The following is a 288,358-nucleotide window of genomic DNA, read 5'->3' as shown; positions in this document are numbered from 1 at the left end:
CTCAGTACTGTTTTGTTTTTCTAAAGGGACGTAACTCCACTACTAACCGTGTATGAAATAAGCTCCGCCTCCCAACTAACCTAATATTAAATATACACGGTTTCCACGAGGACGCTTTTAACCAATCATATTCCTAGAAATGTAGAGGAGGTAAGATAATTAGATTTACCTCCTATATCAGGTAGATTTATTTCTGTTTTACCCCCACCACCACCCTTTTTCCCCTTACTTTAGCCTATCTTTATGTGTACTCACCCAGCACCAGCAACAGTATCAAGATTGTAAATATGTTATGTAAAACGCACTTCATACTAGAAATATCTTCAAACCGAAAGAGATATAATTATGATGGATACATTAAATGCTACCATAATATCAGTTTACGGTTAATTGAATGTAATGTTTTTAAACAATGCAGCACCATTGATTCAAAAATGTGACTAGGCACGATAACTATTTATAAAAATCATAAAAAATCATATTACGAAGTACGTACTTATGTACCCGTAAACGATATGATTTACGCTAGATTGAAGTTATCTTTCCATGTATTAGCTTGAAATTCAGTAAAGAAATAAAAAACGGTGAGCTTACATCAAGATGTCATTTAATCTTATTGAATGCTTTTCATTTATCATGCTTTAACATAAGATCGGATGACTTTGCTGAAAGACATTTTCCTTAGTTATTGTATATATAATGTACACTTTCATTAGCCATTAATCAGGAAGAAATTACTCGTATATTTAACTTAACTTATGCATATTGCTGTTTATCTGGTTTTAAATGATTGTTTAATGTGGTGAGACTATATATAACTATTGAATCTGAATTCATAAATACAATGTAGCACTCACCATTAAAAACGAGAGACCATTTGATATGCATACTCATATATCAATGACAAATATACATGGCAACAACAAAAACACACCAAACAAACAAACGAAAAACAATTAATAGACAAACCACGGAATAGAAAATTAAAGACTGAGACAGATTAAACCAACCAAAGACATGGGGTGATTTCAGATGCTCAAGAAAAGTTAGCATATCCTGTACACATGTGACATTTTTGTGTATTTGTTTTTGCTCATCTGAATAAGCGTTGTTTCCATGTTTATAAAAGGGTAGATTGGCTTAAAGGTTTTTGTATGGTAACTTTTGTAAAAATAACAGACTTTTAAAAAAAAAAGACTTGTATTAACTTAAAGATGCATTAAACATCAACAACACATACAACTATCATACCTCTTAATAGTAATAACTACTTTATTAAGGATTATGTACCCTTGCGTTGATTCAATGCTACACAAATGGAAATTTTATAGAAAATCCACAGACGTTATCCTTGTACTCTCATATTTGGCAATTTGTTGACTGATAGATATAGGATCCTTAAAGGGGCACTAGCTAGGAGATATATAAAAAATCTAAAGTTTGATTTTTTTCTGTTCAATCAATAATGAAAGTGAAATAGTGAAATAACAATTCGCTTTTTGCAGCCAAAAAGGTTAAATTTTGTCGGTAAGAAACATTGATAATTAGTTATTCACTTGCAAGTGAATGAGTCGACCTCTTTAAATCCGTATTCATGTGAACTTCAATTTAACCCCTAGCTAGAGGTTGACAACGCATGCATTGTATGTGTACTGGTTATTTAAAGAAAAAGAATGTCAACAATGAAAGTGAAACTACGGTAAATCATTTGATTACTAATTCGATGCACATAAAATCATTCTTTTACGGTTAAAAACAATGAGAAACATCTATTTTTAATCTATAAAATAAAATCGAACTGACCTATAAAAATCCAATTGCACGTGTTGGTTTAATCTATTCATATCTTTATTTATGTTTAAGTCGCTTATATGGTCATCTGAGGTCAAATCGACAGTTAATTCGATGGCGTCTGGACTAAAATACACACGAAACGAACCTATATATTATCTATCCCATGCTCTGTAAACTGTTTATTTTAGACTTTTGATAGTTTGGATAAATGTTTTACATTGTTATAATGTTATAATCGGTGACCATGAATTTGACAGGTAGTGCCCCTTTAAAACAAGTTTATTAATGTAGTTATTGGTTAAAACAAATAAAAATATGGACCAAATAAAGTACACCTTTTAGGGTGTACTCGACTTTAGTGACTCAGCACGAGGTATTTTGGAATTTACAGGTTGGTTAGAAATTTTTGTAAAAAATAAACACTAACACATCATAGAAAAGCAAGTGAGTAATCTATGTTTCAAATTTTATAACAAAAATCTCTGTATTAAAGGCTGAGGATTTTCTATAAACATCTTTTGTTTTTTTTGCCACAAAGTACTCTTTTTCTTTTAAATGCAATTAAATATTTTACTTATATGAAATATAAGTTTTGTTTATACAAACAAGAGTATAATTAATATCTGGTGAAAGATGCTGACATCATTGATACGTTTAACATCATTGACCACCTGTTTTAGCTTGAGAATATTCTATGGTATTTGACACTTTGAGGTTATGGAGTCTCAACAGGGAAACATTAATCTTTTTCTAATCAGATATATGTCACAAGCAATTACTCTTGGTGAGGAAATGCAGAGTATGAAAACAGATCTTATATAATTTATTGCACAGCAATTAGTATATCATTCTGAAGGCCAAGTGAGGTCAGTCTCCTCCTCTATATGATTGACATACCCAATCTGTGTGTGAAGCCATATGCATGATTTTTGTATAATCACTTTCTAGGTTCATAGCAGTCTGACTAGTTGATATAGTTTAAAGAGCTATTATTTAATTTGTATTATTTCATTTTAAACTACTGGATATAAACATTTTTTATTTTATTCTTTTTGGATTAACCTTAACTGTTATTGTCTCACTGTGGCTGCATTCACTGATCAACTACTACTGAGACTTTAATTATTTACTGCTTTGTACATAAACTTATTTATTCACTTTGGATCTTATTAACCTATTACACAACTGAGTTTTCAATGTTTGCAAACTTGTGTAGTACCTAGTACATGTACACTATCATATCGAGATAATCTGAGTATGAGTGACCAATATATTAATATTTGGTAATACTTGTAAAGTTTCTAACTGTGTTAGACAGTAAATTATGAGACAGAGCAGGAATTATAGCAGATCCACTTACTACCAGGCTTGGGATCCATATGCACATGTGCATCCTGACCATACAGAGAGATACTTTCAAAACAACTGTTCTAGGCAAGTATATTTGGACTGAATTTTATTTGTTATACCCAGATGTATTGTGCTTCGAATTTTCTTTGAAATTTCTTAAATTCAAGCAAACAATAGACTTACTGATTCTAACTGGTTTATATGAAAATTTTATCATGTTCATATGCACTTTATTCATATTTAAATAATTTTTTTTTCCCTTCAGAAAACAGCTACATCCAATATGGATTCTTTTATGTTTAATAAGTTAACAAGTTGTATTAGATTTATTTATTTCATTTTTTTCCCCCCGCTTTCTGTTATTTATGTTTGCTCCACCTAATGAACATTTACTAAAGTAGTTTCATGATCCTAGATAGATTAAATAAAGATAATGTATTCGAAATCTAAGGGCTTGACCATGTTGGACAAGTAGTTTATTATAATTTTTGTTTCGCATATTAAAATGCATATTCAGAAAACATAATATAGTTTTTATGATCTTTAATTAGTTGTATAATATATTATTTTATTATTATTATTATTATTTGTCTCTCTCTTTCAGTTATAAGTGTTTGCTCCACCTATTGCACTTTTACTAAATAGTTCATGATCCTCAGATAGATTAGATAAAGATATTTTATTCAAATCTACATGATCTAGGGCTGGCCATGTTGGGCTAAGTAGTTTATTACAATATTTTGTTTTTTATAATTTTTATATTGCATCTCCTATACCGGTACTTTACTGATTCAAAAAGATGAGGAATTACACTTGTTGACATTTAGTATAATACAGTTCCGATTTTAAATGATTTTATGGGTAAAACAGTTACTTTGTTTTGTTTTACATTTATATATATAAGAACGTCTGAGTCAGTGACAACCCTACAACAGATGTATCCATCGGATCGCCATCAATGATGGTGATACATGGCTGTGTACATAATGTATATACAACTCGTCTAAACATCAACCCAACAATGTTAGATCTGTAAATTTGCTTTCGCAAATTTTTGGTTCTTCCCTAGCCGGGATTCGAACCCATGCTACTGTGATATCGTGACACCAAATCGCCTGCACTGCAGCCGTCCCGCTAGACCACACGACCACCTGGGCTCTCTTAAAAAGAGCTTTCGCTGGCCGTGTGTTACCTTTCCACGTCAGTTTTAATCTAGCGGCGTACTGCAGTACATGATATATAAGGCATGAAGAACCAAAAATTTGCGAAAGCAAATTTACAGATCTAACATTGTTGGGTTAATGTTTAGACGAGTTGTATATACATTATGTACATTATATACATTATATATATATTTTCATAGAATGAATTCCAGCATTCAATATTGCCTATTACTGACACCTTCCTTTATTTCTTTTGCATATTAAACTTTATGGAAATGGAGACATGCACCTCCTGTATGCACACTGAGTTTCATCGGATTTACAAACAAAGACTTTGGACACTGTCATTTTAAAGTGATTAATTTACCTAGACGGGATTACAGTTGAACTTGTATGTCATGGGACCAACATTTTCCAGGCATGGATATTAAACTTTACTTTTCAATCTACTGTAGCCCTTTTCACAAAAAATCTTAAGATAAATTTTACTCTTAAGAGTAATCTTAAGATTTTTAGGTTTTTCACAAAAAATCTTACGTAAATCTTAAGAGTAAAAATTATCGTAACTTTAAGAGTGCTATTACCCACTCTTAAGTATCTATAATACTAAAATTACGAGGTCCAATTTGTCAGCCGTCATCACGTAAAAACGACGAATCAAAGAATTCAACTTTATATACAACTAATATAGTACAAAGGTGTAGATTAAAAATTACACCACTCCAGGCCCTTTTGTTTTCCACGTAATTAATATTGCCAATAATTAGGAAGTTCCGGGTCGAGTCCGATACCGATACCAATAGTATAATCACCTGTTACCTATTACCTTATCTGTACGTTCCGCATCTGACAGGCGCACCACCAAACGGTGTATTCAGGATTAATATGCTATATACACGGGTCATAATCACAGGGTTGACACTACTAAATTGTCAAATTGTTACCTATTGTAGTATTTTAATCCGTAAGACTTTCTAAGATAACAATACGAATACTAAAAATCTGGACTAAAAATAAGTTTCAATTTGTTAGCGAGCATGACGTAAAACAGCGAATCAAAGAATTCAACTTTATTTATAACTAATATAGGACAATGCTGTTGATTAAAAAATACTCCATTCTAGGACCTTTTGTTTTCCAAATAATTAATATTACCAATAATTGATAAGTTCCAGTTCGACGGGTTCAAATAGATTTGAAAGCAGAGAAAATTGTGTATCTTATAATCGGCATGACTTTATCAGATGACAGTACTAGTAGACCTTTTCAACATCTCTCGACACCGACTAATGACACCTACAGTTTACAGGTAAAATGGATGGGTCGTCTCAAAGACAAAAGCCATCGTGATTATCATTTCGTATCATATTGGATTGCATTGCCGGTTTCATACTGTTTTGGCTATATAGTGTAAGAATATATATCAACCAAATAAATAAATATATGTATGGTGGCCGAATGCGGCAATTTATTTCGCCTTTTCGCGTTTTCGTGACTTCTCCTTTCATTTTGCAAACGCGAAATTGGGAATTCGAGAAGTCGAGAAAGCAAAATCGAGAAATTGAGAAATCGGGAAATCGAGAAATAGGGAAATCGAATAATTGGGAAACAGATAAGATCGGGAAAGATCGGGAAATCGAGAAATCGAGAAATCAAGAAAGCAGAAACGCCAAAACACGCAAGAGAAAACACGAAAACGCGAAAACGCGAAAACGCGAAATGAATTCTCGATTTTGCGTTTTTGCTTTTTCTATTTTTCGATTTACCAATTTCTTGATTTCTCGATTTCTCGATTTCACTTTCTCGATTTCTAGATTTCCCCGAAAACACGAAAAGGGGAAACGTCCGCATCCGTTCACCATACATGTACATATGCCTCTGTCATATAATATTCTTATCTCGTATGAATTTGCACGACATTTCATGTTGAATTGATTAAACAATTATTCCAATCATTCAGAATCCTAACACATTTTCTGTTCACTTTTGTGTTTATGTGAGTCTTTCGCTAAATATTTGCCGCATGCCAATAACGATTTTATTTGTTGGTGTAAAAGCTTTTATGATTTTTTTCAAAAATGAAAAAGAATACTGGACCGTCCGTCCGTATCACACTTGAGAATACGACCAACTTTGTGTTTTTCCACCGATCTTTACCTTAGTTGATGTACATATTCAATTTTTACATAATTACATATTGATTTTTTAGGTCGAAGGAAAATATCACGTTTTTTTTTGTAATTGTTTTTTTTTTATCAACGCTTCAAGATATCTTGTTCGAGGTAAAGTTTTTCCTGGATGAATTTTGAAAAAAATATAATTGACCCCTCGTTTCAATGTTACAACATTTAAGCAGTGATTGTTGAATACAACATTCAAGTGGAACACCAAATTGGTGAATTGAAATGATACAAAGTATTGAGTAAGTTATGGAGGCATCCAAGGCCAAAACTAACAGACATGTGCCGCCCTTGTTAACCGACATAATCATTGTTTAATTAAATATCAACTACAATAAAACATAATTTGTTCTTTTCGTTTTCAAAATTCAACCAGGACAGCTAGAAGCTAAACGTCTAAAAGATGAAATGTGACTTAAAGTATATCCTTTTCTTTATAATAAATTTTAAAAAAAACATGGACTCTTTAGGAAAGTTTTATCATTGTCAATGATTGAAAGCAATAAAATCAATAATGATCTCATTTTTTTTTTATTTTTGAGACGACCCTTCACATTTTACCTGTCGTAGTCGTTCTCAACTGTAGGTGTCGAGAGATATTGAAAAGGTCTAATACTAAAATAAGACTTGCGCATAGTTATATGGGGACGAAGTCCCCAATTACGGTAGAAAAATCAATAAAAAAAAAAAAAAAAAAAAAATCGGGAAAAATTTCGCGAATTTTTCATTCTACTAATGAACTCAAAATCGTTAACTTTTTTTTCAGATCTACTTCCTGTTCCGGTTTTCTCCGCTTTTGCGCAGATATCTGTCTTGTTTGCATGAGACTTTGAAAAAATTTATATTTATCAGTCTAGTAAAATATAAGATTGGATCTCAATACAAATTCAATTTTAATAACTGTTTGATATGAAAAAACGTTTCTTTTGTTTACATCGAATATGACGTCATAACTTAAAGAACGTCACAGCTAATTCCCTAACAACAGAATCAAAATCGGGAACGTTACGTACGGTATTTCGGTTTCTTTTATCAACGTGATTGAATTAAAAAAATAATCATACAGACTTCGTCCCCATTCACAGGTTATGCCTGCCTCATATTATACTTTAATTCAGTCACGGACCCGCGATATCACGGGTGTGTTCTAGTATATTTTAAACTTAAAAGAAATCTTAAGTTAATTTAAAATGGCTGCCTTATTTATTTTCGACATTGTAAACAGAAGAGCTTTGAGAAGAGATCGCGTTTTTCGTGACAGAACCGACGACCTTGATTTTCTTAATGATGACCAGCTAATAGCACGGTATCGTTTCCCCAGGCAGTCTATTTTAGACTTAACAGATACACTCAGAGATGCCGTTGAAAGACCTTCAAACAGATCAAATGCAATTCCTCCGCATATTCAAGTAAGTATAACACAACACAAATCACATTTTGCTTCCGTCTTGAAGCTGAATGTGCAAATTTGGTGCTTTCTATCACGTCCGCTATGAAGTGAATGGTTGCAAATTATGTTACGCCAATCCCGAACACTTACATACAAGCAAGACTCGAGGTTGTACAGATTTTTTAGAACGTTAAAGATCAATAAACCTTTCTTTCCAAAGTCTAAAATTTGTCAGAGTGGAGCCAAAGTTCATAAGGTGCACGAATATACCGGACTGCACCGTACGATAACAATATCATATTGTCAATAATATAACCCGGTCTTTGCTATGCAACAACAAATACGTAAAATTCTACATCCAGCAGATCGATATGGATGTCAACATTGAAAATAAACACACATTTTCCACACGTATTTTGTTGTATAATGATGAAGAAATCTTCGAATGTAAACTCTGTTGACGCTTTGATAAAGAGTGCTTTCTTTCACGTCCGCATTTCTATGAAGTATGGCATGCCAAGTTAACATTTAAAATAATGATTACTACAGATGGGAGACACAAATAACAGAACAGTACATACTAACATACATTGTTATTCGTAGGAGATAGGAGAGACCACATGATAATTTGGATATATTACACAGTGATTTAATTTAGATATTTTTTAATAAAGAGGGCATGGTGTATACTGTCCCTAATATTTATATCCAACACATATTTAACAAATTTTGTTTAAACGGAAAACTGTAATAAAGATGAAACAAACCTATCCAACACTTTGGTATATCTTGGGTATAAACTTCAAATAAATATCTGGTAGTCACATAGGATATAATAACATAAAAAATATTGTACTTATGGGGATTGCACAGATATTCTGACACCTCATAAGTCCGACACCCCACTGGTCCACCACCCCAATATTCCGACAAAGGTTAGTAACTGCCATAATAGAAAATTACTTCATGAGGGTGTGGATGTAGGTTTATAGAATAGAGAATAATGGGGGGGGGGGGGGGTATAAAGAATAAAGGAAAATGGACCAATAACAAAGAATAGAGAATAATGAGGTGCAAAAATATAACGATTAGAGAATAATGGGCAAAAAGTATAAAGAATAGAGAAAATTGCAAATATTTAAAAAAAGAAAATCAGATATGACCACTGAACTCCCAAATCCAGACACCCATTCGTAGAATAGTTGTTGGCATGGTATTTGAACTATATTCGTGCTAATAGTAATATCACAGAAACATATTAAAATTTTACCGTGATTCGTCTAAATGCCCTTACTATGATTCGTCAGAGGTCTTAAATAATTGTTGTAAGTGTCATTTTCGGAAAAAATACCGTGTTGCGTCAAAACAATTGAATTTTAATCGTCATATAGAAAGTATACATTTTATCGTAATGCATCAACAATACCGGTAAACGGCATTTTGCAAGAATCTTAACCGTTATTCGTCATGAAGGTAACCCCATTACTACCGTCTTAATAGACATGATGGGTTTTTAAGACACTTGGTATTCTGCATATTTGACATTAATTTCCATATACAAGGATCGTTCCATGTCCGTGCTTAGAGCCTCAGAATAACTTGTCAAAAACAGGGTCAGTCATAGGAACTGATTAAAAAGAAAGGCGAAAGAAATTAAATAGTCAATTAAGCTCAAAGGTCGAAAACAAAACAATAATACCGTGACGTTTATAAAAAGAAACCCAAGACGCACAGCACTCCACTAACCACAACGCAGAAAACTTAAATAATAATCATAAGCAATACCGACCCCCCCCCCCCCAAAAAAAAAACCCCCAAAAAAAACGGGTTGTTCTCATGTGCTTGTTTTAGCAATGACGGCTTTCATTATACTGCATTCATTTCTTAATAATTTCCCTTATCATGAGATTGTAATGTCGTAGTTCTGTTGGGTAGTTTTCTATCCTTTAAATTATTTTTTTTACATATATGAAACCGTTCCGGGTGTTTTTTTTTCGTTTAACCAATTACATGTTTTGTAAAACCATGATCTTTTAAGCTTAAAATACTATATATTGAATTTTGAGCATTATTGTAGTCTGGCAAATGGTGACCTAGCTATAGCTGCTTAAATCTTAATTAACCCTGTTAGTGTGAATAGTTGTTTTATCAACATTCATGCCAAATCAATACAATTCTTTTTGAAAGTGTATGGATTTCCACTGGCGGATCAAGAAACTTTCATTGGTGGGGGCCTACTGACTGCCTAAGAGGGGGCACACTCCAGTCACGCTTCAGTGATTCCCTATATAAGCAACATTTTTTTTTCCAAAAAGGGGGAGTATTCAGATATATATCACATTCATCCGTTTAAAATCAGTTTCTGATCACTTTAGGGAGCTACCATTTTATTTTTAGAGGGGGGGGGGGGGGGGCTAGGATGAAATTTGAAAAAAAATAGGCAGGACAGGAATTTTGAGTAAAAAAAAATGCAGGATGAGACACTTGCAAAAAAAAAAGTCAGGATGACAATTTAGGTAAAAAAAGTCAGGATAAACTAAAAAAAAAAGGCAGGACCGAATAGAGTGAAAAATAAAAAGGCAGGACAGAGATTACAACTAAAAAAAATGCAGGACAAAATTTCAAGGGTCGAAAATAGGCAGGACAGGAATTTTGAGTAAAAAAAAATGCAGGATGACAATTTAGGTAAAAAAAGTCAGGATAAAAACTAAAAAAAAAAAGGCAGGACCGAATAGAGTGAAAAATAAAAAGGCAGGACAGAGATTACAACTAAAAAAAAATGCAGGACAAAATTTTTCATCCTAGCCCCCCCCCCCCCCCCCATAAAAATCAAATGGTAGCTCCCTTAGCTCTCGTAATTTCCAGTATTGAGTACACTATTTGCAATATCCTGTGTACAAATTGTTTATTGATAGTCGCAATGATGTTCAATCTGTCCAAGCAAATCAGTATATCCTCAGTTGACAAAACCTTTGAAAATTCTTGCAAGTTGCAGGGCTTAATTTCTGCGAGTAATATTCTGAATAACACATTTATATTGTTTTCCTATTTACCCAATCATTGTATAACCTCGTACACCGGGAATTGCCGGTTGTGTACTACATATTGATTCAGGTGTAATATATATTATATATACTTTTTTTCTTTTTCGTAGGTCATGACAACATTGAGAATATTAGCAAAGGGCGACTATTTGTCGGAAGTTGCCGATTTGCATGGTATCTCCATTGCCTCTGCATCAAGAATAGTCCATTCTGTTTGCAACGCTATGTGTGAGAGGATCCAGAACATCCAGTTCCCAAGAGAGGAAGCAGAACAGAGGAGGATAAAGCAAATGTTTTTTGAAATTAGCAGTTTTCCGAATGTGTTGGGTGCCATTGATGGGACGCTGATTCCTATCCAAGGGATGTCAGGAGATGATGAGCCGAATTATGTTTGTAGGAAACAATACCACGCCATAAATGTACAGGCCATCTGTGATGCAGAATTGAAGTAAGTTATTTTTATAAGTTCATTATCAGTAATTAAACAAAATGAACGGAATGAACAACATTGAATCTAGAAATTTTTAAGCTAAATAAAATCAATTTTCGAAAATAAGTGTGTGTACTTATTTACATGTACATAGAATTTCTTTGACATATTCTCCGTTTCCACTGATTCTTATTCAAAATAAAAAAGAAGATATTGTGTGATTACCAATGAGACAACTCTTTACAAGAGACCAAATGACACAGAAATTAACAACTATACGTCACCATTCAACATTGAGCAAAGCCCAAATAGCAATGTCTAAAAACTTAAAAAATGCCCTTCATACCTGAAAAGGTTTAGGAAATCACCACCAAAATTAATCTCAACCTTTTATTTGTGGTATTGAAGCTTTTAAAAACGGGTGGGACCATCAAACCAAAAAACATGGTTTCTGCTAGCATAAATATTTGAATATAAATAGCTAATTAACTTAACCTGAACAGAAACCAAGGAAAAAGTTCAAGTCAGATTTGCATTTAAATGGGTATCTAGGATCATGATTTTATTTTTTAAGTAATAAAGTGTTTCTTTTATATTTTATTTAAAAGGTTTACAAACACAGTTGTTAAGTGGCCTGGAGCCACCCATGATGCCTTCATTCTGGCAAATTCCAATATTCCTACAATAATGGAGGGTCAGAATGGATGGCTTCTTGGGGATTCCGGATATGGATTAAAGAAATGGCTAATGACACCCTTGTTAAATCCCAATTCACAGAAAGAAATAGCCTACAACAAATCTCATTGCAAGACCAGGAACACGGTAGAGAGGGCATTTGGTGTTCTTAAAGCTCGCAGGTAATCTTTAATACTTGATAAAAGCTGTTTTGCTTTTATCTTACTTTCTGTATCAAAAATGACTTATTAAATTGTCAGAATTTCATTATTAATAAAAGCAAATATGTATGCTCTGACTCATCATTTACTAAAATTAAAATGTCGGAGTCCCTCAAAAATGAGAGGGCATGTATCGATTCATCTCCACTTGCCAGGCTTATTTTATAATCATATTAAAGAATCTCCCAGCAGTGAGTAATTTGTTCAAAAAGGGTGTGTAATAACAGAATCAAATTGGCAATTGGCAAATGGACTATTGCTTACAACACCAGGAGATGGAATAATTGTTGAAAAAAAACCTTTTAATAGTAGTAGTGGAATATTAATACAGAATTTAAACTAGTATCCGATTTAAACATATTAAACCTTTTTTATTTACAGATGTCTACATAAAACCGGTGGGTCACTCCAATTCAACCCTCCTAAGTGTTGCAAGTTGATTGGGGCTTGTTTTAGACTACATAACAAGGCATGTAGTGATGGTCTGCCAGTGCCTGAGGATGAGGATATCCAAGAGTTTGCACATCATAACATTATAAATGATGACCAACCAAATTATGAGGCAAATGCTATAAGGAGAAGATTAATACAGAGATTTTGAGTCAAAAAAAATTTTGGATAACACTGATTATACAGTGATTAATTTTTCAAAATACCAAAAAAAAAAATCAAAATAAGTTTCAGAAAATTTAATGACTGGAGACAAACACTGGAGATCTATCCCATACTGATGTTCTCTGTGCTGTGACGCTCTTATGGCTTCTAGGGCCACAGTAGACCTTCTTTGCATTTCCAGCATCTGCTCCATAATCTTCAGTTTTTGGGCTCTATACTCCTCTACTTTTTGGATTTTACTTGCTTTAAGTATGAAATACCTCTCAGAGGAAGCATCTTCTTTACTGATAGCAGCTATTAAAAAAATATATATATAGTTAAAGCATAAACAGTGAAAAGAAAAATACTTAAAGTTTAAACATTTTTGTTACATTTTATCCATTTTTTGTTTTGTAAACGACAAACTGTCATTTCTGCCAACAAGATTTTACCGATTTTTAAATGCTTTATTCAAAGTTTTGTTTTGGGTGCCATGTATGTGATCATATAATTACCAGCAACAGATCAAATTTGAGTTGCATGTTGATAAAGTTAAATTTGTGATATTGATGGCCCTTGGTATATTAAGATTGCAAAAAATGTTTATTTTTGACAGCCAATAGGAGATACTGTATTGCGCAAGAAATACTCTCAGAATTATTGATGATTTTATTTATTTTTATGGCAAAAGCACAATACGATTGCCTCTTTTCTTCCCATTTGATGCAAAAGATGCAGTAGCACTACTACTACTGGTTTCTGTCTGTGAACCAACATCTGTAAATATAAAAAATTAAGACAAAATTAACCATCATATAAGTATAAGTATTGAATTATTATTTTTAAAATATAAAGCAGTTTGCTGATTTCACTCCTATTTTGGTTGAATTTTGTTGCATTTATCTTATAAATTAAATTTACTATTTTTTTTATAACATGGTTCTGGTAGTTGTTGTCTCTTTAATACATATATCAACTTTGATAAGTGAGCAACTAAAAATATTCAATGATTGGATCTTCATTGGATCTTCATTTGTGACATACTTACATAATATATAAAAAAGAAGATGTGGTACGATTGCCAATGAGACAACTATCCACAAAAGACCAAAATAACACAAACATTAACAACTATAGGTCACCGTACGGACTTCAACAATGAGCAAAGCCCATACCGCATAGTCAGTTATAAAAGGCCCTGATAAGACAATGTAAAACAATTCAAACGAGAAAACTAACGGCTTTATTTATGTAAAAAAAATGAACGAAAAACAAATATGTAACACATAAACAAACGACAACCACTGAATTACAGGCTCCTGACTTGGGACAGGCACATACATAAATAATGTGGCAGTGTTAAAGTTATTGGAACACTAGTCATTATCGTGATATATGGACTGCCCAAAGGACAGTGGTATTGACTACGACACCGATATAGACTGTGCAATGTTTTGGAATGGCTCAAAGATTTGAAACAGAAAAAACAGGGCCAATACAGATAAAAGTGGGAAAAATGCTGTATTGTCCAAAGAAATCATCAAATGCCATGAAAACATGAGAATTGTGGTGGTCTTCATATCAAAATGACCCTAAACAGAAATACCTTCATTAAAATCTTCAACTGGCATTTCATCCACTGGCTGTATCAGGTTATGCTGTTGAGCTACACATAGAAAAAAAAAGCATTCTCTGAAATTGAGTCTGAATATGAATAAAGAACATTTTTGAAAAATTTAACAATTTGTATAATAGACTATAAAGTTCAAAATGTCTGTACCTGTATTATTTAAATTTTGCAGAATGAATACAATAGTATCATGGACCAATGATGGAATATCTGGAACAGACAGGTTAACTTCTTTAAGAGTGCTAATGAAGGTGGTTAGTTCATCTATCAATTCCTCTGTAATGCCCTTTGTAAAATTTTATATTCATTCACCCTAAGAATATTTTCGCCAATTTTTGGTAGTGACTTGGAATTAAATGCATACTGTTCCAGAAATTTTTTAATCTCAACTTCACAAGGTGCATCTATTTTGCTTGGTGACGGTCAAGGACCGTACATGTATTAGTCTTATAACCTAAATGAAATAGAAGGGGTTAAACTATTTAGATTTGTAGAACTATAAAAAAGAAGATGTGGTATAATTGGCACAATGAGACTGTCTATTAACAGTTGACAGGATGGAAAGTTACCTGGAACAGGTTTTGAACAAACAAAGCTCTCAAAATTGGGACACCAATCTATCAACAAATTAAACAAATTTGGATTGATATCAGTGATGGCATCTTTTCCAGAATCTGTTAGGTTATCAGTTATTTGTGAATAAACTTTGTTGCTGGGTTTTTTGGTTATTACTGGTATATCAGCAGGTCCAACTTTCTGTTTAAATATTTGGGCATCTCTTTCGTTGGAGGCCACATAAGATTTAAGTGTTTGACCATCAATAAACTGGTGGTATCTTGCTGGTATTAATGTTGCTATTGGACCATGAACTCTCTCTAAATAGCCATGATCATCTGAAATGACCCAATAAAACTGATAAATTATACAGGGACTTTTTGTTTCATTTTTTGCTGTCCTTGCCATGGAAATTTTGAAATATTATCATGATTATATTATTGCACATCTACAATTCAAAGTGTGACAGAAAGAAAGACAGAAGGACAGACCAGAGTAATGTAGATAAAACTAAACAAAGATTTTCTTAACGTGTCAGGTAAAAATTGATCAACCCCACTTGGTTAGTACCTATATCCGCTGCACTGATAATACACGGTGAAATAATATAGGGTTATTGCATGAATATTCCTTAATATTCATGCAATAACCCTTTTATTGTATAGCAATATAATATTTGAAAGTAAAAATTGGTTGAAACTAAGATTTAAACGTTGATGACGTCATGAATTTAGAAGATTTATTGCACTAGTGCAATATTAGAATTTATTGCACGCTAACTTTTGGTTACGTTCTGTTGGAAATATTATATTGCTATACAATAATATAAGATACATTGTAAACTAGAAAGTTTCTTTTGAGATATGACAATCATGTATGAGATGCCCTGTTTATTGTTCATAGTGATGGTGTTAATAATAATGACTTATGTTTCGCATGTTTCGGTAACATGTTTTTGTTTCACTTAAAAGAAATGGTGAAACATAAAAATGATTCAGAAACATGTTTCGGACTCACGTAAAAGAAATGCGCCCCAGGATTACATGTAGACATAAAGAGTTGTGTAAAGGATGGTTTATCAGTGTTTTCCCATTGCTGACATTCACCTATCACAAATTAACTTACATATGTATTGTTGATTGTTGTTTTTGAGTTAATCGCCTCGGTTTACATGTCAATAACCTCTAAAATGTGTTTAATTTTATAGTAATTACAAACCATTTGATTTTGGTTGTCCTCCAAATGCACCACTACTACAACTTATTTTAACTGAGGTGTCCAATGTGTCTGAGGTGTCAAAACCACCCTCAATTCCTTCAAGCATTGTTTTTGTGAAGGTTCCTATAATCTAATTCAATAATAAAATTTTAAAACTTATAGTTAGATGATTCTTATACAATTTGCATACATGTACATTTTTTTATGTATTTTAATATTAGGGAGTAAGCTCATATGATTGGTCAATAAGGTACAAAAATCACTGTCATGTAACATTCATCATCAAAACATACTAAATAAACAGTTGGACATGCATGATATAGAAATTGTTTCTTATAAGTTAAATTTGCAAAAGAAAGCAAAAAATATTGCCTTCAATTTGAATTGTTAAATTCCTGTAACTCTGAAACAACAAATAAATCAAAAGGGAGCTTCTTACATGTACATCATACCCACAATAATGTAAAGTTTCAAGGAAATAAATTTAGGCATACTATAAGTAACTTGAAAATTGTGAAAACTTTTTTGAGGTATTGTCCGAAAAGTTGATGACGGACTGACAGAAAGACAATGGTATAACATAATTAGATTAGTCTTGTGGGAAATCATACCTAATCTTCTTATATATATGTGTGTACTCACATTTTTTTCCCATGATTTTAAGGTATCCTCTGGTGGTGGTCCTCCTCCTGTTTTGTTAACTACCTGTAGTCTAGCAGACTCCTTCTTCTTTGCCAGGCTTTGGATGTCCTGCCATTTTTTTTTTATGTTAGCCACATCTCGTTTTATGGCCGAAGGGTTTACAGAGTTAACACTGGAAATTAATTCAAGATGTTGTTTAAAATGAAGAAAAAGCATGTTTCTTGTACTATCTAATATTTTATACATGATCATTTCTGACTATTAATAAAAAAGAAATTTAAATTGGGATTCTTCTCCAAGGTAAACAATATCACTGGGGTGATAGTGAGCAATGTAAGTAAGAAAGTAAATTTTATTCAGAGTCGGCATATATATACATAATAACAGACAAAACGAGAGCTCTGGTGAGCTATTTAAACGACTATCATAATTACATACATGTAGGCCTAGGAACGATAAAAAAAGACACGGAAAGTAGGCTTTGGCAGCTTTAATTTATATGCGAGTATTCTTGAAATCACTGTTTCTATTATTTGTGTGTAATAAATATAACAAATGATTTATATGGGATCTGAAATCATTGTAGTAAATAGTTTATTTGTTAATGTACATGTACCTATCAGTTATCTCTGCATAGCATTTGTTTTTTGCATCATTTGAAACAGTCATGCTAAACTTCCCTTTTATTAATCTTATATTGGTAGCAATACCGTCAGTTAGAGCATACAGCTCACTCTCTGTCCAATTTGGCTTTCTCTTCCTTTCATTTGCCATTTTGGAAAGTGTAAACAGCAGACGACATCCTGGCAGTTATTTTTGTATAACATGTCTAATAATTTGATCTAACCTTATATATCAAATGGTACCCATAAGTTAATGTTCACAAAGGTACACAAACGATATAAAAAGCCGATCTATAAAAATCTCGAGCAGACGCTGTCAGTGCAGTTTCACATTTATAAATCATTTTCATTCATAAATTTCTGTGAATGGAGCTCGGAAGTTGGAACTGGAAGCTAAATTAAAAAAACAGGGAGAGTCATGTAAGTATCACGATATCGACAAACATAAATGAGAATAAAGTATACATTTATGGTTCTTTGTTGAATCCAAGCAGCAATATACTTACTTTAAACAGTACCTAGCACCTTGTCCGTGTGCTGCCATTTTGGATTGATGTGATAATCGGAAGTCGTCACTGCAAATCTAGGGCAGTATTGTGTCATAACAATCACTGGGTTCATTATAAATGTGACAAGTTGTCTGTAGAAGATATTTCCTCCATCGAAAAGAATGATAAAACAAATCAATGTAAAAGTTGTGACAGTACAAAGGTAAATATACTTGACACACAGAAGGGCAATGGTGGGACTTACCACAACGTCCCTTCTGTGTTAAAGTACCCCAATCCCATATAACTTGTACTACTAGTCCTGAAACACATCTAAAAACATATGGAAATAGCATCCAGTCAGACGTAAGACATATTACTAGTGCAAGATCCATACTTATAGAGGAGAACCTTATACAATGCTCTGTATGTGATGAAGCCCTAAATGATACAGAAAATATCTGTCCAGAGTGCAATTTAGTATGTCATAACAGCTGTCTTGATACCAATACACATTTCTGTTACACTTGTGTTGGCTTGTTAGATCAGAGGTCCAGTTCAAATACATTAGAAACAGTTAACAAACTCCATACCTCTACAAATTCTATCTTGGTACAGGACATTATTGATCAATCTCAAGATGGACATCCATTATCTACAAATTCTTCAAACCATTCGGATTGTCTCAACACACAGTTACCCAATCTCAATACTAAAGACTTATCAACATCCTTTTCAGATCTAGAAACTGATGTTCAAACCACATGCAAATCTATTGTATCTAATAGCCATGTAGCTAAGAGTAATCACAACAACATTAAATTAGCATGTACCAACACGTCTGCAGTACCTAAAACTGCCAATCCTTCCATTCCGGATATTCCTATGCCTCACAATCATCATGGTACAAATTCAAAAGAAACAAGTAAAAAAGATCAGGGTAAAGAAATTTCGGCCAAAGACTTTAAACTTCTAGAGCAAAAGTTAAAGAAAAAAGAAGAACAATTAAAGATTAAAGAAGCTATATTAAATGACAAATCAAATGACAAGTCAAGTATTTTAGATAGACTATTCAAAGCAGAAAGTAGAAACCTAGAACTAGAACAATCTCTTAAAACCCTAAATCAATGTTTAGATAACTCTGTGAAGAATCAAGCCCACATGGATAGTAAGACAACTGACAACCATAAACAAAAACAGCCAGCTGAAGATCTCATCAGAGGTATACATGAAAGAGTAACCGAATACGTCCTAAAAAAAGTTAATCGGGAACTTAGTCTTCTCCAATCCTTGGATACAGATAGTCCTCTACAAGAGAAATCTACACATGGCAATAGTGCTCAAACTAGTTCCGTCCAACACAACATTGTCTATGCAAATCCACATTGTCCGAGCTACCCATACAACACTCACTATTCCAGAGATTACAATATTCCAGCCACCAATTGTAATAGTACATCACATTATCAGTGGGGCAATGGTGGGACTTACCACAACGTCCCTACTGATAGTCATGATCCGTGCTATCCACACTCTCACAACTGGAATAATTATCAGGACAATATACACAAGAGTTACTACCCGGAAACAAGTACTCCAGATTATTATACCCAAGGTAACTGGTGGGGCAATGGTGGGACTTACCACAACGTCCCCCCAGAAACCTTTCAGCATTCTCATAATCGGCATTCTGCAGAAAATCATGTTTGTTTTTCTAATTTAATCTCACTTACTCCGACTCAACTATCTGCAAATTCTGCTAGTAATACAGAGGCAAATTGTAGAGAAAAAACATCTACTGCAAGATTTCATAATTCTTCGTCTTCCTCTATAAAGAACACTCCAGAAGAGAAAGATAAAACTTCTCCAATGTTTCACGGTTCAAGAATAGGTCAACCCCTATATTATTCACAAGACAAATCTGAGCAGGATTTTTTATACAAGGAACTGTTCCAATTCGAAAGGCACAAAATGTTGTCATAAACATCGACACGTTACTTACTGAACAAATGAATACATGCAGTGATGGAATTATTGGGTACGATGTCTTAGATTTTAAAAATGACTGTATAAATGTACATTGTGTAAATAAAGATAAAGATGTACGTAGCAACTCTACTCTGAGGATTTTAGATTTTAACTGCAAAAACATATTGACATGTGGTCCACTATTTAAAGAGTTAGAAAGCAAAATTGATATATTTCTTCTCCAAGAACACTGGCTATATGACTAAATCTATTACAAGAACTATATAATGATTTTACTGGAACGGGTAAAGCAGTTGATTCTAATGATCCTATTCAACCTCTTCATATGCCTCGTGGCTATGGAGGTGTAGCTATATTGAGGAAAAAGAATCTTGACAAACTTGTTACAACTTTACCAATTGGAAATGAGAGAATACAGTGTATTGAGTTGTCTGGAAATCAGAAACTTTTATTTATTTCTATTTATCTTCCTTGCAAATCGTCAGATAACCATCTAAATGAACTTTATGAATGTATTGACCAATTACATGAGATCATGGAAGTTTATAAATCCACTCACCAGATAATTATTGGTGGAGATTTTAATGAAAATATTTTTAAAGAAAATAACTCTAATAGAAAAAATTATATACTTGATTTCATGTCAGACCATAACTTGTCTACTACAGAAGTTGGAATTACCTATACACATACCAGTGGCATATCATCTTCTGCAATTGATTATATACTTTACCAAGAGAAATTTAAAGACTTCATAATAAATATTGAAAAACCTGACATTATTTCAAACGTCTCGGATCATCTTCCAATTCTACTACAACTCAAATATGAATTTCCCTGCATTAATCCCGTTAGTCAAACACAGGTGACTACCCACCATAAGGTCAAATGGAACAATATAGATAGAGATAAATATAAAACTCTAGTTGAAGAAGGCATAGCTCTATTAAAAGTCGATCCAATGAACCCTAATGAACTGGATCAAGCTTTTCAGTCTCTCAACCATACTCTTACTAAAGCTACTTTGGCTGTTGCTCCCAAAAAGAAAAAAAAGATACGGAAGAAGAAATTACAAATTATGACTGAAAATATTTCTCAAGCAATATCAGAGAAAAAAATAGCATTCTTTCAGTGGAAACAAAATGGTCGTCCACCTGACCCCAACCATCCTCTTGCTATTCAGAAGAAAGTCACAACTTCCTCTCTTCGTAAACAATGCAGAATAGAAACTGCACTACAAAGAATACAAGAACGGCAGAAAATCATTGATGCAGGGTATAACGATCCGGCACTTTTCTACAGCCTTATAAAAAACAAAGAGGTAGACTTTCACGCTTTATTGAGGAACTAACTGTTGATGAAGAAATTTTCCAATCTCCCGAAAATGTAATGAAGGGCTGGAATAAACATTTTGGAGACCTAGCAAAAAAGTCCAACAATAACTCTTTTGACACTATTTATCTAAATTCAATTGAAAAAGAAGCTACCCATATTATTAACAAATGTAAAGATACATATATTCATCAGGAAATTTCTACTGAAGAGATAAAAAGAGCTGTCTCAAAACTCAATACAAACAAAGCTGAGGATTTTTATGGTTTAACAGCTGAACATTTTATCCATGGAAGCGAATCTTTATTACAACATTTACAACATCTGTTGAATATCTGCTTTAAATTCTGCTACATACCGGATTTACTGAAAATTGGAACTTTATTTCCTGTGTTCAAAAATAAAGGGGATGTAAAAAATGCCAAAAATTATAGAGGAATTACTATAACTCCAACATACTCAAAAATTATAGAAAAAATATTGAAAGAAAGAGAAAATCCAAAAATTATAATTTCACAAAACCCACTCCAAAAAGGATTCACTGAGGGCACTTCTCCACTGATTTGTGAACTTTTTATAGAAGAATTTGAAAGGGAAAGCAAAGACCTTAAACTTCCAGTCTACATAGCCTTATTAGATGGCAAGTCAGCTTTCGATGTTGTGGTACATGCTAATTTGATCCGTCGTATGTTCCAGATAGACTTCACGGAACAATCAATACTATTACTAAATAATCTATATGTAAATGCATCTTCTCTTATCAAATGGAATAATATAATGTCAAAAGAGATGTTCACTATTGATCAAGGGGTCCGTCAAGGAGGTGCATTCAGCGCTGACTTATATAAAATCTACATTAATCCTCTGCTTAACATTTTAAGTACATCAGGTCTTGGTGGAAGAGTAGGGAACGTAAATTGTTGTGCTCCTACATGTGCTGACGATGTAGCACTTGTCTCCAACAACCCTCTAGAATTACAAACCATGATTAACATTGCTTTGGATTTTAGCAAAAGAGAAGGGTATTTATTACAGCCTACAAAAAGCGTTATTATTCCAGTAAAAACATGCCGCAAATTTTATGAAATTGAAGATGGATTTTGGAAATTAAATGGAAAAAACATGCCAATTGTTTCGAACGCCTCACACATAGGAATTCAAAAATCTGACAAAAATTCTGCTGAATCGACAGTAAATGAAAATATAAAGAAAGCACGTAGAGCAATGTACAGTTTAATGGGTACAGGCCTCCATGGAGAGAATGGTCTAGATAGTAAAACTTCAATAGCATTGATAAGAACATATATTCTGCCAATATTAACTTATGGTTTGGAAATTTTATTACCTAAAGGAAAAATACTAAATAATATATCTATTCAATATAAAAAATGGATCAAACAAATTCTGTCTTTAAATTCCAACGTAGCAGATTCTGCAGTTTATACTTTATCTGGTTTACTCCCTATAGAAGCTGAAATCCACGTCAAAGCTATCAATCTTTTTGGAAACATATCTAGAGCGAATTGTGATTCAATTGAATGGCGGCTAGCCGAAAGACAGTTACAGATAAAACCACATAATAGTTGCAGCTGGTTTATTGAAGTCAAGGAATTATGTTTAAAATATGAAATTAATGACTTATATGATTATTTAACCAATCCGTTATCAAATTCCAATACAATGGAAAAAGCTAGTTAAATCCAAAATTCATGACTATTGGACATCTAAAATTACTGATGAGTCAAAAGGTTACTCAATTCTTAAATTTATGGACCATAAATATAATATTGGATCCGTACATCCTTTAGCTATATCAGTTAATGCAAATCTAAAGGACATCAGAAAAATTCCTGTACGTCTTAAAATTTCAACTGGGAACTATATCCTACAAACCCACAAGGCATCGTTTTCAAAGAATAATTTTATAAGTCCAACTTGTAAACTCTGTGGTAAAGCGGATGAAACGGTGGAACATTTTATTCTATTGTGTGAAAAGTTAGAAGAGACAAGAATACCACTTTTGTCAAAGATCTTAGATAATGGAAGCATGATCCTAGCCAAAGTTGCAACTTCGTTTCCAATTGATCTTATCCAACTAGTTATCAATCCGTTCTGTTATGTAGACATTAATGCAAACAGAGCCGTTTTTGAGGAAACCAGTAACATTTTGGAGCCCCTGTGTAGACAGTTGCTTTATAATATGCATAACAAACGATATGCTTTATTAGCTAATATAGATAAGCAAGGCAGTAGAAAATCTAACTTCTAATTGCTTAATAGTGTAGTTTAGAAAGATTGGCCTTGCAAGTACATATCGGGCACACATGGTCCCAGAATGAGTTGTTTTTGTATTCAAAGAACATTTTAGTTTTATTTCTATCAAAGATTTTTCGTATGTTTTATTTGTGTATGTAACATAAATTCTTGAGGTGGCGGACATTTTTTATATTTTAATATATGAAGTGATGCGCGTTGTATTGTGTTATATTGCGTATTGACATTTTCCTCTGTGTGAATGGAGGTGTGCCTTGATTGGCAGAACTACGATTACAGATTACAGAGATTGCGCATGTGAAACGAAAGTGAAACAAGGTTGCTATGCAATTGTTTATCTTACGAGTAGTCGTAAGTTTTTACTTAAGATAAAAACTTAAGAATACTCTTAAGATAAAAAATAATCTTACGACCGCCTTTGTGAAAATGACTTAAGATTTGTCTTACGATACTCAATCATACCGACATATACACTTGAACAAATTGCCAGTATTCTTATTGTAGTATCACTTTGAAATTTGATAATTTTAACAATATTTCATCCTTAACCTGTGGTTTACGCACAGAAGAGCAACACATTTAACATGTTTATCAATTCAGAATACTCCCATGTTCATACAGGATTGTAACAGATACTTCAACCATACAACATTTGAAACTAGAGCATCCTTACTACAACATGGAGTATATTCAGATTCTATTTTCATGTGGACATAATTTCTCCAACCATTCAATCAGTACCATTTTTAGGATATTGACTACAAAACAGCACTACTGTGAGCCTCATATGTACCAAAGAGGTCAGGAAGTATGTGATTATGAACCAATTGACAATATACGTCTTTTAGATGGACTTTTTTCACAGTTATCTATTTATCCAAAGTAAGAGACCGTATGCACATAGGTTGTATTGCTCTATAAACTGTTGAGGAGTAACTGTTTAATATATCAATGTCGGATTACAGTCATGTTTACTGTAAAGTATACATGCTTATCATTTTTATTTACACATACAATGTTTAGTTTAAATACAGACAACAGTATACATGAGCATGCAATACCACCCAAGAATCTTCGAAAGGACTTTTAAATATATTAACTGCATAAAACATGTATTCAATGATGAGAACTTCTAGCCAAGGATTTATTTATCAACAGCATAAAATTGAACAGATTGGTATCTTCACAAATTTATTAAAAAATTTTATCATACTGAATGTGGTTTATTACATCCTCATGCCTGTATTGCAGAGCCAGTCTTGATAGACCCCTGCTACTCTACTAGCAGATGGGCTATCCCCTGCTGCAGACCTTGCACAACCCGGCTGCAGATGAGATGTCTATTCTCATCCTCTCTGTGGAAACCCCTTGCTCCACATTCCTGAACTGGGATATTGACATACAGGCAGTTTTTCATCCTCATTCTTAAATGCATTCTGAATGCATCTACTATGATGTTCAAATCTATAATTGATAGATCTGGTGTAGCTTCCTCATTTTAGAAATTTACATTGAATATCCTTTTTACTGCATTCTCATCATTGAATACTGAAGATAATTTTATAGCATTCTAATGTTTGAAACTTTGATTTTCTAGCATTCTCATAATTTGAACACTGATTATCATTTTTATAGCATTTTCATCATTGAGTATTATTTTTATAGCATTCTCATAAATCAAATACTGATTATCATTTTTATAGAATTTTCATTATTGAATAGTGAATATTATTTTTCTGGTTTTCTCATTATTGAATACTGAATATTATATTCTGGCATACTGATTTAATCTCTTATTATAGCATTCCCATGCTTGAACCAATTTGACATTAAATTGTATTTATGTGGGATAAGATACAGGTATTTGCAGAATAGTTGTAAAGACCCTTTAGAATCTGACAACACACACCTTTAGATAGACTCACTTACAGTTTGAACTCTGTCAAAAAACTTCAAAAACCTAGGAACCATAAGAGATTACCTATTACTTTTGAGATATTTAACAAGAATGTGTCTAAAGTACACGGATGCCCCACTCCCACTATCATTTTCCATGTTCAATGGACCGTGAAATTGGATAAAAAATATAATTAGGCATTAATATTAGAAAGATAATATCATAGGGAACATTTGTACTAAGTTTCAAGTTGATTGGACTTCAACTTCATCAAAAACTACCTCGACTAAAAACTTTAACCTGAAACATGCACTTTCATTTTCTATGTTCAGTGGACCGTGAAATTGGGGTCAAAAGTTTAATTTGGCTTTAAAATTAGAAAGATCATATCATAAGGAACATGTGTACTAAGTTTCAAGTTGATTGGACTTCAACTTCATAAAAAACTACCTTGACCAAAAACTTTAACCTGAAGCGGGACAGACGGACGAACGAACGAACAGACGAACGAACGAACAGACGGACGGACGGACGAACGAACGGACGCACAGACCAGAAAACATAATGCCCCCTACTATCGTAGGTGGGGCATAAAAATCATATTTCGCCTTAGACATGGGGTGTTTACTCCTTTTATTGATTTAATGCTAGAAACAGCCTGTACAGTAGGTTTTTATGGCTTTTTGAGATGTGGAGATTCACAGTTGAATGCCAACCAATATGACTCATCTGTAAATTTATGTATTGGAGATATTACATTTCATAAAGATATGACCGTTTTGAAACTGAAACAGTCAAAAACAGATCCCTTCAGGAAGGGTATAGATATTCAACTTCATAAAGTACAAAATCAGATTTGTCCTTATAAAATCTTAATCAAATATTTTCGAACTCGAAAAAATCTAATTCCTAATTTCCCTTCTGATCCATTTTTTATCTCACAAAATTCTTCAGCTTTAGAAAGAAATCATTTCATTAATTTCATTAATTGCATTAAACATGTACTTAGTTTATGTGGCTTCAATCCCGATCACTATAATGGTCATAGCCTACGCATTGGAGCTGCCACTACTGCAGGTAAAGCACATATTGAAGTACTAGAACGCTGGTCCTCTGATAGTTACTGCAGGTATATGAGAGTGTCATCTTCTTCATTAAGTATGCACAAGATTTGTTAGGTAATTCTTAACACAAAGCATTATGATATCATTGCAAAATGTATTTTTTATTATTATGATTTTATATGTCAACATGTGTATTTTATCATTATTTTATTATTATTTCTTTTTCTTTTTTCTCATGACTTTATTGAAGTTGAATAAGTCCACTCTCCTAAATCCTTGGGGCACTCAGCTGTTCCATCTGTGTGTTTGGACCTTGATGGAATTTTATCACTGGTCATTTCTAAAATTTCATTCATCCCCAAGCATTTCGGGGACAAACTTGATCAAAATTATTCCAGTGCCAGTTTGATAGACCATGCTACTTACAACTTGTAATAGCACCACATGGGCTATCCCCTGATGCAGACCTTGCACAACCCGTCTGCAGATGAGATGTCTATTCTCATCCTCTCTGTGGAGACACTCCACTTCCTGGCTGGCGCATTGTCGGGCAGGCAGTTTCTTCCTTTAAATGAAGGTTAAACGCAAGCTGACCTGCTCAGGCAGGAACTCAAAATTTTATTTTGTATGCTGAGTGTTTCTCAAGGGCCAAAACTGATTTGATTATTTTTAATAAAATTATTATTTTAACATATCTTCCTGCTTTAGCCAGTGTGATTTGCAAGTATTATGTTTTGGTTAACACACAGATATCCCTTATGTTAAATTTGTTTGGAGTAGGTCATTGATTACAATGGTAAAATATGTGGGTTGCTGTCTTGACTTTAATTGTGATTTGCTCAACCAGGAGAGTTACTTGTACTAAATATTGGACATTTAAGACTTATCATCAATACACACAGGAAATAATCAGGACTTCTTATCAATACACACAGAAAATAATTTACCTAAATTACAGCTGTAAAAAACAGGTTGATGTGATCATTAAACTTTTCATTTCATCAATGGAAGGCTTATCATTATGAAACCTTTGCTCTTTGGGATAGGAAATATAAATAACTTTAATATTTAGTAAGCCTGCCGTTGGTGACCTACACTGACACTGTTCACTGACACTATACATTTACAAAAGTCTTTGCATACCACTCAGACACAATTAACAAACAACCACCTCATAAAACTATATGAAATATTTACACTTAATGAGATTTTAGAAAGATAGACACTTCAGAAAATTACAACATGAGACTATTATACAGACTGATTATCGTACAACAGGTTTGAATAAACAGTAAATAATAATGCTTTGCATCAAATTTCCCCCTTGGTATATGTACAAAATGGCCTATCTCTATTATACATTATATCTGTAGTTTTGATACAATTGAAGTTTAAAAATTCGTACAAAAATGGCTATAGAAGGGGTCATAATAAACCTTAAGCTTTATAGAATATCGTGAATTAAAAAAAATGGATAGCGGAACAATATATCCAGAAAACAGTTGAAGTAAACAATGCACAGGTGTTCCGAATGTAAAAACATAGGCAAGAATAATAAAGAGATTAAGAGTTAACAATGTTCAAATAATAATAGTTTTACAAGAAATATATAATAAGAAAAGTCAATTATCGTTAAGATTTAAACAACGTCATCACACAAATTTAGAAGAAACAAGTTCCATTTCAGGGGACCCACCTATCGTTTCAATACATACATTCGAACTTCGTGATATCATTTTTCGTGTCTTGACAGTTTCCTCGATATTGATACAGATGAACGACTTCAGACGATAATTTACGACAAACACGTTGATTTCAATTTCCTACTTGTCAAAAGCATACACTCTGTCCTTTTGTATGTCGGTTATATATCTTCAAATAAGTTACGATCGTACTTGTTCACACTATTTGACTAATATGTCATAGATGTGCTGCTAAACACAAACTACTCAAACAGAGTAACATGTATGAGGAAGATCGACTGAAATCGATACTACATACGTTTTAAAGTCACCTTCACGAATTATTTGACCGACACGATGTTTCGGTGTATGAATATACTTGCCACATGATTTCTTTAAAAATCGTTATTCGTCAGATCTGTTATCCTATAACCAATTTTAATAGTTTTACCACCGAGTTAGAATTTGAATGGTTGAAGATGCATGCAAAGCAAGTGCTCTTTCGACGAATTCAGATTCGCTCCTTTTGAAGTTCATGATATTCTTTGAGTTTTTGTTCGCTACCTTATTTTTCTATTTATTTTTGTATCGTTTCCGAGATTTACTCATCGATAAACTGCATGACGCCTTATTCACAGCCTATACTAGATGAACAAAATTGAAAAAAGAAAACTCAATTTAAGAATTATTACGGCTTCTTAGTCTGTGTTGATGAGTTTATTAGTTTATTGATAGAAAAAATCAGATGAATTAAATAAATGAAAACTAATTTTAATATGAAAGAGAATAAAAACGAAGAGTGTGTCAAAAAGACAACAAACCAAACATCGCAACCAGCAATTCCTGCAACCGGAGGCGGGGTTCAGCTGGTCACTAAACAACAACGTATATTAGTTCAGCGAAATAAGCGCAATACTTAACTTCGAAAAAACAAATGAACCAAAATAAAAAAAAAGTATAAGACTAACCAAAGATAGATGTTCCTGACTTTGGACAGGCGCAATCATTTGGCATGTTTAAACATGTTTTGAGAGAACCCAACCCTCCCCTATTCCTATTCCAAATTTTGCATAAACACACAGTAAAACGTACAGTAAAAGCCAGTTTAAAATAAGTCTAAGTCTGGTTTTAGATTAGATTACGAAAAGAAAACAGTTGTCATATTCCTGACTTGGTACATACATTTTTCGAAGAAAATGTTTAGTTAAGCCTGGTTTTCAAAGATAGATAAATCTTCTATTTGTATGACAGTTGTTTTATAGTTTCTTTATATTGAACATACAACAAAACTGACTAAAAGGTTCAACACTCATACAAATAGATAAATTAAAATAGACACAAATAAAAATGTTTTTTAATTGATAGTAAATTTGATAAATACACCAACACAATTTTTTTGTAGTTGACAGCAGCAAAAGGAACAAATATCTAGAATATACAAACGCAAAGAAAATTATGCATCATTTGCTGATATCATTTCGCCCATTGATCGATTGCTTATTGGTTGTTTAACGTAAAGTTCGATTAAACCTTACTGTTCTATGATGATGAAGAACGATCTTGTTTACTTGTTCTGTTCGTTAACAATGGTATGTTCAACTTTGAAATTGATAGAATCTGAGTGGCGTAATATTTTGCGAAGAATTCATTAAAGTCAATAAACATAGTTTATTGCAGTATTGTCTTTATGAACCATGTTTTCATTATAATGTTACATCACAATCACTTTGGAACAATATACAAGGTCTTAATTATGCTAGTAGTTGTATGCTGGCGGTGGAGGATACAAATCGTGATGAGACTGTTGCTGGTACGGATTAGGCTGATACTGTTGCTGCTGACCATATGTAAACTGAGTTCCAAACTGGGTGGTAGTGTGGTTTGAAAAATTATTACCATAGGTTCCACCAACTGGAAAAGAAAGTATGCATTATGAATAATTATTAAAGTTAGAAGAAAAAAAAACGAGGGGAGGTGTGGATGTGATAAAAAGCCGTAGGGAAAAACAGAAAACGGGACGAATAAAAGAAAAAAATCAACGACACCCGTCTCCACTCCCGAGTTTACATACAACTTTGCATAAAAGAGATAAAAATATAAAGACACAAACCAAATAACAATCGGATGAACTCGTGATCAGAAGGGTCTTAAAGCCATATGATTGATGTAAAAACCGTTGATGAGTCATAACAGATGAAACGACAAACTTGTGCTGTTATATTGTATGTCTTTAGAATGATATATATCATAGCTTTCTTTTCGGTTTTAAAAATGACTGATGTGATTTTTAGCATGTGGATTCTATTCTGTTTAAATTTCAAAATGAACAATGTTTCTGATACGGTGTTTTGCATGTTTTGTTGTTTATAACTATATCTATGCGAAATGCTTTCTCAAGAGTAAAAACCGTGAGAAATCACAAGTGTGTTTTACGTTTTACAAAACAGTATTTGTTTTCAAGAATAATAAAACCCTGAGTAAGGTGTCATTTTCTTCCATATTCCTTTCTTTTTTGTAGTTCTACAATGGTGAAGATAAACTTACACTGAGTTTGTGTTACAGTTGGAACAGCTGTTGAATTCACTACATGTCCTGGTCGTGCTGTTGTTTTATGAAGGCAACATACAACAATGACTACTACAAATATACCGAGTGCAAAAAGACCACCAATTACTCCTCCTATTATTGCACCAACAACTCTGTCAAAAGAAAACGTATAAGAACGACTTTAACACAAATATGATTCTCGAAATATGTCAAAGATCACCCTTTTAATCTGAAATGTCAATAATTTTTCATATTTCATTAAAGAGACCAGTATGCATGTTTACCCTAAAGTATATAAAAGTTTAACTATCCGGTCAAAACCAAGTGTTTGAGACACAAACATTTGTCGGTTATCACCAACCTAATTTCATTGGTTATTCGCCAACTCCTCTGCGTCAGAACATTTTCCACAAGAATCCGACCAATTACAATAGAGTCCAATTAATGTGAATAATGTGGTGGGGTTAAAAATGTTAGCGGGATCCCAACCCTTCCCTTAACCTGGGACAGTGGTATAAGAGTACAACATAAGAACAAACTATAAAAAATCAGTTGTAAAAAAGGCTTAACTCATCAGATGGACAAAAATACAAGTGGACGTGGCCGGGTACTTGTACATCCCGACAACAAAAAGACACTAGGAACAGATCTGAGAGTACTCGCAGTTATCTGACAGCTAGTTCAAAGCCACTAACAACTAATAAAAAAAATCATGCATCTAAAACTAAACAATCAATCCGTACACATCCAACATCCAATGGATTTAGTGTAAAGACGTCATAAACAGTCAGAGAAAAACATGAATTTGTGCAATGCCAAGTTACAGGTATCGACAGATTGTAGATCCATGAATGTGGATATGTATATAACATACTAGTAATATTTAGTTTGCTTTTAATTTACTGATAACAAAATCAATAGTTATACCAATAAAATCAATATTCAATGATCTTATTTCAGTGTTGAATTGGTAACCTTTTGAATAAGTTTATTTAAAGGAGTGATAAGTTTACAAGGATCATTTCTAAATTTCCGGGCACGGTTACCAACATTTCCCTACAAATGAGGATGTGCTATCCCGTTTGAAATAAGTTTTCTACAGGTACAACCGAACTTCAAAACCAAATTTTTATATCTTTGGAAAAATTTAGTAAAGGTTTCAAGTAATTTGTGCTAACGATATCCCTGGTTTAACAATTTACCAGTAATACATAGATTGCGTTCGTTAAAATAAAAAACGCCACAACAGAAATGGCCATAGCGAACGAGCTGTGAAATATAAACACCGTAAGATGGTGCCAAAGGAACATCACCATGCATATTCTTAACGTATCTATACAGATACGTAAACGCGTCACGATTGGAAAGACGATTTGTTTCATCTTCAAAATGAAAAGATGAATTGGTAACCCAAAATTATAATTTTTCTATTTGATATGAGTTTGAAGTCGTCCATTCCTGTCAATTTCAGACAATAAGATATATTTTATTGGTGTTTGATTAAATATGTCTGTATATCAACTCCTTTTTTGCGGGTTTGCATCCAAAGAAATCATGATAGTCGTATTATCCCTCTATCATGACGGTGTTCACTAAAGATATGAAGAATGAGAATGATGGTGTCTTTGTCGGAGAAGCTTAGCCTGTGCATTTGATTTTCCCCTTTTGATACTACAAATGAAAAATAAAGTACGGTATGAACAGTTGAAGAAAACTATATTTGATAACCAAAAAATCAATTTAATAACTCCAATGTTGCTGCATTGCTTGATAAATAGAATGTGCGATCCAAAAGTAAAAACCTGTTTACTAAATATATCTCAGTAATGACCGATTGTAACATATAAAAATGAGAAAATTCGGCATGATTGCCAACGAGATAACTCTCCATAAGAGACCAAATGACACAAAATTAACAGATCCAACCATCTATAAATAATAATGGGCAAACTCCTTACCGCATACACATCTATACAATGCCCCAATATGAAAACGCAAAACAAGTCAAACGAAAAAACTAACGACCAAATTTATTATACAAAATAATGAAAAACAAATACCACAAACAGCAACAAACGAAAACCAACGATTTACAGGCTCCTGACTTGGGTCATGCACATACATAATGTGAAGCAATTAAACTATTCTTCAGGTGTCAAACCTCCCTTAACAAGGGACAGTGGTGAATCAACTTTGATTTGTTTTAAAAACTAAGGGTTTTCTACCTCAAAAATAGATTACCTTAGCTGTTTTTGTCAAAACCTTTAGAAATGTTTGTTCCTCAATGGTCTTCAACTTCGTACGTTATTTGGCCTTTTTTATTTCTTTAATTAGAGCGTCACTGACGAGTCTTTTGTAGAAGAAACACGCGTCTGGCGCAAAGGCAAATTTCAATACTGGTATCTATGATGAGTTTATTTATTTACAACAACATAAGAACAAACTGCATGAATCAGTTGAAAATTGCTTAGCTTATCAGATTGATACTAATAGAAATACATCTAATGAAAATTCTGAGTGGACATGACAGGATAAACATTCATCCCCACAACAAAAAGACATTTAGCACAGATTTGAAAGCACTCGGAGTTACTGACAGCTAGTTTAAAGCCATTAACGTCTAACACACAACGGATTTAGTGAAAAGACGTCATTACCAGTCAGAGACCAATTCCGTTCCGATCAGCGAAAATTATTATCATGTAGCTAAAACAAAGATATTAGATTAAACTATTGAACAAAGAATTCTTCAAAAAAATCGTGTTATGAACAAATTGCGACAAAAGTTGAAATAATTTAAAATATGACTTAACAGTAATAGCTCTATCTGCTGTACATGATAGTGTTCGTCGCTTCTTGGAATAGAAAATTTGACACATTGCAATTTAGTCTTTTTGTAGTATATTATAAAATTTGAATTTGTATTGCACCTTATCAGACCAACTTCTTGTAACGTATTTTGATTTGTCGTTCTGACTATATAGTCAGAATTAAAGTTGTTTTATTATTAAGTTATGTATAATTCACTGTCTTCTTATCATCTCTTTTCAATTCTTTTTTTCGTATCGGTATAATTTAAGTTTCTCAGTTTATTCATCATAGCAATGTATGTTATAATTATCGCACAAACAGAGGTACTTTTTTCTCAATAGCTACAACACTAAGTTAGGAAAAAGAACGACACAAACTATCACACTGTAAATTCTACAAAATCCTTACTAAATATGCTGATTGTTACAGTGTTTTAGATTCTTAACATACTAGAAAATATTATATGATTGATTGTTTGTTATTGTTTAATGTCACTTTCAGTCCTCTTGACTGTATAGTGACTGTCAGTTTTGTATTGAGGAGGTAACTGCAGTGCAACGAAAAAATCACAGACATTTTACAGATGAAAAATCAATCCCAGTCAATGAAGATTGCATTGGAGTCAATTTCATGTGTCAAATGCAGGGTTCGACCCCATGATCTCATATTTGGCATGCTAGTGACATCGTTGAAGAGCAACTAAGACCATTCTGTCAGAGGCCCATATGTTCCGCATGATATGGCCTTTGACGGATAATACACTAACAGCATGAGATTATTAATCTGATAACGCACGGAGTTTCACTTTTATTTAGACCATTCGAGTCCTATATAGTTTTATAACATTTTCATCTGTTTATACCCGATTTATTACATATTTCTACTAAAGCTTTTGTGTTATTCACAAGAAGGCACTAAGCATAACTGCTATCAAAATATGAAATTATCGATCGTATTTTGTCAAATATTATAATGACATGTTAACTTAATGTAGAAAACGGTGGATTGTACCTTGTTTAAAGCTAGCTCAACCTCTCACTTGTAAATGTCTTACTTACGAGTCATAGGCACAATAATCAGTATACGAGTTATAATAAGTGTCATAAAAGTCGTAGCAATCATCGCCTTCTGTTCTACCATTACTCACTGAAAATATAAGTTGATGAATAAATGCATTTTATGTGCGAAAACGTATAGAAATTATCAACACACTGAGGCATACAACAACTTTCAAAAGCGTAAAAACTCTAGATATGTCTGGCAACCTTTGTAAAGACAATACAAACAATCCCCAAGAAGGACACGCCTTTTTATGGGTTTATATACCAAATAGCCGGGATATAAAGGGAATACCGAAAGCCCACAAGAAGGCTTAGAAACCAAAAATTAAAAGACACGGACAGAAATAAGAAATAAAATTAGAAACCAGACAAGCAAGCAACAAATTATAGAAGACGTGAGAACCGTTCATAAAAATAATTGTATATCAATAATGATAATCACGCAATACAAATATTGAATAAAATTTGTATCTATTTGCTTTAAAACATTTATCAAATTGTCTTTGTTCTTAGTTTAGTTTAAACATATTTATTTATAGTGGATAAGGAAACAAGTTATTGCAACTTATATTAATCCATTTTCACTTTGCGGCAGCAAGTGCTGCCTTGTAGCGGCATAAGCCTGCTCTTTTTCGAAATCTACAAGGGTATCTTTTACGTGCAAGAGATATGGCTCTCTCTTAACACATGTCAGCCATTTATCGTCCTCTTCCGACGGACTATTATCGTTTCCTCAAGACCATACTCGCAAATGGTGTCAAGGGAGAGCCGAAAATTCAGTCCCTGAAATTTTCTCACCGGAGTGGGGATCGAACAGTAACCTCTGTGTTAGAAGTCAAATGCATTTACCAATACACGACGGCTATGTTCTTAGGCCTATCACAGTGGCAAGGGTATATTTTAAATGAATGTAATCATTTCATTTTTTTTTCATGAAAATTAAAACATAGGAGAGATGAAAGAATTAATCAAATACAATTCTTATACCATTTGGATTCCAAATACTTTTCGCTTTAATTATATCAAAACGACTCTGGTTTTTTTCTTGACATACGTTTGTAAGATAGTAACAAAATATATCTTGCAAGTTGGATAATAATAAAACATTTATATTTTACTAAGTATCAATTGAAATAAAAAAGCACATATAAAGGATATCGACAATGTCCAATGTAATATTTTAATATTAGAGAGTTAATATCATATATACACCTTTTAAAACATGAGAGCCTATCATTGTACAATTCATAGTCGATATACAAAATGAATATCTACTTAAGTCACTTTTGGCAGATGACATGAATTGGTGAATAAGTTGTAAACGTTCTGAAGTACAAAATATTTTTCACGAACCTTAAGTTATTGTACGCGAAGTAACCATTGAATTTCCGTTCCGTAGCAGATATATGTATTTCTGTTTTCCCCCTTTTTTTTGCATACCTGAATGTGTACTCACCCAACAAAAGCAACGGTATCAAGATTGTAAATATTTTATGTAAAACACACTTCATACTCGGAACGTTCTTCAAAACGAGAGAGACTTGCCATCAATAATTTGAATGTTATTAAAATATCAGTTTAAATATATACGGTTAATTGAAACTAAATATGTGACTAGGCACAATACTTATTTATAAAAATCATTTTACGAAGTACGTGCGTATGTACTCATATATAATTAGCTTCACACTAGCTTCCACTTCTCTCTCCGTGTTTTAGCTTGCAATACCGAGTTAAATCAAGGTGGCATTTAATTTTATTAAATGAATCTTAATTATCATACTCTAACGTAAGATAAGTTGAATTTGATGAAATACATTCTCCTAAATTATTGTATTTTATCATTTTGCATCCGACATAATTCATGAAATACGCATATTGCTGTAATGTCTTGTTTGAAATGTTTGTTGAATGTGGTGAGACTATAATTACTCATTAATTGAATCTAAAAATACAACGTATCACCTCGTTAAAAAGAGTATTCATACATCGTATCTCCTTGTTTTATTAATTTTGTATTAACATTGTGTCATAAATCAAATTTATTCTTTCGGTGTTTGTTCACTTATTTTTGTGAATGTCTTTTGATTGAGATAATAATCGATATTCTATAGTGTGTCTTTCTATTTTGTGAAATTGCATTATTGTTTCATGTTGGGCGAAGGTTGGTGTCTATTAAAACGGTCAAACCCGCTGCATGTGTTTGTCAACTTCTTACTTTATTCTGCCTTTTTAACTTAGTTTGATTCGAGCGTCAATGATGAGTCTTTTGAAGACGAAACGCGCGCCTGGCGCAAATACAAAATTTCAATCCTTGTGTCTGTGTTGAGTTTACATTCACCTGTCCTAAGTCAGAAACCTGATGTTCTGTGGTTGTCGTATATTGATGTGGTTCATAAGTGTTTCTTGTTTCTCGTTTTTATATATATTAGACCGTTGATTTTCCTGTTTGAATGGTTTTTCACTAGTAATATATGGGGCCCTTTACAGCATGCTGCTCGTTGTGAGCCTAGGCTCCGTGGTGGAGGCCGTCCTTTGATATATAATGGTCTACTATTACCGATTGTGACTCGGATCGAGAGTTGTCTCATTGGCACTCATACCTCATCTTCCTATATCTATAAATTCATATAAATAGAATAAAGAATTAAACTGCCGAAAAAACAACAACCCAAACAAATATAAAAAATAGAAGACAAACAAAGGCTTGATATTCCAGAATTGGGACTTGCGCAAAACATCTGGCGTGTTTAAACATGTTTTGAGAAAATCAATCATCCCCTATACTTCTACTCAATGTGGAATAAACAAATACACATCAATACGCACAGTAAACCCAGTTTAAAATAAGTCCAAGTCCGGTGTTAAAATCGGAAAATGAAAGGATTACGTGTACTAGCAGTAACTGGCATGTCATATCAAGACCTCATTCAAACTGATTGAAATATTATGTCTTCATCATAAGAAAATCATTCACAATCCCTCTCGTTGTGGATTAAGTATCATATCATCATGAAAGTTACATGTTGTACATAACCCATATCTTGCCAACAACATTGATTATGAAATTAGTGTGTTTATTTCCGATGCAAAGACGTATTATTTCACAATAAAAGAAAATTCAAGACAAATGAATTGTTTCAGTCACTTTTCAACTTTAATATAAAATTAGTATACTACAGTCATAAAATTAAAATATACAATTAAAAATCACGATTGAACCGTAATATATTCAAGACAAGAATTCGAATTCCAATATCCCGCTGTTTTTAATTAACAGAATTTAAAAGATTATGATAAGAAGTGACTAAGGCAATTCAGAGGTATTCAGTCAGGTTTATTAATTTGGGGTTTTTTAAGCGTCACGTATTTCTATTTTAAATATAACGAAAATAACGAAACGATATATTCAAGATATTAGCAGTTTTTTAATTGTCATTAGAGAATGCTAATCTTTCTAGCTTCTTATACCAATATCCATATAGATGACTAAAATTGGAAAGAAGAATTGGAAAATAGAATCATAAAAGTGATTATATCCTAGTCCTTAAATAATTTATAACTGCATCGACTGGATTTTTTTAATTGAAAGGATTTAAAAATGTCCTATTATATCTTAAGAATTACAGATTCTACTCAAAATAATTTTTATCCTTTAAAGACTATACATCATGTGGTACTTGATTTTTATTGATCATCATCGATTCTTTTCATTCTTGAATTCCAGTATTAAGAAGTTTATACGATTTTTAAAATTTTTTACTAGTTATTTCGTTACTGAAAAAAAAACCACAAAAACACCGAAATGCAAGGAAAATTCAAAACGGAAAGTCCTTTAAAAATGAAAAAAAAAAAATAGATCGCAAACCCATCTGTCGGTAGGACAACAATAGGGGTACAGGCATTTCTTTATGTAGAAAATGGTGGATTGAACATGGGTTTATACATTTTCATAGCTAGCTAGACTTCTTGCTTTTATGAAAAATCGCAGAAAACAATAAGTCCTTTAGTGATCACTATTTAGAAACATGACTATGTCTATACCACAAGAACTTATTAAATATCTTAATGAATACAGAAGAAAAATAAATAACGACTTAATTGTTTTTTTTGGTAAATTCAACTGAGCGTTAAATGAAAAATTTACGTCACAGAGGTGTTTTTTTTTGTTATTTCCATAACTACAAAATAATTAAATCGTTCCTACTTTTAAATATTTGATAACATAACATTTTCTAATTACTAAATAACTTTGGAGTAATCTACCATAAATAAAACAATATGGAAACAATCACAGAATCAAATTTCCCAGTAAATTATTTATTAAGAAAGAATAATTTAGAATTCAAAGTTACTTACACAGTTGATTTGACGAATCATTTAAAAATATTATGGTTATTAGAGATAATAAATTGGTTCTCACTGAACTTTGTGTCTTATTTGTTTACATAGGGAATATGACAATTTATTTCAAGAATTGAACCAACAGTGTTAAAACAGGCAGAATTATGTTATATTATTTGTTTTTACATCACTGTTTTATGCTAAAGAGGGAGTACAGTACGTCTTCAACAATAAGCAAGTCCTAACTATTCTCTTTCCCTAGACAGTGGCATAACAGTGTCACTTATGAGCGAACAATAAAAACCAGTTGGAAAATGTGTGACTCATCAGATAGACAAGACACAAAGTACTGATAGTAGTAACTTACTGCAGTTATGCATCCAATTGTTTGAATATGTGTTTTATTACCTATCTTTTAGATAGACAAAGGATGGTTATGAAAACAAACCTTCTTTAACCCTACTTTATATTCATGTGTTTGTCCTATCACTGTTTGTTTTTATTACTTAGCATAAATTGATGGTTTAATTTCAAGAATTCCATGTCGATAGCAGAATTTTGAAAATCTTCTAAAGGAGTAGGTCCGGTAAGGACCGATTTTGGCCTCAAATTTCAGGTTCATCTGACGAAAGATTTTGACCACTTTTTAAACACTTAAGTGTCTATTTTATTTGAATTAATTAGTTTATGTGAAAGATTTTAACCGATTTAGTCATTAAAAACGATACGATTTAAGCTTAAATATGAAAAATCTACCTAATATGCCGAAAAAATGGTTTTTGGTAAAAATGAAAGTGGCCGCATCCGTGTTCATCCTCAACCTTTATATATGTTATGTATTATCATAAAGTACAACTTACATTTCAATATTAAGGATGAACACGAATGCGGCCACTTTCGTTTTAAACGAAAACCGTCTAAAATTTAACTAAAATGCTAGAATTATGAGGATTTCAGTAATTTAGCATGACTTAATGGTGCTCGTACCGGATATATGTGCATTGTATTGTCAAAAACAGCCCATATTTATGTAGCAGAAGCATTCTTCTGTCCAATAAATAACTAAAGGTTTACATTTTAACAATTTTGTAAAACTGCTATATTTTGGGGCCAAAAAGGGGTCTTACTGAACCTACTCCTTTCAGTTAATCAGTTCTAAACTTTTGATTTACTATAGCCGATTAAGATGGATATATTGATTATGCTTCTGTCAGTTTTTAACTTTATGTTCAAATCCATGTGCCGTCTTGCAGTGTTATCCGTTTAAAGTCTGTCTTCTTACTGTTAACACAACATTTTTTTTCTGAATATAAACAAGAATGGGGTATGTGGCTAATATAGGATTTGAGTAATACAAACTCCACTTAGCGTCTTATTGGAGCCTGTAGCTGACTGAATCTTTATTCTTTGTGTAAAGTAATTTGAATGAGAAAGAATAATACATGATTTAATAACAAGGCTCGAGTTTAAAGTTGATTATTTGGCCATATCGTCGCTGGGCTTCCAAAATGTACTAAATAAAAAATTAAAAAAAAATTATTTTCATATTCAAGCCTTGAAAATTTGGTTGACATGCATGCTTTCAAAATGTCGTTAGTGAACCTGAATATTTTTGTAAATGGTAGTGAAATAAAAACTATGCATTTGTAGATAACATTGAAACTAAACTTATTTTACAGAAAAACAGAAATACACAAGAATTTGATTCATTTATCAATTATACGACACTTTTCAAGTTTACATACAAAATGTTGGAAGTAAACTTTACCAGCAATTGAGATTGTCAATTTTATCATCTTATTTTAAATGTTTTGATTTGGCTAACTGAATGCTATTTTGAAGTATCAAAGATAACCTTCCGCCAGGTCAATTTGTGTAAAAAAGTAATTTTAGCCAAAAAAGTTATATAAGACATTTTGGAAGCCCAGCGACATTACGTTTTTTATCACTTTGTTGTTCGATGTCCATGCTCTACTTATTTGATTTTGTCGTGTTAATGTTTTGTGTCTAGCGACATTGATATGATGACGAACACACGAATTGAATGGTAAAACAACAATGATTTTTTGTTTTGACTTTACATGTAAAAACAATGCTAATTTACATTTTGGTTTGATAAAAATCGTGAAGAATGAGTTTTTACTTGAATACCCCTATCTTCTGTTCTATTCGAAAATTGTTGGCTGATCTTGAAATGAATGGTATGATGTAGCTGTAAATTCTCACATTGGATTTCTTTGATTTATCAATTACAGATGAAAAATAATTAAAAGCTACTAGAGCATAAAAACTAATGTCTCAATTCAAAACAGATTCCTTTTAATATTTTTTATACATAATCAGTGAGAAGAACATTGAATATCTAAAGTTAAGTTTCAGCAGCTAACTCGCATGACAAGAATATCCAAATCGACAAGAAGTCCAACTTTTATTTAATATCACGAAGTGATGAAACACGTGATGCCGGTGGTGAACTATGTTGTAGTCTGTGGCATATTTTTGAATTTTGATCTTTTGTTTTGTCAGCAATGTACAGTGAGGACTTTACGTGTCGATCCAGATAAAACTGAGTCTAGACATCAAGGATATACCTTTATCTCTTTTGAACAAATTGGTCCGAATACCTGTTTTGATGAATGTATACGAAGACCTAGATGCCTTTCCTTTAATTACAACAGAATAAATCGTCATTGTGAAATAAATGAAGGGAACCGTGAAACAGATGTAGTGGAGGGAAGTCATTATGTTTATGTGAACATAGAACAGTACAAAAAGGTACGGATAAATATATTTGTTTGCATTGCATGTTTTTTCATCAACATATCTAACACATATTGAAGATAAGCTGTCAATGGACAGAATTTGAAGTAAGATTAGCAATCCATATCAAATGCGGTCAACAAAATGCAGGACTTGGTCCATTTAAAACCAACAGCTTTACCAAAACCAATATAGAATGCCGCAAAGAAACACGTTAATCAATTATGTATGTTTGGGTTGCTTACATAATTTTGTCAATGTAACAGAACTACATACAACTGTCGTACATGTGTTCAGTCATCATATCGGTTACTTTAATTGTACTGTATATCTAAACAAGCGAAATATTCTATAAGGGCGATATATCTATGCAGTATCATCATATTTAAGGCAATATCCCGCATTTAAGTCACGTTTTCATTATACAAACTAGGTCCGTATATACGATCCATGCTCTACGGGAATGTCGTGTGTAGTTGGAGAGATTTGCAAGACGATGATAAATGGAACTGGGCATTGTGTTAAAGACATGTGTAAGTTGATATATGATCCTCATTTACAACATTTTTCTTTTAATCTCATTTTAAAAAATTTATCTTTTAAAAGTACTCATATAAAGTAATATATGATAACGTGATTATTATCAACCAGATAAAATTGCTTACGTGTCTCATCGAGTATGTATAATGACGCATATGTTGGAATCCTGGCTGGAAAGCAAAGTACTATAAATCCACTAAGATAAATCCTATTAAAGATATGGGCGTTTTTCAATAAAAGCGTGAATTTCAGACCTTAAAAAAATGGAAAATCAACTTGTTTAAAATTTTATTTCAAGAGTTATTTTGAATAACTCTATACTAGACCTGTTTGTACAAAAGGTACAATCTTAAATACTCTTTAAAATGATATTATTTTCATATTTATGTACTGTTCCGTATGGGACATTTGTCCACTACAAAACTGCTTCTAAACACACATCTTATTGCAATTTTAAATGTCTCCTATAGACATTCAAGTTTGTTTCACTTTATATACTAGAAAGATCTCATTTTTTTCTGAATTGGAGAACCATTTATTATCGATAAAGATCAGACAGTACTTTACATATGAAATTACAACTCATGTTACGTAGTGGACATTTTGATGCATTTCGTAGTTGACAAAACCGTTTCGTAGTGGACAAAAAGTTTTGTAGTTGACATCAACCCTATTCTATGTTAATAAAAACATACTGAAAATTACATAAAAGTAACCCTTGTTATTTGTTTTGCACGAATATATTGATAAAAGAGTAAAAAAAAGACTGCATGACAGTAGTAGTGTCCACTACGAAACGTTTTTTCTCCCATACTTGTTTTGTAGGTGATCGTTTCGTAGTTGACATATTTACATGTTTTATGTTTTTCCCACAATCTCTATATTGCAATAGTAAAAAGACTGATTGTATCCATCAAAGCACGTATTTGGCTGTACACTGATATTTTTTTCATAATTTTAAAACCAGATACTAAAGAAGATTTGACCCGATTAACAAAAATACGGTATCACTCTGGTCCATTTGATGTGCTCATTTTTTTTTACCAACAATTTAACTGCCGTTATAAAAACATCACTTCTTTTGTAAGACCCTAATGTTTATATCTCTTGCAAACAAAATCACTTTGATTTTATAAAACTGTTTATTAGAAAAATTTAATGACTTCGTTTCGTAGTGGACATTTTGTCAGGGACACACCTTCTAAAATTAAATATCCTTTGTCAAAAGCTGTTTATTAAAATATTTTGGCTCTAAACATACGTTTGAATTATTAAAAAACTTATATTAAGTATAAATAACATTTATTTCTACCTTTTTTTTTACAATACTTTAGAGTATAAATGTTGAACAGGAGGTCTAGGGACATGCCATTTTGGTTATTTTGGACCATTCAGGAATCAATATCTTATCAATCCCTCTTAAATAGACTGTTTCTTTGCTTAAAAATGTTAAATATAATTCAATGTGCTAACTGCACAAAAAATTACTTGCAAAGATCAAACACATTTTTTTTAAAGTGGCTGATTACAGAAATCACGTTTTTATTGAAAAACGCCAATATAAATGTTCAGGATCAAAAATTATGATCCAGGGGCATTTTAAACATACCGATTATTTCTTAAACAGTAGATTTACTTTTCATGCTGATTGTTTTCACTGGTTTTATTTTACAATTTTGCCACTAATCAAAAGATACATGAAGGATACAAAAAGATGCGGATTATACCACAAGCGGAACCAAAACTTATTCGGCCAATAGAGACCAGCAACATCATTACAAAAAACGGAAAAACTAAAGAAAACACAAGAAATCATCTTCATTACACTACATACAAAACTAAAGACGAAGCCCAGCGAAAACCGGCTGTAATCATTATCATAGATATAAATCTTCCAATTTCATCATGTCTTATCAATTTGCATATAATGAAAATAACTTGCTATCTAGTTTGTTATGAAAAGGTTCTATAGAATTAACAAAGGATAAAAATTATTCTGTATAAAAGACTGTGACATGTAAAGGTGTATATAGAATTAGAAATGAATGGTTAGGTCTTAAGACCAAATGAAACTATAATAATCATTAAAACATCGATTATTGCTATCCAATTCTAGCCCCAACCCAACCAGTAACTGACTGTAGTAGATTGCATAAAGAAATGCCAAGTGGAACATATACGATTCGACTCAACCAGTTTCAGATAATTAATGTCTATTGTGATATGGATACTGATGGTGGTGGATGGACTGTGAGTAAATTGACTTTTCACTTGGAATTAAATACTTATGTTGTTAAGTAAACGCGACAATGTAAAATCACAAAAAAGCCCCCCCCCCCCCCAAAAAAAAAGGCCAACAATAACATGGTTGTACGATACAAAGTACATGTAGACACAGAATAAATCATAAGCCTTCCAACACAGAGAGGTTAAGTGTTACCACAAAGTAATCATCTCTCTGTTACAAAATTACAATGTAATAAGTTTTTGAAAACAGCTAATACGTTATAAAAAAACTTCAATTTTCTAAATTAGAGGCAACAATAGTTAACCTATGTAAACATTCCATAACTTCCATAATTAGATACGTACAGATTAAGGTAAATAATATTAACTTGAGGATTCACACAATCTATATAGTATTGAGCGAATCGGGATACCTTGACGAGTAATTGTCTCAAGCTATGGACGCCATCAAGCCATTCATGTGAATATATATGCATGTATAAGATGAAAATTATGGGGAAAATTAGAAACAGATATTGAATTCCGCTATTTTTTTTATACTGTTGACAATTTATAATTTTCAAATGAATGATTATTCTTTTCTTATGTATGCTTTATTAATTTAACATGCTTTAAGTAAGCATTACAAATTTTAGATTAAATTAATGAAACTTTTTTAAGATATCTTAAGTTTGAACCAAACGTATGTGGAAATAATATGTTAATTGATAAATTTCCCAGGTTTTCCAAAGAAGACGGGACGGAGTCACTAACTTTTACCGTGGATGGAACGACTACGAGATTGGATTTGGTGATCCTGAAAATGAATACTGGTTGGGCAAGTCCTTTTTTAATAATTTTTGTCCTGTCTATTTCAAATGTGTAATTTTTAATAAAGTAATTTGTTCACCATACATCATGAATATTTTAGCAACCTTATCAATATAGATCCATGAATGTGTACTTAGTCAAGCATGATAATTCCATTATTCCTCTTTTTCTCAATAAAGAGTTGACGAAATGCTTATTATCACCATATTTAAATTGAACGATTAAAAAGACGGAATATACTGGTAAAACAGAAACTGATTACCCCTTCAGAACACATTAATTAACCAATGTTTTTTGTGTGATTATATAGGTTAATCTTAATTGGGTTTGTAGTATTTAACCATTATTGTCTTTTCGTCATTTTTCGATTGATGCTTTTGCCAAGATGTTTTCTGTTTTCATTGAACTTATGATAGTTGATTTCATTCCTCGAATAAATCCTCTATAATTTTGGGCCGTTTAAAACTGCTGCAGAAATATATTTTTCAAGGTCTTAGATCTAAGTTTCAGTTTAATTTTTTCACATCGTTGTTTGTCTTTTTGGACTTTTTTTCTATTTCTGATTTATGAGTTTGAATATCCCTTAGGTATTATCCGCTCTCTCTTTTCAGGAAAATTCGTTTGATTTGTTTATTTATCGATTGCGTCATTTCTCTCATCGAGTCTTAATTATCATTCGTTGTAACGAATGCATAACAGGAGTCGCGCATGTAAAGTTTAAATGATAGCCCTTTCTAAATATCTAAACGGCTAAAAACTGAAACTACAAACAGTACACTTTCACAGTAAACTACAGATTGAGCATTATGAACAAAATATAAAAAAAGAGTGAGTCACGACAAGTCAACAGTTTTTATCCGCTTTTTACACACATCGTGTTACGCAGGTAGACTCGATAATATCGTTCGTATTTAGGTGACATGATAGAGGTGTTTAGTGAATATGTCAGACCCATTTAGTAGTATATTTGAGTTATGTTAAATTTACATTTATTAACATATTTTTAGGAAATAGGAATATTCACGCTTTGACATCGCAAAGACAATGTCAATTACGAATTGACCTTGTAGATTTTACAGGAAACACTAAATATGCTGTATACAGTACATTTAGTATAGACGATGCTGATTCTAAATATAAACTGACTATTGGTGGTTTTACTGGAACTGCTGGTGAGAATTAGTTTTGCTAATATATAAGTAGTGATTAATATTGTTTCAAGGGCAATATTTTGGATAATGGTGGGAAACACCAATTAATAACATGAAATCAATACTATCATTACATGCATCCGTTGCGCATTTCTAGATTTATCTTCATCAGGAACGTTTAAAGCAAAATTTCTTGTGCTCCATATATTATTTGGTTCGTATTAAAAATTATAGAAGACAAATCCAAAAAACAAACAAAAAAACCAACTAAAAAATATTTTAGAAAGATAGGAACACTCATTGTTATATTTCAATCTGACACGTAATAAATGTATATTTCCGACATAGTATTGCTTCTTGCTTTTTCAATTTTAGTTTCTTATTATCAATATAAAATATTTTTTTACAACTTACATTGTACATTCCTCTTCATTAAATTCATGCTTTTATTAAGATTCATCATAATTTTTTTTACAAAAAGTGGTAGTATTCAATATACAGCCGTTATGTGTATATTCAAAGCCATGCAAGTGGAAAAGTTTGAAGGAAGGATCGGGCTTATAAATACATTATCTCCTATGCATTTTGTGTTGTAGAAAAGAGAAACATTTTATTTACTAACATGTTTTATGTATTGTAAGATATCCTCTTAGGGACACTATTGAAATTGCAAACACAAAAAAAATCGCTTGTTTTGGCACATATTTAACGATGAAAAACATCGGCATAAAATCTAGGAAAGTTATAAATTTTCTAAAACACACACGTTTTTTAACTTCCATGTATTTAACTACTACCCTTTGATACAACTAATGTGTGTAGGACGTATATGCATATGAGTCAAGATAGAATAAAATACTACAAAAAAGTGTATATTTATTTTATATATATTATTTCTTTTGATCCCTTACATCCTCAAACATCAATCAACGATGTAATATTTAAATCAACCTAGTGGACATTTTTTCCCTAGACTGTTGTATAAATTACAATGCAGATTCTAATCGGAAAATACTGTTGTTGCATTTATTTAGGTGACTCGATGAAGGACAACAGCAATAACACTTTAAATGGAGTGATGTTTTCAACAACAGATCAAGATAACGATGAAAGAAGCAGTAGTTGCGTGCGGGACAGCAAAAAAGGTCCGTGGTGGCATAAATCATGTTCTTATTCCAACTTGAATGGTCTATACAAATCAGAAGGTAGCAATAGAGGACCATACACTATTCATTGGAAAACTTGGCACATAAGTAAAGCTTTAAAGGCCTCTGAAATGAAAATTAAACCATCATTTGAATGACATGAAAATGAAACATTCATCTTAATATATATAAATTTTTAGAAATGTACCAGTTCATATCGTTGTAAATACTTAAAATAACCTACACTTTTGAAAGTTTTAGAAATGTCCAAGAGTTTTTCTGTGTTTTATTTACTTGTATAAGTTTCTTCTCGTGTGTCTACTTTTGAAATAGAGATAGTCAAAATAAATTAGATAAAGAAACTTCTGAGTTTAAAAATGTAAATTAAATATAAACTTAGTAAAATATTTATTCTTCAAAAAAATATTGAACTTTTCCCCAAAATTACATCATATTAAACAGTACCAATGAATTAAATTTCAATACATAACCATAATGGTATCAGTTATATTGACCAGTTCAACGCACAGTTGCAATTACTTGTGCAAGGAGATTGCGTCAAAGTTGAAGTTTTTAAAACGCTAAAAGTCAACAAAGATGACATTCAAAGAAATTTCATCGGTCTACTAAAGCTCCATCAGTCGTGTTTCAGTCAAAAGAGTAGTAGATAAAATTTAATTCTTAGTATATTAATACTTAAGGGCGCAGATACACTGGAGCTAATGACGTTGCTAACGTAAAATGATATTTTCGCGATGTCAAATCGTGACATATTGAGAAAAGATGCATTTTTGACTGATTTTTACCAATCAGACTATTTAATTTGAAAACGACTTCAGAGACAACTATTTTTATGAAAAAAGTCCACAATGGATTTTTTTACGGATAATTATTCAGCGAAAAACGCCGTTCTTTAACTAAAACCATGACAATATAATAAACGTTAATAGTTTCCTTAAAGTTGTTTCAAAAATAAATATCACAATTATATAGAAGAGATATTCCAGATGATTTTGCAAAAATCCGTTTGCGTATATCTTTTATAACACAGAAGTTAAGTATGTCTTTCTAAAGAAAATAAATGTCCAGGAAACCGGAATTTCTATTTTATGTCTAAAATTTCGATCCCATTTATCTCTACAAGTAACGCATGAAGATTTATTTTTAATTACATATATAAATTGACTAGGTGAAAATAGCCTGTATGCAAACTTTCGTCAAAAAATCAACATGCGATCAAAACTGTAACGTATGCCCTAAATCACTACTTGCTGGTACGAGCATGGAGGACAAAGTGTAAACCAACAGTGATCTCCCTAAAATGGTTGTAAAAAGTCATCACAATACCATGTTTGATATTAAGTTAATTTGCTCTACGGTCAAATCAGTACGGAACTCAAATTAAATATATATTTCAATATGGTAAACCTTTTTTTGTTTTGATGCAATTTATAAATGATTTCTGGTCAATATTTTTAGAAACGTAATGCATAGTAATGAATAGGTCTGGTCGTTTACGACTTTCACACTTTTCTGCTGATTTTTGTTCTAAAATAAGTTAGCTTATGTTTCCTAGATTTATTAAGTTGTTTTAAGGATCTGTTATATTCGATTATGTTGTAGTATGGTAAGTTAGACTTAGCTTAAGTCTTTTAGAAAAAAATATGTATCGGTTGAATTAAAGCTGAGGATGTTATCATAGACCATTGTCAAATATATTTGTAATTCGCAATCATTTATTGCGACAGTTTTACAATTTTTCTCATCTTTATGTAATGTTCCTCATATTTATTTATACTTTTCTAACCCCTTTAGTATCTTAGAAATCTCTTATTTTTATAGATTGATATTTATACTAGTATACGAAATAAAAAAAAAAAACCCAGCTAAGTCAGAGGGTGCTAGCTACATATATTGTAAGCAATATTTATTATATGTTACAATTAATGGAATTTTGGGTCCTCAATGCTCTTCAACTTTGTACTTGTTTGGCTTTATAACTATTTTGATCTGAGCGTCACTGATGAGTCTTATGTAGACGAAACGCGCCTCTGGCGTATTAAATTATAATCCTGGTACCTTTTGATAACGTTTTACAATACTTAAGTTAAAGCTTGAATTAAACTTGCACATTATTTACATGACACCAGAGACCACTTGATGAGGATTTTAATCATCAGATTCCTTAATGTGGTACTAAAATTTTATCAAACATTATTTCCAAATAGAAATTGAATTTCAATATTAAATTTGACTGTCCAAAACCCTACGAGGTTTCGTATCTTTAAATAATAAATGGTTATTTTATTGATATAAATCATATCAAACATGGCATTTTATACCTGTGTATATAGTTGTATTAGTATAGACATATTACGTCATGCATTTTCAAAGAACTAGATATGATTTTAGACTAAATTGACCAAAACATTAAATATATGATGACCTATCACGGATTTCCAGAATTAAATATTGAATGTATGTACTCAGTGAAATAATTCAGTTTTTTGTCAGACTATACCCTTTTATTAGTTATAAAACCAACAAACGACAGTTTATTACTTCAAATATGTTCAGAATAATCAAAAGTACAAGGATTATAATTTAGTACGCCAGACGCGCGTTTTGTTCTACGTAAGACTCATCAGTGACGCTCATGTCAAAATATTTTTTAAAGCCAAACAAGTACAAAGTTAAAGAGCATTGAGAATCCAAAATTGTAAAAAGTTGTGCCAAATACGGCTAAGGTAATCTATGCCTGGGACAAGAAAATCCATAGTTTTTGAAAAATTTTGTAAACAGGAAATTTATAAAAATGACCACATTATTGATATTCATGTCGACACCGAAATGTCGGCTAGTTGACTGGTTATACCCTCGGGGACGAAACGTTCACCAGCAGTGGCATCGACCCAGTGGTGTAAGTAGTTATCAAAGTACCAGGATTATAATTTAGTACGCCAGACGCGCGTTTCGTCTACATAAGACTCATCAGTGACGTTCATATGAAAATATTTATAAAGCCAAACAAGTACAAAGTTGAAGAGCATTGAGGATCCAAAATTGCAAAAAGTTGTGCCAAATACGACTTAGGTAATCTATGCCTGGGATAAAAAAATTCTTAGTTTTCGAAAAAATCAGAGTTTTGAAAACAGGAAATGTATAAAAATGACCACATTATTGATATTCATGTCAACACCGAAATGTTGACTACTGGGCTGGTGATACCCTCGGGGACGAAACGTCCAACAGCAGTGCCATCGACCCAGTGGTGTAAATAGTTATCAAAAGTACCAGAATTATAAGTTAGTACGCCAGACGCACGTTTCGTCTACATAAGACTCACCAGTGACGCTCATATCTCATATCAAAATATTTAAAATAGAGCACTGCAGTTGCAAGACAATTGTTTTAAACAGCAGGTATATGTTGTGTTTAACGATTCCGCATGTTCTTTGATAATATAGCCAACATCGAAAACCACGATTAATCCATCATCGTCTTTGTAGATAGATGTCTTACCAAGTCATGAATATGACATATGTTATCCATTCGTTTGCTGTGTTTCAGCTCTTGTCTTTGCTATTTGCTAAGGGACTTTCCGTTTAGAATTTTCCTTGAAATTCGGGTTTTTTTGTTATTTTACTTTTATAAATATACAAACAGGAAAATGTGGTATGACTGCCAATGATACAACTCTCCACCAATTGACACAGAAGTTAACAGTTATATAGAGCATCGTATGACCTTCAACAATGAGCAAAAAGGATACCACATAGTCAGCTATTAACTGACCTCTTTTTTCGTTGAATCAGATAAGCAAAGGTTTTTCACGACTTTAAGGACAAAATTTGTATCAACTACATTTAAAGCAAGAATATTGTTTGTTAAATTTGTTTAAGCCAGTAAAAGAGGTTAGATTTCATATGAATCCATCTTTTCACATAATAGAATATGAATTAACTGGGTATTTTTCAATATATGTCAACTGATGTAAATTAAATATTAATAAAACATTTTAATATTCTTTTCAAAAATGATGTTTAAGAATTGAATGCTTCTTTTGGTAAATTTATTGGGGTGTAAAAGCGTTGATCGAAAGCGCTTCATTCTAAAAATGTACGCACGGTCAACGCTTTTACAACCCTGTAAAGTTATAAAAAGAAGCATTCGATACTTATAATTACATTTTTTTGCTAGGATCATGCAAACACGATTTTTATCAAGTTTTATTTAATTCACATGTGCACTTTATTGTGGGACCTCGTGTCATCATGAATGATAAATTTTATTGTCTAATGCAATTGCTTACGGGATAACATGTGATGTGCAGTTAGCCAATCAGATTAACGTATTATAATGAAACATACATCTAATGTAATTATTTACAAATCAAACGAAGAGCATAAGTCGCATCTACACTCTACTAATATATTATTCGCATCTTGCATGGGAATAAAAAAATCCATTTATTTCATACTTTTCTTTTCTGATAAAGACCGTTGCACCTAAACTGTGCGATGTCATTTACATGCAAGAAATAAAAGTGTAGGGAGAAGAAAAAATACCATCATTATATTGAAGGTAATTCTAAATGATTAATGAAAAGTTGACTTCGGTTTAATCAAAGTTAAATTTGACATCCAATCCCGACAATTGCTTTATCTGGTCTAGGAAATGTCGCTTCTGGTCTTATATGACAGCTTTATTTATTATGAATACAAGAAAATTTGGTTTCTAGTACACTTTTGCATAAAATAAGGGAGATAATTGCCAACTTATGTTCATGAAATGTCGCTTCTGTTCTCTAGTGATAGCCGAATTTACACAGATTTCAAAAATATATAGTTTCTACAAACATTGTCAAAAACAAGGGGGAAAATAGTAATTTGCTACTTCTGGTATATCACTACCGGACTTAAATGATAAGTATATGGTTATTAGGTTCTTTGTCATTAACTAAGTGCAACAATGGCTACTTCTGGTTTTTGCAAGGTCACTTCCGGTTGAAATTTTTCAAGAAGAGGCTATAACTCTGATATAGATTGTTCGTATCGTATCGGTCTGTAAATGTATTTCCCAATGTGGGTACTTTATGGTGCTTTGTTCTTCCAATGGAAACGTAGTGTTTACATACTACATAGATATAGATGTGGTGTGAGGGCCAATGAGACAACTATCCATCCAAGTAACAATTAGAAAAGTAAACCATTATATGTCATGGTATGGCCTTCAACACGAAACCTTGGTTCACACCGAACAGCAAGCAATAAAGGACTAAAAATCAGATTCAAATTGCTGTAAGAATATTTGGAAATGATATTCCTTTTTCGCAAAAATCTACACTAAAGTATGAAGTAATAGTAATGAATTACGTATTCTAGTTTTAGCATATAGATTCATACTTATTGGTCACGTATTCAAAACTTAAAACAATTACTTGCTTGCAGTTCAAGAAAAAGTAACCAATGACCACTAACATGTTTATTGCACACTTTTTCACTAGATAATATTGAACTTGGATTATTATTTGTAATTTTACAAATTATTGCAATCTATTACATCACTTCAAATCCATACACGCTTTCTCTCAGCACAGTCATTTACCAACCAAATCAAAATATCCGGTATAACATAATATACATCTTTACACCATACAATAATTGAGCTCTTACTGACACTGGGCCTCTTCTCATATCTAACTATATCGGTCATCACGTGACTTTTACACTTAAGTTGTATATCATTAATGGCCGATTGATTATCAATGAAAGTGAACGGGGTTCATAGATAAAACGGTCATAACTTTTTTTGTTATAATGTATATATTCCCTCCCAACCACGCATTTTACAGTTAATATTTTTTTACAAGTAAATATGTTTTAAGTTTCAGTTCAGAAATATGATTTCGTGCTTCGAAATAAGTTTGAAAATTGAGGTGACATAGCCACTCAGCCTCCGTTGACATCTTCATTAAAACTCGATAAAATTGCAATGGGACCTTTTTGTAAAATCAATTTTTTCAACTAATTTATTGTTATTTATATTCTACCAACCCCTAAAAAGATCGAAAACATATTCATTTGAATGAAATCGCAAACCCTATCAGTTCAGGTATTAAACTTTTTGCTTCAAAATTTGATTGAAAAGTTCATATTTTGGCAGTATTCAGCAATATTTTCAAAATCTTGGCCACTCTTGGAGGTTCACAACGACACGACATGCCGGTATTCATTTAGTTATAAATCAAAAAGTAATATTTCAAATATTTATCAAAGTGTGTCTTTTTGTACTTAGGAAATTTCTTTTTTCACATGTTCTTCAATATATTTATTAGAAACAGTCTCTCACACTTAAAAAAAGATTTACATGCACCGACCATGCAGTTTACATGTACATTGATAGCTTGGGCGACATGGGAATATATATTTTTGAAGATTTGTACGATGAAAATCGAAAAATTGTTATATGCATGTCTTTTCAAAAATTGTCTTACCTTAATGCAGCATAGAATTAAACATTGTTTCCCTCTGTTAAAGTGGATACATGCTATTTGTTTTGATAAAATTTCGAAGTTACATATAACAAAATGGCGACCAAATAATTTTCAAACGTAGACGATGTTCGACACTTATTTTGCACATGCAAATAACTCAATTAGATTTAACTGTTTGTATTGCAATTAAATATGACACGTTATTGTAACTCGTATGATAATTAAGGATAAAGCTAGATTGTGGAGATATTAATTAAGTCATCAATGTGATCAAAGAAAACAAACATGGCAACGTGGCCTAATCGCGATGTAAGTTTTCACAAGACCTAATATATATAAGTATTATACGATTGTTTATGAAATCATTTTATAATAATATTTTATATTAACAAAAGGAAACCACGAATGGATGGTAACAAAATTGAAAGATGAAATATCTCTATATATATTTTTTGAAATCATTACACGGGTAACCAGTACATTTTACATAATACTAATTTAACCAGTCACATACAGAGTTATCGAACCTAATTATGACTGAAAAAGTTGCATATGTTGCCGAGCTCTTCTTATTTTCTTATGAATCGGAGTTTCTTCAGACACTTGTCAAAAACAAGAGGATCAAAGGAGCCAGATTATTTAATTTCACTTTCAGATATATTGATGATGTTCTTTCCATTAACAATCCGAACTTTTCTGATTTGGTTCCATTAATATACCCCCCCCCCCCCCCCCCCGAACTAGAAATTAAAGAAACAACAGACACGGCTTCCTTCGCCTCATTTTAAAACTTATATCTCGAATTTGACTTACAAAGTCATCTCAGTACCAGAATCTATGACAAACGAGACGATTTTAATTTTTAAATTATAAATTTCTCCCACCTTAGTAGCAATATACCAACTTCGCCTGCATATGGGATATATATTTCCCATCTTATTCGAGACTAAAGAGCTGCAGCTCCTACTCAGACTTTGTAAAACGTCGTCAGTGTCTGAGTAGAAAGTTGACGAACCAGGGGTATGTCAAAAAACGACTCGTCTTTTTTCTAAAAAAAAGTTCATCGAAGGTACCAAGACCTTGTTGATGAATTTTCCGTATCAACTTCACAAATAATACATGATGGTCTGGAAGTATATATTCTGCGTACTGATGTTGTTTATCATCTTAACAACTTGTTATATTGTTCTTTCATTTGTCTTTGTTCTATTATTAATATTACTTTTACTGTTGGATTGTTTTATGTGATATCCATTTAACGTGGCTCGATACTTATACATCCCGTCAATGTGTTTGTATTATCTTTCATTTTTTGCTAGTGTGTTTTGAATATGCGACTTTTTGTGTTTCTTTGGTTCTTATAACGTGACTCTGTACTTTAAAAGATCCCGTCAGTATGATATTGTTCTATTATATGTCATTATGATATATTTCTATTATGAATTAGAAAATACGTTGAACCACAAACGTCAAAATTATTCAATCGCATCGTGGAATGAACTATTTGTGGATTCTTATTAATTCTATATAACTGTTGGACTATCTTAAATCTCGGTCTATTTCTGAAATTAATTCTTACACACATTTGATCTTTTAACCCTGTATGCTAACATTGCCCATGTAAAATTTTAAAATTGTTTGTATATACATTGAACGACAGATATATGTGACGTATAGAATTTTCTGACGTCAGACACGCGAATCAATGAATGTGTTTGTAGATAAATGGTTTTGTGTTCTGTTAAATTGTTCCTTTTAAAGTTGTTATACGATGATGACTGATGTACCCATATTTTTACTATTTTATTTATTATGTTTGTTTAGTTCACGCATCATTGTAAATATAACGGAATTTGATGAGACTCTCACCAAAGTGAGAAGTTTAGCGCTATAAACCCATAAACTACATTTGAAAATGCCTGTACCAAGTTAGGAATATGACAATTCTTGCCCATTCGTTTTTGATGTGTTTTGTCATTTGATTTTGCCATGTGATTATGGACTCTCCAATTAGATTTTCCTCTGAGTTCAGTATTTTTGTGATTTTACTTTTTACATACTTACACGTTAATGCTACCCATATCATAACCACTTTATTCGAAATAAAGAAATTATGGCCCATCCTATATAGCTATAAACCCAAGTCCAATATTTTTAAAGGTACCAAGCTTATAATTTGATACGCCAGACGCGCTTTTCGTCTACATAAGATTTATTAGTGACGTGCAGATCAAAATAGCTAAAAAGCCAAACAAGTATAAAGTTGAAGAGGATAGAGAACCTAAAATACCCAAAAGTTGTGCCAAATACGACTAAGGTAATCTATGACTGGGATAAGAAAATCCTAAGTATTTCTAATAAATCATACGTTTGTCAGCAGTTAATTTTAAAAATGACCATATAATTAAAACATTTACGTTTAATAATTAATTGCGCCCGAAGCGCTTTTCTGGATTTACCTTCATCAGGAACGCTCGAAGCCAAACATTTGAAATCCGATGATGTATAAGTACCGAAACCGTTGAAGAGCTAACGTAACGGTACCCAAATTGCACCTATTTAGCAAAATTAGCAGCGGAAATCTTACAAGATTTCCTAGAGACTAAACAATTTGTTTTTTTATGATTTGATAGTATGCACGTCTTTCAAAATAGATAAACATATTTAGATATACACAAAACGTTCACAGTATTTATCAACAGATGAAGTGTTTAATGAAAAAGCAAAATGTACGGAAAAAGTCGTCATCAAAACGTCATCTTTTTAAAATTAACAAATACAATATGTTACAAGTATCTATTTCTTAAAAAATGAAGAGTAAGCATGGACTAATATCCAATTGCTCAAAATATTTAAAGAAATTAAACAAAAGCTCTGTTATTCGACTTTTGGTGATGCGAATTTAAGCATGGATGCAATTTGGGTACTCCTCTTTACAGAATCATTGATGGTTTCGAGGTCAGTTGAGACCAATTTTTCTATGATTCCACATGGATTCAAAATTAAATTGGGGAAACCATGTAGTAAATAATGATACATCTTCAAAATAAACACATAATGAAAACTTTTGTCTGAAGCATAAATAAACGTAGGTTAAAAAACTGTCAAAATAGTTGCAATTTGGGTACCCTCAAGTTATATGTCAAAAATACTTAAAAATAAATAGCCAAATTCATCTAAAGCCAACTTTGCCTGAGAGAGTTGAAACCTAAGTTTCTTAATAATTTCAAAATTTATAAAAGGACAATAAAAGTAAAATTTGTTAAATTATGTCAGTACCGAAGTACTGACTACTGAGCTGATGATACCCTCGGGGACTGATAGTCCACCAAAAGGTGATGTAAAACATTGATAACAAGTCGTTTAATAATTAATTGCGACCGAAGCGCTTTCTGGATTTAACTTCATCAGGAACGCTCAAAGCCAAACATTTGAAATCCGAAGATGTATAAATACCGAAACCGTTGAAGAGCTATATGTCAAAAATACCTTAAATAAATAGCCAAATTCATCTAAAGCCAACTTTGTTTAATATTCATGTCAAGACAGAAGTGATAACATGTTGTTGGGCTAGTGATACCCTCGGGAACGAAGCGTCTACCAGCATCGATCTAGTGGTGTAAATAGTTATTACAGGTACCAGGATTTTTATTTGATACACCTGACGAGCGTTTCATCTACATAAGACTCACCAGGGATGCTCAGATCAACATGTTTGACCTACTGCATAATTTAAGCTTGATTTTGCATTAGTCAGAATTAAAATATCAAAGCGACAAGTGTAAATATACTGGTACTGATCACATTAGCGTCATGACCACCTGATATCTCTTGACATGGATTTAAAACGTCCTCAGTGTGTTGTAAAACTCTATTTAATACTAGCATCCAATAAAGTTTAATTTTAATTTCGACTATCACATTCTACGATCCTTAATGAATTTACATCTGTAAACAATATTAAAATGCTATCGCATAAATGAGAATCCTACCTATATAAGGATTGGTTGCTCTGTCAGTATTACTATGACATCATATTCTAAACTAGTCGGACAAGCAAGTAAGTACTTGACAGAATTCATTACTCTTTATAATAGTATATAATAGTAATACATGTATATCTTTTATGACATATTTTGTTTATTGAATGTTACAAGAAGGTTTGGTAATTCTCCCGAAAACATATTTGAATAGCTCACAATAAAGGGATACGTGTTTTATACCGGTATACAAGTTTATTATCGGTGGAGTAATGACAACACCCAATGTTGTATGACGTCAGACATGTAAATTTATCAGAATAATTTCACGTTTCATATCTTTTTTTTCATTTAAAAAATCAAATCACGATAGTTCATTGCAACAAATGAAAAATATAAATGTAAAAGAGGGATGAAAGATACAGATGAGGGACAGTCAAACTCATAAATCGTAACTTAGATAAGCGACAACTTTTATTTTGTGTTTTGTCTAACCTAAAAAAACATCTGTTGCTCTGATAATAAATACTCTCTGTTCATGTAATTCGCCGTTTCAGAAGCATCTTAATATTTTCAAAAGTGTACTCCAAAACGTCCTGATTGGTTAGATGTCATAAACAATGGAAATTTAACCAATGACGTTGCGTTATTTCCATTTTGGGGTACGAACAATGAAATTATCCATGATGATTTAGAATCTGAAACGACCAATTGCGGTAAACATTTATATCTACCTGCAGAGATGAGATTGAATTGAAATTAAACAAGCGAGAAAGATCATAAAATTTCATGGGAAAAGAGGAATACCATACTAAAAAGGCATTTTAAAAAACAATTAGTCGAAGAAAAATGGTCAACACTTTTAATTTAAACGGTATTTATGACTTTATTCGCTACTGCGAAAAGATGTCAGAAATGTCCAAGGTTTAGATCGTATTATAGTGATTTTGATGTGATAATAATAAAACCATAAAGTTTACTATGAAAAAAATAATTAGGTCTATATCTCTTGACTTTTTCAGCGTTTCACTTATATAATCCTTCATGTCAAATAGAGAAGGGAGAAAACTTCAATCCATGCATAAGTAATTTGACATTATTTTTTTTTATATCAAAATAATAAATTGTTATATCAAAATAATAAATTGTTATATCAAATAATCATAATCAGTTATATCAAATTAATAATATAGGGTTATTGCATGAATATTGGGGAATATTGTCCCGAGTAGAATTTTATATTGCACGAGCTTGCGAGTGCAATATATGTTCTACGAGGGACAATATTCCCCAATATTCATGCAATAACCCTTTTATTGTATAGCAATATAATATTTGAAAGTAAAAATTGGTTTAAACTAAGATTTTGTCGTTAATGACGTCATGAATTTTAAAGATTTATTGCACTAGTGCAATATTAGAATTTATTGCACGCTAACTTTTGGTTACGTTCTGTGGAAAATATTATATTGCTATACAATAATATATAATATCAAATTGATAATCTGTTACATCAAATAAATAATTTGTAATAAAAAATAAATAATTTGTTATATCAAATAGATAATATGTTATATCAAATTTTTTAACTTGTTATATCAAATGTTTAACTTGTTATATCAAATTGTAAAAAGTGATTTAGCATGTCCCTAAAAATCTTCCGTAAATTAATGTCAGCTTGAATAAGAACATATTCTAACAAAACATGAATCCAATCAATGACAAGATATCTTTCAAATTTATTGCATTTCCATCAAAATCTTTGGTTTAAGTAAACAGCATTCGTGTACTTAGGAGCGTCATCACTTCAATTCGCATGTTGAGCGATCGGTTGAAAATATATGATGCTATATTTCACGAATATGAACGTACACATGTTTTAATACAACATCCAAAAGTACCGATAAAATTTAATGTATTATGTGACCGGAAGTCCCGATATTATTAGACAAATATGCTGCCTTTATAGGAATATGAAGTTTTGTTTAATGTCACGTGTTGTTGTCTTAGACAGTGAAAGTATGAGCTAGTTTTCAATATTTACAAACGTAGTTAATAATATTATTTTTTTTTAATTCAACAATATGGGTGGACTGGAAATGATTACGGAAATAATGACATTTATACTTCTTTAAAGGGAAACTTCGCAAAAAAATCAAAAATTCATATTATGTCCATTCTGTATAGAAACGCTCAAATTCAAAGATATTAAAGTTTTATTGTGCTAGATAAGAGATCACCATCGATTTTGAATTTAGAGTATCAATTCTCTGCGTTCGGCCATTTTGTCATCTTGTCCGATTTGAAACCACGATATGTCTAAGGACCAAAACTACAGTAACCTGATGTAGTCGTAATTGCGTGTCGATATCTTGTCAATCGTACGGTTGTTTTATCCGACAAGTTAACTAACTTGAAATAATTTTCTTATTTTTTTTAAAATAACCATGGTCGGTTATTTTTAAACTGTTAATATTGGAAATAGTTAAAAAGTCAAAGTTCAAATCATAAATAAGTGTTCCGTAAAAATTGAATTGTTTTCGAAAATCTAATTTGTTCATAATTCTTTTATGTAATAAACTTTATTCAAACAAATTCGGATCTTCTCTCAACTGATCACCCGCATGGCTAAAGGTATTACTCCCAAAGGTATTGTGAGGGGTGTGAGGTGACACGTCCAGGTATTCAAGCGATTTCCTGTCGGGCTTGTAAGTTCATGCAATGTTTCACTTCTAAGGGTATTGATCAGTGTACACGGCCGATAACTTATAACTTTCCATTTTGAATTATTAGGTGTATAATATACATCTCTGTCTTGCGTGTCCGAAAGTGATATAATAAACTAGTCATTACTAAACATGTATTTTTAATACACTATCGATCATGTCAGTTTCATATGTTTGTTTAAAGTATTTATAGAAAAAAATCATAAAAATGTTCTATTGTATGATTTAATTTTATTATTAAAATTCGTTTAAAAAAATCCACACGATCTTATTTTAAAAGTTGCATGGCTTTCACTTATTTTTCGTTGGTTAATAGCTACACCAAAAGTCATCGATGCGCTTTAATTCACGTTATCAGATGGTTAACGAACAAGACTTAAATGAGATTAATTTCACTCCCGGCAATCAAAAAAACATGAACTACGTCACATAAGTGAGGAAGTTTGAAGAAATAAAATTAATAATTCCCAATTTTTTCTTTATTAGTTTTCATATCAAAATAAAACTTGGTGAATATGTTTTTTATGGTATTATGAACATAATAAGATGAAAAGTGAAAAATTGCGAATTATCCCTTTAATAACAACGCAAATTATGTTAAATTTCAGATTTACATTTAATTTCTAGTACCATTTAGTTAATACAATATATTGAAATATTTTTAGTTTTTTTAACAAAACAAATGTGCTTCGTTCTATATTTATTGATATTAGATATAAAACAAATCATAAAAAATCATTTGGCGTGTTTAACATGTTTGTGAGCATTCAAATATTCCCTTAACCTACATGTATTCAACTGGCGATCTTAAATCCTATTAATATAGCTCCAAATGATTTTAATGTGTTTTGTGATTTTCTTACCCCAGGAGTAGATTACCTTAGCCGTATTTGGCACAATTTTTTCAAATTTTGGGTCCTCAATGCTCTTCAACTTTGTATTTGTTTGGCTTTTTAACTATTTTGATTTGAGCGTCACTGGTGAGTCTTATGTAGACGAAACGCGCGTCTGGCGTATAAAATTATAATCCTGGTACTTTTGATAACTATTTACACCACTTGGTCGATGCCACTGCTGGTGGACGTGTCGTCCCCGAGGGTTTCACCAGCCCATTAGTCAGCACTTCGGTGTTGACATGAATATCAATTATATGGTCATTTTTATAAATTTTCTGTTTACAAAACTTTGAATTTTTCGAAAAACTAAGGATTTTCTTACCCCAGGAGTAGATTACCTTAGCCGTATTTGGCACAACTTTTTGGAATTTTGGGTCCTCAATGCTCTTCAACTTTGTATTTGTTTGGCTTTTTAACTATTTTGATTTGAGCGTCACTGATGAGTCTTATGTAGACGAAACGCGCGTCTGGCGTATAAAATTATAATCCTGGTACTTTTGATAACTATTGTATGTGTATATTTGTGTACAGAGAATTATGCATAATGAACTATGTATGTAAATTTCTCTCTATCTTATTCACCATTGTGAATTTTTAGTGGTATTATTTGTCTGCCTCCTGTCTAGAGTGTTAATAAAGTTCTAAGTTCTTAACCTAAGACAGTCAAAATGAAAAATATGCCATTTAATGAATATGCTTATCATAAATAAAGGGTAAAAATAATCCGTAGCATTGCTTTGCTAACGGCATATAATTGTAATCCTCAAAACCCCAACCGCTCTGACACACTTATATTTAGAAATACATTCAAAACAATTTTTCAATGTGAAACTTATGTAATGGTATGTCGTGTTTTTCATCTGCACACTTACAGAAAAAAAATATTCATTGTTTTAAAATTCTTATTTAAGGAATGACAGTAATATTTTTTCTGTCTATTTAGAAATAACTTAAAAAATTTGGTGCACACTGAATAACGCGCGTAGCGGGTTATTTAACAGTGTGCACCACATTTTTTATGTTATTCGAATAGACAGAAAAAAATATTACAGTCATTTCTTATAATTTAATTCTAATTCCATTTTAAACCGTAGAAAACCTTGAAAAAACGTTGATGACGTCACGGTCACATGACTAAATTATGTCTATGGTCTGATAACAAAATAACGTCGGCCAATCAGAAGACGCGTTACATCCAAAATTAAATTATAAAATAATAACATAACAATAATACCAAACTCCAAGGAAGTCCATAACAACAGACACAATCAAACATAATACTTTATCAACCAACGGATGGAAAGGAATAATCTTTCATATTTCAGACTTAGTACAGGCATTTACCAAAGACAATGGTGGCTTAAATCTTATTTTAGCTAACTTTAGCTTCCACTTGTACTGAATCGAAAATTTTATCAAAGACCAACGTCTTTGGTGTCTGATTGACTATGGCTTGGAGAGACATGCAAAGTGTTTATAACTGAAATCCAATAATTTTATCTAATTGTTGAAGGATTAAAGGGAGACAAAATTGATGTACGAAACAAACCATACACAAACTAAAAGAGTTATCTTCCCTTAAATGGGTTAGTTAAAAAAAAATTAAGCATTTGTTAAAACGTGTTGGATATTGCAACAAATTACTAATTTGTCTTTATACGAACAAACAGCCGTACACGTACCTTTCAAATCTGTCTGAAAATTAGTAGATCAGGCCAAAGCATTTGATCGAATGTGTACTGATATTGTACAATCCAAGATAGACGTATGCAGTGAATCTACCTTAAGGATGTTCGCTCGTCATGGTTTGGGATATTTGTCAGATTTTCGGAATCCTCTGGTTTTATCCATTTGAATTCCTTAACAATTTTTCCCCATTGACCCCCATTTTTCTTTTTATAAATCTTTAACATGTATAATGATAAGCCATCTGTAAAAGTCTTATAAAATTTTGATTAATGTTTTAATATGTTGTTTTTGAGAACTTTTAAACATGTCAATGATAAAGCTATGAAAAGTCAAGATAGAACATTTTCCCGCCAAAATTTCAATGGTTATTATCTTGAAAACAAGAACATTGACCTTTTTATGTTTTGTGCTCTTTTGATTCATTTATTAATCCCCTATCAAAATAAACAAGTGTTGTTACAAGCTAGTTATTTTGAAACTAAGCAGCGAACTCCTTTAACTGGGTACCAATTAGTATACACAACACGACAGGGGTATACTTTTTAAAAGCCTCATACGAATACATCTGACAATGAATACGTTTTATATTTACTTGTAATCTATTTATATCAGATTGTACCGGTATTCCACTGAATACAGTTACAGTTTGAATTTGAAAATGGACTTACAAATTGAAATATTGAATTAGAATATGGATACTAATTGCATAGATTGACAATGATAACTTGTTATGATTTTCAGGTATCAGCGTCCTCTGTGTGTTGTTAAACTATGATATAAAACAAATACCAACAAGAAGTTTAGATTAAATAGAAAATGGATTCCCCATAGATATTCATGAATTGATTCATACTTACAGATCTTAAATGGTTTAAACGAACAAGTGTTCATACTATATGAGGATTGGTTGCTGACGGTCATTCCAATAACATATAAATTTAAAACCGGATGAATAGCACCAAAGTATTTAATAAAGTAAGTACGTTGTATATATTATGATATGTCTATCCGAGTATATCCTTTATATCTGATAAAATTTTCGTTATTGTTAGGTTTTAGTAGAGTAGAATGTAAGACAAACATAGTATCTATATATTTCTCTCGATTCAAAGACAATGTATGGTAATGAACAGTTATTTGTTTTCAAATAATGCATTGGAAAGGATAGATATTACCATGTCTTTATATTGACTTTTTATATAGAGGGCTATAATATTTGTGGCTCAAATAAGTTAAATTATTTTTTTTCATGTTCTTAGATGTTTACTGCGAGTAAATCCATGATGATATTTGTATTGCTCTTACTAAATGGTTTGCTTAGTAGAGGAGAACTGTTCGTACCACGTGAATATCCAGTGCAAGCTGATTACAAGGAAGTAGAATATTTAACGCGGAACATCTCAACCTATGAGAAAAAGGCTGCTATAGAACATCAATTGCTATACTGTCCAAGACAACCATTGTGTAACGGACTTGCAAGGTTTCAGTTGTGGTCAAATAATTCAAATAATTACATCAGTTGCTGCGATCAATGTTCCTGTACTTACGACGCGCCAGCAGACGAACATTGTCCAAATATTGATATTTCCAACACGTCTACATCAAAGACTTGTATCTACCCTCAATACAAACAATTTGGTCAAACAAATCTTACAGTTAGATATTCTTTTTACATGGTTGCAGACTGTGCAACAGACTTCAAAGACAGCGATATAATAAACAAATGCACATCAGACCAGCAGCATATCGATCTTTTTGATATTGACCTCTTCGTACCAGTTGCACATATCAATGAAACAATAGTGTACAAAAACATATATTGTGCAGTTTGTAATCATGAATATGAAAGCAACATACAAAGCTGGGATGCGTACGTCTTTTGTAATAATGGAACGCCATTTATAAATACACCATCAAGTCACAGAGAACTACTACAAGAAGTGCAATCATTCGAAAAGTGCAATATAAGGTTTTCTCATGGAACTAGAGAGTACGAAAAGTGCAACTGGGGTAAATATACAAAATGTAACCAAACGGGTTCTTGGACTAATTATAGCAAGACTATAGACCATGCTTGTAGTAATTACACTTCTGTGTATATGGGGCAATACAGAAATGTATTCTGCTACATGTGTAATACTGATAGACCTCCGAAAATGGGATGTACACAGCTTGATTTCATGGATGATAGTGGCCACGCTGTATTTGGAGCATTCACTGGTTTAATACGCTTAACAAAACATATTGCCGTTGATGAAGTTGACAAGTGTGGGGATAATGAAATCTACGATACGAATGAGGTAAGTACACAATATGCAAATATCATTTGGTTGCAAAGACACATCTAAGAAATCAAACTGAAGCAAAATTTGATAGTTTGTTTTTTTAAACGAAAAATAATTGTTACCCATAAGGATACTTATTTCATGAGCTGAAAATTCAATTTTTAAGTCTGTCATTTTAACCCTTAAACACACCGTTTTCTCTAAAAGCAATTGATAAATCACAAAAGAATATAAAAAAGTAAACTTCATGGACATCGATAACTAGCACTTTAATTATAAGGGTTGAAGTTCGTTTTGACGAAATTAGATTTTTAGTCATGTGAAAACATTTTGATCAGAATTTCAAATATTTTTGTGGAAAACCCCGGCTTTGTGATTAATTACTCATGTCGAACCTCGAGTGCAAGCGTTGACACCAACATTGAAAAAATATAGTTTGTTGGTCAATAAGGCAAATACCCTTCATATGCTACAGGACGAGAATTTAAACACTTATAGAGTACTATTAGATATAGAACGCTACAAAAGACACGACAGAACAAAATGTGAAGAAAATATAAAATACTTAAATCCAACGAATTGATGTTGTATGGTTGATATGTTTCTTATTATTTATTCTTAGTAAATATTTTTTGATTTTCTTGTCCGTATTTCATAAGGTATGCAATGCCCTTTCATGCACAACTGATTGGTATTTTTCTTCTAAAGAAATGATATGAAACAACAGAAAATTTACAAAATTAGGAACATCTGAAGCATACTTCCCATGTTAAAGTCAATGCTAGTGCTTGAGCCGTACAGCAATGTACAATTTACTTAGCTGGAGTTTTTTTACCCGCCAACTTATGTCGTGCCATATCATTTCGCCTTTGTCTGACATTCCGTCAATTTGCAAAGAACAATTATGTTATCTTTTTTCTTTAGGCATTCGTATATAATTTTTGTATATACAAGTTTACTATGATGAGTTCAAATTGAAATCTAACCCGCTAATGTTGGGTTTTGTTTGAATCCGCTAATGATATACGGTAAAACAAACCTTTCAAAGCTATGTTACAATAATGAAAACATAACCACCTGATAATTGTAAGTATTTTTGCAGGATGTGTGTCGTGAAGTTGTATGTCCTTCGTATTACGAATATAATCAGAATAATAATTCCTGTGAAGCAATATTCAGTGTCATGTCCAATCAAATGTATGAGATCTACTACAAAGCAATAATATCTGACAATACTTGTACCACTCAGTCCTGTTATATACAGTATGCCTCAGCAGTAGAGTTTGCGATTAAAGAAAGAATACAGTCAGATCTCACCGGACTGGTTCAGTGTGAGAAGAGTAATACAGAATGGTTCAGTAATGGTTTGACACAAAGAAACAGTTCAAAGTTCATCGTCATTATCAAAATAACGTTTGCAAAACTACATTCTCATGATCACGTGGACTACATTAACACTTTAGCCTCTTTGAATGAAGTTACGATGAGTTATAAAAACACACCTGTAACAGTTTATCTAAATATAACGTCAAGTATGGAACTGGAATATGATAGGACCATCGACAGACTTCATAGGACAATGATACCAGGAATATTTGAATGGAATTGTATGATGAGGTTTACAACCATAAGCATAGTTCCGGACTTCTTTTGTCCTAGAATTAAGTTTAGTGTGGATGAAGTTGTCCTTTCGGGAAGTTACTTTAAAGTACCGAAATTCAATGTAACATACTACTTCAGGGACGTGATTAAAAACGGAAACTATTATTTGGTCTGCGTATATTCATTCATGAACTTGATTCACAATATAACTGCGAGTAAGGTTATTATAATAGAAGACATTGTGGAAGAAATATTATCGCTCATATGCTCATTAGTATCAATAGTTTCTCTAGCTATAACGCTTGTTGTATATTTAGTTTTCAAGAAACTTCGCACTATTCCAGGAATAAACAATATGATGCTGTCTTTACATCTATTAATTGCACATTCGTTATACCTTTTTGGCTTTAATGCCACTCGGAACGATAAACTATGCTCAGCCCTTGGTTTACTGACGCATTATTTCTGGCTAGCGTCAGTTTTCTGGATGCACATGTGTACTGTTCATATGTTTAGAGTTTTCTTCAGTATGAAAATGAAACCGACTGTAAAACAATCAAAACGAGTTGTAATAGTCTACAGTCTCTATGCTGATATTATTTCAGGTCTGTTAGTAGCTTCTAATATCACATATCATTTAGCTAGTGATCAAAACAAGCAAACAACTGGATATTTAGGATACGGAGGTGACAAATGTTATATAACATTGACAGATATGATACTGTTTACGTTTGTAATTCCCGTTGGTATCCTCCTATCATCAAATATTGTTTTGTTTTGTTTGGTCATTTACAAGATTGAACATCTTCCAGAGGTGAATTCCAACAATGAGAAAGATAGAAATATGTTTGTCATATATGCGAAGTTGACATGTCTAACTGGGATAACATGGATTTTTGGATTTGTTTATCAATGGATCCCTGTACCGGCATTTTCATATATATTTATTCTTTTAAATGCATCTCAAGGATTATTCATATTCTTATCTTTTTGCTGTAATGACAGAGTTCGATTACTGATATCTTACAAATGGCGAGGTTTAGAATCACATGATTCTTCCAAACAGTCGGGATCATCTAAACAATCTTAATAGAATATGGTGATTCTTTACATGATTGTTAACTTACAACTTATAACCGAAATGTAAACGATTGTGGAATTGGTGTATTGATTTTAATATAGATATTGCCCTTATGCAGCTAAAGGAATCTGCAGAATCGTTAAACCAGTTTCTGGTTAGTCAGACGTGATTCGGCTGCATCAGAGTTTAAAAATAACATCAACATTGAAAGTGATATCAGTTATTTTATAACAGTGTAGTTTACCAAGATGTTAGCACTTAATATGTTTTTGTGTACTGACAATAGTTGTCTATAGATAACTTTTAAATAACATACCTGTTAATTTTCAGCTTAAACGCATTTTCATTCAATCGCTTTTGGTAGGACAGTAATGTATTATGTAGTGTGTGTATGTGTGATTTGACTTAATCTGATGTGTTTAAATATCAAATAAAATACATTGTAATGCAATTCTTGTTTGTTTTTTTTTATTGTAAGTTCCATTTTGTAATGGTAGATGGAAACGTAGCATAATTCTATATTACACTGCAATACATATTTTAAAACAGTTTGTTTGAACAAAGAAACAGAGATTGCAGCAGTTTAATCTTAAAAAAAATAAGTTTTCTCCAAATAAACGTTGATTTGTCATACGTCAAAAAATTATCCGGTCCTATGTAAGCAGTTGAATTATTTTCCTGTGATTTTCCGAGTAAAATTAATATTTTCTTGAATCTAAATAAGACTTGCACTTGTGTGTACAACATAAACATATATGTTTGAATCTGTTACGCCACACTTCAAGCAGTATAATTAATCATATCTAAATAAAACAAAATTTATTTTAACAAACGAAATCTAAGATTTTTTACTTACTTTAGCTAGCACAATTATCAAACTAGTAAGTTGATCATTGCTTTTAAGTATCTCCTTTCCTATATATATTTGCTTACCTATCTATAATTGTGTACAATATTCACTTGAATGTGTGTGCATAATTGTCGCATTGGCAATCAAACAAAATCTCCACATTTTATATAGTTCGTAATTGCAATATCCTGTAGTCTCTGGTAAACTGTAATGTGGTTTTGCTTTATACAGCTAAAATGGTCACATAAAAACAAAACAGTTGTCCTTCGGATTTTTCAAATGAAATAGAGGTGTTGCGAGATTAATTTTTGTCAATTGATCTTATTTTGCGAGATAGTATTATCTGTGTCTTCCATAATAGACGTTTACGTAGTAAGCAACATAATCACAATTGGAAGGTATTATTTGTTATATATGCACGTATCATTAAATTATTGAAAATTGACAAATTTCTGCTTGCATTTTTGAAGAATTAAAAAAGATTATTATTGCATTTCGTCTACTAAAGACTGATCAGTGACGCTCAGATCAAATAGTTAAAAAGCCAAACAAGTAAAAATTCTGGAAAGAAAATATCCAACAACAATACATGATTGGTGCTATCTGGATTTGTTTTCTCAAAATCGATCTATGACTTTCGAATAGCGGTCTACTACTGTTGCCTTTACTTATACCAGCATTAACACCGTAACACATCCAAGATACATATCAAACTATTTAAAGTAAATCAATTTTAAACCGATAAGGACAATATTCAAAGATTATATTACAATAAGCAGTTGCAATTGATAACACGTAGTAGTGAGATTCAGTTGTATTATTCATATTTCATTTTTTCTAGATATTTAAATATGTTCACAAATGTATTTTAGAGTCATTCTCTGTAAGCATTAAAGAATTTCAAATAAAATGAGAAATGCATTCTACAGGATTTTCTTTATTTTTATATTATGTGTTCGTCATGGTGCAGCGACATCAATTTGTTTTTAGATAATTGTAAAGAAAATATTGACGAAAAATTTTAACATAATTTTTCTTTCGTTTTATTCACTATGTTGAAAATATTCTTAAATCACAGTTATTAAGTATTTCAAAGTATTGTTGGATTTTCATATATACTTTCATCACTCTGATTTAAACAAAAAATTCTCTGAAACTGATATTATCAAGATGCTTGATTTCTTGATTGACAACATATTTATTACGTTCAGAGGACGTGTTTTTCAACAGACTGTCAGCATTTTTTGGTGGGGTTCATGTTGTTTATTCTTTAGTTTTCTTTGTTGTGTCATGTGTACTATTGTTTGTATGTTTGTCTTTTTTCATTTTTAGCCATGGCGTTGTCAGTTTATTTTTTTAAATATATGAGTTTGACTGTCCCTTTGGTATCTTTCGTCCCTCTTTTGTAAAATGAGTCTAACTAGCCAAATTGATATTGCTGGCTATTAATTGTTCTTTGTATGTTTCAATGTAGTTGTAAAATATGTATGTCAATTAACATGTGACACAATAATAAAATAGATAATCGGTATTATTTTATTGTTCATTGCTATTTTGGAAAAAGCTACGTAAAAAGATAAATATATCAAAATGCAATGTTGTATCATTGCTATACAGAAAAAGTCGAGTTTTCCGCATAAAAATAAACTTTGCATTATATGTTATCCATTCCATGAAGTTCTATACTGCGGTAAACCTGACTATATAACAAACCAAAAAAGAAACCCATAAAAGTGAACAAGACAGATTGGTCTTAACAAATATATACAAAATGTGAATAGATGATGCAAAACAGTATTAGCATTAGTACTTAAGCATTAAGAAATGAGCAACAGTCAACCAATAATACCAAAGACATATTTCTAAAGCTCTTTCTCCGTTCTCTTATTTTATTATTGAATCATTACTAAGAGTGATGCCTTATGAATGAATGCACTCCACAAACAGAGTAACATACACTAAACTTTATAAATTAGCTGGTATCGCTCGCAGTTTAATGTGAAATTCATATTGATTGCTAATGAAATATCTCATTGGTTTCCTTTTACACCCAAGTAAAAACTAAAAAAGTTATCAAGACTAAAGTGCATATTAAAACAGAGGATTCCCTATTTACCTGGATTTTGTACATAATTTTAGTATTTTTCACCAATCAATGACCGGGAAAATATATTGGTTGAACAAAAAAGGGCGAAAGATACCAGAGGGACATTTAAATTCATAGATCGTAAATAAACTGACAACGCCATGACTAAAAAAGAAAACGACAAACAGACAAATAATAGTACACTATACAAAACATAGAAAACTAAAGAATAAGCCATACGAACACCATCAAAACCTGAGGGTGATCTCACATGCTCCGGAAGGGTAAGCAAATCATACTCCATATGTGGCACCCATCGTATTGCTCATGTTATTACAAACCACGTGAAAAGTCTCATCCAGTAGATCCCATTCGTGAAAAAGGGAATAATATTGCAGTTACGACATGAGCAACAGATCTGATATCATCTATTAAACAGGTATTCCATAACGCTCAACCAACTCGTGATGGCGTCCGTAAAATTTACGAAGAGATAATTTCAACTTCACCATTTGTAACTATTGGTTTAATAGCTTCCGTGAGAGCAGCAATCCTCTATCAAGGAAATCTTGATAGTGAATACAAGTCCGGGAATGTCGTATCAATTGGGAGATATATACTCCGTATGCAGGCGCTGCTGGAATGTTGCTACATAGAAATGGAAATTGCACAATTGGGAGGCTGAAATAAAACTGGCTCAAGATTTATGGTCTCTTTGTTGTCTCAGTCACGCTGCATTATGTATTATTCATCAAAAACTAAACAATTGCATAGCTTCAATCTTTCAGTGACTTGTTAAATGGATAATTGTCAGTGTCTTCACTTTACTGAATTGACGATAAAGTATAAAACATTATTAGTATCTAGGTGGAATAAATGTTATTATTACATTAGTTGCAATGAATTACATTGATTTCCCAGTTAAATAAAAACCGATAATTTCACATGTGAAATAAACGAAGTTATTTCAATCTCTGACGTCATACAACAATAGGCGTTGTCAAGACGTCGATAACGGCGGATCAAAACAAATTACGAATGCGTAGAAAAAAGATATTATTCCTTACATGTATTACATTAATTTAAAAAAAAAAGCATTTGCCAATGTAATAAAAAGAATAACAAATTAAAGGCTTATCGAAGAATTCAAGTCGTGACCGAACAACACAGATAATCAACTCATGCGCTACGCGCAATCGTGAATTAGTGTGCTGTTCGGTCACTCGTTGAATATTTTTCTCTATTTGAATTCTTCGATTAGTTATTCTATAGGTATTTCAGTAAATAGTGTTTGTATATCGATAGATAGTTTGCTTGTGGCTGGGGATATACTGGTGTTGATTATTCATCCCGCCGCCTGGTTATGGATTCTGCGCAGACTGGTCATGTATGATTGGTGGTGGAGCTGGAATGAAAATAAATATAGAAACATATACATTGGGAACACATTTTGTATTACCTATGTGCTAGTTTTTATTGATTTGTGTACAGTTATTATCCGATGAAAATGGCGATGTTAAACTGATTTTTTTTTATGAAAACTTAGTTTTTCAAAATAATATTTTTATGGTTTTTCCTATTCAAACACGCTTTCACAATATATCTGTTAAGTGCTTTTTTCGAAGGAGGTATATGATGCCGCCTTGTTTTGTTATTTTGATTGTTTGTTATTAAGAGGTATTAACACAATATAGTGTGAACTAATTTTGAAGAATGGCAACTGTCTATAAGACCTATTAATCGGTATCGAAAAAACATCAGAAAAATCGACTTTGTGTTTACATAAGTTAAAAATCATTTTCGACAGTATAGTCTATCGAAGTGTAATTCAATGAAAACAATTCTTCCGTTACGATCATATTTAATATACTAAAATAAAGTTCTAATAGAGTAAGTTTCTGCAAAACATTGAATCACATTAAAAAGAGATAGAAAGGAAATCAAAACTGAATGTCGATGACCTTGAATGACCGACACCGTGAGAAGAAATCTTATCACATTTAGTAAAACTTATTCATCAGGAACTTTCAAAAAGCCAAAGATGTATGAGAACCGAAATATTTGAAGAGTATTTCAGTATTGGAATTTTGATCATAATTAGAATAGAACGTACAATATAGTAGTTACTTAAAGAAAACTGAGTTTTTATCTATTTTAGCCATCAATACAATCAACACAAAACAAAGCCTTACTTTCTAAGTTCGCCCATTTTCATGTCGACTCGACCAACTTTATTATTTGAAAGATAATTAAGCGTAAGAAAGATAAATTGTTAGCACTATATTTCGTTTAGATTCTATTGTATATGTGTTTTGCTAAGATTACATACTAAAACAAGACTTAGTGTATTTCGATCATTCATCCATGTAGAGTTTTGGAAATGTTTCTAAACATTTGTTTGAGAACAATAATATGCACATGTGGTTATCAATATTATGGAATTCTATGTGATTGTCATACAAGTGAGAGGTTTAGCTAGCTATAAAAATATGTTAAATCAACCATTTTCTACATGTCTGGAATATGACAGCTGTTTGAAGTTCGTTTTATGTGTTTGAGCTATTGAGTTTGTTTTTTTAAACGCCTTTCTTGAAATTTTCTTGAAGTTCGGTATGTTTTTTATTTTACTTCTTATGCATCAAACTGGTCTTTTTCTCATAAAAATGAAATCACGTGATAATTAGGATTACCTTGGTGTTGATGTTGCTGTTGTGTGGTATAAGCAGTTCCGCCAGTGTGCGGAGTGGTATGAATAGAAGTCGTCGTGGTAGTATGCTTTTTACACACGATAAGAATGACAACAATGATAAGTATAAAAATGATAGTTCCTGCTACGGCACCGACAATTGTAGCACTGAAAAAGCAAGGGTTAATAAAATATCAAAAGCTTTATAGTGATTATCAAATTGCACGTGGTGAATTAGAAACATTAAGAAATGATATGGTTCCAAATGATACTGCCCACAATTAAAGAAGGAATTTTATTACCACCGTGTCAGATTGATACGAGTGATATTATCATGTACACTGATGGTCAAAAGAACATGTTGAAGGAAATTAATATTAGCAATAAAAGGTCACCATCAGAGAAAAAACTCCAATTCGTAAAACTCTGCCATGGGATGGTTGACACGATTGACACGAATAACTACCTAATTTATTACATAACGATTTCAGAAAACCAAATCTGACAAAAATATACCATTGTCGTTCACTCAACAGGTTTCGAACTGTGGACAGGTATATACCGACTGTAGCCAGATGAAACTTGTTTGTGAGCCCTAAACTCTAGTGTCATAATCTAGGTGGTTAACATCACACATTTTGAAAAATTGTTAAAATCAATTACAAATGGCTTCACACAATAGATAAATATTGAGCACAATGACAAATAAATAACATAAACGCAATAGACACAACTCATCCTATATAAGGTACTCAGGGTCACTGAAATCTAGTTAATACTATTTTAAGTATTATTAATTATGGCATTGATAGGTGTTTCGTTTGTTTCATAATACAATCACAGGCATTGTAGAAAAAAACTGAAAATTATGAAAACAATTATGAGTTAGCAATAATATTCCGACAAAAGAACAAGGTAAGTAAAGGGCTATGCGTATCCCCTCTTCGGGTCTAATTGAAAAGTTTAAAGTTGAAGCTCATTCAAATGTAAAATTATCTGTATATTCTAATTGGTAACGTAGTACCTCAACTTGTAGTTTTGTGGGCTTATTTTCATGCAAACTCAGACCATAAAAACAAACAAAAGGAATACAATTCTACAATTGTATAATATTTGAAAAGAAATTCAAACCATCTTTTTTTTATGTTTTATACTGTTATATCCTATAGTGTGTAATTTATCAAAATGATTTACGTTGGTGCTGATATACTCAAAATATAAAACGCAATATTAAAACAAAGAGTTTACCTAAAATTTTCAAACAGTTTAAAAAAAATAAAATAAGCAGAACATTTCATTAAAGCTTGGCACATTGGTTTTAAAGACCTTGAGTTTACTTTTACGCCAATATGTATCATAAATTAAGTACAATCTATCAAACGATGTCACTTCATAGTCAATATATGTCGTGCCCACCATTAGGCTAGTATTTATTATGGACCCGTTTCGGCATAGACCAAATCAACCGATGAATTATCTCCAAACTCTTGCCCATGAGATAGATGCAGTCCTTGCATAGCTTGTGGCGCAGATGTTTACTCAAATCATTCCACATATCTTCTATTGGTTTTCACACCTGATGATTTAGATGGACAGTGCAGCTCTGTTTTTTTAAATGTTCTAGTTGGCTAGGAAGTCAACAAAAGAAAGGGCTATATGAAGCCGAGCTTTGTCTTGTTGGTATAGATGCAGGTTAGTTACGAGCAGCATATGCGGTGTAAAAACTGGTGTATCGAGAGGAGTAAAGATTGAAGATTTATATTTGCTAGGCAACTTTTTTTACTTTTACATAACAAAACAAATCAACAAATTTCTTCATAAAGGATATCAATGATATGAATATTAACTTGGCAATGGGCAAAGAAAAACCGGTACCTTTCTCCAAATAAACTATGCAAAGGAAGACACAACTGTCCATAGAAAGTATGTGTAAAAAAAATAGTAGCCCTCTATCAGAAACACAAATGAACGTTGCTATTTTCCCCAATAAAAAAATCACGTAAACGAGTATACCAAATAAGATTCAGGTCTCCAATTTACATTGATCACACAATGCTTGTGTTCTCCTCTACCTACCCTCTTGTCCGCCTACTTTAAATGCGTTCATTAATGCAAAGACAATCATCAGGGCTACTGAGAAATAAAACTTTTGAGAAATGTATCAAAAAGATGAAATAACCAAAGTAAAACATAGTATGTAACATACTCATCTGTACAGTAACATTGACAAACATCATAATCCAAGTCGGATGAATATTTGTAGTAACAGTTTTCACCACGAACTTTCAAAACTGAAAAAAAAAATAAAACGTTGTTAATATCACATAACAAATGTATTATTGTTTGTTCAACTAGTACTTTGTTAAATACATATAAAACTATTATGCCAGTCTGTTTTGTTCAAACATCGTTGTCAATATAATTGAATTTGATGCGACTGTCATACAAGAGAGAGGTTTAGCTACTTTAAAACCAGGTTTAGTCCACTGTTTACATACGAATCTACCTGTTCTGAGTCAGGAATAAGAATAAGAATAATTTTCCTCGGAGTTCGGTATTTTTGTTATTTTACTTTTAACAAATATTTAGCCAATCGCCATGTATGTAGTATTGTTTTAATGGTACTTTAAGTTTTATATAAATTCAGTCTTCTTGATATAGAAGTATGAATGATTTTCTTCAAACAGTAACTTCCAGCTCTTTGACAGTATACAAGTCCGCCACAGTTCAGTGATAAATATATTATATTTGAGTAAAACCGATAGTGATACAATTTGAAATTATTTATGTAAAGCCCTTCACATAAAGCAACTGCGTTAAGACAATTTCTTTAAAGTGAATGCAAAATTTGCTAAATGAACATTTCAGTTGATCGAGATCAATGTGTTCAATGAATGAAAGAGCATGCTAGAATAGATTTGAGAATTGAAATGGGGAATATGTTAGCGAGATAACAACCCGACCAAAGAGCAGAAAACAACCAAGCAGCCATCAATAAGTATTCAATACAGAGAGAACGTAAACCGTGTCATGCCAACAACTGGTTTTAGAATAAATAAAGGCAACAGTAGTAAAGCGCTGTTCGAAATTCATTATCGATTGAGAAAAACAACTCCGGGTAACAGACTAAAGCTGAGGGAAACATCAAATATAAGAGGAGAACAACGACGAAACAGAAACACTTAAAAGGCCAAACACAGAGTAAAGAACTTTAAGGTAACAATAGCCATTTTCTGACTTTGTATAGGACATTTTAAGACAAAATGGTGGGTTGAACCTGGTTTTGTGGCTAGCCAAACCTCCCACTTTTATGGCTATGTTAAATATAACACTAAAATTACAACATTACATGACAAGATTACAATACAAATAAATGGAAGAACATACAGGACAGAAACACACAAATACACAATACATAGAACTTTGCGACAGGCTAATAGTTATTAAGGTACCAGGCTTATAATGTAATACGCCAGACTCAAGTGCAAAGACTCTGTAAGTAAATCAATACCACTGCCAAAATATGCCATCTTTAATGACCTGACAACAGTATCGTAACTATACCTCGTCTGTTTAAAGGTTTTGTTGGCTTTTAAGGTTAATGCCGTATTTTTTTCTTTGTACAGAATATAACCATGATAGATTGGATGTGAAATACCTGAATGTATACCATGTCTGCATGTTGATTTATATTTACGAATGATGTCCTTGTACCGATGATAAAAAATTCACAAGTTTAATTGTAAACTGTCAAGATTGTATACCAGTGAGAGGATAAGCTAGCTATACAACCATTTTCTTCATAAGAAAAACGCCTGTACCAAGACTCTCCGTTTGGAATTTTCCTCGGAATTCGGTATTTTTGGATTTTTCTTTATATACACGAAAAGCTGCAATATTACAACGAATCAATATAAGAATAAGACAACTTAACTAAAAATTTCAAACTAAGCGAGTGTAAACAATTATTTAAAGGCAATTATATGGCCTTCAACAATGTAACAAAACAATTTACGAAAAACAAATTTGAGACTTGACATTGCATGCATTGTAAGTTTTTTTCTTTTGGACTATTGTAATTTTGATATATAAGTTTCAATATATTATCAATCAAATATCAGAACTTGAGTTAAATCGATGAACATTAGTTTGACAGTTATTGTCCCTTTACCAAAAAGTTAATCTATATATAAAATAAACTCTAAATTCATTGTAAAAGATCATATGATAGCTGTCACAATTTACAATTGCTGGATATTATGTTTGGTCCTTTTTTTTTTTATCAAATAGCTTTTCACGTTATAAAGGTGCTATAGCTACGAGACATATAACAAAAATCTAAAGTATATTTTGTTTGTGCAATCATTTAAGCCCCAGTCCCACTAGACCACGATCGCACCACGCTCACCGTGATCTAAAGTAAATTCAGATCGTGGTGAGGTCGCGGTATGAGCGGCATGAAATGTTAATTTTCGTTGCTTTCACGATGCAACTACGTCCTCGTTACGCTTCTACACCGATCCCGCTACGATTATACCACGTTCTCACCGCACTTATTCTGCGACATCACTACGCTTATCAAGATTTGTCTGCGCTCATCACGTTCTCACTACGACCATACCCAGAGTTATCCGATTGCAACACGATCTCACCACGCTTCTACTGCGATTATAGCACGTTCTTACCACGATTATACTACGTTCATACCGCGATCTTACTTCATATGTTCTCAGCAATAACGTCAACATCGTGTTCCATATAGATACTGTTCAATTCCTTATATTTCTGATTAATACGTAGATTTCTCGGAAACAACACAGTTATGCCACAAAAATCTACCAGAATACGTGGGTGTGGTGGTAGGAGTAGAAGTAGAGGCAGAGGGAGCTCAAATAGTAACGAATCCTGATCTAGAGATGTCGGACCGACCAATGCAACCTAAATCACAACCTACTGCTGGTCAACCAAGCTCAAATGACGATGTTTTAGTGAACGATAGCAGGGATGACACAGATGTGTCAAGCATGGTTAGGCGGTTGGAGAAAAAAGACAAGAGGTCCAAATTACATACAGACAAATAAAACATGGATAGCTTTTATATATTTTATGTGAAAATGACAATCAGCATGGTTGTCGTAGTATGAACGTAGTCAGGTCGTAAGAAGAGCGTGCTGAGGAAGGCATTGGCGTGCTAGAATCGTACTATGGTCTTGAACAGCGTGTTGTAAACATGGTATAGTCGTAGTGGAAGCACACCTTTGGATTGGTCGCAGTGAGAACGTGATGGTCGTAGTAACGTCACTGTGAGATCGTAGCGCAGTTTCTACGAATAGAAACACGCTCTCGCTACGATGGTACAGCGACTTTCGCGATCTTACCACGACCTTACTGCGATCTCACTTCGCTTCTACTACGACCTGATTTCGCCACGACCGCACCACGATTGTTTTGAACATGTTCAAAGTTGTCCACGCTCATCACGATCTTGAAGACCTCCCCACGACAAAATTTGCATTTTTTTCATAGATCGTAGTGCGATCGTGGCCTAGTGGGACTGTGGTTTTAGGAAAGTGAAAAAGCGAAATAAAAATTCACTTTAAGCAGCCAGTATGATTCAATTTTGTCAAAAAAAGCTAATAAACGTTAATGGTGAATTATTTAAACTTGCAAGTGAATAATTAGACCTCATTGGATCCGTTTTCATGTAAACTTCAGTTCAATGTATTTATGTTTTATCGCACTATGACCATCGGAGGTGTTTCGATGTCAAACTCGATATTTAATAAGATAGCATCAAGACTTAAATATACGTAACCACGAAACGAAGCTACATTTGATCGGGCCCATGCCATATACCTGTTTATTTTATACCTTTTGAAATTTTGATAAATGTTTAACATGGTTATTAATCAAATATAAAAATTTGAGTCAAATCGGTGAACATTTGACAGCTAGTGTTCCTTTCAGGTCGTAATATATCTTTGGTTATGATATCTAGTTAGTTTTAGCATTCATGGTTCACGTTAATCAAGAAAGCAACTTTGGACGTATGGCATTTCGGATTTCAAATGTTTGGCTTTGAGCGTTCCTGATGAAGGTAAATCCAGAAAAGCGCTTCGGAAGCATAGAATTATTAAACGTGTTGTTTTCAATTTTTTTATTCATTTATTAATTTCTGTTCGAAATTCTGTCGCTTATAATCAAGTGTAATTTGTAATTGCCCTAACAAAAATTCCGTCCTAGGTCAAGGTTTCCCCCGATTGTAACATAATCTTATACGACTTGTCATTGAAATTAATTGTCGTGAGAGATAAAAAAAAAAAAATAGTACATCAAGAACCGCATACCCTTGCAAAACCCTAGGAGCTATTCCGTTTTACTTTGAAGGGTGCAAGCAGTTGAGTAACTGGTTTTCTGTGTTTGGTTTTCACTTGCTGTTTGTTTTATGATGTTCATCGAATTTGGTGTCTTTCTGTCGTCAATGATAACGATAACATGCATTTGGCAACCGTTTTACAAGACTGTGTAGCAAATATAGCTATATCTTCTGTGTTGAACTATGATTTTCATATGTAGAATTTTGAAAAGAATTGGCAAAAAGTGGTATCATGCTACGAGCTTTTAAATTATAAAGCAATATATTTTTTTTAAAGAAGAAAGAAGACTGTCGAAATCCGAACTGTGCTGAAACCTTCTTAAAACCGCAAGCAAAATAAATGTTTTGTTTTTATTCCACTGTGAAATCTGTTATGTCTTCCGAGAATGGCATATGTTAAAAGTAACAGTCTAATTGTTTTGTAATACCAATCTTAAAGATAAATTCAGACCGAATAAATTAACGTAAATCTCTGGGTTCATGGGAAATGAAAATGAAAATGAAACATGTTTTCTGTTCAATACGATACTATTTCAAAATCTATGTGAAAGTTAACTATTTCAGAGTATACGAAGAACGGTTGAAGAAACTAATCAAATGTTGTACACATAAACATGACGTTATTTGTCGGTTTTAAAAAGATATTACAGAAAGTACTGCTGGTGAAGTTAATCAAAACGCAAGCAACGAAAAATTCAATCGTTTATATTAAACCATGTTAAGGTTAGGGTTTAATTGAAATTTAAACTTCTTAAATAATGCCCAAGTCCGAGATGACACTATAAAGTAATCGGTTAAATATTCAGGGTAAATGTTTATCATAACTTACCCCTTTTAATCATATTTAGAAGAGCACAGTACAAAATACGATGTACGAAATCCATGATATATTTTTTCCAGTGACTATAAGAATACAACTCAATTGTACAAACATACTGGGTATGAAAAATAGACTTTGCAGTTTAAATACTTTCATGCAATACACAATACACTGGGAGGTAATAAACATGTTTTACAATGGTTATTTATATTTTTTGTTTGCTATATTAATTACAAATTGAAAATAATGACAATAGAGCTATAAGCTACAGTGATGGACCACCTTGGATCGTTAAATTGTGTACACAGTACAACCTGCAGTTCAGAGGGCGGTGTTTGTACTAGTAGCAATCTGTAACAAAATTGAAAGATAAAAACATTGAAAACCATAAATAAAAAGCTTATGCATTGCACTATTAAAACATTTATAAAAGTCAAGAACGCATTAGCCTTTCTAAAAAAACAATATTCTGTAAAAAGAGGATACAAGAAGTAGAACAAACAGTCAGTTATTGGTTAAACCGTTATAGGGTGGCACTGCTTGAATGAAAAGATGGCCAGCACTAAGTCCACTATGCCCTCAAAAAAGCTATGAAAGGGCTGTACCAGTACGTCTATTGAACATTCTCTCCGTTCATTTAAACATTTAAAACGTTTAACTTTAATTTAAAATTTAAAAACATCTTGAAAACAAAGTAAAATGTATCCAGTTTTCATCCTGAAGTATAAGGTCCTTTTTGGTGATGGACGTGCAGTAGTTCCAGAATTATACTATTCCACAAGGTCATGTTTTTCTCTGACTGTTTATACTGTTTGAACACTGAATCCATTCGATGTTGAATATGTACAGACTGATATTTTAGTCTTAAATGCATGATTTTTTAATAGTTGTTATTAGCTATGAACTAGTTGTCTTTAACAGTAATGTAATAAGTGTTTTTATATTGTGTGGGTGTATAAGAACTCGTCCACGTCCAATCTGTGTTTTTGTTGGATACATTGTATATTTCTATTTCTATCCATCTGATGAGTTCAGCCTTTTTAAATGATTTTACTTATATTGTGCTATAACACCACTGTCAAGGGCAAAGGGAGGGTTGAGGCCTTCAGAAAAGTTTAATCCGTTACATTACGGGTGAGACGTACCCCAATTCAGGAACCTGTTATTCAGTGTTTGTCGTTTATTGCTGTGAAACATATTCGCTTTTCGTTCATAATTTTGTACATAAATTAGTCTGTTAGTTTTATATTTGTCATTTCGGGACCATTTATAGTTGACTATGTGGCATGGGCTTTGCTCATTGTTGGCGGTCGTACTGTGATCTATAATTGTTATTTTTTGTGTCATTTGGACTCTTGTGGGTGAAGGTTGGCTCATTGGCAATCATATCACGTCTTCCTTTTATGTATTCTACAAATTACAGGTAGTGATATTGCAGTGCAATACATTTCCTTACTTACGACAAGATTGTTCAGTGCTTAGACTTGACATTCCTCAATTCTAACAGCGGTTGATTTTACCAGTTCCATACTGATATAAAATTATAAACCGTGAATTCATACCTTGACCGAACTGCACTTTCTTTCATTTTAAAGTAGATATATTCCAAGATGACATTCATAATTCTATATTGATATTTCCCACTTCAAAGTTTATATTTCTCACTTCAACATCAACATCAACAGTTATCAGTTTTTACTTGACATCTTTTCTTAGTCAGAAATATCAGGATGGTTGTGAGAAATGTCAAGTTAGCAAGTATGAAATTTAAAACAACAGAATGTCGTTATCGGTATTTCGTACTATCCACAAGCAATTTCAATTCATAACAAAACTTATGTTAAATTTTCCGCTCATAATTTTTGAAATTATAAAGTTTATAAGGTTTCAACTCTCTCAGGTTGACCTCAGAACGATTTGGCTCAAATTGTTTTAGGTCCTTTTTAATCATATAACAATTTTCAAACTATTTCGGGTTTTGTACATCACTTGGGTTTTGAATATTCGGCTTTATGGCGTTCCTGATAAAAAAAACATCCAGAAAGCGTATGCATTGTAATTGTTATTCTCGTGGTGTTTTTTACACAACTTTTACTATTGTAGTTTGTAAAAATAGAAGAACAATTTGTTTTCAAGTGATGTTTGATACACAACTTGTCTATAATTTATAGTCAAATAGATATAGGAAAATGTGGTATGAATGCTAATGAGACAACACTCCATCCAAGTCACAACTTATAAAAGTAAACCATTATAGGTCAAAACATGTTGTTCAAAACATGTTTACCTTGTACGACGGTAACGTATGGATTTTACCAAACAGAGTTGTCTTTCCAACATGATCTTGAAATTCACATGTCGCAAATAGAGTCTAACATGCTTTTCCTGTTATCTCTTTAAGTAGGAAATTGTCTTAATAGGACACTACAATCGTCTCATCCTGCATTGATAATAAAGCGTTTTGGGAATTAATATAAACGTTATATTCCTGTCCCGATGATGAGATCTTTTTTTAAGGGGCTACACGAATTAACGATTGTAGTTCTTTTAAATTATCTTATTGTGTTACATGGCTGACCCGTACCCAATATTTCCTTATTTGTATTTATCAGATTGTGTTACATTACCTACCAAATGTTAAAAATAGAGAAACAACAGTACATACACCAAAGTCATATGATATAAAAAAATGTATGCTAGAATTGTCATTAAGCGAGCAACGGTCGATCGGTCATATAATAAATTCGCATGATATGCACGTCTCTGCAGTCTTGCGTATGCAAACAAACCTCAATTTTAGTTTACTCATATATAGATCCTTGAAAAAGCCTTTGCAACGGTTTTATTGCGTTAAGATAGCCGAATACTTTTAATCAATAAGCACGTTTCCTCAGCAGGGATCTTAATGCCGGTCTGGGATATTCGGCTACACATGTTACAAATCTAGAAAACAAATTTCGACAGCTTATATAACAAAATGACCACATATGGAATAATGAAATCTAGTGAAATGTTTGATCTGTGTTGTGCATATACATGGTTACGTAATTGGAAGCTTAATTTTCACATAAATAAAATTCACAAAGAACAATTATCAAAAAATCTTAAAAAAACTTTACCTAAATAAAAAAAGTAAAACAAATGAACTGAAGTACTTGTATTTATAGATATACACAATAAATCTAATTAGATTATATATATATAATACAAATGTCTAGAAATGTCTCCAAGCTAATTGATTACTGTGTCAGCTTAGGAAGGCGTAAAGTTTATCAAATACACTTTTTAAACGACTTGAATGTTATTTAACTCTTCCTTTATACAGCCAGTTGTATTTTCTATTAAAACGATGACCAATGAGAGCAATATATGCAAGATGAGAAAAAGTGTACGTGTTAGATATAAGTCCATGTGTGCTAACATATACAGCCTTACAAATTTTTTGGTTCATGAACTGTGAACAACAAATAAATAGGTGAATAGCAGACTGGATTATCTTTAAATATTAGTAAGCTATTACTTTTGTTAAAATAATTTGAAACATACATGTAAATTGAAAAAAGCGTTAAATGGTTTCCTATATTCAACTTCGAATTAGTATAAATTGAGGATTGTGTACTAACTTATTTTATATTTTCATAAATCAAAGTTAAGATATTATCAACACGTCTTTTTATCACCAGATGAAGACCTAGCTTCACTGGTCCCCTCGAAAGACCATCTCGGTGCCTTTTGGGCATTGGTCAGATTTAAATATTTTGTTTTCATTGTCACAAGTCGGGCAGATAGGAGGTGACCATTTTGATTTACCGTAAGTTGTTTTGTTTTTTAATATTTTCAACTTAGTCTATAAAACATGTATCACTGCACAACGACTATTTTCCAATGCTAATCAATTTCCTAAAACACTATCTTTGAAGATAGAGCAACAAGTTATTAACATTTTGTATCTGAAAATAAAACTTTGGCCACAAAGCTTCGACAGAACTTTTCTAGTTAAACAAAGGCAGTATAATTATTAAATGTGAAATCAATTATTCTACGTCTTATAGCTGAAACTGGCATATGTCGATTTATAAGTACAGCTCGTGAATTGTTTGTAAACTTTCAATGATCATTGCACAATTACATCACATAATAATAATTTAATTAAGTATTGTATATGTTTTTGCAATTATTCATATTTGCATGTTATATTATCACTGAAAACTTTATTGATATCTTTTCAAATGAATAAATTTGTGTTTTTATAAGCAATATCGTTGCACGAAGTACACCAACAATGACAAAAGATATACTATAGGCTGAGCTTATTATTCTATAATCTTGGGTTGAGCAGAGCTGACGCAACGTTAGATATTGCTACTTCAACGAAAAATAGCGTTAAGTTAATATTTGACGGGAAATTTTTTTTTATAGAAATGCTGAAATAAATATTTCAAATTATACATGAAAATAAAGATTGATTCTTAATTTTCACATTTTGATTGAGAAAGAATAAGAATATAATATTCATAGGCATAGGAAGACACAGATTATCCGAAAAACGTTTACTTAACGTTGTCCCATGTAACAAATTGGTAACAAACTCGAAACATTAAACTTGAACAATTCACGAAATGTTCATGCAACTCTTCGAAATTTTGCATGAACATTCTATGACGTGATATATTTCAGTATTGGTTAACATGGCTGTCTCCATTTAAAATGTGCATACATATTTTCAAAAGAATATGATATACGGAAATGTCCTAACGGAAATTTAATTTGGAAACTTGAAACATTTCAGTTCAAAAATAAAATTTTGACAGATAGTACATTAAATTGTAAGCACGATCGTTTTGTACTAAGTGTTAGCTCCCAAAATTCGAATTGAAAAATAAATTGAGCTGCATATTCAATTCAAAACAATAGAATTGCAATGTCTTGCGGAAATGTCCGAGTTAAACTTTCATGCCTTCACAAAACTTTTACGGCCGAACAAAAAACAGAGATTTGATTTCGTGCAGATTATTTTTCGGCTTTGACAACTATACCAATAAAAAGTACTTTTAAGGTTGAAGTTGGTACACCAAATAGCATTTCGATTACAGGGTTATTTATAAAAAAATACGGATTAATGAAAATGTGTTGTAAGTTTGTCCGTTATCATAATTTGAAGTCGCCACAAGCGTAATATGCTAGGGACGGCATGATCTGCATCCGCGTGTTCCTTCCTCCACTTAATATATATGTCCTGCTTTCAACAAAACGAAATGATGCACACATTACAAAAATACACCTATGAGACGATTAAAAAGTAAGAAAACTTCAATATCATAAGTATAAGCTATTGTGTCACTGCTTGAATAAAATCATACTCAGTTGAATATATAATGCAGCAATATTCCTTCAAAGACACATAATTACTAGCAGTAAAATTGAATATCCTATGTTAATTATAAAAACATATTGGATTGGATTCTCACTGCATTATCTTTTAATGTCTCGTTGTCATGCCGAATCCTAGCTAGTTTTGACCAGCTTGTTCGGCCCTGTTATATAACTTATTTTCGAAGGAAACGAGCTGCTATAAGATGGATGTCAAGTCGCTAGAAAGTTTATATATTTTATTATTTACATTCGCATATTTCAATGATCAAAACGTAATCGACTAACAAAATAACAATACAAATTGAAAAATTAAGATAATAAACGGATTAGAACTAATTAGACTAATAGTATCAAGTCAGCAAATAATATAATTTCGCGATTTATTAGGGATTATTGATTAACTCTCTTTTCATTATTAAAGTGTGCCAAGAGTCGCTCTCGGCAATTATCACTATGTGTCAAAATATGTCTATTCTTTGTTGCGCAACATATAAACATATAGACGGATAAATAATTGTAGAATAAAAGGATTCTAGTGGAGCGTAAAAACATGTAACTTTTGAATAATTTAGATCGATAGTGTCTCGATCGGAAGGATAGAAATAATCAAGAAAAAAAAATCACGAATAGATAAAGGCAACAGTAGTATACCGCTGTTCAAAACTCGTAAATCTATGGACAAAAAACAAAATCGGGATAACAACTAAAACTGAGGAAACGCATTAAATATAAGAGGAGAACAACATTAAAATGTAACACACACAGCAACAAAATCCGATGAGAATAACAAATAACAATAAAACTTTTGAACGAACAATTTTCGGGTCATAGTTGTATTGCTCAAAGCGAGCAAGAAATAATAACGTACACTATTGCAAAATCAATTGATTACGAAGTAAATGATATATTTAACCCATTTCTCTGACATCAGTCTATTGTTCTAACAGTGGATTATTTTTCTTTATGTCTTTTTGAATGAATCATAAATACTAACATCTAATCAATATAAATTGTTTGTTATGTGTTTATGATTAAACATTCACTTAATTTGAATGAAATAATCATTTACAAATATAAAATCTGGTATTAAAAAGGGACAACACATTTAAGTTAAAATGAACTTATATTAAGTTAAATATAAATGTGAACCGTGTGGATCTAATCATTTCCAGCTATTATAAAATAAAAAAGACAAAATACGAAATTATATGTTCATGAAATTCCGTTGATTCATTTTCAGATCATGAGACAGATAGTCGTTTAACTAGAAATGGGTTAAGCTAGAGAATTGATAAGAAGTAGTGGATTCGTAAACGATAATCAACGAGTGACTTTTTACTACACATTAATCAATAATATTTCCAAGCTCCCTTCTATATACATGTACACATCTGAGAATTACATTTCATTGAAACATTATCATAGTACTAAACCAAGTTGAACCTGAACTATTTGCCACTGGACGTCAAGCAACAAACAATCGATCTTAACACCAACATGGATTTATTTAGAAGAAACATATAGAACGAACATAATGCACTTCTTCACATGCAACATTTTAAATGTTCTATGCAGGATATGCCGGAATGTAGATGAATTTAAACATTTAGGTTTATTTTGATCAAAGAAATTTAAAATTTGAATCGATATTTCTGCAGTTAAGAAATTATGATTGAAAAAAAAATAATCGCATAAAATCATTGCTTTGTCACTTATGTTAAAAATACAGGGAATATATCTAGACAATAACATATTTAACTAACACTAGTTGATCAGCAAATAAGTATATGAACTGAAGAATTGACGAAGTTGTTACATTTTGTAATAGATTTGTATAAATATTTTGAATCGATTAAGAAATCTTCTTCTTCTGTACAAAGAATTCTTATGTCAACAATACAACCAGATAGAGTAGAATAGACAGGGGCGAATCCAGTCATTTTAAAAAGAGGGTTACTAACCCAGGATAAAAGGTTAGGGGACTTGCCAACCATTGCAGATGCAATGTTCGTCTAAAAAAAGGGTTCCAACCCCCGCCCCCTGGACCCGCCACTGATGGATGCATCTCTAATTTTTATTTTTTTAAGTCACTTTCACAAACAGTTGCTCAATGATATGTATTCAAGGCATCACAATAAACAGATTTAACCATTTCCTAATGTGTTTACTTTTATTCCTAAGCTTATTTGTAAATAGAAGATGTATGAAAAAAACAGAAAGGCAAAATATCATAATATTTTTTTTTTCTTTATGCTATAGGTGTTTATTGCGAATAAATCCAGAATGATCCTTTTACTGCTCTTACTAAATGGTTTGTCTTGTAGAGGAGAAATTTCACGTGAATATCCGGCAATATCTGATTATAAAGAAGTAGAAAATTTAACACTGAATATATCAAATAATGTGGAAAAAACTGTCATAGAACATCAATTGCTGTACCGTTCAATCAAACCATTGTGTGGTGGGCTTGCAAGGCCTCCATTACCATCAAATAGTTCAAATAATTACATCAGTTGCTGTGATCAATGTTCTTGCAGTCACGTCGCGCCAGCAGACAAACATTGTCCAAACATTGTCCAAACATTGATATTCAGAGCACGTCTACTTTGCAGACTTGTATTTACCCTCAGTATAAAGAATACGGACAAACTAATCTTACAGCTAAACATTCATACTACATGTTTACAAACTGTGCAACAGACTTTACAGACAGTGATATCATTAACAAATGTACGTCTGACCAACGCGATGTTGATTTGTTTGATATTTACCTTTATGCACCAATCTCACACATTAATAAAACAATTGTGTACAAAAATATCTATTGCGCCATTTGCAATCACGAGAAAGAAAGCAATGTAGACAGTTGGGAAGCGTACGTTTTTTGCAATAATGGAACGCCTTTTATGAAGACACCATCAAATTATAGAGAACTATTACAAGAATTGCAATCATCTCAAATGTGCAATATAAGGTTTTCTCATCGAAGCAGACATTTTGAAAAATGTAACTGGGGTGAATACTCAAGATGTAACCAGACGGGTTATTGGACTAATTATAACCAGACTATAGACCATGCTTGTAATAATTACACTTCTGTGTATATGGGTCAATACAGAAATGTATTCTGCTACATATGTAATACTAACAAACCACCAAAAATGGGTTGCACATACCTTGATTTTTGGAAGTCAATTGGAGGATATAAATTTGGATCATTTACTGGATTAATAAGCTTGAGAACACATGTTGTCGTTGCTCCAGTGGACCAGTGTGGTGATAATGAAATATACGATTCTCTTAAGGTTTGTAATCAATATGCGAATATGTCCTTTTTTCTCTGAATCCACATTCTTTATAGAGTTACAATTACACTCTTAAAAAAATAATATAAAGATTTAGTTTTTTTTAAGACAGACTCGCTTTTCGTCTACAAAAGACTCATAACTGACGCTCAAATCCAAAACAATTAAAGAACAAGATTGAAGATCATTTAGGGAAAAAAAACTAAAAGTCTTGCCAATTACAGCTAAGGTAATCTATTCCTGATGTAGAAAAACCTTAGTACATAAAAAATTCAAGCTTTTATAAACAGGTAATTTATAATTGTGAACATATTAATGATAATTCATGTCAACACAGAAATGCTGACCAACTGTCACAAATTTTACATTTTATCTTTCTATATGAGTATCTATATATATAAAAGAGAAGATGTCGTATGTTTCCAATGCGACAACTCTCCATAGGAGATCAAAAGACACAGAAACTAACAACTATTTGTTACCGTACGGCCTTCAACAATGAGCAAAATCCATACCTCATAGTCAGCTATAAAAGGCCCCGAAATGCCAATGTATAGTTTTTATCATGTACTGGATAGTTTCATACCAAAAACAATCATTGCTGGTCCGATTGTTGAACTTAAATATATGACAAATGAAAAATTCAAAACGCGAAGTTCTTTAACAAAGCTCAAACATATCAAATGAATGGAAAACAACTGTGATATCCATGACTTGGAACAGGTATTTCATCATGTAGAAAATGTATGGTTAAAGCTTGTTTGATAGCTAGCCTATATTTATTCATCAAATAAAAATGAACGAAATTAAGAGAAATAAAAGAAATTATTAAAAGTTATGAATCAACAAATCTCCGGCACCGAGTCCATATCCAATCCGTTCAATACCACATAAGACTTCACAAATATGTTCAAATGACCTTTATGATTTTGGAGCATTTGTGGATTAGAAAGAGGCTGGTGAAAGTAACTGTAAATCAAATAACGATATCAAATAGAGCAAAACATTTGAAGGTTTGTTTCAAACAATGCCAAACTAACCTTACCACGTTAAATTTTTTGATTTTTTTTTCAGGGTGTGTGTTGGGAAGTCATATGTCCATCTTATTACCAGTATGATAAGAATAATAATTCATGTGAAGCGATATTCAGTAACATGTCTAATCAACTGTATGAGATTTACTACAAAGCAATCATATCTGACAATACGTGTATCACTCAGTCATGTTATCAACAGTATGCTTCAGAATTAGAATTTGCAATAAAAAAAAGAAATATGTCGGATCTCCATGGAATTGTTGAGTGTGGAAGAAGTCCTTCAGAATGGTACAGTGACGGTTTGACACAAAGAAATAGTTCTAATATCATTGTGATTATCAAAATAACATTTGCAAAGCTAAGTTCTCATGACCACGAGCGATATATAAAAACTTCTGCATCATTAAATGAAATAACGATAATATATAAGGGAACATTTGTAACAGTTAATCTAAATATAACTTCAAGTATGGAACTGGAATTGGACAGAACCATCGACAAACTTCCTAGGACGTTACCAGATAAAGATGATGAGGATTGTAACATGAGCTTTGAAACCATGAGCTTAGTTTCTGATTTATTCTGTCCAAGAATTAAGGTTAGTTTGGATGAAGTTGTCCTTTCGAGCAGCTACTTGGAAATGCCGAATTATAATGCAACATACGACATCGAAAGTGTTATCAAAAACGGAAATCATTACTTGGTCTGCTTATATCCGTTCTTGGTATTGATTCGCAATAACACTATGACTAGGGATATTCTTACGGAAGACACCGTGGGAGAAATATTATCGCTCGTGTGTTCATTAGTATCAATAGTATCTTTAGTCATAACGCTTGTTATATATTTAGTTTTCAAGAAACTTCGTACTATTCCAGGAATTAACAATATGATGCTATCTTTACATCTGTTAATTGCACATTCGTTATATCTTTTTGGCTTTAATGCCACCATAAACGATAAACTATGCTCAGCCCTTGGATTACTGACGCATTATTTCTGGTTAGCATCAGTTTTCTGGATGCACATATGTACTGTTCATATGTTTAGAGTTTTCTTCAGTATGAAAATGAAACCGACGGTTAAACAATCAAAACGAATGGTAATAGTCTATAGCCTCTATGCTGCTATTATTCCAGTTCTTTTAGTAGCCTCTAATATAACTTATAATTTAACAAATGATGAAAACAAGAAAACAACTGGGTACCTAGGATACGGGGGAGACAAATGTTATATTATATTGGCAGATATGATACTGTTTACTTTTGCAATACCTATTGGTATTTTGCTAGTCGTAAATATTGTTTTGTTTTGTTTAGTTATTTACAAAATTGAAAATCTTCCAGAAGTGAATTCCACCAATGGGAAAGATAGAAACATGTTTGTTATTTATACAAAGCTGACATGTCTCACCCGGATAATATGGATTTTTGGATTTATTTATGAATGGATCCCTGTATCTGGATTATCATATACATTTATTCTGTTAAATTCATCTCAAGGATTGTTTATATTCTTATTTTTTTGTTGTAATGATAGAGTACGATCGATGATCTGTGTCAAATGTCGAGGTTCGGATACACGTGAATCTTCAAAACAGACGGGGTCAACTGCAGTATACACAAAAGCAAAAAGAAACAATTAGGATCGTAGTTTACATGATTTCCAAAAAACAAATAATTATGATATTGATTCTACATGTTCTATGAGGATGGATTGGAAGATCAATAAAACGAAAAATTAATGTAATATTATTAAACTCAAAATAGTTCAATCTATCCTAATATGGGATAGATTGCTTTAACTCTGTGAAGCTGCCGTTTCAGTTATTCGAATTACCTTTCTTTATACAGTTTCTTTATAATGTAGGTTTGCAATTTTCTGAAAATCAAACTACGCTTCTCGAAAAAGGGTCATGTGGCCTAGCGGACCAATATCGTCTGTGACGTCAGTATATCGCCTGCATTGGCGTTCAGAGATTTGAGAAGAAAAGGCAGACATTTTTCGTCAGAGTAAATTCTGGGTTTTGTATTTATATATTTCTATGTAATGTAATGTAACATGTAATTATCAGAAAAGAAAAATGTGTTGTATAAGATTCAGTAAAGATAAATTTTTGGTAAGTTTTGCAGTGGGATTTAACGTGAGGCGTGGTTTTGTATAAAATCCTTTAAACGCATAACTAATTGATCTCTATAGCGAGGATCGATATATACATAAGTTCTGAATTAAACCAACGTACACACTTGCATGAAATAAGTAAAAATGGATTTGTTGTTCACATTTCACATATTTGTTTTTCAGATTGTGTGATAGTAATATGGGAAGAACGGCCCGGAAGACTAGGAGCCAGTATGCGGCGGCCAACAGGAAGTCAGCACACCATTCTTCAGATGGGGAAACAGCTATTTACCGGAGGACTGGAAGTGTGAATGCCACTACTCAGCGAGTTCCCTAGCAGCAGCCGACCGCAATCCTGAGTCCTGAGTTGGAGCAAGTGGCAGATACTGTCACCCAACGCATCGTGCCAGAATTAAAGGACAAAATAGCTAAAGCCATTGAGGATATCCAGAGGACACCCACACTCTGCTCAACCCCAGATACAGATTTGTCAGGTATAAATCTCACTAATAACAGCATACTTGTAAATGATAATGATAATATTGCCCCTGGTAAAAGTTTCAATGATGACCTTGGGTGCACATTTCACAGCAAGTGAGAGACAAAATTATTAATGGGGAATATGTAGAATTAGAAAACTTATTGGTTATTTCTCATTCCGAGCAATCAAGGGCAGTAGTTATGGATAATAATGGAAATCTTAATTTAAATCCAAAATCCGGAAAGAAAATATCCGACATTAATACATGGTTCGATGCTATCTTAATTTATACTAGCATTTATACAGCAGCACATCCTAGTAGTACCCCGGGTTTACTGAAGTATATTTATAATGTAAAATTGGGGGCAGGCAGATATGCTGATATGGGTTGGTTAACCTATGATCAACAATTTAGACTAAAACGTGCCAGAAACCCATCAATGAATTGGGGTTGTGTAGACATGGAGTTATGGCTTCTGTATATTTCCCAGGGTGTAACTCCTACACAAGAACCTCAAATATCTCAAATGAATGCAGGTAAATGTTTCTTGTACAACAATAAAGGTAGATGCGGCCGTGCAGCTTGTCGTTATCTTCATAGGTGCTTAAAATGCGGGGGTGCTCATGCAGCTTTGTTTTGCAATTCAAAAACTACACAAAATAGTTATCAAAAGTACCAGGATTATAAATTTATACGCCAGACGCGCGTTAACAGTCAGAATGAGAAAAGAAAGCCTTATGAATCACTTCGGAATGACTTTCGGAGAGAAAAGAGTTAAACAAACAATTTCAATGGATTCAGATTTAAGTCCGCATCGTCAGTCCCAGGAAGCATATAGCCATTATAGGCTAACGAAATTAGGAAAGACACCGATTAAAGTGGAAAGATTAAGACATTTTTTAAAAAGTTATACAAATAAAATTGATGCACATATATTGTTAGATGGATTTAAAAAAATGGATTTAAAGTAAATTACATGGTTCCGCGTCAAGCTGTAAATTGTTCGAATTTGATTTCGGCAAAGCAGCATGAGTCTGAATTAGAGGGAAAAATTACGAAAGAGATTCAGGCAGGGCGAATAGCGGGCCCCTTTAAAAAAAACCCTTTTCTAACCTCCGCTTATCACCGATAGGGCTTGTAGCTAAAAAGCCTCCCCTGGTTCTATAATTCACGGATGGCGTATGATACAACATTTAAGTTATCCACTGGGAAGTAGTATTAATAGTTTTATTGACCCCCAATTAGCAACTGTGCAATACACATCCTTTGACAAAGTTCTTGGCACTATTAGTAAACTAGGAAAGGGGGCAGAAATGGCACGAATGGATATAGTCTCGGCATTTAGATTATTAATATTGCACCCTGATGAATTTGTTTTATTTGGTTTTCGCTTTCAAGACAACTTTTATTTCCAGAAAGCGCTCCCAATGGGATGTTCGGCGGCGTGCGCGCTGTTCGAAAAGTTTTCATGTTTCTTAGAGTGGTTGGTCCGTTTTCAATCGCAAAAGGAATCAATAGAGCATTATTTGGACGATTTCCTGCTTGCCGGAGAAGCTCGGTCGGGGGAATATTTACATCTCATGAACAATTTTAGGACTATTTGCAGCGATATTGGAGTTCCTCTAGCAGAGGAAAAAACTTTAGGTCCTTCGTGTATTATGACTTTTCTGGGATTAGAAATAGACACTTTGGAGATGGTTATTCGGATACCACAAGACAAACTAACAGAGGTTAAGGGAAAACTGGAATTGACTATAAAGAAAAGAAAAATCACTCTAAGGGATCTTCAATCTTTAGTGGGCTCCCTAAAGTTTTGCACAACAAGCGAATACGTTTTCATACAGATAATAAGGCACTTGTGAGTATTTTGAACAAGAAATCCTCAAAATCGAGACGGGTGATGGAGTTGGTTCGGCCTTTTGTATTACACACAATGCTTTTTAATATGCAATTTAAAGCAGTACATATTGAAGGTCGTTCGAACTTCATCGCATTCGCTGATGGCACAGATTCCGCATGGTAGCACCACAAGCAGAGACAGAGGCGACACCAATCCCAGAAACTTTTCTGCAGCTGATTTCCGGTCTGAAATTGATCGTCTAGTAGATGCCTCGCTAGCTTCGAACACGAAGGATACATATAGAACGGGATTGCGGAGTTTCGAGATGTTTCGGAAAGACTTTAATATGGAGTGCGTGTGGCCGCCTCCCCCTCGCATATTGTGCTTTTTATTACGTATTTATCACTGAAAGGGAGAGCACATAAAACTGTCAGCTGTTACGTGACTGCTATCGGTTTTCGTTGCAAGGTTCTACAGTCTCAATTTATGGACTATTCACAAAATTTTATTATACGAAAAATGTTAGAGGGTTTGAAACGCAGTAAGTTCTCGAAGGATAAGAGGCTTCCAATTACATCGGAACTTTTGGCTAGGATAATTGAAAAGTTGCCATCGATTTGTTATTCAGCATAGGAATCTTTGCTTTTTGCGGCAGTTTTTTCAGTCGCCTTTCATGGCTTTCTAAGAGTTGGAGAATTAGTTTAAACAAAATTAGGCCAAGCGCAAAATATAATATCAATACATGGTACACAAATTTTATAAGGAACAAAAGGCGAGTTTATTAGGCTTCACTTAACGCACTCTAAGGGGGATCAAACTGGTAAGGGTATTTCTATTGATATAAGGAAGACGGATGCAACAGTTTGTCCAATACTGCTATTAAAAAGATACATAAGAGTAAGACCAAATAAAAATGGTCCTTTACTCTGTCACCTTGGTGGAAAATGCGTTTCTCGTTATCAGTTCTCTGGTATATTATCTAAAGCATTGAATGTAATAGGTATTGATTCAAGTGGCTACAAGTCACATTCTTTCAGGATTGGGGCAGCTTCAGAAGCCTCTGCTAAAGGAATTTCTAATGAGGAAATTATGAAGCTAGGACGACGGAAATCTGGTGCATATAGGTCATATATCAGATTGTAAAAATTTTATTTTGATGTGGTCATATATCAAAGACAATTATTGTTTATATATAGCTGTAAATAGGTGGTAAATAGATGTTATTAAACGTTTAATTGTGTTTTAATAGGGATACTTGAGAGATATGAGAAAAAGTCTGTTTGGATAATAGGCTCGTCCATTGTAAAACATGCATTTACCCATGCCCGCACCACTTATGACGGCATCCATTTGGGTTTGAAGCGGGAAAAATGTACCATTTGGTGGCAAGGTAAAGGGGGCATGAATTGGCACGAATTAGTACCAAGGATAAATATTTATTAAGATTTGAACAGGAGCCAGATTTTTTAATTATACATTGTGGGGGCAACAACATAGGCTCCTGCAAGTTACATAATTTTAGACGGCAAATTAAGTCGTCTCTTCGTAAGGTTTCAGAATTGCTCCCTAGAGCTAAATTAATTTTGTCCCAGATACTACCAAGGCTGGTTTGGCGGAATGGCCAAAACATTAAGTCTCTGAACCGAGCTGCGGTCAGAATAAACTATTTTGCTGGTTGGTTATGTCTTAAGTCTGGTGGAGGATACATAAAATATCCTGAAATAACATGGAATGAGAAGGGACTTTTCAACATGGACGGTGTGCATCTTTCAAACATGGGAAATGAACTATTTTTGTATAGAATTCAAGGTTTTTTCCAGGAAGTTGTGTAAGCGTTCCTAATGAAAGAAAACGTACAGATAATGATTTAGTGTACAAACTGTGTGGTTACTATCTAATAATGTTTTGTTAATTTACAAAAACAAAACGTCTTGCAATAGTGTGCTATGACGTTCGTTTATTTAAAGGCTTCGCCCTGCAAGAGAAGGCAAAGATGAATATAAATATGTAGCAACCAAGTCAATAAGGCCACGGCTTGTTGCGTCGTTTTCTTTTATTTCATGGCGGTGGTCGCATGTTTAACATGTGACCATTTGGCGGGAAAGCGACACAACGCCAACAATCTTGCACCATGTTCACATAATGGACTCTAATATCCGTTACTGAGCTTCTGTTCCCAGGGCCAGTATTTTTAAAGTCAATGTCAGTATTGGACAGTAATGATAAAGTGCTCTTTTTATACAGATGGTTCTAATTGATCATTCTTGATTCATGATAATGTTATAATTGATCAATCGTGATCCATGCTAAAGTTTTTAATTGATCAATCGTGATCCATTCTAATATTATAACTGATCAACAGTGATCCACGCTAATGTGTTAATTTTGATCATTTGTGACTCATGATCATGCTAATGTTTCATCTTTATTGAGAGAAAATGCGAGATTTTTATTTACAGAATCCAGGCAAATTGGACACTTATTTTTCATTCAAAAGGTTATTTGACTATGAAAATTATTTAGATTTAAAGCACCCACAAAACATTTGCTAACAGAATACAGACTCAGCAATCACTGTTTAAGAATAGATACTGACAGACATGAACGAATTACCAATGTATGTTGTAAATATGAAATATTACCTCGACATGAGAGGGTATGTTTATATTGTAATTCAAATTGTATTAAAAATGAAATGCACTTCCTTCTGGAATGCCCTCTTTACAATAACCTCAGAAGAGATATGACTGATTATATAAAAAAATACCCCAGTTTAGATAATTAAAACAGAAAAGATCTTTTTTAATAGATCATGATTAATGAAGATAGCAGGTTTTTTTTATCTATTTTATGTGCATACCTTGATAAAGGCCTGCAACTTAGAAATCAGATTAAAAAAATTTAGTTAACTTAGATACTCTAATAGATATCAAAATTATCTCCCCTTGACCACTAACCCTTTCCTCATGCATTTGAATTATTATTTTATGATTCATTAATCACTCTGTAAGGTTTATGTCATGTTGTTATTAATGTTATGCTCTTAATGGGCCTTTAATTTGGAAAATAGAAATATTGTATTGTATTGTATTGTATTGTATAAATTCAGGTTCAATCCACCTTTTTTTACATTTGAAAATGCCTGTACCAAGTCAGGAACATGACAGTTGTCCATTCGTTCGATGTGTTTTGCCATTTGATTTTTTTTATGTGATTAGGGACTTTCCGATTGAATTTTCATCGGAGTTCAGTATTTTTGTGATTTTATATTTTTCTGTTCGTATCTTTATAATACATTTTCCCGTTGCTTCATTATTTGCAGCAATCGTAAAGGAAATAACAATAGGGAATATTTAGTATTAGATGCATGATTTTTTTTATTAGTTGTTAGTTGCTTTGAACTAGCTGTCAGTAACTGTGAGTACTCTCAGATCAGTACTTATTGTGTTTTCGTTGTTGGCATATAAGTACCCGGCCACGTCCACTCTATGTTTTTGTAAGCTGTATTTCTATTTGTATTATTATCAATCTGATGAGTTAAGCTTTTTCAACTGATTTTTATAGTTCGTTCTTATGTTGTACTGTTACACCACTGTCCCAGGCTAGGGGAGGGTCGAGATCCCGCTAACATGTTTAACTCCGCTGTATGTATAGGCCTCTCCAATGTCTGGAACCTGTAATTCAGTGGTTTTCGTTTGTTGATGTGTTACATATTTGTTTTTCGTTCATTTATTGGTTTTCTTGTTTGAATTGTTTGTCATTTGTCATTTCGGGGCCTTTTATAGCTGACTGCGGTATTGGGTTTGCTCATTGTTGAAGGCCGTAAGGTGACCTATAGTTGTTAATTCTGTGTCATTTGGTCTCTTATGGAGAGTTGTCTCATTGACAATCACATCTACTTTTTTAATATATACAATATATGTCACCTAAAACATATGGTGGTCAACTACCGCGCGCTAACGGCAAATAACAAGAAATAATACCAGACAAAAATACTCTTGCATCCGATCACGTAACATTCCATATCAAAGATTCGTGTATAAAGGTAATGATGCAAATAAGGGTACACGTATTAGATTGATGATAATAGTTATCAAAGATACCAGGATTATAATTTAATACGCCAGATGCACCGTTTCGTCTACATAAGACTCATCAGTGACGCTCAGATCAAAACAGTTAAAAAGCCAAACAAATACAAAGTTGAAGAGCATTGAGGACCCAAAATTTCAAAAAAAAAGTAGTGCCAAATACGGCTAAGCTTATAAATCTACTCCTGGGATAAGAAATGCCTTAGTTATATGAATGGATAATTTTGATGACAAATGTTGAGAAGAATTGTGTAGAAGAGAGGCGAGAGATACCAAAAGGGGCATTGGTAGTCCTATGTCAAAAATAAACTTCTAAAGCAATGGCTAAAAAAGAAAAAAAATCAACACAATCTAAAGTTCACAAAACACAACACAAAGAAATATAGTTTGAAAAACAAAACTCATTTTAACTGGGTGTGATCTCAGGTGCTCCGGAAGAGTAAGCAGATTCAGTTTAGGAAACACTAAAGCAAAACTTCATATATAATGTTATCAGGTTTACTAATACAAGTAAGAAAGGACACGTATTGCCTTACAAAGCTTTAACGGGTATAAGCTGTCATATTCATATTCATTTGTCCAGAGGTCATCTAATTAACCATCGAGATTAATCCGAAGACTGCCGAAGGTTACATAACCTAATATAAACATGAACATTGATAAAAATAGAAAGAGACATCGTGCAAATGGACCTCTCTATTTCTTTTTTATCTCATACTGTAAATTAAAAATTAAGTTAATCATCGTTTTTACCGGTATTAGATTGATTTTTTGTGTCTACGATATGTTTCATCTTTGTTTCACTTTCAATGTTGACATTCTTTTCTTTTTAATGGCCGAACATGAGTATTATATACGTTACCAATCACAAGCTAATGAATTGAATTGAGGGACACATGTTTACGGATTATTGACTTGCAAGTGAATTAGTCATTAGTGATGTTTCTTCGCTTTTCTTACAAAATTGTTAAAAGCTAATTTATATCTCATTGTTATACTTTTATTAATGATTGAACAAAAACGAAACTCATGTTCGTTATTTTCCATTAGACTTTATGAAACAGTCAACTGTATTACAAAATATTTAAAAAATTATACAAAATTGACAATAACTGATGCGGTGTTTTCTTTTCAAAGGCAGAAAAATGGCTGCCCTTTTTTGCTATTCTTTGTGTTGTATTTTTAGCAATACAAGTTACTATCGATACTGGAAAATAAAAATAAAATTTGATTATCATGAGTTACAAAAAAGAGCAAGACAAATATATAAAAATGTATTGTAAAATATCAGCTGCAACTCACATATGAAGTTTTGTATAGAGATATTTGAAAGAAAAAAAATACCATAGTCAACAAGAACATTCCATTCCCTTTATATGAACTTGTGATATTAAAAAGAGTTACCGTTATTTTGTTACAGATATGAATTTTCCATATTATTCTATTTTATTTAAATTTACATTGCTGCTTCATATCAAATCAATTTCTTCAGAATGTTATTGTAGATATTATTATAGATTAATTCTTTAATATAAACCGATTTTATTTACCAATGCCAAGATCAGCAATGCTATGTGTCAAATTGTGCTAACAAATATCAGTTTCCCTTCTCTCTTTCTGATTTAGTCAACCTCTTTATTTCAAATTTGAAGCACACAATATGAACAGCCATATAATTTCAATAGTTTATTTTTTTAATAATTTAAACTATGAAATTTAAAACACTTGTGTCAAAATCCATGACAAGTTGCAATGCACTGTGTATAAATAAGCCCTGTAGTATACTTAAAAGACACCGCTGATTTTAACACAAACGATTTGATAGATTTTGTTTTTTTTTAAATTCATGGCAACGTGTAAACAGTGAAATACGAGCTATGTAGGTATTTAAATAAGTGTATTATCCTACTTTTTAAACTAGTATAAAACGGTTACACAAACCAATATGCTCATTTATATTTTGTATTTAAAATTAAAGACCCTTTAGATCATATACTTTTATATAATGATTACGCTAAACTGAACTCCTGGACGTTTAGAATATGAAATCTTCATTGAGATAGCAAGCAAATAATTTAAAATATAAACAACAATTATAATGGTTAATACGTGGGTTTTTTTAAAACAATATACAGTGGTATATGCAATATCAAAAGTTTTGAATGAAAAACACTGTGAGAGAATTCAAAAATGACTTAACAAGATTTGCATTCAACACAAATTCCCCAAATGAAACCATGACTGTAATCTAAAATGCCTAAAGAACACATAGAAAAAGAGATATGGTGTAATTATCATTTAATGGTACATACATGTATCTCTACATGACTTTCTCACTTGACACAACAAACAAAGGGAAGTGCGCTTTTATAATCAACATGAATTAACAGCTCACACCTTACTGAAAGTTCAAATCGGTTTGAGCCGACTGCTAGTCGTTATTAAAGAAGACATTTTATAATATGAATGCGGACATTATCAAAGGCATATTCAAACTCACAAGTCAAAAACAAACTGACAACAGCGTAGCAAAACTCGAAATACGACCAAAAACCAATCAACAGTCTACAAAAAACAATAAAAAATATATAGACAAAGCACCACGAATCCTACCAAAAACTGCGGTTGATCTCAAATGTGCCAGAAGTGTAAGACGGTTCTGCTTCACATTTGGCACCCTGTGTGTCGCTCCTGTTAGTAACTTTTGAGAAAAATTGGACCAAATTGTTATTAGAACAATTGAACATAAACATCGTTATCTGTGAAAGAGATATTCCATTTCAGTTACCCATCTCGTGATTACGTCTGTTAAATGTTTGAATGAAGTACTTTCATCTTACAACTTGGACCTATGATAGTACCAGAATTATAATTTTATACGCCAGACGCGCGTTTCGTCTACATAAGACTCGTCAGTGTTGCTCATATCAAAATATTTATAAAGCCAAAAAAGTACAAAATTGAGGAGTATTGAGGATCCAATTTCCTAAAAGTTGTGCCAAATACGGCTAAGGTAATCTATCCTGAGATAAGAAAATCCTGAGTTTTTTTTTGAAAAAATCATAGTTTTATAAACAGGAAATTTATAAAAATGACCACATTATTGATATTCATGTCAACACCGAAGTGTTGACTACTGGGCTGGTGACACCCTCGGGGAAAAAACGTCCACCAGCAGTAGCATCGACCCAGTGGTGTAAATAGTTATCAAACTTCATTTAAGGTACCAGAATTATAATTTTATACACCAGACGCGCGTTTCGTCTACATAAGACTCATCAGTGACGCTCATATCAAAATATTTATAAAGCCAAACAAGTACAAAATATCAGACACGCACTTTAAACTGCTAATAGAGATTGGTAAAGAGCAAATTGTTAAAAGAAATAAAATCCTAAAAAAAAACGTTTTAAATTGATGCGGTATTGAGATTTCCGTTATATTTTCATATGTTTGCTGTTTGAGAAATATATATATCTTAAACTCGACCTCATTATTGTAAGTAAGTTCAATTGCAAAAATATACTAATTAAAAGCACTTTTGAATCTATATTTGGAATTATTTAACATACGTTTAGACTCTCATGGATAAAAAATAAAGTGTTAGGTTATTTCCATATTATATTGTAAAACCCAATTTTCTCTATGTTCCATTTTTGGAAAACATGATGGAATATTTCAAAATCTTTTAAAGAATTCAACAGCTCAATACCATAGCAAAAAACAAATTGCCAAACATCAATCAACAATAAAGACAACAGAAATAATTAGCCAACTGATCATCATGAACCTTAAACAAATTAGATGAATCGTTTCTGCTCCGCTAGGTTCACCCGTTGAGGATATGTCACCCCGATGAAGTTATAATCAGGGGAATGAAAATGACATTTGGTACATATTAGTGCTCATCTGTGACATATATTCAACAAAAGTCTATCAAATATGATTACAATTACAAACTGAAGCATCTTTTTGATTTTATTGAAAGGCCTTTTTGCTTGAATTCTCCTTTGTATGTTGTTCTTTTTTCATGATACAAAGCTGAAATATTTTTTTTATTCTGCCTTAATATTTAAGTTAAGGAGATTGTTTTAGAATGTATGCATTTTTCTTATGGTCAAACATTTTTAATCTCATAGTAACCATATATTTGTTTTACCAATAGTAATGACAATGCAATCAGTATATTTATTAAACATTAAAATGATTATGCTATTTCTTGTCTCATGATCTTATTGATCATAGTAAACTGTTATCATTAACTTGTTGAACTGTACCTTCAAACTTCTTTTAATTCACTAATATGATGAGTAAACAATCGGCTTTTCAGTGCAGTACAAAATTAAGTGGGCAAGCGAAGTAAGGAATCTTGTAAGTGACATGTTCGTCTAAAATCATGTTTATTATGGTTCAAATAAAATCGCTCTTGAAGGATACCTACAACCTTTATTGTAAGAACTATTTAAAATTATAAGATGCGGCACCATGAGTTGGATTATCGCAATGAAGAAATTGTCAGACAAATTATGAAAAAGATTGATTTTTTTATACATTTTTAAAAGGCAGTAACTCTTGTTATAAGATGTAATAAGTATATAAAATAGAATAAAACATAATAATACACAAGAAACAGAGTTGACCTAACAATTGTTAACACCATGTACTTATTTGAAGCAAAATTGTACATTTTTGCATTTCACTACATAATAATACATAAGTCGAAGGGCTAATTATATCAACTAATAAGACGAAAGACCAGCATACGGAGTAGGATTCTCTTTATTGTAATTTTGACTACTATTCAAACGCTAAATATATCAAAGTATATTTCAAATGTTGATACAAGTGACAGTGTTTTCTTGATAAAATGTTAAACATTTACTGTTTACTATCAAGATAGTAAGTCATGAGTTCATGCAAGATATAAAAAACGAGAGGCTTTCGGTTTCTTATCAATTTGGTATAGCATTTGTTTTAATACTGGACAAATTAATCGTTCCTTCAGGTAATATAAATGAAATAACAAAACATAATATGTAAAAACCAACAGTTATTCAATTACCAGTGGTATCAAACATATTTTTTATTTTATTCATAACACTGTTAAAATCTTGGAGGATAATTTCCTTGTGGTGGTGGATAGTTTGGTTGAGGTGGCGGATACGCTGGTGGTTGATTATACATAGGGCCTCCTGGTTGCGAATACTGACCATACATCATTGGTGGTTGAGCTGGAATGACAAAAATATTAAAACATATCCATTGTAAACGAAGTTCGTACTACTCACAAGTTATAGCGGTTCCTGAATGCGTGTTGTCTTATTGTTTATTGTATTTTTTTTATTGTTTTTAGAGTTGTTCAATTTGACGTGGCTCTGTACTTTCCGTCATTTTGTAAATTGTCCTATGGTAAATTTGTAAACTTTCATTTTTCATTTTGCTAATGTGCTTTGTCAATATGTCTTTTTATTGTTTCTTGTTACATATTTGTTTGTTTTTATAGTGATTAATTAAGATTATAACACGATGTTGACTGCTGTACCCCTTTTTTGACATTTTACCTTTTGTGTCTATTTGTTTTGTTCACACATCGTTGTCAATACAAAGGAAGTGTATGAAACTGGCATAAAAGTGAGAGGTTTAGCTAGCTATAAAAGCAGGTTTAATACACCTTTTGTGACATAAGAAAATGCCTTTACCAAATCTGGAATATGACAGTTGTTATTCATTCGTTTCTTGTGTTTGACCATTTGATTTTGCCAGCTTAATTAATTACTTTCCGAATTGAATTTTACTTGGAGTTCGGGGGTTTTTTTTTGTGATTTCATCCATTCAAAGGAATTTTTCAATTTGCAATCACAAAATAGTAAAAAAAAGTATGTTTGTTTTTTGGCCGAAAACGTATATTGGACGTCCTGCAAAATTTTTCTCCTTTTATAATGTTAGATGACGATGTAACATTTGTCATTGTAAACCAAAACTTTAATTTTAGCACATGAAATGATTTGTTACTGTTCTTGCTACTGTTCTCAATAGCACTGACCAAACAAAATATTGATTTTAAAATTCAATAAAGATAAATAATATTTTTTCAAATGCATAAAACACTAAACATAAAACCAAACACCAAGTAACACGCCTTTCAAAATTGAGATAGAAATGTATTTGCCGAGGCACAAACAAATGAATAATACTGTTAAAAGATATGTGAATGACAAACAAACAAATTCTGTCAATCCTATATCTCACAAACAAATTATTATACATTATGTTTTTTGGCTTTGATTTCACAGTGGAGTTTTTTTTAATACACAACTGTTAACAACCTGAATACGTTCTCATACTGATCATATATGCAAATCTGTGCACATTTATCTCCACCTTTTTTAACAAGTATATGCATTTATATTCGAAATCAACCATTCGTTTTATAATATAAAAACTCTGTTATGTAGATTACCTTGTTGTTGCTGCTGTTGTGTGATAACTGTAGTTCCACCAGTGTGTGAAGTGGTATGAATACTTGTCGTCCTAGTTGTATGCTTTTTACAAATGACAATTATAACAACTATGACAACTATAAAAATGATAATTCCTACTATCGCACCGGCTATGGCACCACTGAAAGAGTTAGTATTAAGTATCAATTAATATTCAAATTATGTACGTGGATCATAAATATAAACAAACCATACTTATCCAGATGCACTATTATGTGCGACCAGGGTGTCAGTCTAGTACAAAGAAGGTTATCATTTCTCATTAACATAATTTTATTATCGTCTAAAATATACATGTGACTTTTGTCTCATGTCGTTAAACCGTCGCTAGTCAAACATTTTTTTTTTCGTAAATGACCAGTTAAAATACTATGTGAAAAATTCTAGAAATCAGCGAAGAAACACAGAGACAATATCTGTATGAAATATTTTCCACAAATAGTGAGACTATTAGTATATATACTTAAAATTGCTTTGGTTTCACCATGAAAAAAAATATAAACACAACATATTCAAACGAGAACAGAATTATATGAAGTTGACATCTTCTAATTATACTGATCAGACACTACAGGTGTCTTTTGTTTTCTATCCACGCCCGTTTACTTGTGTACAAAACAGCCAAAACGTTTATTCATGAATTAAAACGAAATTTTGCATGTTATGGTACAATAAAAGAAAAAAGGAAAAAGAAAATTAAACACACCCGGTTGTTGTGCCATCACATTCATAATTAGTATAGTAAGAACTGTAATAACAGTATTCACCATGGACCGTCACAACTGAAAAAAATATATATTTTAAATTAAATTAACATGAATTAAATTATATTAAGGTCCACGCCCTTAAAAGAACACAATTATTTTACATTCGACACATATCTGATACATGAATCTCGTCAGTAAGTCGTGACTGGTTTGTTTACCATTCAAAAAATTTAGGTTTAAAGCTAGGCATATGATAGACATCTTATATGCAACTCAAACTTTTATTATATTTATTAACGACATTTATGTTTACGATGGGCGAATTTTAAAACCAAGTAATACAAGGTGGCCTGAATTTGTGTTATAAAATACTTCTATCATTATCTAACATTTATGTTGATGGATATTTATTTGTCTATGTTATGGATCTTGAATATTTTAATATCAAACGGTCAAGATTGTAAAAATAGGCAATTGTGCGCAAATGCTTTCACTGAGTGTCCGTCTTCTGTCTGTACACATTTGTGATGGTATTTTTTCTCATACCACAAAACCATATGATATGCAATGATGCCACCGTTTCTAGAAATAAAAAAATAGGCAGAACAGTCAAGATTGTAGGCTTGTTTATATGGCTTCCGAACTAATTGAAACATATTTTTACAAAAAAAGTCTTGAAATGATAAGTTTCATATCAGATAAGTATGTGCTTTCGTTTACAGATGGCAGTCAAAAACTCCCATCCTTCAAAATGGCCCACAAACAGAACACACATATTTTATGTAAAATTTGTTACCATTCACAATACGCATGTATTATTTGCCACTGTATGTTAATCAAACAGCCTAGTTAGTGGATAATTGTCCATTGTCAATAAAACTAGATCTTCTAATTTGATTAACAATCAATCAATTCTTCATATTATTTTATTAGTATTTTCATCAGTCATGCAAGTAGGAAGTTTAGGTAGCTAAAACAATACAAATTTATTTGGGAAAATGACTGTTTCAAGTCTGAATATAATTCGTTCCGTTAATTTAGAAAATTTGGTTTTATCAGTTGTTATGTATTTCTCCTTTTTGAAATTATATTGGAAAGGTCGGATTTGATATGTTCAATATTCTTCATAGCAAGATTAACTATACATAATTCAAATGAGATAAATCAGGAATTTCCTATTCTGCTAAGACTTATGAAGTTAAGATATATCGAACTACTCTCAAAGAAGTCTGAAATAATGGTTTACATGAATATGGGGTAGATACTGGATAATTTTCAATCGTAGGTCTCGAGTAACTATAGATTTTAAAGGTAAATGATATAAAAACGAGCAATGAAAAAAATACAGCTCACAAAGAAATATGGTATTGTATTATACATAATTTTTTTATTATATATATGTACATTTCGTGTGTTCGTTATTAATTACAAAAACAAGATAATAAATAGAATTTTGGGAGAAACAGATGCTCAACGCTTACCACTGAATATTAAATTCAGAAAAACAGTGTACAAAATACGTCGTAGAAGATCCATTATTATTTTTCCTGATCACTTATAAGTAAAGTAAACTAAATTTAAATTGCATTTATCAACTGGATATGAACAATGTGTAGTCTTTATCAGATTAGTTAAAAAATAATTGAATATCACAAAAGGTTTGTTGAACTATAGTGTTCCATATACATAACAGTATATACAGAATAACCGTAGAAATATAATATGTTTAAGTGCATGAATACCGTTAAATTTGCAAATATATAAATTTTTCAAAATGTAAATGTAATATATATATATATATATATATACAACTCGTCTAAACATCAACCCAACAATGTTAGATCTGTAAATTTGCTTTCGCAAATTTTTGGTTCTTCCCTCGCCGGGATTCGAACCCATGCTACTGTGATATCGTGACACCAAATATCACAGTTGCATGGGTTCGAATCCCGGCGAGGGAAGAACCAAAAATTTGCGAAAGCAAATTTACAGATCTAACATTGTTGGGTTGATGTTTAGACGAGTTGTATATACATTATGTACACAGCCATGTATCACCATCATTGATGGCGATCCGATGGATACATCTGTTGTAGAGTTGTCACTGACTCAGACGTACTTATATATATATATATATATATATATATATATATATATATATATAGATATATAGATAGATAGATAGATAGATAGATAGATAGATAGATAGATAGATAGATAGATATGTATACGAGTCTAAATTGAAAACTACGTTCAAACCTATGATTGCGCTAGATAAAAACCGCAATTTTTATACGTGTGAATGTAAAACAAATTTCGTTGTAGAAGGATCTAAATACAGCACAAACAACATTTTCCAAAAGACCAAAAAAGTGAAAAAGGATATTTAAACGAAACGAATTTGATTAGCAGGTTGAACAACTGATGTCTTTAACACTGCTGACTGCCATTGGCGATTGCCAAATAAAATTGATCACAAGATGTGACAAAATGGATCTTAATATAAATTTAAAACTAAACAGAAAACAGTTAACTTGTGGCCACGATGTTATGCCACAAACATAAGGTGTTAATATTTTTTTGTACACCTGATCCGGATTTCGGCAATAAATGTCTCTTCAGTGATGTTAGGGATCGAAACGGTATTTGGAAGGCCATATAAAATGTACACTCATTTTTAGATAGACCTTTGAATTTTAAGAGTCAATATAGGATGAACGGATCATATAAACCGGAGGGAAAATATGATACAAGCCCAACTGAAAAAATATAAACGAGTTTTAATTGAAAACTACGTTCAAACCTATGATTGCGCTGGATAAAAACTGCAATATATATATATTATCAATTGAAGAATGCAAACACTCGTATTTTTTTTTCTCCTTTTGGAAGAACGCTTACATTTCTTTTTATAACTAAGACTTGTGTCAGACCGATTATTTTTTTTTTTTTGGTAGTTCCTCTAACCAATTTGGGAACTGGAAGTTTAAGATTGAGGAAAACATCTCTCTGGCCTTCAAAAAGTACATGTTTCCTTTCATCTTTTGTCTCACATTGGAAAGATAATTTACTACTTCCGGTTTAGTTAATATCACTTTCGGTCTCATTTGATAGCTATATTTTTACTGATTCCAAAAATATTTAGTTGCTATATAATTTTGCCTGTAATAAAAAGTAAAATCACAAAAATGCTGAACTCCGAGGAAAATTCAAAACGGAAAGTCCCTAATCAAATGACAAATTTAAAATATAAACACACCAAACGAATGTACAACAACTGATATATTCCTGACTTGGTACAGGTTTTTTCAAGTACAGAAAATGGTGGATTGAACATGGTTTTATAGCGCTATAAACCTCTCACTTGTATAACAGTCGCATCAAATTCCATTATATTTACAACGATGCGTGAACAAAACATTTTTTTTTTCTCATACCACAGAACCATTTGATATCAAATGCCATTATCGTCATTCGTAAAACAATGATGCCACCGTTTCTAGAAATTTAAAAATAGGCAGAACAGTCAAGATTGAAGTCTTGTTTATATGGCCGATTTAATTTTAAACATATTTTTACACAAAAGTCATGAAATGATAAGTTTCATATCAGATAAGTATGTGCTTTCGTTTACAGACGGCAGTCCAAAATTCCCATCCTTCAAAACGGTCGACAAACAGAACACACATATGTTATCTATTGTTAATTTGTTCACAATAAGCATGTATTATTTGCCACTGGATGTTAAACAAACAGCATAGTTAGTGGATATTTGTCCCATTGCCAATCAAACTACATCTTCTTATTTGATTAACAATCAATCAATTTTTAACATCATTTTATTAATATATTCAACAGTCATGCAAGTATGAAGTTTAGGTAGCTAAAAAAACAAATGTAACCCGACATTTGATTGGGATAATTACTGTCTGAAATATAACTCGTTCCATTTATTAAGAAAATTTGATTTTAACAGTTGTCATGAACTTCACCTTTTTAAAATTGTATTAAAAAGTTCGGATTTAATTTGTTAAATACGATTTATGAAGTTAAGATATATCGAAGTACTATTAAAGAAGTCTGAAATAATGGTTTACATGAATATGGGGTAGATACTGGATAATTTTCAATCGTAATTCTCGAGTAACTATATAGTTAAAAGGTAACCCCTGTTCAAAAATTAAAAATGGATCAGAATGGCATTTGTATGAAGCAGCTTTTATTTAATTAATTAACTAAATCATTTATAATATTTATATTTATATCTTATTATATTCTTATGACTTAATTGATCTTTCAAATATTAATTCATTTTTTATAATGTGTATCGAATATTGTAGTATATAATTTCACATGTTTCATCATGAGAAATAAAATAATTACAAAAAACGGAAAATGATATAAATACGACAAATGAAAATACTACAGCTCACATAAACGTATGGTATTGCATTATATATAAACTTTTTTATATATATAAGTAAATTTCTTGGGTTCGTTATCAATTACAAAAACAAGATAATGAATAGAATTTTGGGAAAATGTAGCAATGGTTTTATACACCATTATGTAGCAATGGTGTTTTTTATTGTTACTATGAGACGGGAGTACTGCCTTGGTTTTACTTACTCACATATAAAGGTACTCCATTATATAATTATAACTGTGTATTAAACATACGAAATATTTCGTATAAGACAGATTCACAATAATATCAAATTTCAGCAATACATGTTTATATGACAAATGCTATTCTCAAAGTCATCTCAACTATCAAACTAAACTCTATCATTCTATTTACCGACCCTTTAGCCTATTACTTAATATTCTAAATTTAACTTATGCATGAAACTTCTGACCTTTTAATAACCAAATAGAAATGCTGAATTAGACAGAACGTATTTTAATTAGAATTCTTAATGTCTTAAGTAGTGGTCAATAACATGTGAAATAAACAATTAATTACAATTTATTACTCTCTAGAACTACTGCTTCTAAAACCAAAACCTGTTGTTTACAACTAAAATCTACACATGCAAAATCTTTTATCTTCAACATGAAATAATTAAAATACTGAAAATTATATAAAATGATACTATTAAATTTGTCAAGTAAATTTACTCTCCTATAAGTAACAGATGATCAACACTTACCACTGAATATCAAATTCAGAAACGCAGTGTACACAATACGTAGTAGAAGATCCATGATTATTTTTCCTGATCACTATTAAGTAAAGTAAACCAAATTTAAATTGCATTTATCTACCGGATATGAACAATGTGTAGTTTTTATCAGGTAATATCAGATATCACAAAAGGTTTGTTGAACTATAGTTTTTTATATACATAACCGTATACAAGGAATAACAGTAGCAACATAATATGTTAAAGTGCATGAATACCGTTAAATTTGCAAATATTGCTTAATATTTCTCTGATAGATTTCAAAATATTAATGCAAAATATATAAAATGAGAGTACCCAAATTGCACCTATTTTGACTTTTTTTTCACCAACGTTTTTTTTATGCTCCAGACAAAAGTTTCCATTTGGATTTCTTTTGTAGATGGTCTTACTTACTGTATAGTTACACCGATTAAGTTTTGAATCCATCTTGAGAAATAAAAAGACGGGTCTTAATTGACCTACACACGATCCATTATTCTGTAATGGTGAGCACCGGAATTGCATCTATGCATACATCCACATCCTTAAGATTCGTATAACAGATAATTTGTCTTATTTTTTAAAATATTTAGAACAATTTGACATTAGTCCATGCTTACTATTCTTTTTTTAGAAATGAATCCTTGTAACATATTCTATTTGCTTATTTTTAAAAGATGACCTTTTGTTAACGTCGCATGGCGATGTTTCCGTAGATTTGACTTTAGCAGTAAATACTTTATCTGTTAAGATATACTGTGAACTTTTTGTTCATTTTTATATACATTTAATTATGCTGAAATACGTGTACAATGTCAAATCATACAAATACAAATTGTTTAGTCTCAAATAAAACTTGTATGATTTCCGCAGCTATTTTTGTTCAGTATGTGCAATTTGGGTACTCGGTGCAAATTGGGTACTGTGACGTTGTATATTTATACATATTGTCAATTGAAGAATGCACACATTCGTATTATTATTCTACTTTTAGAAGAATGCTAATATTTCTTTTTATAACAAAGACTTGTGTCTCACCAATTATTTTTTTTTTTGTAATTCCTCTAACCAAGAAAGAGGGACGAAAGATACCAGATACTAAACTAATATATCGAAAATAAACTGACTACGCCATTGCTTAAAATAAAAAAGACAAACAGACAAACAATAGTAAATATGACACAACATAGAAAACTAAAGAATAAGCAACACGAACCCCACCAAAAACTAGGGGTGATCTCAGGTGCACCAGAAGGGTAAGCAGATCCTGCTACACATATGGCACCCGTCGTGTTGTACATGCTATGTAACCAATATGGAAAATGGAAGTTTAAGATTGAACAAAACATCTCGCTGGACTTCAAAAAGGTACATGTTTTCTATCATCTTTTGTCTGACAATAGAAAGACAATTTACTACTTCCAGTTTAGTAAATACCACTTCCGGTCTTAAAAGATAGCTATATTTTGAATGATTTCAAAAATATTCGGTTACTATATAATTTTGACTATAATAAGGGAGATTATAAGCTACTTCCGGTTAAAAGGCTCGTCCTGTCTTAAATGACAGGTGTATATTTTCCTATTTGATAAGTTATAGATATTTCATAGTTTGTGGATGGTTTTTCCGTGTATCGTGACTTTTACAATAGCTATTGTCTGAAAGCCCCGGTTTTAAGCGGTTGTCGGTGTTTCAACAAAAATATTATTAAAAATCTACTATACACGAAAAAATATCAAATATCTAGCTTAACCTTTTCCAAATTTCACTGTAAAAATATTTAGAATATATTTCTTGGTTTGCAATCAATATAATTTGATAAGATACAGTAAAAATATTACTTAGTTAGGGCCTAACATTCAAACCCTGCCCACTTTCTAAAACTCAAAGACTTCTTAAAAGACGTGACCAATAGTTCAAGACCGTCTTATTTATTATTGCTGTACTTTTAATAGTACTGTAATTCGTCAATACCTTTTGTTTTGGAATTGCATTTTTTTTCTTTGCCATGGTCAATTTTGTATACTTGTCAGGTTTTTTATATAGTATTTGGTCTATGGAGTGTTTCTATGCCATTTTGTTTTTAATTGTTGAAATAGTTTTTTTCTCAAGTGATGTAGATTATTTTCCTTTTATCTCGGTATTTATGTTATTTTACTTTTTAGTGTAAAGACGTCATTAACAGTTACAGAAAAACAATGCAATGCCAAAATATAGGAATTGACAGATTGCAGTACTATTAAACGTGCATATGTGTATCGCAATAATAACCTTTACGGTTTTGATTTACTGGTCACTAAATCAATTTATTTACAATAAGAATGATTTACAAAGATCTAATTTATTCAATTTTTCACAGATCGTAATTAAATTTCTGGGCTCGATAAACAACATCAATGTAATATTTTAAATATGCTATTCCGTTTGAAATACCTTTTCTGGAAGCTTGTTCGAAGCTAAATGCAACAAATAACAAAATCGCGTATCTAAGACTTAAATATCAATCTCTAACATCAACCATTTTATGGATTTAGTGAGGCAAATATCACGCACAATATAACTTATTTCTCATTACCTAATCATGACGTGAATGGCGTTTTACTATTTGTTTATGGTAGGTTTGTTGTTATGTCATCTACATGTAGTTGTAGAACCTACCTTGCACACAATCATAGATAATTGATACTGAATATATGAAATATTATATTGACACCACTGGGTTGATGCCACTGCTGGTGGACATTTCGTCCCCGATAGTATCATTAGCCCAGTAGTCAGCACTTCGGTGTTGACATGAACATCAATTATACTGTAATTTTTCGAAAAACTAAGGATTTTCTTATCCATTGAAAAGATTACCATATCCGTATTTGGCACAACTTTTTGGAATTTAGATCCCTCAATGCTCTTCACCGTTGTACTTGTTTCGGTTTATAACTATTTTGATCTGAGCGTCAATGATGAGTCTTTTGTAGACGAAACGCGTCTGGTGTATTAAATTATAATCCTGTTACCTTTGATAATTTCTAATAAATATTTTAATGATATATATGACAAATATCATGACAATTTGCCATATCTATTACATAGTCATTTTATTAAATTAACTGTTTGCAAAAGTATGAATTATTCTAAATAATAAGGATGTTCTTATCCAAGGCAGAAACTCCTAGATGTATTGGTCATAACTGTTTTTTAACTTTTGGTCCTCAGTGCTCTTCAACTTTGTTCTTGTTTTTGGCTTTTGAACTGTTTTCATCTAAGCGTCCACGGTGGGTATGGTTGTCCTGCGAGAGAACGTTCTGTGCTGGTGATTCGGTCCTGACGGGTGCTGGTGATCAATGAAAAAATGTAAACAAAGACGAAAATGATGATTTTTGACGTTTTCACTCATAAAAAATGGAAGAAAACAGTTGAGATTTTTCAATTTTGTTTCTTATGGGTTCATATGTAAACTATTAAAAAGTTGACTCTCTAAACTGTTTCAGTAAGCGTAACACAAAAATGCTCATTTTCAGAAAATCTAGCACTGAAAAAATAAAACAAAAATGCTCATAGAGTCCGCTTTCTACACCGCAATCCACACGACAAATCTATTTTGTGAAAAAACATTGCAATTTATTAAAATTTAGCATTTTCTCAATTTATGCATGTCCTGATACTGTGCTGGTGGGTCCTGTCATTGTGCTGGTGGATCCTGATACGGTGCTGGTGATTTCGGATAAGAAGTTGGTCATATTTGAAACAAATGTTACAAAATCAATAAAATTGGGCAGATAATTGTTGTCAATAGGATCTATGACTCCTATTTTAGCTCTTGTGCATCCATTTGGCTGTTTAATGTGTGTTTTCAAATGATCGTAACTTGTATTACATAATTACATAAAAGGGCAACATCTGTCGTCCAATATCAGATAACAATATATAGTATCTAAAATAAGAATAGTTTTATTAAGATATTAATTGCCCCTTACATTGATGCTTCACAATGATCAAAGCCCATGCCGCATAGACATGTTTGTTAGCGCTCCGCATACCCCTCCCCACTTCCACTCAACCAACCCTCCTCATTTCCTCCTTCATTGTTACAGTGGTGTACCAACACAACAATTTATCACATAAAATAATAACACAAAGACACACATTATTGAACAACGAATGCTCGCAGATACTGAAAGCTAGTTCAAAGCCGCATTTTCAACTAATAGATAAACCATGTTCTCATACACAAAAATCCTAATCGTGTCGATTAAAAAAGTCTTAAAACTTAAGATCACATTTTAATGTTTGATGAAGCAGAACTTTAAAAGTGTGCAGTGAATCTTGTGCTCACAACAGTTATTGTCATTATTATGTTTACATAAGACTTATAAAGGAATTAAGAAGGTACCAAGAAATATTTTACAGTTCAATTTAATGATCATGAATGGAAGGAAATGGTACGGAAGTTTACATAGGACAAAAAAAAATTGATAGTATTTTTTGGCGAAAGACTTAAACGCTTCTTTGCATTATATAGTACAGCTCTTCTATAAAAGCATGTAAAAAAAAACCAACTTTGATGTAGTGAATGGAAACTGTGAGGGTAAAAATCTTAAATTGCTTATAAATGTTGCTGGACCCAGTTTCGTCATCTGATCTGAATTTTTTGAAATGTGCAAGGTAGATAGACATTGGCCTTTTGATTTTTTTTACTCGGTAAGTTTTGCCCTAATTGCTTGAACTTTTGCAATATTAAAGCCGATTCCAATGAGTGTGTAGACAAAGGGAATACCTTTGGTTATCTTGCTTGCTGAACAGAAAAGTCATTGTTAGATTATGTAAACTACCCTACTTTAAGAGTAGACTAGTCCGATAAATGACATATCTTTCTGTCTGTAGGACCAGGCTACTTCGAAAGGAGGGTAGTATACCTTACCTAACAATGACTTCACGGTTTAGCTAACAAGCAAGCTAACCAAAAATATTACCTTTGCCTACATACTCAATGGAATCGGCTGTCACTAAAAACTCTAATACGTTTTAACAGACAGTGGTCATGTTTGTTGATGAAAATTGTTTTTCCTAGATTCACTCTTGAAAAATCATTTGATAACATTTGGTCAAGTAATTTCAGAAAAGATCTTTTTGTAATTGCGGACGCCAAGACAATACATGAACCTCACACGACCCCTCGACACAGGTGAGCTTAGATATGATCTTATAGCGATTCGGGTTGATAACCAGTTGAAACTAGGCCAGTTTTTTGTGTGTGTAGATTTGTATTGTTTTAAACTGTTATGACCTTTTAAAGTTAAATGTAGGTGTTTAATCTAAGAATTTATTTTTTAAACTTATATACTTGTTTTATACTCAATTGGTAGTATGAAGCTACGAGATATTTTAATTTTTGAAATTGACATATTCTAGTCTGCCCTTTCATAAAATAGTGAAATGTTTTTTAGTGTTCTATCGAACTTTCGAAAAAAATACCTTATAACCGTTCAGACAAAAAAATTATGTTGCAAAAATCTTACAGATACAGCAAGTGATTCTTAATAGCTATAAGATACATTTTTCTTTTAAAATACAACTTTTAAATCTCACGGGAAACTATTCCAAGATTAAAACTTTCACTGTAACCTCGCTCTAACTTATCCCCCATCCCCCCCCCAAAAAAAACCCAAACAAACAAACCCGCAATACTATTGTCATTCTTGTAGTCAGCACTTAATTGTTCACAAACAAATGTGTTTTAAGCTGCTAAAGACATATGATTCAAACGTTCAGAAAGTCCTTTGTTCTATATTTTTGCTCTCCATTTTTATGCAAAACCTTTTACATTTTTATCTTATGGGTTATTGTTGAAGGTCGTACGATGACGTATGGTTGTTAACACATACTTCCTTTGGTTTCTTATGGAAATTTGTCCATTGACAACAAACATACCACATCATCTACTTTATATAAGTATTGTATAAATTACAACGTATTTTGGTGATCTTGCAAAATGATCGTAATCCCGAAAATCGTAAACATATTTTCTTATCTTAAAAGGGGGCAAGAAGGGTTCCATTAATAGGCCAATAAATAAGATTACAGTTAATTTAAAAAAAAATAAAAAATAGGGGTATTTTTTTCTCTCATAATAACAGTAAACAGATTCACAACAATGTCAATTTCAAGAAAGCTGACAACAGTTAATTGGTCAATAACAGTACAGCATCAATGATCTTGAATATATGCCACTTTTAACTAAACTATAAAGGCACAGAACCAGGACATAGGAGCACAGAACCAGGACCGTTTTTCTTATCACCAGCACAGCGTCAGGACAATTCCGTTTAACGAACTTGCACGACTTTTGCAATATATTATTGTTGTAATATACTTTGCATGGTACTTATGACGCATCAGAGAAAATTTAAGCAACAAAACAGTCGTTTTATTGCCGTTCTGATACAATGTAAACAAACCCACCAGCACAAAATCAGGACCCACCAGCACCTGACAGGACCCACCAGCACCTGACAGGACCAAATCACCAGCACAGAACGTTCTCTCGCAGGACAACCATACCCACCGTGGCGTCACTGGTTAGTCTTGTGTGGACAAAACGCATTACGTATTAAATTTTAAACTTGATACCTGTATTTAGCTATTATTCGTGTGTTTATCTGTCCTATATTTTCTCCCATTTATTTGTATTGTAGTCTTGTCATGTAATGTTGTCATTTTAATGTTATATTTAACATTGCCATTAAAGCGGGAGGTTTGGCATGCCACAAAACCAGGTTCAACCCACCATTTTTTGTCTTAAAATGGCCTGTACCAAGTCAAGAAAAATTGCCATTGTTATATTATTGTTCGTTTCTGTGTGTATTACATTTTAATGTTGTGTTTTGTTGTGTCGTAGTTCTCTTATATTTGACGCGTTTCCCTCAGTTTTAGTTTGTAACCCGGATTTGTTTTTGTTTTTTTTTTTTCAATCAATTAATGAATTTCGAACAGCAGTATACTACTGTTGTCTTTATTTGTTAATGTAAATACATATTTGAATATTGCAGACCGATTAAATGATAAGGTGTTTAATTGAAGAGCCTTTGCTCCATTCCCAAGTCAGGTATTTTCAATTTTTAGCTCATTTATAAATTTCGGAGTTAAGTATGATGTCCGTTATCACTGTACTAGTACACTTTTGTTTAAGAGACAGCTGAAACACGCCTCCAGGTGCAAGTGTTTCTCGCCGTGTTCAAGAATCATTGGTGGCCTTCGGTTGTTTTCTGTTCGTTGGTTGGGTGGTTGTCTCTCAGACACATTCCCCATTTCCATTCTTAATGTTTTTCCAATATTTCTGATAAGCTTAAGACGATCCATTTCAAACAGCCCATTACTTTCACAATATACTAAGGACTTGTTTTTAATCGTTTGGTGCCAAAATCCGTTTGTAAAAAGTGAACCACGAGTTTAAATGTTTAATGTAGTACAAAATGGCTTCTACACTCACTTTGACAAAATCAACCGACTCAAATAAAACATACCATGAAATACAATTTGACTTCATTCTAGGAATATTAGTACCAGGGTAATCAACATTTTTCGGTGTCTTGTCATTTTTACTTTTGATATACTTCTTTTGTGGTGTATAATTGTACAAACCGATGGCGACTCATAATCTGAAGTATGTTCTACTCTTCGAACTCTATGTATGTCTGCATATGTATTAAAATTTTATTTCTGAGGACACTATTTTAGACACAAAATGTTAATAGCTCACTATAGGTTAATCAATCATAAGCATGATAAACAGTAAATTTTGTTTTTCGTTTTCAATTTATTAAAACAGAAGGTTTTTGATTACAGGAAAATAGGTTTATTCATACTATACAACTAGTTAGTGTATGAATTTAAAACACTATTTTTGATCGGAAGTCTGCTTGTTATTGATACACTGTTAGTATTTCGGTGGACAGTTTTCTTGTGGCGTTGAATAGTTTCCTTGAGGCGGCTGATAAGCTGGTGGATGATTATACATACTACCGCCTGGTTGTGGATACTGACCATACATCATGGGTGGTTGTGCTGAAATGACAGAAATATTAAAACATATCATGTGCAAATACACAAGTTATAGCGTTCATTAAAAAGTTTGCATTCAGGGGATTTTTTAAAACAGAAAAGGGGTTGATTTGATAAATTGCCAAAGTTATTTAATTTAGTAAAATATTAAATTATATTGAATGTTGGTTAACTTAATAGTAAATATTTGTAATTATAAAAAAAAAGCATGTGGTACTAAATGCCATAGAATGTAATATTTGCAACTGGACTTGAAGCGGACGTCAATCAACCTATTTCTCTTTATATAATGTCTCAATGTGATATTTTACTTTGTAAAATGTAATAAAAATTTTAGCACATGGAATCATTTTTTATTGTTCTTGGTACAGAACAGACAAAAACTTGTTATCTAAACTTTCAAGTAAAACTTTTAATTTTTCAATCGCACAGAACACAAAATATGAAACACAATACCAATCAAAACAATAGAAAAATAATCAAGATGAGAATCAATAAAACGTAATGTCTAAATATGAACAAACTTCCAATCTTATCTAAATCAGACTGTAAGTTTTCATATTTAAATTGTTGTCATTTTCGTTTTTACGCATTGTTGTATGGAGATATACTAGAGTGATGTAATTACCAGTCTTAACAATATTAAGTGATTTCTAGACCAACCATACATACTCTATAAATGTTTTAATTTTCTTTGTAAACAAGAATATGTATTGAAACCAGAAGTAAACCCGATTGATCTTTCATATTAATGAAAGTCAAGTTATACTTTTTCTGTCATTATGATTACCTTGTTGTTGCTGTTGTTGTGTGATAACATTTGTTCCACCAATGTGAGGGGTGGTATGAATAGTTGTCACCCTTGTTCTATTTTGGTTTTTACACACAGCAATAATAACAACAATGATGACTATAAAAATGATAGTTCCTACTACCGCCCCGGCTATGGAACCACTGAAAAGGTAAATATAAAGTATCAATGAATATATGTATATAAGAACAATAGGGGAATTAGATATTTTAACAAGTTATACTGATCCAGATCAAGAATTGTTAATGCGAGAGGTTAGATTCAACTCACATTTTTTTCTTAAAATGTCCTGTACCAAGTCAGGAATGCGGCAGTTGTTATCTAATAGTTCTTTTATGTGTATATTGCATTGTCGTTTGTTTTTGTTGCACTTCAGTAATCTGTTGTTTCTTTGTTTTCCTCCTATAGTTGATGTCTTTCCCTCGGTTTTAGTTTGTAACCCGGATTATTTTCTTTCATCGCTTGATGACGTTTTAACAGCTATATACTATTGTAGCCTTTATTTATGACCAACTTATCAGCGTTATATGTATTTCTTATGAATATAATTATACATTGTCCGAAAATATACATGTAATTTGAAAAAATGTATGATTTCTTCAGGAAAAAACCAACTGTCTCGTTGAAAAGAAATGCAAAGGATACTTTAAATATTTATTTGAATTGCTTTTTTGAATTGCATGGATTTCACATTTTAATAAAATCAATAAAAGGAAACAAGTACAAGTGCTGCTTGTCGAACAATTGTAGAACCTAGACAACCTAGACAAAGAGTAATGCTACATTTCAGAGTGTATACGGAACTTTAGGACTGTTGGTACGGTATAAGGAATATATCCGCTATCATCTGTGAAACGATCAACCAACTCGTGATAGCTTACGTAAAATTTGCGAAGGTATGATTTCAACTTTACCGTTTGGAACTCTTGGTTTAAAAGCTTCATTATGAGTAGAAACCCTCTATCAAAGAAATCATGATACCAGCCCGGGAATATCATATCAATTGGAAAATATTTACTCCGTATGCAGGCTAGAATGTTGCTACACAGAAATAGAAAGTTCACAATTGGGAAGCTCGAATCTTCTCTTTTGTCGTAAAGTTTTGTTTTCAATCGACCCTCATTGTCAATTCCTAGATGTAAGTAAAAATATGCGGCAGACTTAACTGTATCTGTTGTATCCTTTATTTCTTGTTCGATGGGATAAATACGTTCAACATAGTCATTAAATTTTGAATTATTTAGTGAGGGAATATCATCTTCATAGCGAAAGGTAACGTTTTATGATACCTTCATTTTTTTCACAAGAAGTTCTGCATGAATTCAGCCTCAAAAGAATAAAGGATCAATGCCACAAGAGAAGGGACACAGCTGGCTCCCATTGGAATGCCGATAGTTTGTTTGTAGAAAAAACAAGTCCTCCAAACATTAACCTGCTCGACAAATTTGCATTGTTGTCACGGATGAATGTTATTGACATGGAAATTTCAGTGAATTCCTGTAGAATAAAACATCTAACTGATATTTGAAAAGTTAAATTAGTCATTTAAACACTAAAGTTTTACTTACCCACTTATTGTACTATCACATTCATAGTAATAACCATAGGTGTATGAATAGTAGTAGTAACAGTATTCACCATAAACTTCCAAAACTAAAAAATATCAAATCTTTACCTTTATTGTCAGAATGACAGATATTGAAGTACGCAAAAAATTGTTATTCTGCATTTTATACCATTCAATTTATATATTCTCATCTTTGATCGGGTTGTTGTTTCTTTGACACATTCCCTGGATCCATTCTCAATGTATGCTATAAATAAGTACTACAAGGTAGTTGATAAACGTTCGGGGTAACATCTTATCAATACTTACTGTTGTATACTAAATTCAGAAGAACAGAATGCAAAACACGGCAAAAAAGATCCATGAATTTGTTTTCCAATCAACCTTAAATTAAGCAAAACTTATATTACACTTAACAGGCACTGAATAAATAGACTGTGTTTGGTAAGTAACTCAAAAATATTTTAGAATAGAACATAATTTCAGGTATTCACCAGGATGTCATAAAATTTAATTGGATACCCTGCATTGATCATACTATTCAATAACATATGATCCTTTAGCTGAAAGACCCCCTCGATAATTATTTGAAAAATCTTTGGTGAGAAAATTTCTTCATAGATAGAAGCGTTATTAAGTAAATAATTTCTTCTCGTACTGAATATGTATGAAAATTCTGACGTTTTATATTAAGCAAACAACAAGTAACTTACATCTTACTTCTGTAAGAGAAATCTTATAAAATATGTTCATTAAATGGCGTATTTATTACAATTTATAAGTGGAATAAAATACCACACAGCTTATAAATTAAAATAAAATCAATGCATGATTTAAACAAGAACGTTGGGAAAATAACAAAAATGCAAAACAAACATAATGCTTTACAATTTATTTAAACATTTTTCATATATATGTTCATACTTAGTTTATGTCATCAATTACTACTGTAAGGTAATTGATATACGATCGGAATAACAGCTGATCAATACTTACCGCTGAATAATAAATTCAGAAGAGCCGAATGCAAAACACGTCGTAGAAGATCCATGAATACTTTCTCTAATAAACTGTTTAAGTAAATACACTTTACTTCAGGATATGCAAAAAAATTAACCGTTATTTAAACAAATTATTCGAAATTATACAGCAGTGTGCAGAATGCAAAACACGACGTAGAAGATCTATGCATATTTTCTTTAATCACTTTTAATTTTAAAAAATTATATAATTTACACTTTACTTAAGGATGTGAAAAAATTGACTGTGGTTTTGTCATTTAATTCAAAAATATTTGAGCAAAGTAGATAATATCATATATTACATCAGGATGTCATTAAATCAAATTGGATACCCTTCATTTATCATACTTTTCAAAAACATATATTCAAATCGCTAGAAGACTCCCTCCCCCCCCTTTTATTTTCTTTCCTAAATATTAATATTTATCACTCTGCAACATTGCCCGACCCTACGCAAGGTGTACATAATATTTATAAAAGATTTTTTAAACGTATGCTTCCTATTTGATATTATTATTATATGAACAATTGAACAATCACCAAAAAAATATTATATAAAGTTTCAGTGAATGAATTTTTCTTGAATCTTTAATAATTGCTTAATATTTGACAAAAAAAATCAATTGATAAAGATAAATTTACAGTTTTGCGTTTTAAAGAATGCAAAACAAATCGAATTATAACTTTTCACTTTTGGAAAATATACAAATCTTATAATATCTCAGACTTTAGTCAGACTGAGATTGTTTTCGTATATTTTGTATATCCTCGTCAAGTTTGAAACAGGTTTTCAAATAAGGGAAACAAATTTTATCTCAATACAACATTGTGCTGCTTGAAACTTTAGTGTAGGAAAACATACTGTATTTATTAGTTTATTCTGCTTTGAGCTGGCTTTCAATAACCCGAGTACTCTAATATCGATACCTTGCATATGTAATTGTTTTATGTTAGGTCGTTTGTCTGTGATTAGTACCAATCTTTTTAGTAAAGCCATTTAGAACTAATTTTTACAGTTTGTTCTTTTTTTCCGTTGTAACAACACTGTTGAAAGTGTATTCCGCTTCCCCGCCACAATCAATATGCTTGTCCAAAGTTAAGAGCTTGAAATTGTTTTAATTGTTTAAATGTTTTCATGTTTTTATGTTGAGGGCTCTTAGTGCTAGCTATAAGGTATAGGGTTTTGTCATTGTAAGAGGTCGTACGGTGAACCTATGTGAAATTACTTGTATTCATGGGGAACTTTCGTTGTTTTCGTTGATTGTTTTATCCAAGAATTTCAGTGTCTTACGGAATAAAACAACTGTTTTCCAAACCAAGATCATTAAAGATCTCCATTTAGATTTTCACTATATCCACCGGGACATATTATCTATACAGGATATAGAAAATCAACAACGCATTTTACCTGTATATATATATACATTTTCACACAGATTTTACGAGTTTAATCTTTAAAAACTGTGCGACTTTCAATAAAATCCTTTATTTTTCACTAAAAATTACAATATCAGACTTCTGATGAAGATGTACGATGATGAAGTGTTCATTGTATCTTCTTATAATTTTTTTTGTACGAAAAGACAAACTTTTCTTGGGGTTGAATTTTATTTGTTAAAAATTAATTCTACACTTGATATTGATTACATTTGTAGCATTTTTATAATATCTATAACAGACACGACTTCCTATGCATACTTTTTTTCCTATATCTCGAATTAGTATCACAAGCCCAGTAGTCAGCACTTTTTGTGCTGACATGAATTGTCATTGATATGGTTATATCTATAAATTTACTTTTTACAAATTTTTGAATTTTTTTTAAATACTAAGGCTTTTCTACCTCAGGCATAGATTAACTTAGCTGTATTTGGCAAAACTTTTAGGAATTTTGGTCCTCAATGCTCTTCAACTTCGTACTTTATTTGGCCTTTTTAATTTTTTTGGATTCGAGCGTCACTGATGAGTCTTTTGTAGACGAAACGCACGTCTGGCGTATATATTAAATTAAGTCCTGGTATCTATGATGAGTTTATTGATATACACGATACCAGAATCATTGGAAAACGACACGATTTTAATTTTGAGATTATCAATTTTGTAGCATTAATACAACAACTTCACTTGCATATCGGATATACATTTTCCAACTTATTCGGTATTCATGTGCCTGCAGCAACTACTGAGTACGTGACGTTTTACAAAATCACCAGGATCGAAGCAGAACGTTGTTGAACCAGGGGTATGTCAAAGAACGTCTCGTCCTTTTTCTAAAAAAAAGTTAATCGGAAGGTACCAAAACCTTGTTGATAAATATTCCGTTTCAACTTCACAAATAATACATGATGATCTTGCAGTATATATTCTGGGTGCTGACGTTGTTTATCATCTTAATAACGTGTTATAGTATTCCTTTATTTGTCGTTATGAATATTACTTGAAGTGTTTAGTTTGTTCTTTTTGGTGGTATCTATTAGACGTGGTTCTGTACTGAAACATGTGTTTCTTGCTTACATATGACAAGTCTCTGTACTTATACATCCCGTCATTGTGTTATTGTTCAATGATAATTTCTTTATTCTTGTCTTTCGTTTTTGCTTATATGCTTTGTCTGTGTGCCTCTTTATTTTTTTCTTGCATGTTACGTGACTCTGTACTTATACATTCCGTCATTGTATTGAGAATGGAAATGGGGAAAGCATCAAAGAGACAACCCGACCATAGAACAGACAACAGCAGAAAGTCACCAACAGGTCTGCAATGCAGCGAGAAATTCCCGCACCCGATATATATCTGTTTGTTTTATAGTAATTAAGATAATAACACTACGTTGACCGCTGTACCCTTATTTCTGACATTTTTACTTATGTCTATTTGTTTATAATATGTTTTAATTTACTGAAATATATTATAACGTATACATAATTCATACAAATAACAGATGAAAAAATATCATTGTAAAAGTTCTATTGGTTGTGAAGACGCCATACCCTGAATAAATGTACATTGAGCATTGGATTTATAATGTTTTTTATTTCAAATAGAAAGTATTCGATAAAATATAATATCCAAACTTCATGAAAAACGAAAACAATTATTCTTAAACTGAAAAAAAAAATTAAAAAATTAACTGTACAAACATTTTGACGTGAAGTCCACATTTTCTCACGAAATACATCAATTTTCTACATCTTGAGTTTTTACAATAACAATATTCAACAAAGTGGTACGTGACAAAATTCCCATCTGACTTTAGGATCTGTTGTATAACACCATGGTTTACCGTCGTACGGAGGTCCTGGATCCCGGCAGTAGTTACTATGGAGATCATCAGAATTTGATGGTATATGTTTCCTATTCCTTTTTTGTGGATAATCACGGTCCCATCTTTGACAGGTGCGACCAGTTACTGTACATGTAATCTTTCCGTTATATACCGCACCATAGGAACCGGTTGTGTAACATTCATTCGCTGTGAAAAAAATAATGTATTCAATGTGTATAATAGACGTTGGTTGCGTTGACTTTGAGATATTATACAACTGTCTATTATGTTGTTAGTGTATTAAAATGTGGTGATGGTACTGTTATGTTCTACGTTTGATTATAGTGATGCGCTTACACCGCAGTCTCCGGCGACCGGTATAGGCCCAAGCGTTTTGGCATTGATGGTAATTGTGAAATAATTATTAAACTTCATAAAACAGGTATTGATATCTTGATCTTGCAACTGTAGTTATGAGTTATATCTTCATTACTTAACCAGATGTGTTCTTTCTATACGACGTCATCAGGCATGGTCGCCTTTATTCATGACGTCACATTAGGAAATGCAGAGGAAAGCAAGACAATTGTTCGTCATAATTGAATATTGACCAATGAAGAACAGAGATTAAACAAATTACAAATTACACGTTGATTAAATATTAAATTTCATCACTGCAATAAGAATGTTATGATATTTCTCCACTGGAGACAGTTAAACTTTAGTATTCAAATCGCGAGGCTTGTCTAGCTTTTTCAATAATTATAATTTAACTGTTGAAATTTCAATCTGTTTCTTGATTTTTATCATGCGTTTTTGTTCTGTATATGTGATGACATCAGACATGATCGCCTTTTTTCATGACTTCAAAATAGGAAATTCAGAAAATGTAACGTAATAATTAAATTTCTACCATTCATTTGCTGTGAACAAATTTTTCACTAGTGATGAGAAATACTTTACTCACATCGCTGATCATGAAATATAAAAATTAACAAAGAAAAGTAGAGGAATAGAAAATAACCAACCGGTCAAGAAAAGGATGTCGTATAAGAATTAGAGAAATAACTTTATCGCTAGTTTGTGCAATTTTAATTTGATCTTTTTTTTTGTGATAATTTTTCATATGCTTCTCGCTTGAGATGAAAAATTATCGCTAAAACTAAGGAGGTACGTAGTGTTGCTAATAAGATTGACATGTAATTGACAACGTCGTCATAGGTAAAATAGCGATAAACAGATTATCATTGGTCATCTCAATTCGATTGCTTTTCATGCTTTCGCCGTACCAGCTCAAGCGAGAAAATCTATAATTACAAGACGTAACCATGGAATAGATGGCTTCAGTTTTCTTTATACGAGTAATACACTTTTGATAACATGAATATGGCAGATAATATCCGAGAATACATATTTTAGCGTTCATTGGGCCATTGCTGTCTATTTTTAGTATATAACATACCAGTCCTGATAAAGACCTTTTGAACACTTTTTGGGACAATGATCAACTATATCAATATTTTGTTTGGTTAGTAAAAAAAATCCCAAAACGTATAGCATAGCGTTCATTGGCCGTTGCTGTCTCTTATTCGTATAGAGCATACCTGATAAAGAGGCACTGAACATGCTCCAGTAGTTTTGTCCTTGACAGTATGACACGGGACAATGATCAACTGTATCAACATTCTGCTTGGCTAGTAAAGTATACCGGACGGATGTTCTGCCATCTTTAGATTCAAACACACATTCCATTCCATCTTGTAACTTAGGTGGTTGGTTACATCCTCCTAATAAAAGAAAACGAATAGCATCAAAATCGAACTTGTTCAGTTCCATGTTATATTTTGTTTAGGAACACGAAATATAAGATCATGAATATTTTTTTATTGGAAGGTGTGAGAAAATTATCAAATTACAATAAAATTTAAATGTAAATGTAGTACGCAATTTCGTATATTTTAAAAGTATATTATTGTCTTCACGGGCTACGTTAATACGAATAATGTCAGTCGTTATATTCCGCCGATCTCCGTCTAATCTCCGATTGCTACACCTCGATAGGCTATAGGCCGCTAGAGGGCGCAGAATTATTCGAGTTAGGGCTACGTATGGTTATATTTTCCGAATGTGACTAATTAACGAAATAGACTTATCATTGAAGCGATTTTTTACTTAGTACACGATCACCACGATGGATGCCACATGTGAAGCAGGATCAGCTTACACTTCCGGAGCACCTGATATCACCTGCGTTTTTGCTGGGGTTCGTGTTGCTTACTCAGGCATTAGTTTTCTAGGTTGTGTTTTGTTTACTGCCGTTTTTCTGCTTTTTTTTTCGTTTTTAGCCATTGTAATGTCAGTTTATTTTTTACTTATGAGTTTGAATGTTTCTTTCATTGGTAGATTTCGTCTCTCATTTACAAGTAATTATTTTGATTATTTTCGTCATTCGGTTGCTATCTCTTCGACAAATATCCACAATCCACTTTTATGCAAAGTAATGATTAATATATTACTTGCAATACATTTTCACAATGAAATTTAAATATAAATTGATCACGATATTTTCTATCTGTTACGGAGCCAGGGAAGGAAAATGCTATATATTTGTTAAATCCGTTCTCACAGAATGAGATTATAAATCCGTTCCAACGATATATTGATATATCCCTTATAACGGATCACCACTTAAACTTTGAAAATCTCAAATGAGCTAAAGATATATGAAGCAGCCACCTTTAGCAGCAAATCAAGAAAGTAACCAGTTATTCCAGCAGCCAATTTCCATCATATGTCTAAATACCAAAAAACTGTATAAGACTCACACGTTCCAAAAATCTTTTTGTGTTTTAATATAATTTGACTGCGGAATTGGACATTTTCACGGCTTGTCATGATTGTCAAAAGATGACAGTCGTTTTTAAATAGCAATGATGATAGTGGTCAATTTATTTTTCGTGGACACTGTCCGTTTAATAAAAGTGTACGATTTAAAATCGTTTTTCTTTTTTCTTTTTCTCGTTTTTATTCTTATTTATAAGGACGTACACAATAATTCTACATTTGTTTGAGACACAAATTTAAAATTGCAGACATTATGGTTATTAGATCGTTCAACATGTATCATTGTTAATCGAATATTCTTATCTATATATAAGCGCTTGGGTCAATGCCTCCCGCCCTCCCTTTCTTTGAAATCTATTTTTGTTTAAAGATTTTCTTATTATTTCAACTTATGTTCGGTAATCTACGAGCTCATGTTATTTTTATTCTTAAATACACTACAAACAATATTGTAGTGTGCACGTACTAGAATGGAACTTAATGAAAACAATATTGTAGTGTGCACGTACTAGAATGGAACTTAATGAAAACAATATTGTAGTGTGCACGTACGTACTAGAATGGAACTTAATGAAAACAATATTGTAGTGTGCACGTACTAGAATGGAACTTAATGAAAACAATATTCATCGTTAAACGCACCCAAACAATGAGGGTTGGGGTTTGGGTCAACAACTTGATCAAAAACGTCTAGTCAATCTCTTTCACTAACCCTCTTAAAATGTGTATTACCTCCTTATATCACACGACTAAGAGTAGTACAGGAAAATGGTACTCAACATAATGCGTACATGTCGGATTGGGCAATTCAGAAATATAAGACAATTGTAATAATTTATCATGTATTCAAGGTTTTCTTTGTTTATACAATTTCACCTTGTTTATATCTTTATAAGTAATTCTTATCTGTTATTAGAATTACATTAATTGTGTCTATTATTTCTTCAAACTATGAACATGATGTACTATTTGGTGTATACAAAAAAGATAAACAAACAAATAGACATAACAAGTTAGAACTTATGAAAAATAATAACAATTGCATTTAAATGAAAAGAAGTTGACAATTTTAGAGCGAGACTTAATCTGAAGAAGTTCCGGCTTCCCCCCATCGATCATAACTGGAATCCAGGATATATCCCAAGTGTAGAAAGTGGTGTTAATACTCACAAATAATTAATCTTGTAAACATATTGCTTTCGAATTTAAATAAACCCAATTACAACTAACAAAACTAAAAAAAAGGCATAAAAAATCACACATGATTAATTTAAGCTGAAATTTAAGATTTATTGATTAAAAGCAGCTTTCAGTCTTTTGTCTATTTCGTGGCGGTCAGTAGTTTATTCGCCGAAGGAGACAAACTGCACGGGGAAACTAACCAACCTTCTTTAATACATTTAAGCAATTAAATTAATACTATACAGCAACACATAAAAGACTATGTGAATGAAATACTACATAAACAAAGACGGAAAGATACCAACTGGATATTCAAACTTACATAAAGTCGAAAAAATACTGACAGTGTTACGACAAAAAGCGATACGTAAATGCAAGCAAATATAGGTCATTCTACAGCCTTCAACAATGGGCTAAATCCATACCGCAGATTACGTTAAAAAGGGCCATGAATTGACAAACGGCCTGATTTATGTACAGTAACAATAACAATGAACGACAAAAAAAAAGATAAACAACAACAATCATCAACCACTGAATTACAGGCTTCTGATATGGGTAGGTAAATACAGAATTTGGCTGGGTTTAACATGTTTGCAGTTGCACAACACTTGCCATAACTTGCCATAACCTTTAAAGTTTGTTAAAATAACTATTACACTATGATTAAAATTAAAACATATTCTAGTTATTTTTGTACCTCTTTCAATGATGATTTATTTAATTGTATATGAAATGTTGTCCAATTATGATAACAACAAAATTTGAAAGAAAATTTCACAGTACCTGCAACTTGGCATGTGTGTATTGTTTTCAGAGCAGTAGTGGATTTGGGTAGATAAAAAGTAGTTGTCGCTGGTGTAGACATCTGCTTTAGACCGTTAGTAATTCCTTCATTTTTTATTAAAGATGTGTTGACCTGGTACTGCAAACTTTTACTTGATCCTGAAAAAAAATATATAAAGATATTAGTGTATATATGAATAAGCACATGTGTGTCACACTTCATAGAGACATCAACCCAATCAAATCATCCGGAGTCACGGTTGCTGTTTGCAACAATAAAACGTATTCAAATCAATCTGATATGTTGATATGTTACCAACTTTTGGAAATTGATCTAAACTAAGGAATATATCTCCCTCATGCAAATTTAGATTCCTACCCAATTTTTTTTTGGCTGTATCTTTTTCTCCGTTTTGGTTTCTGAGCTCTTCATTTTTTTGTTTTATAAGCTTTATATTTTCAAATGATTAAGCCTTGAGCATCACAGAGACATTTATTGCAGAAAAATTGGCACCGTTAATGTTATAACATTCTTTAGAACATGTGAGCATCTACATGAATGATAATCATAACCACGACACTGATAGTTTTATACGTCTACGGGATTTCCAATGAGGACTTTTTACTTGTACTTAGATGTAGGAATGTGTTTAACCGATACATCATAAATTTCATACGAAGGAAGATTTTCTCATTTGTTCTAAATACAATAAAATTATTTAAAGGACGTTTTTTTAGAATTGATTAAATTTTCACCGTCTATCAGTCAGTTCTAAGGTATTATACATACGACAGTGTAAAAGGGGCCCGGAGTAAAATTACCACTAATATAGTAGCTAACTGGCTTCAGTACCATGCACAATTGTACAGCTTGCAGTTTTAAAGTAATAAGTGCTATACATATTATTTTATTGCATGAAATCATGATCTAAAGGCATACACAATTGTTTTTACAATCATATTTAGCCGCAATCACCTTCAAGAAAAAAACACAAACTTACATAAAAAAAGTTATAACGAAAAGCTATCATTGATATTTACCATAATTTTAACGGCCTACTCACCACAATTAGTATTTCTAGGAAATCCTTTGAACAAAATAATTCCAGCAACCAAGCAAATAACAATAGAGATAAGCATACCAATAGCTAGGCCCCCAAAGAACCATTTCCATACTGGTCTCTTGTACCACACGGACTCGGCCTCATTACTGGTACCTCTTTGAACATTGCAGTCGTCGTACTGCACACTATGCACGAGCTTGTAATCCATTGCAATTTTTCTGACGTGAGGAAAAACAAATGTTCTAAAGTAAGTACTTTAACCAAATAAATATGATATATACAATAGTGCTTCTCGTCTTTTAAGTTTAAATTTCCGTTCACAGATTAGTAAATGCAGAATTAAATCTTTAATGTTAATATAAATACTTATAAAGAATTAAGTTTAATGATGGCGTAAATACATCTCTCCTAAGTAGCATGTCTATTGTGAGACGAGGGAAAACTGAGACAGAGAAAGGAAAATAGAGAAAGAGGGAGAAAGATGATTTCTTTTCAAAGCTGACGTTTGCTTATTTCCAGCTATAAACATGGTACGCGTGTTTTTCGTTTTAAGACTACGTTTTTTATGTTTCTTGATTTTTTAGCTTATATGTTGTCTTTGATTGTGAATATTTTAACGTGTGTGCTTTCAAATCTTAGATTTGCATTTCTTTTTTTTTTCTTTCATATCATTAATAATATGAAATCGAAATGAATTCAATATAACTTGCCCTTTAATCTAAATTAATACCATTGGGGAAAGGTGGGGATGAGAATATGAATAAATATAACGGTCTTTATTATTAAAACTTAAGAATGACATGGATAGTAAAAGTGTTTACACTTTTAACATAACGGGTCAAGACACTACCGATACTTATCCAAACATAGCAGGCTACTCAAAACAATGTACTAGTATTTTACACTTGTGAAATTTCCCAAGGTGGTAAAATATGCTTATTTCTCTATAGTTGGTGTATTTTATTAGTCGCTTTTTCAATAGAGCCATTTCTTTATTTAATACAGGTTTGTTAAAAGACTATTTGTTATATCATTCGAAAAAGCAATACATTCAGGTCGTAACATGACGAAAACGAGTTTACATATATGTAGCTAACAAACACAGTTAACCAGGGCAGATTTGACAGAAACTAGTTCAACTTTGAAAATGAGGAAGAACACCTTATATTTGTTGGGGCCTTTTATGCATTGATCTTTATTAGAAACGATCAAATTCAAACACTGAACACCATCAGGGATTTCGTTTCCATAAAATCAATAAACATCCTTACCAATTTCTTTCAGAGACACGGAGAATGTAATTGAAAATTTGTCTGTAGAATTCTTATAAAAAATGAAAATCGCAGATCCTATATTTGCACAATGATTATATCTATACTGACCGTAAACACGATCCATGAAAACTAATTGGTCATCTGAATAAACTTATAAAGACATTTCGAATCGTCTTGACACTATATCCGTTGGATTTGTACTGATTAAAACTTTAGCCCTGGGGTGCATGATTTATTTATTAGTTGTAACTTTCTTCGAACTAGCTTTCAGTATCTGCAAGGATACGTGTTTCGTTGTTTTTATCTTTTGTTTGTACGTCAGTGTTTTTGTGCTTCGTACCGATCTCTTGAGTTAAACCGTTGCAACTGATGTTTACAGTTTGGTGTGTGTTGTGTGTTGTGTTGTTCAACTACTGTCATTGCATGGTCATCACACACATGTGTCGAAATGCGCATCTGGTGCAAGAAAATTGGTACCGTTAATTTTATTATTACCACTGGGTCGATGCCTCTGCTGGTGGACTATAAGTCTCCGAGGGTATCACCAGCCCAGTAGCCAGTACTTCGGTACTGGCATGAAAATACGGATTTTTTGTGTTATTAAAATTTGCTGTTACAAAATGAAAGAAATTATTATAAATTAAGAAATGTATCTCCCTCGTGCAAAGCTCTGATTCCTTTCACGGATTTGGCTATACTTTTTGGACCTTTTGGATAATAGCTCTTCATCTTTTATATAAGCTTTGGATTTCAAATTATTTGGCCACGAGCATCACTGAAGAGACATGTATTGTCGAAATGCGCATCTGGTGCAAGAAATTGGTACCGTTAATTTTATTTAACCTGCCACATTCTTTATTTGTATCAAGGATTTGTATAGTGATTTTTAGCAATCCTTGTTTGTATGTTCAAATCCAGGAGCCTGTGGTGTTGATTCATGTGTGTCATATTTTCGTAAATTCTTGTTATATATATTAATGTGTTAGTTATCTCGTTTCCCATTTTCATTCTGTGCCTTCGTATTAAATCCGATAATACAGTTTGGGTTTTGCATATTGTTAAAGGTCGAACAGCGGCCTGTAACTGCTTAGTACTTAACTTCATTTAAACTCTGGTTGATAATTGTCTTATCATGCTTTTTGGCAATCATACCACATCTCGTCATTTTTACATTAATATATACAGTCCTTTAAATCATAGACTCAAGTATGATAACGCTTGTGAAATTTATCCCATATTTATACACTTGATGATGAAATTCGAAAACAAGTATTAAAAAAAAATGAGATGACAAATCAGTAAAATGATTAACACATCAAAATTTACAATATAGTTAATTATAAAAAATAACAGCTTTAACATCGAATTAACCATGATTTAAATATATATATATATATATATATATATATATATATATATATATATATATATATATATATATATATATATATATATATATATATATATATATATATATATATATATATATATAACAGCATAAACAATTTTATGTTCATTGTTGAACAAGCACTAGAAGCAGCATCATATCCAAGATAAAATAAACTTATATGAGTTATGTCCTCCTTGACGCTGATGCAGATAAACTAACACTATCATAATAGTTTTTCAGATGGGGACACTCAACCAAATAAACAGAGACATGAATAATATATTAGACATGATTATTATGCTTTAGAGTACTGTTGATGGACTTTTATGAATTACCTCAGTATTGAAATAGTAAAGGTTGTCGAATTTCAAATTCATAAAGTTTCTCATTTTAAGGTCAATGTAACGTATTGAAACATACTGTTTAAATTAAACAAAAGTTTAAAAAAAAATAATATTTAAGGAGAATGATTTTACGAAAAATTAAATTGGAAAAGTTACAATAATTTGAAAATGAAATATCAGGCAGTTAGTTCTTTTTCTTTTTTTTTCTTTTTTTTTGTCATTTCGGGGCCCTTTACAGCTGACCATGCGGTGTTGGTCTCGTTCATTGCTGAGCTGCGGTTGAACGATGACCTTTAGTTTTTAATTTTCTTGTTATTTTGGTCTCTTGTGGAGAGCTGTCTCATTTCCAATCCTACCACATCTTCTGATTTTTTTAGCAACCGGACTTTTTTTATAGTGTACAGGCGAAGGAGTCAGTTTGCAAAGAATCCAGATCAAACTGTTGTCAGGGGCCGTCTTATACTTGCAGTCAAATGAGAGTTTTCGCTATGTTTTGGTAGCCTCTCTGTCACTTTGGGGTAAAGAATGCCAATAAAAGCACTTTGTTTTGATTTACATATATATGTGGGTCATGGATACTTACCCCATGCCACTTCTTTCCAATTTGTTCTAAAACTAGTAATGCAAACGAAATAATATAAGGGGACGACCATTTGATAATCTGGGGGGGGGGGCAGGAGGATTTGTTTTTGATCGGTTATTTAATTCTGTAAATTAACAGGACAGATTATTCATTTTCTGCACTATTGAAGCAAGATTTTTCATTTTCATCAAAGCAAGGGACTGATTATTCATTTTCACAAGTATATGTATGATATTCGAAAACATACGATTTTTAAATGTTTTGTTTATTATAAATAATACATGTATAGTCAAGTCATTAATGTACCATTTAATCAGAATTAATCATCATCCTCTGCAGAAATGAATCTTTTATATTCCCAAGTTGCAACTGTATATACATATATTGCATACATACATAATATTAAATTTAGTTGTAACTAGCCTCTTTTAAAAGTATTGTCAAACATAATTTTTTGAAGGGTTTTGGAGTCACTGAAGGCCCAAGAAGCTATAGAACAAATGATGCAAAATCATTCTTTCTGGATGTTCCGAAAACCCCTTCATAATCTGAAAATGCAAGTTTTGTTTTAATAATTTTTTGACAATATTTTGGTCTAAAAGCAAAATGTATAAATTCAGTGTAAGACCTAAGTTTCTAGGGACCACATCAAGACCAATGTGCATGATTAAGCAAAAATAGAATTCACATAGTTAAGTCTGTAGCTGCTGTTTTTTTAAAACTCATAATCAAATTCATAACAAAATTACTGGATAACAAAAGGAATGCAACACAAATAGAATACAGAAGGGCAATGAACAAAAGACAAATAAATAAGAAACATTGATCCCCAAAAATCAGGGCTACGTCTGAGGGAAAACAGAACTTGCTTCTTGCAAGGCACTCGCCGTGAACACAATATGATATGGAGACAAGCGTTTGGTTTTGAAATTTCCTACATGAGGCTGAGGCATTTGCCTCAATGAAGTCACGGCCCTGTTAAAATAAAAGTGAGGTAACGTTTCCTGAGACAATATACCTCAAGTTAAATGAAACTAATTTTCAGACATTTCAAGTATATTTAAATAATATTTATACTTTTATTATTAAAAAAATTGGGAAGTGTTTCCCAATTTTTTTTTTGGAAAAAAAGATGACTTTATGAAGAATCTGGTGCCATCTCATACTTTCGATTAGACCTGCTGAGTTATTTATTTTCAATACATTGCAATTCAGATAATTTATTTTCAAACTACCACAAAACAAACCATTTATTTTTGTGATTATCAAGGCTGAGTTATTTATTATCAAAATCCCCCATGTCCCCTCCCTCCCCCCCCCAGAATATCAAACGGTCGTCCCCTAATATATATGAAAATGAATGGCGTTATTATAAATTGTTTATGATAGCTTTATTGCAATGACATCCAGTAGCTGTGAAAAACGATCTGGCACACAGCAAAATGAAATGAAATAAGATCTTGATTTGAACTTGCTGATTTAAAGGAACATTGTTATCAATGCAGATCGATGGAATGGTTAAGCATTCAATTAAAGAAGCTACCATATTTTGATATGCTTTAGACGACCCATTTAAAACAGCTTTGTGAGTGTTCTGTACGTGACAATACTTTAACAATGTACCAAATAGTTGTTGTTAATCGTTGGGTATCAATTTAGTTTGCATGTTGAACGAAGGACAAACTGCATGTATGCCCGCTTTGACAAAACAATCAAATAAAATAATCACAAATATAACTTAACCTCAATCCAGAAAAACTTACCAGGGTATCAGCATTTTCAGTGCTTATCTCAATTTCATTTTCGATTTATTTTAATTTTTTTGTGTTATATGATTGCTCAAACCGATGGCACCTCTTTAATCAAAAATATAAAGTAACTACTCGTCGAACGCTATTAATGTGCAATTAGATATTAAAATTTCATTCTAGAGGACATTTTTGTAGTATCAAAATGTTAATGAACACAAACACTCTTTTTAGTTTGTCATGAAAAACAGAAGACTTTACATTTATTAGATCACCAGGTTTTTATTACGGAAAAAACAGTTTATCAATTGTAAAAAGTATATTTATTAGGAATGTATGTCTTATTCAGTGGATAATATAATTAAAGTCATAAGAAACCTCAAATAAAAAAAATAACGTTTTTTATAACTCAATGGATAGTTTTCATTATAAAACTTATGTACCTATACTTTATTCTGAAGAAAATTCTTTAATTTATTCATATTTAGAAGAAATTATCCAGGAAGCAATTCCCCCGACATATATTCCGTATGCAAAGTGACCTCAGTGTGACCCATCTCGTAAAAATCCGGTGTTCACAATACGCGTGGATGTCCTTAAAATAAAGTATTATCTGAATTTACATGTTAAACACGTGCTCAATTTCCATGCTTTTTTGTTGATTTTTTGCGATTGTTGACAAACAGGTGAAAATCGTTAAACTTAGGCTTCAAAACACGAACTTTAATTACCTGCCATATTTTCACAACAACACTGACCGATTGAAAAAAAAATTAACGATTATACGAAATTTACACGAAAAAAATGATAAATTCGTGCACAGAAGATTAAGTTTATGATGTTTGTATGCATTGGTTCAAGAATTGGAAGAACATTATTTTTCACCAGTCACTCGTTTCTTATGACTTTAAGGATATAAGATAAAAAAAAATATGAGGAATACATTTTTTCTTCACAATATAGAACTAGTAGTGTATGAATTTAAAACACTGTTTATATCTTGGTTGATAGTTTGCTTGTAGTTTATATACTGTTAGTATTTCGGTGGTGGATAACTTCCTTGAGGTGGTGGATAGTTTGGTTGGGGCGGTGGATACGCTGGTGGTTGATTATACATTCCGCCTCCTGGCTGAGGATACTGACCATACATCATTGGTGGTTGAGCTGAAATGACAATAACATTGAAACATATCCATTATAAACTATTTACATTTTACTACTCAATCGTAAAGCTTTCCTTTAAAAAGCTTGATGTCTTCTTGCTTATTAAGCTTGAAAAAGGCTATCATATTTTCTGTACAAGCTTTTCTCTATAAGTTGATGCTTAAACACTTGAAAAGAATGAGCTTATTAAACCGTCTTCGTCTTCACACATTATTCTTATTTCAAAAGAACTTGAAGATATAATGTTTTTTTCCCTTCATCCTTTTTTTTTTAGCATGAAAGTTGTTTATTTACTTGATAAAAATTAGGGAGTGTTTATGACCAGCCTAGTATAAAGAAAGTTATCAATTCAATAACCTAATTAAAGTATCGTCTCAAATATGTATGTAATATTTGCATGTGACGGTACATCGGACGTCAATGAACAATTTTGTATATCTTTTTTTTTATTTGTTCGATGGTATCGATGGACACAATATTTAAAATTTCTAAACCAAAATAAAAAAAAATAGCACATGGAATTTTCCTTAATGGTATTTGATACTGTAACTCACTACCAGTGGACTAAAAAACAAGTGAAAAATTGAAGGAACAAATTCATTTGCAGAAGCCGAGACAAATAAATAATATTGTAGATCGTTTAGGTTTTTGGGTTGGTTTTTTTTGCGTCGACTTTTTTGCGTGATTCGATTACCAATTGGACAGGTCATTGACATTGTCACTGTGTATAATAGTTGCTGAATGGGACAATGAACCCGCAAAAAAATGTATTATATTGTTTAACTAAATGAAATTGAATTACAAATAAATATTGGTACTACAAACAAACATACCTATGAATTAGATAATTTTCAAGGGACGAAGACTATGCACATGCTAGATATTTAGGGTTTTGATCATTACAGATACAAATATCCGTGTAATCGAAGCTTATTAACATTTTTTAACATGTCAATGATTGGTGTGTTGTTAAAAGGTTGACACGTATGCTTAGCCAATTTAATGATTAAGAAAAAAAGAAATCTTGGTTAAGTATGTCCATTCTTGTGATATGTTTATTAAAGATAAAAAAAGATAATAACCTAATAAAAGTGAGAACGGAAATAGGGATATTTGTCAAAGAGACAACTACAAGACTAAAAGGCAGACATCAGCCGAAGGCCATCAATGGGTCTTCAGTGCAGCGAGAAACTCCCACACCCGGAGACCTGATTTCCATACCAACCATATATGCAGATCTCTGAAAATAATTTTATTTTTTTTGTGAACAAGAACATGCATCAAAACCAGAAATTATCCTAATTTTTTCATATTCTCTGTTATTCAGATTACCTTGTTGTTGCTGCTGTTGTGTTATAACAGTTGTTCCCCCAGTGTGAGGGGTACGAATAGTTGTTATCCTTGTTCTGTTGTGGTTTTTACAGATAGCAATAATTACAACAATGATAACTATAAAAATTATAGTTCCTACTACCGCCCCGGCTATGGTACCACTGAAACGGTAAATATAAAGTATCAATAAATAATGTATATCAAATATATAAGCAAAGTTTAAAGATCCAGATAAAGGATTGTTTATGACCAGCATACCTGTCTAGTACAAAGAATGTTATATTTATTTATCACGAACATAGTTATATTATCGTCCGGAAATCTATCCAATGTTTGCCTCTGGACGTAAATTAGAAATCAATCAACCATTTTCTCTAGAATGGTCAGTTTGACATAATGTGACCGTGACGTCACCGACGTTTTTTCATGATTTACTCCGGTTAAAAATGGAATAAAGAATTAGATTATAAGAAATGACTGTAGTATTTTTTTGCCTATTCAGAAATAACATATGAAAAAAAATTGGTGCACATTTTAAATAACCCACTACGCGGGTTATGCAGTGTGCACCAATTTTTTTTATCTTATCTTTCATAGACAGAAAAAATATTAGTCATGCTTAATAAAAACAAAACAACAAACAAAATCATTGATGTGATATCCCAAATAAACAAGGTAAATGTAGTCATAGCAGTATTCACCATTAACATGTTCGACAATTTTGAATCTCGGTCACGAAGTTTTGTTGTTGACAAAGACATTTCAGTAATTTCCTGTAGAATTCCTGTGAAACGAATGTTACATACCCACTTGTTGTACTATCACATTCATAGTAATAACCATAGTAGGATGAATAATAGTAGTAACAGTATTCGCCATAAACTTCCAAAACTGAAAACATACCAAATCTTTATCTATTTCTAATTGAAAAATATTGAAGGAGGAACATATATAAATATACAAAAGTATTTTAACATTGATGAAACGCAATATACATCTATATAGATTTTCGGTTGCACATATAATAGAAAAAGGCAGCTGCTTTTTTTTCACGTGTTCTGTCAATTGATAGCGTTTGATTTTGTCACTGTTTATGGACTTCCCATCTCTGCAGAGACATTCTAGATAGAAGATGGAAATTGCAATAGACATGTAGATAAAAAAAATTTCATTTACTGGTTTTAAGCGTTGTTTCTAATGTGTAAATACTCGTCTCTGATAATTCTACATGAATGGTTTTTACATGTGTGTAATTTGATTTAATCAGTGATAGCACTACAGCACTGCAATCATTTCATGAAAAATATACCGTCGGCCAAGAATAACTTACCAGACTGCAGAATTGCTCCCGATATAGTTTTATACGATTTCTACGTAATATATATGCAATAACTAGTTATGGATCAGGGGCCTTGTTTTCGAAAGTAGCTTATGAATACGACATGTCTTATGGTGGTCTTAGGACGTGTCATAGTCGTAAGATCTGTTTTCGAAAGTTACGATTTGACATCACTTCTGTCGTGATTTGAGAACCCTCGCGACATGACTTATGATGATCTTATGATTATCATCTATTTTTTAATTAAATTTTCATGTATAATGTCATGTTAATTGCAATAAAAATATTTGCTGTTTTTCTTATTAAGATAAATCAAGGATTTGTATAGTCTTACTATACAAATCCTTGGCTAAATAGTAAATATTTTTATTTTTCTCAACAACTTAAATTAAAACTTTAATCTCCTGCGACATACACTTTGGAATAATTTTCTAATTCATGGTTTTGTATAATAAATATACATATTATTACTTTCCTAGTAAAGTACTATATTAACGTATTTGCACGGGCATTTTGTTAAGCGGGTCCTTGATAATCTTAAAAGTATTCACAATTAAAAACAATGCATGTATGATAACACATGAACGCGAAGTTCAATATTTATTATATATTACAAACTAAATTTAGACAAATTATCAAACCATATTTAATTCCTTTTTGTATGAAATTTCATGTTCAATAGAATGGGGGAAAAAATATTCTTAAATACAAAGAATGGTAATAATTAATATGATCATACTTTCATTTTTACATTTATTTTCATCATTTTGTAATCATTATCTAAAATGATAGAATATAATGTTCACTTATGACAGTCATAAGATCATCATAGCTATGACTACGATAGCTTTGATTGACATCATATTACATATCATATGATAGTCATAAGATGATAATAAAATATGTCCTAAGATATATCGTATGGCATATCTTATGATACGATCGAAAACCATGCCCCAGAAGCGAATGTGAATATTCAACCCTTTGTCTCGGTCAACATAATTTTTAGCGAATCCTACATTGTTTTCTTATTTTTAAGTTTTTCTCTTCCTGAATATGCATGCACATTTTGCCGCTTGATATTAATCAAACAACATATTTGCTGGATATGATATAAAATTTGATTAAGTAAACTTTTGAATCAAATTTATATTACTTATTTTTTAAATAGAAAATAACATGAGTTTATTTCCTACAGCAATCATGTTATAATGTCTTTAGATTAGAATCAACGTTTTAGATTATATACACATGGAAAAAGTATTGCACCACCGAATTGAAACTCAAATTTAAAAATTTATATTGTTTAGTGATATTATTTATTAAAATAGAACTAGTTAAACATTAATCAAATCTCACGTGAGTTTAATCAATAAATGTTGACTCGATAAGTTCTAATTTGCACATGCAACTACTGTACCCGGAAACAATCAAACAGATGTTTTTATCCTCATTGTTTTCCACACTTTTAATAACAAAGTTTTTAAAGTTATGTGATTGACACCATGTTATGGGTTCTCCACAACTCTCAACTGCAGCAAGATGGCAGATTATCAGCATCAGAGCTGCAGGTTTATCGGTGCGACAAATTGCACGTATTGTTGATCATCATCTGCTTTCCACTGTAAGTCGTTTTATGATTGGAAATCAGGCAACACATGATGTTAAAGTTCTTCCGAGATCAGGAAGACCCTCTATAACACCAGCTAGGGAAACCAAGCCGTAGAAAGGTTGGTAAGGAAAAAACCTTTGCAAACAGTGCAATCCTAGTGGTTGCCTTGCAGGAGACTTTAAACAAGAACTGTTTGAAATCGACTTATAACTACTGCTTGAGAAGACCAATTCGGGGGCTTTTGCTTACGAACATAAAGTGGCCCATATCAAATGATGAAGAGGTCACCAAATTTAGAAATAAAGCATCTGGGGGAGGATATTTTGGTCCAATGAAAGTCGGTTTATCTTCCTTGGCCTGACAGATGCCCGGATTTGAACCATATTGAGCATATATGGGACACTATTAGGCGTAAAGTGCGCGAAAGGACACCACCTGTTCAAACACTTCTTGAAATAAACAATGCCCTTCATCAGGAATGGTTGCGGTTACCTCATCAACAAATTCGTCGATTGGTGGCAGACATGAGAGTACGCCATTAAAATAAGGTTTTACATTTCACTCAAACTGTTTCATATATATATATATATCTAATTTGTAGGATCCTTTACTATAGATAATTTAGCTGATCTGTAACAATAACATCTTCATGCCTTATATATCATGTACTGCAGTACGCCGCTAGATTAAAACTGATGTGGAAAGGTAACACACGGTGGTCGTGTGGTCTAGCGGGACGGCTGCAGTGCAGGCGATTTGGTGTCACGATATCACAGTAGCATGGGTTCGAATCCCGGCGAGGGAAGAACCAAAAATTTTCGAAAGCAAATTTACAGATCTAACATTGTTGGGTTGATGTTTAGACGAGTTATATATATATATATATATATATATATATATATATATATATATATATATACATAAGTTCTAGCGGGACGGCTGCAGTGCAGGCGATTTGGTGTCACGATATCACAGTAGCATGGGTTCGAATCCCGGCGAGGGAAGAACCAAAAATTTGCGAAAGCAAATTTACAGATCTAACATTGTTGGGTTGATGTTTAGACGAGTTGTATATATATATATATATATATATATATGTTCATGCTTTTGTTTTTATGTTATATATACCTTACTAATAAATGCTTATTGATTATTCGATGCATCAGTTATTGAACACTTACCGCTGAATATCAAATTCAGAAGAGCAGAGTACAAAATACGGCGTAGAAGATCCATATTTTCTCTCTTTTACTTTAGACTGAATTTAAATTGCAATTAACTTCTAAATAATTATAGTTTGTGTAATTTTGTCAAGTTCTTTAAAAACTGAGTATAGATAATATCAAATATCACAAAAGGTTTATTGAACTTTAAGTTTGTATATGCGTAACATATAGGAAAGTATTCTCATATAGGAAAGTTTCCTTAAATGATATATAGATATAGAAATGCCCAGTGACCCCCCTTATAATATTAAACACTGTGCTTGTTGTATTCTTGTACTTGTTTTAATAAATATTTTTTGGTTTGGTTTGGTATGGTTTTTTTTTTTATATAACATTGTGTCTTAATTAATCATATTGAATCACTTGTAATCATTTGTATGTAATTAATGTTGATTGTTCTGCTCCTTGTGGGCGCTTTGATTAGCAATAAAATATATATATTTGAATTTATACAAACACTCATTAAAAACATATGATATGTTTAAGTGAATTAATACCCTTAAATCGCTTGCTTAGACACATATTTCACTTTAAAATAATGCAAATACGCATTACTATTTTTCTTTTTTAAAGATTGCTTTAAAAAAAAACCTTGGACCTGAGTCGGAGCGAAATAGTTGTTATCGTATTTATTATATAACCATGATGTGAACACTCATCTTACGATTTATTTTTGAAATGTCTGACATTGTAAAGTTCGGTTACAGAAAAATTGTAAAATGGATTTTTTGGTACAAAATTTACTTCATTTTGTCATCAAAATTGTGGTTTATTAAAACATATTTTTCATACATTTTTTTTAATTCACTTTACTGCCAATGTTATCACAAACAATGTCTCAATATTGTTATACAAATATTTTATCAAATTTTATCCCAAAAAGGAGGCTGCTTTTCCAAGGTTTAAAAAATCAAGGTGTTGCAATACTTTTTTCCATAAGTATATTTAAAATGTATGATACTTTATTCAAAATGCAACTTAAAAGATAACTTTAAATATTGGACAGATCAGACAAAGATGGACCTTATTCTTTACACAGACATACTATTATCATATATTGAGAACGAATATCAATGTGAGATAGCACAATAATAAATATATTTAACGGTGGACATGACATGTTATATATAATATAAACGCGATTGATGTAATACATCAAGAATTTCATGTCGCAAGTTTTTTCATAGTCAGTTAGTCCACAATTCTGAAAAAGAAATCTGATGAAATGTTTACAAGAATTAAGCGTATATACTTAACAGGTATAAACCTTATGTCTGGTGGAATTACTGACACACTGTTGGTAAAACAAAATTATAAGATGATTTTAAAACGACTGTTAGTAGAAAAACTATTAAAATAAGGTTTTACATTTAACTCAAACTGTTTCATATATATATATATATGTTCATGCTTTTGTTTTTATGTTATATATACATTACTAATAAATGCTTATTGATTATTCGATGCATCAGTTATTGAACACTTACCGCTGAATATCAAATTCAGAAGAGCAGAGTACAAAATACGGCGTAGAAGATCCATATTTTCTCTCTTTTACTTTAGTCTGAATTTAAATAGCAATTAACTTCTAAATAATTATAGTTTGTGTAATTTTGTCAAGTTCTTTAAAAACTGAGTATAGATAAAATCAAATATCACAAAAGGTTTATTGAACTTTAAGTTTGTATATGCGTAACATATACAAACACTCATTAAAAACATATGATATGTTTTAGTGAATTAATACCCTTGAATCGCTTGCTTAGACACATATTTCACTTTAAAAGAATGCAAATACGCATTATTATTTTTCTTTTTGAAAGATTGCTTTAAAAAAAAATCTTGGACCTGAGTCGGAGCGAAATATTTGTTATCGTATTTTTTATATGTTCACACCAATGTTGAAACATATGGTTTTCGAATACGGAAAACAAACATCGGTGCACTGAGCAAATCATTACCATCTCGCCGACAAACGGAAGTATTTTATTGAATTAATTTGGAGATGTCTAAGGGTAACGAAAAGTACCCTTATATCACACTTAGATGCCAGAGTTAGATTTCACATTTTATCTGTAACGAAAGTACGTGGACTCATTTCATAAAAATAAACATATACCCTATTTCCCTTTTCAATTTATATACTTTAAAGATAACAATTTAATTTTTGCTGACTGTATCAGATGGAATGGTTAAGTACCTAATCAAAGAAGCTACTATATTTAAAATGAGGTTTAATCCACCATTTTCTATATCAGAAAATGACGGTACCAATTCAGGAACATGGCAGTTGTCATCCATTCGTTTGATGTGTTTGAGTTTTTGATTTTCCCATTTGATTAGAGACTTTTCGTGTTTTCCTCAGAGTTCGGTATTTTTGGGATTTTACTTTTTAATAAGCTTAAGACGATCAATTCATAGCTTAGTAGTATGCGTTCTTTACATGACAATGATTTTACAAGATTTATTGTGAATAGTTGAGTATCAATTTTCGTTTGCATGCTGACCAAGGTAAACACTAAATGTATATCCGGTTTTGGCCAACCAATCGAATAAAATACAACACATATAATTTGTCCTCAAGCCAGGAAAAATTACCTGGATGGTCAACATTTTCAGTGCTTTTTTCAATTTCATTTTGCGATACATGTATTTGATTGCTCAAAACGATGGCATCTCATTAATCTGAAATATAAAGTAACTATTCGTCGAACTCTATTAAGGTCGAATAAATATTAAAATTTCCTTCCTGAGGACATTTTTGAAGTCACAGAGTGTTAATAAACTCATCACAGATACATCAAAGATACCTTTTAGCTATCATGAAAATCAAAATTTCAATTTTTGTTTTACAGTTATTATATCGGCAGGTTTTTATTAAAGAAAAAAACAATTCATTATATATTCTTTTTAGGCATGTATGTCTCAATCAGTTGATAATACAATTCAGGATATAAGATAACAAATTACATGGAATATATATTTTTTTCACAATATACAACTGTTTGTATTTTTGTTGATAGTTTGCTTGTAGTTGACAAACTGCTAGTATTTCGGTGGTGGATAGTTTCCTTGTGGCGGTGGATAGTTTGGTTGAGGCGGTGGATACGCTGGTGGTTGATTATACATAACGCCGCCTGGTTGCGGATACTGACCATACATCATTGGTGGTGGAGCTGAAATGACAAAAAAAATTAGATAAATCCATTATATACTGGGTTTTTTACTACTCAATCGTCCAGCGTTCGTCGTAAAGCTCATTAAGGTGGTATGGGAGTCTAAAATAAAAATGATAGAATTTGTTCATACTTTGCCAAAACGTTGTATCTATTGATACATGTTGAAAAATATAATAAAAATGATAGGTCACCGCGCATTTTCTCAAGCTACAGGACGGGACAAAATGACACATTTTGTATGGATTATACAGGAAAAAACACCATTTTGTGATTAGAAACTAAACAAAATGATAGAATTGTTAAATACTTCAGGAAAAGATAGTTTTCAGTCACTGCTTTGAGAATATCAAAAGAAAAGATAGGGTCACCGTACGTTTTTTCCGGCTAAAATACAAAATAGGAAAATTCCATACAGAATCCTTCAGAAAATGCAGGTTTTTAGAGTTACCTCCCCTTAAAATGCAAATTTAAAAAAAAAATAAAAACAACCAAAAATAATTTACATTTACAAAAATATCAATATTTAGAAGTTATATTCTTATAAATTGGTACTTTTAAATGAAAATGTACATTAAACATCTGCATTCCTGCATCAAATTTTGCTAACTTGATGGAAAATCTGGACCTTTGATTCTCTGTTTTTTACAATCCAAGATGGAGGAAGACACCCATACCACCTTAAGCTTTAAAAATGGTCAGTTCAATTTTTGTACGAGATTTCTTTGAATGCTCAAAGACTCGAAAGGGATTATTATTTTAAACTGCCTACAGTTTTCACAATATTCTCATTTCTGTATAGATTCGAAAGTGCACTTTTTCTCTCGATCCAGTTTTTCCCAGCATAAATGTAGTTTAATTCACTTGATCACTATGAAGGAATGTTTATGACCAGCGTGTCAGCCTAGTATATAAATTCTCAATAGCATAATTATATTATCGTCTCTAATACATGTATATATGTAATATCTTAATTGATCATCGATGTGATTTTATAGCTTGTAAACTTGAAAATTTTAGCACATTGAATTTTCTGTAGTGGTACTTGATACGTTTACTCACTGCCATTGTAAAACATGTGTTTTCAGAATTCAATTTGTAGACTTTTGTAAATGAACAAAACACAAAATATGTTACACAATAACAACACAAGGAAAGATTGAGAAACAAATTAATTTGCAGATGACAAGACAAACAAATTATAACGTATACATCGGGGTTTATTTGGTTTTTTTTGGGTTTTTTTTTTTGCGTCGGCTTTTTTTCTGTCGATGTGATGACCAGTGGTTCGGTTAAAATTTCACTGTGTATTAAATAACTGAATTGGACAACTCACACAAACAAAACGTGTACCGTATTGTTAAAAACTTGACTTACACACAGGTAATGGAGTAAAAAATAAATATGAGTACTAGAAAGATCTACAAAAACCAGGGCCGTAACTACATTGAGGCAATTGAGGCAAATGCCTCATGCTGGAAATTTCCAAAAAAAAAAAAAAAAAAAAAAATATTTATATGAAATTGATTTATACGACGAGAGTCTAGACTTTTGTTTCTTTATTGTGCTACTATTGTGACTATAGACTTAAGTGTTAGTTTTGAAATTTAATATGTAGATGATATTCAGATTTGGTCATTTTCTTTTCAACTTGAGTTTTCTTATATTGAAGGACCTCTTGTCTCATTTTAAAAACTACATTAAATTGTAATAATTTAATATTTTAAACCAACTCTGATTCGCTGTTGTTCTGATGCGATTTTAAGCAAGAACCAAGCAATCAATCAATCATTCTTAATGTCTAACGCTTCGGTTGTCTAATATTCCTTTGATCACTGTATATATATGACAGGTCATAAATTGTTATAATGTTGATGATATTGATTTTAATAATTATAGTTTGGCAATGTATGGGTAATATTTGTTAATGCATGTGATATAAGACAATAATTACCGGGGCTTGCGCAGGTCCAGATTTTAATATTTCATCTCCTTGCAAATTTTTTAAAACGGTTTGAAATCAGCAAAGTGTTTTTGAACATGTCATTGCAAAATTGGCTGAAGACTGGTTCTTTGAAAAGAAAAGAAGTCAATGGTAAGTATGATAGTCCCACACCGGCCTGTTCGAATTTATCCTCAATTTTTTCCAGCGGCAGTCCAAATTTCCCCGACAATCATTCCAACAACCCAAATGGCCTTTAATATGACAAGACCTAACTATGCATATATTATAAACTTGTTCTCGTCATGAATATGCATGAAATATTTGCCACTGGACGTTAAGCAACCAACAATACAATCAACCAATCCCTGTCCCTATAATTGGAATGAATCAACAACCTCAGTCCTGCATCAATATTTAGTGAACAAAATAAAATTGGTTACAGTCTGCATTGGTTTTTGAAATTAACGGGTGTCGGCAGTACAAAACGTTGTTTCTACGCGTTTATTTAAAAATAAACCAATCCAGAGAATAATTTTTAAAACAAGCATTTCTGATATACCGCCCAATTTTCACCTGGCCCAATATCCCTTTGAACTATCATTTAGTGACGACGAAAACCTTGATGTATAGTAACTTGACGCTTGCTTGTGTAAGCATCGCATTAATAATAAAAAATAATCGAAACACCATAGTCGGAGTTGCCAGTTATGACAGTGCTTACGTTTGTTTGAATAAAAAAAGGGGTGTTATGTCAAAGAGATAGAAAACAATGCAAACACTGGTTGTTGTCGTTAAATATATTCGAGTTCCGACTCTGGCGTATATAGACTAATGAAATTTCAAAAGTGGACGGGGTGTGAATTAAAAAAAAATCTTGATCGACCGTGCCTGCTCGTATCTTAGTTGAGTAAGAGATGCATTTCGTCTTTTAGCATACACACATCTAAAAAAAAGTGTGCGTGTCTCAATCATACGGTACATTTATTCTATCTAGGCATAACTCACATATAGAAATACATTTTTATGTGCAGGAAAGATATAATTTTAACTTATATTGTTTCACGTTGTGTAAATGTGAATTCTTTTGCAGATTCATCCGACTCCTCTCCGAAAATTGTGGCATTGGGAACAATTCAGGACGAGTATCCACCCCCTGGTCTATCAACATCTGAAATTTCTTCCCAGGAATTGACCGAAATTAGTTCAAGCAACACTTGTTTGGTAAAATGTACTGTGACAAATGAAAGTAAATCGTCAGATTCTATGAAGAATTCAAGTAAATCGTCTGATTCTCTCGACCCAACACATTTTAATCATAAACTGACAGATGCAGATAAACTAGTCTTCCTTTCTTCTAAAACTGATACAAAACCTGTGAAATACTATCCTCAAAAAGGAGGGAGACGCTATTTACCTTCATGGGAGTCTCAATATACTTGGCTCCGATACTCATAATCGGAAGATGCCGCATATTGTGAATGTTGCATGATATTTTCTGATAATGCTTCGTTATTCGCTAAGAAAGGATTCAGTGATTGGAAGAACGCAGTAGGCGTAAAACGCTCTTCTCTGAAAATTCACGAGGAAAGTGATGCTCACATTTATGCCGCCGAAGCAGCAAAAGATTTCATTGCAATTTGTCAGGGAAGTAAACCGGACATTTACTATTCGCTCAGCAAAAGTTATGAGAATAGGGTTGCTAAAAACAGGCCGATATTGATTTCTATCATAGACATAATTGTTGTTCTTGGTCAACGAAATATTGCTTTACGGGGTAATTGGGACAGGGAATTAAAAAAAGAGGACGGAAATTTCCAATTTTTCATCGATTGGAAATCAACATATGATCTTACTTTGAAAGAGCTTCTTGAGACGGCAAGTAGATCATTGCGTTATTTATCACCCAAAGTGCAAAATGAACTTATTCAATGCTGTGAGTTAGAAATTAGAGAACGCCTGATAGATAATTGCAAGAAAAGTAAATTCTTCGCGGTGTGTGCTGATGAAACAACAGACGTGTCCGTTAAAGAGCAAATATCAATATGCGTGCGGTACGTAGTTTCCGACACTAACGATATCCGTGAAGACTTCTTAGGCTTTGTTGAGCCAGGTCAAGTTGATGCTGAACATATATCTAAAGCAATTTTTGAGAATTTACAGAATTGGGGATTGAAGTTGGTTAATCTTCGCGGACAAGGTTACGACGGTGCCAGTGTAATGAGTGGTGTAGTTTCTGGTGTTCAACAACGTATAAAAGAGCAATGTCCGAACGCGCCCTATGTTCACTGTAAATCGCATAATTTAAATTTAGTAGTCACAGATAGCTGCAAAAATGTCAGACAGGTCCGAAATCTGATGGCATCCCTTGGCCAAATGACTTGGTTTCTATGTGCATCTTACAAACGGAAAGAAATTCTGAAGTCTTTTACTGGAGATAAAGACTGGTTAAATGAGCTCCTCGAAGGTGTAGACAGTGACGGTGATAATATAGATGTATCACTACTGAAAAAAGGTTATTATGTAGGTCCATTCTTTTCATCTGTTGAACAACAGAAACGATTCGATAATTAACACAATGTATGTAACTTTCAGACAACGATCAATGCTGGAATTTGCAGGGAAATTTGCAAGGCCAAATGTTCGCTTTTCACTAACAGCCGCGAATAAAGCGTTTATTAAACACACGTGAAAAACACGATATACGGTACTCGAGATGGGAATAAATAATAACCTTAACATTTTTTCATACCAAACATACATGCAGATCTCTAAAAATAATTTATGTTGGGTTTTTTTGTGAACAAGAATTTGCATCGAAGTAAAATCCGATTTTTTAAAATATAAATGAAAATCAAGTAATACTTCTCTGTTATCACGATTACCTTGCTGTTGTTGCTGTTGTTGTGTGATAACAGTAGTTCCTCCAGTGTGAGGGGTACGAATAGTTGTCACCCTTGTTCTATTTTGGTTTTTACACACAGCAATAATGACAGCAATGATGACTATAAAAATGATAGTTCCTATTACCGCCCCGGCTATGGAACCACTGAAAACGGTAAGTAAAAAGTATCAATACATAAATGAATATAAGAAGTATATGTAAATCACACATATATATTAACACACTATACTGATCCAGATGAAGGATTGTACATGTATATCAATAGCGTATCAATCTTCTACAAAGAACATTATATATCTTCTTATGAACGCTAATAAAAAATCCAGTAACTATTTTCTCTGTAATGGTCAATTTGTCTTAAGTTATGTAAGATTTCTAAAAACAAGCTTAGTGAATGAACAAAATTACGGTCTCGAAGAAAATATGTTCAAAAGCTTATGTTATCATAATTGATATCTAAAATTGCATGGGTTTCACACATTTAAGAAAAAAATTAAAATGTGTATCAAATGAGGTATAACAAAAAGTACAGTTATCACACATTTCAGAAAAACGCCCAACCACCTGCCCTTTAATTGTGCAACTCATGCAATGATTAAGGCTACAGATTCAGAGACTATTTTGAATTTTAGTTTATTCTCAGATGATAAACTTTTAATTTTTAATTAAAAAAAAATTTAAAAAAAATTATGTGATATCACAATTATAAAAAAAGTAAATGGAGACATAGCAGTATTCACCATTTACATGTTCGATAATTTTGAATCTCGGTCACGAAGTTTTGTTATTGACAAATAGATTTCTGTAAATTCCTGTAGAATTCCTGTAAAATGAATGTTACATACCCACTTACTGTACTGTCACATTCGTAGTAATAATAACCATAGTAGGATGAACGGACGTAGTAACAGTATTCACCATAAACTTCCAAAACTGAAAAATATTAAATCTTTATCTATTTCAGGTTGACACATATTGAAGTTCGCCAAACAAAATGTAGTATTTGTTTATTCACAATCTAATTTATGTATTCTACTATTGGAAATAAGTGTAGGAAAAGACGTAGTGACAGTATAAATCATACTCTTCAAAACTGAAAAATATCAAATCTTTATCTATGTCAGATTGATAGATATAAATTGTTATAATTGTTTATACATAATTCGGATTATTTATTTTTTTACAAAAAAAAGTATTTAAATCATGACACAGCGTATCATACTTCTATGTAGAAGGCTTACATAGTCTCCGTCTGTTGTCCAATACAATTAACTTTAATTTGATAAAATACTGTTTTAACTAAACTAACTTCTATTTAGCTTTTTGGTTCTACATATTATATTAAGTTTTCCACTTGTTTCTTCAATTGATATCGTTTGGTTTTGTCAGTTTTTATGGACTGTACATTTTAGAATATTTGAGTACTTGCGACAGTAAAACTACTGATGGACGTCCGCAAAGCTTCAAATACAATACAGTTATCTCTATTCTAATGCAAACAGTTATCTCTATTCTAATACAATACAGTTATCTCTATTCTAATGCAAACAGTTATCTCTATTCTAATGCAAACAGTTATCTCTATTCTAATTATTCTAATGCAAACAGTTATCTCTATTCTAATGCAAACAGTTATCTCTATTCTAATGCAAACAGTTATCTCTATTCTAATGCAAACAGTTATCTCTATTCTAATGCAAACAGTTATCTCTATTCTAATGCAAAACAAGTTCATAATTAAATTTCAATCATTATTTCAGTTTAAAATCTTCTTTAAAGAAAATTCCGCGAAAAGATGTCATCGTCTTTAGTCCCTACACTAGGTGACGTCATAGGTATGCTTCCGGTGTCAAACATAAACAGTGGGCGTTTTCTGGCTTCTGTTCCGCTTCAAAATGTAATAAAATTTGATAAAAAGAAGATTCTTAGGTGCAACATGTGAGTTTTTTGGCTTATTTTTGTAGAAATTACATGTCAATACATTAAGCAATTCAAAATGTCGGCTTCCTTAGTTACAGACAAGGAGATAAAGAATTTTACGCTAACTGTCATCCAATCAGAACCATTGATACAAAATAATTGCAATAGAATATCGAATATTTGTTATACTTTTGTATTGATATAGTTGTGGGGACGGAAACATTATCACACACAAACACACACGCACACTGTCTTGTTTACATATTTCTTATATATAGATTTGCGTCTAAGAGATATATATTGGTGTTTAATACTCTAAGTAATATCTAATAATGTCATAACCTACAATGACATTACCAAAGATGATTTTAAAACTATTGATACATAAAATTGAGAATGGAAATGGGGAATGTGTTAAAGAGACAACAACTCGACCATAGAACAGACAACAGCAGAAGGTCACCAACAGGTCTTCAATGCAGCGCGAAATTCCCGCACCGGAGGCGTCCTTCAGCTGTAATCATGTTACTAATATATATATATTGTTATCATAATTATGTGATGATAGATTAATTCATTGAATAAAAAAAATATTTAAGTTGTTTCCTAGTCCCATCTGACTTTCCTCTAAAACATAATTACTATAGTTTCATGAAAAATAGATCATTGGCAGAGAACAACATACAGAATTGTAGAATTGCTCCTGATTGATTTTACACTGCATTGCGAGGGGACATGGAAATTCTAGGCGTACGTCCGTGTGTCTGTTCGTCAGTCCGATCTTGTTAGCGTCTCAAAGGTACAATTCCTGCCAGATTTTTATAAAACTTATTATATAGCTAAACCTCTAACTTGTATAACAGTCGCATTACATACCGTTATATTGACAACATTTTTTGAACAAACAAACATACATAATAGGTAAAAATGTCAAAAAGAGGGGAACAGCAGTCAACATTGTGTTATAGTCTTGATCACTATAAAAACAAACAAAATACATAATTTAGCAAATCTTACACTTTTTCATTAAATTCTCGTTTTGAAAATGAATGATGCTTTTGCCGCTAGATATTAATAAAACAACAATTTTGTTGGACATAATATTAAATTTGATCAAATTCAAATTTTGAAATCAAAATTAACTACTTGTTTTTGCAATAGAAAATAGCAAGAAAATCTTAGTGAAACCATGTAACGTTAAAGGGGACTAGCTACGAGATATATAAAAAATTTAAAGTAAGATTTTTTTTGTTAAATCAATAATGAAAGTGAAATAGTGAAATAATAATTCGCTTTTAGCAGTCAAAATAGTTCAATTTTATCAAATTAAGCGAAGACACATTGATATTTGCTAATTCACTTGCAAGTGAATCTGTCGACCTCATTAAATTCGTATTCATGTGAACTTCAGTTTAACCCCTAGCTGGAGATTGACAACGCATGCATTGTACGTGTACTGGTTATTTTTAAAGAAAAAGAATGTCAACAATGAAAGTGAAACTACGGTAAACCATTCGATTACTTATTCGATCCATATAAAATCATTCTTATACGGTTAAAAACAATGAGAAACATATATTATTAATCTATAAAATAAAATCAAACAGACCTATACAAATGTAATTGCACGTGTTGGTTTAATCTATTCATATCTTTCTTATGTTTACATCGCTTATATGGTCATTTGAGGTCAAATCGATAGTTAATTAGATGGCGTCTGGACTAAAATTCACACGAAACGAACCTACATATTCTCTACCCCATGCTCTGTAAACTGTTTCTTTTGGACTTTTGGTAGTTTGGATAAATGTTTTACATTGTTATAAATCAAATATGAGAATTTGAAACAAATCTGTGACCATGAATTTGACAGCCAGTGCCCCTTTAAAAGATTTGAAACTAAGTTTTATATTATATTTAAAATGTATGATACTTTTATAGGATAATTTTAAATGATTGACATATCAGAAATACATGGACCATGTACAATATAAAGACACAATTCTAATATATATTGAGATCAGCACAATATTACGTATAACACTGAGAATGACATACTATATATGATATTAAGGATGTCTGCTGGTCATGTTTTTGAATTCTTGTCATATTTTCGATTTTCTCAGATTTTATCCATACAAATGTATTAAAAAAAAAATTACACGAGACCCCACTTTTGTCTTCATAAATCTGTTCAATAGATCATTTATGACCATTTGAATTTTTGTCATGAAATCCTTGTTATTTTTTCTGGGTTTAAAGGGTAAAAAACAATTCCAATGTTAACAAATAGTAAAGTCTGAAGAAAACCCTTTTCCCGCCATCTTCTAAATGTCTCGTATTTTGAAAACTACACACGAGACTATCGATTTTATTACTTTATTTTATTTTAATATCAAAGTTGTTTTCATTTTAAGCAATCACATGAAATCCTTATTATTTTAAATTAGAGCAGCAGACATCCTTAACATGACTAATGTCATATTTCGAGAATTTCCTCTCACAAATTATTTTGGAGTGAGTTACGCCACACGTCTGTAAGAGAAATCTGATTATATTTCACATGAGTTTGGCGTAAATACTCAAAATTGATAAATCATATGTCTTGTGAAATTACTGACACACTGCTGGTGAAATTTGTGAGATTTTTTTAACACGATCGTAAGAAGCAAAAAAAAGGGCGGTTTTACTTATTATATATATTTTCATTTTCTAGTTATGTAATAGATTACTAATAAAAAAAAGTTATTGAACAGTTATTGAACACTTACCGCTGAGTATCGAATTCAGAAAAACAGAGTACAAAATACGGCGTAGAAGATCCATATTATTTCTCTTTTACTTCTTTATTAAAACTGAATTGAACATAACTTCTAGTTAATTTATAATCAAATATAACAAAAGGTTTATTGAACTTTAAGTTTTTATATGCGCAACAGTATATAAACAATCTTAAAAGAAATATAATATGTTTAAGTAAATGAATACCCTTGGATCACGTGCTTCGCCAAATATTTCACTTTAACAGAATGCAAAAAACACATTATTATTTTTCTATTGAAAAAATGCTGAAATTCTTCTGGTTACTTCGATTTGAGTCAGACCGAAATAATTTTGATCATATAAAGAAAAAACACATCGGTGCACTTCGCAAATCAATACCATCAAGCCGACAAACGGAGGCATTTTATTGAATTGATTAAATCGCGTGTCTGGCACAAATATACAATTTCAATCCAGGTATCCAGAGTTTATTTACAGTTTTGAACCGTCAAATATTTTGCCCGCGAGCACTACTTAGGAGACAAAATGTCGATGTGCGCATTTGTTGCAATACGATTGGTACTGTTAATATTACAAAAAGGTATACATTAAGTTTTTTAATTGTCTTTTCGGTCGGATTTGATTTTTCGAACCTTTTGATTTAACTTTCACCTACACATTTTTCAAACATAAGTCTTCTTATTTGGTAGGATAGGCCTTCGAAAATTCGCATTGCAATTTTTTGCTGTACTCTGTTTCAAGCCTTTGTTATGATCAAATATAAAGGTATTAGAAAGATCTACTTAAACTGTGATGGTAGGATTAAAGCTGTAAATTGGATCATGAACGACATCAATGTTAGTTTGGGAAATAATCTGAAGGTTTTATGTATGACTCAGAGTTTATATCAAAACTAAGTAAAGATCCGTCTAAATTTCAGTTACTAGAGACATGAAATGATGATTTATTTACTTTAGATAATTATTAAAGGCAACAGTAGTATACCGCTGTTTAAAAGTCATAAAACCATTGACAAAAAACGGATCCAGGTTACAATCTAAAACCGAGGGACCACATCAACTATAAGAGGAAATCAACGAAACAACAGAAACATTGAAGTGCAACAAAAACCAAACGAGAGTGCAACAAACATAGAAACGAATTATAAGATAACTCCTGCCATTTTCCTGAAAATATGTTAAACAGAAACAAACGACAACCACTGAAACACCCCACCAAAAACTGGTGGTGATTAAAAAAAAACAAGCAAATTCATAATTACAACTAAGATGATAACATTTCATGACAGGAAAAAAGTACAAAGAACATTCAGGAAATACATAAATAAACAATACAACAGTACATTTCGACATGTTTACAACAGAATAACAACGTACAATAATTAAGGACAGTACACAAAAACAGCATGATAGAATTATGGATTGACCGTCACAAGAATCTATCAAAGCCAAAAAAGTAACGTTAAATATAAATTACAAAAGAAAATGGATATCAATCAAGATTAGGTTTGTAATTATGATATTTGCTGTTTTTTTATAATCACCACCAGTTTTTGGTGGGGTTCATGTTGCTCACGAGCCTGTTATTCAGTGGTTGTCGTTTGTTTATGTTTAACATATTTGTTTTTATGCCCCACCTACGATAGTAGAGGGGCATTATGTTTTCTGGTCTGTGCGTCCGTTCGTCCGTCCGTCCGTCCGTTCGTCCGTCCGTTCGTTCGTTCGTCCGTCCGTCCGTTCGTTCGTTCGTTCGTTCGTCCGTCTGTCCCGCTCCAGGTTAAAGTTTTTGGTCAAGGTAGTTTTTGATGAAGTTGAAGTCCAATCGACTTCAAACTTAGTACACATGTTCCCTATGATATGATCTTTCTAATTTTAATGCCAAATTAGAGTTTTTACCCCAATTTCACGGTCCACTGAACATGAAAAATAATAGTGCGAGTGGGGCATTCGTGTACTGAGGACACATTCTTGTTTCGTCATTTTTTAAAATAAATAAGGCCGTTAGATTTTTCGTTTGAATTGTTTTACATTGTCATTGTGGTGCCTTTTATAGCTGACTATGCGGTATGGCCTTTGCTCATTGTTGAAGGCCATACGGTGACCTATAGTTGTTAATTTCAGGGTCATTTTGTTCTTTTGTGGAAAGTTGTCTCATTGGCAATCATACCACATCTTTATTTTTATTTTTAGTTTTTCTATGTTGTTTCGTAAGTACTATTATTTGTCTGTTTGTCTGTTGTCAATAGATATAGGAAGATGTGGTATGAGTGCCTATGAGATAACTCTCTATTTAAGTAACAATTCATAAAAGTAAACCATTTTAGGTAAAGGTACGGCCTACAACACGGAGTTTTGGTTCACACCGAACAGCAAGCTATAAAGGACCCTAAAAAATTACTAGTGTAAAACCATTCAAACGGGAATACCAACAGTCTAATCTATATAAAAATCAGTTTATTTTCGATTTATGAGTTTGACTGTTTCTCTGGTATCTTTCGCCCCTCTTTAATAACAATTAGAATGAAATTCAAAACAGTGTAGCTGTGGCCATTGATTGACACATTAAAATCATCCATTGATTGGGACAATTTAGGTTAACGTTTGTATGTAACGACCAATGCTCACTATGTACTTTTTAAAGACACTTAAACTATGGGGTCACCAAAGGTTCTCAACACCTAAATAGAGTAATTCGAAAAATTGATCAGAAATAACACGATATTTTGATTTATATCAATTATATAATTCAAAACACAAAGGTTATTCCTGATTAATTTTTCGAATTATTTTATAATTAAAGGCGTTAAGAAACCTTTAGTGACCCCACAGTTTAAATGTCTATCGTAGGTACGTCGTGAACAGTGGTCGTTACAGACAAACGTTCACGTAAATTGTCCCAGTCAATGGATGATTTTAATGTGTCAATCAATGGCCACAGCTACACTGTTTTGAATTTCATTCTATACGAATATTAATTAAGAATTGTGTTAGTAATTAGATAATTAATTGTACTGTTTAGCTATGTGTGTATTTCTTCTGAATCAGTCTGTAAAACAAATAAATCGTATATATGATCTTGGTGATTAATTACCTTTACTTTTAATTACGAATAGAAAATGAAAATATAGAATTATAATTGAAAACGATAAGACATTTAACAATATCCGATTAGAATTACAAATGCAACACCACAACTAAATACATGAATGTTGAATAAACAAATACCATGACACGTCTTATAGCAATGCGAATTCACACTCAGCAAAACAGATATATTCGGTCATGGTCGGTAATTTTATGACCAGACGACGTAAATGGTAAATCACAATCTTAGACCTGGTAAAAATTCCTTAGTTAGTTTGGACACAGACACATCGTATGGATCAACCAATTCGTGATGGTGTCCATAAAATTTAGTTTCATTTTTAAATCTTTCCTCCTCATAACTTTGTTGGATCAGTTTCTGTGTAAAGTGCACACTTCTGTATATGAAGTCCATATAGTGTGAAAATGCACGAGCATAACGTATCAACTGAAATATGTAGACACCATAACGGTGTGCACTATGTTGGTACGAATTATATTATGCTATATATTAGCATATACATAAATACGTAGACTGCTCAGTTCGATAAAAAATATAGTAGATATCTGATTGAATTTATTACATGAGACTACTAAGTAATAAAGAATAAAAGAACCCGCAATTTAGAATACCAAGAATTATAAAACTTGATTATCCCATTTTTATGCAAAAAAGTAGTGTCCAATGTCACATTTTATGTGCAAAAGATCAGAGTTCTGTGTCTACCCTACGGTATTTTTTTTTCGATTATCGTAAAACTTCACAAGAGTTTTGCTATTGTTATAGTTGTGTTGAAGCAAATTCAAATCACTGAAACCGTAGTCCGGAAAATGTTATTTTTGAAAACGGTTTATATAATGCCCAAGCATACGCAAGGTAAGCATATATTGGGTTTGCGCATTGATACCGTGAAAATGGAATAGCTGAGAGGATTTTTTTTATGCTATTTTGAAAGTTTATATACTTTTCTCCTGGTTTCTGATATTTTTTAGCTGGAACTATACGTATAGTTCCTATTCAATTACTTCAAAAAGTAAAGCAATTTTGTCACAACGAAAAAAAACGCTGTGGCAATATTGATTAGAATATCAAGGTATGAAGCTGTCACTATCAGTAGTATCCTTAATTTCAAATTATCACATGAAATATAAGTCCTGATTGAAATATGGGTTATTCAGTGGTAGGACATCATCAATTATACATCTGAATGTAAAATTCAAGAATTTGCAAAATGCTTTCCTTTTGTCCATTAAAATGTTCTGACAAAATTCTGCTTCAAGCAAGTTCAAAAACAATTCAGCCTGTGAGATGCACAATTAGTATGCATTGGGATACCGACTCTATGTTGAAATACCAATCCTCCAAACTCAACAATCTAATTGTCGATCAAAATTATCAAAAAGTTTGATAATATCATCTTCAATGTATTATTCTGATAGAATCATTATTGTCCTTCACAAAATAATATTTATTGTAAACCAAAACAAGAAATTTATATCAACAATTCCCATTTTTATAGGAAAAGCTCTGTTTGGTTAAATGGTGGAGTCGATCTTACACTATATCATGGGGAACAGCAGTGTAAACTGTAGTAAAATCAAAACTCTTAATGTTACTACACAATTGCAGAAAGTATTTGCGATCTAAGATTTTGCAATAGATCTATAGAATTTTTTAAGAATCAACATCTGAATCAACCCCAGAATGTTAATATATCGCATCACAATATTTTTAAAGGCCATTATATACTATAAAAATAATAGAAGTCAGCGTTTTAGAAAGCTGTTTAGTCGAACATATTGGTGCTTAAGCAGAACAAACATCAAAATTATCAAAAATTTTGATAATATCATCTTCAATGTATTATTCTGATAGAATCATTATTGTCCTTCACAAAATAACATTTATTCCAAACCAAAATAAGAAATTTATATCTACAATTCCCATTTTTATAGGAAAAGCTCTGTTTGGTCAAATGGTGGAGGCGATTTTACAATATACCATGGGGAACAGCAATGTAAATTGTAGTAAAATCAAAACTCTTAATGTTACTACACAATTGCAGAAAGTAATTGCGATCTAAGATTTTGCAATAAATCTGTAGATTTTTTTAAGAATCAACATCTGAATCAACCCCAGAATGTTATTATATCGTATCACAATACTTTTAAAGGCCATTGTATACTATAAAAAATAGAAGTCAACGTTTTAGAAAACTGTTTAGTCGAACATCTTGGTGCTTAGGAAGAACAAACATCCAATAATATTTTGGTCGTCAGTGACAAAAATATCAACCAAAAGTCAAATAAATTTGTTGTCATTTACAATTTCAGTGCATAGTTAAAGGTTTCTACCAGTCAATGAAAAAGCCTTTTTTGGAATATGTTAGGCATCACGTTTGTCATCATTAACACGATTGTCATTATTGAAATGTTATCTTCTAGGATTTAAAGATGTAAATAAATATTTACAAAGTTTTAATCAGTTAATAATAAAAACAAATTATACTGTGCTACTAACTAAGCACCAAAAGAGAAAAGGCAGACAGTACAAAGATCAAACATGAATGCATTTCCAAATTACTGTTACTGTGAGATAAAGAACAGTAATATAAGTACTGTTACTTTGTTGGTTGTTTTGCTGTTCATGTACTGATTTTAGTCATGGATAGATACTCCATATCCGTTCTTTTTTTATAATTCTGAAATAAATTTGCAAACACACAAGAAGAATGAAATTTAAAATTAATGAAGCAAAAGAAATAAGAATATAAATGGCGTTTTTAGAAATTGTAAAAGACAGAATTATTGAAATTACATCTTCATGTAGCTGTAAAAATAGTCTGGCACACAACCAGATATAAATAATACTGCTGTTATGAAATAAGACAATGACTTTATAAAAAAGTACTTAAAAAATCTTAACATTCTCATTTTGGATTTTCGGAAGTAAAGAAACATTGAAATGTTGGCAACCAATAGAAATTGGACGTTAATCATTTAAAAGTATTTAATCAAAGAGGCTATCATATTGTCTGATATGATGAAGACGATTCATTCTAACCAGCTTTCAGTTGTAAGTGGTCTGTGTACGACAAAACTTTTACAATATACCGAAGATTTATTATTAATTGCTGAGTGCCAATTTTGTTGGTTTTTGTTTGGCATTATAACGAAATCAAAAACTACAAACACAAATTGTTCTCAATTAAGAAAATTAATGGTACGAGGTTTATCAACATTTTTAGTGCTTTGTCAATTTCGTGTTTGTTCACCATAAATGTTTTTTCATGTTCTAATACAAAATTTCGAAATGTAAATAATGCATCACAGATACACAGATGCATAACAAATTATTTAAACTTTCTTCAAAATCAGAAGACTTTAAGTTTATTATGGAATTTATTAAATCAGCAGTTTTTTTTTTATTAAAAAAGTTTATCGATTGTACAAAATACGTTGACTTCATATTCTTTCCTTGACATTTAAGTCTCACGCAGTAAGATATCAAAATTAAGGGTATAACATAACTAAATATGAGTAACATAGTAAAATTGAGAATGGAAAAGGGGAATGTGTCAAAGAGACAAAAACCCGACCATAGAAAAACAACAGCAGAAGGTCATCAATAGGTCTTCAATGTAGCGAGAAATTCCCGCACCCGGCGGCGTCCTTCAGCTAGCCCCTAAACAAATATATACTAGTTCAGTGATAATGAACTCCATACTAATTTCCAAATTGTACACAAGAAACTAAAATTAAAATAATACAAGACTAACAAAGGCCAGAGGCTCCTGACTTGGGACAGGCGCAAAAATGTGGCGGGGTTAAACATGTTTATGAGATCTCAACCCTCCCCCTATACCTCTAGCCAATGTAGAAAAGTAAACGAATAACTCACAATAAGAAATGTGTGAATTTTAAACACTTTAAATTTTGGTTGATTGTTTGCTTGTAACTGATATATTATTAGTATTTCGGTGGATAGTTTCCTTGTGGTGGTGGATAGTTTGGTTGAGGCGGCGGATACGCTGGTGGTTGATTATACATTGGGCCGCCTGGTTGCGGATACTGGCCATACATCATTGGTGGTGGAGCTGAAATGACAAAATTAGAAAGTTATTCATTGTAAACTACTCACACGTTATAGCGTTTCTTACAAAGATTTCCGTTTTATAGCATATTAAACCTTTTTTCTCTTACCGGGAATGTTGAAAAACCTTGAGGGAATACTTTTTATACCGTTTTCATATTGTTCTTGTTAAGTTAAAAACTGAAGGTGGATTGTTTCTTTTTTGTTGCATTTTTTTGCATTCATGTTATTTATTTACTTCATCTCGATAAAGCAGTGTTTATGACCAGCGTACAAGCCTAGTCAAAAGAAAGTTATCAGTGCTTAAAAACATTATAAGATTATAGTCCAAATACATATTCAGATTTTGCACCTTAGAGTAAACCGGACGTCATTCAATCATTTCATTGTTTGATGTGATATTTTAGCTTGTAGTCTTTTTTTTTTTGGCCAAGTTCAGCCGTTTGAATTTATATTTTATAGTGTGTCTTTCTATGTTGTAATGTGATACTTCTGTTTAAGGTTAGCGTGAATTTAAATGCCTGTTAAAATGTTTCGAGAAGCTTTATCTGTATGCACTTAAGAATTGAATGCTTCTTTTTTTGTAACTTCATAAAAGCGTTGACCGAAGTACATTTTGTATGATGCGCGGAAGCGCTTCATTCTAAAAATGTGCGCACGGTCAACGCTTTTACAACCCTTTGAAGTTACAAAAAGAAGAATTCAATACTTATAATTACATTTTTTAGCTATGATCATGAGAACAGGAATTTTTTTAAATAGTTAATTTAATTCACCTGTGCACTTTATTGTGGAACATCGTGTTATCATGAATGCAAAGTTTTATTGAGTGATGCAATTGCTTAAGGAATGACACGTAATGTGCAGTTAGCCAATCAGAATAACGTATTATAATGAAACATACATTTAATGTAATTATTTGTCCTTAGTAAAGAAAATTATCAAAGTTACCAGAATTATAATTTAATACGCCAGACCCATTCTTTATATTCTTCAGACACGCCAGATACCTAAAATCTAAGTTTAGTACAAAATGACCATTGGTTTATCTTGCGAGTTTTATTGTTTCACACTTTGTGGAATATTTATCAAAGGTACCAGGATTATAATTTAGTACCCCAGACGCACGTTTCGTCTACATAAGACTCATCAGTGACGCTCAGATCAAAATAGTTATAAAGCCAAACAAGTACAAAGCTAAAGAGCCTTGAGGACCATAATTTCTAAAACGCTGTGTCATATACGGCTAAGGTTATAATAAATTCAGAAATTATTGCGTGCATTTATTATTGCGATTTTGTCATTTTAGACTCAAATACGATTTAACGTTTTGCGATATTGAGAAAAATCCTGTTTAATTCATATACAACATTTAAAAATGCGAGTTTCAATTATTGCGAATATTACCCTGCATTTTTCGCCATACTAAAAACATCGCAATAATTTCTGAATTTACAGTAATCTATTCCTGGGATAAAAAAATCCTTAATTAATCGAAAAATTCAAAGTTTTGTAAACAGGACATTTTTAGAAATGATCATATAATTGATATTCACGTCATCACCGAAATGCTGACTACTGGGCTGGTGAACCCTGTTGTTCAGTGGTTTTCGTTTTTGGTTTTTTTTATGCATATGAGACAGTTGGTTTCCCTAATGGTATTGAAATTGACATAATTTCTTCTTCTTCTTTTTTTGGAAAAGGGGGGGGGGGCATATGGCTTACTGTTCGGTGTAAGCCATGGCTCTGTATTGAAGGTCGGAAGTTGACCTATAACTGTTTATTTTTATACATTATGACTTGGATGAAGATAAATCTCATTGGCACTCATATCAGATCTTCTTACTTCTTCTTTTTTAATTCAATGAATTCTTATATACTTTTTTAAAAGCACAAATCACTAGATATAAAAACAAAGAGCAAGACAACACAATCAAGAGTCAATCAACAATTGAGATAAAAATTAATTAGCAAAAGCCGAGACAAACACTTATCTCTATTATGTGATAATTTTCATTCTTACTCGACTCGATTTAGAATAAAAATTATCGCTAGTATTTGTCCATATCCGCGCGCTAGAGTGTCGACCAATCAGAAAACTTCGGCCGGAACTATACAAATGTATTCGGATGACTGCGCTGAAGTTTCAAGATAAAAGTATTGTTCTCGTTTCAATTTAACGATTTATTTCACAAGTTTATAGCCAAATTGAATGAAAGAATAGTAATTAAATCATATTTCTAACAAAAAAAGTAAATTTTCAAATAAATCTGCTGCAAAAGTTTGTCTGTCTGCATGTGCAATATATATTTCTTTGTCTGCTTATTCAATGCTCCAATCCTCAGTCATGGACGTATCAAAACGGTGACACTGGTGTCTTTGAAAACGTCAGCTGATCAGTTCAAAGCAAACTTTTCTAATAAATCAAATAGTTATCAAAGGTACCAGATTTATATTTTGATACACTAGGCGTAAGTTTAATCTACACAAGACTCATCAGTGACGCTCAGATCGAAATTGTTAGAGAGCCAAAAAAGTAAAATTCAAAAGAGTGTGATAAACATGGCTGCAGTAAAATATGCCGGAGAGAAAATCCTTAATTTTCGGTATCAAATAAGCATGTAGCTAAAACAATTTTATAAATAAAGAAATAAATTCTTATCGTGTTACATACATGTATATATTAATGCATCAATGTAAAAATATCGGAAATTGATGAGACTGTCATTAAAGTGAGAGGGTTAGCGCTATAGAACCAGGTTTAATCCACCATTTTCTACATTTGAAAATGCCTGTACCAAGTCAGGAATATGACAGTTCTTGTCCATTCGTTTTTGATGCGTTTTGTTATTTGATTTTGCCATGTGATTATGGACTTTCCCAATTGATCTTCCTCTAAGTTCAGTATTTTTGTGATTTTACTTTTAACTCGATGTATTTTCTCATAATCATACAATTTCAGGTATATCCCCCTTCAATAAGATGATAAAAAAATGAAAAAGATATGGAGAATGATGAACAAACAGACATCGTCAATTTTATGTCTCGTAAACAAACTAGTTTACCCTTTTTTTTAAAGTGTTAGTGACCTTAACATGTTTTTCGTACCATACATACATGCTGATCCCCAAAAAAAATATTTCAAATTGTTTTGTGCACAAGATTATACAACGAAACCAGAAGTAAACTTAATTTTATTTTTATAAAAAAAAAATGATACCGTCTCTGTCCATTAAGATTACCTTGGTGTTGTTGCTGTTGTGTGATAACAGTAGTTCCGACAGAGTGAGGGGTGGACCGAATAGTTGTGACCCTTGTTCTATTATGGTTTTTACATATAGTAATAATGACAACAATGACAACTATAAAAATTATAGTTCCTATTACCGCTCCAGCTATGGAACCACTGAAAAGGTAAATAAAAGTACCAATTAATATATGCACGTAAAAATAATATGTGAATCCAATATATCAGCAAGTTATTCTCATCCAGGTGAAGAATTTTCTATGACCATTGTAGCGGTCTATTACAATCAATGTAATATTTATTTTTCATGAATAAATGTATATATTGTTTACCGCTGGACGTTAATCAGATAACCATTTTCTCTAATAATAGTCAGGTTGCCATTCTTGGTGTAAAATTATCAAAATATGTAGTACAAATGGTCGAACTACTGTCTTGAAGAACATTTGTGCAAACAATTGTTACTCTTTACCAGAACTACTTCAGATCTTCACATTGGTTTCACATTAAAAAACAATTTAAATGTAGAGAAAATATAGTTCAAAATTTCAATGTACATTGATTATACAATTCATAAAAAGCTCATCCACCTGCCCAGTTATCGTGGAACCAAGATAATGACTAATGCTTCTAATGTGCATGTTAGTTCCGTAAGCGTATCACAGGTTTTTTTTTTATATCGTAGATAGAATAAATAAGTGTTGTTCTGCAGTTTGCATGTTGGGTCGACTATGATATTATTTGTTTATTCGTTTCTCTGTTATGAATAATATTGCGTGTGTTTGTGATTCCTTTCTGTCACGTAGTGTTTTTGCGATATTTTTATTGAATTGTCATAAAACGGGAGGTTTAACACAGCATTTTTTTTCTTATAATGTTCTTTAAAAAGTCATGAATATGGCAGTTGTAATAAAATAGTTCGTTTCTGTGTGTGTTGGCGTTTGTTTTTTCTTATTTTTTAGTGTGAATTCACATTACTATAAGACGTGTCACGGTACTTATCTATCCCAAATTCATGTATTTGATTTTGATGTTATATTTGTTATTCTCATAGGATTTTGTCTAATGCTTAGTCCGTTTCTGTGTGTGTTACATTTTGATGTTGTGTTGTTGGTCTCCTCTTATATTTAATGCGTTTCCCTCAGTTTTAGTTTGTTACCCCGATTTTGTTTTTTGTCCATGGATTTATGAGTTTTGAACAGCTGTATACTACTGTTGCCTTTATTTAATATACGTCAGTGTTCCTGGTGTTCCATTGTTTTCCTCCTATAGTTGATATGTTTCCCACAGTTTTGTTTATTTTTAACTTTTGAAAATCGGTATACTAGCATTGCATTTGTCTTCTAATTCAAAGATTCTTTGGGAATTTTGTAAGTTCATGTATGCTTAACTTGTTTTGCTTATGAAAAAGTAAAAAAAAACACACATTATTCACAACCGCCTGATGTGTTATCAAAATTATTAACACGATAAATTTATTCAAAACAGTATTCATCAATTAACCTGCTCAACAATATGGCATCCCGGCTATAGATGAATTAATGAAAAGGACATTTCAGTAAAGTCCTGTAGAATTACAATTTTAACTATTATAACAAAAGGTTAAAATAGGCAAAGAAGTAAGGAAATGTTACTTACCCACTTACTGAATAGTCACATTCGTAGTAATAACCATAGTAGGATGAATAGTAGTAGTAACAGTATTCACCAGAAACTTCCAAAACTGAAGAAAAAAACCATTAAATCTTTATCTTTGTCAGATTGACAGATATTGAAAGTGGCGCAAAAACGTTTTCATTGTTTATGATACACAATATGAAGTATCAATATACAAAACGAAGTTTTTTAACCATCATCCAGTGCCATATTATTCTATGTACCTTTAGTGTTCCTTGTGTTAGGGAAGGTTGATTTTCTATATAATCAATTCATATAATATGGTAAAAAACAAATATTCATCCAGAAAACACAAAGAACCTACGGACAGAAATATTATTAGTTACATAGGGTGCTAGTGACCTGATACGGTATATAGGGGGTCAGTAAATTCCATATGAGGTGAGAGCGAAGCTGGAATCCCCATATGGAATTTTATGACCCCATATATACCGTATTACGTCACTAGCACACTATGTAACTAATTTATGTTACCGACTATCTTAACGTGTGAAATTAAGACTAGCACTTGACCTATCAAAATGAGTGGTTCTTCAATACTGTTAGCATTAAAAAAAAACTACTTCCATTGAACCTACAAAAACAGATGCCAACAATAACAACTTGTTAGGTTTAAATGTGTTTGATGAATTTATTTCCACCTTAATCATCAGTTTCTTCGTCTGTTGCAACCTTTAAGATTTTTTCTCAGTACCGTTTTGTTTTTATAAAGGTACGTAACACCATTACTAACCGTGCATGAAATAAGCCCCGCCTCCTTTATTACCTAATATGGAATATAAAGGGACGTAACACCACTACTAACCGTGTACTAAATAAGCCCCGCCTCCGTACTAACTTAATATGAAATATACACAGTCTTCACGCAGACACTTTTAACCAATCATATTCCTAGAAATGTATAGAAAGGTATTAAAGATAAGAAATGTTAAGCCTCGGTCACACCTTACCGGATAGCACGAACGGACGCCTAACGGATGAAAATAAAAGTTGTTCATTGACAAAATTGTTATCCGTTGGGAGTCCGTTGATGTACTGACCGAATAAAACGGACGTGTAACGGATGCATAACGGACACACACCGGATATACAACGTACGAGAAACAGACACGTACCGGACAGAACGGATGTCGAACGTACATTCAACGGACGAGTACCGCATAAAACGGACACCTAACGGAAGTGTACCGGATAAAACGGATGAACAAGATATACGGAAAAATCAAAGGCGACAATAATAATACATGTAAATCGCATACATATTCAAAATATTTCTGTGTAATTGGAATTGGTTTGTTCTTCAAAATGCCGTCAAAGGGCAGTGTCTGGTCTTAATAAGAGCTGCTTGATTGTGAAGACGTGCCCTTACTCTAAAGACCTATTATGAATAATTAGAATTCAGGAACCTTAAGAAATCTGACATACCAATAATTGGCATTTCTGACGCGAAATTTTCAATTTGCATTTATCCGTTTCAGATCCGTTCATCATCCGTTTTATCCGTTATACGTCCGGTAGAAGTCCATTTCTCATCCGTTCAACATCCGTTTTATCCGTTAAACGTCCGGTAGAAGTCCGTTGGTGAATTTATCTTCCAGACCTCCAACGGATGTATAACGGACACGTAACGGGTATAAAACGGAAACGAAACGGACGAGTACCGTACAAAACGGACGCCTAACGGACGTTCAACGGACATTTTATCCCTTGGACGTCCGTTCAGAGTTTTGAACATGCTCAAAATTTTCCACCGGACAGAACGGACGCCGACGGATAAAACGTACGCTTAACGGACATGCAACGGATATTGACGGACGTCTAACGGATAAGAACGGACGTCTAACGGACATGAACGGATTGAAAAAAAGTTGTCCGTTAGGCGTCCGTTCGAGCTATCCGGTAAGGTGTGACCGAGGCTAATGTTTTGAACATGCTCAAAATTTTCCACCGGACAGAACGGATGCCGACGGATAAAACGTACGCTTAACGGACATGCAACAGATATGGACGGACGTCTAACGGATAAGAACGGACGTCTAACGGACATGAACGGATTGAAAAAAAGTTATCCGTTAGGCGTCCGTTCAAGCTATCCGGTAAGGTGTGACCGAGGCTTTACAGGTCACCAAACTGCATTAAAAAACGAGCAACTTATAATAACCTGCCATGAACCCTTTTTGATAAAGTGTGAAACAATAAAACTTGGAAGAAAAACCAATTGTCATTTTGTACTCCCAAACTTAGATTTTAGGTATTTTGCGTGTGTGAAGCATATAACGAATGGGCCGGTTTCGATATGTTTTGGGCGCAAAACATTAATTCTTCATTACACAGTGTTGTGACAGTATTACATACATAAAACTTTACATCGATACCAGGCTTATAATTATGTAACCCAGCTATGCTAGGTAATATTCAACAGTGGCGCTTAAATCAAATCGTTCATTGGACAAATCAAAACGAAGTTGAGGAGCTTTTAAAACTACACATTAAAAGGAAATCAGATGGTCAAATAGGAAGATCCAATTGTAAGTGATTGACAGATCCGATCGGCACAACACATTTAATAGTACTGGTTACTATTCAAACGTAAAAAAAACCCATCGAACTCTGAGACAAATTCTAAACAAAAAGTCCAGAAGCAAATGGCATACTGTGGATTCATTTATTCTCGTGGGTACCTATTTTTTTTAAATTGGTATCCAACGAATAATAATGAATCCACAGTATTTCAAAGCTAAAAAAAAAACAAACGAAAGGATAACAATTTGGTATATGTATTTTCTTACGTAGAAAATCTTCGACAGATTCATAAAATTTTATTATGTTGATAACGATCAGTGAACACAAAAAAACAGACATGATAAGGTAATTATCCTCATCACTATAAAACAATCAAACATATCAACAAAGATAATTAAACGACAAGAGTACAAAAATACCATGGTACAAAACCTAAATGACGGGATGTAGGAGAATTGAGCTACGTCAAATGAATATGGTCAAAAATAAAATAAAACGTTTAAGGTAATACTCTACAAAAAAAAATAAAAAATACTTTATCCATGGATATAGCTATTTCAAATCCAAATGCATTTGATAAACAAACCACGCTCTCAAAAGTTTCATTTTACAAAGAACATATCCGATTTTAAATTCAGCATAAACAGTCTGAAAAAATCACGATACTGTACACTGCCAACGTATGAATTTCGACATAATGAAGGACAAAAATTGTCAATACATTGATACAAATGCATGACTAGATATACATTTAACTGTCAAAAAAACACCCAATGATTTTACAGATAACTATAATGTTACATGATCTGATATGCGTACTTAATTATTGACATTTAATAATGAGTTTATTTAAAAGAACATTCAAATTTGATGGAAGGTATCTTACGGACAAACTATACAAACACCAGTATTACTGTACCTTTGGCAGTAGCTGATAAGTGTTAATTTAAATTATGTTTGACATATAAGAAAAAATGATACAGACAAATTTCTGAAATATTTCTAAGGCTTGTCCATCAATGTCGTTCCGCATCTGTTGTTTGTGTACTCTCGACTTTTTTAACTGCGGTATTTGTCTTCGTTTTTACATTAGGGGTACGACATGATCTCTTGCATAATTTTGTAGCAAATATTATGATTTAACCAGATAAACGAAATATATCAATCCTATCTCTATAACTTATTACCGTAAAACGGGTTATTTTCGCGGGATGTAAGTTTTCGCTTATTTTCGCGAATAGAACAAAATCCTTAAAATAAATTCTGTCAGTTTAAAATGACACATGCAAAGATATTGATATAAGTTTTGAATTCGTCAGAATATTAACCGCCAATTAAAAAGTTTATTTAATGAAAATAGCGAATCTTTACAACCGCGAAAATAGCCCACTATACGGTATAATGTTGTAAAATAATCATGTAAGACCTGTTTAAAAACCTTACGATTTCAAACATTATCTATATAAAATAAGAGTTTGTGATAACTTGTCGAAAACCTCTTTAAAAATAAACACAAGTTCAAACGTGAATCTTTACTACTAATAAAAAAGTCTAATTTGATATCCCCTTTCCTAAAAAACGGGAAATAAATAAATCAGAGGATTCAACTTTAATTAAAAGTTACACCATTTGGCCTTTTTGCTATCCACATTATTAAAATCAACAATAAATAACAAGTTCTGGGTCGAATACGATATCGATACCAATAGTAATTGTCACATATGTTACCAGTTGGAGTAATTAAGAAAACCAAGACGGCTTCAAACAGGAACGTGCGCACCTTATAACCAACATGACGTTTTCATATTACAAGGTGTACGTACTTTAATTCAGCCACTAATGTGTTCTAGTAAATCTTAAAATTTATTTCTAGAGGAGGGTTAAGTATGACATAATGCTTTATTAAAATTTAAAGTAAGAGTCACGTGATAATAAATAAAATTATTACTTCTGATTTGATTATTTACCCTTGCTTTTGTAATGACACGTTTACTTTTCTTTTTACGCTGTGCTTGATTTTGGTGACACTGACAGAAAAGCCAATTACCATAAGTTCATAACAACAAAGGCGTACCACAATTATTATGTAAACAGTGTAGGGTGAATGATAACCGTATATAAAAACGCAATCAACATATATAAACATATCGTTAACAAGTAACTGGTGAGTCTTTTCACTGGTAAATGATTTTAAAATTTGAACTTGTCATTTTGATCTGAAACATTATTTGACCAATATACTATTCAATTATGTTTGGTCAATTTCAGACTTATCCACTGTGGGAAACTCAGTACAGTACTTTATGTGCTTATCAAACTTACCGCTTATTAATAAATTCAGAAGTGAAGAGAACAAAATACGATGTACAAGATCCATGGCTATTTTCTCAAGTGACGTATAAATGAGACAAAACTGTTATTGTACCAGAATTATGGGAATGAACAATAGACTTTGTAATTTAAATATTATTATTCAAATCACATTGATTTAGATGTTATCACGTATTACAAAGGTTGATCATTCTTTCTTTTGTATATTTTACAAATTGAAAAGACAACAGTCAAGATATAAAATAAAGTGATTCTTTTATATTCATATTAAACTTCATATTTAGAAACAAATATGTTTTATATACGTTTTACTGAGCTTTACTACAAAACACGTGAACATTAACTTTCTTGTAAAGGAAAACCTTTCAGATAAATCAAATTTTTCATAAACTTACAGCTATTGAATCATTGTCTATCTGTAACTAATTCGCTAATAATTTTCCGAATACAATAACCTTAACTATGAGACCTCTTGTTAGAACTCCCGCATCTGCAAGGAATTGCAGCAAGGGTGAAACCTTTAGGAAAGAATTTAAATAATCGTGCACTGAAATACATAATTGATTCTTAACTATCAAATCAATTTACAGCTGTTAAATTTTTGTTAACAAATGGGAAACATGGCTCTATCTTTATCGTTTATTGTTTCATGAACTCCACGTTCTGAGCAATTATAATTTATAAATGTCACGATCCGGTTCATGTTGGCAACATTCTAGACAGTTAATCTGTTCGCGATCATCAATCACTAAAAGAAATATTTGTTATCGACAAATTGCCGTCTTTGAAAAAAGAAATTCAATCGTGAACCTAAATTTCATGTCTGGTTTTTATATTAGATAATTGTTTACATAAATATGATTTTAACTCATTGTTTAATATAAGATGTAGGATTGTTATTAAAACTACTGTTCCGTTATATATCGGCTTAATATTCTTGTTAAATAATTCATTTCTCTCTCCGATCCCTCTCTCTTCATATTATTTACATTATAACATTAAATTATGGAGTGCTGTAGTGAACATTAGAGGTAGCTTCATGGCTAAAGAAGAGATGAAATTATAAAAATATTCTCTTATTTTGAAGAAGTTTATTAATTAATTAAATGCAATTATAAATATTTGTTTTTGTAGACAGTTTGAAAATAGTTCAAAACACTCAGCCATATTCTAATTTATTTATCCCGAACTAAACCCCGTTTTTTAAAACTAATTGCACTGCTTTGTATAGTATGGTCATTGGTTATCATATGGGATTTCTTATGTTGTTTACATATACCAATTTTTTATTCATGCCATTGTCTGTATTGGCGTTTTGTGTTTTCACGGATTTCGTTGCCACAAATTACTTAGATACTTTATAAAAATCTTTAAAAATTACAAATATTTGGTTTGGAAATTTGTCTGAACCTGTGAAAACTTATTTCAAACGGAAGAGCACCTTCTTATTTTTAATGTGATGTTGTTCATCGAGCCCGAAAATTTAGATGTATTTTATCTTTTGATTTTGGAATTTTATAAAGGGCTCTTTGTTTTGAATTTTCCTTGGAGTTTTTTTTTTTTAATGTTTGCATACCTGAACAATCTTAACATCTTTAGAATTTTAAAACTACTATAAAATCAACAGAATAGTTTTAATAATGGACCAAACATTCATCTTCTGTTTTGTTTTTTTGCCCCTCCCCAAAAAAGATGAATTGGTCTGCCTAATATAGAGGTTTACGGAGAAAGATTCAATACAATTCTTCTTGAAGCATATTCAAATACGGTTACTTCAAGACTACTCTTGAGAACACTTCGCATGCAAAGATAATAAAGGCAACAGTAGTATATTGCTGTTCAAAAGTCGTAAATCCTTTAAGATGATCCTGGGGACACCTGATAAAATCGGTGCTGTAAGTGCCATTGATAAAACCTGGGTGATACTTTTTCATCATTGGCGACGTACCAAACAGTATAATATTAACTATCATAAAGCCTGCATACAGTTGACAACAAATTAAATGTTAAACAGGGTTTTTTTTACACGAAACTAATCATGTTAATTGTAAACAAGTTTTAAATACGCTATATTTTGTGTAAACAACGCCTTACACATGTTATAAAATTGAGAATATATCATAAATGAATATGTTTAATAAGTGTCAATGTAATATCACATAAAGATTTATTCAAAATGTAGAACTTGTAGTGCATATATATCTAATACTGCTAGTATTTTGGTGGATAATTTGGTTGTGATGGTGATGGATATGCTGGTGGTTGATCATACATAACAGCGCCTGGTTGTGGATATTGCCCATACTGGCCATACATCATCTGTGGCGGACCTGCAATAACAAAGTAATGTCGAAACACGTCCATTTCTAACTGATTTATTGTTACTCATTATTGTTGTCTTCAATGTTTATTTCATAGAAAAAATGTGTGTACTTAAAAGGTTTTGTAGAACACAAAGAGTGAATTTTCTTTGAATAGGATTTTTGTTTTGTTCTATACATTCATTCGTCGCTTTCACATTCACAAGTACTTATGTATCATCTATCATTTTAACGCAGAATGATCTTCGAACGATGCGAACATATGTCAATTTAACTTTTACAATCGGTCACAGTTGTATTAAGGAACTGAAACAAAACGGGCCCAATCTAAAACCAGTATTTAAAGTCAGTGCAGAATCAGAGGCAAATAAATAATATTTAAGATTAAAAAGTATAAAACATATCTTATCTGCCTGGTTTTTTTAACTCGTTAATCGTATTCATATTTCATTTTGATAGGCGATATCAAACGGTAAACAATTGTTTCAAAATTTTAAACAGTTAATTGAATATATTATTTTAAGATCGTAATCTGATTTTCATTTAAAAACATTCCAATAGTGCATTGTAATAAATTACTTAACGATTCAAATTGGGCGTTATTGAATATATTTTATGATATAATATACACGTCGCTCATGTTTTGAAAATAGAAACCTCTTTCAAGGGATGCAAAACGTATTAAACTATATGCCGTTATAGAAACTATATACGAAAACAGTTAAATCGTAAACAATATTGTACTTTTGCTTTGTTTTTGACGTTGGTTATATAGAGCAAAATAACGTGCGTTTGCAACCTGTAACATATATTTTGTAAATCTTTAAGCATGCATTGCGATACTTTCTGTGAATTAAGATTACCGTGTTGTTGTTGCTGTTGTGTGATAACAGTTGGTCCACCATGATGGGGTGTTGTATGAATAGTTGAAACTCTTGTCCCACACTTTTTCTAACACATACAAATAACGGTAGAGACAAATACTATACCGAAGATAACTCCGATTACAGCACCAGCTATCGCACCACGAGAAAAAAATAAGTGTAAATCAAGAGATATAAGTACAATGAGTGTGAATCCTTCATAAATTTTACAGACACCATCATGGTTGTGTTGACCGCTTTTCAATATCATAGCGGCTCTGATCCTAACATCTTAAATACAATCCCGTACCTTTTCTTGAATGTGACCTAGAAAACTAGACATGTTACCGGGTTTTTACTAACATGAGCAACACGACGGGTACCACATGCGGAGCAGGATCTGATTACCCTTCGAGAGCACCTGAGAAGACTCTCATTTTTTTGGTGAGGTTTGTATTGGTAAGTCTATAGTTTTCTTAGTTGTGTTTTTGTAGTGTTGTCTGTCTGTTTGTCTATTTCTTTTATAGCCATGGCGTTGTAAATTTATTTTAGATTTATGAGTTTGAATGTCCCTCTTTTGTAAAATAATAGCAAAATATATCTAAAGATACTAATGACAACGAATGGTTTTTTTATTATATGTTTGTTGATCTAGTAAAATGCAGGAGGTATTCATTTCTCTTATTAAGGTACAATTGTCCTAATAATGTATTTGTATATCCATTTCGTTACAACTAAAAGCTTTGAGAACATAATGCTTTTATATTATTCGATTCTTAATATCGTTTTTAAAGCCTTTCTGTAAAGTTTCAACGATTTTGATAGAAATAAAAGTTCAAAAAATCGAGAACATATTCCGCAAACAATTCCTGATGATGAACAAATACAACATATGTGCAATCATTCTGTAAAGTTACAAGGTTCTGGTTTGATAACTGTAGCGGAACTTGATTACGTTAAATCATACCATCTTGTGATTTTTTTCTGAAAACGACTTAGTTCCCAAATTTGGAAGATAGGGGTAAGTTTCTCAAATATCAATAATACCAAAGATAAATTTCAAAACTTAAGTTTGAATCTGTGATCTATTTTGATAGTAAAGGGGAGTTGATAACACAAATAAGGTGTGTCTTAACCTCCTGTAATCACGTTCCCTGACATGACATTTTTTTAGCTCTGTCGAAAATTATTGTTTATAATTTAGGAATAAAAAGCTCATGTGAGATGATTGATAAATATCACAAACATGTTTTGTCACGCCACATAACAATGAAAAAGAGAGAACTAGATAAGAAAAACAAAAATGTTACATACCCATTTACTTCAGTCTCACATTTAGAGTAACATAAGTAGACATAGTAACAGTATTCGCCACTTACTTCATAAACTGCAAAAAAAAATCCGAGTAACAAATATTGATCATAGATTAGATATTTATTTAGGTTCTTTGGGAAACATGCAGATTGATAGTTTGTCCACAAAGTTTTAAAATCGATTATATATATATTTAGACCCTTCTACAACGAAATTTGTTTTACATGCACACGTATACAAATTGCGGTTTTTATCCAACGCAATCATAAGTTTGAACGTAGTTTTCAATTTAGACTTGTTTATAAATGTATATATATATATATATATTATTAATTCGTATATTTTAACAAATTTGATTCGTTTAGGGATAGTCACATGTTAAACTATATTTTCGAAGGTAGAGAGAAAACGGCGGATAGCAAAAAGCATATTGCACTGAGCATATTGCACGGTTATTTTTAGAATATCTAAAAACCGATTTACTTTCTGACGTCATATAATGAATTTCATGATATCTATAAACGTTTTGAAACAAATGATATCTGTGATCGATTATTTGACGAAAAAAGTCTTCAAATACCTAAGATGTCAAACAAACAAACAAAATAATTAAATAACAACTAATATGATGTTATTGTCAAGGAGACAATATGATGTATAAAATTCAGACAAAATCAAATGACGATTTTGATACAAATATACATAATGGTCTGAAATTAATAATATAACAAATATAGCCTTTGTATGAGGTCAATACAGGATATATCGACCCAAAGAAGTATATCGACCTCGGACTTCGTCCTCAGTCAATATACTTCTTTCAGGTCAATATATCCTTGTATCGACCTCATACAAAGGCTATATTTGTATAATACAAGTATAAATTGAAAACAAAACGCATTTGACTAACAGGTCGAACAAGTGATGTTCTTTAACCCTGCTGACTGCCGTTGGCGATTGTCAAATAAAATTGATCATAAGATGTAACAAAATGGATCTTAATATAACTTTAATACTAAAAAGAAAACAATTAACTAGTGGCTAAGATGTTATGCCACAAACGTAAGGAGTCAATATTGTTTTGTACACAAGATCCGGATTTCGACAATAAATCTCTCTTCAGTGATGTTAGGGATCGAAACGGTATATAACTCGTCTAATAATCAGCCAAACGATGTTAGATCTGTAAAATTGCTTTCGCAAATTTTTGTTCTTCCCTCGCCGGGATTCGAACTCATGCTTCTGAGATATCGTGACACCAAATTGCATGCAATGTATCTGGCGCGCTAGACCACTCGACCACATTAGCTTCAAAAATAAAGCTTTCGGTAGCCGGGTGTTACCTTTCCTCGTCAGCTTTAATCGTAATACAATACATTATATATAAGGCATGAAGATGGTCTTTTTACAGATCAGCTGAATTATCTATAGTAAAGGATCCTACAAATTAATGCAAGATACAGTCACAGAAATAATTATATTTATAAGTACGTCCGAACCAGTGACAACTCTACAACAGATTTATATCATATCTAATTCATTTTCAAGAACTATATCGTGAACTCGTAAACTTTCTATATACATTTTTGAAATCCAAAAAATTATAAATGTGTTCCTTTCTTTATTCTCGTTTGAAGATACCAGTGGTAAGTATCTAGTTAAATATTTTAGATAAGAACTTATTCATACTTATAACTTATTATCGAAATCAGAAGAAGAGAGTACAATGTACGGGGAGTCATGATTGTGTATTTAGTACAGTGATTTTATACAACACTTTTATTGTACTACAAATTGGATGTGAATGAAAGATTGTGCATTTTACATAATTATGGTCGTTAATTATTAAAGGTCAGCAAAAGAATGTATATTGAATACGAAACTATCACCTATTTCACTTAAATAGCACCACAAAATACGTTGTGAATACTAGACTGTGATTTTTTTATTTTAATAATGTTTTTTTTAACAAATTCCTATTGATTAAGATATTATCGGGTATTACAAAAGATTTGTTTTTCTTTGGCTTGATACATGCAAACAAAAACATATGCATAATATGTCAAAAATAAATGGCACAATATAGCTATATATGAAAATATAAATAAAATGCGATACTTGTCGTAACTGTTATTAATTACACCAATAGAATTTAGCGTATGGAAAGGATATAGTTCGTGTTGTTTTAATTTCTTGTTTCAATCCTTTTTAATAGAACATGACATAGTAATTAAAATAAATTCATCTATGATTGGTCAATGTATATCATTTATTGCTAATAAATATTTATCTTGGTGACCAGGTTGTCTGAAGTTGTGAGTTCGAACCTCGTATGTACCACCTGAGCTTAACTCCAATTCTTATTGAATAGAATTGAAGTTTACCTCACTATAGTCGGTGGTTATCATTTGTCACTCTGGCCACTCACAAATAAAACTGACCTCCAGAAATATCAAATAGCACTGAGAGTGGCGCTAAACACCAGTCAACCAATCAGTTCAATTTCTTCAGGCATAATTGATCTAACATGAATTTTATTAGTTTATGTGGGTCCCCTTTTGCCATATATTTTATCAAGTTGTCGGGTCTCATATATACTTAGCTTTCATTTTTGGGGGGTTTTGAGAGTTAAAATTGAAGATAGCTCCTGGAAATCGCTTCGAATGCACGAATATCTTTCTCCTAGCTATGATTATGAGAAATTCATACAATAGCAAAGTTTCTTCAAATGAATGTAGTAAAGAACCGAAGAGTTGTTTTGTTTTGATCAAAATGTTTGGTGAATTTTCAGTAGAATCGCTGAATAAAATACGGCAAAAACTGAAAATAATTAGCGGGGATACATAATACTCCTTGTTGAAGAGCTCAATGGGAATTTAAGATGAAGAACAGCAATAAAAGCAATGTTACTTTTTTGTTGCTTATTGAAATTTTTGCTATGCATATACTGATATTGTGTTAATAATGGATAAATAAAGACAATAGTAGTATACCGCTGTTCAAAGGTCATAAATCGATTGAGAGATTCTTTTTTTACTATTATAGCGGACTAATATATGAAACCTAACAGGTTTCCGAAGAGCATTCAACATTGAGCAAACTCATAGCGTGTTGCTATAGCAGAACCCGGTTTTACAACAATATGTTAAGCAATAGTGTTCACAAGACAAAACCTATACTTCGTGGTTCACACTACAATAAAGAACTTAAAAAAACAAATGTTACAGGTAAAAACCATCGAAAAGACGAATCCGTGTTTTGCCGGGGAAAGACACTTAAAGAATGTGGCAGGGTTTAACCTGTTTGTAAGCGCCAAAATTTCAGTTTCACATTGAATAGCAGGGGCGGATGCAGGAATTTTCGAAAGGGGGGTGCTAACCCAGGGCAAAGGGGGGGTGCAAAACATATGTCCCGATACAAATGCATTGATCGGCAAAAATAAAGGGGGGGTGCGCACCCCCGGAACCCCCCCCCCCTGGATCCGCCACTGAATAGTAGTGTGGCTGAATGTATAGGAACAAAGTTTGCATATTCATCAAAGATACCAGGCTTATGATTTTGAGAACCATACTCATCAGTGACGCTCGAATAAAATAAATGTGAAAGGTCAAATAAAGTTAAATTTAAAAATATGACGAATTGTTATGATTGATAATGAGGCACTTCTCCCTCAGAGACCAAAATGGCACTTAAATTAACAACTATATGTTATTATACACTCTTCAAAAATGACCATAACCAATAACATATAGTCAGCCCTAAAGAAATCCGGGCTATAAAACTGAACATTCAAAGTTGTGCCCAATTCGAAAATGTGTCGGAAGTGAATTGAAACATTAGATTTTAACAACAAAAAAGACACAAGAAACCGATTAAAGAGTAATCGCAGTATCGAAAGATATTTCCAACCTCACATGAAACAAAATTCCATGATCTTACTGCGGTGTAAAACTTATACCCTTTAACAAAGAAGAATGATTAAAAAGTATATTACAGCAGATTCCAACGAGTATGAAGCTACAGGTACATTCTTTGGTTAGCTTCCTTGCTAGCTCAACCATGAAATGATAATTACCTTAAAATTGGGCGGAGCATAGCACCAATTCATCATCCAATGAAAACACTCATATCAATGGCCTGTTTATAATATGTATGTTTCATACAAACAGGTTTACCTACATGTAAACAACTTTGCAAATTAAATCTTATTTCTTATAGTCTTTGATTGAATTAAAAAATTCTTAGTATTACAATGAATTAGAAACGGAGTTACGGTTTATGGTTTGTTCAAGGATGATAATATTTAGTGTTGATTCAATGCTAAACAAATAGAAATTCTATAGAAAATCCACAGCATTTCCCCTTGTTCTCTCAAATTTGGCAAGTTGGTACCTGATAGATGGAGGATTATTGCAAGCAGTGCTAGCAATGATTTCCTTAAAAAGTTTATAAATTCAGATATTGGTTTAAACAAATATAAATATGGACCAATTCAAGTACACCTTCTATGGTGCGCTCGTCTTTCGTGACTTACAACGATTTTTAAAATTAGGATTTGTTGTAAACTATTAACGCTAGCACATCATAGAAAATCAAGTGAGTAATCTATGTTTAAAATTTTATAACAAAAATATCTGTGGATTTTCTACAAAAATCTTGGTTTATTTGCCACAAAATCCCGTTTAACTTTAAAAATGCAATGAAACTATAAATATTAAATGTAATGAAACTATAAATATTAATGCTTGCTCGAAGTTTCCCCTTTGTATATGTACAAAATGGCCCATCTCTTAGTCATTATCTTTGCTGTTTTTATACTATTGCAGTTTGACACATTCCTAATTCAAAGGCAACAGAAGGATTTCTACGCCGTAATTGTACCATTGTAAAGTACATTCAAATAACTGTATTTATAAATGAACTGAGTTATTGATTGAAATAAAATTAGCAAATCATACAACATGCTTGTGAATTTGCTTATACTTATCGATAAATTTTAAATTGATTGAAAACTTATTTTTAAACTGACTTGTAGAACTAGTTTTACAATGTTTATATTATATCACTAGTTCTGATTGGTTCTCTGTTTAACTATTGACTCCACCCAAAGCCTTGTGTACCTTACCTAATAATGATTTCATGGTTGAGCTAGCAAGGAAGCTAACCAAAGAATATACCTGTAGCTTCATACTCGCTGGAATCTGCTGTAAATGTATATGGAATGTAACTTATCAACAAACCATACAAACAACATCATCGTTAACATTTGGAAGTAATTTCATAATTTCTATAAGGTGTTTACATCAAAACCAAACCATCTAAATTAAATATTTGTATCTATGAAGAAATTTAGGTTATTTTGTTCCCTGAATTATAATGTTCCATCATAAAGTTTTTGATTTAGAAAAGCACATTTCCAATTTATTATACAATTTTAAAATAATAGATGAACTAATCACAGTATTAGGGTGTTAGCTGTATATCATATTTAGGATTTGTTAATATAAAAAAAAACGCATCTGTTGACTGCGTTCAATGGGGACAGTATTGTATTAAAAGTAGTAGTTGGCTGGTTTAAGATTTAATGCTGTTTTACATTTCATTAACTTTTAATTAATAATTTTTTGAAAATGGTTGTCTCGAAGAAGACTTTTCTATCTATTTATTTATATTCAGTTCATATTTAGTTGTTTTCAGGGACGGAACAATAAAGAATACTGTATAAGAGGGTCGAAAGATACCAAACTTACATTCAAACTTATAAATCTATAATAAGCTGACAACACTGTGGCAAAAAAAACGAAAAAGACATAAAGACAAACAACAATAAAAAAAACACGACACAGAAAACTATAAAGACTGAGTGACAAGAACCTCACCAAAAACCGGAGAGGGTGCCTCGTTTGTTCCGGAAGGATAAGAAGATCATGTTTCAAATTTGGCACCTGTCATGTTGCTTTGTACAGTGAAAGAAAACAAAAAATACATTTGATGTGTCTCTTAATTCAATGAACAGAGCCGCAAAACAACTAATTTCAAGGGTTCCTTATGGTAAAGTTGATGTCATCCCTTTGAAACTTTCAGGGACATCATCATGATTTGGTTGAATTTCATATGATATTTGTGTCTCATATGAATAAACGTATGTTCTACATCTTGCGTAACCGTCCAAAGCACCAGACGTCATCCTGTTTTTTTTTTTTTTTATGGGAATGGTAACATCTTAAATTTCTGTAATTTGTTTTTGGACTGTTATTTTTCTGTTGTTTGCTTTTCGACTTATGATTTTAAATCGACGTTAGGTGTCTTCTTTTTTTTTTTATCTAAAATCTGATTTATTGCACTATTGCTGTTATAATGAATACCATGTCTACAGCATTTGACAGGGCACCTGTCTTCTTTTTAACCTCATTGTTAACGATATAATTTATTTGCACAATTGCGTATGAATTATAACGATTAATTGCAAAATTCGATTTTTTTTCGCTCCTGGTGGACGTTTCGTCCCAGAGGGTATCACCAGCCCAGTAGTCAGCACTTCGGTGTTGACATGAATATCAATTATATGGTCATTTTTATAAATTTCCTGTTAAAAAACTAAGGATTTTCTTATCCCAGGAATAAATGATCTTAGCCGTATTTGGACGAAACGCGCGTCTGGCTTATTAAATTATAACCCTGGTTCCTTTGATAACTGTTTCTGTATGCATGCTGCTAACCAAATTTAAAAAAAATCGGAAGCCATCTAAGCTTTTTGAGATAATACTATTTTGTAACACAAGTAAGATGACATCAGCCCTCGCTTCCAAACATTGATATAGAATAAAAACTTTGTCGGAACACTCATTAAGAACGCATTTTATCTTTACTAAAAGATATTTCATTTTTTTCATTTTTTCATTGTACAAAGCGACAGGACGGGTGCCAGACGTGGAGCAGGATTGACTTTCTCTTCAAGAGCATTTGAGATCAACCCCGAATTTGGTTGGGTTCGTTTTGCTTAGTCTTTAGTTTTCTATGTTGCTTTTTGAATACAGTTGTTTGTTTGGTCTTTTTTCATTTTTGCCTTAGTGTTGTCAGTTGGGTTTATTTAAGACGTACGAGATTGAATGTCCCTTTGGTATCTTTCGACTCTTTCGTAAATTTATCGCGGCATACATGTCATATTGTTTCTTCAGAAAAGTAACCAGAGCCAGATAATGATAAACAAACATACTACTCGAATGTGATTATTTTTATTTTTGTAATTACATAATAATGTTACTTTGTCGTTGTATGCGATGTGGATGACACTGACAGTAGTGGATTATCAGTCTTCGGGGGTATCATCAGCTCAGGGGTCAGTACTAACATGATTAATAACAAACATTTCTTCAATTGTCCGTTTATAATTTAATTTTGGACGTAACGCGTCTTCTTATTGGCTGACAGCTTTTTTGTCTATCAGCTCATAAACATAATTTTGGCATGTGACCGTGGTGTCATCAACGTTTTTTTCATGATTTTCTCCGACTTAAAATAGAATTTAGTATTAAATTACAAGGAATAACTGTACCTTTTTCTGACAATTCGAAATAACATCAAAATTGTGGTGCACACTTTAAAATAACCCGCTACGCGAGTTATTCAGTGTGCACTACATTTTTAGTGTTATTTCGTCATAGACAGAAAAAATAGAATAGTCAATGTTTCAACTTGTACACGCATGACTATTAAAGATATTCCGCTTTAAGTGTTCCTGGTGATGGTAAAACCAGAAAAAAAACAGAAAAGTGCTTTGGACGCTTGATATTAATAAAGTGTTGTTCTCCTTTTTTTTACCGCACTAGGGCGATACCGCTGCTGGTAGACTATCAGTCTCCGAGGGTATCATCAGCTTAGTAGTCTGTTATCGACATCATTAGTAACAAACTTTCCTTGAACTGTCTATTTTTATCTCCAGAATAGTTATCAAAAGCACCAGGATTATGATTTAGTACGCCAGACGCGCGTTTCGTCTACATAAGACTATCAATACTAGAGAAACTAAAGCTTCAAATGCCTCATGCGAAGATGAGCTGAAGTGGATTTTGCTATTATATGTAGGTCCTTTTTGGTCAAATATAGCTCGTCAACATCATTCAATTTGACTTTCGAATATTCGACTTTTGGAGTTCCTTATAATGTTCAGAAAGGCCCGTCGGAATTTTCTGAAGTTTTGTTTTGATTTTTTAGAATAAATTCATACCATGAAAATAAACTCATCATAGATACCAGGACTAAATTTTGTATATACGCCAGACGCGCGTTTCGTCTACAAAAGACTCATCAGTGACGCTCGAATCCAAAGAAGTTAAAAAGTATGAAGTTGAAGAGCATTGAGGAGCAAAATTTCTAAACGTTTTGCCAAATACAGCTATGGTAATCTATGCCTGAGGTAGAAAAGCCTTATTATTTCAAAAAATTCAAAATTTTGTAAACAGTTAATTTATAAATATAACCATATCAATGATAATTCAAGTCAGCACAAAAGGTGCTGACTACTGGGCTTGTGATACCCTCGGGGTGGTTGTAAATAAACTCATCATAGATACCAGGACTAAATTTTGCATATACGTCAGAAAATGTGAAAATGACATCTCTCAATAATTATCTTAGCATCGTGCATATGGCACTGCTAGTGCAGTGAATTATATGTATACTAAAACTCAAGCAACAGACAAAAACAAATCATATATATAAAACCGGATTAAAAAAAAGGTTAACCTTAAAATCAATATTTTTTAATCAATATCGACCGGTCTGTATTCTGGTTCAGATAATTGATAAATTATTTGGAGTCAGTGTTTATAAAAACTTACCGCTTATTACTAAATTCAGAAAAGCCGAGCACAACAAACGATGTATCAGATCCATTATTACTTTTGAAGTGTCTTTTAAAAGAGCCAAATTCTTATTGTACAAGAATACTGTGTTTGAACAATATACTTTGCAATTTAAAAATTGTCATTCAATACACATTACGTCAGATACTATCAGATGATACATAGGTTGATTATTCTTTGTTTTGCTATGTCCTTTACAATTTGGATAAAAAGAATAATATAAATATACCATGAAGTGATGAACTTCCTTAATTGGACCATTTATAAATTGACTAGTGCTGGTATTATACAAAGGCACACTCTGCATTTAAGGAGAGGGCAGTGTCGTCACTAGCAGAAATAGGTAAAACAAAACCTGCAAGAAACACTTAAACAAATACTGTTAAGCCTTTAACAATTAAAAGACATCATGAACAGTCAAGAGTGCATTATTTCAAAAGACTGTGATAAGAGGAAATACTTGAAGCAAGTCAATCATACATTCTTTGTGAAGACCATCCTAAATGGAAATACATGGAAGAAAATTGGTTTGCACAAATTTCCGTTGAATCCTTCAAAACATATCATCAGTGGTCTGCACAAGTATTCCGATTAAGCACTCTGTCGCAATTAGTTAAAAGTCAGGATCTGGTTATATTAATGTACTGATACAGATTAAATTTCCTCGCAAACAAATAATGCTCTTCAACTTTGGACTATTTCGATCTGAACGTCACTGGTGAGTCTTGTGTAGACGAAACGCGCGTCTGGCGTACCAAATTATAGCCCTGGTTTCTTTGATAACTATACAGACTTGAAATTTAAAAAATCAGATTTACTGTACCTGCTGATACTTCTATTTCAGCATTGCACAAGAAAGTACTATTTACTTACTGCTGACGGTGTCCTTTACTAGATATGTTGTAGACTAACTAAATACGGTTTGAATCTTGGAGAACATGGGTCAAACCCTCAATTTTCAACTGATATTTACAAGATTGTTGTCATAGTTTAAATGGAGCGTTGAGTGTACACAACTATGTTTATCTCAGTTTCATTCGTTTTTGCTTGTTAGAAGACAGTATTCTGTCGTCTGTTGGTTGTCGTTGGTTGCCCTTTGTCATAACTGTTGACCGTTTAACGTCGGTTACTCCGGCTCTTTTTTTAATTGTTTATTATTTTGTTATCCTATACTTTTACCTTTTCATTCAGTTCGGGGTTTTCGTCCTTGTTCTTTATTTTACATACAAAGATAACACAAAGTCGTGATCTTTTAAACCGATAACCATTTTAATAATAAAAAAAATAATAATATAACATATAAAAACAATAACAAAACCTGATGGTAAATTAAATTTTAACACTATTATAATTAATTTACACGGTGTACATTACAGCAATATACCGTTTTGTTTTCTTTGATTGCTTTGCGTTTCATGCTCAGAAAGTAGTATCCGAGTTCAATTGCGTCGTACAATAAACAATGACGTCCACTATTTGAAGATGCGTTTTCGCTGACGGTTAGGGATGAAAGCAAACAAATTACCTTTGTTTATGAGCTACAATATTTCTCACTTGAACTAAATATTTCAATTCTCCGTCGCTAAAGCTATTTTATGTTAAAAAATGACTTTTTAGAAAAGAGAAAATTTCTCACTCACAGATACCTGCATGTTTAAAAATATATATAGAGAGAACCTGCGTATTGAAGAAACGCGTGTAAATATTTTCAAACATACCAGTTGATTATTTTAAACTCTTTTTTGTTATTCCATGAGTAAAAAAATAGTTTTATTTTCCTTTAACGTTTTCATTGAATATGAACCAAAGCATATTTGATTTATTGTTGACTGCTTAACGCCGCATCAGAACAAAAAAGGCTACATCACGGCGAACAAAACATAATTAATATAAGATAAAGAATTTTTTCTAAAGATTTCTACATTATTTTTAATTACTGTTTTATCGAATAATTCTCAATATTGAGTCGTTGATTATCAAATGTCCTGGCTCCTGAAACTACCAAAACGAAATATATGAGCCATACTTTTTTTTTCTACTTCTAGTACGTATTCTTACAAGGATAAAAAAAAATCCAATAAGACTATATGTATGAGTATATGCGAATGGACGCTTTAAAAATGTGTAGTCACCAAAGTTATTTAAAAGAATACTTAAACAAAAATTGATCTCAAGAACTGGGTTATTCCATATTTCTAATTTTCTTTACTCGTCAACTTATGACCTAGTAATCTAATGAGAATTTTGTTTGGTGGATTTTACATTTTTTAAAGTATTTATTTTTCCGAAATTTCAGACTTTTCACATTTTATAATTTTCCATTCCTGGAAAATTACTTGAACCATTCGAGCATGAAATTGTCCATCCAAATAAATAATAAAGATCAATTATTTGCCGGCAATGCGAATTGTTATTAATATCGACTTTACAGTGCGTTTGTAGATTGAACAAACCTAGCATGTCACATCATACATTTTATGCTGGGGTGGCTGTGCACAGGCAATAACAGCCTGTAACATCTTTTTTAGTTATGTTCTAATGTATATCTTTGGATATTTCTTCAGTATCGTTGATATTCTGACCCTCATGTCAACTGTTCATTTTATGCAGAAATATGAATTTATTGCATTATATGTCACCCACGATATGCTAGCGGTAGCTATGGCCGATGGTCACGGGTACATGTGTAGTTGATGAAGAATACGCACAAACTCAGTTATGATGGAGAAGGAGGATTGTAGAGCTCCTGTGTAGGTGGTGGATAATTGGCATCACTCGTGTGTTGTAGAGTTGACAGATGGCCTGTTTCGTATTTATGTGCTGAAGACAGTGCCGAACTCTGTTGTGATAGAGTTGACTGATGGTCAGGTTTCTGTGATTGTAGTAAAAAATATGCCGAACTTTGTTGTGGTGGAGGTGTCCGATGACCGGGTTCGTATGTTGGTGTTGGAGAAAATGTCGCACTCTCTTGCGGTAGAGATGTCTGATGACTGGGTTCCTGTAGTAATGTTGGAGAATATGACGAACTGTGGTGTGGTATAGGTGTCTGATGACTGGGTTCCTGTAATAGTGTTGGAGAATATGACGTACTGTTGTGTGGTATAGGTGTCTGATGACTGGGTTCCTTTAATAGTGTTGGAGAAGAGGACGTACTGTGGTGTGGAATAGGTGTCCGATGACCGGCTTCCTGTGATGGTATTGAAGAATATGATGTACTATGTTCCAGTAGAGGTGGAAGGTGGCCGGGTTCATATATTGGCGGAGGAGAATATGCCGTAATCTGTTGTGGTTGTGGTAGTGGATGCTGACTCTTGGAACTTTTTTTGTGACGTGAGCGTTTTTTATTGCTTTTCTTTTGTTTTGAAGGTAATTCTGAAGTTATAAACGAATAAACAAGATCATTATCTATTGTGTTTATATTTCATCATCTCAAAATAAATACTCACATAAATCATGATTTTTCTATATTTTACTAGATGGGTCGACCCTTAAATTACTTTACATGGGTATATTTGAAGGACAATTTGATTATCTGATTAATAAATAGCAGATATTATTTTTAAAATTGATGAATGCATGTGTTGACTTTTTTTCTTTTCGAGCCCATTTTTAACCGGATTTTTCTGACAAAAATGTCGGTTATTGATTTGGGGATGTACGGCGGGCGGCCGGGCGGTCGGGCGGGCGGGCGGCAACCAAACGTTGTCCGTGTATTTACTCATGAACCGTTCAACCAAAGCTTTTAAAACTTTAATATGTTGTTACTGACAATAAAATGAAGGTCAAGTTCAATAATGACGATTTTGACTTTTACCGTTCAGGAGTTATGGTTCTTGAAAGATTGAAAAATGGCATTTCCAGAGGTGTCCGTGCATTTACGCATGAACTGTTCAACCAAAGCTTCCCAAATTTGAATATGTTGTTACTGATGACAAAATGGAGGTCAAGTTCAATATTGACGATTTTGACTTTTACCGTACAGGAGTTATGGTTCTTGAAAGATTGAAAAATGGCATTTCCAGACGTGTCCTTGCATTTACGCATGAACTGTTCAACCAAAGCTTCCCAAATTTTAATATGCTGTTACTGATGACAAAATGGAGGTCAAGTTCAATAATGTTTATTTTGACTTTTACCATTCAGGAGTTATGGTTCTTGAAAGATCGAAAAATGGCGTTTCCATTCATGTTGTTGCATTTACTCATGAACTATTCAACCTAAGCATTTCAAATTTAAATATGTTGATACTGATGACAAAATGGAGGTAAAATTTGGTATTGACGATTTTCACTTTCACCGTTCATCAGTTATAGTTTTTGTGATATTGGCAGGACACAAATAAATGTAAATTCATTTTCATGTGTTTTCTAATAGCAGTTTGTGTTATTCAGCCATTGACAAGATAAACTAAATGTCCATCACAACATGCCTTAATACAAATGCAAACTTTAACCTTTAAAGACGTATCACGAAAGGAAAATGAAACGAAGTGGATTAAATGTAATGGTTATGATATATCAATAATTACACTACGGTTGTCACATGTGGAGCAGGACCTGATCACCCTTTAGTTCACCTGAGATCATCCTAAGTTTTCGGGGGAGTTGCTTCTATTTAAGTTGTCTATGTTGTGATGTATGTTCTGTTGCTGGTCTGTTTATCATTTTTCTTATTTATCCATGTCGTTGTCAATATGAAGTACATGACTGCCAATTAGGCAACTATTGTAGGCACCAATGTTCAAATGAAGTTGATGTAAGCAATTAAAGGCAACCGTTTGGTCTTCAACAATGAGAAATTATAACATTGCGTTTATTTTCTACCAATGAGTTTGAATCTTTCGCCTCTCTTTGACGTTATGCTTAACATGCAGTTTGTTTGATAAAAAAAATATGGTTGTAACGTTATTATGTTGAGACTATGTAAAACCATGAAAATGATGATTCTTATTATATCATTTGTTTTTACTTACGCTGCTGTTGTAGCGTGTGTTGATGTTGATGTTGATTTAGTTTTGATAAAGTGTCTGGTTGTATCACGTGACCACGAATACCACTGGTTTTAACACAACAACATATTGTGGTGATAATAGCCCCTATAACGGCTACTCCAAACAAAGCACCAATAATTGCACCAATGATAGTTCCGCTAAATATAATGAAATCAAAAGTAAATGAAATCATGGGTGTTGTATTATTAAAGGCTATAGATCTGATTTGAATATTAATTTTATCTGCACTATGTATTGGGCGGTAAGACTAAATTGGAAACGGACAATACAACCTCGGAAATAAAGGGCTTATCCTGATAGGGCACTTTGGTTATTTAAATATGTTATTCTGAAGTTCGACTTAAGATCGTGGATTTCAATTTTCGATTTCAAAATTCAGATTTATTAAATAGAGAATATCGAATGAGCAGTCTATAGACATTTTTTTTATGTCTGATGTGTGTGTCGAAGCGACAACTTTTTTAAAAAGAATCCGTGTAAGTTGTGGGATAAAGCATTATTTATAGAAAAAAAAAATGTTAGGCCAAAATAAGTCCTTGGTTTTATTGAGGGCGACTCTTAGGTTCATGTTTCGGTTTCCTGAGCAACACATATGTTTTTGTTTTTTCATATACATTTGCATTTAAATCGTGTGTGAAAATATTGTGTCTTTGAATATAATTATAATTCAAGAGATAACCTCTTTGTTTTTATGAAAACAAAATGAAAAATAGGTTTCATAAATGTTTTCTAATAGCAAAATGAATAGGTTCACGCTGCATTGGTGACCTTCGGCTGTTGTCTACTCTTTGGTCGGGTTGTTGTCCCTTTGACACATTCCCCATTTCCATTCTCAATTTTATTAACATGAAAAGTAAAAAATATAAAAAATATTCTTTTCATTTGTATTCCTTATGCATATGTATTCTCTGTGATAATTCTTGTGTATGTTAATGAATACTTACACATCAGTATTACATTCATGGTATTCGTATTGGTAGTGGTAGTAACAACCACCAAACACCGGAAGTACTGAAATATATACAGAGATAACTTTCAATTTTACTTTCATTTTTTTGTTTTGACATGTATAGATTGGCAGACAAAACAAGGCAGTATCAGATAAAAGTTATCATATTTCCCTAAAAGATCAAAGGAGGATGGAGGGCCGCATGGTTTTTCGCCATTTAAAACAAACCTTGATATATTTGAAAAGGTGATTAAATTAAGCGGAAATTATTAAGAATCTAGTAAGGTTTCGACACCTTAAGCAAAGTTAACTTTAGATTTATTTTTGCTAATATTTTATATCCTTTTTTGGTCAGATGGCTCTTCGACTGTTTCGGTATTATACATCCTTTTGGCTTTCAAATATTTTGCATTGAGTGTTCCTGGCGGAAGAAAATCTTTAGAAGCACTTCGGACGCATATTTTATCATCAGTTTCATTTTTTGCAAAAAATAATTCTTATAATCAAAACAGTAACCACAGAGATGACTCTATCCGTCCCATATTTTTTTTAGCTCCATGTAATTAATCATGCAGATGTTTAGAGTTGAAAGGGTCTGCATCTAATTCGTTCAATAATTATGCCAAGTTTAAAACATGCCCAAACCTACAGAAGCTACGAATTATTGGATAACACTGTATAATTATATTCGTCCGATTACTTGATTTAAGACCTATAGAGAATTACCAAGTCTACCTGAAAACAAATTTCCCTGAGTTAACTTGAAGCTTAGTTTTTTACTTATTTCCAAATTAATCAATGAATAATTCATTAAAGGTATTTCGTAATGTATGTCAGTACCGATGCACTCGGTTAAAAACCTTTCCTATGTACACTGATATTAAATATATACTGATTACATGTGCCATTTTGTGTTTTTAAAATGTTTACTTTAAACAAACTGTAGATTTGTTTTAAAAGATATGAAGTTGCATTATAAAAATGTTTCAGATGAATGAATATTAAAAGATTTGTTTAACCTTTTATCAAAATATTTACTTTAAAGGTACGCAATTACTGCGCTATGGTTACATGCACAACAACGAGAATAATTATAGATACATATTTAAAGATATATAATGTATTCATGATATAATTATGGTAATTTCTCATATATCTTTTTAACAGATCGTTGCAATAAATATATAAAGCATTTCAAAATATCAAAAAAGAAATAAAGTAACGCTTAAAGGTCAATAACTATTATCATAGATTATTCCTAACTCATCATACATGTTAGACTTGACTTGTAGAACACTCTAGAATTTCAAAAAGTTCTCCGAATTTATTTGTCGGCATTTTTAGAAACGTTATTAAGATATGATGTTCGTGGTTTCTTTTGAATTTCGAAAATATGAATGAATCAAACTGTTGAGATAAGAACGTTTGGACATGCATGTCTGTTCTAAACTTAAAATTGGAAAATTTAACTCTTACCCTGAATAAACAAAATCCATATTGAATCAAAAACCATTACTTTTGATTATAACTAATAATACATTCCAAATTATTCATGTTAAACGGCCAGGAAGTTTAAAACATCAACTATCAATTTAAAGGCCAGGTTAACTTTTCTTCAATCAATTAAAAAATAGATCCATGACGTGAACTGTCAAGTTACGGAATTGTTTATGTTTTTCATGCTAACGGCCAGGAAGTTTAAAACATCAACTATCAATTTAAAGGCCAGGTTAACTTTTCTTCAATCAATTAAAAAATAGATCCATGACGTGAACTGTCAAGTTACGGAATTGTTTATGTTTTTCATGCTTTTTATCCAGTGTCTTCACGAACAAATTTAGATTCCTATTTACAGTTACATATGTCTACAGACTACAGTAATGCAAGATGACTTTGAAACAGAATAGACATTAATTGGTTTGTCCAGAACAGAATCGATTGATCTGATGTTATTGAGATATTGACTTGTTGATAATTTTAAGTCCATTCAAAAGACTTACTAAGTAGAAGCCGGGAGTAGAAGCCATTTAAAAACGTTGAATGTATAAACAAGCGCTCTTTCTTCTTTTTTTTTTTTTTTAGGTTGCAGCACATTTATATTTTACGTGGCATTCTTATTTCCTTTTGTTGAAGAACTATTAATATATATTGTTCGTCATTTCTCTCGATTCTTGAATAAAAATCATGCAATTGACCATAAATATTACCTATTCAATTTACTGTTGTTTTTTTTTTTTTTTAATTAATCTGTGCCAAAACTTTTTAAAGCGTACAAACGGAACATCTGTGTACCTACAAGCAAAATAGTGTCAGCATACGTATATTTCGAGACGACTCGAATATTAGAACGGATACCATCAAGCAAAATATTTACCATCAAAAGTGTTCTTAATTTCAGGTGACAATGCATGCATCTCATTTCAAGCATTTTTCTAATTAAAAAGAGATAATAAGTTGGTCAATATTTTTGTTTTCGATAAACCAACACTGTTATTATAATGATAAAGTATTTGGAATATTTTAATGGGTTCCTTTAATGATAAAGGTCCAAAACTTCTCGCCAATTCTACTATATATTGACTCCTTGAATATAATAGGTACAGGGAGAGTATTTGAATTTTCATAACACACAACAAGCTCATGCTTTTTGTCTGACTGTTAACGTCTTTACAATAAATCAATTGGATGTGTACTGATTGATATTTAATTTTTGGAAAAATTGTCTTGTTTTCTTCATATGCTTTTATTGATTTTAAAAAAGCTACCGGTTTAGGTACTAATCTATGCACACTTACAGAAAAAGTATGTTAACGCATGCGAAAGAATATCTATATAAGAACGTTTGCGTGAAAATATGAACGTTCCTAATCAAATCAAATTTATTATAAAAATCGCATTTTAACAGGAGAGTGTCCAATATTCACTAAAATACTTGCACTGCGATTATTAGAATAGTATAATAGGATGATATACAAATGGATGAACATTATATATGTTGTGTACAAGTTGTAATGTTGTACAAATTATAATTTGTACAGATTTTTTGTACAAGTTATCAGTGTTTTATTACCTGTTGAACAAAAATGGATGATGCAAGCACACATGTACAGTCTTTTGCTTCGCATATTTCTTGTCATATTTTCACAACTTCATGATACAGTCTAAAACTGGGCATTGATGCAAAAACATTATAGGGCCACACAGAGATTTTGTATGGACATGAATATCGTATAAGGAAAATAATAAAATTAGAATTTAAACCATTCAGGTATCCTCATTTCCTGTTTGAAGACAAGGAGACTAGCACTAAATGTTAGGTTGAAGTATATGTTTTTGAATTTAAAACATTACACTGGTACATTTTATATGATAAACCTGCATCACCTGTTGCAAGAAGGTAGGTGTAAAAAAACTTATAACTTGTACAAAATCCCTGTACAAATTATAATTTGTACAAACTTACATCTTGTACACATGTAACCAAGGATTTGTATAGCCTAGTAATTAAGACCTATACAAATCCTTGATGTAACTGGTATATACATGTACAAATATAAATATACTAGTACTACATTACTGTATATAACAACAAACCAGTAGACTGATCTGTATCACTACAATATAATAGAATAATGGTGAGGTTGAATTCTCTGCCATTTATTCATCATCAACGCACGACTGTCTTGTCTCAGAAAAAAAATACATCTTTGTACATTAACCTCATTTTCAGCAGAGACACATAATACAATTGTATTGTATGTTTCTGCTTTCAACTATAGAGATGTGACTTTTTTCTGAAGGACAAGTGCTTGTGACCATTCACAAGAACTTGTGGTCATCCGATGTTCCGGCAGTATTTTCAGTACTACAATTTGTAACATCGTTAAAGTGATTTTCAAATCATGAGACATTTTCCAGGTGGAGTCTAATAAACGATAATATAACAATAATCATATTGCATGGATTTTAAACTAATAAAATTCTTCTTAATAAATGTTATACTTGGACAAGGTTTTGGAAAAGCTAGTGTTTGAAATATTGATACATCTTATTATGTGTTCTACGTCATGAATATAGAGGCGGAACTGACGAAGTTCTCATCGATAACTTTTTCTCGTGATCAAGTAGACAAGCCGAAAACATTTTGAAGCTTTAGCCCAAATTATGTGATTTGACAATATGATACTGTTAATGCATTTTCACATTCTAATTATGTAATTCATGTTGAAAATCTGCAAACCATAGTATCTGGAAAAGGTAAATGAAAAACCGTTATTAATAAGCACACTTTACACGCCCCTTTTCACTGAGCACCATGATTTTTTTTTAAATTGACTTTAATATTGTGTTTTGAACTTCGTTGTTTGAGGTTATCTATAAAGAATAGTTCAACTGTTGTGTTTACTATTGTCTATGCAAATATAGTATTCTAGGTTGAAGAAATAGTGCACTATAAATACTTGACATAACATTCATTGATTCTTAGATTTCATGAAATTACTTACTTATAGTTACTTATAGTTGATTTCCAGTACAGGATCCCTCAAGGTTCCTCTTCACCAGACTCGTAGTTTAATGTGTTTCTTATACTATTTTGACCGTGACTTCCGGATATTTCTGCTCTATAGTCATTATAGTATAATTCTTCGTCTGACCAATATTTGTCTAGTCGATTTTTGAATGAATTTATCGATGGTGACTTTGTTATTTTATCTGGTAGTTTGTTCCAGGTTTTAGCAATTCTAACAGAGAAAGAGTGTTTACGGATATTTAAGATTGGAATCTTTGATGAACTACTTTATTACTGTTGGTCCTACTACTACATCTTTGTTGAGAATCATCTGCCTTTCTTAAAAATGAGCTAACTTCTTTGTCATAGTGTCCGTTCATTGTTTTGAAGGTTTTGATCATGTCTCCTCTTATTCTCCTATAGGATAATGTAGGTAAGCCTAGTTTTTTTAGTCTCTCTGGGTAGCTCATGTCTTTTAGCCCTGGTAGTTGTTTTGTTACCCTTCTTTGGACACCTTCTATTTTGTCTATATCTTTCTTTTTGTAAGGGGACCAGACTGAGCTGGCATAGTCTAGGTGTGTTCTAACCATGGTGATTATACATGTTATATATCATGTCCTGTAATTGTTAATTTATATATGATGCGTGAGGGTTAGTCCAAATAATTATGATGTCTAAGAAGGCTGACTGTTTTAAATTTTTGCTTTGACGTCAAAGAAAAAAATAATATGAGGCAGGCATTACCTGTAAAGTGGGTCTCATTGGGGTCTAAGCGTGACGCGGGATTGCCGATTTTTTGTAAGCGGGACACATGAAAGTCAAATTATTGTGTCGTGAAAACGGGAAATGAGGTCTAGCGGGACCCGGGAAATGACAAAAAAATGAGAATTGCTTACATACATAGTGTAAGCGGGATACGGGAATCTGACAAAACAGTAAGCGGGATCCGGGATCGGATCCCACCAATGAGACCCCCTGTAAATGGGGACGAAGTCTGTATGAATTATTTTTTTGCAACTTTAATATTTGTTAAAAAAAAAAAAGAAATGGAAATACCGTAACGTTTCCCGGATTTTGGTTCTGTAAGGGATTTTAGTTGTGAAGTTATTTAAGTAATGACGTCATATACAATGTAAACAAAGAAACGCTATCATCAGGTAACGTATTTTCATATCGAGGAATTATTAAAAATGAAATTGGTATTGCGTTCTTTCCTATTTTATACAAGACTGATAAATATATATGTAAGCCTCAAATCTATATCCGGCCTCAAATCTATGTCCTTTCCGCAAATCTATGTCCTTTTTAATATTGCGTCATAGACGTTCCAAATCTATGTCCTGTATTGTCTCGTATCTATGTCCTTTATTTACCCAAATCTATGGCCATTTTTGGCTCAAATCTATGTCCTTTCATTGACGTAAAACATATAACAAAACGTCATCAAGTAAACAATGAAAAGTTAACAATTACAGGTGTAAGTACGGCCTTTAACACGGAGCATTAACTCACACCGAACAAACATTGAACAAGTGGTTTATATGACAAAAGCAAGGTTAACATTTTATCTATTAATACACATGGTTTAAAATTGCTTTATGTTTTGTTTTTTAAACTGAAGGAAAATCTGTTATGAATAGTGGACTGATGGAGATTTATCCTCTTGAAACGTTTTCTGACAATTATCGGATATCTTTACTTACTACTACTATTGGGGAATATTTATAATTCAAATCCAGCCATAAACTAAGGGACTGCAGTGTTTACATCTGGTTTCAGGAGAGAAAGAATGTGCCAAAACATAAAGAATGATTTTTCTCGGGGAAATATTTTCGTTATTAAAGGCATTATTACAAGTTTTACATTTGAACTAAATAGATGTCAGCTAAGACCAAACAATTGATATATGTTTTATTGTGATTCGCAAATATTTCAAATATAAAGACATTTTACTTTTATCAATTTAGAATGATTTTTTGATACTAGTATTCAAGGAAAAACATAGATAAAGTGGTATAAATGTCAATGAAACAGCGATATGAACAAATTCATATTAGACAAAATGAAGTACGTCGAAGTTGCAAACAAATATTCATTCTTTGCTGTCTTTTTTTTAGTAAAATAAATATGTGTAGTTTCATTCTTAAAGACGGCTTACAATTATAACCCATGCATGTAAAGATTTTAACCACAGACATGGAAAAATGACTTAATAAAACAAAAAGCATATAAGACCGTACTTGAAACAATATTAAATATACCAGCTAAATAATTTAGCCGGTTTTTCTTAAACGCATACTATACTTCAGCTCTTGCACATACATGGAGAACACACACCAACTTAATACTGAATTATGGGAAATTACTTATTAATGAAATAAAAAACCTATAAGGCGGAACTTATTAGACGGGCATAAATTTGCGCATAGTGAAACAAATTGGAAAATACATTACACAGATTTGAGACCTTATCTTTTCAACAGACACATATTTGGGAATGACGTCACGATTGAAAATCGAACACAGATTTGAGGCCGAATCTTTTTTACGGACATAGATTAGCGATTGACGTCAGGATTGGGCATAGATTTGAGAAACGGACACAGATTTGAGGTCGTACACAGATCTGAGGTTCACATATATTTTACTCAAAGTTTCATACAAACGAGACCGGAAAAAGGAAGTACATTGTAGATTTTTGCGCAGATCCGGAAATTCAAAAACGCGACAAAAAAAAATTAAATGATTTTGAGTTCATTAGTACAATGTACAATGAAAATATCGGGGAAATTTTCCTGATTTTTTTTTTTTTTTTTAGTGAATTTTCTACTGTTATTGGGGACTTCGTCACCATATAATAGCCGTTCAAGACGTCATAATTATTTGTAGGACTATATGAGGGTATGAATGCCCATTACTGTTAGTGAAAAGGGACATTTTCTTCTATTGTTAGCGTCAAATTGGTTAAAATTTTAAGTGATTCTTAGGTACCAACTGTCACCCTTACTTGAAATAGTAGTGTAACATCACAACATAGAAAGATGCACAACAAATATCAATTGAAATAGCTTAATTCAATCAAAAGACATATTAACCATGTTAACAAAAGTGAACATACAATGTACACTGCAGGAATAAATTGGATCTATAAAAATAAGGGTGATATGTTAAATAATTTCAGAAAGTCAAAAATAACAAATCATGCATAAAGAGACTAAAATAAGCTTAAACACATCTGACATCCCAGGGATTTAGTATTTTTATGTCATGGACAGGCAAAGAAGACATTTAGTATTTAAATGTCATGTTGCTATATATATATTTGTCTTCTGAGTATTGTTTTGCACAAAAATTTGGGTGATCATTTTTTATTGTGAATTGTTTTCCATTTTCATGTCAGGGCCTTTTATACATTATGTAGCTGGCTACATTGTACGTTTTTAGCTCACCTGACCTGAAAGGTCAATTTTAAGGAAATTTTGCAGTTTTTGGTTGTTATCTTGAATACTATTATAGATAGAGATAAACTGTAAACAGCAATAATGTTCAGCAAAGTAAGAACTAGAAATAAGTCAACATGACCAAAATTGTCAGTCAACCCCTTAAGGAGTTATTGCCCTTTATAGTCAATTTTTAACAACTTTTCGTCATTTTTTGTAACTTGTACAAAAATCTTCTTCTCTGAAACTACTTGGCCAAATTTAACCAAACTTGGCCACAATTATCATTGTGGTATATAGTTTAAAAAATGTGTCTGATGACCCCACCTACCAAACAAAATGGCCGACATGGCTAAAATTAGAGCATAGTTGTAAAATGCAGTTTTTACTTTATATCTTTGAACCTAAGACATTTAGGGCAAATCTTTCAAGATTTAAATTTCCATCAGAATAAGATCTATATCCTCACAAATTTTCAGATGAATCTAACAATCTGTTGTTGGGTTGCTGCCCTAAAATTGGTAATTTTAAGGAAATTTTGCAGTTCTTGGTTATTATCTTGAATACTATTATAGATAGAGATAAACTGTAAACAGCATTAATGTTCAGAAAAGTTAGATCTACAAATGAGTCAACATGGTGAAATTGTTAGAGGACCCCTTAAGGAGTTATTGCCCTTTATAGTCAATATTGAACAACTTTTCATCATTTTTGTTACTTTTACAAAAATCTTCTATTCTAAAACTATGGGCCAAATTTAACCAAACTTGGCCACAATCATTACTAGGGTATCTATTTAAAAAAGTGTCTAATGACCCCGCCTACCAACCAAGATGGCCGACATCAGTAAATACAGTAACAGGTGAGCGACACAGGCTCTTGAGAGCCTCTACTTTCTCATTGTAAAAGGTCTTATGGTGACCTATAAGTGTTATTCTACATTATTTGGTTTCTAGGGAAAAGTTGTCTCATTTAGTTATTTGCAATCATGCCACATCTTCAAATTTATATTGTATGATTACCAAAACCCAAATCGAAATATGTCAAAAGAAAATACAATTAATCCTCAGATCTGGATCAACAGTACCAGAAATGGCTACATACAATGTATATTTTATTTATGTTTTTCAGCATTTTTAAATGGTTATAATGTCTGAACAAACATTTAATGTTCCGGGAGTACCTCCAGATCTTAGGAAGGAAGAAACAATTCATCAGATAGCAGATTCCTTAGAATACTTGAATAAGATGGCTAATGATGTCTTTCAAAGGATAAGCTCAAGAGTGACAGAAAATCGAACAAGACTTCAAAAAATAAATGATCGTGTTAATCTAGCTCAAGCCAGAGTTGATAAAATAAGAGGAGGAAGTAATAAAGCAACAAAAGTATTTGCATTGTCTAAATATCCTGGAAAAGAGAACTTTGAAGAGTACAAAATTCTTTTTCCTAGTCATAATACTAATGGTCTCACGGAGGTGCAGAGATCCCATTATAAAGTTCAGTCCAAGCACAAAACTGCAGATGATAAAACTTTGAAGGAAAAATTGCAGTTTTATAGTGTTCAGTTCAATACAAAGAAAAATAAAAAGGAAGGTGAAAATGTACATGAAGGTCTTGGAAGATTGCCAAAATCAGTAACTTCTACTAGTTCCCTTCTATTGTTTAATACTCCAGAAAACTTGTAAGTAATGCTAGAAAATAACAAAATTAGAAACTAGAATCATGAGAATTTACCCTGTATAACATGTAAATTTATTGCATTGCTGTTAACACTGTTCTTTATTTTAGATTTTGAGCATCAATTTTAAACATTTGAAGTTTGATCAACTAGCTATAGTTAATAGTCATGATGGTCTGTAGCTGATTTTGTGATTACCTTATGTTTTATGATTTCTCAAAAAAATGTTTACAATCCACTGTAAAAAATGAGAGCTCAAATTTTGTATTGAAAGGGAACAGTTCACTTATGCATGCTACATGCACGACCTATAGTGATGGGCATGGTTTATAACTCCTACCCATGATCACTTTATTTTGAAATTAAACTATTTTAAAGGAGCCCAAACATTTATCAACTAATTTCACGTGATTCTCAGCTCAGACTTTTTTTTTCAATTAAGCTTAATATGCATGATATGTATAATTCATTGTTCCAAATTCATGACATTCATTGAAGAAGAAAAACAACTAAATGGTTGTTCTCATGAAAAGAATAATTTCCATATCTTATCAACAGTAAGTTATTAAATGTTATTAAGTACTTTTATTGATAAACCTTTTATCAGATAGATATATTTGCACCATTAACCCAAATCAGTATCAAGCATTGATTTAGCAGTATTAGCCAAGAAAAAAGTTCTGTTTGAATTCTTTTTAAATTATTTTTACAGATATAAAAAGTATGTGATGTTAGATCCACTTGGTGTAGTGACTAAGACACGAGCAGCCATAGAGGAGGAAGATGAGTTAGCTGATGCTCCAAGTACTATTGCTCATCGAGAGGAGATGCAAAGGCTTCAAGCAGAGAATTACTTTTATATGCCAGATATTGGAATTGTTCCAGAGATTGCAGTACCAGATTTTCTTCCTAACTTATTAGGTACATGTTATACATGTTAATCTATTAGTCGTGTTAGTACATTTGTACATGTAACATGCAGTTGTCCTTCAAATCTTTATTTTTGGTATAGCATATTTTTAAATTTAGGTAATGATTAAAATTGAGAATGGAAACAAGGAATGTGTCAAAGAGACAACTAACTGACCAAAGAGCACTCCAATTGCCAAAGGCCTCTTATGTGTCTTCAACACAGTGAGTGAATCCTACACCAAGAGGCAGGCTTCAGCTGTCCCCTAAACAAAAATGTACTAGTTCAATAAAAATGGACTTTGCGCTAGACTACAGGCACTACCGGGTAAATGCAGCAGGGTTAAACATGTTCAGTGCAATCTCAACTCTACCCTATACCTCTAGCCAATTGAAAAAAAAACACACACAGAAATATTATTCGAACAATAAAACAGTTTAAAAGAAGTCCTATGTAAGATAGGTAACAGAAGAAACTTATCAAAATGACAGAAGAAATAAGTCAAATGACAATGATTGACATACATTTTGTATATTATCAAAGGACTACTAGCGTTACAAACAAGCCAGCTCAAAGACCTCAATTAAACTGATCGAAAGATTGCACTGTTGTGGTTTAATCATTCACATTGTATCTGATATTCCTATCAAAATTCAATCAATTTATGATTTGAAACAAGGCCGAAATATTTCTTTTTTTATTCTGCTCTGAAATTGTCAACAAAGGAGGAAGCATGATCAGAGCCATATTTTGTCCCCACCCCAAAGAGTTAGAGTGAAAGGGCAAACAAATTCAAAGGGCTTTCACATAATTTTGTATTTATGTTACCAAACAAAATTGTCTTTTACTGCATAATATTATGCTTTTACTGCATAGAACTATGAGACAAAAGAATACATCTATTTTGGCAAACTACTCAGAATATTTTACACAATGTTGGGGTTGATAACTAGTTCGTAATAAAGATATCAAAACCTGTCGCATAGTTGTTTAAAAAAATTTGTAAAAGTTAAGTATTTCTACGTTTGTAATAAAAGTGAAAGTGTTAATATCTAAAGTATGTGTATTAAACATGTTAAACAAAACTCATAAAATTAAACTTAAGAGAAGCTACATTAATACCTTAATTTATTTGACAGTATTTTTATTATGCCCCACCTACGATAGTAGAGGGGCATTATGTTTTCTGTCTGTTCGTCCGTCTGTTCATCCGTCCATTCATCCCACTTCAGGTTAAAGTTTTTGGTCAAGGTAGTTTTTGATGAAGTTGAAGTCCAATCAACTTGAAACTTAGTATTCATGTTCCCTATGTTATGATCTTTCTAATTTTAATGCCAAATTAGAGTTTTTACCCCAATGTCATGGTCCACTGAACGTAGAAAATGATAGTGCAAGTTTCAGGTTAAAGTTTTTGGTCAAGGTAGTTTGGGATGAAGTTGAAGTCAAATCAACTTGAAACTTACTACACATGTTCCCCATGATATGATCTTTCTAATTTTAATGCCAAATTAGAGTTTTGACTCCAATTTCATGGTCCACTAAACATAGAAAATGATAGTGCGAGTGGGGCATCCGTGTACTATGGACACATTCTTGTTCTGTTATATGAAGCATAAAGATGTGGTATGATTGCAAATGAGACTCTCTCCAAAATACAAAGAATTAAGCAATAAATGGTCACTGTACATGTGTGGCTTTCAACAATGAGCTAAACTTGTACAGTATAGAAAGCTATAAAACTTCAAATTTCTGCAAATTTCACATTTTTTTCTGTCATTCAGGTTATAATTTAGGAATACTGTGGATTCATAACTATTCGTTGGGAACCAATTTTCGAGGATTACGTGTGTACAGGTGAACCACAAAATTAAATGTTCAACGAATGACAAATACTCTATAGCCTTGTATGGAGACTTAGGCAAAACCACAAAATTAAATATCGATGAACATGCAAGTTTTTCCTAATGCTCGAAAATTGATATCCAAGAAAATAAATGAATCCACAGTAATCCACAATTTTTTTAATGTGATTGATCAGTTAAAGAACAATGATGTTAGCATATATCACATTTTGGCAATTATTTTTATGCTATCAATTCTTTCATTAAAAATCAAAATTTTTTGTTAAGATTTATAAACATGATAAAGTGTTTTTTGTTTCATTTTTCAGGTGTTGCTGATGATTTATCATACAGTGCTGACCAAGGACCTTCTATAGCACCTTCAGTGTTTGGATCTAATATTCCTGATTTACCATCAGTAGTTCCTGAACCTGACATTATTCCATCCGTTCCTGACATTGTACCATCACCAGGACCTGCTAATTCTGCTCCTCCACCTCCTCCTCCAGCTGGAGCACCACCACCTCCTCCACCAGCTGGAGCTCCACCCCCTCCACCTCCTCCTCCTCCTCCCCCTGCAGATATGCCTCCACCCCCACCACCGCCGCCTCCTCCTGGTGGGGATGGTCATGTTCCTCCTGCTCCTAAAGATGTGCCTGCTGAAGTGACAGGAGGGGACGGTAGATCAAGTTTAATGGATGCCATTAGAAATGCAGGAGGATCAGGAAAAGTTAAACTTAAAGCTGTTACTGAACGAAAAGCAGACAAAAAGAAAGAAAAAGAAAAGGTCAAATCTTCTGGAGGTGGAGAAGTCAGTTTAATGGATGCATTGAAAGATCGATTAACTGGCAGGAGAAAAGGTATATCGGGCGCAGGTAGTGGTAAAAGTGAAAAAACAGACAATACACCCTCAACAGGTGGTGGATCAGTCATGGACAAAATATCATCCAAAATACCTGCTCCTCCTGCACCACCAGGGGGTCATGATGAAGAGGAAGATTGGGATTAAGGAACTATTGTACTTACAACAAACAATTACACTTTTATTAATGAATTTATTTTAGCCCACATTGCCAAAAAAGACATGTGTGAGTTAATACTATCAATTGGTATCCACTGATAAAAATAAATGTAATCATCTGAAACCACTTGAACAGTTACAACCAAACTTCTTAATAATTTTAGAACTTTTTTTATTTGCATCCACTGTCTGAGATTATGAAGCTTCTGGTTATTATATGTAAGGGATGTTTTTCTTTAAAAGACTAATTCTTTAATTCGACTAAACAGTCACTCTCAAAATTAAACCAAATTCATATTTATTTTTGTTTAGAAAATTCTTATTTATGAAAATAAGGGCCTGGTTTATTTGTGAAAAGATGACAGAATGTTAAAACATTTATAGAATGCTTTGTTTATTTAAGTCCACAGCTGTTCTAAATATTTTGTTATGAAATATGCCATTACAATATATTTTCACATTTTTACATTGAGGTCTTTTAAAGGATTGATAACAAACTTTGTTACAAAGTTAAATTTGTATAATATTTTTTCCAAAGCAATCATGTTGTTATATCTACATTCATTTATTGTTAGTTAAGAATATAATTAGTCAAGCTTTAATATCATGAACATGAAAAAAAGAGAAAATGCTGTAAAAAGGACTATGTGGATGAATTGTTAATATTTCTGTAAAGGGACAGAATAAATGTTGAAAGTACTTTGCTGTTGTATAAAAGTTCTGGAATGCATGTTTGTATAGATTTGTTAATAAGGTAATTATTTTACATCTGATGCATCTATTACACAAATTTACTGTGAAATATTGTTAATTATATTATAATGTTATAATAAAGATGTTTATTTTAATTTAATTATTATTATCTAGTGAAGTAGAACAAAATATGTATAAAGAAGAGGAAGAAACCATGGTTATAAAATAATAGTTTTTATGTTCCCTGAGTTGCACATACTTTATCGGTCCAAGGACAATAACTTAAAAAAACAAATATCAAAGTATTGTAGACATGTGATCACTAAGAAAGTTACTTTCCATATCTTTCAACAACTCCCATAAAAAAAAGTTGTGTGGCGCTCTTCCATTAGGCCATTAGCAAAAACCATACCATAAAAAGGTTCCTGGACAACAAGCTGTGAAACCATTTAAAAGAAAAGAGAACAATTGAAACTTGATTCAGCCTAATTTAAGCATAAACCAAAAGGTATTGTAACAATTGGCAACCAATACTGGACAACTAGTATAGTAAGATGGTAAAAGTGCCAATGAGACACTCTCCATCTAAGTCACAATGTATTAAAAGTTAATATAAGTTAATGTATGGCTTTCAAAATGGAGCCTTGGCTCACCATGAACAGCAAGCATTACAGGGCTCCCAACGACTAGTGTAAAAACATTCAAACAGGAAAACCAACAGTCTAATCTATATAAAAACAAGAAACTTGTGTGAACTACAACAATAAACGACAACCACTGAACAACAGGCTCTCAACACAGGAAAGGAGCATAAAAATGTATTAGGTTTAAACGTTTTAACAGGCGCATGTTTGTGAAGCTTACCCATCCTCTGTCCTCTAAAATATCATGATGATGACTGATGAAGAAATATTTTTTTCCAATGAACAGATTTTCTCAGCAAAGATTGCAATCGCAGGTTATATCATAACTTCCAATTAAATATTTAGGGCAATAAATAAAGTAACATTCTATCAATAAAACCAACAAAATTCTTCACTTAAACTACTGTGTCGAAATTTGATAAAACTTGGCCACAACTATCATCAGGGTAACTACTTTAAAATTCGGTCAAATGATCCCCAACTGCCAACCAAATTTGCAAAACTGGCTAAAAATAGAACATAGGGGTCAAATGAAAATTTTGTCTTTTATTTTGAAAACTGTTTTAAGTAGAGATAATCTGACATGAGCAAACATGTTGGAAATGTTTAGCTCTACCAATTGTTCAAATAGGTCAAAACTGTCAGAGAACTTCTTATAGGAGTTATTGTCCTTATATGACAAATTTTGTCATTTTTTTCCCCTATTATCTAGAAAACTGTGATGGATAAAGAGAAACTTTAAATTGCAAAATTATCAGGAAGACAAATTTTACAAATATAAAAGTTTGCAACTTGGAAAATTGGCAGTCAAACCCTTATTAGAGTTATTGCTCTTGTTGGTTTTTACCAATGTGTGCTTTGCCTTATTTGATAAAATTTCAAATGCAAAAATAGACACTTTAAATCAAAAATCAGCAAGGCAATATCTACTAGCAAGTCAAATGTTAGTAGACTAGCTGTCACTCTATAAAGGAGTGATTGCCCTTTTAAAAAAATAGAAACATTTTCCCCTTGATCATGTTTTGAGAAATACAAAGGAAGATAGAGAGATAAACTGTACAGCCTAAGGAACAGCAATAAAAGATCTACAAAAAAGATGTCTTTTGATAAAAGTTTCTGTCCATAAAATGCCCTTTATCATTTATGTCATTTTTGTCGAGCCTGCGACTTTTGTTGCAGAAAGCTCAACATAGGGATAGCGATCCAGTAGTGGCTACACAGCCGCAGCAGCGTTAGCTAACTTCTTAAAAGCTTTATATTTTAGAGGGTGGATGACCTGGATGCTTCATACTTTGTATATGGATGCCTCATGTTACAAAGTTTTCGTCAGTGAGTCACATATCCAATGTCCTTGACCTCATTTTCATGGTTCAGTGACTAGTTGTAAAATAAGTTGGGATTTTTTGTAATGATAAATTCTCTCTTATTATAAGTAATAGGATAACTATATGTGGTATCTAAGTACCTTGCAAGGTCCTGATGCCCGTCAGACAGTTTCCACTTGACCTCAACCTCATTTCATGTATCAGTGAACAATGTTAAGTTTTGGTGGTCAGTCCATATCTCAGATACTATAAGCAATAGGTCTAGTATATTTGGTGTATGGAAGCACTGTAAGGTGTACATGTCCAACTGGCAGGTGACTTTGACCTCATTTTCATGGTTCAGTGGTTATAGTTAAGTTTTTATGTTTTGGTCTGTTATTCTTATACTGTATGCAATAGGTCTACTATAATTGGTGTATGTAATGATTGTAAGGTATACATGTCTAGCTGGCAGGTGTCATCTGACCTTGACCTCATTTTCATGGTTCAGTGGTCAAAGTTAAGATTTTGAGTTTTGGTCTGTTTTTCTTAAACTATAAGCAATAGGTCAACTATATTTTTTGTATGGAAGAATTGTGAGCTGTACATGCCTGCCTGGCACGGTTCATATGGCCTTGACCTTATTTTCATGGTCCATTGGTCAATGTTTAGTTTTTAACCGGATTTTTGTGACAAAAATGTCGGTTATTGATTTGGGGATGTACGGCGGGCGGTCGGTCGGTCGGTCGGTCGGTCGGATTTCGGCAATCAAATGTTGTCCGTGCATTAACTCATGAACCATTCAACCAAAGCTTTTAAAATTTTAATATGTTGTTACTGACAACTAAATGAAGGTCAAGTTCAATAATGGCGATTTTGACTTTTACCGTTCAGGAGTTATGGTTCTTGAAAGATTGAAAAATGGAGTTTCCAGTCGTGTCCGTGCATTTACGCATGAACTGTTCTACCTAAGCTTCCCAAATTTTAATATGTTGTTACTGATGACAAAATGGAGGTCAAGTTCAATAATGACGATTTTGACTTTTACCGTTCAGGAGTTATGGTTCTTGAAAGATTGAAAAATGGTGTTTCCTGTCGTGTCCGTGCTTTTTCTCATGAATCATTCAACCAAAGCTTTTGAAATTTTTATATGTTGTTACTGATGGTAAATTAGAGGTCAAGTTCAATAATGACGATTTTGACTTTTACCTTTCAGGGGTTATGGTTCTTGAAAGATTGTGAAATGGCGTTTCCATTCACGTTGATGCATTTACTCATGAACCATTCAATCTAAGCTTTTCAAATTTTAAGATATTGATACTGATGACAAAATGGAGGTCAAATTTGATATTGACGATTTTCACTTTGACCATTCATCAATAAGGGAGCTACCATTTGATTTTTATGGGGGGGCTAGGATGAAATTTGAAAAAAATAGGCAGGACAGGAGTTTTGAGTAAAAAAAAGGCAGGATGACCCACTTGCAAAAAAAAAAAAGTCAGGACGACAATTTAGGTAAAAAAAAGTCAGGATAAATTTTTTAAAAAAAGGCAGGACCGAACAGAGTGAAAAATAAAAAGGCAGGACAGAGATTACAGCTAAAAAAATGCAGGACAAAATTTTTCATCCTAGCCCCCCCATAAAAATCAAATGGTAGCTCCCTAATGGTTCTTGTGATATTGCCAGGACACAAATAAATATTAATAAATCCGGTTTGCTGTCGTTGTGACAGCCTCTTGTCTTGGTTTATGTTAAGTTTATGCGACAGTTGTAATAAAGCTTTATATTTAGGACTATCAACATAATATCAATGATAAGTAAAGTATGCGAGACATTTCAGCATGTGAACTCTTATTTTCTCATTTTCTCAGTTAATGGATGGATTAAAAACTAGAGGCTCTAAAGAGCCTGTGTCGCTCACCTTGGTCTATGTGAATATTAAACAAAGGAAGCAGATGGATTCATGACAAAATTGTGTTTTGGTGATGGTGATGTGTTTGTACATCTTACTTTACTAAACAGTCTTGCTGCTTACAATTATCTCTATCTTTAATGAACTTGGCCCAGTAGTTTCAGTGGAAAATGTTAATAAAAATTTACAAACAAATTTTATGAAAATTGTTAAAAATTGACTATAAAGGACCATAACTCCTTAGGAGGTCAATTGACCATTTCAATCATGTTGACTTATTTGTAAATCTTACTTTGCTGAACATTATTTCTGTTTACAGTTTATCTCTATCTATGATAATATTCAAGATAATAACCAAAAACAGCAAAATTTCCTTAAAATTACCAATTCAGGGGCAGCAACCCAACAACGAGTTGTCCGAATCATCTGAATTGCAGGGCAGATAGATCTTGACCTGATAAACAAATTTACCCATTGTCAGATTTGCTCTAAATGCTTTGGTTTTTGAGTTATAAGCCAAAAACTGCATTTTACCCCTATGTTCTATTTTTAGCCGTGGTGACCATCTTGATTTGATGGCCGGGTCAACAGACACATTTTTTTAACTAGATACCCCGAAGATGATTGTGGCCAAGTTTGGATTAATTTGGCCCAGTAGTTTCAGAGAAGATTTTTGTAAAAGATAACTAAGATTTAGGAAAAATGGTTAAAAATTGACTATAAAGGGCAATAACTCCTAAAGGGGTCAACTGACCATTTCGGTCTCGTTGACTTATTTGTAAATCTTACTTTGCTGAACATTATTGCTGTTTACAGTTTATCTCTATCTATAATAATATTCAAGATAATAACCAAAAACAGCAAAATTTCCTTAAAATTACCAATTCAGGTGCAGCAACCAAAAAACGGGTTGTCCGATTCATCTGAAAATTTCAGGGCACATAGATTTTGACCTGATAAACAATTTTACCCCCACGTCAGATTTGCTCTAAATGCTTTGGTTTCAGAGTTTTAAGCCAAAATCTACATTTTACCCATATGTTCTATTTTTACCCATGGCGGCCATCTTGGTTGGTTGGCGGGGTCACGCCACACATTTTTTAAACTAGATACCCTAATGATGATTGTGGCCAAGTTTGGTTTAATTTGGCCCAGTAGTTTCAGAGAAGAAGATTTTTGTAAAAGCTAACGACAGACGATGGATGACGGACGCCAAGTGATGAGAAAAGCTCACATGGTTAAAAATGTAGCTCCTTTTTTAAGAGAATTTCTCGTTATTATGAGCAATAAGATATTTTTGTATTTGGTATATTGTTTACATGCAATGTCTACTTGTCCATCATACAGGGTTCACTTGACCTTGAACTCATTTCATGGATTAGTGATCAAGGTTAAGTGTACTGGATTAGGTAAGTTTCTCATATACTATAAGCAGTATGTCAACTATTTTTGAATTATGGAAGAATTGTAAGGTTGATCATGCCTGTCCTTGTTTACTTTTCCTGCTTTAATATTTTTTTGTTTACTAAAAGTAATAGGTCAACTATATTTGGTGCATTGAATGATTGTAAGGTGTACAGGTCTGTCTGTAATATATCATCTGACCTTCACCTCATTTTCAAGGTTTATTGGTCAATGGCAAGTTTTTCATTGTTTGGTTTTACTCTTTATAGCTAAAGGTCAACTATATTTAGTGTATGGAATGATTCTTATGTGGACAGTTGTCTAATTGGCAATCATACCACATCTTCTTTTTTATATGTCTGACTGTCAGGTTTTATCTGACCTTGACATTATTGTCATTGATCATTGATAATATTTAAGGGATACTTATAGTAATAACCTTTATTTTTTAAGACTTTCAATGTTAAAAAAATCAGGAAAGACGTTTCAACTTAGGTTCTCTTTGTTTCCAGATTCAATATCGCTGGCAATGACAAACATTCATATATAACCTAATACTGGTTAAAAGGATGCTGTGAAAACCTGGTTAGCTGTTTGAGAGGGGAGATTACTTTTTGCACATTTTGAAAAATGGCTGACAATTATGGATGGCCCCTTATTTCCTAATCAATAATAACTCTAAAAAATATAATAATTTATTCCTAACAAATTCATAATAAAATAAAATATTCTCAACATATTTCCAGCATATTCATTATATAAGCCATAAATGTACTATAAATGTAAATACAATGGAGCAGATTTAGATACAAATGCACGATAATTCTATGAGATTCACTTGTTGTCGAGTATCGAGTTGCGAGTTAAGAAAATCGAGTTGCAAGTTAAGAAAGTCGAGTTGCGAGTTACGAAAGTCGAGTTGCGAGTTACAAAAGTCGAGTTGCGAGTTACAAAAGTCGAGTTGCGAGTTACAAAAGTCGAGTTGCGAGTTACGAAAGTCGAGTTGCGAGTTACGAAAGTCGAGTTGCGAGTTACGAAAGTCGAGTTGCGAGTTACAAAAGTCGAGTTGCGAGTTACGAAAGTCGAGTTTCGAGTTACGAAAGTCGAGTTGCGAGTTACAAAAGTCGAGTTGCGAGTTAAGAAAGTCGAGTTGCGAGTTACGAAAGTCGAGTTGCGAGTTACAAAATTCGAGTTGCGAGTTACAAAAGTCGAGTTGCGAGTTACGAAAGTCGAGTTGCGAGTTACGAAAGTCGAGTTGCGAGTTACAAAAGTTGAGTTGCGAGTTAAGAAAATCGAGTTGCGAGTTAAGAAAGTCGAGTTGCGAGTTACAAAAGTCGAATTGCGTAAAAATGTGGAAACTAAAATATTTCAATTTTTTGGTGTAACTGATAACATTTCGGAATGATGATTTCTTATAGAATTGTATATAGTGTTGTTGATTATTTTGTGGTTTGGACTCTATCTGAGTCTCTTGTAAAAATAAAATGGACTAGATAATCACTACGTTTAGTATTTTCTGAAGAAGCAGATAGCCTTTTGAAATACAGCAGATGGCTTGCATTTTAATTATTTTTAAATTTCATACATAGCACCGTCGTATTAAACGTAAAGGGACATAGCAACTAAACTATATTTCATATATGTAAAACACCCCTTCTGCAGATTTCGCTTAAAGTGGGCTTTTTGGGGCAGCTGCGGAGCCGAGCAATATTCGTTAGGGACCGCAAAATTTATTGTTTGTCAGTGACACTCAAAATTGAGGATGTTAAAATTATTATGTCTTATGCATTGGCTAGAAATGAGGGGGATATGATGGGCGTGAATAAAACCAGTTTAAACACGTCGCTTTTTTGTGTCTGACCAATTTCAGGAACCTTTAGCCTTTGTTGCTCTTGTATACATTTTAATTTTGGTTCATCTTTATATTTAGCAGCATAGAATGGCTTCTACATTCTTTATCTATCTATATTGTGTTTCGGGCCTGCTCAGGGCTCCCTCTAGGTGTGTGATTTTTCGCTGTGTTAATTTGTAGACCTAATGACCTTTGGTTGAATTGTATATTTTGATTTGGTTGCTGTCTTTTTGACTCATTCCCCATTTTTATTCTTTATTTTATAAATGTAGCTGTCAAAGATACTATTGTAAAAACTATATTCGTGATTTCATACGTATTTTTTTAAAGTCAGTGGCAGATCCAGAAATTTTCATAAGTGGGGGCCCACTGACTGACCTAAGAGGGGGCCCGCTCCAGTCACGCTTCAGTGATTCCCTATATAAGCAAACACTTTTTTTCCCAAAAAGGGGTCCCCTGGCCCCGCCCCTTCCTAAATCCGCCTCTGAAAGTATTGGGTAACTTATTAAACAGAGTCACTTAGGTTTAAACTTGAGTTATATAGACGTGTTCACATGTTTGATATTGTCAATTATAAGTTATTTTAAACTTAATTAGATTAAACATCAACCCAACAATGTTAGATCTCTGGATCTGTAAATTTGCTTTGCAAATTTTTGGTTCTTCCCTCGCCGGGATTCGAACCCATGCTACTGTGATATCGTGACACCAAATCGCCTGCACTATATATATATGTTATAGAGTAAAATTACATGGATTGTAAGATGATGAAGTTCGCAATTTGAATATTGCTTATAGTGATTTTTTGTATAGCTCTCCCTTTCCATTCTTAAAAAGTCAATATACATTTTAAACCTAGATACTTATAATTGTAAACACATTCTATTATATCTTTTTCGCAATACAAATATTCTTTTAAAATTTTTCCAGGTTTGTTAAACATATTAACTTTGGTTTTAGATAGAGTGACCTCTAAACACTCGTGTTTGAAAGACTTGCCTTGAAACTAGACAAAAAATAACAAGATCCTCTGCATACATGAGGCACTCAATTTTGCGGTCATTTATCAACAGCATCTAGGGTTTCATTTAATGCATCCGGTTAAATTCTTTTATAAAAATCTTAAAAAGGTTGGGATTCAAATGTGAATCAAACCTGAAAATTCGGTGTAAACAATAATTTTTTAACTCGCAACTCGACTTTCTTAACTCGCAACTTTTGTAACTCGCATCTCGACTTTCTTAACTCGCAACTCGACTTTCCTAACTCGCAACTCGACTTTCCTAACTCGCAACTCGACTTTCCTAACTCGCAACTCGACTTTTGTAACTCGCAACTCGACTTTCGTAACTCGCAACTCGACTTTCGTAACTCGCAACTCGACTTTCCTAACTCGCAACTCGACTTTCCTAACTCGCAACTCGACTTTCCTAACTCGCAACTCGGCTTTCCTAACTCGCAACTCGACTTTCGTAACTCGCAACTCGACTTTTGTAACTCGAAACTCGACTTGCTTAACTCGCAACTCGACTTTCTTAACTCGCAACTTGCAACTCGACGATAAGAAACCCTCTAGAATTATCAAGCATCGATCAAATACTATGTCATGTGGATTTCAATAATTGTATTCAAATCACAGTCGTTAAATGGAATGATCATATTCAATTTATTGTTTTTCCATATACTGAAAATAAATCATGAATAGCACATGATAAAATATGCACAATGTATTATTTAATGAAATCAAAATAAAATCAACATTTTGGCAGTTTCTATAAGATCAACATTGTACAGACAGATTTTCAAAACAAAATACATTTTTAATAAATCTATAAGTTTGTTTCTAATTAAAAATTCTACAAATTTCATATAAAATGTATATACTATATTTTTAATATAAATCTACCATAGATAAATCTATTTTAAGCATCAAACAAACAAACTTTTTTCAATGTTTATACACACAGGGTACTAAGTTGTAAAACAAACTGCTTCATGCAATTTACCAAAAACTTAGTGTCAATAAAAAAAAATATTGTGAACTAGTTTAACAGATAATGTTCTAAGAGATCTTCTTTTTTAATTATTCCTAAATGAATTTCATTTGTCATTTATCATCGGGGAAGTATAACAAATTGCTTTGTAAAAAACATGTGATAAAAACTGAAGAATAATGAAAAATTACATGACTCTATCAAATATATGTCTTTGTGATCCTCACACACATCAAGTATCCTGATCAAGAATCCATAAAGAGATCAGAATCCTGATAATCAATTAATGAAAAGTTTGAAACAGTGTTGAAGTAAAATCCGGATCACATCAGGGGCAGATCCAGCCATTTTAAAAAGGGGGGTTCCTAACCCAGGACAAAGGGGGGGTTCCAATAACATGTCCCCATTCAAATGCATTGATCGTCCAAAAAAAAGGATCCGCGCCTGCCCATGTATTCCAATGGAGCATAATTCTCCTCTGATAATTGAACCAGAATTTTATTTAACCACTGTTACAAACTTTCCACTCCTCAAAATAAAGATCCCTCTCAAGGCCGTAGCTAGGCATGTTATTTTAGTGAGGCAAAATAATTTAGCCGAGCGAAGCGAGGCAAAATTTTTTTTTTTGGAGGGTATGAAATGAATGGTGCAAAATCCTGCATTCTAGGCATTTTTAGAGAGTTTGATAATGTTTTGAATTTGGACACTTTTTATATAAATTTTTCATTTTTTAAGACTTTTACTAACATTAAATTTATAACAACTTTATTTAAATTTATATGTAAGATAATCGTCCAAATATCACTGATTTGAGTCTGCTGCCAGAACATAGAACAAACATCGATTCAGTAGAGTTTTCCAAATTTTTCTATGGCCGGTTCAGTCAAATCGTTTCAGAATCATAATTTGGTCTGCTGATATCCTTATCGCGATGAACATGGAGCATATGGCAAGACTGCACAATCTCACGCCACTCATGCATGCTCTTTGTCAAGTTTTCAGTTGTTTCAGGGCAGTCTGTGTTTCTAAAGGTAGCACATCATCATCAACACAATGATCAATGTCTTCTTCCAATTCCTTCTCCATCAGCAATTCGGTAGCAGCATCGGTAGTAACAGTTGTGTTTGCAAAAGGGAATTAAGCTTTCCTGTAAGCACCATCATACAGTCGCAGTTACAAAATATTAAAATTGCTTTTATGCTGACAAAGAGTAGACAAACTAGGGATAGAATGAGATAAGATACATGTATATGATTCTATCTATAGAGTAAGTATATATGGGTACAGGGGAATTGGAATGGAGTTTTTGACGTTTGTACATGTAGTTCCGTAATTTCAAATTATTTCTGGAAATAGTTGGTGGTATTTTAGTTCCAGAATCTATAAATTTAGGGGTTAGGGTTTGGGGTGTCCGATTCCGAAACCCCGAATATAAAGAAACGAAATTCCGTAGTCCCGAATAAGTAAAGACAAATCCTGTGTTAAAGGTTCTACCATTCCTCAATAATATCAAATTGGAATATGGGATATTCTTTCAATTTTTAAGGTTAAAGAAACAAGGATAAAAACTAATCCATGCATTCATGTTTCATATTATTTATATTTCATTTATCTGTAAAGAGAAAGTTTAAAGTTCGTGAAATGAATACGCAGACAGGACTGCCCCCTTGCGATGCCCAGTACTTGATTTGTCAAAAGTTGGTGAAACGGAGAAATGAATACGCAGACAGGACTGCCCCCTTCCGAAGACCAGTACTTTATTTGTCAGTCTACTTATCGTTTTTTGATTGTTCTAATGAAGTTATATGCAATACTCAGACTCTGTTAAAAAAAAATAGTTTACCAGAATTATTCCTTCTTTACCTTCAGTGTCGCTTTTCCTTTTTCTGCAAGAGCCTGTTTTTAACTAAAGATCCATGATGATTATCGTTACTAGGTGTAATCGAGAAACATCACCCGTTGAGATGCTGAGTTATATACAGGAAGAATAGTTTAAAAGGAATGATGACAAGTTATAGAAATTAAGGTTGAGACAGAACAACAAATGACTATTATATTTATATATATGTATAAAAAAAAATAATCAGTGTCGAAATTTTAGTGAGGCAATTGCCTCACTTGCCTCAAGGGTAGCTACGGCCTTGCCTCTGCAGGATCATATCAGGATACATTAAGTATGTGTCATATTAAATGATTTTTGTCTTAGGTTTGATATATGCTGTTTGGTCCCAAAACGTAAATATACAAATTTGTTTTTGGTCCCAAAACTTATAGATATAATTTGACTAACCCTGACAATTCAAGGACAAAAACAGTAACACAATACATGTACAAACATTAGATATTTAAGAATGTGGCATAAAACATACACAATTTTATGAAAATCCATTAAACAATAAAATATGGCACTTAATTATATAAATTGGTCTTTTGAAACAAACTGCACATTTAGTCTTCTTTTAAATTGTACACAATAGTTATGTAAATTGTACTACAAAAATTTGATATGAATGAATTAAATTTTTTGAAGTCATTGGTTTGATTCTTTTTTATTTGAATTGTCTATATTTTTCATTTCTTTTAGGTTTAAATTTTAAAAGTTTCGCATAATTTTTAAGCAGTTTTCCCCAGTAGCATGAGACATCTTCCATCCTTAAATGGTCCATTATAAACTGTCTTCCTCTGGAAAGAAAAACAATAAACAAAATTCAATTATCTTAATTAATACAATGCATATACATTTTTAATAAAATAAACAGAGGCATACTTAGAGAAAGGGGGCAGGGTTTATGGAGCTACATTGGTACATAGACTTTTTACATGACCCACATGAAACATTGCCTAGTTGATTTTTTATGGCAGTTTAATATTATCAAAGAATAAATTCTATAATATAAAGAAATGTCTTTCAAATGCTTGTTAAACTCTCAAACAGATGGTATAAAACAGTATTGTTTCAATAAAGAACTATACATCAAAATAAACATCATATCTAACAACAAAACTTCTTACTCATAACTAAAAGACATAACTGTTGTATTGAAATCTCAATATCATTAGATAACAACTGTGCCATAAAAGTGATTTTGAAATTTACAAGTGTTTCTAGATTCAGAAATATATGTCGTGTACAAGTTGCGATTTTGTACAGGTAATAACATGTACAAAAATATTGTACATGTTATAACTTGTATAATGCAAAAATACAAGTTATAACATGTACAAAAGTACCTCATACATGTTATAACCTGTACAAAATATTGCTTAAAAATGGTTTTAACTTGTACAAAATTTAAGGTAAATCTTAATGAAGTAAAATATACATTTAAATTCCCCAATGCATAAAGAACAACAATAAATAGACCAGAACGTGTCTTTTTCTTTAGAGAACAATGATCACAAAGTTTCAGAAATAAATGTTTCATGACTTATGTTGGCAAAATGTGTTTTCATGTAATTGTATTTTTATGTAGTCCATCATGGCTTAAATAAGTGACACTATTTACTAAAAGCTTGCATTTCCTCAATGACAATTACATTAAATACTAGTAACTAAATTCTTCCAAAAATTTTAAGAACGATGCCTAAAAATTTTGGGTAATACTCCTCCCTTTCGTTTTAAAGCATGCAAAGACTAAAACAATGTCTTATATGCTTACTCTGTAAAAGCAAGAGAGAGCTGAAATAGTTTTCATTGGACCACGCTTCATTATCAATATCTTTGGATCTACTATTCAACATTTTTGGCCTTCAGCATGACTTATGTAAATTTATAATTTTTTTTTTTATATAAACTATAAGATCATTGCATGAGGCGGGTGTCATTTTGATGTTTTAAATATATATCCTCTACTTTGAAAGCATGTATTTGTGTCCTTTGGATGTCGTCTGCTCCATGGTCTGGTTGTTGTCTTTTAGACACATACCCCGTTTCCATTCCCAATTTTATTTGTATACACATCTGTCCTGGCTATCCTCATGTCTTTTAGTGTGAACTAGAATGAAAGTATTTTACTATTGCCCTCAAAGTGGACACTCACAATTATAATTCATCAAATACAGATATGTCCATAGATAGTCATAAGAGGACCATAAGACATGTCCTAAGATATATCTTATGACAAGTCTTAGGAATGCTTCGTAATACCGACCCCTGGACATTAACTGTATCAAAAAAGGACAAAACACACTAACATGAAGAAATAATAAAAACGTTATGAAAATATTATTGAGGTCAATAACATCTGTTGCGATAATAGAAACATATCCTTTTTTTTCGATTTTGTACAAGTTAAAACCATTTTTAAGCAATATTTTGTACAGGTTATAACATACGAGGTACTTTTGTACATGTTATAACTTGTATTTTTGCATTATACAAGTAATAACATGTACAATATTTTTGTACATGTTATAACCTGTACAAAATCGCAACTTGTACACGACATATATATTAACAACTCTTGGTTTATATCCCAAAGCATTGTGGAATATACCTGTATTAAAATATTTTATACGTGTATCTGTATGTAAATTAAATGTATTTACCTTTCAGCTATATCTTTAACAACATTATCATTTTCTTTAGCAAAAACTAATAGTTCTCTGAAATAAAATAAATGAAAAAGTTACCATGAGTATCAAATTGCCATCGGCAAAACCAGAATCTAATATATTAACATTATTCATTAATTCTAATTAATGGAGTACATATCACATACCAGATGCTTGATAATGAAAAAACAATATAATATGCTATGCAACTGAGGATTACAAAATATAAGAAAATTATTACTGAATATTAACATTTTTCACCAAATGTGTTCATGAAGACATTTGGGGGGTATTTTACTGCCTAAAAAAATATGTATGAAAATTCAAGATGAACTAACAAATATAACTTTTGACAAATTATGCGAATTAACTTATCTCTGGGACTTTCTATACTAATGGTACTGGTCATTTATAACGATGTCTATACAAATTATCAGAATGATCTCGGCCGTAACTGATTTCATGTGACTTTATAGCAAATCATTTCACATTTACGAAGTGTTCTTCATAACTATATGTTCAAGTTTAACAAAAATCGTTTTTATGAAATTTTGTCATTGCAAAATGTTGTTTTTCAAAAGATTTCTCGGATCGTTTTTTAAATATTGATCTTTGAACTTTGAGGTATTTGTTCGTTGAATTTTCAGTAGCCGCCATCTTGTTTGATATGTATTTCCATTATACACAACTGGGATGTTCTTTAAAACGATACGTCTAAGTTTAATAATTCATCATTCTTTTTAAATCTTATACTTTTTGTCATCGTAAATGGCTATTAATCAGATTTTATATTAACAATTAATAATAATTATATAATTACAATGAACTGTGAAATACGCAAATAGCTACTCATCATCTTATATCAGAGATACGAAACTAAGTTTATTGTTGGGTGGTAGCTTTAAACAGACGGCTTAGTAATCAGTTAAAATCAATAGAGACAAGTCCCGTTAGTATAGAAAGTCCCTGCTCACCCATTAGAAAAATAGACACTAATTTAGACTGACAATTTGAGGCAGAAGGTATTCCAATAGTCCTTCCTCAATTGAAGTTAATAAAAAAAAGGTTCATAAATTATTTAGGAAATTTAGTTCTATAACAAAATGCTATGGAAATTTGCTGTAAACATTTCTCATTGTAAACCATATGTTTTAAGTATTAAATGATAATACAAGACCCTAGTACTTATTTTATATGAAATATTGTACATTTTACTCTATTGAGAGACATTTAGAGACAACAATGGCACTAAATTACAGTTACTTACCTAACATCACTCAAATCTTTCTTTACTGGAATGTAGTGAACCCAAGGTTTCATGGCAGGGTAGAAAAACTCTAACCACTCCTCTCCCACATGAAATACCACACTATTGCACAGAAATAAATGTTTTAATCGAAAACTAGCTGCAACTCCACGAAAGTTGAACAGATACCTGAAAAATATAATTTACATAATCTTATTTCAATCAACTAGATTTCAAATTTATTTTGACACTTCAAAGCAATTATTACATGTACCATGTCTGGTATTATTTTGAGGGATATAATACACAATTTGAAATAATTGTGGGAAAACATGAGTTTCTAAAAAGATCAATTCAATCTTCAATTCACGGGGCCTAATGGGGGGTCCTCATCACGGATCACGGAAAACAAAAAATATCAATCACGATTCACAAAAAATTAACATTACCAAATCACGACTTAATTTCCTCAAAATCACAGATCACGATAAAAATTGGCATCTTTCACGGATCACGAAATGAAAACATCCTCGATCACGAAGAACGAAATTAACCCATCAGCCCCCTCAATTATATATTAAAGTAATGACTGTGCTTTATGTACACTTTTTTATCTATCAATCAATTAACACATTGAAACTAAATAAAAAGAGTCAGCTGAGGGAATGCAGAAAAGAAACACTGGTAATAGAAGAGTTATATACAGTTTCCCATTAGTTGCTACACAACATAATTTTAAGAAAATACAAATTGTAGTGTTCCCTCTACATAATGTTCTTACTTATGATCACAATGATCCTCCAATCTAATTTCTTCTGCAGGATCTTCTCCTAATGTATCCTGAAGTTATAAATAATTCTGTTTATTATATTAAAATCATCTAAAAACAACTGGCACAAGACAATTATTTCCCATATTGCTTTTCTGATAAATTAAAAAGTTTACAGATAATTATTAACAAAATGAATTTTATTATTTACACTTAAAAATCGTGAAATTAACACATTTTTAAACACTTACAGCTTTGCTCCTCCATGACTGGTTCTTTGTATATTTAGCATCGACTAGATCTGGTTCCTTACGAGACAGCAGTATCAAAGGATCTCTCTCTGGACTTGTTCTTGATCCTCTAAAGTATCCTTTATCATACTTTTTATCCCATGGCCATTTCTCTGCTGCTCTATGATAAACAATTAAACGATAAAAATCGGATGAATTAAATATTCCCTGAGTGTGAAAGATTACAATAACCCATTCCATAAACATATATATCTAGCCTACAACAGCTTTGATAGTGGTTCTCAAAATGTGGATATTGACAATAAGGATTCAAACCAGCCATGCAATGTCTAAATCATAATCATGATGAAAAGATTTTTTTCTACTCCAGTTGTGTAGTAAAATAGTGATTTTTCTATCATTATAATCATTTAATATTTTATGATTGTAGGGGAATACAAATTCAGTATCAAAATCTGGCAATTGATCTATTCTATCTATGATTTTACAAGATAAACTTCATTCTTTTTTTGAATTAATATTCTTCTTGAATAAATTTGTTTGGATTAGTCATTAAATTTTAAGGAAAAAGATCACATGCTAGAAGAAACCCAATTTAACACATGTTTTTTTTTTAACTAGTGTATCTATTGAGGTTTTATATGTCTCAATTACTTACTTTGGTATTACAATTCTCTGTTCATCCCATCTACCTAGACCTGTAGGATAGATAGGCCAGACTGCTGGTCCACCTTCCCAAAAAGTCCATGCTGGATACATTATATCCCAGTTTTCATAGTCCTGAAAAGATAAATAAAAATTTTGATAAAAAAAAAACATAACTTCCAACCATCATGGATTGAGGTGAAAGTGTCAGCTGAATAATATCTATACAAATAGTAAATACTGTCAATCTTATTTACAACATTAAATTATTGAAAGTCTTCTTTAATGTTAATAATTGTCAAGAAGTCATTGACATAAGCATTTAGTAACTGCGTGAATAACTACTGGCCCTTTAAGTCAGTGGATCTTTAAGAACACAGATATGTTGTGTCATGTAAGATATCTATGTTAAACAAAGCTGCTGTTTATCAATAGTATACAAAGAATTATATTATATTTCAGTCTATTTCTGTAACTCTATCAAGAAGCATAAAGATATGTTTATATATGATGTAATTAGATGTTCAGTTGATACCCTTGGCTGTAATTTTGGAGGGGTAAATGGTTCATTTTCTATTTCAACTAACCAAATTGAAACATGTGATATTTATAACAAAGACTCATAAGAAATCATTTCTAGATTGTAAATGTAGTGTTGAATAGAGCAAGGCTCAAAGAATTTAAAATTTCTAAAGTATAGCAGTCAGTATAACAACTTGAATTTGGCTGAATTGTGAAGAAATTTGTTTTAGTACAATTCTGACAAATAGACAAAGGGGAAGTAACTCTTTATCAATTTGTGAAACCTATCTATTCATGATTTTGTAACAGTATTAATTCACTCAGATGTCACATATTATTATGTGACAATGTTTCAGTATAAATAAAATAGAATTAAACTTCATAGTTGATATAGAAAATTATCAGTAAAGTTCTGGTTTAATGACCAATATTCTTACCACTTTACTAAATGAGAAAACTGGAATTGGACTTTGGAACTTGACTGACTGAGGCCAATCTCTGACATTAATATACATCTCCATGTCAGGTAGCTTCTTAATTATCTCTAATATAAAATGTTCAACACCACTACATCTGCAAATAAAAAATCAGAGTATTGTTAAAACAATATTTGTATTGTCTAAGCATTTGTGAATTGCTCAATAACAAAATCCAAGTAAAAAGTAAACTAAGTCTTACTTGTCTCATTGGCACTCATACCACATCTTCTTATATCTATTTACCCCTGTATTATATAAGGGAAGTTTTCCTTTTTACGTGTCAGGACTATCATCTCTTCTTTTCTCTTTGAATTTTTTGTAGGTACATACTGTCAAAAAGTGTCAAGGGTCTTGTTTTCTTCGTCTCTACAATTTAGCACCACCAACAGCTGTTGCTTCAAAAGGAAATAACTTCAGCAGCTCATAAATGTCATAATATAACTTTTCCCAAAATATAAGCCATTTACACCAACCACACAAAATGTTTAAAAGAAGTGAATGATAATGAGGTTAAAAGTTATACATACCTTGCAGGAAACATGCAATCATCCTCTCTGTACAGTTTATGATTTATTATTTGGTAATGCGTTCCTTTTCCATTTGCTTTGTCAAACTGTCCTTTAGATATGCCTTCTTTCCATACAGCTAAATCTGAATCAATAACACTGTATGAAACAAAATAAAACATGTTAGGACAAAAAGCTGAAACATCGGTAAATACATGTTTGTACCCCATTTTTTCGTAAACCGGGTATTTTAAATATTTGAATGTACATAACTCATCATCATGATCATATATATATTTGATGAAATATAGATTGATTGCTACAATGAGTATGGTATTATTTTGTCTATTTGCAATTTTCTTTTTTAGCCATGGCCTTGCAATTTGTCAGTTTATTTTAGATCTATGAGTTTCAATGTCCCTCTGGTATTTTTCGCCCCTCTCTTTTGTTATAATATATTTGACAATTAAATTAATATTTATGATGCATTAACTACTGTGATTATAAACGCACATCTATGTAAAACAACCTCATCATATTCTGTAGTGAAAGATACTACTACAGGTTTTTTTTTATTGTTTACCTTTCATAACAGGAACAATCATCTTGATTACAATCTTTATACTCTTTAACAGCTTTCTTGATATTCTTTATATATTTCTGCCACTTTTTATTTTCAGCTATAAAACATATATGTAAAACATTAAAAGTATTAAATTTTTGCATCAATTAATTACAAATCAAATAAAGTGCTTATTAACAAGTTAGCTTTGAGGGGTAAAGATTGCTTTAATTTATCAGCAGTACAGTTTGTAAAACTAGATATTGTAATATGTATAAAGCATTGGTTTTAGATGATATTCGATTACAATAATGGGCAAAGGATTATTACTTCAATTTTTAAAGAAGACTTAAACAATGACATCATTGATATTTTTAGAACAGATATTAGATTGCTGCACCTTGCAAAAGTTAAGTAATTTTCTTAACAAGTAAATCATAATATTGTGACTTGAATATCTGAGCATATCTTTCATTGATAAATTTCTGGAAATGTTAATGGATTGGATGTACAGAATGTTATGATCAATGCGCTCTATTTTTTTGTATTTATAACATGTATAACAAAGGTAGTGATAAGCCTTGGAACATTAAGATATCAAGCCAGAACCATAGGATTTGCTTGCATTTCATGCAATCTTTATCGAAAAACTTCAGTTAAGAGAGCAATTATTATATGAATGCCAGGATACAGATTAGTTGTTAATAAATTTCCATCCCTGGTAACAATGTTTTCATTTTTCAAAGATTATAATTCAGATAAATTTTTAACTGCTTTTAAATTATTTTATACATACATGTACATGACATAATTCTCTCCATGTTAAGTTTTTTTATTTAGATTTACAGAGAAAACAGAGTGAAATACAAAAAAAAATAAGAAAGAAAAAATCATTGAGGCCCCAATTATGCCACCAAGTAAATCTGACACTGAAACTTATCAATTCGAGTACATTGTACTATAAAACATTCCATCTTTTTGATAATTTCAAATTATCATAAGAGTTAAAGACTTTAAGTACATACGTATTAGCTGGTTTGTTTTTTCATTTTATATATATATATGATTAACTTTTTAACTAAGACTTATGTAACTGTAATGTTATTTGAAAAGTGTGCTGGCAATGTAATGGTAATGTAATCAATTACAATGGCAATGTAATTGTAATGTAATTAATTACATTGACAATGTAATTAGTATGTAATCAATTGCACTAGTAATGTAATTGTAATGTAACCATGCATTTACACTGGCAATGTAATTGAATTCTTTTGTATAAGTACACTGGAAAGGTTATTGTAATGTAATAATTTGATATGTTATTAATTACTATCATGACTATAGCATGTAATTGACCAAAAGACTGCTATCTATAGACCAAAAAGGACAAAGATTCTAAGAATTACAGTTTATTTCATTGAATGCATCTGATCAACAATAGCTGCCAAAAACAACTTTTAATGTCAGGATAAATTAGTTAGTATTTTCGGTGGAGGACTACTCATCATATGTATAACTATGTAACATTTTTAGCATTAGAATAAACTAATTTGTGATTTGATGGAGATGATGTACTCCTTTATTGGAGGAAGTTTTGTTTCACAGTTCCAGTTAAATACTACAGAGCTCTGCGAGACTACAGCTAGACCGAATTATCTGTCGTTCAAAAGCTTTTTTTTATATGGTGCTTTTGTCAAACTACAGCTTGTTTTCAATGTTGACCAGGTTGGGAACAAACCCCCTGTATGGTGATTATACCTGTATAGAGGGATAATCATTCTTTAGAGGGATAAAATAGGGGTATTTTTGTTTACACTGGATTTAAAGCAAATTAGGGCAAACTTGCATTTTCTCTATAGAAGGATTATCCCTCTATACAGGTATAATCATCATATAGAGGGTTTGTTCCCAATCTGTTGACGTGTACTAAAAAAATTGATCTAATATAACTACTTTTAGTATATTTAGTCTTTTCGTGATCTTCTGTTGGTTTAGATTCACATTTCCCATCGATACCTGTTCCGCAAGACTCTTCTTCACATAATGACAAGTCGCAAATAACTAGATAAATAAATATATATCTTATAATAGCAAAGAAATGCATGTTGACATATCAAACTGTATTCAAGTTGACTGGTCCCAGATTGCGGTAATTATAAAATCTGGTACACTTGACTTTCAGTTGGATACCAGTTCATATGATCTTCGAAAGGCATATTGTAATTTTAGATGTATGAACCATAAATTGCCAATAGAACAAGGTCGTTTTTGGGGTGTTGAACGTGATGATCGCATTTGTGATTTATGCAATTTATGTGAAATTGGTGATGAATTTCATTATCTATTTAAATGTACTTTTTTTTCAAATGAAAGAAAAAGGCTTTTGCCCTGTAATGTGTATAAAAAGCCAAATGCTATAAAATATTGTGAACTTTTTTGTTCTGATGACTACAATTTAATTGTCAAACTTGCCAAATTTTGTAAAATTGTTCTGTCTGTTATAAATTAGATTTGCCTTCCACTGCAAATTCCTTAAATCATGTACTTTATGTATACCATTGAATATGTAACCATGTCATTCTATGATCTCATTATTTTGTATATATGTTATTGTTTGTTATTATTGTTTATATTCACATACCCCTGATGGGGTCTTGAGAAATAAAAAGTTTCAAGTTTCAAAGTTTCAAGTCTGCGGAATATCTCTAGACTTATCATGACTTTCATCGAAAATAAACAGGATAAGTTCTTTTTTAAGCAGAAGCGGAATCGGCTCAGTAACTCTTAGGTGCTTTCGTGGAGGTTCGCGTTGATAACAACTGGTAGCCACTCATCATTTCGTAATAGAAAGCTACTCTAGAGTGTATAGAAACAGAAACCAGTCAATACACACTGAATCCTGTTTCCCGATCCGTTAAACTGATGACGTGGTCCGCTTTACCTGTGTTGTCAACTCAGTTGGAAAAATGTCACCTGCTGCCGTCTATACGCGTTGACAGAGTCGGAGCCAAATCGATTTGTAAGAACAAGATATTTTGATCCGACAAATGTCACAGACTTGTCAAACAGAAACACTGCTGTCTACGTCAGAAACTACACAAATCAATATGATAAGTAACGAGAAGACTCGGGATGCTGAGCTTGGACTGGTTGATGATGCGAAAGTTATAGGTAATGCAAAACTTAGAACCTGTATGCCCAGGATATGAGATAGACCACATCGTTAATAGAGATTCAATTGAAATCAGTCAATTTACAGGCCCTTGAAATTCACAAAAGTTTATAAATAGTTCACGTGTAAATGTAATTTAATATTAATTAATTGCAACGTTGCAAACGACATGAACATAAACTGTGTCCTGTTGCAGAGGAGGCAGTTTCAAAAGGCACTGGTAGGAGTCAGTCTCAACTTATTAAAACAATATCAGGATGTGCACACACCCCACCCTACATTGTCCTAACCTCCCAAAAAAGAAATTGGTATCAGTTGAGTACAAGCAAGGACGTATAACTAACATATATAATACGTCCTTGGTACAAGTGAGAGATACTTTCCAGTAAGGCAGTACATGTATTCTATACCTCTTCTTTTTTATCGTTTTTCTCCCAAAATAACTCAATATGAATAATCATAAGAATGAATGACAAATGCAACTATGAATGGTACCTACAGGACACAGAGGCGTGATGATTAATTTATTGTGGAAGGAAGAGAAGGGACACACAAAATGAGGTCTTCTTGTTTAATAGTATAGATTGTATAAACATGATAAAGTCTAAAATAAGATATTAATAAATTCTCTAGAATTCTTATAAATAAATTGAAAAGTAAAACAAAGAACCTTCACCATGAACACTGATGATGAACCATTGATTTCTTAACACCAATTTAAATTAGATTCACATTGACATTGTTCATCTAGCTACCTTTATATCATTTATCACTTTTGTGGATCTCTATGAAGATGGCATTGAATAAGTTTAAATGCTTTTAAAAATGTCATATTCATTGTGTAGAAACAAAGCAAGTCTCTTTTTATATTTAATTTTCTTTTATTACACCTTTTCAAATGAGGAGATTAACTTAAGGCCACGGTTTTTTTATTTGTTGGTTTACGGATCCGCCGACCCGATTTTGCCGATTTTCAGAATAAAAATAAAATTGACTTTTCATGCTTTTTTATTCCCGCCGACCCTTTTAAATGCATTATCCCTGAAAAATAATTAAATTTTTCTTTATTATGAAATGAAATGCATTAATCATTAACAAAGTTGACTGTAACACTTTCTGTTGTGAAAAATAATTTACGTTTCTAAAAATAGACAAATCAATTATAACTGACCTTGAAATGTCTTTTGCGCAAATAATTTTGTGGAACGAAACCTGTGTTTAAAACCACTTACAAAATAAGTTCGTTTCCCTTATTTGTCATCAGTCCGTAAGATGCATCATCTCAGAGAAATAGACTTGTCCAAATGTGGACAGGTGGAATACATCTTGATTCAAGGTAAAGAACTGAAATACAACTCAACACCAAAGCTTCTTGGAATCATTATGGACGAGAAAATGACCTTCAGTAAACACATTGATGCAATCGAAAAGAGAGCAAACCGTAACTTAACTATTCTGAGAGAAGTGCGACAGATCAGCAAATTAAAGACAGAAAAGTTATTACAATTATACTACAGTCTAGTCAGATCAGTCATGGAATATTGTAGTCCAGCCTGGCAAATAGCAGAACCAAAAGACCTGCAAAAACTTGACAGAGTACAGAGAAAAGCACTTATCCTATGCATGGATATGCCTACAACATCTGGCAGAGAAGCACTAGAAGTGGAATCAGGAGTTATGCCAATAGACCTGAGACTAGAACAAATAGCCATTAAAGAGATTGCAAAGATTAAATCCAAATCTGCACAGGAACCAATCAAACAGCAACTTGTGAGGTATGAAGAACATGACGCATATGACAAGTATCCAACACCAATGGGCAAAGCACTAAGCCAAGCAGCAGAAATGGAAAAACAGACAAAGATAAACATCAATCTTATAGAACCAGAGTTTACCTACAGACTGGGAGAAACTCAAATGACTCAATCAAAACCTTTATATTGGAGTCAACTAGGCAACTCAAAATCAAGGACAAATGAGCAACAGGAACTTTGCCAGGAAACCATTAACCAACTCATGGGAGACTGCACACAAGAACAAGCAATATCGTTTACAGATGGATCATGCCTAGGGAACCCAGGACCCTGTGGAGCAGGTGCAATTATCTATGCTGAACACATTAAACCTGCTGCCAGATTACATAGACCTGTGGCACAAAGAGGATCCATCCTTCTAGCGGAACTCATAGCAATTCTCATGGTCCTAGAATACTGCATTACAGAAAACATTTACAATGCAATACAAAGAATCAAAATTTTCTCTGACAGTCAAAGCGCCGTGGGATTACTTACACTGAACTGGGCCCCAAACAGCTACATCTCCGTAATAAGAGAAATAAAAGAAAATATTGAACATCTTAGGCAAAAAGGACTCAATGTAATTGTAGCATGGACACCAGGACATGCCAACATAGTTGGTAATGATGAGGCTGACATCCTTGCAAAAACAGCGGCAGAGGAAGCAAAAGAATTACCACCGGAAAATAACGTCATAACACTACAGGACGTCAAACAAGCAGCATACAAAAGTACAGGAAATAAATGGCAGAGAAGATGGGAAATATCTGAGAGAGGCAGGGACCTTTATGAAAAAATACCAACTACAAAACACTCAATTATGTATGATTTCCCAACTAAAAGACATTTCAGTATATTCGCCCAACTAAGAACTGGCTATACAGAACTGAATTACTACAAGAACCGAGTAGGCCAAACCAACGCCATAGAGTCATGCAACTGTGGAGCACCTGAAACGCCTCAACATTTCCTTCTGGAGTGTCCCTACTATGAAAAAGAACGAGAAGATATGCTACACCAAATATCCAAAGAGGTCGGGGTCAGAAACTTGAATTTAGCTACTATGCTGACAAGACTGGACGGCGAAAACACAGAAGAGACAAAAGCCAAATTACAAACAGTGGCACATTACATTGACAGAACGGGCAGATTTAATACTGCTGTTCCTCAATCCCAATCTTAACCAGCGCATACCAAATTTAAAGCACAGAGAAGAAAATACATCGAGGAAAACGCACCAGAGAGTAAAACCGTACATTGGGACAATTCGTGCCAACAGGCCTTAAGATTGAGGATTGAGGTACATCAATTAAAGTACTGAATATTAACAAATCATTTGAAATTTTCATGTTTCATAGATAACAAAAAATATCGATCATTGGGATAAAAACCGGATTGCATGACAACTGATTAACCCGATATTGTCGTTTTTCCAGTGGACGAGTCTATTACCATATTACGTTTTTCGACACGTGTGTTGAAACTTATTTTTGTACGACGTTTTTATATTTTTTTCTTTATCAGTTTTTGTGCTTGAAGATCATTATTCACCAAGTTTTCTGGAATTGATTGAGAGCTACGCGAATCTGTTTTTCTTGTTTGTGAAATGACGATTTAATTTCGTCTTTGTCCGTGCAACCCCCTTTTTTACAGGAAATTATTAAACGATGTCATGCGATGTTTATGATCACTGATCAATAATATTTCAACGAACTTAATGTTAAGAAATGATGACAAAACAGCATATAAGACCAACATTTTGTTAGTAAGGTGAAATATATATTTATTTTGCGTATTTTGAAAGATATTTTTTTTCTTTTTTTTTCCGACCGACCGACCCGACTTTTTTATGCGAAAAATCCGTAAACCAACAAATTAAAAAACCGTGGCCTAACAAAGAAAGATGTTTTTTTAAATCCTTTATAGAATCGACTGAAAGTTATCATGCATGTCTTGCATGTCTTATGTCTAAGTCTGTTTTTATAAATTATTTAAATAATTATACAGTCTGTTTTATTATAAATTCATTCATATTATAAATCATTCTAATAATTATAGCCCCCTGTTTAAAAAAAAATTATCAGTAGAACACTTTTTGATTAAATTATGGAGATTAGCATAAAAGAGCTGTTTCTTTGCTTAAGTTATTTTTTCAAGTGTTTAGGCAGCAACCATTTGATTTTCTGGGGGGGGCTATGGTTTTTTTTTCTGTGCAAATTTTTTTTTTCGCCTTCGGCGAAGAACAATCTATTTTTTTAGCGACAAACCGAAAACAATTTTTTTCTTTCAATTTTAGCATTACATATAGTGGCAGCTGAGGGTGAAACAAACATTTTTTTTTTCTCAGGGTCCAAAACAAATTATTTTTTTCACCAAAACCTGGAAACAAACTTTTTTTTCCAAAAAAAACCATAGCCCCCCCCAGAAAATCAAATGGTTGCTGCCTTAGTGGTTTGTTTTTTTTGTCTTATTGTCTTAAGTAAAACACAATATCTTTTATCTTCCATTAATATTAAGCTTGAAATGTAATATACATAGAGAGAGACAGTATATGAAAACCGGATGTAAATGGCTGTTTAAAGTGATTTTATATTCTATAACAAGTTTTGAAAAAAAAATCTAGTTATTTTTAATAAATTATAAATATTGCCAATCTTTGTTTTAAAAAATTATGACCAATTAAAGGCAATTTTAGATTTTTACTTAGGAATGTCTTGTATATATGTGTTCTTTTAACTCAGATTCCCACTTATTGTTATCTTATAATTTTCTTACCAACTTTCCTTGCACTTTATTATAAAAATTTATCAAACAATTCAGATAACAATTTTGGAAGATTACTGCAATTAAATTACCCATGGGAACTACAATACCCATGGCATAATTTTTTTTCCAATTACTAGAAAAATGAGAAGGTGTCAGTATCCACAAGGGAAAATCTTTGCTAAGAAAAATGTAATGGAAGAAGTATTAAAACAAAAATTCTCCATTACTGGCACTGACTCAACTGGCCTTGTTGCACAGAATGTTTCTTAAAAAGTGGAGACTATGTTTCAAAGTCTGGAAATGAAGGTAAATAGTTCAAAAACTATTCTATATGTAGGTGCACAAATTCATTACATGTATGTGCTCATAGAATTGTAAACTTTCAAGGATCTGCAGGAGAAGTTGATTTTACAAAATTTATAGTAGAAAATGTACCAAATTGGTAAATTTTGCTAAGAAACAAATGACTGGTAGTCTGGAAAAATGTTCATAAGTTTTCCTTAAACAGTTTTAATTTTTATATTATGTATTAGATATGCAATCTTTCTGTAAAGTTTGATGACCTTGATTGAAAACTAAAGAAAGAGTTGCATGCACAACATAGTTATCCATTTCTTTGCCCGTCTTTGATACATGTACATGTAACTGTGAGATGTAATGCCTTTTGTTTTCACAGTTTACCTGGTTGAGACTGATTTATTCTTGAAATAAGCCCTTCTGTTTATTTGTAATTACTTCCTCCTTATGCATTTGATCTGTTCTAATCTTATTAGTATATATTTGTTCCATATTTTCTGTCAAGTTATCTGACAAATATTTGGTTGTGTCCTATCGTAATGTCCAAATGATTTTTTTCTGTTTTAAATTTATCAATTTCAAGCCAACTGTAACCATTCCTTTGCCTAGATCTGTAATTCATTTAAATTATTCAGCATAATTATATACATGCTTCATTATGTATCAAACAACATGTAATTATCGGTACATGTAGATGCAAGTTTTTATTACACATCACTGCTGCCTTTTAAAAGTCAAAGAATTGCAATAACATCTCTGTAAATGGTGTAATCCTTTCCTTTCAAGTTTCATTTTTTCAAGTGTTTATGGATTTTGTACCATAAATTAATATGTTATATTCCTACGTTACATTTCATTATATTAGTATTTACCTATTTAAATTCAAATTATCATACATACCGGTATTGGTATATATATATGTGAACACTGTCACTAATCTTAGTTCATTCACTTGTAGTAAAAAAAAAAATAGGATCTACTTCCCATCTGCCTGAAGTCAAATGTAATGCTTAAAGTCCCCTACAATGTATGGGTGATTATTGCACTTTATTCATACATTAATATCAGAATATTGTTTTAAAACCATAAACATGAAAAATCTAAAATTAAGTTAAACCAGATTGATAGAAATAACAAAATTGATATCATTATTAAAGTGAGGAGGTAAAGTATTCGTTCAAAAAGAAATTCCATGTAACATATTCTTAGTGTATATAATTTTAGGTTAAAGTCATGTAAATTCTAATGCTTATGTTGTTAAGAGTCATTTGCATTATAAATAATTACACAAACATGTCTTCTTTCATTAAATTAAACACTGCACTAATTAATATTAACAGTATACAAACAAAGAAAACATGTGTCCAATTATTCATGTTGAATGTTAAAATTGGTTATAAAGTGTGTTTATAGGCATAAAGAAATAAGATGTTGCATGGGTAAATATTTGAAGGTAATAAAAAAATAAGTTTGTATTGGAAGTTCATTCACTAATCAGTTACATGTTCATAAAAAAAAGGAATAATTTTATTTAATTATGAACATGATGACAAATCTTATTCATAAGAATTCTTAATAGACAACTTTAAAGGCAATATGAGCAAATTTATTATGTCTTAATTTTCGAGGTTGTATAAAATTATTCATTATCAGACCTGATCTTGTTAATTACTAGGTTTTGGGGGATTTGACTTGATTTTGATTGAGCTGACTGGAATTCGTGTAATGTTCTGGCCATGGGTTGTGAGTAGACATTAATTCATGTAACATGTGTAATGAATGCTCTGGGCTCTAAGTTATGAGGGATATATAATTGTTGTACTCACAGTTTCAAGGAAAATATGGAACTTGAGCAAGGTATCTATCTTGTTACTAAGGATGTTCGCTTGTCATGTTTTGGAACTTTTGTCAGATTTTCGGAATCCTCTGGTTTTAAACATTTGAATGCCCTAAAAAAAATGCCCATTGACCCACATTTTTCTTTTTATAAATCTTTTACATGTATAATGATAAGCCATCTGTACAAGTCTTAGAAAATTTTATTTATTTTTCAATCGTTTTTGAGAACTGAAACATGTCAATGATAAAGGTATGAAAAATCAACAAGAGAGAACATTTTCCAGCCAAAATTTCAATGGCTAAATATTTTGAAAACAAGCACATTGACCTATACATTGTTTTTGTTCTTATGATTCCTTTTTCAATTCCCTGTCAATATATACTAGTGTTATGAAAAGCTATTTATTTTGAAACTGAGTAGTGAACTCCCTTAAAAGCAAATACTTTAAATTTTAAAGTGCACATGCAACATTAAGCAAGTCAAAGTACCAGATGCAAACTTTTACAGATAAATCTTTTTTGTGAAGGTCTGATTGAGACAGAATACATGATAATCTGAAACCCTATACCATTTATATGAAAAGTGATCAGAACTCATGTGTTACATGTTAATGTCTAAGTTTGCAATAACTTTCACATGTTTTAATTTATACGACTCTGCAAAAATTAAAAAAAATTTGGTTGTATATTGGTATCACATTGTCGTCATCGTTGTCCTCTTCAGCGTCGTTCGAAGACGGATAGTTTCCGGATAATAACTTTGGAATAAGTGAATAGAAATCAATAAGATTTTAACACAATGTTTATAATCAAAAAAGAAAGGTTGGGATTGATTTTGGAGGTTATGGTCGCAACTCTTTTTGGAATTAGGGGCCCAAAACTAGCATTTATCTAGTTTCAGGACAATAAGTTGTGTATAAGTATTTCAATTGCTCTGAAATTGTACCACAATGTTCATACCATTCGGTAGAAGGTTGGGATTTATTTTAAGGGTTGTGGGGCAAACAGTCTAGGAATTAAGGGTCAAAAAGGGGACAAGGTTACATATAATGAAGGGTCTCAAGGCTTGGATTCATTTTGGGGTTAATATCCCTGAACATTTAGGAATAAGGGGCAAAAAAAGGACCAAAAAGAAGCATTTTTCAAGTTTACAGACAATAACTTGTGTTTAAGTGTATGGATCTGTCTGAAATTATATTACAAAGTTTCTTACTACAAAGGAAAGGCTGGAGTTGAATTTTGGAGTTCTTGCTCCAAGGGGGAGTTTCACAAGTTTCCATACTACAAAGGGGTGGTAATGGGGGGGTGGGGGGGTTATGGCTAAAATCATGAAGCAATTAGGGGCAAAAAGGGGGGAAACAAGGGTTTTGGTTCTGGTTAAAGGACAATTTAGACAATTTAAAAAAAAAAGGGGAGGTAAAAAATTTCTCATTTCAGATTTATAAATCTGTGCCCTGATGAGCATCTTGTTGTATATAGATATACCCAAATGACATTAAAAAACATTATTTTATACATTTGAAATACATTATAAAATTTCGTTTGTTCAAGAACATTGCTATACATGATTCTTTAATTTGTAAGAGATTTTAACATAGCAGCTTGCATCGCAGGCACATTAGATACTGTATTATTAATATTTTGAAGTATATAAGGTGTGCTACATAAACTGAAAAATATTGCATACCAGTAAAAGCTGCTACCACATTTTCATACTTTACAGCAGATGGTACTGAAAGATACATATACAAATGATGTATGTTCAGGCTTTTTAAGACAGTAAAGAATCAATATTTTTGATAAACAAAATCTGAAACAAAATATAGGGTGCATATATAACAGGCTATTATTTAAACTTGGAATTATTTTTAATTGAGGAATTTGTTTTTTTTTGGTAAAACACAACTAGATCATTTTATTCTTTGTAATTTAATCTCAAATTATTGTTTATTTAATTACAGCAAAGCAACCAGAACCCAGTCCAATGTTGAAGTACGTAAGTTTGGTATTGTTGGCCCTACAAAACACCCTCCTTATCCTGACGATGAGGTATGTTAGGACTCAAAAGGGGGACATGTTCATGTCTACTACTGCTGTCGTGATGTCGGAAGCATTCAAAGTATTGGCATCGTTAGGAATTATACTATACCAAGAAGGAAGTTTTCCGAAATTTGTCCAGCACCTAGTCGATAATATCATCAAACAGCCAATGGATTGTGTGAAAGTCTCCATTCCATCCATTATTTACGTGTTACAGAATAATCTACTGTATGTTGCTGTGTCTAATCTGGATGCTGCTACCTACCAGGTATGTTTAGTTATATATCAGAAGCCTCATTTTCATTAATCAAACTTTGATGATCTGTATGAATAATACAGGGGACTATTTCGAACGGTAAGGCAAAGCGTGTTTGATTTTGTACAGAATATTCTTTTTTGACTTCCTTAATAAAATTGAAATGTGAGATGAATCTTTATATATATTATATGTTCATTATTACTTAATTAAAAAAAAACAATTAACAACTATAGGTAGCTGTACAGCCTTCAACAAAGAGCAAAGCCCATACCGCATAGTCAGCTTTAAAAGCCCCCGAAATGACAATGTAAAACAATTTAAACGAGAAAACTAACGGCCTTATTTACATGATTTATATAAGAAAATGAATGAAAAACAAATATGTAATACCTAAACAAACAACAACCACTGAATTACAGTCTCCTAACTTGGGACAGGCACATACATACAGAATGTGGCAGGGTCCGGGTTAAACATGTTAATACCAGTTATTTATATTTATTAACTTTAGGTGCAGCACTGCATTCAAATTGCTTGTGATAAGTTGTGAACATGCAAATGTACATGTACAGTGCAGACATGAATAAAAATTGCTCTCAATGATAAAGGATCTATTCAAATGGACAACTACCCAATGACATAAAAAGTCATCTGGGGTCCAATATACAGACAGCTGATTTTTATAAGAATATCACTTTGAAAATATATATTCAAAATGTACATACATAAATGTGTGATATGTTATTCAGGTTACATGCATGAGTAATTACATAATGAGATAAATGGAAAATATTAAAGAGTTATGTTAGTCTGACTTAGGTATTAAAGGGACATAACGCTTAAAAATTACTGGAATGTTTGTGTTAGTAGTTAACTTCATTATTTTAAACTTTTCACAGATTATTTTGAATTGCTTCCCATGAAAGCTAAAGATATAAATATTCCATTAAATGTGCTTGCCAGACCTAATGTTCTGATTTGTTATTATTTACATATATGCTGACTTTAAATACAATTTATTTGCTTACTTACTTACTTCCTAACTAACTTAAAAGCCATAATTAAAAGCAAATCCTTAAATTTATGATTTGAGTAGTTATATATCTGTTAACCAAGGGCTTCCCCTCTAAATGAGAAAACAATAATAAACATCCTGTTTATGGTAAATTTTAAGTATCAATGTCAGTTAAAAACACTGATTTGCACACATTTCAATTTATTTGTTAAAATGCATTCTACCTTTTCAAAGAATTAAAGAGTTAGGCCAACTAAAATTAATTAGTAGATTTTCATCCAAATTTTTGAAAAAAATGGGGCGGGTGGGAGGATTTTATTTTTTAAATTTTATTTCATATGAAACCTTCTTTCTTGTCACGTGTTATTCCATCATATATGCATTGAAGTGTAGTAATAAGCTTATATCATGTAAATACATCCATTAGGTATCGTGTATAAGACAATAACAATCAAAACCAAGGAGTAACCAAAGACTCATAAAACCAAAAGACATTTACATCAACAGTTACAAATAATAAGTAGGAAACAACACACACTCCACTATAAACCAGGAATTAAATCAGGTGCTCCGGATGAGTAAGCATTTCCTGCACCTTATACGTCACCTGTCATGTAATTTCTTTGTTTGGTTCGGTAATAATGGAAGGTTGTTATGATTGAGAAAGAATATCACTGAGATATGATTTCTGACACACTTTTGTCATAATGGCCAATCAGCTCATGATGGCAACCATAAAATTGAGTGATGACCTTAATTTGATGATTCATAGCCCTGTCTTAGCAACTTTTGAGAAAGCAGTACTTCCTCTTTCAAAAAATCAGCGTACTTTGAGCTAGCTCTAGAGTAACGTATCAATATTGATACACATTAACTCCATATGCTGGTGCCGCTTTTTCAAATTCGTAAATATATATATATATATATCTCGGATTGGCAACCACTGTTCTACATGTAATTGCCGCTTTAGAAACCTATTTTATAGTAAACAGCAGAAATGTGAAGAAATGCTCTCTTCAGTTGGACTACCTACATCAAATGTATTTTGCTTTCTAAGCTATGTTTTGTTGTCCTAATAAAATGAAGCAAATACATTGGTATGCAACACGAGTACGATAAGTACAGAATAAAATGAAAACTCAAACAGTGTTGAAATAATACGGTTGGTCCTTAATATGCAACAGATGCAAATATAATTACAATGTAGAACATGACTCTATCGTGGGTATTGGGACAGAGGATGATTGCTGTTTGTTTTGTTTGTTTTTTTTTACAAAAAACGAAAGGCATGGCTAAAATATCTAAGAGCTTGCTGTAAATTAATAAATTAAAAATGCGTATGTTTGTCGATTCTTTAACTCTATATACGTACATTATTAATATAAAAATTTCATGCTTGTATCAAATTCATTATTCCAGTCAAATGTGTTCCACGATTCTGACGCTTTTGGGTTTACTTCACAGTCCAAATTTCTTGACACAAAGTCATTGTATAAAAAAAATAAATCCAAGGTGTTTTACTCACAAACATTTGTGTCATTTGTGACATAGTGTACGGCGATTTGCGTTCTTGGACACAGCGTATTACTCGTTACCCGAATATTTCATGCCCTTCTCGTAATCAGTCTTTATTCTCGGTAAACGATGTTGTCATCATAGATCAGCAGAATCTATCAAATTAAGTTAATCATTCAGTAAGACTCAGTGTTCTCCCCAGAAATTTTGGATAGCATCACATTTTGCGTAGAAAAAAATAACTATTATTTTTAATGTCGTTTGTCGCGTCGCGTTCCTTTATATGTTTTAGTTTATATTGTTCAATTCATAACTGAGAATACAATTAAACTATAACCACAAAAACAGTTGTTTCAGTTTATGTTTTCTTTATTCATTTATAGTTACAGAATTATTTTTTTCCTCTGGTGCCAAATAAAAATAAATATGTGGTTTCAGTTACCCAACAATAAGTCAAATGAATGAATGGTTCATTATAGATCAACCTGTATATATACAAAACTAAATATATAGTACACAAAATTAACTATTTTTTATGTTATATCAAGTAAAGATAAAGTAACAAAAAAAAAATCAATTTAAAAACTTTTTTTTATCATGTTTATGAAATTCATTGTTTCATGGCACTCAATGAATTAGTCCCAGTTGTTTCTTATCTTTACATCAAAATGATATGTATTTTTAACAAAGTTATCTAGCAAATAGTCTGTTAATGCGTAGTTTTCTCTCTTGGTATATTTTTTCTGTCTACTGTCCATCTGTTGTCATTATCGTGAAAATGCGGATTTTTGTCATATCTGTTCCAGTTCCGATCCGTAGTTTACACAAAAATGTGCAATGGCGGCCGTAGAAAAATTTACGAAAATGAGTCCGAGAATAAACATTGTTTGACAAGAGATTGTGCATGAATAAGACGTTTTTAATGCATTAAATGGATTAAACATAAACTTAAGCCAATTATGATAACTTTTTAAAGAAGTATTAAACTTATTTTAGCTCTAAACCAAAATTCTCGCTCTCGTATTACCGGAAGAGAAAGAAAGTAATTTTTGGAGAGTTGCACATATAAACGACCTTTTTAAAAAAAATAACATCGTTTCAATCTTTGAAATTTCGTAATACAAAACGTTGATTTCGAATTGTTTTGTGATTGCATTTTTCCATGTCGATATTGGTGATTGCAGACACGTGGTGTTAGTCATGTCACAAGTGTCAGCTTGGGATATTCGCATCCAAACACTTTTACAGTTATCACCCTGAGGGCAATTAACACCTAGCTATTTAATCTCTTAATTGCCTTTAGTGTCCGACTTAAAGGGATTACAATTAAAGGTGATATAATTTAATTTATGATCATATAAACCGATAATAGATGAAAGTTCAAAATTGAGGACAAGTAAAATAGCATCTTCAAAATAATTATAGCGTCGCGGGAATTATTATAGCATCACGGTGAAAATATATAGCGTCGCGGTACCGCGACGCTAAAACGGCCTGGGGAGAACACTGAGACTACTCTAAGAAATACGAAAACCAAAATTTGAAACAGGAAGTTTTACACGAAACGAAATATCGACGGTCACTGGCAACGGAAATGAACAAAATCCGGAAATCGTAATTTTTTTCAAAAATAAAAAAATTGGGGCGGGCGGGGATGAAAATCTATCAATTAATTTTAATTGGCCTTATATACATTTGTACTTGTATTCATGAAATTTAACTTCTGGAATAAAGATTAATGTACATGTACAATGGGATATGTGTACATTTTTGTGACCTATAGCTACATACATGTATATATACATGTAGATATAGTATATTGTATATTTTAAGCAAAACAATTTGGATCAGTTCTCATTAGATATTTTTATAATCTTATAAATTAGGTACTGGATATTTAATACTAAACTTTAATTTTCACAATAGTAAATGATATACCTATTATTAAAGAATCATTTATTATTTCTTATTCCCCTGCTATGAAGTTCTATCTGTGTAATTCATGTTTGGATCAGAAAACCTTGAATGATATTTATAATACTCAGTGAGCATCATCAACAAATGTGTTACAAATAAGTACGTCACCTACATACTTTCTAATATACAAATTCAGAAGTTTTGAATGCTTTGAAGGATATAAATGATACATGAGACTTTTGTAGTCAGTTTCTAATAAGGTTGGAATGTTTGTCTACAAAGTACATGAAGTAAAGGTTAACTATACTCAAGGGACCTCTTGTTTAATTTTTAGAAAGTTAAGAAGGTGTCTTTGTTTTCTTATACGAATAATCATTTGGTACCATATCCATGTCTCTTTTTCTTTTTCAGGTTTCATATCAGCTAAAAATCTTAACCACAGCCGTTTTTTCTGTGTTTATGTTGAACAAACAAATTTCCAAGTTGCAGTGGACCTCACTTGTCATTCTGTTTGTTGGTGTGTCAATTGTACAATTACAACCAACAGAATCCAAACAGAAAGCCCCACCAGCAGTAGAACAGAATCCAATGTTAGGCTTCATCTGTGTTGTCATTTCATGCTGTATGTCAGGGTTTGCAGGAGTGTATTTTGAAAAGATTTTAAAAGGAACCAAAGGATCAGTGTGGTTAAGAAATGTACAACTTGGAGGTCTGGGTGTTGTGATAGGATTAATTACCATGGAAATCAACGATGGGACAAAAGTTACAGAAAAAGGATTTTTCCATGGCTACCATAGTATTGTGTGGTTTGTTATATTTTTACAATCATTTGGAGGGCTTTGTGTAGCAGTTGTAGTGAAATATGCTGACAATATATTAAAGGGTTTCGCAACATCAGCGGCCATTATTTTATCATGTATAGCATCTATATACTTTTTCGATTTCACATTAACAATGCAATTTTCACTTGGTGCTTCGTTAGTAATGTATTCTGTTTATATGTATAGTAAATATCCTGTTGGGGCCTCTCCTTCAACTGATGGAAAGGTCAATATCAGATGAATCTAGTTGCTTAGTTGCTTTTAAGTCTAAATGATAAAGTAGGAGAACAGGTATTCAAATAATAATTGAAATTATTCTTATATACTATACTGTTTTACATCATCCGACAATCAAAACAGAGGTATTATACTTATTAACGTGAATTTATTATTATTCCTGGGACACCAAATTTTTTTATGGATTTCGCTAGTACAGGTGAACAATGAAATTAAATGATCATCGAATGACAAATTCTATAAGTGCTTGTGCAGATTTTGGCAAAACCATGAAATTAAATATCCACGAATATGCAAGTTTTCCTTAATCCAGGAAAATTGGTACCCACGAAAAATAAATGAATCCACAGTATCCTTTTTGTATTGTCAAAGTCAGTAATAATTATAAAAAGTATTTATGAAAAAAAACTTGTCAGAAAATAGATATTTTTCAAACCAATTGTTTTCTGTATTGTGATTCAGCAGCTTTATTTATACTTATCATCAATATGGTATTCATTTAGCAAAATATTGTTTCAAAGTATTTAGTAAAGATCTTGTAATAATACTTTTAAATCTCTTCCTGACAGCTTTGTAAACCATTTATCCAGTAATTACAAATGATATTAGGAATATGTGAATAAGTTTTTCTGTAACAGATACAAGCTTCTAAAAAAAATGTATTAACATATATTCTTCAACATTTTGCATAAAAAAAGATTTTTAACTTTAAAAAAATCATTACTTATTTCAATATTTTACATGCACAGTTTACAAACATTAGGGGTAGAGCTGTCTCCCTTCTTTTATAAGAAAACTTCCTTACAACATCAAATTACTTTATACTTCCTTCAATAAGTATTACTTCGAGTAAAATTGAGTGTTTTCATTTATTAGTATATCATTTTAACTTGACTTATGTACATGTAGTACAATTTATCAGCTGTCAAAACCCAGCATATATATGTATATTGATTTTAATTAACATATATACCGGTATGCAAAATGAACGCAAAAAACTGTTGTTCATTGTGTTATAAACAGCTGTATATATTATTATATATTGACAGAAATCTCAGATTAGAAAATACAGGATTAATGTATTAATTGATGATATATCCTATCCACGCATCGTTAGTCCCATTAATATTGTTATTATTGAATTTTATTGTTTGTTTTGGTAATATATACACATGTATTTATTTGTTAGTTTGTTTCTTGAAGCATTATCATGGTTGAATATTTGTTACCCAATCATTTCCAAACTGCCAGATACCATGTAGATCTGTTTTGAAAGGAATATGTGTTATTGAGGGTTGAGCATACTTAGTTTTATTATCATCTATGATGGTTTAATAAACATTGATCACTGTAAATTCAGAAATTATTGTGAGGTTTTTATTAATGCGAATAATGCAACTGTGTGAGTATCACAAGAAATAACAACTTGCATTCTGATATCTGATACATATTTTTGTATGTTGAGGGTTTTGCCCGAACTTGCAAAAGTCAATCTTGTATTTTCATCCATTCTTCAAAAAATCCAAATTATAAATGCACTCGAAACAATTTCTGAATTCACAGTAACTGGGTTTAGTAGTAAAAGTAGCTATTGTAGAGCAGTTTAATATAATGACTAAATTATTTGTGTGAAGTCCTATCTTTAAACAAATATGTTTGTTTTGGAATGATAAGTGTTTTATTGACATGATCATGTGAGGGTTAAAATATACAAATACAATCAAATTTGGGTTTAAAGCATTGGTTAGTTAATTTTTTAGTGAAAATGTACTTGATTATACTGATGAGCCATAAGGCTCAAAGTTAATAAAGAATTTAAAATGAAATGGTTTTTGAATAATTTTTAATTAGATTTGTCCTGTTAATTTAATTTGTCAATTATGATATTTATAACAACTTTTTCAAAAATCAAAATATTTGTGGGATATCTACTTAACATTTATAATGTGGTCACATGCAGAAGTGCACAGTGTTATTTATAAAATAGAAATAGTAACAAAAAATCTGACGTTGAATTAGAATAGCAATATCTATTGTACAAGTTAACTTTCACAGGAAAAGATTCTACTGTAACAGTTTGTCAATCTTGTTTAAGGGGGTAGATGTTGGTTCAGGGAGATTACTCTTTAAATCAGTTGAGCGTTTGTAAAAGTCAAGTTCATCAATGTATTTTAAGCATTTACCTGAAACAGATTAAAAATAGTCTATGTAACCTAGAAGCTTAGAATATATTTTTGAAAATGGTTGACACAAACGTATGGATGATTTTAAGAGTTATTTCCCTTAACCTAGGTCTACCTCCTTAAACCATGTGTAAATTTAGTTAGCATTGTTAGATGTGCGATTTTCCAATTCTTTCTTGGGGTGGCAGGTTTTTAATTTCACAATGGTATACTGCTAGGTCTGTACAATAGATCTATTTCTTAGGTTCAATCTTGCCAGACTTCTTAATATTAACATTATACTTTGCAGGGCAATTTGGGTTCTTGTTGATAAAATGTGGACTTCAATTGTGGATAATTTGCATAACAGGGGACAAATGATTCTAAGGTTATTGTTATAAATGTATTCTGCACCCTTTGTGGAGTTATTGTGGATTTTTTTTTTTTTATCATTTTAATTTAAAAAACAAACATAAACATATTATAGTGGGAAATATATATATAAAGGGTAAATTATTACTAATTTTTCAATTCAATTTAAAAAGGTGAAAATATTTTAACAGTTACCATGGTAATATGAAGAAGAAATATGCTAAATAAAATCTAGAGAACAGCTTCAGCCTTGAAAATCATCAAAGTCAAACTACTTGAATATAAATCCTTATACAGTTAGTAGAAATTTCTTTATCTTGAATATGTTTATGATCTCAAAGATATCTATTAATAGATTGAGTTAAGCTGATATACTTCATTTGGGTACAGCTGGATTGCTGAACTGAGTTCGCCAATAAATATTTAAGATACAAAAAAAAAGGGACAGTGTTGCTCCTAAATAGGAGTTGTCAAATTGAATCACTTGAGTGTGAGTTCTTGCCATCATGTAAAAACGATAGTCCCTTAAAAGTTCTCATAATATATTGTAATAAGCATTTAGGTAATCCTTCCTGATCCATAGTCCCTAAAAAATGAAATTACTGTTTTACATTTATTATTGCGAATTAGTCAATTAAGGCTAAAATGCAGTTTTAATTTTCAATTTTGAGAAAAGTCCCATTTAATTTATATAAAAAACATGAAAATGCGAGTATAAATTATTGCGATCGCATTTTTGGCAATATAAAAAATCGCAATAATTTCTGTATTTATAGTATAAACAGGTTAATAATCATTCCTGACAATCAAATGGAAAACATCCCTTAACAACTTAATGCAAACTACCACAGGACCATGGTCATGATTTCTTTGTAAAGATGGACATTTGCTTTCTTGATCAAAAGAAATACTGACTGCACTGTGTTTGCTTTCTTGATCAAATACTGACTGCACTGTGTTTGCTTTCTTGATCAAAAGAAATACTGACTGCACTGTGTTTGCTTTCTTGATCAAAAGAAATACTGACTGCACTGTCATGTGTAATAAATCTCAAGGTTAAACTGTTCACTTTCTAGATTTCATAACATAAAAGTTTGAGAACTGTTGATATTTAGCTTAAAAACATAACAATGGCTAGATATATTTAATGCTTTGTACAGCATCTGTTAACATTACTTAGCTCTTTTTTTTAGTGGTTTATGTTTTGTTTGATTTTTTCCTTTTTTATGAAATGTATGATAATGTTATCCAGACACCATTGACATATGTTACATTCGGTTGAATATTGTTATTAAAATTATTGATGAATAATGCAGTTCATATATTTGATATTTCTTATTTTTTAGGATCTCTAATTGAGATAAATATGACCATACTTGAAGCCCTTCATAGTGTTTGTTTATTCAACAACATCTTTCGTTCATTTTAAAATATGGTGCTGCTTTTGTTTCAAAAACTACTCTTACTGTTGCCAGATTATTCTGAAGTTTTGCCACCATGATTCTTAGTAGGATCAGAACATACAAATTGCAATTTGTGGAGTTTTATACGTTTTGAAAATTGTATTAGAGTAGTTTGAATTTTATGTTTTCCCATTGTTGTATTTTGCTGCTGCCTACATAGAGCTTTAATCTATATTTCAATTGTATCAGTTTTATGGCATCTAATTTAATTGTTTTGATTGCTAATGTATATTAAAAGGTATTTATGTAATTCGAAAAAAGGATGAGCTGTTTCAATTGTCACATGACCAGTAGAATATTATTCCCTCCATATATATTTCTTTTTAAAATACAATCATTTGGATAATCAGTGTTTTAATGAAGACTTGGGCAATTGACAACTGAAATATTGTGTAGACACAAGTTTATTTATTTGTTATTAAAGACTGTAAGTTAGTCTGTAGTCTAGATGGGTTTGTTTTTGTGGTACTGGTATCTGTTTTTGGGTTGCTGTCTTATAATTCTTAACAATGTATCCCTAATCAATTCTTAGAATGTAATTTACCTATTTTGACTAAATCAGAGACTAATTGAAGTTTAAAAAGATTAATTAATCAAATATTCCAGCATATAGTAATCATTTAATCGAATTAAAGTCAGTTGCTATTTTTAGTTAAACAGTGAATGCATACATTGTAGTTCAAAACATAGGTTAATATTATAGATACTGTATTACAATATAATTTAAATATGATAATATTATTGTTATCATGTTGTTGTTAAATATTCTATCTTTTTGGAATATGTTGAATATATTGTGCATTTACTGTACCGAGGGACAATTATGCAAATAAAAGATGTTTTTATTATATGCATTCAGGTTTTTATGTCCATTGAAAATATATTCATGATAATTGTTCCTATACATCATCTTAACATTAGAATAAGGATATATAGCAATCATACTATCAAAAATTCACACCAAATGTATTTTGATTGTTAGATTCCAACTCCCTTTTTCAAAGATCAGTTTGACTTTTCGTCTTCCGTCAATACTTTTCATTTTGTCCTTATGTATTTCTATAAAATTGAAAAGGGAAATGGGGAATGTGTCAAAGAGACAACCCAATCATAGAGCAGAAAATAGCTGAAGTCCACAAATGGATCCTCAAAACAGCGAGAAAATCCTGCATCTATAGTTGGGCTTCATCTGGCTCCAAATGGCTCCAATGCAGATTATATATTCAGATTTAAAAAAAAAATGGGTTTGAGTGTTCCTGATGAAGGTAAATCCAGAAAAAGGATGTGGGGCGCAGCACATTATGAAGTGTTTATACAATATGCAGTAGCAGATGATGTAAACAACTGCTTCATCTCAAAACATTTCTATTCCTTTGTCAGGAGTTCATAACTGTTTCTCTTATCGTACATTTATTTTCCATCTTTATTGAATGTTTGGTACATTGAACACTTGCTGAATACCATTTTCAATCAACTGAGCAGCCCAGTAGTGAACAGAAACGATTCTTGCTTGGTAAGAATGTCGTTTTTGGCCTATATATCTTTATGGAACCTTTAAAGTGAAGATTCTTTTTTATTTTTGGAATATTTGCTATTATTGATGAGATATACGAGAACATGCTTTACCTGACATTTTTAGCTCACCTGGCCCAAAGGCCAAGTTAGCTTTTCTCATCACTTGGCGTCCGTCGTATGTCGTCGTCGTCCGTCGTTGTTAACTTTACAAAAATCTTCTCCTCTGAAACTACTGGACCAAATTTAACCAAACTTGGCCACAATCCTCATTGGGGTATCTAGTTTAAAAAATGTGTCCAGTGAGATGGCTGCCATGGCTAAAAATAGAACATAGGGGTAAAATGTAGATTTTGACTTATAACTCTGAAACTAAAGCATTGAGAGCAAGGGGTAAAATTTTTATCAAGTCAAGATCTGTCTGCTCTGAAATTTTCAGATGAATCGGACAACCAGTTGTTGGGTTGCTGTCCCTGAATTGGTAATTTTAAGGAAATTTTGCCGTTATTGGTTATTATCTTGAAAGTTATTATAGATAGAGATAAACTGTAAGCAGCAATAATGTTCAGCAAAGTAAGATCTACCAATAAGTCAACATGACCAAAATGGTCGGTTATAATGTTCAGCAAAGTAAGATCTATAAATAAGTCAACATGACCAAAATGGTCAGTTATAATGTTCAGCAAAGTAAGATCTATAAATAAGTCAACATGACCAAAATGGTCAGTTGACCCCTTATGGAGTTATTGCCCTTTATAGCCATTTTTTACCAATTTTTCTTAAATTTTTGTAATCTTCTACAAAAATCTTCTCTGAAACTACAGGACCAAATTTAATCAAACTAAGCCACAATCATAATTAGGGTATCTAGTTAAAAAATGTGTGCGGTGACCCGGCCAACCAAACCAAGATGGCCGCCATGGCTAAAAATAGAACATAGGGGGTAAAATGTAGATTTTGTCTTAAAACTCTGAAAACAAAGCATTTAGAGCAAATCTGACAAGTGTGAAATTGTTTATCAAGTCAATATCTATCCACCCCCCTGACATTTTCAAATGAATTGGAAAGCTGGTTGTTGGGTTACTGACCCCAATTGGTAATTTTTGTCGAGCCTGCAACTTTTGTTGCAGAAAGCTCGACCTAGGGATAGTGATCCGGCGGCGGCGGCGGCGGCGGCGGTGTTAGCTCACTTCTAAAAAGCTTTATATTTTAGAAGGTGGAAGACCTGGATGCTTCATACTTTGTATATAGATGCCTCATGTTACGAAGTTTCCGTCAGTCACATGTCCAATGTCCTTGACCTCATTTTGCAAGGTCCTCATGCCCGTCAGACAGTTTTCACTTGACCTCGACCTCATTTCATGGCTCAGTGAACAAGGTTAAGTTTTGGTGGTCAAGTCCATATCTCAGATACTATAAGCAATAGGGCTAGTATATTCGGTGTATGGAAGGACTGTAAGGTGTACATGTCCAACTGGCAGGTGTCATCTGACCTTGACCTCATTTTCATGGTTCAGTAGTTATAGTTAAGTTTTTGTATTTTGGTCTGTTTTTCTCATACTTTATGCAATAGGTCTACTATATTTGTTGTATGGAATGATTGTAAGGTGAACATGTCTAGCGGACAGATGTCATCTGACCTTGACCTCATTTTCATGGTTCAGTGGTCAAAGTTAAGTTTTTCAGTTTTGGTCTTTTAATCTGATACTATACGCCATAGGTCAACTATATTTAGTGTATGGAAATATTTTATGATTTATATATTAGTCGCGCAGGTTTTATTTGACCTTGGCCTCATTTTCATGGTTCATTGCTCAGTGTTAAGTTTTTGTGTTTTGGTCTATTTTTCTTAAACTATAAGTATTATGTCAACTATATTTGTTTTATGGAAGCATTGTTAGCTGTAAATGTCAGCCTGGCATGGTTCATCTGACCTTGACCTCATTTTCATGGTTCATTGGTCTTTGTTTAGTTATCTTGGTTAATGTAATGTTTATATGACAGTTGTAATAAAGCTTTATTATTACTTAGGACTATCAACATAATATCAATGATTAGTAAAGAAGGCGAGACATTTCAGTGTGTGCACTCTTGTTGAAGAAAATTTGCCATTTTTATACGCCCGTCGTCTTTTAGACGGGACGTATTATGGTATACCGTTGTCCATCTGTCCGTCTGTCCGTCAGTCGTCCACACTTCGGACAATAACTCAAAAACGCTTTCACCAATTTCCATGAAACTTAAGTGAATTGTTTATATCTATTGACGTAAGCTCCCTTTCGTTTTTTTTTAATTTCAGATTTTAAGTTTTGGATTTATGGGGCTTTATTCATAAAAAAGGGGGTCCGTCGTCCACACTTCGGACAATAACTCAAAAACGCTTTCACCAATTTCCATGAAACTTAAATGAATTGTTTATATCTATTGACGTAAGCTCCCTTTTGTTTTTTTTCAATTTCAGATTTTAAGTTTTGGATTTATGGGGCTTTATTCATAAAAAAGGGGGTCCGTCGTCCACTCATAGGACAATAACTCAAAAACGCTTTCACCAATGTCCATGAAACTTTGGTGAATTGTTTATATCTATTGATGTAAGCTCCCTTTCAATTTTTATAAATTTCAGATTTTAAGTTTTGGATTTATGGGGCTTTATTCATAAAAAAGGGGGGATTTTTAACACTTCGGACAATAACTCAAAAAGGCTTTCACCAATGTCCATGAAACTTTGGTGAATTTTTTATATCTATTGATGTAAGCTCCCTTTCAATTTTTATAAATTTCAGATTTTACATTTCCGTGTTATGAATTTTTATGCTTAAAAAAGGGGGGATTTTCCAATTTTGGGACAATAACTAACACTTTCAAAAACAAGTTAAAAGAGCAACGGGCGTATCATGCGCTAAAGCGCAGCCCTTTATTGGTTATTATCTTGAATACTATTACAGATAAAGATAAACTGTAAGCAGCAATAATGTTTACCAAAGTAAGATCTACTAATAAGTCAGCATGACCAAAATGGTCAGTTGACCCCTTAAGGAGTAATTGCCCTTTATGGTAAATTTTTAACAATTTTCATGAATTTTGTAAATTTTTGTAAATTTTTACAATTTATTTTCCTCTGTAACGAAAGGGCCAAGTTTATTATAGATAGAGAAAATTGTAAGTATCAAGAATGTTCAGTAAAGTAAGATCTACAAACACATCACCATCATCAAAACACAATTTTGTCATGAATCCATCTGTGTAATTTGTTTAATATGCATATACCAAGGTGAGCGACACAGGCTCTTAAGAGCCTCTATTTGTAGTTGAGTGAGCAGGAACCTCATATTTGGCCCATTGTAGAGTAGTAATACGTTAAATATGAGATATAACCCTAGAAATATTGTAAACATTTAGAAGAACTAAAGCAACAATAGTTTACCGATGTTCAAGACTCGTAAATGGATTAAGAAGAGACAAATCAAGGTAAAGAACAAAACTTGAAGAAATTTCATGAACTTCAACAGGAGAAAGGATTGGTGTTTCCTGATATGTATGCATAACCTGTCAAGCAAAATCACACTTAAGTTAAAATTTCGTAATCGGAAATTAAACACAAAAGGTGAAATTACAGAACAGACAACTATACTGGTATCAGCTTTCTACATGCCAATTTGCATTATACCTTTAAAGCCTTCTAAGAAAAGAAAAACAGACCTTCGAACAGAGGTACTCCAAAAATAACTCCTGGTTTTTTGGAAACCTTAAATTAGTATACTCTAGAGCGCATTAATTCTCAATATTCTCATAAACAAGAAAATTTTGGCTCAAAATGGTCTAAATATATTTCTCTTTCACCAAAAGTTTCATTTCTGCAACTTTGACGGTTAGTTAAAGTTAACAAGGACACCAAAAGCACTATTATGTGTAAGAGTAGGGCTACTTTTACATACATTCTAAATTCGAGGGAGTAATTTGTGGTCTGACACCTTTATAATTTTATACGTCAGGCGCGCGTTTCGTCTACATAAGACACACCAGTGACGCTCAGATCAAAATAGATAAAAAGCCAAAACAAGTACATGGTTGAAGAGCAGTTAGGACCCACAATTCCAAAAAGTTGTGAAAAATACGGCTTAGGTAATGTATGGCTGGGATAAAAAAAAATCAGTATGTCAAATAATTCATACTATTGCAAACACTAAATTTATGAAGATGACTATATAATTGATATTCATGTCAACACCGAAGTGCTGACAACTTGGATTAACTGAGATGAATAAACGCCAATAACAAGGAGCTAATGGTAGATTGGAGTAAACAAGATTACATTCACCAATCTGTCATTCCGAAAAACATTCGTCAAATATGTGTTACCGATTGCATCTGCCGTGTAGATAGAACATTAGTTTTATGAACACTCATTTGAAATGTTTAAGGATATATACAACTCCGAAGAGCCAAACATTCTAGAACTAAACTTTTTCTAAACCAGCTTTTTTGGGGTTTTAAAACTGTACAAAAAGTAATTGGTGAAGTAATGATTATATGGTGGTGTATTTCAGCGTTTGAGGTTTTTTTTCTATATGCCCGCGTCACACTGTCCCGATTTTTACGCCGATGGCAACACGATTATGGAAATTTTCAAAATCGGGACTGATCGTATCCAAATCGGACTATTCGTAGTGCCATCTTTAACCATCGTAGAACCATCGGCCACTTTTTCTAGGCTTCGGGGACAACTTCGGGAAGGGTTCTAATTTTTTTAACATGTTAAAAAATCCCCGAAGGTGCGTCCGATATTGAGGGTTCGTATCACCATCCTCACCATCGTAATGTCACCGGGAATGCATTTTTGAACATCGTATTGCATTCGTGCTTCCATCGTTTCCATCGGGCAGTTTTGACATTACGATGTCTACACGAATGAATCACGAAGCTACCCGAAAGTCTTACTATGGCAACACGACTTCGTAAAGACCTCGTAATCCCGTAGTGTTGCCATCGAATAAAAGTACGAAGGCGACAAGATGGAACTACGACGGCAATAAATCCAGCTAAATGAAAATTAATTTTTGCATTAAAATACATTTAAAGTGACATGCGCGATATGCACTGGTCAGTCTAATACAACAGTTAAGAAAGACGTTCACAAAACATGGAGCTCATATCATCTGATTCTATGAGAACAAGAAAGGCGACAGCGTTGTTTCTATTAATTCAAATGGAACAAGAAGAGCAGGTATTACAGGCTCAAGATTTACTGTTACAAGCAAAATAATATTTTTTGTCAATTTTTCATATCAAGTAACATAATAAAAATCATAAACGCGCCTCGTACACCAACACTGCAGGTACACGTATATAGGGAAACCAACTTTTTCTTCATTATTCTGATTTTTTATGTATCGTCTGAGTTGTTGTCACACAAATGTTTACTCCATAACCATTTTGTTTTCTGTATGTCATATTTTGCCGCATTTGTTGTTTTCCCAACATCCTTCCTTTTGTCTATATTATTATGATATTCTCTTGGAAAGAGCTCTTTATGAATAAAAGGGATCAACGAACCCATTACCTTACCTTCAAGATAGATCAGTAAACATGTTCATAATTATGGGTGATTATTCAGACTAGTGCACACATTTTACAGTTCAAACAAGGCAATGCCGAGCGTGGCATCCCCTCGTATGTAATATATTGGGGACAAATATGGACACTATATTTGTATATGACACTTGCAAAAAATGGTAAATTGAATATGCATATTTGATAAACTATTTTATTAAAAATCAACCAAAACATTCAGTAACTGGAAATACCTTTAACATTGTCTTTAGAACCAGCAGGTAAAAAAATGAGCAAACAATTTCCTGTGTATTATGCTATTTCAAGGAGAAAAAACAGGTTCATCTGAATGACCTTGACCTTTGGACTTGAATGTAAAAAAAAATGTCAGATCATTACAAGGAGGAACAATATACCAAATGTGGTTAAAATCTTTTGAAGCATATTGGTTTTAGAGTGTCCACAAGGGTGATATTGCCTTGTATTACAACTGCCACGTGCTGTGACCTTGACCTTTGAATAGCGCTTAAGATATTCTTAACGAGTAACACCATACCTAGTTTTGAGCATTTTGGTTCAGGAGTGTCCATAACAATTCTATCTACACGCAACTTACATGTAGTAGGCGAGGGGGTAATAAACTAAGTTTTTAGAATTAGACAAAAAGATCGATTTACCGCCATGCATGGCAGACTTGTACAGAAACGGTATAATTTAAATGCATCGTAAGCTGTACACGACGTCTTTTAGACATTGTATGGCCATCGCACCATCATCGTAATCCATCGTGTAGCCTTCGTGATCCATCGTGTAGGCTTCGGCTGAAATATGAAGCTTAAACACCCGTCCATCTTTTGCTATCGTATATAATTTCGGCACCATCGTATAGACTTCGTTATTCATCGTACTTGCCTCGGTCACTTTTTTTGGTATTTTAACGAGATCGGGACCAACTTCGTACGAACTTTCAATTTTCGCATTCGGGTGTCCATCGTATATAAAAATCGGGACAGTGTGACGCAGGCATAGCCATTTGAAAGTACCCATTTTTAATAATTTTATTATTTTTTCTCAATTTCTACCTATTTTTGTGCTATTATCATGAAAATCATAGTTTTACAATTATTTTTTCTTTCACTACAGATGATGTGGACCAATCTGAATATATTTGACATGTTTTTGAAATAATTCCCGCACGAAACTTCAACGAGAATGATACGTCAAAAGAATACATCCTTAAAATTATTACAAATATAATTTATTAACAAGAATGTATGCAACGTTCAAATAAACATTTTTTCCCCACCACATATTAATAACTCAACGTATTTGATCAATATAAGAATAGCTTATTTTCAAAATTATTTCTCTACTTTGAACATCTTTACTGCGTTTCCGGAGTTGGTGGTAACATACAACTTTGAATAATTGATATCAAAGCAAACTGCCGTCGGGAAATAAATTTTGTTCTTTTCGTTTAAAACTGCGTCGATGAATTTCCCATCAGATGTAAGGCGATGCACTACGTTTGAGTATAATCCAGGTATATAAATGTTATCTTGTTGATCACTGGCTGGTTTACCTGGCAACATCAGATCAGTTGACGTGTATGAAAACACAAGAACCCCTTCGGAGGTTACTGAGTGAACGCTGTCTTTAGTAACTATTACGATGTTGTTGTTTACACAAACATGGACATAATTTATTTTTCCACTTATTCCCGACATAGTTCGCATTTGACGACCTCTGTGATCTAAGATCTTAACTTTATCCTCTAAACCTATTAGTATGGCTTTGTTGGCGGTAGCTATGCCCCCCTGTTCACAGCGTTTAATTTTTGTCTCTTTGACAACTGCTTTTTTGTTTATATCAATGTATTGTATTACGTGATCTTCATTCACTGGTGACGTTACAAAAACGTCCATTTCAATTATGGGCGCAATATCCCAGGATTCATATCGAATGTCCATTTTGTACAAAAACAAGTCGTTCTTAAAAATTAATATTCTCGGAAAGTTTGAATCGCAAAGAATGAGCATATCATTTTCCATGGTAGTCATTCCACTAATGCTGCACAATTTTGTGCTGCTCAAATCGAGGTCACTAACAAAACTAAAAGATGAACTAGCAACAAGCATTGGTGCAATTGTTGTTCGCTTCAAACTGGCATTTTTTCTTTTTAACTCAATCGGCGGAAAAGTTAACATTTTATCCGATGGAGAAATTTTGGGTGACATCTTGTTATTCTCAAAAACTGGCACAGTTTCAGTATTATGAAACTTAACACCCATCAGTGATAAAACTGATTCACCCGGCTTGTGTTGTTTAATGGAAAGCTTTCGTACTCTTGGTTTCTCTACATAATTTGTAACATCAAACTCTAAGTCACTAATAATATTCTTACACACGTGAGAAAATAGAAAAGCATATTCATCAGAACCTTGTTTTTCCACAAATTCAAAACATTTTAAGTGTTCATTTACCTCAGACATAAAAGTAAGCATTTGATTGGACCTAGACTTGTGAAATGAGACAGACTTTTGTCCTGCTCTGTCCAATGTTGCAATTGAAGTATGGTCATCACTGCGAGATTTCAGACTCTTTCTGTCTGAATGAGCAGACGTCATATCAGATGATTCGCGCTCTTCTGCATCTTTTAGGATTTTAAGGACAGTATCGAGCTTATTTCTTAGTTCTAGAAATGCATGTGATTTCAAAGCACCCTTGCATGCCTCAGCTGTTGTTGAAATATTTAAACATTTTTTGTGTTTGTCATACGAACATTCCTTACAAACTAATTGGTCATCATTAAAACAAAAGTATTCTAGGTGATGTCCTTTGTGTTTTGGGCAAAGTCGGAAGTTTGCTATTTTGGTTATTAAATTTCTTTCTTTGTCGTCTACGACTTGTTTTTGACTGTACGCTTCCATAAACTCAGTTGGTCGTTCTGAATAATTGATCGCTGTTGATTGATTTCCACGAAAGCCTTGTGTTTTATGCTGACTTGACATTTTTGCTAGAAAAGAAGGAAACACAAATCTATGTTTCGTACAGTTAGGGCAAATACAGGTAACAGTAATATACCGCTGTTCAAAGTTATATAAAGAATAAAAAGGGAAATTTAATATGAATTTTAGTGAATTATTGTTTATTTTCCTATCTGTCCTTTTCTTTTAGACTTGTCGTCCTCCCTTTCTAAATTATGATCATGTTTCCGCTCTGTCTATTCATACTTTAATCCCTTAAAGATCATTAATGTGGTAGATCTAGAAATAACTCTCTTAAATTATGGAAACAATTAAGTCAACTAAATACATTGTGAGCTTCTTATTAACACAAATTTATCTAGCTCTGTTACCAATACTCAGAGGTGGATTTATAAGGGACCAGGGGGACTTGTTGATAATTTAAGGAATCGTTGAAGCCTGACTGGAGTGGCAGGCTTTTTATGCAGTCAGTGGTTCCCCCTTATACACATTTATGGAGTGCTCATTTAAAGAATGTATTTTTTTACAATTAACTTTTCCCTAGAACAAATATAAATACCGCACTGATTTGAATTTTGACTGAACCTGCACGACAAAATCATACCTATATTGTTACTGTTACTTAGCATTACTGAAAAATCAATTCTGAATCGTAAACGATTCTAAGTAGTACAACAAAATCAGTATTGAACTGTATGTAAAAACTATTCCAAAACATAACTGAAAAAATTAACCTAATGGAACTAAAGCAGCGACTGAAATATAAGTATTTTGTATTTTCGTTTGTTGCTACTCATATAAATAAAGGCAACATTGGTATACCGCTGTTCAAAAGTCATCAACCGAATTAGAGAAAATAAATCCGGGTTACAAAACTTAAACCGAGGAAAACACTTCAACTATAAAAGGAAAACAACAACACAATAGAAACACTGAAGTGCAACAACAAACAAAAAAACGAACTGTAAGCTAAAACTGCCATATTTCTGACTTGGTATCGGACATTTTAAGAAAAAAAAAACCAGCTAAAATGAAAAAATAACATGATACTTATACAGTACAAATAAATTCATGACCACCAAGGACAAAGAAATACATAACTCAATAATATATGACACGTTCACCACAGAATAATAACGATAGCTATTTACCTTTTTGGAACAGTAGCTTTCAGATGCGGATCTAGGGTTTTTTACAAACATGGCGGTCGGGGGAACGTAATATCGTTTGGAAGGCAACATTTAAAAAAGTTTTGCTTTGGTCATATATTTATTCTATAGGAGCGGAACCTACTGCTTCCTGTGAAAATTTAAGGACTTAATTTTCGGCTCTCCCATGACACCTTTTACGAGTATGGTCTTGATCAACATGATAGTATGTCGGAAGAGGACGAACAATGGCTGACCAGTTTTAAGAGAGAGACACTCTTTGTAGATTTTGGAAAAGAGCAGGCTTATGCCGCTACAAGGCATCACTCGCACCCGCAAAATAGAAAAGGATTAATATAAGTTGTAATAACTTTTTTCACAATCCACTATAAATAAAAATGTTTAAACTAAACGTTTAAACAGGCATCAACCTTCCCCCTAACTTGAAACAGTAATGTTACATTACTAATATAAAGACACACTATAAAATATCAATTGAAATGTCTTAACACGATCAAACAGACAAATTAACAAAAGCAATTAATTATACACTGAAGGGATGAGTTTGATCTATGAAACAATAATGAATTAATCATTATCAAAACGTATGTGTCTTTATAACATAGATGTTACAGGTTACAAATAGTAATTTAAAAAAACACAATCCGTTTTCGATAAAAGTTGTTCAAAAATTAATAAAAAGCATTGTCTTAAAAAATTGGAAACATTGGTGACAATCGGACAAAGAACATAGAAGATAGTAACGGATGAAAGCAATATTAGTACATCAGGATTTAGTACATGGTGTTCTTTATCAGTTTGCCTTTACAATCGTAATTTTGTAGAAAATTTCAGTAAATATAAATGGTTGATTGAGAAATACAAATATAGATATAGGGCATTTGCAAAAATAAACAGGAATTTAAGGCAGTGACGGATCCAGACTATTTTTTTACGTTAAAGACCCAAAGAGACATTAACCTATGATGGTTGATATTATTATATTTTGATAATTATTTGTACTGATCACTTCATGAAGCAGATATGAACAAAAAGTAGAAATACTTCAAGCGTATTTGGTATCGTCTTCGGATGGTAGTCTATATAGTTATCAAAGGTACCAGGATCATAGTTTAATACAACAGACGCGCGTTTCGTCTACATAAGACTCATCTATACCGTTATTATTATCAGATTAAACATATTGAAACAATTTCAATCCGCTAGACTTTAAACCTTATATATGAATTAATGATCCTGAATAATTCAAGAGGCGTATTTTAAACAATGTTGTGTTCTCACGTTCTCTTTTCAATAGAATTAAAAATCATTTGAATTTTGAATTTGTATATTTATTGTTTGCCTCAAGTGAATATTTAAAAACAAACTATAAAACATATTTGTGTGGATTATTTAATGAGAAATTCAACGATCTATTAGATATTTATGTATTTTATTGTAAATGTTACAAAATTGTAATAACAAAAATACCGAACTCATATGTTAATTAAAAAAGGGAAGTGAAAAAAAAAACTTACAAAACCAAATGCTCGACTATATGAACCAATAAAATAACTGCAAACTACCTGTCATATTCTTGAAATGTACAGACATTTTCCTATGATCTATCTGGGTTAAACCTTGATTTATAATTTGTAACCGAAAAAAGTACTTCTTCATGGGTTCATAAAACGGTTTTTTGGAAACAATGCAATATCAGTGCTTTTGTTTTGAACAATACGGAATAATACGCGAAAATAACAATACGCAAAAATAGCGATTTTAATATAAATTTAGAGAACATCAAAATAATAATATTACCTTATATTTACAGTACACTGTCAAAAGCTGAACCTACCATACTCTGCATATCGTTCTATTATCAATTAACCTTATTCAGATAACTTAAATAAATATTACACAATGTCAGATAACATGGTCATTAGATTTATAATTGTGTCAATTGGGCGGATAAAATGGAGTTAACTTTCATGAAACTGGTGCAATATTTTTGTTAAAAAAATTCAATGTATGGAAAATAAAACTGAAAATGGCAAACCTTTTTAGCGAACGATTTTCCTATGCTCTGATTAAAACCTTTCCCGAGAAAAAAGTGCCTAATGTACGAGAACACTACAAATCTATTAATGATAGTGCAATCTGTTTTTAAAAGAGTATCTCTTAAATATTGTTTTTGTACAATACATTTAAGTATTCTTTATTTAGACTGGAAAATCAATTATCATTTTCGCAAATACAGAGACAAAACAAACATGAGAAAAACTCGACAAGGGTGTTAAAAAATTATTTGTCTCCTTTTCCATAGTTCTAATGGCCAGTGTATGTAAAGTGCAAATCCAGTTAGTTCATTTTCATGTCGTATGCGAGTAAGTCTATTGTAGAATAAAGGATGATTGAAAAAACTGCGTTTGTTTACATTTTGAAAACATTGCGTTCGTTTACATTTTGAAAACACCATGACAGAACAAATTAACCTACAGTGACGGGCATTTGACTTCAGTTATTTAATTTGTAAACCATTCATGAAAACTTTTTTAGGTTTGGTTTTACTTTAAAAAAAACAACAAAAAAACTATGATAAACATATGTTACAAATGCATGAATATATCAGTTCAGTACTTTACACTGGTATATAGTTCATATTTAAAATGTCTTTTTATGGTAAGCTTTTAAATGTAATCTTTTCATATTTGGTTCCTTTCTTAAAATATATATGTGTATTGTTTGTAACTAAACTTTTTGTTGATAAAAACAAATAGATCAGTAGCTAAAATAAAATGAGGACAACTTTAAACATTTTTTCACCCAACTTATAATCAATATATATATATATGTATTTAAGATGTTGGATACTATATATTATTTTTTTCAAAACAAAAACTTGTCTATGAATATAACTAGATTCATCATAAAAATATTTCTGAACTGTATTTAGATTTGAATTGCCGAAACACAATTCAAATACTATTTTTATTAGGATTTACAGATATCATATTACTATTATACCATGTGATACACTACAATTGGTTAGCTTCGATCCTTCGTAACCTTTTTATCATGTATTCTTTTTATATTAAACCGCGTATATCCAATGTATATCAAGGACGATAAATGTAACCTCAACTTGATTTTGATTCCACAATTATAAAATATCCGCTCTTCTTGATGAACTCATCATAGTCATAAATACCAGAATTAAAATTGTGTATTTGTACAAGACGCGCGTTCCGTCTATAAATGACTCATCAGTGACGCTCGAACGAAAAAAAAAGGTTAAAAGGCCTAACAAAGTGCGAGGTTGAAAGTATTTGAAACCAAAAAATCTTATAAATTTTGCCACATTCAGCTAAGGTAAACTATTCCTCAAGAAGAAAGGCCTTAGTATTTCAAAATCTCAAGTTTTGTAAACAGTTGATTTATAATTATTATTTATTAACCATAAGAATAGAAGAATAAGTAGTTCATAGTATTATTTTAATCATATTTATTCAATATATGTAACTTCCAGTAAACACCAGTGTATGAGCAGTAAGTTGACGAACAAGGTATATGCCAAAGAACGTCTCTAAAAAAAGTTCATCGGAAGGTACCAAAACCTTGTTGATAAATATTCCGTATCAACTTTACAAATGATACATGATAGTCTTGAAGTATAGATTATGTGCACTGACGTTGCTTATCGTCTTAATAACGTGTTATGTTATTCTTTTATTTGTCTTTATGAATATTACTTTAATTGTTTATATAAAAAAAAAAAAAAATAAGATGTGGTATGATTGCCAATGAGACAACTCTCCACAAGAGACCAACATGACACAGAAATTAATAACAATACCGTACGGCCTTCAACAATGAGCAAAGCCCATACCGCATAGTCAGCTATAAAAGGCCCCTAAATGACAATGTAAAACAATTCAAACGAGAAAACTAACGGCCTATAGTATGTACAAAAAATGAACGAAAAACAAATTTGTAACACATAAACAAACGACAACCACTGAATTTCAGGCTCCTGACTTGGGACAGGCACATACATAGAGAATGTGGCAGGGTTAAACATGCTAGAAGGATCCCAACCCTCCCCTAACCTCGGACACTGGTGACACAGTAAAACATAATAACGAACTACATAAATCAGTTGAAAAAGGCTCAACTCATCAGAAGGATAAAAATACAAATACTATAAATACAAGTGAACGTGGCCGGGTACTTGTACATCCCAAAATAGTCTGTTTTTCGATGATATCCATTAGACGTGACTCTGTACTTATTTATCCCTTCATTGTGTTATTTTTCTATAACAAATTTTGTATTGTCTTTCATTTTTGATAATGTTCTTTAATTGTCTATTTGCATTTTTGTGTTATTTTCATACATATTATAGTTTTTGTATTCTTGTCTTTCATTTTTGCTAATGTGCTTTGTTTATATGCATTTTTCATTTCTTTGATACAAATGACGTGGCTCTGTACTTATACATCCCGTCATTATGTTATTATGCTACTGTAAATATTTGTAGTCTTATCTTTCATTTTTGCTAATGTGCTTTGTCTATATCCCTTTTTGTGCGTCTTTGTTACATGTTTGTTTGATTTTATAGTCATTACGATTATGTTGACTGCTGTACCCATATATTTGACATTTTTACCTTTTATGTTTTTTTCACTCATTGTTGTCAAATAATGGAATTCAATGCGACTGTCATATAAGTGAAAAGTTTAGCTAGCTATAAAACCAGGTTTAATCCACCATTGTCTAAATAAGAAAATGCCTGTACCATTCAGGGTTATGACAGTTGTTATCCATTCGTTTGATGTGTTTGAGCTTTTGACTTTCCGTGTTGAATTCTTTAAGTTCAGTATTTTTGTAATTAAACTTTTTCCTTCAGTATTCACAATAATATCCACGTTTTAATATCGTGTTTAATCAACACTTAACCAACACATTGGTCTACATTGACATTGACTACGTGTAATCAAAACCTGTTTTAAACTACATACAAACATTGATTTTTGGGGAGGTTATCGAGTTTAAATGAAGACTACAATAACACCACATCGAGTTTAGCTCAATGTGAACACGGCCATATTTTGAAACTCCTTTTGATTTACTTGTCATAGAAGTTGTGTTTGCTTTCTACAGATGATCCTCATTTGAATTTTACTGAAAACTGAAGACAGATATCAGGCGTTGTTTCTTTATCATGGTCAATTTCCAAAAACCCTGTCTGATAATCTTTAACGCCAAAGGATTTAAACTTTATGGGAATGATGTAACAACAGCCATACGCAGCTTAATTTTTTCAGATATCATTTTTTTCTTTTTCAAAAAATAGCAAGGTAGTTGAATCAAAGTGCTCAGAGCCTTTAAATAAAGATATTAGGCGCTTGTTTAAGGTAACGATACCATAATTTGTACGGCTTCGCAAGTTTTGAGATGTGAAATAAATCATTTTCAGTTTCATTTGAAATCTCACTTGAAGATGAAGTAATGGTCTCTTGCATCTTGTTATGATATTGATTCTTGGTATGAAAACATTAAAAAAAAACATACTGAATTTAGTTCATCAATTTTGATTTTTTTTTTAATTTTCGTTACTATTTGTATGACTTATATATAGTTAGTTCTACAATACTACTTATTTCCATAATTTTTGGTGTTAGATGCATGGGTTCGAGTTTTTGCCGTTTGTACTGTTCCGATTTTATTGTACTATGCAAAGTTTGAGATTTTAATGTTTCAGTACAGAAGGTACATGCAAATTAGAGACTTTCCGGTTTGAATATTTTCCTTTGAGTTCGATATATTTTTTTTTTTATTTTGTCTTTTACGACATTCGGTGTTGGTCACATTTATATATGTATATATTTATCTGATACGTGTATGATGTCCGATACAGGCTCTCAATGAATGTGTTTGTGGAAAGATACTTTTGTGTTCTGTTAAATTGTTCCTTTTAAAATTGTTACACGATGATGGCTGCTGTACCCATATTTTGATTATTTTATTTATTATGTCTGTTTAGTTCACGCATCATTGTAAATATAACGGAATTTGATGAGACTGTCATCAAAGTCAGAGGTTTAGCGCTATAAAACCAGGTTTAATCCACCATTTTCTACATTTGAAAATGCCTGTACTAAGTCAAGAATAAGACAGTTCTTGTCCATTCGTTTTTAATGTGTTTTGTCATTTGATTTTGCCATGTGATTATGGACTTTCCGATTAGATTTTCCTCTGAGTTAATTATTTTTGTGATTTTACTTTTTCCATAATGATTTGAGACAGTCCAATAGGTGAACGAATCAAGTGCATGTACTGAATTGTCTGCTGTTGGTGCAGTATCGTAAAAGTCAATGTTATCAATCAAAAATTTAAAAAGCTGCTTTAAACAAACAGTTAAATCAACAGATGTGTTGACTCCAGATTCCTTTTCAATGACAGGGATATCGCAACCAATACATATTCAAAGTCAAAAGGTCTAAGACGATTTCAAGGACAGGGAAAGAAACTGATTAATTATAAATCATTAACTTTAGGTAAATATAGCCAAGGAGAAAAGGACCGCTAAAACGCACTAAAGAGAAAACCTGCACATTTGAATAAATTGTGCCAACAGGCCTTATGATTGAGGATTGAGGAGCAACAATTCTTGAAATTGGCGACTAAATTAAATTGAATTTGGTTGGTGATAAGATGACGCTCCTTATTTGCGCCCACTATCGTCAGTAAATCTGAAAAGGGGAATAGATCAAAACGATATGACCAGTCTAGAAACAAGTCTTTCGAAAGTGGAAATAAACTCATTTCGAAGAACTTTTTTCGTGTGATTGGACAAGACAGTGGATTCAAAGAAAATACCGGCAAATCGCAGAACATGTCCTTCAAATTCTTGTACTGTAAATAACCAGGACATTTCGTCAGGTTCTAAGCATTTCAACCGAAATTTGCAAGCACTGTAGGGTTTTGTATCCTCAGTTCATCCTTAATTTGACAGCACTATTGGATTATTTTGGTGGTTCTATATCCAAAAAGTGTATATTGACAGAAGCCGCACTAATCCTTTGCAAAAAACAGAGGGCATGGCATTTTTATTTTAACAAAGATTTACTCTAGAACCAGTGTAACCGGTAGTCTTCACCAGACGCACAAAAGACTAACCAGTAACGCTTGACTATAAAAGAAAGTTAAAAAGGCAAAAAAAATACGATGTTGAAAAGAATTGAGGAACAATCATTCCGACAGGTTCTACCAAATATAGCTAAGGTATTCTATCCTTGGATAGAAAATATTTTGTATTTCGAATAAATATATTTTTTATTTGTAATTATGACCATATCATTTATTTAACTCATGCCAACACATACGTACGGACTACTGTTTGGTGATACTCTCGATCGGAGAAGAATACTCCATCAGCAGTGGCCTCTACTAGATAACGATATCAGATTCTTGATCAAATTACAGAAACCAAATTGAAATAATATATGGTCCGTGAGAGTATATTGACGTACCTCTTACATTGTAAATACAAAAAAGTCATATAAACACATAACACTAAACGGTCTGTCTTTTTTTTATTTTTTTATGTAAAGTGTAGAACTGTAGTTTTAATAAAACTTTGATATATTTTAGACAAGGAAACTTTATATCAATATGAAGTATTGTCAAATTCTTCAACACCTAAAAGGAAGACAAAAATGTTGAAATATCTAAGTTTGGTTTTACTCGCAGTGCAGACGACACTTGTGATCATGGTGATGCGTTATGTGAGGACTCAGAAAGGTGACATGTTCATTGCATCCACAGCTGTTATGATCAACATATGTTACAAATGTATGAATATCTCAGTTCACTACTTTACGTACACTGGTATATAGCTCATATTTAAAATGTCTTTTTGTGGTAAGCTTTTAAATCTAATCTTTTCATATTTGGTTCCTTTCTTAAAATATATATGTGTATTGTTTGTAACTAAACATTTTGTTGATAAAAACAAATAAATAAGTAGCTAAAATAAAATGAGGACATATATCTTTAAACATTTTTTCACCCAACTTATAATCAATATATATATATATATATATATATATATATATATATATATATATATATATATATTTAAGATGTTGGATACTATATATTATTTTTTTCAAAACAAAAACTTGTCTATGCTTATAACTAGATTCATCATAAAAATATTTCTGAACTGTATTTAGATTTGAATTGCCGAAACACAATTCAAATACTATTTTTATTAGGATTTACAGATATCATATTACTATTATACCATGTGATATACTACAATTGGTTAGCTTCGATCCTTCGTAACCTTTTTATTATGTCTTCTTATATCCGCGTATATCCAATGTATATCAAGGACGATAAATGTAACCTCAACTTGATTTTGATTCCACAATTATAAAATATCCGCTCTTCTTGATGAACTCATCATAGTCAGAAATACCAGAATTGAAATTGTGTATTTGTGCAAGACGCGCGTTCCGTCTATAAATGACTCATCAGTGACGCTCGAAAAAAAAGGTTAAAAGGCCTAACAAAGTGCGAGGTTGAAAGTATTTGAAACCAAAAAATCTTATAAATTTTGCCACATTCAGCTAAGGTAATCTATTCTTCAAGTAGAAAGGCCTTAGTATTTCAAAATCTCAAGTTTTGTAAACAGTTGATTTATAATTATTATTTATTAACCATAAGAATAGAAGAATAAGTAGTTCATAGTATTATTTTAATCATATTTATTCAATATATGTAACTTCCAGTAAACACCAGTGTATGAGCAGTAAGTTGACGAACAAGGTATATGCCAAAGAACGTCTCTAAAAAAAGTTCATCGGAAGGTACCAAAACCTTGTTGATAAATATTCCGTATCAACTTTACAAATGATACATGATAGTCTTGAAGTATAGATTATGTGCACTGACGTTGCTTATCGTCTTAATAACGTGTTATGTTATTCTTTTATTTGTCTTTATGAATATTACTTTAATTGTTTATATAAAAAAAAAAAAAAAAAAAGATGTGGTATGATTGCCAATGAGACAACTCTCCACAAGAGACCAACATGACACAGAAATTAATAACAATACCGTACGGCCTTCAACAATGAGCAAAGCCCATACCGCATAGTCAGCTATAAAAGGCCCCGAAATGACAATGTAAAACAATTCAAACGAGAAAACTAACGGCCTATAGTATGTACAAAAAATGAACGAAAAACAAATTTGTAACACATAAACAAACGACAACCACTGAATTTCAGGCTCCTGACTTGGGACAGGCACATACATAGAGAATGTGGCAGGGTTAAACATGCTAGAAGGATCCCAACCCTCCCCTAACCTCGGACACTGGTGACACAGTAAAACATAATAACGAACTACATAAATCAGTTGAAAAAGGCTCAACTCATCAGAAGGATAAAAATACAAATACTATAAATACAAGTGAACGTGGCCGGGTACTTGTACATCCCAAAATAGTCTGTTTTTCGATGATATCCATTAGACGTGACTCTGTACTTATTTATCCCTTCATTGTGTTATTTTTCTATAACAAATTTTGTATTGTCTTTCATTTTTGATAATGTTCTTTAATTGTCTATTTGCATTTTTGTGTTATTTTAATACATATTATAGTTTTTGTATTCTTGTCTTTCATTTTTGCTAATGTGCTTTGTTTATATGCATTTTTCATTTCTTTGATACAAATGACGTGGCTCTGTACTTATACATCCCGTCATTATGTTATTATGCTACTGTAAATATTTGTAGTCTTATCTTTTATTTTTGCTAATGTGCTTTGTCTATATCCCTTTTTGTGCGTCATTTGTTACATGTTTGTTTGATTTTATAGTCATTACGATTATGTTGACTGCTGTACCCATATATTTGACATTTTTACCTTTTATGTTTTTTTCACTCATTGTTGTCAAATAATGGAATTCAATGCGACTGTCATATAAGTGAAAAGTTCAGCTAGCTATAAAACCAGGTTTAATCCACCATTGTCTAAATAAGAAAATGCCTGTACCATTCAGGGTTATGACAGTTGTTATCCATTCGTTTGATGTGTTTAAGCTTTTGACTTTCCGTGTTGAATTTTTTAAGTTCAGTATTTTTGTAATTAAACTTTTTCCTTCAGTATTCACAATAATATCCACGTTTTAATATCGTGTTTAATCAACACTTAACCAACACATTGGTCTACATTGACATTGACTACGTGTAATCAAAACCTGTTTTAAACTACATACAAACATTGATTTTTGGGGAGGTTATCGAGTTTAAATGAAGACTACAATAACACCACATCGAGTTTAGCTCAATGTGAACACGGCCATATTTTGAAACTCCTTTTGATTTACTTGTCATAGAAGTTGTGTTTGCTTTCTACAGATGATCCTCATTTGAATTTTACTGAAAACTGAAGACAGATATCAGGCGTTGTTTCTTTATCATGGTCAATTTCCAAAAACCCTGTCTGATAATCTTTAACGCCAAAGGATTTAAACTTTATGGGAATGATGTAACAACAGCCATACGCAGCTTAATTTTTTCAGATATCATTTTTTTCTTTTTCAAAAAATAGCAAGGTAGTTGAATCAAAGTGCTCAGAGCCTTTAAATAAAGATATTAGGCGCTTGTTTAAGGTAACGATACCATAATTTGTACGGCTTCGCAAGTTTTGAGATGTGAAATAAATCATTTTCAGTTTCATTTGAAATCTCACTTGAAGATGAAGTAATGGTCTCTTGCATCTTGTTATGATATTGATTCTTGGTATGAAAACATTAAAAAAAAAACATACTGAATTTAGTTCATCAATTTTGATTTTTTTTTTTAATTTTCGTTACTATTTGTATGACTTATATATAGTTAGTTCTACAATAGTACTTATTTCCATAGTTTTTGGTGTTAGATGCATGGGTTCGAGTTTTTGCCGTTTGTACTGTTTCGATTTTATTGTACTATGCAAAGTTTGAGATTTTAATGTTTCAGTACAGAAGGTACATGCAAATTAGAGACTTTCCGGTTTGAATATATTTTTTGAGTTCGATATATTTTTTTTTATTTTGTCTTTTACGACATTCGGTGTTGGTCACATTTATATATGTATATATTTATCTGATACGTGTATGATGTCCGATACAGGCTCTCAATGAATGTGTTTGTGGAAAGATACTTTTGTGTTCTGTTAAATTGTTCCTTTTAAAATTGTTACACGATGATGGCTGCTGTACCCATATTTTGATTATTTTATTTATTATGTCTGTTTAGTTCACGCATCATTGTAAATATAACGGAATTTGATGAGACTGTCATCAAAGTCAGAGGTTTAGCGCTATAAAACCAGGTTTAATCCACCATTTTCTACATTTGAAAATGCCTGTACTAAGTCAAGAATAAGACAGTTCTTGTCCATTCGTTTTTAATGTGTTTTGTCATTTGATTTTGCCATGTGATTATGGACTTTCCGATTAGATTTTCCTCTGAGTTAATTATTTTTGTGATTTTACTTTTTCCATAATGATTTGAGACAGTCCAATAGGTGAACGAATCAAGTGCATGTACTGAATTGTCTGCTGTTGGTGCAGTATCGTAAAAGTCAATGTTATCAATCAAAAATTTAAAAAGCTGCTTTAAACAAACAGTTAAATCAACAGATGTGTTGACTCCAGATTCCTTTTCAATGACAGGGATATCGCAACCAATACATATTCAAAGTCAAAAGGTCTAAGACGATTTCAAGGACAGGGAAACTGATTAATTATAAATCATTAACTGTAGGTAAATATAGCCAAGGAGAAAAGGACCGCTAAAACGCACTAAAGAGAAAACCTGCAAATTTGGATAAGTTGTGCCAACAGGCCTTATGATTGAGGATTGAGGAGCAACAATTCTTGAAATTGGCGACTAAATTAAATTGAATTTGGTTGGTGATAAGATGACGCTCCTTATTTGCGCCCCACTATCGTCAGTAAATCTGAAAAGGGGAATAGATCAAAACGATATGACCAATCTAGAAACAAGTCTTTCGAAAGTGGAAATAAACTCATTTCGAAGAACTTTTTTCGTGTGATTGGACAAGACAGTGGATTCAAAGAAAATACCGGCAAATCGCAGAACATGTCCTTCAAATTCTTGTACTGTAAATAACCAGGACATTACGTCAGGTTCTAAGCATTTCAACCGAAATTTGCAAGCACTGTAGGGTTTTGTATTCTCAGTTCATCCTTAATTTGACAGCACTATTGGATTATTTTGGTGGTTCTATATCCAAAAAGTGTATATTGACAGAAGCCGCACTAATCCTTTGCAAAATACAGAGGGCATGGCATTTTTATTTTAACAAAGATTTACTCTAGAACCAGTGTAACCGGTAGTCTTCACCAGACGCACAAAAGACTAACCAGTAACGCTTGACTATAAAAGAAAGTTAAAAAGGCAAAAAAAAATACGATGTTGAAAAGAATTGAGGAACAATCATTCCGAAAGGTTCTACCAAATATAGCTAAGGTATTCTATCCTTGGATAGAAAATATTTTGTATTTCGAATAAATATAATTTTTATTTGTAATTATGACCATATCATTTATTTAACTCATGCCAACACATACGTACGGACTACTGTTTGGTGATACTCTCGATCGGAGAAGAATACTCCATCAGCAGTGGCCTCTACTAGATAACGGTATCAGATTCTTGATCAAATTACAGAAACCAAATTGGAATAATATATGGTCCGTGAGAGTATATTGACGTACCTCTTACATTGTAAATACAAAAAAGTCATATAAACACATAACACTAAACGGTCTGTCAAAATACGAGCTGCTTTTCCTTCTTTTTTTTATTTTTTTATGTAAAGTGTAGAACTGTAGTTTTAATAAAACTTTGATATATTTTAGACAAGGAAACTTTATATCAATATGAAGTATTGTCAAATTCTTCAACACCTAAAAGGAAGACAAAAATGTTGAAATATCTAAGTTTGGTTTTACTCGCAGTGCAGACGACACTTGTGATCATGGTGATGCGTTATGTGAGGACTCAGAAAGGTGACATGTTCATTGCATCCACAGCTGTTATCCAGTGCGAGGCGTTTAAAATGATGGCTTCATTTGCCATCATCCTTTACCAAGAAAAGAGTGTACCAAAATCAGTTCACCATTTGGTGAAAAATATTATTGACCAGCCTGTGGACTGCATACGTATGTCCATCCCTGCCATTATATATGTCTTCCAAAACAATCTGTTCTATGTTGCAGTTTCAAATCTTGATGCAGCTACGTGTCAGGTACTAGCTTTACTTCCAAAATTAAAGTGTATTTAATTGTCTATAAACCTGTGAATGTTTTATAGTTAAAGATATTCCCCTTTTGTAATAACGTTAAGGGATATAAGTTGTATTTAATTGTATAATTATATTCCGTGCACTTTTTGAAAATAAAATATTGTCTAAACTAAGGGATATTAGCTATTTTAATATAATTTTGTTGGAGGCCATCAAACATTGATATCTGCTAGCTATACAGGTATAGCATTTTACACACACATATTTTAAAGTAGCTTTGAAAATGTAATTAATAGTATTACCGGTATCATCTAGTTAATAGTATAACCGGTATCATCTTATTAACTCTCATTTTTGTCTCTCGATATTTCTTTAGTTTTTAATCTGAATAGCTCGTTTCTCCAGTATGTAAAATCATTTTGACTTTTTTAGTATTTTACTGACTTTCATTTCATTAAGTTACAATTTATATAATATTTTCAATAATTCGTATTTACTAATTATCAAATTCTTAATTACAATATGCGTATCAGGATTAAAAACCACTTTACCCTCCTCTTTTTAGGTAACATATCAACTGAAGATCTTCACCACAGCGATTTGTTCTGTCATTATGTTAAAGACGAAGATTTCAAGGCTTCAATGGATATCCTTGTGTATTTTATTTGTAGGCGTGTCAGTGGTACTTTTACCATCAACAAAATCTACAAAAGGAGTAACTCTTGACGAGGACAAAAATCGAGTACTTGGTATAATCTGTGTCGTTACATCGTGCTGTCTTTCGGGTTTCTCTGGTGTTTACTTTGAAAAGATTTTGAAAGGAACCAAAAAATCGATTTGGTTGAGAAATGTTCAACTTGGGATGTTCGGAATAGCCGTCGGATTCATTACAATGGGCTTCAAAGATGGGATCAAAGTAATTGAGAAAGGATTTTTTCATGGCTACTATAGTGTTGTGTGGTTTGTTATATTTTTACAATCGTTTGGTGGGTTGTGTACTGCAGTCGTTGTAAAATATGCAAACAATATATTGAAAGGCTTTGCCACTTCCGGTGCTATTGTTTTATCTTGTATAATTTCAGTATATCTTTTTGATTTTCATTTGACAAAAGAATTCACTATTGGGGCTTTGCTTGTTGTATTATCCGTCTTCATGTATAGTAAATGCTCCGTGAAATAACATCATTTAGAATAACCATCTCAGAATTATTTATCTATATAGATTCTTGGATTATCGGATTTACCCAAACGAGATACTTAATTTATCAATTTTAAATACTAGTAACTAGTTTAACCTCTTTTTTTTTTTTATTATAAACGGACAATTTATCAAATAAAGATATCAGAAGATGAGGTATGAGTGCCAACGAGACAGCCGTCCATCCAAGTCACAATTTGTATAAGTAAACCATTATATGTCAGAGTAAGTTCCTTCAACGTGGAGCCCTGGCTCACATCGAACAGCAAGCTATAAAGGGTCCCAACGCATATGTTAGTTTAATTCATGTCAAGACCGAAGAACTGACTACTGAGCTAATGGTCATTTCGGTGCATGCTAGTCCACTACCAGCAGTACAGACAAGTGTATATAAAATGAAAACAGCACTTTATTTATTGCATGCGTCCGAAGTGATTTTCTGAATTCACCTTCACCATGAACGCTCGAAGTTAAATGACGTATGACAACCAATACAGTTGAAACAGCTTTATTACAGAAGTTGACCTACAATGATTGCTAAATCCATCTCAGGTCATCATTGCCTAAGGGAGCTGGGAACTTAGTTTCTTAATATAATTCCAAGATTTATAGACGAACAAATATAAAAAAAAGGTTTGTTATGAAAAATGTCAGTTTTTTTTCACTATAAAACTGAAAGTAGCAAAGAATAAAATAAATATATAAAGGGTACTATTTCAAATATTCAGCCGCTAATAATACCTATATTTTGTATTGGTTTTCATAATGACGTTGTTTGTGCCATATATGGAATACTATTAACACAAACTAAAAGACTTATTCTTCATATCCAAGATATAAATCGAAAGAACACATTTCAAATCTTTTTTTAAACTACAAAGTCTTTTTATTTCACAAAAAATCATTTCCTTATTTCAACTCCTGTGAAATGAGATCGTCTTCTGGCATTTTCTGTTTTCTCCAATTAATCGTTTAGTTATCCAACTCGATCTGAAAAGATTTCCTATACCATCCCTTTTTTTTCTTAATTCAGTTGTAGAAAATGGAAGTTATTATGTGAATAGCCAGATGTATATGTTCAGATTTTAAAGATAATTGTTATGTAACTTAACCAAAGAATAATTACATCCTTGTAGGTGTACTCGAATAGTTATATTGTCTTTACTAGCTGTAGGTAAAATATCGTTAATGGTAGCAACAAAAATTTATTCCGTTACTTTTAATTTGAATGTAACATTTTGCCTCAGAAGATTTATAATAATCTGCTTATAATCTTCACGACAAGACGTTAAATGTCGAATTCCGCTGTAAATGGAGAGGAGAAAGCAATCTGGTATTTTAGGATTTTTTTGGAACGTTTTAGTCTCATACAGTTTAAAGTTTTTTTCTACATATCATAAAAATTGGTTGCTAGAAAAAAAAGTTTGCTGCTGGCTTGATTGGATGATATAAGCGGCTTCCTAATTGATTCTGGTTATAAAAAAAAGAAAACTAATTTAAGAAAAAATAAAAAGAAAATGGTTATCGTGACTTTTTTCATGGTATTGATTGATTTATTGATTGATTGGTGTTTAACGCCACTCTCAAGACTATTGTTCTATTTTGTGGTGGTCAGTTTTCATTGGTGGAGGACAACATCTCCTTTTATGTTTTATAATAAATAAACTCATCATAGATACCAGGACTAAATTTTGTTAATACGCCAGACGCGCGTTTCGTCTACAAAAGACTCATCAGTGACGATCGAATCCAAAAAAGTTTAAAAAGCCAAATAAAGTACAAAGTTGAAGAGCATAACGGTACTTGAAGTCAACGACCAAATGACTTTGCAATGACATAAACTAAGGTGTTCATGAGGAATTTGATTCCTATCGTCATTAATTTGTGTATAATTATTTATTTTTTTATATCTTTTTAATTTTCTTTTACGGTAGGATTAATTTCCTTAACAACACATAAATTCATATAACTCCTTTTATGCAAAATCATTTACAATGATTACTTCACATATAAATTTTTCGTAATCCTTCAAGACTATTTTTATGATCAAGTGTCGATTCAAAACATTTATAACATCATGAAATAGAATATGAACAAGGAAGCCTTGTGAAAAACATCCAAGAGACAGCATTCCAACGATCCAAAACCAATGACATTTTGAGGTCAAACTTTTTGTATTCCACAAGAGACAAGTTTTTTCACAATTTGACAATAGACATTTCATAATATTTATTTGCACAAATATTTTTACATTAATGGTTATGTCAACCGATAATCGTTCTATTTCAAAGTAATAGAACAACAGATAATAAAAGACAAGGTTATTGATTGAATGAAACAAATAAATTGAATATAATTATTTGACTGATTGGTGTTAAACGCAATTTCAATTCTAATATGCAATTTCATCGTCTGTTTTTATTGATAAAGGAAGCCGGATATGGCTGAGGTAATCTATGCCTTGGATAAGAACACCCTTAGTATTTCAAAACATTTATACTTTTGTAAACAGGAAATTTATAAAAACGATTTTATAATTGATATTCATGTCAACACCGAAGTGCTGACTACTGGGTTGGTGATAACATTGACGACGAAAGGTCCACTAGAAGTTGCATCGACCCAGTGGTGTAAATAGATATCAAAGGTACCAGGCTCATGATTCAATACGCCAGACGTTTCAGCTTTTAATTTTGCCATTTGATTTGGGACTTTCCGTTTTAAAGTTTCTTCGGAGTTCAGTATTTTTTTTTTCCTTTTTACATATATCTCAATTGGAAAGTAATGCGCGAGCCTGTTCAAATTATACGGACAGACATTTTTTAACAGGAATGTGCTTTAATTGCAAAATAAAAAGTTCTAGCAGAAGAATCATGACTGAAATCGGCACTACACAAGTTACGGCTAATGATAGGATGTGTTCAACAACAGAACTTAATACTGCAAATATTACATTACACATGCTACATATTTATTTCATTATAATACGTTATTATGATTGGCTAACAGGAATCTCGCATCATTCTGAAATCAACATTCATTTCTAAATTACTTGTAACATTCATGATGATACCAACTTCAGCAGTAAAGTACACAGGTAAATAAAAGATAAAACTTGATAGAAATCGTATTGGGCAAATACATAATTTCAATCCTTGTTATATATGAGGAGTTTATTTCATAATCCTAGCAAAAACATATAATAATAAGCACTGCGTGCTTCTTTTAGAAATTTTATTGAGATGTAAAAATGTTGATCGTGCGTACATTTTTAGAATAAAGCGCCTCTGCGCTTCATGCAAAATGTACTTAGGTCACCGATTTTACACCTTAATAAATTTACAAAAAGAACCTTTCAATTCTTAAAATAAAAGCACAAACAAGAAAAAACGATCAATGTCAGTCGACAGTTTTGTAACAACGAACAACAGCACACAAATGTATAAGAACAAAAAATACCGAACTCCAAGGAAAATTTAAAACAGAAAGTCCCTTACTAGGCAAAATAAAACGCTCAAACACATCAAACGATTGGAAAACAACTGTCATATAACTAACATGGCAAAGATATTTAAGTCATCTGGTATATCACTTTTTTCACAGTTGAATATGTTTAACTAAGATGGCAAAGTTTTATTATAAAACATGTGAACATAGAATCTGTTTAAAAAGGAAATCCTTTGTTTTACTCATTTTTATGCCCCACCTACGATAGAAGACGGGCATTAAGGTTTCTGGTCTGTGCCTCCGTCCGTTCGTTTGTTCGTCCGTTCGTCCGTCTGTCCCTCTTCAGGTTGAAGTTTTTGGTCAAGGTAGTTTTTGATGAAGTTGAAGTCCAATCAACTTGAAACTTAGTATTCATGTATCCTATGATATGATCTTTCTAATTTAAATGCCAACTTAGATTTTTTACCCCAATTTCACGGTCCACTAAACATACAAAATGATAGTGCAAGGTTCAGGTTAAATTTTTGGTCAAGGTAGTTTTTGAAGAAGTTGAAGTCCAATCAACTTGAAATTTAGTATACATGTTCCCCATGATAGGATCTTTCCAATCTAAATGCCAATAAGATTTTTGACCCACTGAACATAAAAAAATGATAATGTGAGTGGGGAATCCGTGTACTATGTACTCATTCTTGTTTTTTAATGTTTTGCTTTGAATTATTGTCAGCCCGTAATCTCGTTCACAGAACAGGGGGATTATTTTATTGGAAGATTTTGATATTGGGGTTCTGTATATAATGGTTGACACATGCAAGAGGGTTCTCCGTTAGTTTAAGCTTTCTTTGTTTTAGTGTTTATAAAGATTCTTTTACTTTTCTCTAACTTGTATTCTTTCCGTAGCCCTTTTAGTTGGAATAACATAAGTTTTATTTGACGTGTTATAACAAAAAATACCGAACTTCAAGGAAAACTCGAAACTGAAAGTCCCTTTCCAGGTGGCAAAAAAAAACCACATCAAAACGATTGGTAAACAACTGTCATATTACTGGCATGGCAAAGATATTTAAGTCATATGATGGCAATTTTATAGGGTTAAAAAGAAATAGTGATTTATAAAATAAGCAATGGGCCCAAAGAAGTCAGACTTCACCATGATTCAAAGGACTACGACAAACAAACAAATAACGGTTCACAATACATAACGCAGAAAACTGCAGACTTCAGGTTACAAGAGGGATACTTTTCTTCCAAGTTGATCATTGGAATTATACTAAGTAGAATTGCATATCAATGTTTCTTTCCAAATACATTATATATTTTTTCAAACATAGTTTTCGAGGAACAGAATTATGTGGTCACGGGTTACCTTTACAACATAAGTTTTATACTAATCTAATTATTTTCATTCTTATGAGTTTAACTTATATTAATATTATTACTTTTATCTGAAAATATAATTGGCCATCAGTGTTCCATATACCCTTTGGTTAATACAGTTTTCCCCTCGATATAAATTCCATGCAGGAGTGAAGGTTGTACTGTTGGCCAAAAAGGATTGTTTCTCTAAAATAAATTCCACACAGACGTTCTCTACACTTAAGCATGTATATATATATATATACAACTCGTCTAAACATCAACCCAACAATGTTAGATCTGTAAATTTACTTTCTCAAATTTATATAACAGTTGTGTGGCTGGTACATTGTAAACAAATCATTACATTCAAGGATAAGGATGTTTGTAAAAAAATATGTCATCAAAATCAATTTAATACAATATGTTTATGAGGCTCATCTTTATTACACTCCTTAATGCCCGTGTCACACTGTCCCGATTTTTACGCCGATGGCAACACGATAAGGGAAATTTTCAAAATCGGGACTGATCGTATCCAGATCGGGCTATTCGTAGTGCCATCTTTAACCTTCTTTAACCATCGGCCACTTTTTCTAGCCTTCGGGGACAACTTCGGGAAGGGTTCTAAATTTTTTAACATGTTAAAAAATCACCGAAGGTGCGTCCGATGTTGAGGGTTCGTATTGAGTTCGTATCACCATCCTCGCCATCGTAATGTCACCGGGAATGCATCTTTGCACATCGTATTGCATTCGTGTTTCCATCGTTTCCATCGGGCAGTTTTGACATTGCGATGTCTATACGAATGAATCACGAAGATACCCGAAGGTCGTACGATGGCAACACGACTTCGTGAAGACCTCGTAATCCCGTCGTGTTGCCATCGAATAAGAGTACGAAGGCGACAAGATGGAACTACGACGGCAATAAATCCAGCTAAATGTAAAAGTTAAGTTTTTTGCGCTAAAATACATTTAAAGTGCCATGCGCGATATGCACTGGTCAGTCTAATACGACAGTTAAGAAAGACGTTCACAAAATATGGAGCTCATATCATATGATTCTATGAGAACAAGAAAGGCGACAGCGTTGTTTCTATTAATTCAAATGGAACAAGAAGAGCAGTTATTAAAGGCTCAGGATTTACTTTTACAAGTAAAATATTATTTTTTGTCAATTTTTCATATCAAGTGACATAATGAAAATCATAAACGCGCCTCGTACACCAACACTGCAGGTACACGTATATAGGGAAACCAACTTTTTCTGATTTTTTATGTATCGTCTGAGTTGTTGTCACACGAATGTTTACTCCATAACCATTTTGTTTTCTATATGTCATATTTTTCCGCATTTGTTGCTTTCCCCACATCCTTCCTTTTGTCTATATTATTATGATATTCTCCTGGAAAGAGCTCTTTTTTTTCTTCTTAAAAGGGACCAACGAACCCATTACCTTACCTTTAAGATAGATCAGTAAACATGGGCATAATTATGGGTGATTATTCAGACTAGTGCACACATTTTACAGTTCAAACAAGGCAATGCCGAGCGTGGCATCCCCTCGTATGTACCATATTGGGGACAAATATGGACACTATATTTGTATATGACACATGCAGAAAATTGTAAATTGAATATGCATATTTGATACATAAACTAATTTTTTAGAAATCAACCATAACATTCAGTAACTGGACTTTAGAACCAGCAGGTTAAAAATGAGCAACCAATTTCCTGTGTATTATGCTATTTCAAGGAGAAAAAACAAGTCCATCTGCATGACCTTGACCTTTGGTCTTGAACGTAAAAAATGTCAGATCATTACAAGGAGGAACAATATACCAAATGTGGTTAAAATCTTTTGAAGCATATTGGTTTTAGAGTGTCCACAAGGGCGATATTGCCTTGTAATACAACTGCCACTGTGACCTTGACCTTTGAACTTTAAAGTCAATAGCGCTTAAGATATTTTTAACGAGTAACACCATACCAAGTTTTGAGTATTTTGGTTCTAGAGTGTCCATAACAATTGTATCTACACGCAACTTACATGTAGTAGGCGAGGGGATAATAAACTAAGTTTTGTAAGAATTAGACAAAAAGATCGATTTCCCGCCATGCATGGCAGACTTGTACAGAAACGATATGTTGTCGAAATTCTGTTCGTATCTTTTAGACATCGTATGGCCATCGCGCCATCATCGTAATCCATCGTGTAGCCTTCGTAATCCATCGTGTAGCCTTCCTGATCCATCGTGTAGGCTTCGGCTGAGATATGAAGCTTAAATACCCGTCTTCGGTTAACCTTCGTATGTCCATCTTTTGCTATCGTATATAATTTCGGCACCATCGTATAGACTTCGTTATTCATCGTACTTGCTTCGGTCACTTTTTGGTATTTTAACGAGATCGGGACCAACTTCGTACGAACTTACAATTTTCGCATTCGGATGTCCATCGTATATAAAAATCGGGACAGTGTGACGCGGGCATAATAAAATACAAACAAATAATTATATGTTTCAATACCGTAATTAATTACAAACGACTGATATAATTAAAAGTCGACATAAAAAAAAGTATACAAAAAACAAGCACATGTCCTTATTACCAACGTTGTATATACTATATTGTTTAAAATCGTAAACATCAACTATATATTAAGTATAATACAAGTGTGGACACAGATCAGTGTGGATAGTATGTTTTGATGTTTGACAGTGTTTTGTATGACAAAAGAAGTTCTATATTTTCCCATATTTTTAACTGTGTTGCACAATATGACAACCAATCTGAGCACTAGGAGAGTTGTTTATTTAATATTTAGCTTTTTATGTTCAAAACTGGCATGGAAGAGACACTAATTGTATTAATTGCCAAATGAGTATGATAGAATATGTTCCACATCTTTCATTTGGGATACATTTTGAAGCTAGGAGAGGAACACATAACCGGTTCATTTTTTCATGATGTGATAATTTTTTTTATATGGTAGATGGTATCTGAAAACATGTATTTGCTTACTACAAATGTATTTGTATAGTTCTATTTATATTACTTTGTGGAGGATCATCATGATCATAGGTCAAAGATTTCGTTTTAATGTCGAAATTGTTTCTCAGATTAGAAGACATTTAATTGTTTTAGGAATTAGTTTACTCAGTTTAGAGGACATTGGTAATAAAAATGCCTGTCATGATGTTTGGGGCTAGATGAGCTAGAGAGTAATTTCTAAATTTCTGTGTTATTTTATATCAATTATTTGAAAATATTTCCTCCAAAGCAGGTCAAAGCAAAACAAATAAAATTGTCCAGTATGAAAATGATATCATCAAAAGAACCTTTGTGAGCATGCTTCAAAGACTCATAAAAAATATAACTGCTCCAGAAGTCATCTGATAAAATTTCAAGTGGATATGAACAGGGGGCAGATCCAGCCATTTAAAAAAGAGGGAGGGGTTTCCCAACCCAGGACAAAAGGAGGGGTTCCAACTATATTTCCCCATTCAAATGCATTGATCAGCCAAAAAGAAGGAGGGGTTCCAACCCCTGGATTTGCCAAGGATGAACATCTACTTATTATTTCTAAAGATCTAAAAAGTTATAGTATTCAATATGAAAAAGGTATTGCAAAAATATTCTCTTTTCAATTCATTTTGTGATATGGATACAAATATAGGTAATATCAATACAGTAGGGCAGTTTTGTTGTGGTATGAAAGTGTATTGTAGTAATTAATAATTGCTGTTAAATCACAAAAATTAAGAAATAAACAAATGAATGATAAATGTTGAACATGTAAAATGAAATATAATTGTAGAATTCAATTAGGCCAAATAGGCTTTATATTTTTTTTATTTTTTTTTTAACATACTGAATGACCATTTACACTCAGGACTAAGGTGTCATGTAGGCAGTATAGATGTATAAAATAAAGTGTAACATAACAATCAGGCATCATATTTGTAGTAGCAAGAGTAGCGTTGTTTGGTAAATTTGTGTTTTTTTTTATAAATTTGGCTTATGGACAAAAATGTTTGATTCAAATCTAAATAAAATGCTATTATCTCCCTATTACTTACATTGTACATAAAATAGATACAACTTTGATAATTCCTTGTACATGAGAGTTGTCTGTCAAATCTTTATTTCCCAAAGAATGAATTGCATAACAATGAACTGAGCTCAAAGCTAAGAACTTTCATATTACACTTGGACAAAGAGCTCAATCCAGTGATATACTTTGTACTACGTATATACAGGTCCTTCCTAAACATCCATCGACCAAAACCATATCTCAATAACATGCCATACTACGTATACATGGTTGGATCAGAAGTCCTGAAGTGAAAGACATGAATTTTATTATTGTATTTTAAGTATAAATACCTGTTTAAACTTTCACAAATTTGAGATAAAAGCATTCAGTGTCTATCAAATATCAATCACTTCATGCACAAATTGATATATAGGTTGAGTGCCCCTCTGTTGGAAATAAGAACATTTCTCCTCCTAATTTTAGTTAAGTGATGAAGAAACATTCAAAACTGTAAAATTTTATCTGAGACTTGTGAGTTTCTATTTACAAAAAATGTACCATCACCACTGAATCAATAATATATGTAAACATATAATATAAGACTAAAACTGACATTCGGGCTTTACTCCACCTTCATTTCTAAAGTCCATGTTCAAATCTGACTTCATGATAAAATAAGATTCCAGATATCGACTAGCCGCAACGAAATACCAGTTTTAAAATGATAGGTGGTACCTAAATTTTAAACGACATATTCTAAATATTGCTAATACATGTAATACATTTCATAATAATTCTTCTCAAAACTTTGCTATATTTTTCATTATTTAGTCTTTTGATCAAAACTGTGTATTGACCTCTAGATGTCTTTTAATTACATCCAGGTTGGCTTGGGTTGATGTCTGATTATTGTACATGTATGTTATACATCAATGTGGGATTTGCTTACATAAATAACAACTATTCCTTAAAAATTCAAATAAAATGGATGCAAGAAATTAAAAGTCATCGATAGGCATTCTACTTTCAATAACCAGCTGGGCTATGAGCGCATGATAGGCTTGTCACATGTACTAAGAATGAAGTTCAATTACTTCTCAATGTCAAATTAAAAATTTATGAAAATCAAACAGGGAGTTTACATCATTAGATATAAACAATGCACCAAAGTATATGGGAATAGTTGATAACATTATCAGAAACTTGAAAATTCCCCCTTTTTAATATATAATTATAAAACCCTATAACTTCGATGTTAAATTTATAAGATTCTATCTACAGGCAACAGCTTACATCACTAGATATCAGCAATTCACCAATGTTTCATGAGAATTGCTGAAAGCATTTTTGACTTAAAGTTTGAAAACTGGAATATCCCCCTTTTTTTAGGACTCGGAAACATAAATTCTAAAATTTGTAAAAAAAAAAAAAGAAAAAGGAGCTTACGTCGATAGATATAATTTTATCAAAGCCTTTTAAATCTAATGTCTGACATGTTGAGAACAGACGGACAGACAGACTGACAACAGTATTCCATTATACATCCTGTAAACAGGCCTATACAAATGAGAAAACCTTATACTGTATATTCTGCTGTAGAAGAGTCCAACATGTTCATATTGGGATACAGTTAATATATTTATCCAAAAAAAAAAAAACTGTCATGGCATCAAAACTATTAAGTATTTGCATTTGTTCTGTTGATTAATAGCTATAGTGTAAAAATGTACATGAGGACTGGGATGAAATCAATTATAAATGTATGCATGTATAGTTCAATTCTGATCAATAGTTTCATGGTACATGTAAATAAGTTGTAGTAGGCTGTTTGAAGTTTGCAGCATATTCAACTTTGGACATCTTTTTCAGGTCTGCAACCCATATACATTGTAGAACAAAGTATATGTGGTATGATTGCCAATGAAACGACTATCCACAAAGGTTTGAATAACAATTTGTGAAAGTAAATATAGGCAACTATACAGCCTTCAAAAAACAGGGGAAAAACAGTCAAGACTTGTTAAATACGCAACAATTAAATTGAGAAAAAGTAATGGCCTGATTTACAACTTATAAACAACAGGTTCAACCCCTCCCCAATCCCCACCCCAAATAAAAACAACGTTCTAAAGAAGGTAAGAAGTAAATAAAGCCTTTTCAACTTATTAAGGAGGATCTGGAGGGGATTTATTTTATTCCAAACAACTTTTCTTTAGGGTGGATACATACATGACATATAAAAATTACAAACAGTAAGGCCAACAAAAAATATATGTCTGTTTTAAGTCAGGGGACTTATTGAAATAAGGCGACACTATCTTTACTTTTGACACGAGTTCAGTTTATTTTTCGCTTTATGATAGATAAAATAACTTAGGGTCGGCACTCAAAATAGGATGGGTCGGGTAACCATAGACAGACATATTTTTTTTGGCATAATATTTAATATGATTGCCAATGAGCATGATGAGACAACTATCCACAGAGGTTCAGATGACATAGCAATTATAGACAACCATACACATGATACAGCCTTCAAATATGAGGAAAACTGTCCCGACATGAAAAGTTCCCCCCCTATTAAATGAGGGACATTTTGCTGCTTTAAAATAAAGGTAAAAACTTATAAAGGGTGTGTGTGTAGGGGGGGTGTCATTGCCATAAGAACAACTTTTATGAATGAAATTCGTCAACGTAGAACCACCTTACCCCCCTCTCCGTCCTTTTCTAGATAAAAATAAGGATGGGGTGGGGTGTACCTTCGGGTGTACCTCCCTATTTCTTGATTCTACTGTGATAGTTGAGTTTGTCATATCTTTACACCGTCACTGCTAGGATTTCAAACTTCTATGACTATACATGTACATGTATATATTTGTTTTGTAATTGGTAAACTCAAAATGTAAACAACCCCTAAAATACAATGTTATATGGAATCGTCCAACATACATTTATTATACGACTCAAAATGTAAACAACCCCTAAAATACTATGTTTATTGTTATAGAGAATCGTCCATAGCTGGTGAAAGACATGGAATTCACGAATACACGGTTTCTGCTGATTTTGTCAGTGGATATGACTGACATTAGATGAAATAAAAATAGATATGTCAGCTGATGAAACTTTTAATAGTTTTTTTGTTGGTTGAAATGTCCCTGAAATGTGATGGGATTATGCAGCACATGTATCCCTTCACCAGTTCACTGGCTTCTGTTTTGAATATAGACTAGAGTAGAGACTAAATATCCTAAATGTGTACAAACCTGATATCTAACTATGTTGTACAAAATGTGATCATCAATTCATCCAAAATATATACACAGAGAACTGTATATTTCACAATATGTATGCACTAATCCAAATTCACATCCATTCGTACGGTCTCAATAGAAGAATTTCCCGCGGAAATGTCATGTGATATAAACATGGAGTTGACCACACCGATACAGGTGAAATACGAAGAATAACAATTGTGGACACAGCAATAAGATCAGATATAAGACTCTCATGAGCTCGGTGTGAAGTAAAAAAAAGTAAAAAACAATTATTAAATAAATTTGCTCAATTAACCTTGAAGTTAAGACTAATAAAAATTTGCGTCTATCGAGTGAACCCCCTAAATAAAATAATGCTGTGTTCTGGACGACTTCCGCGCGGGATGATCGATAGTATACTAATGAATATCAAATAAATAATTATATGAATATATAAAAACCGCACGATTGAAACAGATAAATATGTATGATATTAAAATCAATAGTTATAATTACTTTTTTCATATATGACATGAAAACACGATTTCTATCAAGCTTTTTTTTTTACCTGTGCACGTTGTAGTAGAAGCTTGCATCATCAAGAATGTTAAATTTCATTTTGAATTTAAGGTTGATTGCAGAATGACGCGAGATTGGTAGTAGCGAAACAAAATAACGTATTATAATTAAACATACATGTGCATGTACTGTTATTATGTTATTTTATTAATTTAATTACATTACATGCATGTTTAATAATGTTTGATACGTACGTTACTTTGATTTTAACAGCAAACCCGCGTCATTCTAGAATCAACTTTCATTTCAAAATGAAATACCATATTCATAATGACAAAAAAGCTTCCATAATAAAGTGCACAGTTAAAAAAAAGAAAAACCTAATAGAGAACTTTTGAAACGTTAAACGAAGTGTAATGACATCACATGTATGTTTCATTACAATTCGTAACTTTGATTTGCTGACAACAGTCGTTAAGGCTCAGGTACTCAAATGTCATATTTCATTTCCGAATGACTACACGTGGTATCCATGACAATGTCCAAATAATACATTTATTTAGCTCTTCAGCGCTATATTGAAAATGTCAATCGGTTAACGCTTTCCCGTTTTAGTGAAGTATAGACAATACTAGTCTATTGACTTGACATATCAACGATATAAGGATGAGGCTTAGAAACGGGGAACTGTGAGGCTCTGCCGAGCTTTTTCCTCGTGTCGGGCCGAATCCTTATATCGTTGATATGTCAAGATAATACACTATTATTGTCTTTATATTGACAAAAAACTTTCGAAAGGCCGTATATCTGGCGGAGAAACATACAACACGTTGTATATGTTCCAGGCCGTATCAGTATTTGGACCGTACGCGTACGGTCTGACTTATATTAAGAAGTTTGTCAAGTTTATTAGATACAAATGCATATATAAAGGATCAACATAACTTAACTCTCAAATTAATATAGTTCAATTGAAATTGAAATAAGAGATTTATATTTTAACTATTTAAAGAATTCACGCTAATTAAATCTGTTTATCTCTTGTATTTAGCATGCATATGTCGATCAGTAATACATTAACTGAATAATGATCACTGAAATTGAAGTTATCGCAAGTAAACACAATATGGGAGGACAATTGTTTTACAATATTTAGCAACTTTTCAAAAAAATGCAAATGGAAAGGAACATGCATGAATTGCAAACATGTAAATGTAAAAAATATTACGCTACTTGTGGTAGCAAGTGTCACCTTGGGCAAGAGTACCAAAATAGGATTCAGATATACAATTAAACAAATATTTAATTTCAATTGTTCGCATATTATCCATCTAATTGTAATGATAACAATTTGTAAAACTAAAAATGAAAATTGTGATAAATATTTGTTTAAATTTAACCCATATGATCCAATAACATGTCACATATGGTCAGCTCGTCCTGGACCATACGCGTATACTCGTATGGTCCGACCGTACGCGTACGCGTATACGGTCGCGTACGGTCCAAATACTCATATGGTCTAGAACATATACATTGGAAACAAGGACAGGTTGAAGAGGTCGTATGAATGTCTCGGCAACTACTATCTAAATATATGAGGAAAAGTTATATCGGGTCAGTGACTGTATATGACATAGAAATATACAGTCAACGCAGTGTGACTGCTCTAATAAAGCATAGCAGTATAAAAACAATAACATGATCACCAGGTTCGTGTTTACACTAAAAATCCTTCAAATTGGTGTTGTAGATAAAAACAAAAACAAAAAACACCAAACGCCAAAATTAATATAGTGACATCGAGTAGTAGGTCGTAAGGCGTCGATTTTTGACGTTTTTCACAACCACTATGTTAATAGACCAAACACAGAGTGGGTAACCATGAGTGTTTCAAATCATGAATTTTATGTATCAACAGCATGCAATTTAAACAAAAAAAATCTATGGATAAGTATGATTCGGAGTTGAGTGTGGCATTTAATTCGCTGAACTGGTATACATTTTGTTTAAGGGATAGATGAAATCCGTCTCCGATGATGGATTTTCTCGATGCGTCGAAAAACAATTGCTGGCCTCATGTGTTTTAATTTTATTGCTCTTTGTTCGAGTTTGTGTCTGTTTGACACATT

General features: G+C 32.1%; 13 protein-coding genes and 5 long non-coding RNA genes across 24 annotated transcripts in view; 6 read left to right on the top strand and 12 right to left on the bottom strand.

Moving 5' to 3' along the window:
* LOC143075575 (uncharacterized) overlaps positions 1 to 360 on the bottom strand; it is a 7,753-nt gene extending 7,393 nt beyond the window's left edge. The window contains exon 1 of one of the 2 annotated variants that reach the window (XR_012978360.1): positions 256 to 360. This is a non-coding gene — a long non-coding RNA (uncharacterized LOC143075575). The remainder of the gene's footprint in view (positions 1 to 255) is intronic. The other variant, XR_012978373.1, reaches the window with a different exon arrangement.
* A 29,280-nt stretch (positions 361 to 29,640) lies between these two features.
* LOC143075527 (uncharacterized) lies at positions 29,641 to 34,740 on the bottom strand. Its single transcript, XR_012978342.1, has 3 exons — positions 34,652 to 34,740; positions 30,780 to 30,934; positions 29,641 to 30,146 (listed from the first exon to the last, which is right to left on the bottom strand). It is a non-coding gene; the product is annotated as an uncharacterized LOC143075527 (long non-coding RNA).
* Positions 34,741 to 41,647: 6,907 nt separating this feature from the next.
* On the top strand, positions 41,648 to 47,866 carry LOC143075443 (ficolin-2-like). The gene is made up of 6 exons (XM_076250889.1): positions 41,648 to 41,773; positions 42,192 to 42,291; positions 44,415 to 44,548; positions 45,266 to 45,362; positions 46,363 to 46,527; positions 47,541 to 47,866. Exons 2-6 carry the CDS (start codon positions 42,222 to 42,224, stop codon positions 47,807 to 47,809), a joined length of 735 nt encoding a protein of 244 aa, XP_076107004.1. The 5' UTR covers positions 41,648 to 41,773; positions 42,192 to 42,221; the 3' UTR covers positions 47,810 to 47,866.
* A 16,837-nt stretch (positions 47,867 to 64,703) lies between these two features.
* On the top strand, positions 64,704 to 68,857 carry LOC143075353 (uncharacterized). The gene is made up of 2 exons (XM_076250778.1): positions 64,704 to 65,738; positions 66,826 to 68,857. The coding sequence occupies exons 1-2, from the start codon at positions 64,719 to 64,721 to the stop codon at positions 68,413 to 68,415; spliced, it is 2,610 nt and encodes an 869-aa protein (XP_076106893.1). The 5' UTR covers positions 64,704 to 64,718; the 3' UTR covers positions 68,416 to 68,857.
* A 3,795-nt stretch (positions 68,858 to 72,652) lies between these two features.
* Positions 72,653 to 81,290, bottom strand: LOC143075267 (uncharacterized). Its single transcript, XM_076250667.1, has 4 exons — positions 81,234 to 81,290; positions 76,235 to 76,319; positions 74,033 to 74,196; positions 72,653 to 72,747 (listed from the first exon to the last, which is right to left on the bottom strand). Exons 1-4 carry the CDS (start codon positions 81,286 to 81,288, stop codon positions 72,704 to 72,706), a joined length of 348 nt encoding a protein of 115 aa, XP_076106782.1. The 5' UTR covers positions 81,289 to 81,290; the 3' UTR covers positions 72,653 to 72,703.
* Positions 81,291 to 84,984: 3,694 nt separating this feature from the next.
* On the top strand, positions 84,985 to 92,956 carry LOC143075188 (uncharacterized). Its single transcript, XM_076250560.1, has 3 exons — positions 84,985 to 85,035; positions 88,857 to 89,902; positions 90,977 to 92,956. The coding sequence occupies exons 2-3, from the start codon at positions 89,123 to 89,125 to the stop codon at positions 92,582 to 92,584; spliced, it is 2,388 nt and encodes a 795-aa protein (XP_076106675.1). The 5' UTR covers positions 84,985 to 85,035; positions 88,857 to 89,122; the 3' UTR covers positions 92,585 to 92,956.
* Positions 92,957 to 104,234: 11,278 nt separating this feature from the next.
* LOC143072031 (uncharacterized) lies at positions 104,235 to 111,967 on the bottom strand. 3 transcript variants are annotated; one of them, XM_076246804.1, is made up of 4 exons: positions 111,834 to 111,967; positions 106,680 to 106,755; positions 105,934 to 106,094; positions 104,235 to 104,704 (listed from the first exon to the last, which is right to left on the bottom strand). In XM_076246804.1, exons 1-4 carry the CDS (start codon positions 111,886 to 111,888, stop codon positions 104,577 to 104,579), a joined length of 420 nt encoding a protein of 139 aa, XP_076102919.1. In that variant the 5' UTR covers positions 111,889 to 111,967; the 3' UTR covers positions 104,235 to 104,576. The 3 variants fall into 3 exon arrangements, with proteins under 3 accessions (XP_076102919.1, XP_076102927.1, XP_076102937.1); XM_076246812.1 differs by lacking the exon at positions 111,834 to 111,967 and adding an exon at positions 108,162 to 108,231; XM_076246822.1 differs by lacking the exon at positions 106,680 to 106,755.
* Positions 111,968 to 119,647: 7,680 nt separating this feature from the next.
* Positions 119,648 to 157,284, bottom strand: LOC143072011 (uncharacterized). Of its 3 annotated transcripts, none has more exons than XM_076246774.1 (4): positions 157,174 to 157,284; positions 122,286 to 122,370; positions 120,697 to 120,860; positions 119,648 to 119,909 (listed from the first exon to the last, which is right to left on the bottom strand). In XM_076246774.1, the coding sequence occupies exons 1-4, from the start codon at positions 157,226 to 157,228 to the stop codon at positions 119,782 to 119,784; spliced, it is 432 nt and encodes a 143-aa protein (XP_076102889.1). In that variant the 5' UTR covers positions 157,229 to 157,284; the 3' UTR covers positions 119,648 to 119,781. The 3 variants fall into 3 exon arrangements, with proteins under 3 accessions (XP_076102889.1, XP_076102897.1, XP_076102878.1); XM_076246782.1 differs by lacking the exon at positions 157,174 to 157,284 and adding an exon at positions 123,281 to 123,357; XM_076246763.1 differs by lacking the exons at positions 119,648 to 119,909; positions 120,697 to 120,860; positions 122,286 to 122,370 and adding exons at positions 147,353 to 147,635; positions 152,463 to 152,626; positions 153,328 to 153,415 and having other exon boundaries at positions 157,174 to 157,279.
* On the bottom strand, positions 126,320 to 132,696 carry LOC143071995 (uncharacterized). The gene is made up of 4 exons (XR_012977011.1): positions 132,448 to 132,696; positions 131,384 to 131,542; positions 128,176 to 128,358; positions 126,320 to 126,778 (listed from the first exon to the last, which is right to left on the bottom strand). It is a non-coding gene; the product is annotated as an uncharacterized LOC143071995 (long non-coding RNA).
* On the bottom strand, positions 138,049 to 144,545 carry LOC143072024 (uncharacterized). The gene is made up of 4 exons (XM_076246791.1): positions 144,415 to 144,545; positions 141,089 to 141,173; positions 140,283 to 140,443; positions 138,049 to 138,950 (listed from the first exon to the last, which is right to left on the bottom strand). Exons 1-4 carry the CDS (start codon positions 144,467 to 144,469, stop codon positions 138,820 to 138,822), a joined length of 432 nt encoding a protein of 143 aa, XP_076102906.1. The 5' UTR covers positions 144,470 to 144,545; the 3' UTR covers positions 138,049 to 138,819.
* A 6,888-nt stretch (positions 157,285 to 164,172) lies between the features above and the next one.
* On the bottom strand, positions 164,173 to 174,206 carry LOC143072002 (uncharacterized). The gene is made up of 4 exons (XM_076246750.1): positions 174,132 to 174,206; positions 169,248 to 169,332; positions 167,605 to 167,768; positions 164,173 to 164,366 (listed from the first exon to the last, which is right to left on the bottom strand). Exons 1-4 carry the CDS (start codon positions 174,184 to 174,186, stop codon positions 164,239 to 164,241), a joined length of 432 nt encoding a protein of 143 aa, XP_076102865.1. The 5' UTR covers positions 174,187 to 174,206; the 3' UTR covers positions 164,173 to 164,238.
* Positions 174,207 to 176,258: 2,052 nt separating this feature from the next.
* Positions 176,259 to 177,484, bottom strand: LOC143075134 (uncharacterized). Its single transcript, XR_012978239.1, has 2 exons — positions 177,325 to 177,484; positions 176,259 to 176,470 (listed from the first exon to the last, which is right to left on the bottom strand). It is a non-coding gene; the product is annotated as an uncharacterized LOC143075134 (long non-coding RNA).
* Positions 177,485 to 188,757: 11,273 nt separating this feature from the next.
* On the bottom strand, positions 188,758 to 195,114 carry LOC143071989 (uncharacterized). Its single transcript, XM_076246734.1, has 4 exons — positions 194,939 to 195,114; positions 193,458 to 193,524; positions 192,475 to 192,650; positions 188,758 to 190,874 (listed from the first exon to the last, which is right to left on the bottom strand). The coding sequence occupies exons 1-4, from the start codon at positions 194,973 to 194,975 to the stop codon at positions 190,219 to 190,221; spliced, it is 936 nt and encodes a 311-aa protein (XP_076102849.1). The 5' UTR covers positions 194,976 to 195,114; the 3' UTR covers positions 188,758 to 190,218.
* Positions 195,115 to 197,531: 2,417 nt separating this feature from the next.
* Positions 197,532 to 207,711, top strand: LOC143071981 (WASH complex subunit 1-like). 2 transcript variants are annotated; one of them, XM_076246719.1, is made up of 4 exons: positions 197,532 to 197,719; positions 202,544 to 203,094; positions 203,804 to 204,012; positions 206,172 to 207,711. In XM_076246719.1, exons 2-4 carry the CDS (start codon positions 202,553 to 202,555, stop codon positions 206,849 to 206,851), a joined length of 1,431 nt encoding a protein of 476 aa, XP_076102834.1. In that variant the 5' UTR covers positions 197,532 to 197,719; positions 202,544 to 202,552; the 3' UTR covers positions 206,852 to 207,711. The 2 variants fall into 2 exon arrangements, with proteins under 2 accessions (XP_076102834.1, XP_076102838.1); XM_076246723.1 differs by having other exon boundaries at positions 197,556 to 197,649.
* Positions 207,712 to 219,186: 11,475 nt separating this feature from the next.
* LOC143071968 (protein O-glucosyltransferase 1-like) lies at positions 219,187 to 228,365 on the bottom strand. The gene is made up of 10 exons (XM_076246695.1): positions 228,154 to 228,365; positions 226,222 to 226,318; positions 225,660 to 225,797; positions 225,091 to 225,226; positions 224,145 to 224,266; positions 223,487 to 223,646; positions 223,248 to 223,306; positions 222,488 to 222,655; positions 221,215 to 221,271; positions 219,187 to 219,348 (listed from the first exon to the last, which is right to left on the bottom strand). Exons 1-10 carry the CDS (start codon positions 228,302 to 228,304, stop codon positions 219,216 to 219,218), a joined length of 1,221 nt encoding a protein of 406 aa, XP_076102810.1. The 5' UTR covers positions 228,305 to 228,365; the 3' UTR covers positions 219,187 to 219,215.
* Positions 228,366 to 229,046: 681 nt separating this feature from the next.
* On the top strand, positions 229,047 to 247,732 carry LOC143071973 (UDP-N-acetylglucosamine transporter-like). The gene is made up of 3 exons (XM_076246706.1): positions 229,047 to 229,371; positions 238,032 to 238,378; positions 243,228 to 247,732. The coding sequence occupies exons 1-3, from the start codon at positions 229,248 to 229,250 to the stop codon at positions 243,876 to 243,878; spliced, it is 1,122 nt and encodes a 373-aa protein (XP_076102821.1). The 5' UTR covers positions 229,047 to 229,247; the 3' UTR covers positions 243,879 to 247,732.
* Positions 247,733 to 256,169: 8,437 nt separating this feature from the next.
* Positions 256,170 to 260,960, bottom strand: LOC143071963 (uncharacterized). The gene is made up of 2 exons (XR_012977004.1): positions 260,890 to 260,960; positions 256,170 to 257,949 (listed from the first exon to the last, which is right to left on the bottom strand). It is a non-coding gene; the product is annotated as an uncharacterized LOC143071963 (long non-coding RNA).
* An 11,123-nt stretch (positions 260,961 to 272,083) lies between these two features.
* LOC143083654 (UDP-galactose translocator-like) lies at positions 272,084 to 285,536 on the top strand. The gene is made up of 3 exons (XM_076259939.1): positions 272,084 to 272,407; positions 272,970 to 273,559; positions 285,458 to 285,536. The coding sequence occupies exons 1-3, from the start codon at positions 272,084 to 272,086 to the stop codon at positions 285,534 to 285,536; spliced, it is 993 nt and encodes a 330-aa protein (XP_076116054.1).
* The last annotated feature ends 2,822 nt before the right edge of the window (positions 285,537 to 288,358 follow it).

This window comes from Mytilus galloprovincialis, chromosome 1 (genome assembly GCF_965363235.1).
Source record: "Mytilus galloprovincialis chromosome 1, xbMytGall1.hap1.1, whole genome shotgun sequence".
Classification (NCBI taxonomy): domain Eukaryota; kingdom Metazoa; phylum Mollusca; class Bivalvia; order Mytilida; family Mytilidae; genus Mytilus; species Mytilus galloprovincialis.
Note: the sequence above shows the minus strand (reverse complement) of the source record. Positions and strands in the feature narration are given on the sequence as shown.

Coding starts and splice junctions, on each gene's coding strand:
- LOC143075443 (XM_076250889.1), top strand. CDS start 42,222: ATGTCGTGTGTAGTTGGAGAGATTTGCAAGACGATGATAAATGGAACT. Junction 44,549..45,265: donor CTGATGGTGGTGGATGGACT/GTGAGTAAATTG, acceptor TAAATTTCCCAG/GTTTTCCAAAGAAGACGGGA. Junction 45,363..46,362: donor TGAAAATGAATACTGGTTGG/GCAAGTCCTTTT, acceptor ACATATTTTTAG/GAAATAGGAATATTCACGCT.
- LOC143075353 (XM_076250778.1), top strand. CDS start 64,719: ATGATGATATTTGTATTGCTCTTACTAAATGGTTTGCTTAGTAGAGGA. Junction 65,739..66,825: donor AAATCTACGATACGAATGAG/GTAAGTACACAA, acceptor GTATTTTTGCAG/GATGTGTGTCGTGAAGTTGT.
- LOC143075267 (XM_076250667.1), bottom strand. CDS start 81,288: ATGGATTTCGTACATCGTATTTTGTACTGTGCTCTTCTAAATATGATT. Junction 76,320..81,233: donor TCTAAATATGATTAAAAGGG/GTAAGTTATGAT, acceptor TTTTTTTTTCAG/TTTTGAAAGTTCGTGGTGAA. Junction 74,197..76,234: donor CAATGTTACTGTACAGATGA/GTATGTTACATA, acceptor TTGCTTTTTCAG/TGCTACAATTGTCGGTGCCG.
- LOC143075188 (XM_076250560.1), top strand. CDS start 89,123: ATGTTCTTGCAGTCACGTCGCGCCAGCAGACAAACATTGTCCAAACAT. Junction 89,903..90,976: donor AAATATACGATTCTCTTAAG/GTTTGTAATCAA, acceptor TTTTTTTTTCAG/GGTGTGTGTTGGGAAGTCAT.
- LOC143072031 (XM_076246804.1), bottom strand. CDS start 111,888: ATGGATCTTCTACTACGTATTGTGTACACTGCGTTTCTGAATTTGATA. Junction 106,756..111,833: donor TCTGAATTTGATATTCAGTG/GTAAGTGTTGAT, acceptor TATTTTTTTCAG/TTGTGACGGTCCATGGTGAA. Junction 106,095..106,679: donor TGTGATGGCACAACAACCGG/GTGTGTTTAATT, acceptor TAACTCTTTCAG/TGGTGCCATAGCCGGTGCGA.
- LOC143072024 (XM_076246791.1), bottom strand. CDS start 144,469: ATGGATCTTCTACGCCGTATTTTGTACTCTGCTCTTCTGAATTTGATA. Junction 141,174..144,414: donor TCTGAATTTGATATTCAGCG/GTAAGTGTTCAA, acceptor GTATGTTTTCAG/TTTTGGAAGTTTATGGCGAA. Junction 140,444..141,088: donor TGTGATAGTACAACAAGTGG/GTATGTAACATT, acceptor TTACCGTTTCAG/TGGTACCATAGCCGGGGCGG.
- LOC143072011 (XM_076246763.1), bottom strand. CDS start 157,228: ATGGATCTTCTACGCCGTATTTTGTACTCTGTTTTTCTGAATTCGATA. Junction 153,416..157,173: donor TCTGAATTCGATACTCAGCG/GTAAGTGTTCAA, acceptor AATATTTTTCAG/TTTTGGAAGTTTATGGTGAA. Junction 147,636..152,462: donor ACAACAGCAACAACAGCAAG/GTAATCGTGATA, acceptor TTGTCATTTCAG/CTCCACCACCAATGATGTAT.
- LOC143072002 (XM_076246750.1), bottom strand. CDS start 174,186: ATGGATCTTGTACATCGTATTTTGTTCTCTTCACTTCTGAATTTATTA. Junction 169,333..174,131: donor TCTGAATTTATTAATAAGCG/GTAAGTTTGATA, acceptor TTTTTTCTTCAG/TTTTGGAAGTTTCTGGTGAA. Junction 167,769..169,247: donor TGTGACTATTCAGTAAGTGG/GTAAGTAACATT, acceptor TTACCTTTTCAG/TGGTTCCATAGCTGGAGCGG.
- LOC143071989 (XM_076246734.1), bottom strand. CDS start 194,975: ATGGTTTTTGATTCAATATGGATTTTGTTTATTCAGG. Junction 193,525..194,938: donor ATGGATTTTGTTTATTCAGG/GTAAGAGTTAAA, acceptor TATATATTTCAG/TACTTCCGGTGTTTGGTGGT. Junction 190,875..192,474: donor ACACACGCTACAACAGCAGC/GTAAGTAAAAAC, acceptor TTATAACTTCAG/AATTACCTTCAAAACAAAAG.
- LOC143071981 (XM_076246719.1), top strand. CDS start 202,553: ATGGTTATAATGTCTGAACAAACATTTAATGTTCCGGGAGTACCTCCA. Junction 203,095..203,803: donor TTTAATACTCCAGAAAACTT/GTAAGTAATGCT, acceptor TTATTTTTACAG/ATATAAAAAGTATGTGATGT. Junction 204,013..206,171: donor TTTTCTTCCTAACTTATTAG/GTACATGTTATA, acceptor TTCATTTTTCAG/GTGTTGCTGATGATTTATCA.
- LOC143071968 (XM_076246695.1), bottom strand. CDS start 228,304: ATGCATTTCTTTGCTATTATAAGATATATATTTATTTATCTAGTTATT. Junction 225,798..226,221: donor GATTGTTCCTGTTATGAAAG/GTAAACAATAAA, acceptor TGTTTCATACAG/TGTTATTGATTCAGATTTAG. Junction 224,267..225,090: donor TTTTCTCATTTAGTAAAGTG/GTAAGAATATTG, acceptor TTATCTTTTCAG/GACTATGAAAACTGGGATAT.
- LOC143071973 (XM_076246706.1), top strand. CDS start 229,248: ATGTCACAGACTTGTCAAACAGAAACACTGCTGTCTACGTCAGAAACT. Junction 229,372..238,031: donor TGATGATGCGAAAGTTATAG/GTAATGCAAAAC, acceptor ATTTAATTACAG/CAAAGCAACCAGAACCCAGT. Junction 238,379..243,227: donor TGGATGCTGCTACCTACCAG/GTATGTTTAGTT, acceptor TTTCTTTTTCAG/GTTTCATATCAGCTAAAAAT.
- LOC143083654 (XM_076259939.1), top strand. CDS start 272,084: ATGTTGAAATATCTAAGTTTGGTTTTACTCGCAGTGCAGACGACACTT. Junction 272,408..272,969: donor TTGATGCAGCTACGTGTCAG/GTACTAGCTTTA, acceptor TCCTCTTTTTAG/GTAACATATCAACTGAAGAT. Junction 273,560..285,457: donor GTTGTATTATCCGTCTTCAT/GTATAGTAAATG, acceptor TTATTGTTATAG/AGAATCGTCCATAGCTGGTG.